Genomic DNA, 236,691 nt, shown 5'->3' with positions numbered 1-236,691 from the left:
GTTCGCAAAAGTGACGAACATTATTATTAACCTTTCGCATCAGTTTATTGTAATTTATTATGGTCAAACTAATAGTTTTGGTTTTTGTTTTGACAATTTTGATTATGTGTGTCTATTTTTTGCAGAATTTGCGAAACAATAACTTTGAGTGCAAATATAAGATGGCACAATTATGTACAATATGTGGTCTAAAACAGTGCTGCAAACCGGCACACAAATCTATACGGCTTGGTTCAGTGGCTCGAATCGCTTTGGCAAAACTTTGTCCGATTCCTGAGTACCTCTGAACCGCCGAACCGGTTCAATCTATTTATTCTATGTGGTAAATTACCAAGGATATATCTTATGACAAAATTGCATTCAGATGTTGTTGTTGTTTTAGCGATAAAGACACTTTTCGAAGGTTTTGTGGAGTGTTATCGATGTTAATGGCCCTTTTTCGGATATAAATTCGGTAAGTTACCGTAACAAGCACCACTATGGTACAAACCCGACAATTTCGGGAACGATGTATCATGCCACATTGAACCTTCTGGCCAGATGGTCGTTAATACTAAAGTGCGTTGGGATTGAATTTTTGTTCAGATAGATGATAAAGTTGTCGGGTCCTTTAAAAATGTCTATAAACAGGCTATCACGGATGGTCTGGATTTCATCAAAGTACGTCCAGCCTTAGCAAGATGGATCGGCTGCATGTTAAATTACAGGAAGATCACACATCCCACAGTCCTAGTGGAGAGGAACATAGTGTTCAATGTGGTTATATTAAATCGTTCCCGAAATCGTCGGGCTTATACCTTAGTGATGCTTGTTACCGGAACCTATATCCGAAAAATTGCCATCAACATCGATAAAACTCCCCAAAACCTTCGGGGAGTGCCTTTATCGTTACAACAACAAAAACATAGCATTAACAAATGCAACGCGACTTAAAGCCACGAGGTCAGCTGGACAGTTTGAGACCGTACCTGCGCTTCGATAGGGATCTAGTAGTGGTGGGATTATTTTCGAATAAACGAATAAATTCATTCGTTTCAAGTAATTCGAATAATATTTATTCGAACTTTTTATTCGTTTATTCGAATTCCTTTCCTTATTATTCGAATAGTATTATATAATATATATAATTCTATTCGAATAATACTATATATACATGTGCATGCGATGGGCGTAAGATAAACAGATTTTTTTTATTTTACTATTCGATAGTATTATTCTCGAATAGTATTATTCGAATAGTAAAATAAAAAAAAAATCTGTTTATCTTACGCTCATCGCTTGTACATATGAGCATATACATGTATGTATACATACATATGGGGTATTCCATCCCATTTCGACCAATTTTGAACCCGACCCCTTTAGAATTGGCTGAAAGTTTTTCTTCTTTTTCTAGCTTACGAAAGACGTTTTTTAGAAGTTTTTCAAATGTTTTCATCCAACTCAAAAAAAGTTATGAATTTAAAAAAAAAAACCCGTTTTTGTTTTCAAAATGCTATAACTTTTTCAAAAATTGACCGTTTGAGATCTTTTTTTTTTTGAAAATTTGCTTTTAAATGTACTTTTCGGAAAAAATTCAAAAAAAATTTTTAAAGTTTTTTTGTTGTAATTTTTCAGTTTTTCGAGATTTTTCGAATTTCGCCCTTTTTTTTCTCATAAAAAACTTCAATCAATTCAGCAATCATCCCCACTAATTCCGGAGTGGGCCGAGATTCAATTAAATAAAAAAAAAAAATTTTTAATTTTTTTTTGTATTTTTTCCGGAAAGTACATTTAAAAACATATTAAAAAAAATTTTCCAAAATATTTAAAACTTATTTTGAGTTGGAAAACGGTGTTTTTTCAAAATGCTATAACTTTTTCAAAAATTGACCGTTTGGGATCATTTTTTTAAAAATATGTTTGTAAATGTACTTTTAGGAAAAAATACCAAAAAAATTTTAAAGTTTTTTTTTTTCAATTAAATAAAAAAAAAATTCTCGGCCCACTCCGGGATTAGTGGGGATGATTGCAGAATTGATTGAAGTTTTTTATGAGAAAAAAAGGGCGAAATTCGAAAAATCTCGAAAAACTGAAAAATTACAAAAAAAAAAACTTTAAAATTTTTTTTCAATTTTTTCCGAAAAGTACATTTAAAAACAAAGTTTAAAAAAAAAGATCCCAAACGGTCAATTTTTGAAAAAGTTATAGCATTTTGAAAACAAAAACGGTGTTTTTTTAAAAATTCATAACTTTTTTTGAGTTGGATGAAAACATTTGAAAAACTTCTGAAAAACGTCTTTCGTAAGCTAGAAAAAGAAGAAAAACTTTCAGCCAATTCTAAAGGGGTCGGGTTTAAAATGGTCGAAATGGGATGGAATACCCCATATGTATGTATACATACATGTACATATATGCTCATATGTACAAGCGATGAGCGTAAGATAAACAGATTTTTTTTTTATTTTACTATTCGAATAATACTACTCGAGAATAATACTATTCGAATAGTAAAATAAAAAAAAAAAATTTGTTTATCTTACGCCCATCGCATGCACATGTATATATAGGATTATTCGAATAGAATTATATATATTATATAATACTATTCGAATAATAAGGAAAGGAATTCGAATAAACGAATAAAAAGTTCGAATAAATATTATTCGAATTACTTGAAACGAATAAATTTATTCGTTTATTCGAATAACGTTTATTCGAATATAATTCGAAAATAATCCCACCACTACTTAGATCCCTATCGAAGCGCAGGTACGGTCTCGAACTGTCTGTTTTGCCTCTTCTTAAAATTTTGATTGTCCTTGAACGCATTAAACGCTGTAATATAAATACCCAAATGTGCATATAAGCATATTCTAGCATACATATGTGCATGTATTCTTGCAGATTCCTTTGAAATTAGATTCATATACCCCTACAAAAATCGTTGGATCATGTGGTCCACTGGAGTACTTACCATTGTACTCCACTGTAATGCAGCAATGGACCAACTCATATTTCTACACGAACATATTGTAAGTACATGCATGCATGGAGTACTCGCGATTTTTGCAGGGACAAGTGCATGTGGGTATCTCTATTTATACATAGGTAGATATGTAAATTCAAGAAACTGCGCAAAGGGTGATATGAAATAAAAATCCCACTTACTTACAACATATGTACTTACATACATATGTATGTATATGGGAAACAAAAATCCCTACCATATTTTTATTAAAATATACGTTGTTTTGTATGAACATTTACGCATTTGTTTACTAATAAACCAAGTTCTATGATCAGTATATTGTATAACGACCCCGATATTTCTAGCTTAAGATTCAAGCACAACTTTGGTTACGTATATATAACTAAATAAATGAATATTAACAAAGTAACCCCAAACAAACAAAAATATATGCACATATGCATCTATACACACATAAACATATGTATGTATCAGACCTGTAAAGTACTGAGTACATCTTGTACTAGTACGAAATAAGTAAAAGTACTCAAGTACTTCAAATCTAAGTACAAATTATTAGTACTACAGTACTTGTACTTCGAATCCGAAAGTACTTTTTCTGATAAAATATGTCAGTTTGACTCATAAATGGAAAATCAAAATATGAGTAAAATGTATATTAGAAAGCAACAAGAAGTAAAACATCATATCAAATAAGTATGAATTGTGCAACAGTTAGCAATATTAAAGTAGTTTTGTGTTTGCCTTCATTAGTACTAGCTTTTCAAACGAAAATTCCGTGATTTATTGCCTCCTAGGACTATAAACAATGCCTACTAAGGAAAATAAACGCTCTACTGGGTCGGAGGAAGCTGAGGGCGTATTCATATTGAGTGATAGGTCCTTCATAAGAGGATAACTCTGAAGTATATTGAAATCTGTTGATGTATCATTAAAATACCTGCAAAACTCTTCTTCAAACAATTTGTCAAAGTTAGGTGATCGTAAGAGTGCTGGTTGATCCACTTCAAAACCGTTCAATACTTATCAAAGTACTTCGAAAGTACTTACTAGTATTTTACTTGTACTTCAACAATTCAAGTACAAGTACCTCGATACTTATACTTGTACTCATTTTTCGAAGTACTGAGGTACTGATACTTGTACTTTTACTGGTACTTTTTCTTTACAGGTCTGGTATGTATACATATATGTGCATGCTCATATGTACAAGCGATGAGCGTAATACTAGGTTCAAACACACACCAAATTGGCAATTTATACTATTTGGGCAATTTATTACGCAATTTGTCATATAATAAATTGTAATAATAAATTGCCAATTTAAAAAAAATTGCGTAATAAATTGCTTCAAACTGCAAATGCAACATTGTAAAGTGTGTTTATTGAGTATATTAAAAGTCAGTTTCGCATGGCTGAACTATATGGTTGGCTCATCTCATCAGCTGATTTTATGTCTTTCATTTCACTGGAGTAGGGACTGTCAAAAGAAGATGGGAAAATCAAAATGAAGCCAAAACATTGAACACATTTTCTTACAACACACATACATTTCAAAGTTTTATGTTTTTATTTCATTCCATGCACCTAATACCAACACGCACATTTTGACAGTCTCAACAAAGATATGTTCTTACTGTAGAGATGAGCCAACCAGCTATCAAATTACTATTGTGTAAGCTAAATAGAGTTGAATGAACACCACTCAAGTTAAATCGAAATAGCCTCAATTTATTTTTCTGTTTGAACATAGTATAAGATAAACAGATTTTTTTTATTTACTATTCGAATAGTACTACTCGATTAATAGGGAAAGGAATTCGAATAAACGAATAAAAAGTTCGAATAAATATTATTCGAATTACGAATACCTGGCGAATAAAAGAAATTATAATTCAAATAGTCCCACCCCTAGATCAAAGAGCCAATATAGAGGTGACATGTTGCCGCCGGGGCCGTTCCGTATACATCCCAATCAGAATGGGCGGGGTTACAAATATGGAAAGAGTTGCACATGATAGATCAAGCGAGAAAGGCGTTGAATTGGACACGGGCTGCAAAGCGTCAAAGATCGTGTGCAGGTCTCAGGATCTTAGAGCAACAAGGTTATTCTTTTCACTAAAAATAGGGTACTGTATGCTTATGATGCGCATTCAAAGCCCCAAATAAAGCTATTAGCTCGGTTAGAACCGGTTTTCAGCCCTGGTCCAAAGTGTCATGTATGTATTTGAGATATTAGTTGGATACGCAGACGATATTAATGTAGTCATTACAGCCCGAAACACAGAAGAGGCACACTTAAAGTTCAATGTTGTTGTGTTAACAGGGTTATGTAACCCCGTAAAATCAATCTAGTCATGATACACACAAAGGAGTTGCTAGACTGGCGCAGACTCCAGACTCCTAATAAAAAAGGGCATAGAAGAAGCTAGTTTTGAAATCTGCTCGGTAAATCTAACATCAAAGAAGGTAATCAACCATTTACGAATAAGGTTAGACTTCCATATTGGGCGCAAATTCAACATGTTGGTGAGAAGGCAAACATCGGAGAACCAACAGAAACCAAAAAGAAGCTGCTGATGAACATCACCCTATCCACGTTACTGCACGGTTTGGAACTGTAAGAAGAATCGCTGTAAACTTCAAACAGCTGTTCAGCGGACAGCAGCTCTGAGATTAGCCTCTACCTATCGCACTTTATCAAGACCAGCCGTACAAGTGATTAGCGAAACAATCCACATCAATCCGTTGGCGCTAGAAGGAAGAAGGTTATGGGAAATAAAAAAGCAGATAGATCAAGAGCGCATGAAAGTCGTTAACAAAGAGAGCTGGGTTGTGGGAGGAATGGTGTGAAAATAAACAACGACGCATATATACAGTGAAGATAACAGATGTTGAAGCATGGAGCACCAGATGCTTTGGCGAGGTAAATTACGACGTTACCCAAATGCTATTCGGGCACTCGTACTTCAAAAATATTTGCACAGGGTAATAATAGCCAGAGAGCATTCCGTTCTGGTATTTTCGTCTGTGTGGATGTGCAGAGTCATCCTTGGATCAGCTACAACAAATTCGGTCTTAGTTGGTTGAGCTGGAAATTAAGTTAGACCTCAAGATAAAAGATAGAATTGCCTGGGCCCCTCTAGCGGTTTGGCGGAGTTGGGAGATGCAATGCTTCCCTGACCTGGAGTTACATAGGTAAAATCTTTGCACTCTCAACAGGAATCCTTGCGAATATAAACTGAAAATTATTTTGTACTGGGCGTGGTGCTATTAAAAACCAAAGCAAAAGATAATGGAAAATTATAAACTAACGGATTTGGAAAAACAATGAAATAACGGAAAAAGTAAATCACATGGCAACACTCCACTGTGAAATAGATAAAAAGAAATATAAGAAGGATAACGTGGCGTATCCGACCATTAAATTCAAAGCAAAAAAATAAAAAATAAAATTATAAAGAACCGACAAATGCTCGAGTAAAGAGTCGGCCAAATCACTCTCGATAACGTTACAGCAAAAATGTTTTGCGGCCCAGAAAAGTGACAACAAATCAGTAACTTCGTAGAAACTACACTAAGGGCAAAAAAGTGCGACCTGGACGCAGGAACAACAGAAGTCTCTTTATAAACGAGAAACATGGAACGCCACTCTGAAGCTAGGCGGGAGAAGTCCCGGAGTTGGCGACGGTTCCAAATGGGGTGGGTTTAATTCAACGGACACACGTTGCAACGGCTGCAATTATGGTTAATTAGGCATTTTCAAAAACAAAAAACAAATAGCAAGCTATTTAAAAATTTTATACAAAATAACAAAGTTTGAGAAAAATTTAAACAACGTGACATCAAGACGGACAAGGCGACAACTGTTTCGATTATACCCTGTAAATCTCTTCAAACCCTTTTCTCCCGGGAGCGGGATTTGAACTCGCACTCCTACGATGGTTGAAGTGTTACAAACGTATTCAGCCACGTCATTCCTTAGTTGTTGTAAACTTATCCCAATTGCCTTCCTTGCATATTTTATTCTTTGCACACGTAATATTTTGTATGTAATCATGTGTTAAAGTTATGCTTTTTGTTGTTACAAACATGTTGTTATACAACATTGGTAAATTCTTTGTATTTCTATAAATGGAACAAAGCAAATACTAGTTTTTTTGAAACCGCCACCAACAAAAAGCATAACTTGTGATGCAGAATCCATTGATAGTTGCCAGATTTCGAGGGAGAAATTAAGCTAGATCCTAAAAAACATTTAGTCGTCAAACAAATTTTTGTAGACCTGTGTCCATATGTGAGGTCTTTATTGACAGACCAGTTCAAACTATCAAAGCGCCAATTATGTACCTGTAAATTTTCTGGAAGAAATTGTTTACCAAGTCACTCTATTGTGATATCTTACAATAAATTTGTATGCCAGAAAATATTGCCTAAACTTTAGTCTCTAAATGGCCTGAAAAAACAATTTATATATACTACCTAAACACCAGTGGCGTAGTGAGGCTTTCTTGCGCCCGGGGCTAAATATTTTTTTGGCGATATCATCAAAATTTATCATTTCAAATTAGCATTTTTCCATACTTAATGTTAGGTCACTTAGGCGACCTTGCCCCATCGTTGATCGTAAATATGTCAAAATCAGTTTTAAAGACTAAGTCTTATTGTACTAATGTTTAATTACTAAATAAATACAAATACAAATACAAATTTGCTGAATGAACGTTCGCAGCTAGCAATTGATACTGAAATAGTCAAGAGTATTTGAGGTGCCACTCGCAAGTTTGGAAAAACATCTCTCCATACGGGATTATGAAAGTAAGTAATTCTAACGGAGTTTTAGGTAAACTTTTTTTCTACTGCGAAGTGATATTTTGCAGTCACATATTTCGATAAAAAGTTCTGTTCCATCGAAATCTGTATTATAAAATTAACCCAAGATCTTACAATTTCTTTCTAAGTCGTTATTATCCTTGTTTAACAAATTTCCAACGTCTGAGAGAAATCCAAATCTAGAATTAAGGTAATTTAGCCGTGTAAATCTTGTGCGTATTTCTTTTTGGTGACGATTGCGAACACTTTTCATAACGCGAGAAATTTCACATTCTGCGGAAAGACCAACATCTCTAGCCGATTCTCCGGGCATATTGCGGCGCCTTCTTACACGTTTTACTATATGCTTAATATTTCATACCATAAATGAACTAATGTTATGAAACAAAAATTTAGTTTATTTTGCAACAGAAGCTTCGCTTCTGGTGTCACTTGTGGTTGTTGTTGTTGTTGTAGCAATGCTCGCCCCACCTAATAGCCGCGACCGATCACAAATTGTCATCAATATCCTCTAAAGGGAGTCCAAGTAAACTTGCCGTTTCAACAGGGGTGGACCATAAGGAAAGGGGTGTTAGAGGCGTTGGTTCCACATTACAATTAAAGAGATGGTTGGTGTCATGTGGGGACACATTGCAAGTAGGGCATACATTTTGTATGTCGGGGTTGATTCTGGATAGGTAAGAGTTTAACCTGTTACAGTATCCAGAACGAAGTTGAGCAAGAGTGACACGCGTTTCCCTGGGGAGTATGCGTTCCTCTTCTGCGAGTTCTGGATATTTTTCTTCAAGTACTGGATTCACCGGGCAATTCCCGACATAAAGGTCCGACGCCTGTCTATGGAGTTCACCAAGGACCTGCTTGTGTTTTTCCGCTTCATACGGCTGGGTTCTCAGGTGCCGTATTTCCTCAAAATGCTTACGGAGATGACTCCTTAGGCCCCTAGGCGGTGCTGGTTCGTCAATCAGATGTCTGTTGGGATGCCCAGGTTTCTGGGTATTCAAGAGAAACTGTTTGGTCAGCATCTCATTTCTCTCCCTGATGGGGAGTATTCTCGCCTCATTATGCAGATGGTGTTCTGGGGACATAAGAAGACAGCCCGTGGCGATTCTGAGAGCAGTATTTTGTCAGGCCTGTAGTTTCTTCCAGTGGGTGGTTTTTAGGCTTGGCGACCATATGGGTGACGCGTAGCACGTAATCGGCTGGCTAATTGCTTTGTATGTGGTCAAGAGCGTTTCTTTATCTTTTCCCTAGGTACTGCCAGCAAGGGATTTGAGGATTTTATTACGGCTCTGAATTCTTGGAACAATTGCGGTTGCGTGCGCACCAAAATGTAGATCCTGATCAAACGTCAAGATTTTGGGGTGTAGGACAGTCGGTAGCGTAGTGCCATCGACGTGGATGTTCAATATGGTCGACATTTGGGGCGTCCATATTGTAAATAAGGTCGCGGAAGATTTAGTCGGTGACAATGCCAGGTTTCGCGAGGCGAAAAAACTGGAGAGATCAGGGAGATAGCCGTTTATTTTATTGCACAGCTCATCGATCTCTGGGCCTGGGCCTGTGGCCATTATCGTGCAGTCATCGGCGTAGGAAACGATTGTGACTCCTTCCGGTGGTGAAGGTAGCTTAGATATGTAGAAATTAAACAAAAGCGGGGATAGGACACCACCCTGTGGCACCCCTTGTTTAATTCTCCTTTGTTTTGATGTTTCGTTTCTGAATTGCACCGATGCCTGCCGACCACCCAGATAATTTGCGGTCCACCTTTTAAGACATGGGGGAAGGGTAGACCCTTCCAGGTCTTGCAGTAACGAGCCATGGTTGACCGTATCAAAAGCTTTTGATAGGTCTAACGCTACGAGTACTGTTCTATGGTGGGGATATTGATTCAAACCGCAATTTTTCTGGGTACTAATGACATTTAGCGCGGAGGTAGTGCTATGGAGTTTTCTGAAGCCATGCTGATGAGGGGCTAGCTGCAAATGTGCTTGGAAATAAGGGAGCAAAATGGCTTCAAGCGTCTTTGCCACTGGCGATAGGAGAGATATCGGACGATATGACTCGCATACGTTAGCTGGTTTCCCAGGCTTTAGTAGCGGGACCACCTTGGCCATTTTCCATTTCTCGGGTATGACAAAGGTGGAAAGAGACAGGTTGAAGACATGCGCTAAATATTTGAAACCCTCTTTCCTTAGGTTTTTAAGCATCGGCATGGCTATGCCGTCTGGGCCCACTGCTTTGGATGGTTTAGCGCGACCAATGGCGTCCTCAACCTCTCTAGCGGTGATGGTAATTGGTGACGTGCTGAGTTTGTGTTTATGTGCGTGTCTATTGGCTCTCCGTATATCTTTGTCGACCGTAGGATGCATTATATATTGTCGGCAGAAAGCGCTCGCGCATTTTTTCGCATCCGACAGCACCTTATCGCCAAAGGCGATGGAAACTTTGTCTTTGTGCTTAGTCGGATTCGATAGGGACTTTACGGTGGACCAAAGTTTACCTACACCGGTAGAGAGGTTACAACCTCTTAGGTGCTCTTCCCATTTCGCCCGCTTGTGTTCGCCCACAAGCAATCTGATGCGTTGGCTTATATCCCTTATTTGGGGGTCGCCTGGATCAAGCTGTCTTATAAGGTCGCGTTCCCTCGCTAAGCTCGCGGCCTCCGCCGGGAAGTGGGGCCGGATTTCGGGAATTCTCCCGGCGGGAATGAAATGTGCCGAGGCGGATTCAATGACCTTACGGAAGGCACGCTCCCCTTGGCGGGCATCAGTCGGGATAGGGAGGGCAGCAAAGCTGCTGTCTGTTGCAGATTTATATTCTTCCCACTTTCCTTTTTTGAAGTTTATGAAAGTGCGTTTTTCGGTGACGATGAAGTCGGCGGTACGCTCGAACGAAATAAGTATGGGCAGGTGGTCGGATGCCAATGTTACCATCGGCTGCCAGTTGACGCAGTTTACGAGTTCTGCGCTCACGATTGAGATATCTGGCGAGCTATGACAGCTTCCTACCATACGTGTGGGGGCGTCTCCGTTTATTGTGCAGAACGTCGTTTCGTCTATTTGATCCGCCAACATCTCACCCCTACTGTCCGCCCGCAAGTTTGAATGCCATAGGTCGTGATGGACATTGAAATCGCCTAAGATAATGCGATTGTTGCCAGTGAGTAAGGCCTCGATATTAGGGCGGTATCCACAGGGGCAACAGGTGACAGGAGGGATGTAGATGTTGATGATTTCTAGATTTGCATCGCCTGACCGGACAGATAGGCCTTGACGTTCTAAGACATTGTCCCTGCGGTCGATGCCAGGATCAAATATATGATATTGCACAGAGTGGTGTATAATAAACGCGAGGCCGCCTCCATTTCCGCTCTCGCGGTCTTTCCTGTGGACATTATAACCAGAGCAGGTCTGCAATGCAGATCTTGCTGTGAGTTTAGTCTCTTGAATCGCAGCAATGCGGATGTTGTGCCGCTTCATGAAATCGACTATCTCCGTAATCTTCCCAGTTAGTCCATTACAGTTGAACTGCAGAATTCTGAAGTGCATGAGGGGTGACGCCGCCACTCTAGGGGTAAGTGACGGGTGACTACGCCTAGGTTGTGGAAGGCCAGGTCGCAATTGCTGTTGTGGCCTTGGGACTGGGCGCCCTTGGGCAAGCATTGGGGTACCCGGATGATTTGGGTTTGCGACCTGGCAACATGGCGCGATGAAACCCGTCGAGGGGTTGCCGTCGCGGAGACCAGAACATCTAGGAAAGTGGCACCACCCAAGGCAGGAGCTGCATTGAGCGGATGTCGCAAACCTATATATTCTGTGCTGGCAGACGGTGCAAACGGAGGCAGGGACTAAGAGTCTGTTTCCCTGACCTGCACGATTGCTGCCAGAAAAGAGGGGAGGAGAAGAAGACGGGGGCAGGGGCTGATGCTCAGCATTGCTACCAGCTCTACTACGAAGGTAGTAGTTATGAGTGGTATCAGCTGTTTGAGTTGTTGGCGCCGTGGGGCGCGAGCAGCAGCGGGTACTTGTTGTGGCTTGCTGAGCAGCGAAGCTGCTGGAAGGTAGTGGGGATACGCTTAGGCGTAGACTACGGGACGCCCTTGGGCGTGAGCAGCAAGGAGCCACAAAAGATTTATAAAAGTTACGTGGACGTCGGGTTTTGGGATCAAGCCCAGAACAACCTGTCCGATGCAACCATCCCTTGCACGAGACACACTGAACAGAGTATGACCGTCCTAAAAAGATTCTTTTCTGGCAAATGCAGCAAAACCATTTCTCAGGACCGGGATCAGGAGACGGACCCGGATTGGGTTCGATACCTTCCCGGAGTAAGAGAATATGTAGCAGTCCTGCTGCAAAGAGCTGCTGGGAGGATGACAATTTGTGGGAGGGACGAAACAAATTAAATGGGGTCACACTGAAATGACGGTCCTTGGTCGGGAAAAATCCCGAGTCGCTCCGGTACATAGAACCGACTGCCTTGGGAAGCGGTCACTTGTGGTGTTAGTGTCCTCTGCTAATTGTTCTAAGTGTTTTACTACATTCTCTAGCCCATTGACGAGAAAGCTAACCGCTTGTGTTCTGGAGCTCCAGTGTTTCAGATTCACGTTTGACAGTTTTTTTAAGGCATTTTTTAATAATTCCCATCGTAACGTTGAACGTGAGAAAAAAAGATATATGCTTTCAATTATTCCACAACCTGTCGCAAGTGTTCCGGACATATGCATGCATTTTTTAGTATAGACAATTTCTTCCAGAAATCAGTTATAATAAAAATACAGATTATTCAAGAAGTTCTGCTTAGCGGACCATTTGGTGCCCCCCTGTGAGTAGCGCCCGGGGCACGATGTCCTCTCCCCCTCTCACTAAGCCACTGCTAAACAAGGGGGCATGATCGAATTATGTCCAATTTGGGGTTTCAAACCCCAACGTCTTTTCAAAAGATGAGAAGTGATGGCAAGTTGGTAAGCACTGATTCATGTTCAGCGTGGAAAATTGCATTTTTGCATAGAATTCACAAAGCAGGGTCTTTTATGCGGTAATACAAAGGACCTTCATAAGTTTCAAGTGAACTTCTCCTACCGCGTGGTTAGATGCCACTCAACCTTACCTTATGTTTATACTCAGTTGAGCAGAGCTCACAGAGTATATTAAGTTTGATTGGATAACGGTTGGTTGTACAGGTATAAAGGAATCGAGATAGATATAGACTTCCATATATCAAAATCATCAGGATCGAAAAAAAATTTGATTGAGCCATGTCCGTCCGTCCGTCCGTTAACACGATAACTTGAGTAAATTTTGAGGTATCTTGATGAAATTTGGTATGTAGGTTCCTGAGCACTCATCTCAGATCGCTATTTAAAATGAACGAAATCCGACTATGACCACGCCCACTTTTTCTATATCGAAAATTACGAAAAATTAAAAAAATGCCATAAGTCTATACCAAATACGAAAAAAGGGATGAAACATGGTAATTGAATTGGTTTATTGACGCGAAATATAACTTTAGAAAAAACCTTGTAAAATGGTTGTGACACCTACCATATTAAGTAGAAGAAAATGAAAAAGTTCTGCAGGGCGAAATAAAAAACCCTTGAAATCTTGGCAGGTATTACATATATAAATAAATTAGCGGTATCCAACAGATGAGGTTCTGGGTCACCCTGGTCCACATTTTGGTCGATATCTGGAAAACGCCTTCACATATACAACTACCACCACTCCCTTTTAAAACTCTCATTAATAGCTTTAATTTGATACCAATATCGTACAAACAAATTCTAGAGTCACCCCTGGTCCACCTTTATGGCGATATCCCTAAATGGCGCCCACCTATGGAACTATGGCCCACTCCCTCATAAAATACTCTTTAATGCCTTTCATTTAATACACATGTCATACAAACACATTCCAGGGTTTCCCTCGGTTCATTTTCCTACATGGTTATTTTCCCTTATGTTGTCACCATAGCTCTCAACTGAGTATGTAATGTTCGGTTACACCCGAACTTAACCTTCCTTACTTGTTTTCTATATGAATTCATATGCGCGGCTCTTGAAGTTCCAGACGCTTTTTATATAACGTATCCGCCGCTTGAAAAAGTCATAAAAATTCGCACGCCAACTTTGTAGTATACACGTATATATGTATGTATGTTTGTAAGTAGTTCTAGTTCAATGCAGTATCAAAACATGTAACAACTTGTCACAACAAAATGCCAATTTGGATATTTCCAAGTTTAACATAAAAAAATACAAATAAGCTACAATTGAACAGCATCCAAAAAAAAATTGACCTTCCGACAATTAACCAAATAAGTAACTTAACCATTTCTGGGCGTATGTCGAGCAAGCACAGCCGTCGAAATATTTGTTGGACGTACTAATGCGGCGCTTTTTACCCTTTTTGTCAAATTTTCACGCTTCTTCTGCCACCGTTAAGGCGAAATTACAACAAGCATGACAAGCGAACAAAAAAACTAGAATAGTAACTCGATTGTTTTTTGTAAAACGCCGTTTAGCGTACTCGTACATATCAGTAAAGTGGGCGGTACAGCAGCATCACCATACGCGCATGCGTTAAATAGAGACTTACAATGCGATGATCCGCACTGAGCATATAGGCACATTAGGGCGTATCACGATGTATGGAGGATAGAAATGGGAGGAACATCTAAAGAACTGTAACCTTTCTGCCGGTGTTGGTAAACTTTTGTCAACGGTAGTTCTTCCCAAACCCGACTAAGCACAATGACAAACTATCTACACCTTTGGCGATAAAGTGTTGTCGGATGCGCAGAAATGCGCGAGCGCATTCCATGCCCAGACGGGATCGTCACGCTTAAGTACCTTGGCCATGAGGGATTAAAATATCTGGTGCTCGTCTTCAATCTGTCTCTGTCTACTTTCGTCATACCTGAAAAAAATGGTGAGAGTGGTACCGAAACTAAAGCTTGGGAAAGCAGCTATTGTAAGAGTTTCATATCGTCCGATATATCTCCTTCCGCCAGTAACCAAGCCACTTGAAGCCGTCCTGCTTCCCTATCTCATCGCAAATCTGCAGCTTGCAAATCCTCAGCATGGTTTTATAAATTAAATAGCACCACCACCAACTTATAAATAAACTGTGGACTGAATCAAAAATCCCACCATAGAACATTACTCATAGCGAAAGTTATTGGTAAAGTCAACCAAAGTACGTTACTGAAAGACTGGGACAGAAGAATTAAACAACGGGTGCCACAGGATTGTGTTCTATACCCACTTTTGTTTAGTTTTAACTTATTGAAACTCCCTTCTCCACCAGAAAAGGTTACCATTGTGCCCTATACCGATGACTAAACGATAATGGCAACCGGACTCGGCCCATAGATCGATGAGTTATGCTATAAAACCAATGATTATCTCCCAATACCTTCAGTTTATTTTAAATCTTCAAGTCTCTCGCCGACATCACTTGGGACAAAGATAAAGAAACCATCAATACCACTTATAAAGCAATAAACCGGCCCCTTGTATGCTAAACGTCCCCAATATGGCTTCCAATCCTAAAAGAAACACACTGGAGGAAACTGCAGGCCTATCAAAACACCGCGCTGGAACGGGATGTCTTCTTATATTTACATTATCTACACACTGAGGCGATGATACTCCGCATAAAGCAGAGAAATGAAATGCTGAACAGTTTCTGCTGAATACCCAGAAACCTGGGCATCCCAACAGACATCTGATTGAAGAGACCCCGGTTCCTAGGTACTTAAGAAGAAATCTCCGAAAGCACTATGAAGAAATCAGGAACTAAGAATTCAGCCGTATGGAGAAAAGGAACACGAAAATTCACCCAGAGACATACACAAAAAGGTATCGGACCACTATGCCAGGGCTTGCACGGTGAACCCCGTTCTTAAAGACAAATACCAGGAACTAGCAGGAAAGCTACCTCCCCGTGAGGACGCGCGTCGCTCTAGCTCAACTTGAATCTGGATACTAAGTAGGTTAATCTCAATGTGTGTATGTCCTGCTAGTAACGTGTTCCGAAATGACACCACCCATTTTTTCAATTGCAATTTGGAACCAACGTCTCTAGCACCCTTATATATGGTATAATCCTGTTGAAACAGCTACATAGTTTCCTCAGACACCTATTTGAAGATATCGATTAAAATTTGTGAGTGGTCGCACCTATTGAATGGGGCGAAGCACTGCTACAACAACAACAATAACATGCATGAAGAAACCAAATTGTAAGAAGTTCAATACGAATGACGGTTTTGCTGATGATATTAGTTAATCCAGCGAGTGGATATAAACCAAATTATAACAATAAAGTAAGGAGGAAAAGGAGCAGAGAAAAGCAAGAGAGAAGCAGATGGGGAGGAAAAGAAAAAAAACGTAAACTATGGAGAAGAAGTATAGTTATAATGATGTGAATGATCAGAACGAAGATGACGACTGTAACGAAAATGGAAGAAGATCGTGAAGACGAGAATGAAGATTAAGTCGAAAATGTACCGTATTGTAACGAATTTACTGCAATTCCTCTTATTTGCAACCTTCGGCTAAGTTCAAATCACTAAACTGTTGAATAAATAACTCCAATATTTTATAATGTAAAATGGCCTTTATTAGAGTACTTCACAATAAATAACTTTACTATTGCCCGACAGATAGCGTGCTTAATCGAAACTGATTGATAGCTTCAATGAAACTAAACTCTCGCGCCTCTACTGTCGCCTTTTTATACTGTCTGATTTCCTCGTTGCATACTTCTAGGCTTTTCCATTCCAGAACTTACAAGTTACACGTTTGCCAACATCCGAGGCAAACTCCTGCAAAGTCTCATTCGCTCTTTGGTGACGGTTTTTCAACTCAATTTGGAATACATATCTGTTTTCTATTCTCGCTTCCATAACGTCCCTCTACAGCGGACATCAATGCTTCATAGCTGTTCCGTTCGTACTATGGAATAGTGTGTAAGATTTCGGCAGCTGGTCCTCTCAATGCTACGAAGAGTGCAGCAACTTTATATTTAGCATTCCAGTTGTTCACTGCTGCGGTCTTCTCAAACTGTAGTTTAAAGACCTCGAAAAGAACAGAACCGTCAAAGGATAGTGTCTTTACCTTTGGATTACTCGCTGAGACCTCTCAAAGCTTCTATTTCGGCATCCATTTTGTTCTCGAACTGTACAATTTTTGTATTCTGTGCTTCTAACTGCGAAGACATTTGTGCCACCTGCAATGATAAGCGCTCCTCTTGTGCTTCCATCTTGGATGTAATCTGTGTCGACATTTCTGAAATACGCGTTTCTTGTGCTTCAATCTTCGATGTTATTTCTGACGACATTTCTGCAATACGCGTCTCCTGTGATTCCGTCTTGGATGCCATATATGTCTCTGTTGTTTCATCTTGGATGTTATACGGTTCTCCTGGGATTCTAGTTGGGATGCCAGTTGAGATGACACTGTCGATGTTTGAGCAGATATTGCAGCTAAAATCATGTTCAAGTCTGTGCTCGTAACTGTCTGCGATGTTTCATTTTTTTCTTCAATTTTTGTTGTCTCGTTGACATCAAGCTGAAAGACATACTCTTCCACGTTAATTCCTTCTGCTTCCATTGCCTCTCGTAGTCGTGCCTGAAGTTCGAGTTTAATGCCGGTTGTATTCAATCCACGGCTCTCCAACTCCTTCTTCAGTTGCTGGATCTTCAATTCACTGAACTTTGTCTGATTTCCTCGTTGCATACTTCTAGGCTTTTCCATTCCAGAACTTACAAGTTAGTTATCAGCTACAAAATCACCAGCCAAAACTATGTTTATTGCTTCTCATATGTGCGCGAGTAATACTTGCACGAATTATTGCCCTCTCTAGTGAGCACCACATATAAGATATATGCATGTGTTTGGCGTTGTTTCTCCCTGCGTGTGCTTACATATGTGTAGACATAAATATTGATTCGTTTATGTAGATGCATAATGATTGATTTATGGCATGACAATGCATGCAGGTCACTGCTTAGCATCGCTTAGAGATGACAGTACCCTTAGTGTTGCTAATATTCGTTACAGTATCTTCAAAGGTACACTTATAGTTGCAGCTACACATTCGGTTGCATTTACAGTTGTTTAGGTTAAGTTCGAGGTTACGGTAACGGTTACTCTAAAAGCAGCGGCGACGATTTGTTCTACGGTTACGATTATCGCTTCCAATGAGGTTACGGTTACTATGGAAACTAACGATTAAAGTTACAATCAGCGAAATGCTTACGATTATATTAACGGTTACGGTCAATATGTGTCTGATTACGGTCAGCATAATGGTTACTGTCACGATGACTGTTGCTATTACCATTATGGTCGCGATTACGATTACGCTGATAAATAATCTCATGAAATTATCTCCCCACTTTCGATATCCTCGCAAAGAGTACAATTCAATGAAGAAAATTTGATACTTTGTTTTTGATACACCCTAATGTGCATACATGTGTGAAATTTCGGATGCTATTGATTTGACACGTAAGAATTTGGAGCATTGGAGATTCCTTGTGTGTCGAATTTAAGGTGACATTCTGATTTTTTGACACACTTATGAGACGAGCTTTACAATAAAAAACTGGGTTGCGCATAATGCATATCCTCACGAACCCGTTGCATAGACTTACCATTTACAGGGTAGTTCATGAGTTATATTTTTTTATAGAGATAGCGCTTTCCTGCAGTAAATCTTGACTGAACATAGTCAATGGATTTATGCTTAAACATTATAAAGGATCTGCAAAATAACCGACATACTGTATTATTCTCAAAAGAAGGCGGAATAGCCCGTAGAGCGCCCATTACTTTGTCTACGGTAATCGAACTTGCAGTATGATATAAAGGTATAGGGTGCAAACTAAACGGATTAAAAGAGCCCTAAATTTCAATTGGTATCATAAGATATGTGGTGCTTAATTTGCAGACAAAATAGGTAAGGAGTGATCGTTTCGGGTATTATTACCCTGCCAGCATATCAAGTACCGCTCAACAAAGTGTTTATTATAAATAACTAGATCGTATAAATATATTTTACCGCTCCGATTTTCTGCAGCCACACAAAATGGAATTGATATGCAGATGAACCTCGCTATAATGCGGCTCGCTGCGAAAGTTCTAGGCGGCGTACTTATATACACAAATCGACAGTAGTTATCGATTAGAAGACTAGCCCACTTTGTGCCTTAACCGTTAACGATAGAACTTTTATGCAAATTGCGTTTTAAATCTTCAAGTAGGTAGCTATATAATGCAACAAACAAAATTTTGAAATTTTGCTTGGTTTAAGAGATATACGCAATAAACGATTAGTCGTCAGTAGTTGTCGATAAGCCGGATATCCCAAGTAGCGCTTGAACAGTTAATGATAGGACCTTGGATCGAATCGTGTGCTAATCTGCAAAAAGATAGATATAATGTAAAAAAAGTTCAGAAAGTCTGGCTTGTTTCAAATGTTATAGAGCAATTATATGTTGAGTCATTTATATTCCGATAAATTCCCATTTTTATACTCAGTTGAGCAGAGCTCACAGAGTATATTAAGTTTGATTGGATAACGGTTGGTTGTACAGGTATAAAGGAATCGAGATAGATATAGACTTCCATATATCAAAATCATTAGGATCGAAAAAAAATTTGATTGAGCCATGTCCGTCCGTTCGTTAACACGATAACTTGAGTAAATTTTGAGGTATCTTGATGAAATTTGGTATGTAGGTTCCAGAGCACTCATCTCAGATCGCTATTTAAAATGAACGATATCGGATTATAACCACGCCCACTTTTTCGATATCGAAAATTTCGAAAAACCGAAAAAGTGCGATAATTCATTACCAAAGCCAGATAAAGCGATGAAACTTGGTAGGGGAAAATTAGTAAAATTTTGGACAATGGGCGTGGCACCGCCCACTTTTAAAAGAAGGTAATTTAAAACTTTTGCAAGCTGTAATTTGGCAGTCGTTGAAGATATCATGATGAAATTTGGCAGGAAAATCGGAGAAGGACCACGCACACTTTAAAAAAAAAATTTTTTTTAAAGTAAAATTTTAACAAAAAATTTAATATCTTCACAGTATATAAGTAAATTATGTCAACATTCAACCCCAGTAATGATGTGGTGCAACAAAATACAAAAATAAAAGAAAATTTCAAAATGGGCGTGCCCTTTTTCATTTAATTTGTCTAGGATACTTTTAATGCCATAAGTCGAACAAAAATTTACCAATCCTTTTGAAATTTGGTAGGGGCATAGATTTTATGATGTTAACTGTTTTCTGTGAAAATGGGCGAAATCGGTTGAAGCCCCGCCCAGTTTTTATACACAGTCATTCGTCTGTCCTTCCGCATAGCCTTTAACACGATAACTTGAGCAAAAATCGACATATCTTTACTGAACTTAGTTCACGTACTTATCTGAACTCACGTTATCTTGGTATAAAAAATGAACGAAATCCGACTATGACCACGCCCACTTTTTCTATATCGAAAATTACGAAAAATGAAAAAAATGCCATAATTCTATACCAAATACGAAAAAAGGGATGAAACATGGTAATTGGATTGGTTTATTGACGCGAAATACAACTTTAGAAAAAATTTTGTAAAATGGTTGTGACACCTACCATATTAAGTAGAAGAAAATGAAAAAGTTCTGCAGGGCGAAATAAAAAACCCTTGAAATCTTGCAGGTATTACATATATAAATAAATTAGCGGTATCCAACAGATGATGTTCTGGGTCACCCTGGTCCACATTTTGGCCGATATCTGGAAAACGCCTTCACATATACAACTACCACCACTCCCTTTTAAAGCTCTCATTAATACCTTTAATTTGATACCCATATCGTACAAACACATTCTAGAGTCACCCCTGGTCCACCTTTATGGGGATATCTCGAAAAGGCGTCCACCTATAGAACTAAGCCCCACGCCATTTTAAAATACTCATTAACACCTTTCATTTGATACGCATATCGTACAAACGTATTCTAGAGTCACCCCTGGTCCACCTTTATGGCGATATCTCGAAAAAGCGACCACCTATACAACTACCACCACTCCCTTTTAAAACCCTCATTAATACCTTTAATTTTATACCCATATCATACAAACACATTCTAGAGTCACCCTTGGTCCACCTTTATGGCGATATTTCGAAACGGCTTCCACCTATAGAACTAAGGCCCACTCCCTTTTAAAATACTCATTAACACCTTTCGTTTGATACCCATATTGTACAAACGCATTCTAGAGTCACCCCTGGCCCACCTTTATGGCGATATCTCTGAAAAGGCGACCACCTATACAACTACCACCACTCCTTTGCTATTTTCAAAAGTGAAAACTTTGTCATTTGGTTTGGCCCATGAGATATTCACAAATCGACAGTAGTTAAAGATAAGCCGATTAACCCATTTAGTGCTTTAACCGTTAACGATAGAACCTTGAGTCAAGTTTGTGCTCAATTTATAACCAGGTAGCTATAGAATGTCAATTTGGGTATATCTTTTGAACCAAGCCAAATAGCCTCCGGAGTCAAATAGTGTCTTAATCTATAAATAGTTACCTACATAATGAGTAAACAAGTTAAGAAAATTTTGATTGGTTCAAGAGATATACACATTAATCGCTTTAGTCATCAGTAGTTGTCGAAAAACCGGATAACGCAGCGCCTCTACCGTTAATAATAGAACCTTGAAACAAATTGTAGATCAATCAACAAATAGATATATGAATGCAAAACAAGAATTTAGAAAATTTTGCTTGGCTTAGGAGATATAGGGCAATTTGATGTTGGGTGATTTGTGTAAAGATGAATTCCACTTTTTTCCTTATTATTGATGGAACTTTATATAAAATTGTGGATTAATATACAAGTAGGTAAATTTATACTGCACAAACAAAAACTTTGTCATTTAGCTTAGTTAAAGAGATATGCACATATTGACAATAGTTATCCATAAACCGATTAACCCACGTAGCGCCTTAACCGTTACGGCTTTTATATTGCGACTCTCAACAATTATGATCCAGAGATCCAAAATACTAGCAGCTTTAGAAACTAAAGTCCTCTTTCACCAACTTCGGTTACGCTTACTTTATTTGACAGAAATCTTTCGATGATCTGTCAGGTAGAGTTTTCACGTTCTTTCTTCAATTTAATATTTTCAACCTCCAGTCAATTCGGAGCTCATGCACTGGGAACAACATATGTATACTCCGCTGCTTTGCTTATTAGGAGAACGAATATACATACGCGGAGTATGAACGGGCAAGATGCATATTTTCTGGCAGATGCAGGTCTTGAATATTCTTGGATAGGTATTGCGTTCAAACCTGCCTGGAACAGCTTGTTGAACGTAAAAAAAATTTACCAAAACATTGAAAGAAAGAGAGAAGGTTTTTTTAAGGATATGGTAGCGTTGTTTCAAAAGGAAATGCCAAAACACAGTTTATGTCAAATGGCGGATAAGAAGAAGAAGTGGAACTACCTCTCTATATTTGTAGCATGCCGACGGGTATACCGTATTCTAGTATCAACCAAACTAGCTGGCCCAAAATTAATACACATTTTTGTATGAAAATATTCTATTCTAAATATTACTATATTGGTTTTAGCGATTTCTCTTAAAACGTTGATCCTGTTGAGTGTAGCACCTCATGTCATAATAATAAAATTCAAATGGTTAATATGTCGACCAAAATCATTGAGTGAAACTACTGTACTCGTATACTTGCCGTCTTTCAGTGAGTTTTACAGCTCCGGCTCAGGCTCTATTCTCACGGGAATGCTGTGGATCATTGAGAGACTTGAGAAGCAGATGTCGTGATATTTTCGCACACGTGAAATGTGATAGGCAGATGTCGCCGCTGTTTTTCATTTAACTCATACGGTGAAAGGATAAGCAGCGACATCTATTTTTGAAAAAGTAGGTATATTAAAGGCCGCGTTGCCAACCTAAAAAGAAGTAATTAACAAATTATCTAGCTCACAAATTGAACCAGACTTCTATCAGGATTTATCTGGCTCAAACCGTTGTTGTTGCATGTACATGCAAAATTATTTATCTGGCTCAGGCTACTGTGGGGCTGATTACTATTTCAATTTTCAACATAATGCATATAATGGAACACCTTGTATATTATGCATATTATGATTGTAACAAATTATCTTATAACACTTGCGTGTGTATGTGTGTGAATAGCATAGGTTCGTATTCAGAATCTCCTTGAATGTAGTGTTGGAAATATATTTTTAACAGCTTACCGGCCGGTTACAGCAAACAATATTAGTAGGATCATTTGATTAACGGCTTGATCGGTTATCCACGTGCGGTTAATATTAGTGAATTAGATTTATTATACCCAGTAGTATTAGCACTCACACAATCAGAAAGAACTTTCTTTAGAAAGTCTGCCTGTAAGTATATCGGCGACTGAGTGGAATTTTACCTTATTTCGCCTGCAGTTTCGAAAATGCTTAGTGCCAGATTTTATATGACGTTATACTTCTCGAAGCAATAACTTACATTTTCCACTATATAATACCAAATAATTCAAAATGCGGGTGAAGATCTTTATATACTACTAATTTTGGTTCACACGACAAAAATTTACTTTTTCCCGCGCGTTGTGTTATAAATAATTTTACCATAAAATTTCTGCTGCAAAGGACGGACTGTCATGCCAGTGATGATTAATTTCATTAAAGGCAACCTAAATTGAAACAAGTTTGCCAATGACCCAACAAGCCAATAGATAAAACACAATACCTTAAGAACAAAGGTGCTTGGTACATGGACAAGACCGTGAAGAATGTTGTTAGAGACGATCTGTGGGACTCGTAGCGGCAGAAGGCTTTTAACGTAATCGCTGTCGATTCAGGAACGCTTCAGACTAACAGCCTGGAAAAATACTCTTGATTGCAGCCACGCTCAAAAGTACTTAACATTGCCACGGCCCCAACATATAGGGTTGAGACTATGTTATTTTGGGACCATGCAGAGACTATTTCGTTAGCTTTTTGAGATCACTTCTTAACTGTAACGCAATCATTACGGAACTCAATCGGAACGGTTTTCGGGACCGTTTCGGTATAATTTCCTTGTAATCGATTATTCCGATGCTATTTCAAATTGATTTCGAGAAAATCTTTCGATTCGATTGAAGAAAATTCCGAGATTATTTTCAGAACGAATTCGATATTATTTCGGGATAGTTTTGGGCCTCTGAAGAGCTGTTTTCGCTATAACTTCGAAAATATTATAGGTTTCATTTTAAGAATATTTGCAGGGATATTGCGGGACTGTTTCCGGATAGTTTGTGACTATTTGGGACTGCTTTCGGCATTATTCGGGGACCATTATTCTTATTCGGGGACCATTTCGGTACTATCACCAGATCATATCGCGTCTTTTTTCGGGCTCTAGCTAGGAAGCTAATAAATAGAGCAAGAGTTACGGGCGTTTGGGATCCGCACAGAATCGCTCTAACATCATGCAATAAAGAACTTAGGAGATCTAACTGGGTGAGAATACATCGTTAGAGGATTAATGATCTTCCAACAGCGGTGCGACTCCAAAAAACTCACATGGCAGTCTGATGAAGACAGATGCGGGCTACACCAAGCAGCCAGAAAAGATATGTAAGCTCTTACCTAAAACTCGCAACCGGCTATCAACACTCACATATATTGGACTGCTTGCCCACCATTAGCGGCAGAGAAAGAAGCCTGACAAGCTCACCTCACCACAAAGCTCACCACTGTCTACTTTCAGCACATTCAAGTCACCAGGATCGGATGAAGTTTATCCATATCTGTTACAGCAGAAAAAAGGCTGTGGCTATGCCTTGTCCAACCTTGTCTCTACTGATCGGCTACATTCCAAAAAGGTGGACAGAGTTTAATGTAATATTCATACCAAAGTCGGAAGAATCCAAGCAACCGCCCCTGTCGTTTCGACTAAAAAGGCTCACGTTTCTCCTAAAATATATGGAACAAATTTAGGCAATTTTCAGCATATTAGAGAGGGCAATCCAAGCAAGCTTCCCCTTTTTTGTACACAATTTGCCTGTGAGGTACGAAAATCCACGGAGACAGCTATTCATAGCCTCACGGAAAAAATTGAAAATGCTTTAGAGTCTAAAAATATAGCCCCCTTCGCCTTTATTTATATCTCAGCGGCTTTCGATAACACGACACATCAAACTATCGAACAAGCTACGATTGGCAAGGATATATGTGTGTTAGCCAAAGAATCATTCGCTTGGTGCTATTCTTGCTAAAGAAAATAAAAGTTAATCTTGAGCTGGGAGAGACAACTGAGTCAATTGTGGCCACTGATGTGATTCCCATCAAGGGTTGTACTCTCTCCTCTCTTGTGAACGCTAGTCTAAGATAGCATCCTTTAGTTACTGAAATCCAATGGATTTGACACACAAGGGTATATATATGACTTAGTAATCAGCAACATAGGGATGCACGGAAAACAATATCCAGCCGCATACTACAAGCCCTGCACTTTAAAGAAGCTTGTTGTGAAACGTAGACTGCTCATCTAGATGCTACCTTAAATCAAGCAACAAGAGCTTCTTCGTCTACACTCGAATCTATGGCAAAACATGGGGGCTATATCCCAAAATGGTATACTAGCAATTTAATACCGTTGTGAAGTCAATCGTTACCTACGCTTCTTTAGTTTGTTGGCCGGAGACCACGCAAATAACAGCAATAATAAAGTTGGGAAAACTGCATCGGTTAGTTTGTACTGGTGCGAGGAGAACGTCCCCTGCTTAGTGCCTTAGTGGGAATATCTTCCTTGCCTATTCAAATAGAGAAAGAGGCCACACTCTCTGAGCAAAATAGCGCTGTCAATGTTTACGCATGTACATAATAAGAAAATTCATAGGAAACCTAATATTGCAACTACGTGATGCATTGGCGGTAGATAATGTCTGCGAAGTGGCTTTTACTCGAAGAGTCTTTAATCATCTTGGAGCAAAGAAAAAAAAGGGACAAGAAGGTAATGAACAGGCAGACTACCTAGCCAAGCTGGGTACTCTAGCTGCGTACTATATGGGGAACTGTAGTATACGATATCACCTAAGTAAGTTTAATCTATGCAATACACAAATTTGTCGCTTTTGTGAGGTGGGGGATAAAACGCCCGTTCACATGCTCCGCTAATGCGTGGCCCGAATTTCTCACATCTAGGAGGCGTGACTCTTAATCTCTTCGTAATATGGAGTAAAAAGCCTGAAGAGATACTTTAATACATTAAAAGCCTTCACGTACAGCCATAGACTGAACGGTGAATCACAATACATCTAAATAAAGGTGGCAGTGCTTCGAGGCTAACACAGGGTATTATAACTTTGATTGGATAACGGTTGGTTGTACAGGTATAAAGGAATCGAGATAGATATAGACTTCCATATATCAAAACCATTAGCATCCGGCCGTCCGTTAATACGTTAACTTGAGCAAATATTGAGAGATCTTCACCGAATTCGGTGTATCCGGTATACGGGCTTACCTGGACCCAGAATATATTGGTATTGAAAATGAGCGAAATCGGACCATAACCACGCCCACTTTTTCGATATCGAAAATTTAGAAAAATGGAAAAAATGAGATAATTCAAAAACGAACACCGCTAACCTAATGAAATTTGGAGGTTGATTGGTTTTATGACGCAATATAAAAATTCCAACAAATTTTGAAATATGTTCGTGGCACCACGCACATGCAGAAGAAGAAAATTTGGAAGCTTAATAAGCCGTAATTCAAAACCTTTAAAGATATACATTGAAATTCGACAGAGAAACTATCCTTGCCAAATTATAAAGACTGAGTGATAATCAAATCGGTTAAAGACCACGCCCACTTTTCCTAAAGGTCTAACCTTAATAAAGTTTGCAATAACTCTATGGTATTTGATTGATATGTAATGTCCAGTTTCACCCAAAGCTTAGACTTTCTTACTTGTTTTTAGCACTTTTATGTATGGTCACGATTTGGTCATGTCTCGATTTTGTATTTCAATGGAATTCACGAAAATCGTTTAAAAATATAATGAACAACAACACAGGACCCTGTATTTCAGGATTTTGTAAGTAGAACTAATGTTTTACACCCATTTTGAGAGCACACGCAAAATTGTAAATGACATTGATACATTAGAGCTGTTTGATGCATATTGAGGGCTTTAAGCAACGAAAGAAAGTTCTCCTCCCGGCCATTTCCAGGGGAGTAATAAACCGTATTAAAAACTAAATGCTGGGTATACAATCCTAGACTGAACTCGAACTTTACCTATTCTATTTGTTTTAATAAACTATGTGAATTTATAAGTATTTTTGTATGCATGTATGTGTTAGTAGAGATATGCACTAAAGTATGTTTTACTAAAAATCAATTTAAATTGAATTCCATACGAATTTTTGTACGTATTTCCAAATCGAAAATGCCCAAAACAGATTTAGTCGCTTGTAAGTAAGTAGTAAGCAGCAGCAGTAGCAGAAAATAAGCGCTTGACAATCGCACAAGCCTTAGTAAGTAGCTCATCATAATGCATGTCGTATAAAATAGAGTAAATTCGTGCATTCGAAGTTCACTTTACTGTGGCCAGTAATACAAATCGGTAACGCAACGGTCAACGATAGTGAACGAATACGATTTAAGAATATAAAAACTTACACAGTTTCGGGTTTTGTTGTTTTTTTTTCTGTGTTGCTCACATCATCCGAGAAAGGATATCTACGATGCGAGCGCTTTTTATAGTGCTGCTGTGCATCGGCACAGCACTCGCGGCAACACACGTCAATATCTCTATAGCTCAACATCCTGCCACAAATCCTGCCGATGTTACATATGTATCGGGCATGGCACCTGCTGAACTGAAAGCAGGTCCAGCAAGATTAATGTCGAGTGAAGAACGTTTCGCTAAATTACGTGCTGCCGGTGATGAAAGTGAAGCAAAAGTGCAAATGAGTGGTGAAGAAAAAAAAGATATTGCAGTTGCCAGTTTTAGTGGTAGTGCTGAGTCATCTCAAGTACAATTGCAACCGTACGCAGAACAATCAAATGGTTTTCAACCACAACAACGGTTTTATGGACGTTTGCGTCAACAAAATCGCCAAAGTCAATTTAGGCAAGCAAATGCACAGGATAAGCAGAATCAGGAATTTGAACGTTACATCCAAAACTATCATAATGGCCCATCTGTAGAAACGGTGAGTATATTTGTTCGAGAAATTGATATAAATTCGTCGTGATGGTAACGTCTGAGTGAGTTTGTTCACTGAGACAAAGTACGAAACTGAATGCTTGTCCGTTTTGGTGACAAAGCTTCCCGTTTCTCTCCTGCGTTAAGAGGGCGTGCGTGAGTATTACACACACTTCCAATCGGAGACAATTTGTCCATTGTGAGTGCCCTCAGTAAGTGCAGGGTGGCGGCACATTCGTTTAACCCCATTACCTCCTAGTGGTCCCCAACGAACCACTTGCTTGCCCTGATGAAACCAAGAAGAAGCGAGACGGCGCCTTCCCAACCTCTGTCAGGCTGTCGAAGAACCGTGAAGCCAGAAATCTGAGCATTCTTCTTTGAAGGCCCTGACTCCTCCTGATCCTCTTCCTCCTCATCCTGACAGCTTCTGCAGAGGGAGTTGGTATTCACCACCGTCGGAGCATTGATGCGATAGTACAATGACCTGTGATGACACCCGTAAGTACCTTCACCGCCGATTTGTTCAGTTTGAGAATTAAGCCTGTGCCTTTCCTATCCAAGCATGGCCATAAGGACCTTGCGACTTCGTAGTCAACTCTTTTGGTCCATAGCAAGTCCGTTGCCCTGTTCTCATATTATTCGATACTTCCCAGGCGATAACTCAGCGGTAGTTGGAAGGAGCTGTCCACTTCACTTTTGTCCAAATCGGAACCTTTCCTAGCCATCTCATCTGCGAGTTCATTCCCTTCAATACCGCTGTGCCCACGGACCCAGCAAAGGAAAACATTGAGATGACTTATAGAAGCCAGCGATGCTATACACCTCCGCACATTATCCGATTTTATCATGTTAGACTCTAATGCCCTTAAGGCGGCTTGGCTGTCAACAAAGATTTTTACGTCGGTGTCGGATACCATGCTATCTTGAAGTAGCTTTGCTTCTCTGTCTATGGCATAGACCTCGGTCTAGCATACATTGCATGCGTCAGGAAGTAGGAATGATTGGCTTAACTCCAGATGTGGTGAGTACATACCAGTACCAGTTCCCTTTTTGCATTTTCGAGCTGTCGGTGTAGATTTTAATGCCCCTGCCATTGTCTCGGCCTTCTTCCCATTTTCCCATTCCTCCCTTTGAAGCATATCAAAGAAGAAAGATTACATTTACCGCTTCCCGAGGTGCGCTGTTCACGGCGCCTGACATTCCTAGGCATGACAGCCTTTGTACCTTCCCAATCCTCTGTTGATTACTCTTTTTGCCTAGCGCCTTCCACCAGACCAGATCTCCATACCATAGTATATAAAAAAGCTCTGAAGTACCGTGAAATGGGACGATTGGATATTATAAACTGCCGGTCTCGCACATCTTACGTATTAACTCATTGCACTTAAGGTTTTAGCCTAGGTTGGTTAGTTTGAAGTAATCGATCCATAATCACCCCACATAGACTACCCATCAAGAGCCAGAATCGATGTTTAATAACTCTATCCACTTGGAAAAAACTAGAACTTTTCTAAGATACATTCTACTTCCTGCTTCCAGCTGGGATAATTGTGCCTCTTCTGTCTGCTGTCTTGGTAAATTCAATGATCACTTCAGCTTGAAAGACACTACAGTGATCTGTTAGTACCTTAGATCTGTTTTCTAAAGAATGAGGGCAGTATACCTTACCCCTGCCATTGGTTATGACCCATTGATGTACATGCATGTCATATCTTCCACATTTTTCGAGCTCTTTGTGCTGACATCTTCCCGATATTGTGGCTGTGAGATGTGCGAGGAAACGCAAGCTCGGGATATCTGTTTGGTCAATGTTAGATGATGTTATACTACTATAGCCATACAGCCTACGTTCAAGCTGCCCCAAGGTATAGAGTCACATTGCATTTTTCAACGCTTTATTCTTGGCCATTAGATCTGCAGGCGGGACGTGCTGAAAGGAATGTGAAGCTGTTATCGGATATTTTTCAAAGCTCGATTATGCTTATCATCCGTATAATATTTACAACCTTTCTAGTTGTTAAAATAAGTACATTTTTGTGGAGCCCTCCACTAAACAGGGACTCCTTTTAAACGATGGAGTTGCATTCCAGCATTCTGAAGTATGCACACCGTGTTGTGGGGGCTATCTTCGCCTTTTTCTCTAAAAGGAGTTTCCACGAATATCTACTGTCTAATATGTCATAGATGTTTTGTACGGAATTACCCCTCCCAGCTTAGGCCTAGCTTACGTTTTGTACGCGTTAGCGGTTTACCCAACGTCATATGCTCACGCTTGGTATGCTTCTTCGCTTCTTACAAAATAAAAAACAAGTTAATTGATAGAATGTTCGTCTCTTTTCTAATATCAACGTCCAGCGCATTTTAGGGTTCGTGGGAATTTGGTCTACATACATAATGAATCAGTGATTGTCTCCATATACACAGGGTTGGGCGCAACTACCTCTTTACTCTTTTATATGGCACAAAGAACAAAAACCATCCTATGATGCTTGTCGAGTGTTGAGCTTAAGATTTATTTTTATTTAGTTTAAAACCCGCTTATCTTAGAGATTTAATCTGGGATGCTTTATCCATGCATCTTTTTGGCTTGTATTTAAGCTACTAACAAACCGGAAGAACATGCGGAACACGTGCATCCAACTGCGATTCTATAATATGGGATCATCTTCATAACAGCATCCCACTCCCCGACTACCCACTAAAATGGATACACTGTCTCTTTCCCTATTGACACTGTGCTTTGACCTTATTGAAACGTCTCCTTTCCTGGTATCTGTCAAACTTTGTCAGCATCGTAAAGCCCGCAGTATTTGTAATTAGGTGCGAGGTCTCCAAAAATTCTCCCTCAAGAACATTGAACATGATGTTTAATAATAATTTATGAAATTCTGGTCTATTGGTGGAAAAGAGTATAGCGAGTGCTTTTGCTGGGATAAACGGAATCCTCCCAGTCGAGTTCTTGTAATATTTATCCAAAAAGCTCACACAAATGCGCGCAGAGTTTGGATTCTCCTGCGAGCTTTACTGTTACCACTTGTAAAGAGAGCTGACTTGGGGCAAAAGTGCAGTAAGCTCTGGTATCAATGAATCGAGGGAAGATTTTTTCGAATATTTAGAAAATAAGCTTAACATATCTAAACTGAGTTTCTAGACGTGGACCTCACGGAACCCTGGTAATCTTGCGAGGGAGGAAAAAAATAAGGGTAAAATGCGAAGTAAAAACCCTCTGGAAAATTTTTGAAGCTACACCAAAGTAAGGCAGGAAAAAGTCTGCCGGGTTTGTCAATTGACTTTGAAATCAAACTACAGTAAATCTTCCTGTAATTAAAACCAAATATTCTTATTCCTTCTTTCCAGGTATTTGAATCCTCCGATCATTCACCTTCATCACGCTACACTTCGTCATCTTCATCGTCATCATTTTCATCCTCAACATCTCCTAAATCTGAGCGCCTCGTTGCTTACGATTCAAAACGCGCACAGCAGCAACAGCATACATTCGAAAGGCAAGTAGCTCTCCCCACTGCCGTAACCAACGCACAATCCTCAGTGGTCGCAAGTGAGCAATCACAGCCAGCCGCTGATGCTAAGACACAAATTTCATCTGCAGCTGTCTCAGCACCTACAACCGTTCCAACACAAGTAACAATGCATGTACAATCAGCACAATCTGCACCCGCGCCTTCAAATTCCATATCCTCAAAACCGGCGGCGACTAACAGTGGCAGTGATGGCGGTAAAGTAGGTGCTGGAGCTTCATTTGGCGCTAGCTATGGCAGTGGTGCCAGTGGTTCACAAGGCGGCCTCACTTTCCGTGGATATCAACCGAATTATAATAGTTATGCCAAACCTGAATATGAACAACCCAGCTACACTTATAATCAAGGCGATGCAAATCAGTTTGTAAATGAGTATCCACCGTCTGTGGAAGAGTCATCTAACGGTTATAATGATTTCTATGGCAATCAAGAAAATAGTTATCAATCGAATGCTGGTTATGCGCCCATGAATCCAGTCTATCAACGTCCAGTGGTTACAAAAACCATACAAATTGCACAACCAGCGCTGAAGGCGAAGAAATTTGAAGTTCGTCACCCTGCCATACAAAAGGAATTCTATGATATCGAAGAACGTGTCGTTATTAAACCAGCTGGTACTATTGTTGTAGAGCTTGAGCGTCCAGTTGCTAAAATACCCAAAGGTGAAACGGTATTACCACTTGGCCATCCACATCCCGCAATTGCGGCGCAATATAATCAAAATAGTGATGCCGATATTGAGACCGAATCATCCAGCGCTGGCTCATACAACAATGGCGTACGTTCACCTGCTAGACAGATTTATGTGCAACCTACCAGAAAACAACCAGCACCAGTCATTAGTGCAACTCAAATAGGTTCCACAGTTACCGCTACTCCAGCAAATAATCAAAATGCCAAGAGAGACTTTGTGGAAGCTAATTTACGCAAGCAATATGGTGAAGAGGCAAAACTAGCGGCTAACCCAGAAAGTTCACAGCGTGAGCAAAACTCACGCGTTAAAGACCTCTTCATACCTGTGGAGTCGCCACAGAGCAATCAACGGCAAGTTTCGAATCGAAATTTGTATGCTTTCAGACGCGAAGAGAATAATTACCAACGACCAGTGCGTGTGGAGTTGAAGAGCAACGCTGACATCTATAGCGCCGCATTTTCAAAAAATGATGAGCAATCTGCGAAAAATAACGAACCTGCGCTTCAGAGCAAACTAAACAATGATGGCGAAGATGATGACGAGTATAAGGGTGAATATGTGACAGGTAACTTCTATAGCTCCGTAAATAAAGATCCCAAACCCGCACGTTTACAACAAGCGCCTGCCATGAATAGCGAACGTATTACCGCCGAACCACAGACCCAAATCATCAAACACGAACACACAATTAATATTCCACCTTCGCAACATAATATTTATCTGGCACCCAGTAATTTTGAGTCACGCGCACTACTTGTACAAGAACAACGAAAGTCAGCATCCGCGCCAAAAGCAAAACAGACCGCACGTCTAGAAGAAGAAACTGCACGAGTGCAAGAGATCAAACCATACTTGGAACGCAGCCGTGATAGCGTAATTGTATATGCGGTACCCGCGAGACGACCAGCAGCCGCCGCCGCAACACAACAACGTTATACACAAAATGAACGTCAACAATCACAATACGTCTCACCACAACAGCAATTACAACGTTCTTACGCTCAACTACGTTATGAACCAAACGTCGATGCTGATAAAGACGCTGATGTTGACGCATCAGTGGAGTATAGCGCACCTTACTCACATATGCGTTTCGTTCCAAGCGAATCTGCACGTCTCACAGCTGATATGGCATATAGGTCTCAGGCAAATGACGATGCGCCACAAAGAACGCTCTCAATAAACTATAATCGTGGATCCGAATCTTATGCACGCCTCGTCGCACAAAATCAATCTGAAAAGGGGAATAAGAAATCTGAGAATACCGTTGAGAGCCAAGTAAGTGGTAAGCCTGAAATGCGTCACATAGCACATATTCAAGTGCAAGTGCCACATGGACCACAAGAAGCTGATGAGCCTATAAGGATTATGTCCTCCATTAACACACCCAAAACAGAAAGTGAGAGCAAAATCAGTGAAAAAGTAGTTAGCAAGCAAGATATAAACGATCAAGTGGAGCAAATAAATTTGCAACCATCAGCTGAAGAGTCAACTGATAGTGCAGAGAAGGAAGAAGAGGCTGCACAATCTGCCAATGTTGCTGCAAAACCTGACTGCGCACAACCAGCAGAAAAAGTGAGTGCGCGTTATGAGAGCAGACAGCAGAGTGCGTACGACAATGCGCCTTATGTTGAGCAACGAGGAGATTATGTTGAGCAACGAGATCAATTGAAGTCGCAGCGCTTAATAGATACCAGTAACGCAAATGGAAATGGCAAGGATGGTGTTCAAGGTATATCATCAAATTCTCAAACAGAGGTTATTGATGCAAATGCCAAAGATGCCAGTGGTGCGCATGCCTCACCAGCCGGTTCACGTGTCATTGCTGCTAACCCAGCGCCTAGTGATGCTTCGGCTACAAGTGAAAGTTTCCATAAACGTCGCATTGTCGTCAATCATCCATTCCAAACGGTACGCGAAGTCGTCGAACATGAACCCATTACAAATTATCATCAGATACAAGTTCATGAACACGCATCGCCAGCTTCTGCATATCATAGCGCTCCATATTTTGCACCTAACGGTGCTTTACGTCAGTTCGAAACGCATGGCAATTTGGTTTATGTTTTACCCGATGCCATTCCTGTGCACGAAGATAATGGTGAGACGGAGCCAAGTTTTGTGCAAAGCCGTCAGCGCCAGTAAAAAAAAAATATCTCAAATTGTATTGTAAAAATAATAAGTAAGATGTCAAATTGTTGTTGTTATTGTAGCATTTGTTGTTGCCATTAATTAAGTATACATTTTTTGTTACAAAGCAAATAATAATTGATATCATTCGTTAATTTTATTTTAGTTGTAAAAAAATGTAATTGTAACCAATACCCACAATGGCTGAAGGGCTAACTTATGTACTTATGAACTAATATAATTGCCAAACGGCATGAATATGATGCCTTTATTTACTTAATGTATGTAACATTTTGTATAAATTGACAATTGAAAGCATAAAGCAAAAGCATTCAGATTTAAATGCATTTTGATAAAAACAAAACGATATTTCAATTTTAACACACAGTATGAAGGATTCTGGAAAGCTTGAAAAGGTTCCAAATAGAAATCATTCGAATAAGACTTTTGTGAAGTGCGCTGATGTAGTGCGAGTAGAATTAGCAGCTATGGCCCTGTTCTCTTATTTTGTTTTGTTGATTTTCCGACAGGGTGGATAAATGATGTATATCATGATACAAATAAAATTAAAGAAAAAAAACTTTTTTAAAAATAAGGTTTTATTATTGGTTAATAAAATTAAGTAAAAAGTAAAAAATTAATTGACTGTAAAGAAATATAACACTTTATAAGTTAGGACTGTGAACAATTAGGACTGTGATATAAGCTGTAATACTGTTTTCACACAGACGGCTTATTGAATAATAAAGGCAGTTTTCTACATTAAGACGCTTATTGAGCTCAATCTTCCCTGCAAAATTCGAATCTATAATTATTTCATTAGTAGCTAATCGAATGCCTAATTAAGTCAAAAGCACAATGCAACTCTGTTGGGAGCGTTCAATTTCTTAGTTTTTGGTGTATTCAGAGCTTAAAAATGTTATTTGTCAATGTAAATGTCATTGTCTGCATGGCGGAACGATACAAGGTGGCCGCATCGAACAGTTGATTATAATCTTTTTTTATTTGATTTGATACATCAACTTCCGGCGCAGTACGATTTTGACATTTGTCCATCGAATTTACAAAAACAAAGTACATGGAATTCTTATTTATGTATGTAGGTATGTCACCATGCTGCCACCTTGTATCGTTCCGCCATGATTGTCTGTCATATAGCATTGTCATTTTATTCGCTTGACATTTCATCCTTCATACTAATCGAGCAGTTACTTCTGTGTGAAAGCAAAAAATTTACGATTTCATTAGAAGGTGAAATGAGCTCATTAAGTTTCTGTGTGAAAACAGTATAAGGCTTCATAATTTAGGTGTAAAGTTTTAATATTAAAAATATATAATTATATATGGAATTTTTTTTGTCACAGACGAAGAAGCCTAATTATCGTTAAAGGTTACAATGAACTTATAAAGTGTTATATTTTTTTACAGTCAATTTATTTTTTACTTTTTGGTTAATTTTATTAACCAATAATAAAAGCTTATTTTTATAAAGTTTTTTTGTTTTAATTTTACGTTTTACTTTTTAGTTCGTTTTGTTAAAAAATAATAAAAGCCTGTTCTTAGAAAAGCTTTTTTCTTAAATTTAATTTAAATATCAATTTTTTTATTTTTATTTTTAGTAGGGTAAAATATTGTTTAAATCAGTTATGTAATCTTTACTTAGTTACTTGTAACGTTTCTCATCCTATCCATTTCTTTTAATGCATCAACATTACAAGGTTTCTTCGCAGTCAACTTTGAACTGTCAAGTTCTTCGATTCGAAGACCTGCTAATGATCTAACTCGGCTTAAATCCACATAAGCTTGGCCAGCAGCAAATAATTTGCAGCTTAGATAAATAACAGCATGATCTACAGTAGTCACCTGCAATTTGTGCACAGTTGAAACCCACGACAAGACAATTGGGCGCATTCTTATTTCAGCTGTGCCGTGATTAAATTTAGAACGAAATTGAACTTATTTAGGCTGTATTATGTGAACGCCATCGTTACCACAGTCTACACGAACCGATGGTACATCGTTATGGTATAGTTGAGCACGTCTGTAATATGGCCATATAATTTCAGTGATGTGACCTATTGCTCCATTTACTAGTCCCTTAGCAACGTCAACGTTAGATCTCAACATAACTTTAGCACCAGCAAATATTTCTAGTTCTTTTGGAAGACCTCCTGTTTTGTTAATGTCTGAGTGTATTAAATTATTAACATCAATCTGATCATTGTTTTTTGTTCCATCAATTAATTGATCTTGCTAATAATCAGATATCAGCTGAGTGAAAGAAATTGTGCTTTTGAAACGATACGTTGAGCAAACTGTCAACAATCAATCGATAAAAACGTTGAGTGAATAGAGCGGAAAATTTGTATGCTACTAATTTGTCGTAAAAGTTGCAACTGTGCGTTCCAAGAAGTTATCACTAATCAACTTCGCCAGCAGTTGTGCTTTTGGAATGCGCCCCATGCTTTGTTCAACTCATTCAAATGAATTTGTATATATGTGCATACACATGTTCACGTGTTCTTATAACAACAAAACGTTAAATACATATATGCATACATAAGAATATACAGATTTTCGAGAAAACATATCGTATGTGTTTGTCAAAAGTGGCTTAACTTCGGATATCAGCATCTTCGGTTGTCAGATCCTTCGCGTTCAACGCTAACGCGGTGTCAGGATGAAAAAGACTCTCAACCAAATTACTGATACTAATCGCTACGTTTGAATAACCCTGACTGAGTATGAGTACACGATTTTTTATATCATGATGCGAATATATTGGGGCATATTCATAATCGAAATAAAATGCGACCAAGTTAGTTGAAGCATTTTTGACAGAGAGCACATATAAAATTGTGTCAAACAGTGCCAACTAACTTAAAATCATATTTCATTGTGACTTTGCCTATGTCACGTTCAGTTTACAACTACTTATTGCAGATCTATGCTCTGAGTTAAATCTGTAAAACAAAATCAAGTGCGCAGAAAAGTATGCAAAATTGAGGAATAACAGCCTTCAACTTCTACGTTCGTTTTATACACAAACATAGCGAAGTTACCTCGTTCTTGAGCCGCTGTAGGTTATTCACCATCCTTCTAAATAAAGGACTTAGGCTTTCATTCTTTACCGATAACTCTGTTATCGATTGATTTATCGAATTCTCGCAAAGTAATATTGCATTGTCATCGGAGTTATACAAGTGTGCAAAATTCCAGCTCAATCGGACACCGGGAAGTGTATCAGATTTAATTTGCAAGATTTGATTACAGACAACAGCCAAGTGAAAGTAAATAAAAGCTTAATATAACAAGTAAGGAAGGCTAAGTTCGGGTGTAACCGAACATTACATACTCAGTTGAGAGCTGTGTAGACAAAGTAAGGGAAAATCACCATGTTGTAAAAAGAACCTAAGGTAAGCTTGGAATGTGTTTGTATGACATGGGTATCAAATGGATGGTATTAAAGAGTATTTTAAGAGGAAGTGTGCCATATTTCTATAGATGGACGCCATTTAGGGATATCGCCATAAAGGTGGACCAGGGGTGACTCTAGAATTTATTTTGTACGATATGGGTATCAAATGAAAGGTATTAATGAGTATTTTAAAAGGCGTGGGCCTAAGTTCTATAGATGGACGCCTTTTCGAGATATCGCCATAAAGGTGGACCAGGGGTGACTCTAGAATTTATTTTGTACGATATGGGTATCAAATGAAAGGTATTAATGAGTATTTTAAAAGGGCGTGGGCCTAAGTTCTATAGATGAACGCCTTTTCGAGATATCGCCATAAAGATGGACCAGGGGTGACTCTAGAATTTGTTTGTACGATATGAGTATCAAATGAAAGGTGTTAATGAGATTTTTAAGAGGGTGTGGGCCTTAGTTCTATATGTGGACGCCTTTTCGAGATATCGCCATAAACGTGGACCAGGGTTGACTCTAGAATGCGTTTGTACAATATGGGTATCAAACGAAAGGTGTTAATAAGTGTTTTAAAAGGGAGTGGGCCTTAGTTCTATGGGTGGACGCCTTTTCGGGATATCGCCATAAACGTGGAACAGGGGTGACTCTAGAATGCGTTTATACAATATGGGTATCAAATGAAAGTTGTTAATGAGTATTTTAAAAGGGCGTGGGCCTTAGTTCTATAGGTGGACGCCTTTTCGAGATACCGCCATAAAGGTAGACCAGGGGTGACTCTAGAATTTGTTTGTACTATATGGGTATCAAATGAAAGGTGTTAATGGGGTATTTTAAAAGGGCGTGGGCCTTAGTTTTATAGGTGGACGCCTTTTCGAGATATCGCCATAAAGGTGGACCAGGGGTGACTCTAGAATTTGTTTGTACGATATGGGTATCAAATGAAAGGTGTTAATGAGTATTTTAAAAGGGAGTGGGCCTTAGTTCTATAGGTGGATGCCTTTTCGATATATCGCCATACAGATGGGCCAGGGGTGAGTCTAGATTTTTTTGTACGATATGGGTATCAAATGAAAGGTGTTAATGAGTATTTTAAAAAGGAGTGGGCCTTAGTTCTATATGTGGACGCCTTTTCGAGATATCACCATAAACGTGGACCAGGGGTGACTCTAGAATGTTTTTGTACGATATGGGTATCAAATTAAAGGTATTAATGAGGGTTTTAAAAGGGAATGGCCCTTAGTTGTATATGTGAAGGCGTTTTCGAGATATCGACCAAAATGTGGACCAGGGTGATCCAGAACATCATCTGTCGGGTACCGCTAATTTATTTATATATTTAATACCACGAACAGTATTCCTTCCAAGATTCCAAGGGCTTTTGATTTCGCCCTGCAAAACTTTTTCATATTCTTCTACTTAATATGGTAGGTGTCACACCCATTTTACCAATTTTTTTTCTAAAGTTATATTTTGCGTCAATAGACCAATACAATTACCATGTTTCATCCCTTTTTTCGTATTTGGTATATAATTATGGCATTTTTTTCATTTTTCGTAATTTTCGATATCGAAAAAGTGGGCGTGGTCATAGTCAGATTTCGGCCATTTTTTACACCAATACAAAGTGAGTTCAGATAAGTACGTTAACTGAGTTTAGTAAAGATATATCGATTCTTGCTCAAGTTATCGTGTTAAAGGCCGGGCGGAAGGACAGACGGTCGACTGTGTATAAAAACTGGGCGCGGCTTCAACCGATTTCAACCTTTTCACAGAAAATAGTTACCGTCCTAGAATCTAAGCCTCTACCAAATTTCACAAGGATTGGTAAATTTTTGTTCGACTTATGGCATTAAAAGTATCCTAGACAAATTAAATGAAAAAGGGCGGAGCCACACCCATTTTGAAATTTTCTTTTATTTTTGTATTTTGTTGCACCATATCATTACTGGAGTTCAATGTTGACATAATTTACTTATATACTGTAAAGATATTAACTCTTCTTTTAAAATTTGAATTTAAAAAATGTTTTTTTTAAAAGTGGGCGTGGTCGTTCTCCGATTTTGCTAATTTTTATTCAGCAGATATATAGTAACAAGGGTAACGCTCCTGCCAAATTTCATCATGATATCTTCAACGACTGCCAAATTACAGCTTGCAAAACTTCTAAATTACCTTCTTTTAAAAGTGGGCGGTGCCACGCCCATTGTCAAAATTTTTACTATTTTTACTATTCTGCGTCATAAGTTCAACTCACCTACCAAGTTTCATCGCTTAATCCGTATTTGGTAATGAATTATCGCACTTTTCTGATTTTTCGAAATTTTCGATATCGAAAAAGTGGGCGTGGTTATTGTCCGATATCGCTCATTTTAAATATCGATCTGAGATGAATGCCCTGGAACCCACATACCAAATTTCATCAAGATACCTCAAAATTTACTCAAGTTATCGTGTTAACGGACAGACGGACGGACTTGGCTCAATCGAATTTTTTTTCGATACTGATGATTTTGATATATGGAAGTCTATATATATCTCGATTCCTTTATACCTGTACAACCAACCGTTATCCAATCAAAGTTAATATACTCTGTGAGCTCTGCTCAACTGAGTATAAAAAGAAGGTAGTTCCACTCAAAATTTTTTGACGTATTTGGGAATTTTCGAAGTTTCATAATATTTGTTGTTTTGCCAGAAGCGTTGCCATACCGTTACAGTTTAAGGCGAAATTGTGGTTTTTCGGAATGGAAATTTCCTTTAGGATGAAAACGCAATGGTCATCTGAGACAATAATAATATGATTTAGCACGATTTATGTGCATACATATCGATTGAGAATACAGTAAAACATGAAATTTTATTGAAAAATAGTGGTTAATGACTCATATCTTTATGGCAGCTTGACCTCTTACTTACTTACTTAATTGGCGCTTAACCGTTTAAACGGTTATGGCCGTCCGACAACCGGCGCCAATTGGTCACACCAAGGGAGTTTAAATCGTTTTTCACTTTGTCCTTCCAACGGAGTGGGGGCCGCCCTCTACCTCTGCTTCCATAGGCGGGTTCCGATAGAAACACTTTCTTGGCCGGAGCATCATCATTCATTCGCATAACATGGCCTAGCCAGCACAGTCGCTGCGTTTTAATTCGCTGGACTATGTGGATGTCTGCGTATAGCTCGTACAGCTCATCATTAAATCTTCTTCGGTACTCGCCATCGCCAACGCGTAGAGGTCCATAAACCTTTCGAAGAACTTTTCTCTCGAACACTTCCAAAGCTGCTTCATCTGCTGTTGTCATGGTCCATGCTTCTGCCCCATATAACAGGACGGGTACGATAAGTGACATGTAGACCCCTAGACCAAAAAAAAAAATACACGAAAAATCCTGTTGTTCTAGCATGGCCCTATTATCATGCCGCTACAGTGAATATTTCTCAAGTCATGTTGAGAAAAAGTGTACCTCCAAAGTCTGCACATCTATATCAATGCTAAAAGGGCGCAGAATGTGTATAGGCAGGTCTGCCCAAGGTGACCTCTGGTACAACTAGCAAAAACACTCTCATAACTAGTGGTAACCTGCAGAGCTAGAGGGTAATGTTCTCCCTAAAAAATTGTTTAACAATTCCCTCTTAAAGCTCAACGCTTGAATTATACAATAAACAAAAAAAATTAAAAATGTGGACCTGTAGCCAATTTATCAAGATTTTGCGGTGTCGGTTTATAAGGACCTCCTTTGAGCAAGCAATTGACAAACGTGTATGTTTTGTCAAAATGTTCTGAGCAAACGTACGGGCTATATTCCCTTACTTTGCATTCTTCGATGCATGTTTCTTCCACCAAAACCATTTTCGGGGGCTCAAAAAACTTATTAAAACCCTTCTTTTCTCGGCTGATATTTCGTATTAAATATGAAAGTAATGCAGTCGTATTCGTTAATATGAAATCCGTCAAAATTAGAAAAATTCGTAAAATTTTTCAGTCTGGTAGCTTGTTTTTGGTCATTGTCCGCGCAAAAGTCCAGTGGCTAATGTCACACTAAATGGAACTACCTCCATTTTTTGTATCATAATGTATATTGGAACGATTTTCCGTCATCCCTTGTGAAATTTGGTTTCGAGACAAACCTGTTTCGGCATTGTGTTGATTTTCGTTCTGAAGTGTTGTTGTCGTTTGTCTTGTAGTTATAGTTCGTAGGCATGATACAATTACTAGAGGCTTGTCCTTCAATGATGACATAGCTTTGACACTCCCAAATTGAAAAATCTGGACGGGTTGCTTATACGAAGTAAGGAAAACGGGTAATAACTCAATCCCCTTTAGCGAAAATTGTAGTAGAAAGGTACCTTTAGTAGTATATTAGTAGTGATAATAAATTTGTAAATGCCAACAGGTTTTGCAGGAAATAATTCATGTTCTACTAAATATTTCGGGAATTGATCAAGAGCTATATAGGTTTAGAATTTTATTGAAAAATACACTATATCAAAATTTGTTTCAAAAACTCCCTATATGAGCATAAGTTTAATAATGCCTTTTGACATAAGAGGGAGTTAGTGAAAAGCATTCCGAGGCATTCTTCAATCTAATTGTAATGTAGGGCATTTTTGTGACAAATCATGAAATGGGAAAGTTTTTGAAAAATATTTTGAGATAGGACGATATTGAAAAGGCAGCCGACATGGTCTGACAAAAAAAAAAAAAAATGTTTAAGAAAATGGCTTATTGTCTTAGAACTTTATATTCTTACCTTGACTTCGACAGAAGAGCTCAGCTTTTATGCGGTCCCGCTACACAGGGAGTATTCACCTTTTTATTCTGAAATTTCGAAAAGCTCTTTTACGTTAAGTATTCATGGAAGTATTGCGGATAAACCGTTAATTTAAAATATTCGGAACACGTTTGTTTGATACTACCTCACGAGGTCCGAATATTCCAAATAAGTATATACATAATATTCCAAATCGAAAACGACTCCACAAATTCTTAAATATAGACGAATGTTCGGAACATACGGAATGAATAAGTTAACATGCTGAGTACATTTCGTTAAGGCATCTCTATTATTTACTAATGTAATTTTTGCGTGAATCGATTTACTTGTCGAGTTTTTGACGATGAACGATGAATTTTGAATTGGTTTAGGTTTCGTATGTTGATAGGTTTACGAAAGTGGACGATTCCTTGGTGTCCGTATTTTTCATAAAACCTACGTTCGGCCACACTAATAGATCATGGCATAGTCAATAAATTCATTATAAAATTAATATAAATGTTCTAAGTAGAGCGTACGATTTCTCGAACTTGTTCGAGAAGAGATTTCTCGCGATATTCTCGAATCTCGAAATACTCGCGAGCTTCGCGACATTCAATTTAATCGATTCATTGGCTGTTTTATATAGAGCTTACGATTTCTTCTGGAGCACAAGCGAAAATTTTCACAAAATCACAACTAAAAAACCGAAATGTATAGAATGCTGCCAATTCAGCGTCTGAATTGAAAGTCGAGAAGCTCGCGAGCATTACGAGTATTTCGAGAATCTCGCGAGAATTGAAAATCGAGAAGCTCGCGAGTATTACGAGTATTTCGAGATTCGAGAATCTCGCGAGAAATGGCCGACCACAAGGCGCGCCAGTCGCTTCTTCGCTCTGCAAACTGGGGTCAATTGGTAACACTAAGGGCATTTTAATTGTTTTCTACCTGATCCTTCCAGCGGAGCAGGGGCCGCCCTCATCTTCTGCTTCCATACCTTCTTATCATCATCTTTCATTCGCATAACATGGCTAAGCGAGCGTAGCCGCTGCGTTTGAATTCGTTGAACTGTGTTTATGTCTGCATAAAGCTTGTACAGCTCATAATCGGTACTTGCCGGTACGCGTAAAGGTTCGCAAATCTTTCGAAGAATTTCCAAATCCGCCTCATATGATGTTGTCATGGTCGTTCTTAGGCACCACATATGTAGCAGGCCGGGTACGAGGTTATGATTTTCATTTGCCGAGAGAGAGGACTTTAATTACTTCCTCCAAAAGAGCATTTATTGGCAAGTTCTTCGTTGGATTTCAGAGTTGATGTTAAGCGAAATATTTTTTCTATTTCGAAATTATGGCTACCAACAGCGGAGTGGTTGCCAAGTCGGAAATGCGTTGACGCCTTTTTTGCCTATAGCAGGTACTTCGTTTTTCCCTCATTCTCCATCAAACCTCTTTTCCGGGTCTTTATCAAGTTTGGCGTACGAAGATTCTACGGAGCCTATGTTTAGGCCGATGATATCAATGTCGTCAGCATACGCCAGTAATTGCATTATTTTATAGAATATTGCTCCAAAGCGCTTAAGTTCTGCAGCTTGTATTATTTTTTCCAGCATCAATTTCAAAAAAATTGTGCGATAGGAGGGTCACCCTGTCTGAAACCTCGTTTAGTTTCGAAAGGCTCGGAAGGGTCCTCACCAATTCTTACTGGACTGGTAGTGTGGCTCAACGAAATTTTACACAGCTGTATAAGTTTTGCGGAAGAACCGAATTCAGACATAGCGGCACATTTGCCAGTCGTTTTCGTACTGTCGAAAGTGGCTTTACAAGGTCCGAAGCCGCACTGGTAAGGTCCAGCCAATTCACGGTGGACTTCAGTATTTCGCACAATATGTTTGACAGGACCTTATATGCGTTATTATAAAGGCTGAGTTCGCGATAGTAGACACAGTTTGCAGGATCCCCTTTTTTTGCACTGGGAAAAGAACACTTAGATTCCAATTGTCGATCATGCACTCGTCCGACCATATTATGCATAGAAGTCGACGCATGCGCTGTACCTGAATAGATCCGCGGCATCGCTGTTTTTTCAATCTGGTTATTGCTATTCGGACTCCATCATAATCGGGTGAAGGACATTAATTCCAGCATCGTCGATTGCGGGTTCAGGTTCATCATCCCTGGGCGTACATTGCCTGCGTACATCAAGGGAGAATATACATAGACTGCGCTTCATGAAATGGTGCGAATAGTGGATAGGTCGCTTCTGCTGAAAATATTAACTCCGGTCGTACAAGTGGAAGACAGTTCTACAACGTGGGAGCTGTCAGAATAGAATTCGTCCTCGGCAGGGTAGGAGTGAAGGAATTTATCTCATTTTTTTGTTCTTAGACGTGAGATATGTGTCCAATGAAGCAATAGTTAGCAAGCGAATATGAAACGGCACGTATCTGACTATACAGCGATCGTGATTTCGAGTCAATCCCCTTTCGTGACTAAGTAGGTGGATACCAACCACATTATTTTCACCTGCTTATGCTAAACGAATGCTAATGCAATCACCTCGTACCATGTATCTAAGGGTAACAATATATTAGATAAGCCGAGAGTTGCACATGATCGACCGAGCGGGAAAAGCGTGGACACAAGCGCGGAGCTGTTAAGTGTCGAATACAATGTGTAGATTTTACAACCTTAAACTTACAAAGTTACTCCTCCCTTTAAAAAAAGAGGACTGTAGACTCATGACCGGTATTATGACTGGACACTGCCTCCTTGCTTCACATGCCTTTTAATTGAGCTTGGTCAGTGATAGTAGATTTGGTAACTACGGGTTGGAGAAGGATACGACCAAGCATATTTTGTGCTCCAGTTATTAGGAGTGACACAGCTGTTAGATCTAGGAGCAGCAAGTGGCATATCTCCGAGAAAACTTCTAGTATTTGCCAATATGACAGAGCTATTTTATAACATAGGTCGTGGTTTTTGATAGAGCTTTTCGGTTTGGACCCATCAGTCTATATGAGGTCCACTTAAACCGGCCAGTTCACCAAACCTTAAAAAAATTAAACAAAAGCATGGCGCGATAACCTCCGAAAAGATTTTAGACCGGGCTTTGCTTCGTGCTTCTTTTAAATTTTTCCTACAAATTGTTGGAACGGGACCTCCATGTTTAATGCCGTCTCTGAACGGCCAAATCACTGCCAAGGGGCACCTCACTTAGAAAAACTTTTTATATGATATCGGCGAGCCAGCCACAACCCTGCGCTCGATGAGTTGTATCAAATGATTAACGATAATTTTGCCATACGGTCGAAATCAACCGACTTCATTTATAAGTGCTTGAGTCATCTGTAACAGGCACACCAATAAATGTTCAAAAGCTTCAACTGACACTAAAGCCGCAAGTCTATCTTCTAATTTTTAGATACGTTGCGTCACCGGCCTCACCTGCGAGTAGATACCGATATTTTCGAACCTTGCGCCCAAGTAGCTTTGTACTCGAACTGAAAGCGTTTTTTCAAGCTTTTTTATTGCTTTTTGACATAGACCCATTCCACTGTACTAATTTGTAGCTCCAATGATTTGGTTGAGTTGGGAGACAAGGAATTTTTTTCCTAATTTTATAAACATTCAAGTAAAAATTTTTTTGAAATTAAGCATCCTGATGTGTAGGCTAATCAATTAAAATAGGGCCGGCTAATTTTTTCATTTGAAAGTCTAATTTTATTTTAAACTAGCAGACCCGGCAGACGTTGGTCTGCCCTAAATGTGGTTTATCTGCATATCTTAATAAGCTATTTCCATCGAGCCTGCGGAAAAAAGTGGCGAAAGGGTCAATTTTCCGTTGTCGCCAACGTTTTTACAACAGTTTTTTGAAAAAAAAAAAAAAATATTTTTTGGGTTTTGGGGAGGATTTTGGTCGAAAAATTTACCCTTTCGCCATTTTTTTTTTTGCAGGGTCAAAATTATTTTTTTGGGTATGCGTAGTGGAACTTTTTTTCCTGACCCCAAATCCTATCGAAAAATCGATGGCGCGATATCGGTTAACTTTCGTCCATACAAATCGACCCGTCCCAATGTGGGTATTATTAATTCATGTTTTCATTTAGGCATCACAATTAAATCGAATATCACAATGAAAATTACTTTAAAGCTCTCAGCAGCAGCTTTCATTTGATATCCATATTACACACACATTCTAGGGGTATCCGGGTCCAAATTTTGGCCTATATCTCGAGACCCTAGTCACCAATACGTATGAAGACTACCCTGTTCTAAAGCACTCATCAACAGCTTTCATTTGATATCCGTATTGTATAAACACTGTCGAGGCGTACACGGGCCCACGTTTTGGCCTATATCTCGATACTCTAGTTACACATGGGTATGAAAATTACCCTCTACTAAAGCACTCATCAACAGCTTTCATTTGTTATCCATATTCTGTAAACATATTCTAGGAGTACCCGGGTCCACGTTTTGGCCCATATTTCGAGAACCCCTAGTCACCCTGGGGTACGAAAAATACCCCGTATCAAAGTAGGTACTCATAAACAGCTTCCATTTGGTACCCATATTGTACAAACACATTCCAGGATTACCCAGGTCCACGTTTGGATCTCAAGACCCTAGCTAGAACGGGATAAAAAGCATCCTATGTCCGTCTCCTGGTTCTTAGCTACCTCTCCACCAATTTTCAGCCAAATCGGTTCATCCGTTCTTGAGTTGTAAATAGTGTAACTAACACCACTTTCTTTAATATATATAGATGTACCGCATCAAAATCCTTGGCGTAGTTTTAAAGTTTTAGCATTCAAAGGGGCATAGGGACAGAAAAAGCGACTTTGTTTTATACTATGTAGTTATTTCCTACAGGGTTGCTCGTGCTAACCATTTTTCTAAGGAAAGTTACTCATACGCAATGTTGTCCCATAGCTGGCAGATAATCACCAAAAAATTAAACAATTTTATGTCATCAGATTTAAATTTTTTTCGTTAACAAAATTAACTTAATTAAAAGGCTATAAATACATACATACATATGTATATTTCAACAACTTAAAGCTAAAAACATATCAACATTTATGTTACTAAGTTAAAGAGTGTAATTGACAATACAGAAACAACAAATAAAACAACTCAAGCAAAGCACGACAACGCATTAAATAAACAAAAAAACATAAATTTCCTAATTTAACTTATTATCGCTTCACCCAACCAGCATTATGGAAAATTTTGTATATCTCATTTCGATCAATTTTCTCAGCTTCACGATTCAAAACGGGCATTTCTAATGGTGTCAGTCGTGATTCTTTAGCGAGTGCAGCTGCAATACGTGGATTACTATAGAAACGTCGACTTTTCGATAACTCTGCTGGTAATGTAGATTCCCATTCTGCATTGGCCACAACTGAAGGATGAGCGTAACTATCTTGATTTGGTTCAGATATTGGTTTAAAATCCACAGGGGGCGAGCTGTATTGCGGATAATGAAGTGACTCATATGCTATCTGGGATGGGTGGTGAAAGTAATGCTGAGCGCTAGAAGAGAACACGAGTAAAGAGATACAAAGCAGGATGGTAGGAAACATGTTGCTGAAAATATAAAAGAAGAACATTGTTTTACTATTATATTTGTGTGCAGTTGCGAACAAGAAAATGGCAGCAAAAGTTGTTAACAAATTTCATCATTAATTTTCTTATTCTATTTATTTTTGTCAATTTTAGAAAAAAGTTCAAAGAGATATGAAACAAAAACCATGTAAATCCATCTCAGGAACGTTTTCAAAGAAACTCCAAAAGTTGAAAAGTATCTTATGAGTATGCCATTGCAAAATTGAAGCAGCTATAGATTACGTTGAACTGACTGGTCCGTGAGGACCTCATATAGACTGTATGAGTCCATAGTGTTACCAGAAGTTTGCTCACCGAACAAGCTGAAAACCCCCTGTTATAATAACCCTCCGTCTTCTTGGCAACTACTAGAAGATTTCTACACTGAAAGAAATGGTGCTAGTCAAATCAACAAATCGGTTCTGTTGTTCTTGAATTAACGGAGATTCGGTGAAATTGATCGAATTATGGTTAATTCGACCGAGTTCTTTGTCAAGCGAACAAATTAGTTTAGTCATTTCAACAGAAGAGAAATTGTCGCTCTTAAGTTAACAAAATTCTGTAAAATTGACATATTCCTAATAAATCTAACTGATTTTTCTGTGAACACAACTGATCTCACTGGTCATTTCAACAGCGATCAACAGTCAATACATGAGCAAATTTCAAATAGAATTTTAAGCCTCCATTACTGATACTTAGCATAGACTTGACTTGACTTGGCGTAAACTTGGCAACTTAGCCACGATTATACTCCACTTGGCGCATACAATGTGGCATCATAATCAGCGTTGAAATTTATTTTTAAATAAATGTCAATTTGTATGACAAAATGTCAAAATGAAATGGAAACAAACAAATGGCATCTCAAAATGTAAACGTCACTTAGAACTTACATAGAAAATCAAAATTCAACAGACTTCTATGTCAAGTTAAGTGTTGCTAAGTTTTGAGTAATCAGTAACATGCAATGTTCATTTAACAGAACTGTAAGTGACAGTTCTCAAGCCAAGTCAAGTATATGCTAAGTATCAGTAATGGGGCCTTTACTCTCACTGCGCTCTCTACTTTGTACTTATGACGATGGTGCCACTTGTTAAAAAAAAACACCAAAATAAGAAACCCACCAAATCGAAAAAACACACAAAATGGGAAAACAACAAAAAACTAGTTTTTCCGTTATCAATACAAAACGAAAAAACCTTTTTTGAATTTACTGTGCAAAAAAGTATGAGATACTTGGACACCTATTTATCGAGTACAATTTTGCAACTTCTCCTCCAAACGAAATGCAAAATTGCGCCCTCTTGTTGCAAAATTTTGTTTGAACGAACAGGATTTTTCCAAAGTTAGTAACATTTTGTTCAAGTTTTTACGAATTTTCACTCAGGCGAACGCAACTAATAAGATAATAAAAAAATCCATTTTTAATGTTGATGTTTCCGACTACATAAAAGTTTGAATTGTTTTGGAATCATTTCAACTTAAAGTCTTACGAAAATTAAACTTGCCGAAGTACATGTAAAGTTACTCCAGTGGTGAATTACCTTCCTGCGATTTGATTTTATACTTTTCTATAACTTACAAGTTCTCTATTTAAAATGTTATGTCAAACATTTATACAACAAGTTTTGTTCGAAACAATCAAGTGTGGCAACTCTACATGCCAGAGAAGAAATTGAGAATGAGCTGAGCTGTAACTGAAAGACATGAGAATCAGTTTTGTGACTACTATTTTCATTTCTATTTGCAAAGCGAAGTTCAAAACTATAAATTAAATAAATTATAAAATATAAAATTTGGTGAAAGTGCGTTTAATAAAACAAAGTAATAAAGTGTATAATGTTTAATGTGTGCCAGCATATTTGATGTACGCCCAATTGCAGTTCGTTTAGTAAGTGCGTACATATGTATATGTAGCAAGCATGCGTATTTATGTATTCACATATTTACGTATTTATGTATATGGCAACATAGGTACTTTCGTACAAGGCTGTCGCAACAACTTTTTTTTGTTCATTTGACTACTAAAACGGTCAATTACGAATCAACGATTTGTGCGCAATTGATTCAACATCTTGTTGCGATGGATAAAAATTGACAGAAATTTCGGTTGAATTGACCCGTATTTCGGTTGATTTTACCAGTATTTTTCTTTCAGTGTAGGACCTATGCTACTTGCGGATTCTAGGTCTGATAGCTGTGCCACGAAACGTGCTCCATCGTTTCCTTCTTAAACCAGTACATCCTGCGTCTGTTATCATTGACAGGGCCTAATTTAGAAGCATTTGATTAAGGCAGAAGGCAGTATCCTTGTCTTGTCTTTTTAACCTACCACACAGAAGATCCTGGACTTACGCCCCGGGCAAACCAACATCAAAATTTTAGAAACAAGTTTTTTAATCAGAAGAACATTTTTTAAACGGGGTCGCCCCTCGGAAGTGATTTGGCAAGCACTCCGAGTGTATTTCTGCCACGAAAACCTTCTCAGTGAAAACTCATCTGCCGTTCGGAGTCGGCGACAAACATGTAGGTTCCGTCGCGCCAATTTGTAGGAAAAATTTAAAAAAAGGAGCACGATGCAAATTGGAAGAGAAGCTTGGCCTAAAATATCTTCGGAGGTTATTACGCCTCATATTAATTTATTTAATCAGCTAATCAGTCCCTTAAAATTTGGATTTATTTTCAAAAATTTTATTCCGAAACCATATGCTTTTCGTATGGAGAAAACAAATATCAAAGCATCGTCTTCGTTAGGTTAATATGGTAAAGAAAGCTAGACAGTACCACGACCCCACCCAAACTCACGTTATGTCTGCACAGCCATTTGAAATCGATATGTAAAATATGGAACAGTGTTACCAGAACTTTTTCAGAAAGAAGGCTAGATTGACAAAAATAAAAAAGGCTAAATAAAAAAAAGGCTAAACAAAATTTTGAAGGCTAAGAAAAAAAGCTAAAAGTTTAAGGCAATATTCTATGCGTTTCATAAATTCTTTTCATAAAAGGCATAACAGAATAAACACGGCCATAGTTTGGCCAATATTGCTATATGGGGTGGCGGTATGGTGGCCCGCCCTGAATAAATCCTCGACGGTTCTTACTCTTCAAAAGGTACAAAGATCTGCACTACTATGCATAAGCGGACCCATCCGCACAACGCCAACGGAACCTATGAATGTAATACTGAATATGCTACGCATAGATATGGTAGGAATAAAATATGCAGCATGTGCAGCAATTAGGCTGAGGAAACTGACCACGTGGTCTCATTGCAACCATACTGAAATTCTTGACAGATTCTGCATACCAGAATGGACAGATTTCTGCAAAGTACGTAGCAACTTTAACAAGGGATACGAGATATTAATCCCTAAGAGGGAACAGTGGGTGAATGGCCCAGATTGGCCCACTGACAGCATTCAGATCTACACCCAATGGATCTAAACTGGATAACAGGGTCGGAGGGCGTGTCTATTCGGAACGATTGGACATACAAAGATCGTTTCGCCTTCAGGATCACTGTAGCGTATTTCAGGCCGAACTTGCGGCCATACAAGACGCTGCGGACTGCCTTAGGCAGAAGGCAGTCTCTCAGAGCATATTTATATTTTCTCAGACAGTCAAGCAGCACTGAAAACCCTTGACTCTGTCACAACTAATTTTGAAACTACAGTAGGCTGTCAAAGATCAGTTAACGTGATGGCTGAACAGTTTACTCTGCATCTGGTATGGGTTCTGGGTAGAGCTTACGATTTCTTCTCGAACACAAGCGAGATTTTCGAGACCCGAGAAATCGAGAACTCGACTTCTCGCGAGATTTTCGTGTCTCGAAGTACTCGTAAATCTCGCGAGCTTCTCGACATTCTTACTTAATCGCTGTACGGACAGTATTTATACATTTGTTTTTTGACTTGTGACTTTTTTGTTGATTATATTGCTTCAATGACATTTAACTCAGAACATAGTTATTATACATATAATTTTGTTCGCAATATTTTTTTTTTCAACTCTCGAGCCTTACGACTAATTCGATATTCGAGAGTCTCGCGAGAAATCGTAAGCTCTATTTCTGGGACATAAGGGCATACCATGTAATGAGATGGCAGATGAGCTTACAAGAAAGGGTACATCCCTTCCACTTTCGCCATCCTGGAAGAGGTTGGGCATGCAGCTCTCCACCTGCAAGCTCAAAATAAAGGAGGCTCTACTGATGGGAGCCGGAGCAAGGTGGAAGCATCATTATAGATGCCACACAGCAAAACTCACATGGCCGGAATGGAATGAGAAGAGATTGCGAGAGCTTCCCACTCTCCGTAAGAGGGATCTTTTCTTAGTTGTAGGTGTTCTCACTGGTCACGTTTGTATTGGACCGCATGCGGAAAGGACTGGCGCTCCATTCAATGATTATTGTAGAAGCTGCGGCAACGAAGAATAGGCTGAAAGTATTAGGCTTCTACTTTGCGAATGTCCAGCGCTCGGTAGAAAAGGCAACGTTTCATGGGCAAGATGTTTCTTGTAGATCTAACTGAAATAGCTGAGGTCAATACACGACGCTTAGTTAGCTTCACAAACTCAACGAAGTGGTTTGATTAGGAGAACAGGAACAAATCCGTGTGGTTTCACAATGGATCAATAAAGGCCTAGGTGTGCCGCTCCGATGTGGACGACAGCCATTTGAACCTAACCTAACCTATAACAGAATAAAAGATTTAAACTAATTTTTACTCCAACTTTACTTTTTGCCCTTTTAAAGAACCCATGAAAGATGTAAACTCTACATTCCACACTGTCTGAAAACCTCTTTTTCAAGTTTTTGGTATATGTGTTTTACACCGACTCCAAACGATATCCGGTAAATGAATTTTTTGATGGAATATACTTTCTGGGCTGGCCGAACCACTGCCGATGAGTGGTTAAATAAAGTTTTGAAATAGGTTATTATGAATATGAATAACGGAATTTGAAGTCGAATGGTGTCTTATTATAAGTCCAAGTAATTATATATGTGCAATAAAACTTATAATAAGCTTATACTATGATAAACTAATCCTTATTCAACCTCGTTATTATAACAGCTTATGCAAGCCTGATTTTGGGTGGGCTATATGTATATAAGCCTGATATAAAAGGTTCTAATACAGCAAGTAGTTTCTTTTAATAAGGCCTTATGTAAGTAAGCCTTATTTTTGTTGGTTCATAAGGCTTATAATAAAGTTATTATATTCTATCTTATAAGCCGTTGTGTGTACGGTATCTTTTAAATAAATATTATGCCTATTGACATAAGTACAGAAAAACAAGAAGTTATCCTATTCATTTTTTATTTAACACACTTTTGAACACCTTCGACCGATGATGTTTCAATAATATAAGCGAGGTTGTAAAGTGCAGTTTTCGTAGATTTAACTTTGATATTCGCATGTTGATAGCCAGATATGAAGTTGCTATTAATAGTCGGTATCGGCCCAGTTGGTAACACTGGTGTAAACAAAATTACATACACCGCATTTGGATTATATGCATTTTTGTAAATACGTAAGCTAAGCAGAGCTCACAGAGTATATTAATCTTGTTCGTATAACGGCAATCCATAACGACATAAAGTAATCGAGATAGATATAGACTTCTATATATAAAATGATCTGGGCGAAAAATGAAATTCATTTAGCCATGTCCGTCCGTCCGTAAACATGATAACTTGAGTGAATTTCGAGGATCTTAATGATATTAGGTATGTAAGTTCCTGGGCCTTCATCTCAGATCGCTATTTAAAATGAACGAAATCGCACTATAATCACGCCCACTTTTTCGATATCGAAAATTTCGAAAAACTGAAAAAGTGCGATAATTCATTACCAAAGACGGATAAAGCGATGAAACTTGGTAAGTGGGTTCACCTTATGACGCAAAATAGAATTTTAGTAAAATTTTGGACAATGGGCGTGGCACCGCCCACTTTTAAAAGAAGGTAATTTAAAAGTTTTGCAAGCTGTAATTTGGCAGCCGTTGATGAAATTTGGCAGGAACGTTACTCCTATTACTATATGTGTGCTAAATAAAAATGAGCAAAATCGGGTGACGAACACGCCCACTTTTTAAAACAAAAATTTTAAAGGTCAAATTTTAACAAAAAATCTAATATCTTTACAGTATATAAAATATAAATTATATCAACATTCAACTCCAGTAATGATATAGTGCAACGAAATACAAAAATAAAAGAAAATTTCAAAATGGGCGTGGCTCCACCATAAGTCGAACAAAAATTTATCAATCCGTGTGAAATTTGGTAAGGGCATAGCTTTTATAACGATAACTGTTTTCTGTGAAAATGGGCGAAATCAGTTGAAGCCACGCCAAGTTTTTAAGTTTGGCCGTTAACATGATAACTTGAGCAAAAATCGATATATCTTTACTAAACTTAGTTCACGTACTTATCTGAACTCACTTTATCTTGGCATTAAAAATGGGCGAAATCCGACTATGACCACGCCCAATTTTTCGATATCGAAAATTTCGAAAAATGAAAAAAATGCGGTAATTCTATAACAAATACGAAAAAAGGGATGAAACATGGTAATTGAATTGGTTTTTTGACGCAAATATAACTTTGGAAAAAAAGTTGTAAAATGGGTGTGACACCTACTATATTAAGTAGAAGAAAATAGAAAATTTCTGCAGGGCGAAATCAAAAGCCTCTGGAATCATGGCAGGAATACTGTTCGTGGTGTTACATATATAAATAAATTAGCGATACCCGACAGATGATGTTCTGGGTCACCCTGCTCCACATTTTGGTCGATATCTCTAAACAGCTTTCACATATACAAATAAGGGCCACTCCCTTTTAAAAACCTCATTAACACCTTTAATTTGACATCCATATCGCAGAAACACATTATAGAGCCACACCTGGTCCACCTTTATGGCGATATCTCGAAAAGGCGTCCACCTATAGAACTAAGGCCCACTCCCTTTTAAAGTAATCATTAACACCTTTCATTTGATACCCATGTCATAAAAACACATTCCAGGGTTACCCTAGGTTCATTTTCCTACATGGTGATTTTCCCTTATTTTGTTTCCAAATCTCTCAACTGAATATGTAATGTTCAGTTACACCCGAACTTAGCCTTCCTTACTTGTTTTTAGTATATGCTTAAAATCTGTTAATTTGTGGCAAAATTGGTATTAACAATGATTTTGCTATTAAATAGATGACATTTTGGATCGAGGTTGGAAATGCATCCCAGCTTGCATTGAACCAGCTTCGTTATAACGTGGGCATTTAATAAATGATTGAGTGGTATAGCCGTCCAATTAAAGTTTTCTATTTTGGCAGGTCTGAATTTTTAAATATATGTATGTATGTATGTATACAACAATAACAACAAATATTTAAATAATTCTAATAATAGATTGTGTATAAATTTAGAAGTGAAACTTCCTTTTCGTATAGATCGCGTCACATGCTTATAAGTTCGGCCTCGTCAGTGACAGCAGGTGTTGAAAGTGCGAGCTGTAGGATGAAATGGTTGAATAAGTTCTGTGTTCCCGTCCTATGCTCGCCAGGTCAGGGCTCCAGCTAATTGGGCGGCAGAGTTGCAAAATCTAGAGTCAGCAAGTAAGCTAGGTCCTAGAAGACTTCTAGTATTTGCCTAGAGAATGGAGTTATTCTATAACTAAAGCCCTGACAGTTGATTGGGGTTCTTCGTTTGGTCGTCAAACAAATTCTGGCAGCACTATGGAAACATTCAGTCTATGTGTGGTGTTTATTGACCGACCAGTTCAGCCTAACCTAACCTAACCCCTCCGTCGATTTTAAAGGCGCCTACGAAATCACGAAAAGGAGCTGCCTATATGCCACTATGTCTAAATTTGGTTTCCCCTCATAATTTATATGGCTGTGCAAAATGACGTTGAGCAACATCATCATAATAGAGAGCCAAGTTAGAATTAGGAAGGAAGTCTCCGATCCTTTTGAAACTAAACGAAGTTTTAGACAGGGTGAACCCCATATTGTGCGATTTTTTTAATTTGATGCTGGAAAAAATACAGTAGAATCGCGAAAAAGTTAACTCTCGAGAAAGTTAAATGCTCGGTTAAGTTGACCGATCTTGAGAGCCCACGTAGCGCTCTAAAAAGTTAACTATTGGTTAACTTTTCTGAGCTTTTTTTAAATTTAAAAGTTGCAATAAAAACAAGTGCGGGTATTCCCCTATTTCTGTGTTATTGTCAAATGTGGGTGGTGTTGACGACAAAATTTACGACATTGAAAATTGGAACGACGTTCAAATTACGGAAAATGACTAAGATTGCAATGTCCGATAATAATTACGAAGAATCAGCTATCGAGCAAGATATTCAACAACAGAAAGTGAGTTTTCCGCAAGCAATTGGATGCATCAATACCTTGATAAAGTGTATGAGAACAATAATGATACAAATCATATATCAGATCTTATTAATATACGGGCGAAACTTGTCAAAAGCTATTACACAAAAGACAAAAACAAACAAGTCTCGACTGCTTCTTTAAACCAGCTCTTACAAATTAATAAGTACATATCGACGTACCATACGAAAACTATCACTTGCAAAATCTTTTTGATAGGATTTCTTTGTAAAAATTTTAAAGTGTTACTTTTCATATAGCACGTCGATATTTACAATGTGAATAAATTAATATTTAGGTATGTATATTCTGTGCGGCGGCCACCGTGGTGTGATGGTAGCGTGCTCCGCCTATCACACCGTATGCCCTGGGTTCAACTCCCGGGCAAAGCAACATCAAAATATTAGAAATAAAGTTTTTCAATTAGAAGAAAATTTTTCTAAGCGGGGTGGCCCCTCGGCAGTGTCTGGCAAGCGCTCCGATTGTATTTCTGCAATGAAAAGCTCTCAGTGAAAACTCATCTACCTTGCAGATGCCGTTCGGAGTCGGCATAAAACATGTAGGTCCCGTCCGGCCAATTTGTAGGGAAAAATCAAGAGGAGCACGACGCAAATTGGAAGAGAAGCTCGGCCTTAGATCTCTTCGGAGGTTATCGCGCCTTACATTTATTTATTTTTTTTATATTCTGTGGACTTGAAAACAGCCTGTACAAATTATATCTAAGTTTATGCTCTGTAATGATTAAAACTAAGTCATTTAAATAAATTCAATGTGTTATATCCCAAAAACTATGTTTATTACTGCATTTTTTCAAATTTGAAAACTGCTTAGAAAAGTTAATATTTCGGAAAAGCAAACTAACCTTGGGACATTTTGGTTAACTTTTTCGCGATTCTACTGTATAACTAGCTGCAGAACTTAAGCGCTCTGGGACAATGTTCTATAAGAGTGTGCAATTACTGGCGTATGCTGACGACAATGATATCATCGGTTTGAACACCCGCACCGTGAGCTCTGCTCCAAACTGGAAAAGGAAGCCGAAAAGGGTATTGATGATGTATGAGGACAAAACGAAATATCTGCTGTCATCAAACAAAGAATCAGCGCATTTGCGCCTTGGCAACCACGTCACTGTTAGCGGCCATAATTTCGAAATAGTAAAAGACTTGGCTCCCGCTCTTTCTTTCTACACAAGCTCTCTTTTTAATAATTTATCTTATTTTTTTTTGTTAACTGTTCACTCATAATTATAACTTTTTCCAATTTATAATAAAATAAAACATTTATTTTAATTATTTCACGCTGCAACACTTAAGCTTACATTATTTATGTGTAATTCCGTAAGTTATTACATAAATTCTAACGCTTAAATTGCGGATCACAGGCCGTTCACACGCCCACTCTTAGTAACAAATAAATAATACGAAAATGTGTACAAGACAACCGACGTTTCAAATGCAACTGATTTTAGAATAACAACGAAACGATCTTTTATGTTGAATACGTGATTTTGTTGTACAAATTGGCAACGGTTATGAGTAGGCTAATGTAAACAACAACAAAAAACACGAACTTGAAATAAAAATGTAAAATTGTTAAGAAAAATACTAAATAGAATGAGCAAAAACGCTTTTATTTCAGCACCAAGAACAGCACAAGTTATAAATACAAAAAACGAAAAAAAAATCTAACATAAAAGTTCAAAATACAATAAAATTTAACATAAAGTCAAATGCGCATGTGCGCATGTGCAACAGTCAATGAAAAAACAGGCAGTACATAGATAGCAATAAACAGCAGTAGCAACAAAACAAAACCCACATATTTACTAACACAGTACAGAGGTGAATAATAATATTAATAGTAATAGCGGCGGCAAAAGTCAATCACCTTAAAGCAGTTTAACTTTATGGCCAGGGCCGAATTAACAAGTAGGCAGAATAGGCAGTTGCCCCCTAAAATCGGGGGCCCCCGAAAAATGAAAAAGACTTCTAAAATTTTCTTGCAAACATAAAATTCTAGAGAGTGAAAGAAAAATATAATCAGAACTGAAAATAAATTTTACTCAAATAAATAAAACTCAATTGACCGCACTCAAAAGGCGACGACCGACGAACTAGACCAGGTTCCTAAAAAGAACACTTCCGGCTCATTTGACAAATTGTATGAGCGTGCAAAAACGTGTATCGAAGTGAAAGGAGAGTATATTGAATAATAAAAAAGAATTATCTCAAAATGTACACTGGTTGTTTTTATTTTAAGAAATTTCGTTAATTTTTGGAACAGTAGAAGCTTTCAGGCGGAAATTTCAACTAGAATGATGAAAGAGTGAGTGGTTAATGATGGACGACAAATAAGTGAATGTATTGCAACGAATTTGGGGTTTTCCTGATACCACTGGATCACAAATTCCAATTTGTTTTCTGCTCCAGAGACGCCATTATGAAATTCCTATGTAAAATTACCCCCTGATTTCGAAAATCAAGGTTGTTTTTAATTCTATGGTAACGTTTTTGAGATATTTACGAATAACGGTTTTTTTCACACAAAAAAAAAAAAAAAATCGGTCCACTTAATCATATAGATCTCAATAACGAACTGAGCAATTCCAAAACGGTTTGAAGCTTTTAAAAGGCAGATTCAAAGATAACGAACAATCATTACGGATTTTTCCATTTTTTGGTAAAAATATAAGAAAATTTGTATTTTGCGAAGAAGGATCTCGAAAATTTTTATTTTTTTCCAGATTTGTTTCTTTCTCTCTAAGATCTGTTCTATTACAAAAAAAAATAAGCTTACATTCAACAAAATCGATGGACTAATACAAAAGTTATAAGCATTAAAGTAAATATATCTATTTATTACTTAAGTACCCTGGTACATATGTGTTGATATTCGCTAACTAACTGCTATACGAATACTAATATATATGTACCAGTAGGGTACTTAAGTATTAAATGGGAATATTTACATGAATGCTTATAACTTTTGTATTAGTCCATCGGTTTTGTTGAATGAAAGCTTATTTTTTTTGTAATAAAACAGATCTTAGAGAGAAATAAACAAATCTGCAGGGCCTAGCAAAAAGTGGTGTATGCAGTTGTATTACCTTTTAAAAGCTTCAAACCGTTTTCGAATTGCTCAATTCGTTCTTGAGATATATATGATTAAGTGGACCCAATTTTTTTTTTGAAAAAAACCGTTATTCGTAAATATCTCAAAAACGTTACCATAGAATTAAAAATAACCTTGATTTTCGAAATCAGGGGGTGATTTTACATAGGAATTTCATAATGGCATCTCTGGTACATTTTGCACCTTCTGCTGACGTTCTGCTGACGTTCGTATCGCTGAACTGTCGAATAAATAACTCCAATATTCAGTATTGTAATATGGTCTTTATTTAGTCTACTTTGGGACTAGTACAATTATACATCAATATCACGTACTTCATAAAAGCATAGTTAAATCAAACTGATTACTGAGGAAAAAACTGAGCAATTATTACTTGGTGTAGGTTATACAGAAATCGTAAAACGTACTGGTCGTAGAAAAGCCAACCTAATGACGGAAATGCTCCAGAAGTAGAATTTTCACCTCGCAATGATTTTAGGACAAAAGTTTTCCTCGAAATCATCGAAAATCTTCACAGTGAAAACAAACGACGTGCGAAAGTGTATATGGAAGTTTCAGAGAGATTTGCATTTCTCATCAATTTGTCTCTAAGTGATGGAGACCTTCACGAAGCTATAAATAGCTTAGTTCGTTTTTATTCTAGAGATTTGGAAGAATTCATTGAAATGAAACAATTCCTAAGTTACGTGAACTCCAGATACACTGATGCACCAAAAACTCGTAGTCATTTGTATAAGATTCTAATTGAAGATCAATTAGCTGATGTATTTCCTAACACAGAAATAGCTCTTCGGATTTTTTTAATATTAATGATCACAAATTGTTCTGCCGAAGGATCCTTCTCGCAGTTAAAAAGAATCAAAGCTGCTGAAAGAGCTACAACGCGGCAAGAGCGACTCCATATGTTAGGTATACTTTGAATTGAGTCAGATTTATTGAACAAAGTCAATATTCATGATATAATTGATGAATTTACCGAAAACAAATATTGAAAATGACATGTTTAAAATGTAGGTAGTAATTTTATTGATATTATTACATTGTGACAATAAAATTTTTATGAAAGACATAGGTTTGTATTTTTTAATCGATAAAAGAAGGGAACGGACGTGAAAAAAGGGCCCTCAAATTGATGGTTGCCTAGGGCTCCGTTAAGGGTTAATCTGGCCCTGTGTATGGCCATTAAGCGAATAGGGGAACTGAGAAGTCAAATTCTGAATAATTTTTTTTTTGCTTAATGAGTGCACGGATTTGTAGTTAGCGGATGACGATGACGCCGACGACCCAGAAAAGTGAACGTAGTGCCTAATAAGGATGCATTTTGGTGTTTTTGTTGTTGTAATAATAGCGAATAAACGAGAAGTAATAAAATAAGTGGTTGTGCTTCAGGTGAGGTTTTGTTGAACTTGAAAATGTTCTTAAATATAATTTTATAGTTGACGGCTAAAAACGGAATAGCAACAAAAGCTTCCACAAAGCTTTCTTAGCACATGCCTGACTAAATAAGATGCAGCGTTCTTCAAAATTATTCTGATATATATAGGATGGTTTTGAAATCAGCAGCGTAGATTACCCTGATGATCAACCACAGGCATCGGTATATAGTTCATTCATTATCGTGATGTCAGGTTATATACATTTTTAACTGCTGTTAGGTGATCACACACAAATTAACAATCAATTGAAAGAAAAATGAAAGAAAGTCTGAGTGAAATCAAAAATTGTATACCCAGCTGCGGTTTAACAAAGAAGTAGTTTTTATGAATATTAATTTTAAAATGGATTAATGGAGTAATTGATCAACCCCCTTTGTTTTGGAAAATTTATTTTCTGTCATTGACTTGACTGGCTGGCCGGCACGAATTTTGTAATTGAAATTTAAGTAACTTCCCGATAAGCTACAAGCTTGAAACTTGGAATATAGTTCAGAACCCGATGACAATGCAATAATAAGAAAAAACTCCGATAGGTGGCGCATGGATCGAAATATTTAAAAAAAACGTATTTGTGGTCCGATTTGGTTCATATTTGGAACACATAACACATACATGAATAGAAAGCGCCCTATGATGACCGATTTGGCTCATATTTGGAACAAATATTACATACAGTCCGTTAGAAGGACATCAAAATATGTTGGAGTTCGAAGAGGGGCAAGCTTACGTGGCGCAGAGTCTGGTAAGGTATTTGGAAGGACTATGTATTGAGGACTTAGATTGTAACAAATTGTCAGGAAAGAGTCCTTGTAATAATGAGTCCCTAAATGAACTAAATGGAATGAGAAATAATACGCAATTAAATAAAGACTAAAAACCTGAAAATAAAATAATAAAAAAAAAATGTGTAAGTTAAACGGTTTTATTGAAAACAATACTTACATGGAGTAATAATAATACTAAAAGCTAGAAAATAATTAGGTAGGTCCTAGGTACTAGTCATCACACTCCTCATCAATCTATGGCGTGGATCAGACAATGATGTAAATAAAATCGTTGGACGTGGCATTTAATTTGTCTAGAATACTTTTAATGCCATAAGTCGAACAAAAATTTACCAATCCTTGTGAAATTTGGTAGAGGCATAGATTCTATGACGTTGACAGTTTTCTGTGAAAATGGGCGAAATCGGTTGAAGCTACGCCCAGTTTTTATACACAGCCGGCCGCCCATCCTTCCGCTCGGCCGTTAACACGATACCCTGAGCAAAAATCGATATATCTTTACTTAACTTAGTTCACCTACTTATATGAACTCACTTTATCCTGGTATAAAAAATGGCCGAAATCGGACTATGATCACGCCCAATTTTTCGATATCGAAAATTACGAAAAATTTAAAAAAATGCCACAATTCTATACCAAACATGAAAAAAGGGATGAAACATGGTAATTGGATTGGGCTATTGACGCAAAATATAAGTTTAGAAAAAACTTTGTAAAATGGGTGTAACACCTTCCATATTAAGTAGAATAAAATGAAAAATGTCCGCATGGCGAAATCAAAAGCCCTTGGAATCTTGGCAGGAATACTGTTCGTGGTATTACATATATAAATAAATTATCGGTACCCGACAAATGATGTTCTGGGTAACCCTGGCCCACATTGTTGTCCATATCTCGAAAACGCCTTCACACATAAACCTAAGGGCCACTCCTTTTTAAAACCGTCATTAATACCTTTAATTTGATATCCATATCATACAAACGCATTGTAGAGTGACCCCTGGTCGACCTTTATGGCAATATCTCGAAAAGGCGTCTACCTATAGAACTAAGGATCACTCCCTTTTAAAATACTCATTAATACCTTTAATTTGATACCCATGTCATACAAACACGTTCCAGGGTTACCATTTCAGGTTCATTTTCTTACATGGTGATTTTCCCTTTTTTGTCTCCAAAGCTCTCAGCTGATGTAATGTTCGCTTACACCCGAACTTAGCCTCCTTACTTGTTTTTAATTATTATATTATAAAGATTAACTTAGGTTTGTTTGAACTGGCGGGTCAATAAGACCCCACATATACTAAATGTGTCCATAGTGTTACCAGAATTTGCTTGACGGCCAACCGGAAGTACTCCAATCAGGTGCCAGCACTTATTACTGTAGTGTTTTTCAGGCGGACCAACGACACTAATTTTTCCAATGACAGCCAAGCAGCAATTGAGGCAATAATCTCGCATAGCACAACATCTAAGAATGTGTTAGAGTGTAAGATTAGCTTGAGAGGGAGTGTATGTAAATTACCCACACTTCCACCGGCAGATATTTTTGTGCATCGTGAATGCCCTGGGTGAGTGGCGGGTGGAGCACTTGGTCACAGAAACATGGAGGGAAACAAGAAGGCAGACGAAGTTGCAAAAAAGGAGTACTACTAGAAGTAGTGGAGGCGATTTAGATGTATCATCCACTTACATCAATCAACAGAAACATACAAGCAAGGAACAAACAAGGAACTAGCTGTCTCCAAGTGGTACTCCTCGGACACCTGCAAGGTAACCAGGCAAACATGGCCGAATTACGATAGTAGGGGAACAGAGGACCTATTAAATAGATCAATGACAGAAATCTTTCACTCTCCGCACCATATGGTTGGAACGCCGTACCGATTTACCATACTTAAACAGTATCAATTGGTTCCAGGAGAAATGTACATCAAAATGGTGCCCCGTGCGCTACTTGCGCTGAGATCTTCTTCTCCGGACGGCACAGCAACCAACCAACCAACCGGGTGGAGCACATTTGTACAACCAGGTAGTTTCTAATTAGTATTCAACAAACCGCTTGCTTTCCAATACGAAGTTAAATGTGAGCGAAAGGCCAGCCTTATTACTTATGTCAGTCTATCAAAAAATAGTGGGCCCTAATATGTGCGTCATCTTTTCTGCAGTCCTTGGCACCAGCAAAATAAAGTGATGAATATGAGGCCTGCCTCACTTCAAATTTATTTAGTTTGAGAAGCAAGGTCGTCTTGGAACCTCACCGTCATGACGGTTGCTCCCTAGCTAGCTCATTGCTCTAATAGTTTTTTCCCCAATGGCGGTCATAGTGAACTTTCCACTTCGTTTATGTCAGGAGTCTGCATTCCATAGCACAAGTGTGCTCCCATTGCGTTGGTGAAAGGGCAACCACTTCCAATTTTTGGAGACCCATACTTTATGTGTTTGTCGGAACCTTTCCAGGCCGTCTCATTACCAAATACAGTCCCTAAAAATTTGCACAATTTACCCAACCAAGGGAGACATTGAAATGCTCTTTGAATCCCGGCGAGGCTCGACACCTCCACACGACATATGCTTTTATTAAGTTCGATTGTTATTCCTTTACTGTAACGTGGCTGTTAACAAAAGATCATTCGATTGGTCTATGAGACTGAGTTAAAGAGCGGTTTTGCTGCTCTCTCGTTCTCTCTGTGACACAATCCTCCGCCTGGAAGACACTTCAAGAATCGAATAGTCGATGCAACTGATACACTTCAAGTACAGCACCATCTTCGTACCCTTTGCGTTTTCCAGCCGAATGCTTAGACCGAAATGTCTCCACCACTGTCCCAACCCTGCTCCCATTCCCTTCTCGAAGATTAAATTATACTAAAAGGAAGTCAACAACTATCGTAATATAGCTTGTGTCAGAAGTCCGAATTTCATAGATTTTTCTCTTTTTATATTGAAATTGTGTTTATGGAACTCAATATCCTTATCGATTCCTTAATGCCGTCACCGTCTGCTAGCTGATCAGTGTAAACCTGCGTGCGAGTACAGCTGGGTATAAAAATACCTGTAATTATTCAATATAATAAACAACAACTAGTTTTTATGTAGCTACATAGAGTATACCTTCAAGTGTTTGGCTTATCTGAAAAATCGTCATTAAATTGCAAAAACACAACTACTCTTTAATTACTGCAATTACTTATTATCGTATCTAAGCTTAGTTGATTTGCTAAAAAAATAAATGGATCAAGATCAACTATCTCCTCGATTCTAAAAGATTGACATAACATTAAGCGAAAACAAAAAATGCAATGCTTTTGTAAATATTTAATAATAACTTGGTTAATTTTGCTCATACGTAAATATCGTCGACTCACTATGGGACATCTGCCGAAAAAGCCTGGCAAGCATCAATAATTTCATGAAAGCGTTTCTACATTTATCTAATAGAGAATTTCCCAGGAATTACGAATAAATAACCTCTATCAAGCAGAAAACTACAGTTTGTAGTTTTTGTTCCTTTTCGGTTTATTTAAAATGAATGAAGAGCAGTTTACTGCTTTCTTCATTACTTCACAACTATATTGCTCGCGTACTTCACTGGTAACGTGTTAAAATCAAGCTGACTAATTCCTCTTCAGCTTGTGCTGATTTTATACTCTCTGTTGCTTCGTTCGCATACTTCTCCTAGGGTTTAGACTTTTCACGAACAACCTTCTCGAACAGCTGCTTATATATTTCTCATTTCTGTGCTCATATTCACGTCTGTCTTCTTGTTATATGCGTGTATATGTGTGAGTAAGAACTTCTTCACTTTTAGCTGTTGTATACATGTATTTGTAATAACGTCTGAGATCTTATGACCTCTCACTATTACCTTATATGCATATGTGTGTATATGGCTGAGTATATGCGTGTGTATGTGTGTTAGTTTTCTCTTTCTTCTTCGCTCTTAAATTTGCTGTTTACATGCATGTGTGGCTGCTTAGTTCGCTGTTTTTCTGCATATATTTACTAGCAGCATAGTGACTTATCGAAACTGCCATTATGCGCCACAATATCTATCCCGATCACTATATGCCATTGTGTACTACCGTTAATAAATTAATACCCTTGTGTACAAGTCTCAGACACAATCCCTATGACAAGGGTAATTTGTCTATTTACTAAGTGAAGGCAACTTTAACCGCTTTTGATTCCCGATCAATAATTTTCGTGAAATTGCCAGGAAGTAGGCTTCGCCATGCTTTAAAAACTACGAAATATTGAAATTCTCAAATGAAATTTTAGTAATATGTGATTTATTATAGCGGTCGCCGTGGTGTGGAGGCCTAACAGACTAAATAGTCAGGAGAGGCAGCATCAAAATACTTTAGAGGATGTTTGGAAAACACTGTATTTTTGCCATGTAAAGCTTTTCTTTGAAAATTTATCGCCTTGTAGTTGCTGTTGTTGCAGCGAAAAATACACTGCTCGAAGATTTTGGGGAGTGATATTGATGCTAATGGTCCTTTGCCAGATATAGATTCGGTACATCCCGGTAACAAGCACCTTTAAGGTAAAAGTCCGACCATTTCGGCAGTGATTTAATATGAACACATTAAACCTTCTAGGCTGTAAATTGATGGAGAGCCTCCTGATGTAACGCCTGAAGAGATCAATGGAGGACGGTGGAAGACTGTCTCGCCAACAGCATGGTTTCTGGTGGAGATATTACACAATATATGCTTCAACAAAAGTGATACACCCAGCCAAGAAATCCGAGACAGCGTCGCATAGAGCAGCACTATAAAAAAATGGAGCAGGCAACTAATTCCCGAACTAAACCCATGGTTGAAGCGATCACAAGAAGTTGTCGATTTTTAAATGACTCAATTTCTAACCGGCATGATTATTTCCACAAATATCTTCACTAAATCGGCAAGGTTGAAACCCCGTACTGCCTGCACTGTAGAAAATTAGATGATGTACGCAACAACTGTACGCCGAACAGCGAAGCAGGGTAGAAGAGATACTTGGCGACCTATCCCCGGTCAGCACATATGTAAGGCACATACTTCACATCACAGCACAGTCAGAGTAACCGAAGTGATTCTAAAAGCGGTCCCTGATACCAGAAATCGCGCGGGCCGTGGGAGGTTGCGTTTGAATTGGAAGAAGAATGAAGTCCTACACTCGATGCATTTCCTCCTTCCACGAAACTCAACAAACAAGCAAACACTAGCAAATTTACCTGCATTTGTATAATTTGATTCACATTAACCGGTGTGTTTTGACATTGTCATCTGTGTACAGCCTTGAACCTACCAACATAATTATGTATTCTTATTGACCCGAAATGAGTTGGTCACTTCTGACGGTGGTATATGCGCTGCATCAGCGTAGAGTGAAATAGTTTTAACAAAGTAAAGGTGCCTAAGTTCGCGTGTAACCGAACATTATATACTCAGCGTGAGCTTCAGTTGCACATTTCATTTCACATAAATTACTTTTGCTTCTTTTTGCTTTTGCTCTTACAATTAAACTTGATAAGTGAAATATCATTGATTCAAAATTATTTTTTGCTAAGTTATAGCTTACTATTCTAATCTACGACCCTTTTAAACTTGTTTTATATCTAAGTTGCCGTGGTTTTTAACCAAACTCGTCCCTTTTTTCTAGAAATATTTCCTGCTATAGGGAAAATCTCTGTACCCAATTTTATTACGATCCATTAATTTTTCTTCTTGTTATGGCTCCATAAACATAGAAAATTGCTTAGTCATAAAAGGGGCGGGGCCATTCCCCTTTTTGTTAAATTTGAATTTTTTCCTATTTATTGTTATAAAACCACTTTGGAAATGAAATACCATTGATATAAAGCTCTTTTTTGTAAAGATATAGCTTTTTTTATTCGTCCACGACCCTTTTAAAAATCTTTTATATAAAAGTGGGCGTGGTCCTTAACCGATTTCGTTAATTTTTCTTCAACGCATTCCTTATAGTAAAGGCAACCTCTCCGCCGAATTTTGTTACGACAGGTTTAACGATTTTTGATTTATGATTAATGGGCGTGGCACCGCCCATTTTAAAAAAATTTCAAATTTTTATCAATAGTCTCAATATCAGTCCACACGTCAAATTTCAACATTCTAGGTGTATTATTTATTAAATAATCAGGTTTTTTGTTTTCCAAAATGTTATATATATTTTAAATGTGGGCGTGGTTATCATCCGATTTCGCTCATTTTCAATACCAATCTATTCTGGGTCCAGATAAGCTCGTGTACCAAATTTGGTGAAGATATCTCAATATTAACTCAAGTTATCGTTTTAACGGACAGATGGACGGACGGACGGACATGGCTCAATCAAATTTTTTTTCTACACTGATGATTTTGATATATGGAAGTCTATATCTATCTCGATTCCTTTATACCTGTACAACCAACCGTTATCCAATCAAAGTTAATATACTCTGTGCGCAAAGCACGCTGAGTATAAAAATATCACAAAGCAAAATCGTAGTAAAATAATATCAGCTCAAACCCGTTATATGTATATCTCTCATTGCAAACATACATACATACACAAAGGCATGCATATTTATTTGCTCAGAGCGCAATGAATGGTAAGCGGAAGCTTTAATGAGCTTAACATTTTACAAACACTTCGCGAGAGATTTTGTTGCTTCATATTCACATGCATAGAAATCTATACATATACATATATAAATATTTCTAGCAAGCAACTACTTAAACTACTTATTATAATTGTTGATATTTGATTAGCCATGAACTTTATGGTAATAATATCAGAATAACGGAACGAACGCATGCGCACTTTTTACCATTTGCTTTAATGTCTTTATTAATTTTAAAGTTTTAAATTTTTGTTGTTGTTTAGTTGGAGGGGCCGTAATTGTTTGTAAGCAGAAAGTAAATTATTTTGAACTTTGTGAACTTTGTAACTAAACCAAAATTTTTTAGAAAATATTTATTAATGTATACTTGTGTACATTTGCAATCTCCGACTTTGTCAGCTAAATAGAGCGTGGCGAGCACGGGACACGAGCGCAAAACGTGCTGTATAATTTTCTCCTCCAAACCGCACTTTCTACATCTACTATCACAGACTAGAATTATTGGCCCGGCAGAATATCCATCATGAGCCTAGAGACATCTCTTTTTGATGATAAGAGTAACTTTGTTAGTCTAAGGTTGCAAGACCTTCACATGATCTTCGACACTTTCCAGCCTCACGATTTGGTCCACGCTTTTCCCGCTTAGTCAATCCTGAGAAACTCTCGCTTTATATTAATTTCGCCAAATCTTCTTGGTACGTCTACGGTGCAAGCTTCGAGGGATGCGCCTTTTTTAGCTAGCACACCCGCTTTTTCATTTCCATCACTACTTATATGTCCTGGGGCCCAATATAGGTATGTGCTTCGCCCTATTTCCATTCTTCACAGGAATTGCTGACACTCTAACACTCTTTTAGATGTTGTGCTATACGATATAGTTGCCTTAATGGCTGCTTGGCTATCGATGTAAAAATTGACGCGGCTGCGGCTTAAGCCATTTTCTAGCAGTGCTTCTACTACTTTTGGTCGCTGCTGCTACTTCCGCCTGAGAAACAGTAGAGTGATTTTGCAGCTTAAAGGCTCTCTTAATTTCCGTATCAACACAGTATACTGAAGACCTTGCAGCCGCCTTATATTACTTTGCAACCAAGAGTATAGCGTGTATCGCCTCGTTGACCATTTAGATCTCGCTTAAAGCGTGTTAGGATTGTTATGTTGGAACTTATTTTACTGAGTTGCAGATAATGTTTGCCAGTACCCCACGAATAAAGATGTAGTGCTGACCCCCGTCCGCAGGCTGAGATAAACTAAGAATCTTCCAATCCTGTGTCGGTATATTCGCATTCTGACTCTGCAAAAGTGCAGCATGTCCGAGGATGCATATTATCCACACTTTGACTCTTGACTTTGCCTTTGGGGGGTTGGAACAAATTCCTCTAGCCACCGTAAGCTCGCGATGTTGTCGCACGCTATTATCTGTATAGCATTGTACCACACAGCCGAATCAAAAGTTGGAAGTGTACCAAGCGCTCACTTTCCAGATCTTTTGGTTCGAATACGGCTCCTAAGTATTGGAATTTTTTTCGTGCTGCATGGTACGGCGAGAGGGCTTTATTTCTCTCTCTCTGCTTCGTATTTCACTCCACTTTTTTTCTGCATTTAGGTTTACTTGCCGCTCCATCACGGAGCTTGTTGACTATCCACTAAGTGCCATGCTTATTCGACCCTGCATGGCCTCCACTCTATTGACCTGGGAAGAAATGTCTGATGAAGAAACAGAAAATCGGCTTGCCTATCATATCATGTTGTTGTTGTTGTTGTTGTTCTTTTTTGGGGAAGTTTTGCAGATGTGAGCAGTCCGTTGCCGAATATTAGTCACTTGCGCTGCCGTACTGGCACCTTCTGGTAATAGCCCAACTGCCTCGAGAACGAGTTTTTTCACCCCTCGAATCTACACAACTCTCTTAATATAGGCATGCCCAACGCGCAAATATTCTAAGTTTCTTATCCCGCTGGGGGTATGGAAGTATCATATCATAGTCCTGTCATCAGAGAGCTCAGGTTCCTGTTTCCCAGAGACCTAAGGGTTATAGAACTTTTTGAACCAAGATACTTAACATCAGTTTTTATTAAAAAATTGTTTAAGGAAATTTTTTAAAAATTTTTATACAGCTACATACAATCAATTTCGTCGTTTACTTTTCATTTGCCCGTTTACTGTTTATTATGTCGAGCATTGCTATTTAGCTAGCTTAGGTCGAACTGGCCGGTTTAAACATCATAGACTGAATGTGTCCATAGCGTTACCGAATTTGTTTAACGACCAAACTGAAAACCCGCAATTAGGTGCTCGGACTTGTGTTTGTCCTTTTGGAAATTACTTGAAGTTTTCTGGAACCGCTTTCTCCTGCAGCTTGCACTTTGTTAGTATGCCCATCATGAGCCTTAAGTCTTTTCTCTTTACAAATGTCACCAAATTGTGAGTCTAGCGTCGTCGAATTTACTGCATCATATACCAACCATGACTCTTTTTCATTTATCCCAAACGGATTGCTGCGTTAACCGTCGAATAATTGAGTACTGCTCCTTCCTTTGCTGACTTATCGGCTTTTTCGTTACATTCTATCCCTTTATGATAGTACAGATGTATGATCTGGGCTCCAATGCTTCTTTTTATTCCAGGACACTTGTAACCCATCGATAACATGCCGATGAGAAAACAATAAGAAACCGATGAATGGTCGATAACAAGCGGATATTAAACATTTAGCTCGGCGATAATTTCGCTTCGATAATAAGCTGACCAAAAAAAACAAATAAAACCAACACGTGTCGGTACCAGTTGCAATCGATAAGAAGCCGATGAAACACTTCTCAAAAACCATGAAATAATTTGTTTCTGACAAATTTACCTCTGCTGTGGTTAATCTCCACCCCTTGGATGAGCTCTAGATAGTTTAAAAGCATTTGTTCTTTAAATGTACACCAGTATGTTTACACATCGTACTCCACGTCTTTTTATACTTCCAAATTGGTTACTCATACGCAATGGCTTCCGCCTTTAAATTTTCAAGTCACACATGCATTCTTAATTGCAATACCAATATAATACATTCAAACCGGTTGCCAACATACATACATACCAAGGTATTTATGTACATATATGTACATACACGCATGCATTATTCAGCTAAAGGTCAGGGTCAAGTGATTGCTTCATTGCTATGTAGAAGGGTAACTTTTGAAGTTCATAGTCGCTTTTTGCACATTCACACAAACTGCATTTGCACTTTGCGTTAGTATCCTTATTTGTATATTATACAAACATTTCTTTGTTTTTTGTTTTTGTAGAACAAAGCTGACTAACGTACTCAAAATCACTCTTGCACGTGCACATACATACATACGTACATACATAGATATATGTATAATGCATGGTAGCTTTGAGTTATATTGCAATAGCCAAGTGCAGCGTGCAAATACACACATACATATGTACGTAGGCTCGTATTTGTGTTCATGTGTGTTTCACTAAAAAACAAAAAACATCGTGAATTTTAGTAGTTCTAGCAATGACATTGGACGTCGCATGTTTGACATTGACAACTCGGAATGCCGTTTGAAATGTGCGCTCGTGCAATGCATTGCACGCAATAGAGCAATTCAATTGATTGCGTGCATTTGTGGACACCTACATGTATATAAACATATGTATATGTAAATATCTAACTGTTTTGTCAATTATGTGCATTATACATTTTGATTCTATACCCAGCTGTACTTGTACAAAGGGCATTATAACTTTGATTGGATAACGGTTGGTTGTACATATATAAAGGAATCGAGATAGATATTGACTTTCTTATCTATAAATCTTCAATATCGAAAAAAGATTTGATTAAGCCATGCCCGTCCATCCGTTAACACGATAACTTGTGCAAGTATTGAGATATCTTCACCAAATACGGTATACGTTTGGCTTATCTGGGCCCAGAATAGATTAGTACTGAAAATGAGCGAAATCGGTCGATAATTACGCCCACTTTTTCGATATCGAAAAATTTGAAAAATGGTAAAATTAGATAATTCAAAAACGAATACCGCTAAGCTAATGAAGTTTGGTAAGTGGATTGGTTTTATAACGCAAAACATAATTTCATTATCGGCTTCGTGGACGATATCGCATTAGTAATCACGGCCAAGCACCTAGGCGAAATATGTGCCAAATCGATTGAAAACATAGCGATTGTTCAATCGTGGCTTACGGAAAATGTACTGCAGCTGGCGGAACAAAAAACAGAGGCTGTACTCATATCAAGTAGGAAGAGGGTGGGTCAGGTCACTATAAGAATTGGCCGCCATGACATCGACACGCTGCCTGCAATAAAATACTTGGGGGTTGTGGTAGACAGGAGGTTGTAATTCAAAACCCACTTAGCGTATGCCAATGAAAAGGTAGCAAAAACCGTCGCAGCATTATCTGGGATAATGATAAATACAAGAGGACCAAAATAACGACGGCGCCAACTTCTTGCTAGCATTGTAAAAAGCCAAATACTTTACGGGGCTCCTGTTTGGCATCAGGCTACGGAGTATAAATCATACTTCCGCTGGGTAAAGTCAACCTACCGCCTGTGTGCGCTATGCGTCTGTAGCGCCTTTAAAACTGTCTCTGACGACGCAGCACTAATCATCGCAGGAATGTGTCCTTGCAAACGTCAAGCTGTATAGTTTGTTTTGTATCTGTGCTCTTGTCTTTTTTGATAAACAAATTGTTTAATATTGTTAAAGATAGTTTTATTGTTGACATAAGTAGTGAAGTGAATTCATTGAGTGTGCTAATTAAAGAAATTCAATTAATTTCAGTTGTTTTAGTTAAATATTTAATATAAAAACTAATTTTTCATTAATTTGCATATACACACACTTATTTACATACAATTGATTTGCCGAGTGTTTTCTGCATTGCATTGTGTTGTTGCTGTTGATAGGCATCAGTTTTAATAGTGTAATTGTTTTTATTTTTGATTTTGCGCGCACACTTCATTTCTCTTTCTTAGTGTCACAGCTGTTTGCGCGGTTTGTTCAGTGTTATCACAGTGCATCTCAAACTGCTCATACAGTGCATCCAAACTGTTTTATTTTTTATTTTTTCTATATAACCCGCTGTGCTATTTTTCAATTAATCAACTTACTCTCACTATTTTATTAATTTCTTTTTTCTGTCTCTTAATTTTTATTAAAATGTCTTGCCTATATGCGAACTGCTTGATAAAAAGTGATTCCCATCCCTTCGTGTCATGCTGGCTTTGCGACAGGCTCGCCCATATGAAATGTGCCGGTTTGTCAGCAAGAGTGGTTGACGCTCTCTACGATAGTGATAAGGGAGTTCGTTGGGCTTGTTTGAAATGTAGACCAACTGAGATTGATCTTTTCAAAGTTTTCAAACAGGCTCGTGATGGGTTCTCTGAAATTGGCAGCGAAATTGACGCACTGTCCAAGAAATTCATCCGGTATGAAAACTTATTTAAGTCTTTCAAATATCCGGATGACTTAACTAACGTAAACCAACATAGAAATTGTAATGCCTCCTCAAGTGCTCCGACACTCAATGCTGTTGCTGAAGTTCCTCCACCCGTAGTTACAGCACCCCCAACTATCGAATTAATAAATCTGGCATCTCCAAATCCCTTACCAGCTCAGCCATCTTCATCCAAGGTTTCTTTAACAAAACCTAAAAAATATTCTGCAAAAGATAATCAAGATCCACAAAACCCTTCTACGGAATCCGAACCGCCGTCTAACAATCTTATTGTTGTCCCTATTAAAAAATCTGTTTTTGTGTCAAGATTTGATAAAGACACCACAGAAGAGGACCTAAAGTCGTACATCATCGCTAAGCTTAAATTTGAATACGTGACAGTTCGAAAATTCAATTTTAACTATCCTAGGGATATTTCGTCTTTTAGGATTGATGTATCCGCACAACATTTTGATACTATATTAAATAATTCTTTTTGGCCGCCCGGTGCTTTTGTGCGGGAATTCGAGCGTAGGCGTAATACTAATATTTCAAATCTTGCTACACTTCCACATAACAATATTGCATCAAAAAACTGAATGTTAAATCGGTCCTAAATTTGTTTTATCAAAATGTTAGAGGTTTAAACACTAAACTAACTGAATTGTATTTGAAATCGTTTAACTGCAATTACAACATTATCGCTTTAACTGAAACTTGGCTAAAACCTCATGTATTTAATTCAGAGATTCTTTGCCATGATTACCAAATATACAGAAATGACCGCTTGAACAGAATCGGAGGTGGAGTTTTGCTTGCGGTACATTCTTCTGTACCTTCAGCTGAGGTTAATTTACCCATTATTGATTCTACAGAATTCAAATGCATTAGAATCAATCTCGGAATGGGTTGTGTCTATATCGCGGTCTGCTATATCCCACCATCTTCTGATCCTTCGGTGTATATGGATCATATTTCCCTGCTCAAAATTGTTAATTCATTGATGAAGCCCATTGATTCGATGATAGTCCTGGGTGACTTTAATATCCCGCATGTATTATGGACCATATCTGATCAGAATATTGCACCTATTTCTTCTAACCTGTCCAACAACGAATTTTTAGCCGAAATAACTGAACTTTGCCTTAAACAGATAAATATAATTCCTAACATGTTCGGGAGGACCCTTGATTTGGTATTTGTCGATGATACTTCAAAATATACTCTAAGCCGGGGTGAACCTCTTACTGTACCTGAAGACCCTTACCATCCTTCCCTGGAAATAGCATACGAATTCGAAAGAAATTCTCCGAGTAGCATTGCTACTAAATACGACTCTAGTTTCAGATTTCAATTCACGAAGGCTAATTTTAGTAAACTTAATCAAACTTTATCTACAGTGGCTTGGCCCAAATATGGTGTTGATATTGACAAAAATGTTTCTGACTTTTATACCACCATTTACGGTATTTTGGAAAAACACGTACCTAAGCGAAAACGTGTGTCTACCGAATCAGTCCAAATATGGTTCACTAAGTCCTTAAAAAACAGAAAATCTCGCTTCTTCAAATTATACAAAAGGTCGGGCTCTCACTCCGATTACTTGCATTACTCTATTTTGCGTCATAAATATTTTGAATTAAACAAAAAGTGCTATAATACGTACATCTGTAAGATGAAAAGGAAAATAACTTGCAATCCGAAAGCTTTCTATAATTTCGTGAACTCTAAACGTAGGGTTAAAGGGTTTCCCTCTGCTTTAAAATATCAGGGTGATTTGTCTAGCGACGATCAAGATATTGCTAACTTCTTTGCACAATTTTTCAAGTCCAACTATTCCAATGAATTTAATACTTTTTCAAATGAATATCCATTTCAGCTTAACTCACTTAACACCATTAATATTCCAGAAATATATCCGGATGAAGTTTTTTCATATTTAACGTCTTTGAAAGAATCTTACAAGTACGGTCCTGATTTAATTCCCACTTGAAAAAATGCGCTGAGCACATTTATCAGCCTCTAACTGATTTATTCAATATGTCCCTAAAAAGTGGAGTCTTTCCTTCTGCTTGGAAGGAATCTTTTCTCATACCCCTTCACAAAAGTGGTAGTAGGTCGTGTGTAGAGAACTAGCGAGGAATAGCAAAGTTGTCGGCTATCCCAAAGTTGTTTGAAGCTATCGTTACCAATCAGCTAACATTTTCCATTTCTACTTTGATTGCAGAACCGCACCACGGATTCTGTAAAGGCAAATCTACCATTACTAATCTACTTGAATTCACAACTCATGTTTCTAAGGGATTTAGAGAAAATCTTCACACAGATGTTATTTATACTGATTTCAGTAAAGCATTTGACAAAGTATCCCACTCCTTACTTATCTACAAGCTGGATCGGCTTGGCTTCCAACCTGGTCTCACCCAGTGGATCTCGTCGTATCTCTGCGGTCGAACGCAAAAAGTTATTTTTAAAAATACTTTTTCAAATGTCATCGATGTTCCCTCTGGCGTCCCACAAGGCAGCCACCTTGGTCCAATTCTGTTCTTGCTATTTATTAATGATATCTGTACCACTATAAAATATTCCAAAATTTTAATGTATGCTGATGATGTAAAACTTTTTAGGTCTTATGCGTCTATCGAAGAACGTCCCTTGCTTCAAGGGGATTTAAACTGCCTAGTTACTTGGTGCAACGTAAATTCAATGCCGCTGAACCTCAATAAATGCAAATTCATGTGCCTATCTCGAAGATCTTTGTCAGCAGCCTCTTACGTAATTAATAATTTTTGTCTTCTATCAGTAAACTATTTTGAGGACTTGGGAGTCACGATAGATGCTAAACTTAGTTTCAACCTTCATATTAATGCTACTGTCAATAAGGCTAGAGGTGTTCTTTCATACGTGAAACGGTGGTCCAAAGAATTTAGTGACCCTTATGTAACTAAAGCCCTTTTCATCACCTTAGTTAGACCGATACTAGAATACGGATCAATAGTCTGGAATCCACAATATCGAGTTCATGCAGATAGACTTGAATCAATACAAAAGCAATTTCTACTTTTCTCTTTAAGGAATTTTCAGTGGGACTCTGCGTATAATCTTCCACCTTATACTAGTCGGTTAAAGCTTATCAATCTTCCAACTCTTGCAAGTCGTAGAGAAATGCTAGGCGTTATATTTATGGCTAAACTCCTGAATGGACTGATTTCTAGTCCAATTCTTTTGAACGAAGTAAATTTTAACGTCCCATCACGGGTGTCAAGACATTACAAACCTCTTCTTTTGAGGCAGTGTAGAACTAATTTCGAACTAAATGAATCTTTTCGGTGTTTGTGTCATGATTTTAACACTCATTCTAATTCATTTGATATAACGGATTCACTTTTTACCATAAAGAAAACTGTCTTATCCTATCTTAACTCTTAACAAAAAAAAAAAAAAAAAATCAAATAAATGTAGTATATATATGTATAATTTCTATGTAATTTCTAACTGTTATGTATAGTACTCAGCTGATGATTTTTATTCTGTAGCTGAGCAGTTTTAGATCTCGACGCTTAACAAACCTCCGCCTATCAACAACTCGGCAATAACAAATCCGTGCGTCATGCGGATGCGCCCCTCGCGCCGGTCGGGCGGGCTTTGGAGGGTTTAATCCGTTGGGTATTATTATTATTATTATTATTATTATTATTATTATTATTATTATTATTATAGACATATTAGCAAAAGAAGCAGCGGCGGATCAAAACTCACGTGATGGAGCACGAGAGCTAAGCGTGCAGAACTGGCAGCTCAGGTGGAATGCCTCAACAAAGGGACGCTGGATACACCGATGTATCCCAGATATTAATATATGGATATATAGAAAGCACGGCGAGGTAGATTTCTACCTCACACAGTTAGTGAGTGGTCACGGATGCTTTAAGGAATATTTGCACCGATTCAATCAGGAGCCTAATAACATATGGTACACGGCATGCGTTGTAATAGTGGAAATAATGAAGTGTCTACGAAGTCTGGAAAGGCTCCGGCGCAGCAGCGAATATTGAACATTCTAGTTTTATGGGTGGAGAACAAACTGCTGAGCACGTATTGGATGCAAGGCCTCGGTACAATTAGCGGCGTCAGAATGATAAAATAAGAAAAGACCGGAATATATGTAGGTAATGTAATAGTAAACCAGGCAACAGAGACAAGGCCTCTTCAACCGTTCGAATACTGCCGCAGGTGAAGAAATAAAACATGGATTGGAGACACGGCCTCCTCAACCGTGTGACCAGAAGCAGTCGACATATACGTAACGACAAACCTACGTATTGGAGACAAGGCCTCTCCAACTGTAGCAACAACGAGTAGGAGTGTAAAGGTCTCACATGTAATCAGGGTTTGCACACAGATTGGAGACAAGGCCTCTCCAACCGGTGGAAGTACGAGAAAAGGCGTCGATACGTATTGTGGGAGAAAAAATAAACCTATTAAAATTAAAGGAAAACAAGTAAGTACGGGACTGTCTTCGGCTGTGCCGAAGACTTCATACTTTTCATGAATGGGGCTGAACAATAATCTTATCCCATTCGTAACCTCCAAATAATCGGCTGTATAACATAAAAATATATAGTGAACAGATGTAGATACCTAAGCGATTTTTAAGATAAATATCAAATAAACAAGTAAGGAAGGTTAAGTTCGGGTGTAACCGAACATTACATACTCAGTTGAGAGCTATGGTGACAACATAAGGAAAAATAACCATGTAGGAAAATGAACCGAGGGAAACCCTGGAATGTGTTTGTATGACATGTGTATCAAATGAAAGGCATTAAAGAGTATTTTATGAGGGAGTTGGCCATAGTTCTATAGGTGGACGCCATTTAGGGATATCGCCATAAAGGTGGATCAGGGTTGACTCTAGAATTTGTTTGTACGATATGGGTATCAAACGAAAGGTGTTAATGAGTATTTTTAAAAGGGAGTGGGCCTTCGTTCTATAGGTGGTCGCCTTTCGAGATATCCCCATAAATGTGGACCAGGGGTGACTCTAGACTTTGTTTGTACGATATGGGTATCAAACGAAAGGTGTTAATGAGTATTTTTAAAAGGGAGTGGGCCTTCGTTCTATAGGTGGTCGCCTTTCGAGATATCCCCATAAATGTGGACCAGGGGTGACTCTAGAATATGTTTGTACGATATTGGTATCAAATTAAAGGTATTAATGAGAGCTTTAAAAGGGAGTGGTGGTAGTTGTATATGTGAAGGCGTTTTCCAGATATCGACCAAAATGTGGACCAGGGTGACCCAGAACATCATCTGTTGGATACCGCTAATTTATTTATATATGTAATACCTGCAAGATTTCAAGGGTTTTTTATTTCGCCCTGCAGAACTTTTTCATTTTCTTCTACTTAATATGGTAGGTGTCACAACGATTTTACAAAGTTTTTTCCAAAGTTATATTTCGCGTCAATAAACCAATCCAATTACCATGTTTCATCCCTTTTTTCGTATTCGGTATAGAATTATGGCATTTTTTTCATTTTTCGTAATTTTCGATATCGAAAAAGTGGGCGTGGTCATAGTCGGATTTCGTTCATTTTTTATACCAAAATAAAGTGAGTTCAGATAAGTACGTGAACTAAGTTCAGTAAAGATATGTCGATTTTTGCTCAAGTTATCGTGTTAACGGCCATGCGGAAGGACAGACGGATGACTGTGTATAAAAACTGGGCGTGGCTTCAACCGATTTCGCCCATTTTCACAGAAAACAGTTAGCGTCATAAAATCTACCAAAAGGATTGGTAAATTTTTGTTCGACTTATGGCATTAAAAGTATCCTAGACAAATTAAATGAAAAAGGGCGGAGTTACGCCCATTTTGAAATTTTCTTTTATTTTTGTATTTTGTTGCACCATATCATTACTGGAGTTGAATGTTGACATAATTTACTTATATACTGTAAAGATATTACATTTTTTGTTAAAATTTTATTTAAAAAAAAATTTTTTTAAAAGTGGGCGTGGTCCTTATCCGATTTTGCTAATTTTTATTAAGCGTACATATAGTAATAGGAGTAACGTGCCTACCAAATTTCATCATGATATCTTCAACGACTGCCAAATTACAGCTTGCAAAACTTTTAAAATATCTTCTTTTAAAAGTGGGCGGTGCCACGCCCTTTGTTCAAAATTTTTCTAATTTTCTATTTTGCGTCATAAGGTCAACGCACCTACCAAGTTTCATCGCTTTATCCGTCTTTGGTAATGAATTATCGCACTTTTTCGGTTTTTCGAAATTTTCGATATCGAAAAAGTGGGCGTGGTTATAGTCCGATATCATTCATTTTAAATAGCGATCTGAGATGAGTGCTCAGGAACCTACATACCAAATTTCATCAAGATACCTCAAAATTTAATCAAGTTATCGTGTTAACGGACGGACGGACATGGCTCAATCAAATTTTTTTTCGATCCTGATTATTTTGATATATGGAATTCTATATCTATCTCGATTCCTTTATACCTGTACAACCAACCGTTATCCAATCAAAGTTAATATACTCTGTGAGCTCTGCTCAACTGAGTATAAAAATAGGTAGGTACTTTGTGTAAGGATGCAAAATTTCACGTTTTTTGTGGTCTGCATGTAACACCTATAAATACAAATCACGTATTTCAACAATATATGACGTAAGCGTAAGTATTTGATGAAATTTGATGAAATTTTAAACTTCTAGCCGCAAAAAAGGGGCAAAAATGCAGTTTATATGGGGTATATAATATATATACCACCGATCCCTATGATTTTTTCAGACAACAATATATGCTATATACGTCAGCATTCGTTGAAATGTGAAGCCTCTAGCTCTTAAATTGGGGCAGTAATTACGAAAAGTTTCTTATCTGAACAATCGGTTGTGGGGGATATATGCTATATATATGACCGTTCTTATCCAATTTTTCATACAACAATAATTGCAATATACGAAAGTATATGGTGAATTTTGAAAAAAAAAACAAAAAACCCCTACAATACAAGTAGTCGAACGCACAAACATGCCACCAGCACTGTATGCACAGTGTTAATGTATGCTTGGAAATATTTGTAGAAGTGGTATGTGTCAAGCACATTGACGTAGTAAGCAGGGCGTTCCAGTCCCAGCTTTAACTATACCGCGGTAATATCAAAGTAACATAAGTAACATAAAGCAACGTGACCCTGACAGACGTAGAGCGTAGTGCTCAACCTACCTCCCAGCGGAATACTTGACGGTAGTACCGGGGGTTAAATGGTACTCAGACGGTAGAAGGTTTAGTGCGGTTAAAGTGCCACAGTGACTATGAGGCTTTCGATGTTTCCTCCTCGTAAAAAAAGGCTCGTATTTGTGTTCACGTGTGTTTCACTAAAAAACAAAAAACATCGTAAATTTTATTAGTTCTAGCAATGACATTGGACGTCGCATGTTTGACATTGACAACTCGGAATGCCGTTTGAAATGTGCGCTCGTGCAATGCATTGCACGCAATAGAGCAATTCAATTGATTGTATGCATTTGTGGACACCCACATGTATATATACATATGTATATAAAAATATCTAACTGTTTTGTCAATTATGTGCATTAATCATTTTGTTTTCTATACCCAGCTGTACATGTACACAGGGTATTTATAACTTTGATTGGATAACGGTTGGTTGTACAGATATAAAGGAATCGAGATAGATATTGACTTTCATATCTATAAATCTTCAATACCGAAAAAAGATTTGATTAAGCCATGTCCGTCCGTCCGTTAACGCGAAAACTTGTGCAAGTATTGAGATATCTTCACCAAATTCGGTATACGTTCGGCTTATCTGGGCTCAGAATAGATTGGTATTGAAAATGAGCGAAATCGGACGATAATTACGCCCACTTTTTCGATATTGAAAATTTAGAACAATGGAAAAAATTATATAATTCAAAAACGAATACCGCAAAGCTAGTGAAAATTGATAGATGGATACGCTTTATGACGCCAATTATTAATTAAAACAAATTTTGGAATATGGGCGTGGCACTACCCACATGTAGAAGAAGAAAATTTGTAAGTTTAACAAGTCGTAAATCAAAAGCAGTTAATGAAATTACATTTAAATTTGACAGAGGCACTATCCATTATATGAACTGTGTGAAGATAATTAAAATCGGTTAGAGACCACGCCCACTTTTCCTAAAGGTCTAACCCTAACAAAGTTTGCAATTACTCTATGTGATTTAACTATATTTGACTGATATTCTACATCAGTAGCGGTATGTTTGAGCTAAGAACAAAATTTAAACAAATTTTGAAAATTGGCGTGACCCACCCTTTTTTTAATTACTCTTTCCAAAATACTTTTAATGCCATAAGTCGTACAAAAATCTCCCAAACCGAACGAAATTTGGCATAAACATTTTTTTCATAGCTACAACTGTTAAACTGCATCTTTATCCGCTCAAGTTCATTTGTGTTAGTCTCTGCATCATTTTTGCTTCATTTGGTCGATAATGAGTTTAGGATAGAACCATAGACATACATATGTATTATTTGGCAGCCTTATAACACTATTAACTACACAAAGCAAACAACAACAGCGTTTCAAGTCCACAGCTGTGTATGTTTTCTTCGGTTTCACCCGAACTTGGACTTTCTTATTTGTTTTATTGGCATTGGTTTGCGCATTAAAAATCCAGACATGCAAACAAATTTATATACCTAATTGAGTTTACATATGTACGTACATATTTACATATTTGCCTTAGTATATATACATATATTTGCTTGGATATATCTTCAAATATACTAGCAGACCCGGCAGACGTTTTTCTGCTATATCTTTGACCTAGCTGCATAACTTCTAAGAAGTGTTTACCTTTTATTCCCCCTGCCCCCTCTCTTCCACTTTTTTTTATCTTTTCATTCACTCCTCTCTCTGCGTCTCTTTCTCTTTAAAAGAGAAGCTCTGCCTTAATCTCTTCGGAGGTATATCGCGTATTGCATTTATTTATTTTTTTTTAACTGGAGGAAAACAGCTTAAATTTATTTTAAGAAAATAATCTCGTTTATCACAAAATTTTAAAATATAAGCAATCTCTAGAAAGAAACGGGAAGAAAGAAATACACATCCTGGGTCCCCGCCCCTTTGGGAATTTTTCGACCATATGCGTGTGCGGCAAAACAACTGAAATTTCGAATCTTGTTGTCTTGAAGAAGTACGTACACGAGGCCCACCTGTACAAGAGCAGGTTTCAAGTGGCCATCGCTAAATCCGCCACTTCAATTACACCTATTTGGGCTAAGAGTTCCGTGACAGTTGTCTGGGATATTGACATGCCCTGAAACATAAATAGATGATTCTAATTTTTAAATAATTCTTTGCAATAGCAGGCGCGGTGATGCCAATTTGGATTGCACCACAGGCGGAGTTCAAATCTTTCATTTCCACTTGGCTATCTTATATTCTCTAATCGCAGTATCACTGGATATAATCCCTTCACTGCATTGTATAGTATTCACTGCTTGCTTAATGGACGCGACTCCTGTGTGTTTGGTCAGCTTGATCTTCCGTAGCTTGTAAGCATGCTGGAGTGCCCGACGTCAGGGAGTTCATAGCCCATATCACAAAACCTAATCACGAAGCCGGAATCGCAGTCACCTCGCATGCTGTATCCATCGGATGTTTGTCTATGTTTGTCTTGAAAGAAGAGCTGCTTCTTCCACCACTCGTGTGTGCTTGTACACTTGAATCCCTTTGTTACACAGTGTTTCATATTGATTGCATACCTGCGTGCATAAGAACTTACATAGTATAAATATATTTGCACTAACTGTGACATTGGTAGACAATCAAAATTACTCATACGTCATGTTGTCCTTGAACTTTAATGTGTATATTCAGAACTAAGTAGTTGACATTTGTTTTGGGCTCACTTCTGGTCTGGCCGTGCATATGTTAATGCGTTGCCGTTTTTGCTATATATATATATACAAACGCACGCACATACCTATTTCATTCATTCATATTTTATTTTAATTTTTTTTGTTTGTTTTTATTTGGCTACACATATGGAAATGCAATCAAACGCATAAGAAACTAAACAAAACAAATACGAACCGGTCGATTCTGCACTTACATATATACGTATTCATATACATATGTATTTGTGTATGCGTGTATTTAGCGGCAAACAGCTTGCCACCCCTGCAAAAGCACCAAGTGTGCTAACATTCATAGCCGTCCAGTGAAGTAGGCAAGCAAGAGGGGTCAAGTGACCCTATATTCGGGAAATATTCTAATTGCAATTAAGGTAGGTTGTTTAGATTGTGCTGCTATTTTTCTATTACCTTTACTTTAGTTTCGTTTCATGTTTTCCGCGAATTTCAATACATAATGGGGTAATCTTGCAATAGATTTTTAGTATCCTCGCGTGAAGCTAAAATCTTAAGACTTGGAACTTACCTCAAAAACCCGATGAAAATTTTAATGAGGAAAAAAATGTCGGTCGCTGGCGCAGGGAACGTGAAAATTAAAAAACCCGTCCAAATTTGGAAGTTTTGCGAGCAAGTAACTTCCTGGTGAGACAGAGACTTAAAACTTTGAGCATTGAGGGAACGAACCAGGATAATGAGTAGTTAGAGGAAGCACAGGTACGACGAGAACAAAAATTCGGAAAGTTTCTTGGAGGGAGATTTGGTACTGTTATACAACCCTCACCGGCGGAAAGGTGTTCCATCAAAATTTCGGTGCAGTTGGGAAGGCCCGTACAAAGTTGTGAACAAGATCAGTGATACCATCTACCGCATACAAACCATTGAGAAATCACGAAATAGAAGGGTGATTAATTTGCAGATGCTAGCAGCGTTTAGATCAGGAAATTCGGGACGATCAGACTTAGGTGGAGGGCAGTGTGACGAATATTAGCAACACTAAGGGATACTATCATCTCTAAGCCGATACTAAGCAGTCACTTGTATTTATATAAACAAATCAATCATTATGTATACACATATGTACACGCACGCAGCGGAGAGATACTCACAAAAGTATGCATCCATCAGCAAAGTAGCTCTCACATATACACATGCATCTATCTGAGATACTCACAAAAGTATGTAATCATCGGTGGAAGTATTATTCACATATACATATACAAGCGAACGAGGAAACCGAAGAGTATAAAAGCAGCACAATCTGAGGCATGAGGAATTCAGTTTGTTTTAAACACGTTATCAGTTGCGAAGTGAAGTTTAATTGTGAAGTACTTTCAAAGCAGTCTAATAAAAACCATTATGTAATACAGAATATTGGAGTGCTTTATTCAACAGTTTAGCGATACGAACGTAAGCAGAAGTTTGCAAATAAGCGGAGTTCCCCGAGGTTCATTACAATAGCTTAGAGTAGCATTTTGTTATAATATTCTGTATGAGAAATTCTTCTAAATGAGGCACGGATCGAGATATTTAGAAATATTTAAAAAGTTCATTAAGAGCATGTGGAGTCATTCGATCGAATTTAAAGTAACTTCTATGCATCGGCCGCAAGGTAAGTGTCCTGGAACGACAAGTAATCTCTGTTCAGTCAGGAAATGCTCATTTAGGTCGACCTTCTCGTCTCATTTGGGTCGCGCTCCTTTTAATTTTTCCTACGAATTGGCGGGATGGGACCTGCATGCTTTACACCGACTCCGGACGGCATCTGTATGGCAGATGAATTTCCACTGGGAAGCTTGTTATGGCGGAAATAATCTCGGAATGTTTGCCAACTCCCTGCCGAGGGGCGACACCGTTTATAAAAACTTTATTCTAATTGCAAAAACTTGTTTCTAAATGTTCGATGTTGCTTTGTCCGTGAGTTGAACACAGGACCTTCTGTGTGGTAGGCGGAGCATGCTAAAACTGTACCACGGCGCCCGCCGCTAATTTAGAAATCAACAATTTCCACATCCTCCCCTGTAACCTTGTGCACCAGTGGATATTGTCCTGATATCAGGGTACTTCTCGCTGGAGATAATTGCAATATCGTTGGCAATTTTATTGCCCACCATGATCTGTGGCATTCTAATTTATAAGCAGACAGCAGGGGTGAGGAGTTTGTGGAGCAAACAGAGGTCACGGCGTTCTGCATGTTAAAAGGGGACGCCCCCACACTTATGGTAATAGCTCGCAAGGCATCTCCATCGCGTCAAAAAGGGGAAAATAAAACAAAAAATTGAGCGGTCTCTTGTGATATGGATAACTCGCCGGTAATTTTAAACGTTTTTCTCCTACATTTTTTTTATTAAATTGCAAATTGGTGAATGGTAAATCAATTTTGGAGCATGATGGCTGCAATTGTCAAACATTTCGTCTACCATGCAAACCTCTTGTGATTGAAACATGGTGCAGTATTTATTGGGTGAGGTTAGGTTGAACTGGCCGGTCCGTGGGGACCTCACTTAGAGTGAATGAGTATATAGTGTTACCAGAAATTTGTTAAACAACAAAATGAATAACCCTATCAAAAACCTATGTTGTAAAATAACTCTATCCTAGTGGCAAATATCCGAAGCATTGTAGTGCCTATGCCGCTTGCTGTTCTATATCTGATAGCTTTATCACTCTTAATAGCTTGGCAAGCTCGTGCCCTACGAGCGCAAAACGTGCTCCATGGTTTCCTCCTCCAATCCGCACATCCTACATCTACTATCAATGTTCAGGCCTAATTTAAAAGCATGTGACGCCAGAAGGTATTGTCCAATCAGAATATCCGTCATGAGCAACTTGAAGCAACTTTGTTAGTCTAAGGTGTTAGACCTACACATGATCTTCGACACTTTACAGTCCCGTGCTTGGGCTCACGCCTTTCCCGCTTGGTCGATCATGTGCAACTTTCGTCTTCTCTTAATCTCACCCAATCTGATTGGGACGTCTACGGAGCAAGCTTCGAGGGATGCTCCCTTTTTTAGGAGGTAGCCGTTTTCATTCCCATCTATTCCTATATATGCCCTACGATCAAATATGGATGAATTCAGTATCCCGATTTTTTCCAGCTTTGCTTAAGATCAGGTTGTTTCAACTTTCCTCAAATTATTAAATAAACCAAAATTAAAAAATTGCTTTAAAAATGTTTTCATTCATTAAAAGCAATGAATGAAATCCCGCTTATTAATACAAAAATACGTCATTGGTTGATTCTTTATGTTTCTATAAATATAATAAAGTAAACCAGTTCTTAAAACGAACGGTCAACAACAAAGCGTAGCGGTTCGAATCTCGGTGAAACCTTTGACAACATTACGAAATTGCCTCATGATGATTACGTGGCGGTTTTCGAAATGGTACCATCGCAATATGCCAGTAAATGTTTCCTTCTTTCTTTTCATTTTCTCTTAGAAAAACATTATAAATGAATATTCAACTTTTATAAGCCGGTGTTAAGCTCATGAATCCCTAAATAAGAAGTATAAATTGAACAAAACATTAAACAAACAAACAAATCGTAGCTTTTGTACAAGCTGACATACAACGTATGACTGTTCAAAGAATGAATATATGCAAGTTGGACAACAACAAAGGCATGGCTTTTGCTGAACGCGTTTGTCAACAGTACAATCATCGCAGGGGTGCGGATTAGAGATATAAGCCGCCAATTAGCGACGTTTTTCGCACGCCGCCGCCGAATTTCAAAAATATCGGCGCGGCGGCGGCGGCGTTCGGCGCGTTACTATATTTTCTATTCTTTTAAGACTGTTTAGGCATTTATTGTTCATCTCGAAAATTTGTCCGATATGGTCGAAAGAGGTATCAAGGAATGCCCATCACTGCCAGTTATAAAAATGCAATTGCGAAATTTAACACTTTCTAACCGTTCAAAAGTTATTTGAGAAAACAGGCGCTTTCAATGCCAGCTTAACACGGATTTCGCATCACCGAATTCACCAAGTTATTAAAACAAAACACTTGAAAAAAATTATATAATAAATTTAAATGCCCACTTCGCATAATTTTTTTTAATAAAGTACAATGAATTTAAATAAAGTGCCCCAAGTCGAACATGTTTTCAAATTGTCCTGAAGTTGTTAAAAAATCAAGTTACCCGAAAAAGGTGCCGAATTTTATTTCTCGATTGATTGAAAGAATAAGCGAAATCAGTGATGCAAAATCCTTTAGTAGGCTCCAGTGGTTTAAATTCTCCTTAGAAGCGATTCTCAGCTCACACTTAAGTTGCATATGTCTTCAACACGTATGAGAAGGGTTTGAAAAATCAATTTATTTGCTGAACTATAAAATAGCGTCTAAAATCTTATTTTTTATTTTCACACTTCATCATTCAACACCCAAGTCTCTTGCTTTGACATTTTCTGAAGTTGGCGGCCCTATCCCCAACTAGTCCCTTGGAGTGAATCACATTGGATATAGCCTATCAACCATGTTTAAACATGGTCAACACATAACACATAGGCACATACGTAGGCACATTTTTTAACCATGTCCAAATGAACGGGTGTTCTACTAGCCTAACGTAGGGGATAGTCGAACTAGTCTGAAAACTGAAGGCGGTCATCCATAATGAGCTCTTATAGCATAAGGCCGGAAACGAAGAGTATTGAGGTCAATATCACGGTCCTTGTAAAGTTTAAATTATGTAGATGTCCACCATCACACATGAGTTACGCAATGACCACTTAGACTGCTCATGATTTCGAGGGCGGCATCCTTGGCCGAATAGTTACTCCCTAACATTTCAATGTGTTGTTTTGGTGTAGCTCGAAGGCATAGCGCGACAAAAACATCCGTCCGAAAGTCTTCGGAGCTACACCTAGACCTTCTAGGAAAGTAACGACGATGAAGGTATGAGTTCGAAGTCGCAGTCCTATGGATTCTGTGCTGGCATATAGTATAAGGGCCAGGATGCGTGGTAGCGACTGGGGGTCGGGATTGCTACTATTCGCACGTCGGGAATTATAGCTCTTAAAAACAGCCAAAAAAAAACTGAAGGCGCCCCTTGGCGCGATCAACAATAAGCCCGCATTGATGCTAATCGTTAAAACGGTGCCACGAGAGTCATGACTATTAGTAGATAATTTATAGCAACCGTAAGTCGCCTTTGTGCGTGACCAGCATGTAGACACAAATGATTTAAAGAAATCGTGCCGACGACGGATATTAGAGTTAGCCCAGAACACATCCTACGGTGAAACTGCGCTAAAAAAGTGTGACCATTTAAAGTATTTCTCGCTCTCTCCGCAAGGAGCTACTTCCGAAATCTTTTGAACGACCACGAGATTTTGAGGCAAAACCTGCGGATCTTTCCGAAACGTCGATTTCGTTAAATACATATAAACAAAACCTTTCCCAATATTATTTTTTTTTTTAATTTTCGCTTTAAAAGCCTCACAGATCTTCGTCCACAAGTAAATGATATTGTTCCAGATCGTCAAACATACCATTGACGTCAGCAGTATGTTTCCATAGTCATTAGTTGTGGACAATGTGATACTTTGAAGTCCAACGTTTCAATTCAGAGGTTTACGCCGATCACTTTGTCGGCGCGCCCGCCACGCCGCCGTCGCCGGTATACAATAGAGCCTACACCGCCGCCGCCGATTAAGTGACCGGCGTAAACCTCTAGTGCGGATTCGAGTCGCACTCCCGGGGGAAAAGGCTTTGAAGAGATTTACAAGGTATAATCGAAATAACTGTTCGTCCTAATGTCACGTTGTTTCAATTTTCCTATTTTTTTTTTAAATAAATTAATTCAGATGAAACCCAACGCCTTTTTTGTATTTGTTTGATTTTGTATTATATGCAGGTGTGTGCGTGAAAGCCTGCCTACGCCCATGTATACAACGCTCACAACGGTCTACATAGAAAATCGCATGCAACTATTACTGCCTACCTCCCCATCGCCTACTGCATTGCATTTCTAATTGCATCAAATGCTCGAGTTATTCGCACACGCGTCTGCCGTTTAGAAATTTAGTTCTCACTCGACGTTTGTCTCAAACAGAATGTTTATGAACTTAGCATAGTTTTAGAAAAAGTGTTCTACCTCAATTTAAACACTTGCAAATAAATGCAACGAATGCTTTTTGCACGTTAATATAATTATTTGTTGTTTTACAAAATGTAACCAAAATTGTGTCATTAAATAGTAAATAATATAATGCATGTATGTACATATGTAATCAAGCATGCGTGAACGCACAAAATTACACTTACACTTACTGATGATGAAGTAATTTTTTCTTTTGTGAAAACGGAGTGAAGTAATGAAAGTAGGTGCCCATGAAGGTCGCCAAGATTTTGACTACTTCAGCAAATCACACATGCACATGTATGCATGTATATGTATGCATGTATATGTGTGTCTGTGCGTGTGTGGCGAGGCGAACATCAGCAACTTTGCTGCCACAAATTTAAATGACGGTGAAAATTCCAAGTCAATACGATTTTGGCGTTAATATTTGAAGAAGATCGCGAGGCAGCACGTCTCTTTGTAACGGTTAATCAAATAGCAGCATATCCGATTTAGGATTGTTTTGTTTTTGTTTGAGTGGCAGTCTGTGAAAATGGACGAAAACTCTAAATATGAAGAAGATGTCGAAACTTTATGTAAATGTGTTAATTTAAGAAAAGTGATACCGTTCGATGTTAAATATTGGCGTTGTTCGGCGGGTAGTGGTCAAGGCGAAAATTATATGTCTGTGGTGAAACGGATAGAAGTAAGCAACCGCGCGTTCGACAGCGAAAGAGAGAGTCCGGTCCTCGAAGGTAATGGATATGGTGACATATAACGTAAAACAAAACAAAAACATATAAAAATGTAATGGTTTTGTTTAAACAAAATTTGCAGTCGTGTGTGGTTACAAGGCTTTGATCAAGTTCCGGTTGCGGGAGAAAGCTTTAGCCCAAAAAATTTGTGTGTATTATTTAGCTTACGGGGAATGGGGTTTGGTTGTGTCGCCAGTACCCTGCACGGCATTTGGCGGACTATCTATGTAGTGTGACTGGCAAGGCTGAGTCTTGTGGAATGGCTGTCACCCCTGCCAAAATTGAACTGGTTCTTTTTACCATGACATTTAAACTCGCTGCTTTCAGTACTTCCTCTATGGGAAATTCTGTTAGTATTTGATAGGGTTAAATATCGATGGATAATTTTGAACAAAAGAACTGTATTGGAAAGCCAATGTGGAGAATTAAGGTAGGTTGCATTGTATTGCTACAGTAGAGACAATGGCATGAATTAGGAGGTCTCGTAAGGGAAGGACACTGGCCGTATTAGATTCAAGTCAAGCCGATTGCTCTATGGTATGCTGGTCTGATAGAACGCACGACGAACATCACCATAATGTTAGCGCAACGGCGGCCGCCGCGGTGTTTTGTTAACGTGCTCCGCCTATCACACATAAGATCCTGGGCAAAGTGTAAGGCGCGATAACCCCCGCAGAGATTTTAGGCCGAGCTTCTCTTCCATCGTGCTCCTGTTAAGTTTTCCTAGAAATAGGCGTGACGGGACCTACATGTTTGATGCCGATTCCGAACGACCGTCTGGTTGATAGCCTAGTGCAAAGGACAAGGCATTAAAGCTATCGGGCCTTGCCCTATCTAATACAGCAGGCATGTATGTAAAAACGATAGCAAAGAAGCGAAAAAAAAACTCATTGATTAAAAGATGACGACGTCAAGTACTATCGTTCCCGCCAGTTGATAAGCGCCTTATCGTAATCCGATTAAAAACGAGTTTCTTTAACATACCATTTATTGAAGATAATGGAAAGACTGGCTGTCTCCGCCACCCTACAATTGGTAAATTCAGAACAGCACCTATGGGAACAGTGTGATTCGCTTCGCTGTGGTTGAAATATGGTAATATGTGGTATCAAGTTCCAGATCCATCAACGTAGCCACTTTTCTTCTTATCAAAAAAACGATCATCGTGATCGACTTCAGGCTTGGATTAAGTTTGCTACCGATAAGTTGCTTACTAAACAGAGAGTTGCGAATTTCTTCGTTTAACCCTCGCACTTGCTCTATGAGAGTAATCTTCGATCCAGTGGTAGTAGTGGCGAAGGATGAACCCCGATACCGAATCTAAGCAACAAGTATACTATTAATTATTATATTATCCAGGCCAAAGACGTTTAAACGATTAAGTGATGGTCGGGTTGGTACCTTTATGGTGCTTTGTACCCAGAACGTGCCGGATACGTATCCGGCAAAGCACCATCAACAGCGATAACACTCCCCAAAAGCTTCCGGGAGTGTCTTTATCGATAATACAGCAACAACAATAACAGTGATAATTAACTAAATACACTAAAGTTAACTATTTTTTATTAATATTTTTCTGTTCTTTAATACATACATATTTATATTGCACACCTAGATCAAAACAGCGATCAACTCAAAATATTGTAATGTTCAGAAAACGCGAAGAACTGACTGCTTCTCCCATATATGTACGCTAATGCAATTTTAAATTTTTACAAAGCCTTTTCTCGTTAAATAGTGCAGATATTAATGAATTGAGTACGCAGTTCGGTAGTATTTGAATTGGGAATCACAGTGGCACTCATAACTTCGAAATTTCAGATTTTTGAGTTAGTTCCCTTCTGATCAATATATCTAAATATGTATCGGCGAGCGTATGCACGGTAAACGCAAAATTTCACTTTTTGTTTATCGCAGTGACCTTGTGCAACGCCAATTTGTTTGTTTTGCATGCATCGCCATAAAAAAATAAATGCGCAAAAATTTATGTAGGTATGTACGCTTTAATACACAAACATAAGAGGCGCGCATTGCTTTCTTACACCCCCACCTGATACAAATGCAAACAACTACAATTAAAGAGTAGCTTTCCATCCTTCAATACTATTCTAGACATCTCTTTAAAGTTCTCTCGTGCTCTCTATTGCTTTTTTTTTATCACACTCGTAAAGGTCACTTGCACAAACACTAGCAGTTTTACACAGTTCATATTTGTGTTTGTGTTTGTTAATGTTTTGCTTTGTTTTTTCGTTTGCCTTATTTTGGCGCGCATCAATTCTTCTTCTCTGATGATATTTTTTTTGCGACTTTTCTAATCAAAAATCAGCTGAGGAAAAATGTAACCGCCAATTAATTTTTGTTTCTGTTTTTATACCCACCTGTCGTTGGTCAGGCTTCGTGATATGGTCTATGGGCTGTCTGACTTCGGACACTCTAGCCTTCTTACCAGGACTTTATCCCGAACAGGACGGTCTATTGTATTTTTGTCAAGAGCTAAATGGAAGCCGCAAGTTTAAGTTGGCTGATCACTGCAGTGTATTCCAAGCGGAAGCTGCTGCGATTAAGGATGCGGTGGATGAAATGCTATCCAGTGCTACTATGGTTAGGGAATTTAACATCTACTCTGATAGCCAAGCGGCTATGAAGGCCTTGAGTTCAACTACAGTGCGATCGAGGGTGGCCTGGGAGTGCCTGACCTCGCTTGCGATTGCATCGTACTATTTTATAATTGAGATTATCTGGGTCCCGGGCCATAGTGATATCCCGGGCAACTGCCAAGCGGATCTCTCAGCCCGCATCTGTACAACTGAACCGGATGAAGATGGCTGTAGGCATTTTGAGATTCCGCTGGCCACCTGTGGTTTGCTCCTCCATAGTTGAGCCTCGATTCAGCTCAGCAAACGTTGGGCAGACACCACCTCTAGCACAATAGCAAGATCTTTCTGACCGGAAGTGGATGACAGGTCTGCCGAAATAATTGGGTTCACTAAGGCTCAACTATCAATAGTCATCGGGGTGTTGATAGGGCACTGACCTATGGGTATCCATGCGGTACGTCTCAATATACTGGAAACTCCATCCTTCTGTAGCTGTATGGAGGATGATGAGGTGGAATTATCAAATCACTTTATGCTTGATTACCCAGCTTTTGCCTGAACTAGGCGAAAGTACTTCGGCCGCGACTCACTTGGATCTCACGAGGATTTATCCAAGGTTGAGATCGGTATCATTCGGAACTTTATCGTTGCTACCTAGCGATTCTCTAAGTAGCTATATCTGCGTCACCGTTATTTTATTGTATGTGGAATCACAACGGACCTTCATGCCGTCCAAGTGAGCTTCCACTATCAGGGCAGGTACCACCTAACCTATACCCACCTGTACAATATATGCAGCCCTAAATAGATGGGGGCTGTATGAGGACACAAAATCGTTGCACAGGGGCACGACGCAGGGCCGTGAAATGTACGGCGTACGCAGACGACGTTGCAGCTGTCATAAGCAGAAAGTGCCTTCCAACTACTAGCTCTTTGATGGATCGGACGCTTTGATGGATAAACACGGTTTGACTGCCAATGCGTAGAAGAGGTTTACTAAGAGGTACAAGGTCAAAAATTGCACCAAGCAGAAGAAACCTTGCACAAAATATCTAGAATAATTTTATACAGTCAGTTTTCGCGGAAAGGCCTCGACGGCATTTTATGTAAAAGAATGCCGGGATGTATGTGGAGCCCATTGCCCCCTCTCTCTTATTGGGTATTTTCAGCGTCTATAAGACCTATACTATGGAGTTCTTCACGGAATATAGAATTGATGTGTAGGCATAGTGTACCCCACACTGAAATGTTGTGTGAGGGAATGCGTTAGTGTAGCGTAATGCTCCCTGTAAGGGATGATATGCGCGAAATCAGTCAGCAAATCAATTAATTCATATATACAAGAGAGAGAGAAATGATTAAGGAAAATAAGTGCATGTAAAGAATATGAAACAGAAGAGGAGGAAGGAAAATAACATCATAATAACATTGTCGATAATAATGTGGATAATCCAAACGATGATTGTAGTTATCGTTACGTTTGCGAAGCCGAGACAAGCAGAGGAAAATAAAAGAAAAAAGAAAAGATTTGGACAAGTATGATTAGATGTCAAAACCGAAGCCCGCACCGAAAACGGACTGCATGTAATGTGGCTTATCGAAGTGTACACGATTTGTTTTAGGTGTGTTATCAACGAAGTATAGACGAGTTATCGATATGCTGTCGGAATGTTATAAATTGACTAACGGTAACAAAGGTTATAAGTTAGCTAATGATTCTTTATCGACGAGTTATTGGGAGCTTATGGATTTATTATATTATGACGAATATTAGCAACACTAAGGCATACTATCATCTCTAAGCCGATACTAAGCAGTCACTTGTATCTACATAAACAAATCAATCATTATGTCTACACATATGAACATACAAGAATCGGAGAGATATGCACAATCACACACTCAGAAAAAAATTTCTCCCGATTGAAGAAAAATGGGAATGAAATGGCACTTAAGAAACTTTTCCTCATTCGCATTGCCAACTTTCTTCAAAATGAGGAAAAATTCCTTTTGAAGAAATTTTGGCCATGCGAAGAGGAAAAAATTTTTTAAGTGCCATTTCATTCAAGTTTTTTCTGAGTGCAAGCATATATCTGAGATGCTCACAAAAGTATGCAATCATCGGTCGAAGTATCACTCGCATATACACGCGCATATGAGAAGCTATAAACGTTCATCTGTAGTTTATAGCTGGTGAGTTTAAAGCAGCACCAGCTGAGGCATGGGCAATCAGTTTGATTTAAGCACGCTATCAGTTGTGAAGTTAAGTGTTATTGTGAAGTACTTTCAAGTAGTCTAATAAAGACCATTTTGCGTTATTGAATATTGGAGTTATTTATTCAACAGTTTAGCGATACGAACGTTAGTAGACGGTTGCAAAAAAGCGGGGTTTCCATAAATTCGTTACAATATGAATATGGATTATATATCGATATGTTATCAAAAAGCTATCGATTTGTTATCAATGAGTTTTAGGAAAGTTATGGATTTATTGTTCACGAATTATCAAAAAATTGCAGTTTGGCTCAAACGGAGCTCTATGTTGTTGTTGTAGTTGTTGTAACGATAAGGGCACTCCCTGAAGCTTTTGGCGGTTGTTATCGATACCTGACATAGTCTCGGTACGTTTCGATAACAAGCACCATTAAAGCGCCAAATACACGACACGAACATTTCCGCGAACATTCCGCAATCTTGTTCGCAGCTTTGGCCATACACCATACGAACTTTTGGCCGAACATTAGTTCTCTTTCAGACAGCGATGAATACGGACAACAATTTTGCTGCAGCAATATTGCTCGCTGTGGCAATTAAGCGTAAAAAAAAGAGAGAAAAAGAGAGAACATTTCAATAAATTCACTCAGAAATTTTTTATTGTCCATTTTACTTTTCCGCGCACGTCTGTTCCGTTCAGAAATTACTACGATTAGGAGCTATTTCGCCATACACGCACGAACAGTTCGCGCAAATGTTCGCCAAAAATTAAAATATTTTGATATTTGGCGAACATTTGCGCGAACTGGCAAAAACCACCATACACGACAGAAAAGGTCGCAGAAACATGACATAACGGGAATGTTCGCGGAAATGTTCGTGTCGTGTATTTGGCGCTTAAGGTACGAGCCCGACTATTTTGGGCTCAATTTAATATGACCACATTGACCCTTCTGGGCCATCCCGCCCCACCCATATCTTCACATGCTAAATAAACAGGATCCGCCACACGTAGGTTGCGCTACACAACCCTTGAATCATTCGCGTATTTTTGTCGCCTCGCAGGCATAACTCCCGCGGATACATTCTAAGCTCTATGTAAAAGGGCTGTAAAAGCACATTATGTATATATTATAGACACAAAGATAATTATTATTTTAAAATTAACTATTATACTTTTGTGTTTTAAAATAGATTTATTTAATTATTTTTTTCCAGATTCACAGTATTTTAGTTTTATAGTTAAAAGACAAATTTTAAGTCCATCACGACGCCTTCTTTTTCGCTGTGATGAAGCATTTTGCAACGAAATAAATGCTTATACCTATGTGATACCAGTTTTGGAGAAATATTTTATCAACGGGGACACCGTATTTCCGCAATGCTATTATGCTGGAACAGACAAGAAAGGCGAACTGATAGCGTTAGAAGATTTGAAGCGACGCGGATATAGCATGCCCAATCGTTTAGTGCCATTCGATCTTTATCACTGCGAAATAGTGATGAAGGTAAGATTTCGCGTAAAGAGTTTAAAAGGTTTAGATATAATTTGAAATAAAAACAAGTAAGGAAGGCTAAGTTCGGGTGTAACCGAACATTACATACTCAGCTGAGAGCTTTGGAGATAAAATAAGGTAAAATCACCATGTAGGAAAATGAACCTTGGGTAACCCTGGAATGTGTTTGTATGACATGTGTATCAAATTGAAGGTATTAAAGAGTATTATAAAAGGGTGTGGGCCTAAGTTCTATAGGTGGACGCCTTTTGGAGATATCGCCATAAAAGTGGACCAGGTGTGACTCTATAATGTGTTTGTACAATATGGGTATCAAATTAAAGGTATTAATGAGGGTTTTAAACGAGAGTGGACCTTAGTTGTATATGTGAAGGCGTTTGCGAGATATCGACCAAAATGTGGACCAGGGTGACCCAGAAAATCTTCTGTCGGGTACCGCTAATTTATTTATATATTTAATACCACGAACAGTATTCCTGCCATTTCCAAGGGGTTTTGATTTCGCCCTGCAGAACTTTTTCACTTTCTTCTACTTAATATGATAGGTGTCACACCCATTTACAAAGTTTTTTCTAAATTTATGTATATTTTGCGTCAAAAAACCAGTCAAATCACCATGTTTTATCCCTTTTTTTGTATTTGGTATATAATTATCGCGTTTTTTTTAATTTTTCGAAATTTTCGATATCGAAAAGTGGGCGTGGCCATAGTCGGATTTCGCCTATTTTTAATACCAAGATAAAGTAAGTTCAGATAAGTACGTGAACTAATTTTAGTAAAGATATATCGATTTTTGCTCAAGTTATCGTGTTAACGGCCGAGCGGAAGGACAGACGGTCGACTGTGTGTAAAAACCGGGCGTGGCTTCAACCGATTTCGACCATTTTCACATCATAGAAGCTATGCGGAGCCACGCCCATTTTAAAATTTTCTTCTATTTTTGTATTTTGTTGCACCATATCATTACTGGAGTTGAATGTTGACATAATTTACTTATATACTGTAAAGATATTCAATTTTTTGTAAAAATTTTACCTAAAATTTTTTTTTTTTAAATGGGCGTGTCCGTCATCCGACTTTGCTAATTTTTATCTTGAACATATATAGTAATAGGAGTAACGTTCCTGTCGAATTTCATCGCGATATCTTCAACGACTGCCAAATTTCAGCTTGCCAAACTTTTAAATTACCTGCTTTTAAAAGTGGACGGTGCCACGACCACTGTCCAAAATTTTACTGATTTTCTATTTTGCGTCATAAGGTCAACAAAGCTATCGCTTTATCTGTCTTTGGTAATGAGTTATCGCATTTTTTCTGTTTTTCGAAATTTTCGATATCGAAAAAGTGGGCGTGGTTATTGTCCGATTTCGTTCATTTTAAATAGCGATCTGGGATGAGTGCCCAGGAACTCACATACCAAATTTCATCAAGATACCTCAAAATTTACTCAAGTTATCGTGTTCACGGACAGGCAGGCGGACGGACGGACGGACATGGCTAAATTAATTTATTTTTTCGCCCAGATCATTTTGATATATAGAAGTCTATATCTATCTCGATTAGTTTATGTTGTTACGGGGTACCGTTATGCGAACAAAATTAATATACTCTGTGAGCTCTGCTCAGCTGAGTATAATAATTTATAAACCATAAGATACGGAAAATAGATAAAAAACGTTTTCAAGGGCATCTTTAATGAAACTCATATGTAAGGATGTCTTTATGCAATAGCCAAACTTCTGCTTGTAGAGATAGTTAAGAATATTAATCAAAAAATAATACATAACTACAAAGTGTCTTTAAAAATTTTAGGAGCTCGCCAAATTGCATGCCACATCCATAGCAGCAAAGCACCTGAACAATAATGATTTTCGTGCACATTATCGGAAAGTAAATGAGATTGTTTACTGTGCAGAAGCGGAAAGCTTTTATGGAAATTTACTTAGCGCTTCAATAGAAGAATCACTGAAAAGTTTACGCGAATCCAATATCGATGGCAGTCTCTCATATTCAATTTGTATGATCGAGCAATTGAAAGCTGAATTGTATGCGAAAATTATGCATAGCATAAATAATGCAAACGATTGTGTTAGTGTTATGTGTCATGGAGATTTGTATGTTAATAATATTATGTTTAAATCAATTAATGAAAATGATAGCGCTACAACGCCTGAAGCACCAAAAGAAGTGAAGTTTTTTGATTTACAGGTAAAATGTGAAACGTAACTGAATTTTGAATTTAAAATTTTAGTTTATAACTCGTACAGGCAATGCGTTACACTTCCTTCATATTTGATATATTGCATTTTATGTATACGAGCACAAAACGTGAACTACGCGATGCACATACAAATCGATTATTGGAGACATACCGTGATGCACTATACAAGAGAGTTGAACAACTTTTAGATTCGCATGAACATATAGCAGCAATACGGCGTACATTTTCATTAGATAACATTATGAAAGAGTTTTCTGCGCATGCTTTATATGGTTTGGCTGTGTCGATGTGGGTATTACCTGCAGTAACATTCGATCCAAATAATATACCTAATTTAGATGTGATTAGTGAGGCGGTGCCCAATGCTAATGAAATTAAAGTCACACAAAAGTTAACTGCAGAATATCATTCACGTATAAAAGATCTGGCGTTGGAGTTTGATGAAAATGGATATTTTGGTACCTTGTTAGAGAAATAGTTAAATTATTTGCAATTTTAAATATAGTATTTTTTTTTTTTTTAATTATAAGTAGGCAATAAACAAATTTGTTAACAAAATGCTGTTAAATAGGTAAGATTTTGCAATGTTGTGATGAAATCTATGAAAACATTTATTTTTTGGATATATTGTACATAGTAATGTGTTTTTAAGCATTGAGAGGAAATTCGCTTGAATTTTACAATTTAATTTTTAAATTTTACAATAACTTTTAGAATATAAAAAAAGAAACTATTGTTATGCAATTAAATAGCTTGTTTTACCTTACAAAAAACGCATCCCCGTATTGAAATAAACGCTGAAAATGTGTAAATTATGTTGTGAACATTTCATTAATCGTATTTCTTTTCTTGTTGTTATTGTGGTTCCAAGGGGGTCAAAAAAATTATCATATACATAATAACTATGTATGTGTTGCATTTCGAAAACTGAGTGGAGTATCACCCTTCATCGGCTACAAAGCCGTATATGCCCTGCCTCAGAACTTGTTTGAAGAGAACCATTTCGTTTTTTTTTTTTATAAAAAATGCATATAAATATTTGTTTCAAAAATGCAATAGCTCGGAATTCCGTTAAAGAACGCCATAATTCAATTTTTTTGTTTCAGAACGGCTATCTAAACTGATAATGTATTGAATTTATGCTAGGGTAGAGCGTTTTCGAAATTAAATGCCCATTTAACAGGATTCTGAAAAAGCCGTTCTTCAAACAAAATATATGGCAGGGAGTTTTTGTAACGGAAGCTGTGATAGGATTATTTTTCACTCAGCAGTCGATTTGGTATATATCTGATATTTAATGCTTATTAAAAAGATAAGATCACCGGCAAACACACTTCATTTCTTTCCACCCCAACCCAAGAATCCTTTGACAAATCCTGAAATTGATGCACCACTTTGATTGCCAGATGACTGCAGCTTATCATCTAACGATGGTAATTCAATATGTCCAATTGCCAAATCAAAAAATAACGGCTTACAGGGAATAGCTTCCATTTCCGGTTGCATCTTATATACATTGGGCGTTTTAGTATGCAACGATTGATCCTCTTTATATTGTGACAAACGCTCATATAATGGCTTGGTCGATTTTTGAGATTTAGATGTGAAAATTGCATCCTCGGACGTATCATTCTCAAGAACACTGTAGGCATGTGCTGAAAATTTGCAACCATCTATAGTTGACACAAGCTTTTGCAAATCACCAGCTAATTTGAATTTATCTGAAGCTTTGCCAGCTAAAGCTTCATTGGCATATTTTGAAGAGCGTTCATAAAGAGCAACAGCCTCTTTCCACTTTTTCATATCGATCAAAGTTAGAGCAATATAATAACAGCGGAACGCCTTGAAAGTAAGTGCTAAATTTTCAATTTCCTTTTGATAAACATTATCATCTTCCATTCCTTGTATTTGTTGCATTTCAGTAACATTTTGTAAAATAATCTCATATAAACGGGCAAGATCTTGCGAACGCACACGTTTGCCATCACTCGTGTTTTGCGATTTTTGATTCGGATCATCAAAATTCAATTTCGCCTTGAATACAAGAAAATAAAGTTTAAAGAAGATGAAAATCGAAGTGTGCACACCACTATTAGCTCAGTTTGATTTATGCACTGATTAGACTTCTAGTATCAATTGCACAACAAGGCAGTTACGCAAACCTGCATGCATATGCTAACTTACCTGTTCCACTAGACATAGGTTCCGTTGCAAAGTACGACTATGTCGTATATAAGATAAATATGCCAACAAATATTGCACGCCGCTCACAGTCTGTCCAGTAGTGAGTGAACGTAATTTAGGATCTTGTTTTATTTCCTCTTTAACTGCCTGTATAGCATCCTTACAATCCATCAAAATGCGTTCAATTAATTCAATTTTCGAATCTAATTGAGCTGTCTTCTCCAACGATTTATCAACTTCTTGTGTGCTAAGCAAAAACAAGCGTACTTTTTCCGGACGCACAGTAACTTTTCTATTCCGCCATTCAATTGTTTGTAAGCCTTCACTACTCTCCATTTTGGTTTGACTAACAAGCAAATCCAAATTTTCCAATAATCCTTGTGCACGTAATTCCAATAATTCATCCATTTTGCTAGCTCCGCTCCCACCGCCAATATTGTAGGCGCAGTAGCGCAAATTGGGAGTGAATTCATTCACTTTGACGCGATACAGTTCTTGTTCATCGTCGGGCAATGCCTTGGCTAGATTTTCATAAACAACTTGTGCACGTTTTAGGTGTTCCAGTGCGGAACCCCATAGTTGAAGCTCAAAATGTAACGTCCCATGCATCCAGGCAACATAAGCTTCGCATTCCAATTTTGTACGCGCATCAAACGCTTCAGACTAGTAAGTAAACAAAATATGATTGAATAAATATCCAAATCCCCAATTGAAATTACAAACACTCACGTTACACAACTCCTGTAGCTGTAATGCATAAAAACAAGCCTTACGCAGCTTTTTTATTAAATGAAAACGTTTTCTTGGCTCAGTATTGGCTTCTTGTTTTAACTGCATCGCATATGACCATGCCCTTTCGGCACTTATCAATGGAATATGGATGTAACGTTCGTCAGCTCGCTTTCCAGTAAGTTGTGCCAATGTCACGTCACGCCTTTTAAAATGACGTTTATCGCCCTGGGGATACTTCAGCGCTTTCCGCAGACGACGTATACGACGTGTACAATAGACGCGGTAGCGTTGATAGTCACCATGTCTTAATCCATGTTGTTGTTGCGCATCCTTTACCATATGGAGTACTGTAATAGAGTAATTTATAAAAAAATGTTGTGCAGAGAAAGCTAATCCTAAATTCAATTGGCGTTTATAGGTTAAGCAGAACTTCATCCGCCACAGCAGCTGCATATATATTTTACATACTTTCCACAGTGAACACCTTTATGTGTTCCGCCGTTTGCGTAGCTGCTTCTCCTTCTGTTTTTTCAACATTATCAGCATTTAGAGTTTCTTCGACCATAATTATTATAGAAAAGTTTAATTTCACGACGTGTAAATTTTTGCAGATCGATGGAAAAAATAAACGTCATCTGTGAAATAAACTGAAAAGGAATGTCAAACTGAAAACGTCATTTACCTTTGACATCAAGAGCACGGTACATTTAGAAAATTTCAGCTTTCTGTTATACACCCTTAGACCTTGTTTGCATATAACAAGACTATCTTCATTTAATGGGCGAATTAATGGTGACTTATAACCATAAGCCATACCCAGATAAAACAGCTGATCGAACCTACCTTATGGAAATCAATGTAATCGATTAATGGTGACATACCACAACACTAACTCGATTACATTGATTTCCATAAGGTAAGTGTGATCAGCTGTTTTATCTGGTTATGGCTTTACGGTTATAAGTCACCATTAACTCGCTCTTAATTTCATCGAAATTGGATCGAATATATGTGCAATTTACTGAGCGACTCTGTGGTCGAATACAATTTACACAAAATAATCGATGGACTGCCCGCACTAGCTGTCAAATTTCAAAGTATATGTTTGTTTTGAACGTTTTAATTCGACAGTGGGAAAAAAGCGAAAACAAATGTCATTTGACGCCATTCGGACTTTGGAAACTGGCGAGTGTGGACACGCGCGGTTAATTTCACAAGTCAGTGGGTTATAAAACAATACAGCTAACTGTAATTTACAGTTCTAAAATCTTGTGACTTCTATTATCTGTGGAATTTGGCTTTTTCTCACCAATTGGTGGTAAGTGATATTGGCTTTTTATGTTCAGGATTTTATTTTTTTAGTTAAAAAATTTTTGATCAAATTGCCGATTAAAAAAAGAACAAAGCTGCCCTTGCGCACAACTTCAACCAAAAGTGCAAGGGACAAAATGGCGTCAACGAAACTTTCGTTGGCGTCTGAGTCTTTAAATAAAAACACCAAGAAAAAACCTAAAATTTTGGAGCACAAAGTAGTTACTGGTTTTTATGAACTCTCCAAAGAGGGTTTGGTAAAGATACAGGACGATTCTTGTGATATTAGGGCCACATGCCCGGAAAGTACGACAGTGAGGTTAGGTGATTTTGCAACCGCAAATAGCGGATATAAAGAAACGTTAACCACGAATGACACGAATATAGACGATGACATGCATACAGGCAACAGTAATTTAAACACAACCAAACCTGCTACCTCAATTGAAGCTGAAAATGACAAAAACGAAATAATTCTATACCCACAAAATTTTCTTGGAGGCATCTTTGTCTTAGGTGATTCTTCTGATAACTCTTTCATGAAAAATGAAAAAATTACCTCCGGACTGACACTTTTCACACAAATAAAAGACTTACGCTTTAAGGACATAACACACCTACAGTCTATAGACAAAACTTTATATAAAGTAATTTTCAAAAATACATATGCAGCCAACAATTTTACACTGGACACTAGACTTACAAAACGTGGCCTGAAACCATTCATCCCACGCACAGCACTTGAAATATACGGCGTTGTGAGAGGTGTATCCACCTGTTTCGAGGATAGTGATATCGTATTGGAAGCTTCTAGCACCATCAAAATTAGATCAGCAAGACGATTCACCAGAAAAGGTGAAAAAGAAGGCACTTATGTACTAAAGACAACAATTAAAATAGGCTTTGAAGGTAAGGAACTGCCTAAATATATCTTCTATAACTACACCAAACTGAACGTACAACCATATTTTCCACCTTTATGACAATGTGACAACTGCGTGCGTATTGGCCACACCAAAATGGCATGCAAAAGCAAGCCTCGCTGCATTAAGTGCGGTAAGCAAGAATATAACAAAGACTGTAATACAACCATCTGCATCCTATGTGGTCGAACAAACCACACAGCTAAGGAGAGAAATAACTGCCCACAATGGGAAAAAGAAACACAAATCAATCGAATTAAAACTATTAAGAAACTCTCGAGACGAGAGTTCCTGGACCAATACTTTCCCAAAAACTCTAACAGATTTGAAATTTTAGAGGACGAAGAAGCCAGTTTCCCCATGCTCAGCATGGAAAACCAGGACATAATTGACAAGAACGAAGAAATTAACAGAAATTTTAGAAAACGCACATTCAGTCAGATTGTACGCAAGCCTGTCAGCAGGCACGCCACTACAACCAAGTCCAACAACAATTTCAGAAGCATTACACACAATACCACCATCAAGCCAGTGTACAACACTGCTGAGTACCAAAAAGGTCTTGTCTCGGAAATCGAGAAACTCATGTCTGAAATGCTAAAAATCACACAAATGCTCTCCCAAGAGCAAACAAATCCTAAAATCATCAACAAGATTCAATCTATCAGGAATAGATTTGAATCATTCCAAAATGATGAACTGCAAGGTTTGGAGTCATCAACCCAAGAATCTTATTATGAAGATTCTTCAACATAAAGTGCAATCACTCAAATCTTACTTATATTCCATATAATTTTATATAATATTTTTTATATATTTTTACGAATACAACTACTAAAAGCTGATTTAATTGCTATATTTTCCATAGATAATAGGCTAAATAAACAAACGAATTTTAATTTTGATGTAGCTCGTAAGCCATGTTAGGGTCTGCTGCTACGGTCTACGGTTGCGGTCCACTTGGGAGCGTGTTCGCGCGAGCACACCTAGTGATGGGGCGAAAGTTGCGATAAAAAGTATCGAAAAACAAGAAAAAGACAGACCGGCGATCACCAGCGAAAATTGCCATGAGTTTCCGGCAAGAAAAAAAGGAGCACCATTTTTGGCGGCCCTGCAATTATATATAAGGGATCATATAACACCTAGGGACACAACTTCAACAGCAAAGGCGTCAAGCTCAGTTAATATACTGCTTCAGTAACTTTATTGCTCGCTTCAACTGCGCCTCCCCAACGATACTCAACTAATCACAAAACACCCTCGCCGGCTGTGCGCGTAAACAGGTAAATGCTCAGAAACTAGGAAGGAGTCGATAGCGCAAAGTACCGAAACCGTTCATTCCGACAAACCTCGCTTCTACGCGTCTAATTTTGGGTGGTAATAAACCTTACACCGGTTGTGTTGTGTTGACCCAAGATCCAGTTGAAGTAGGTCGGCGTTCACAGTCACACCTAGTGAGATGAACCCCTTCCTCTACGTTTACGAAGAACACTACCACCTGCGGAAAAGCGTCCGACACCACCTCCGCCTCCAGGGCCAGCAGTACGCTTAATACAACTAACGTCGAAATGGCCAAGTCATCCGGCTCGTAAAGGCCAGCACGAAGCTTTATCGCCACCCGGGTCATTCGGTTACCTCAGACCAAAGCGCCAACCACCACCAACGGCGCCTACTATTACCACGGGCATCACAATCGGTAGTACCTCCCCCAACCCCTTCATTAGTGCCAGCCACGGGCGCAACAACCACCAGACGTACCGCCACCACCAGTTGCAACGCACGTAGCGGGGCCGCGACCATAGGCCTGCGGCCACTAATGTTAACACCAACAGCAGGCGGTACCACCGACAACAATACTAGCCGCAACATTATCAGCTACGACCATACCGACTACAACAATACTAGCCGCAACATTATCAGCTACGACCATACCGGCTACAACAATACTAGCCGCAATCTTATCAGCTACGACCATACCGTCTACAATAATACTAGCCGCAACCTTATCAGCCACGACCATTCAGGCTACAACGATAGCAGCGTAACAATACCAGCTACAACAACAACCGCAGGGCAGCGAACCTAGGCCTGCGGCCATCCGTATTACGACAACGAATATCAGCGGTTAAAGCGGTGAGTTCGTTCCAATAATGACTAAATATACGTATTTGTAGCCTCAACCTTGTTCTTTCATTTTCTTTTTACTCTGCAACAACATATAGTATTAATATACAAACATATTCAAATTAAAGGCTATAACCCTAGTATACAATCTTAACATGTAATACATACATACATGCATATACCTAAGTTAAAGAGCACAAGCAGCATCCACTTGTAGTAAAGTTAAAAAAGTAGACGTAACGTAAAGTTAAGTTAAAGAGGTATAATTAACTTAGACGCAAGAAAAAAAAAACAAAACAATACCAGCACTGACTGGTAAATGCAAAACAGTTTACGTTTTACTTGAACATGTAAAACGATTTCGTTAATTTTACTATAAATTTAAAAGTTCACGTTTTAGCTGAGCATGTAAAACAATTCCGTTAAATTTACTATAAATTTAAAAGTTTACGTTTTACTTGAATATGTGAAACGATTTCTTCGAGGAGTATGATTTACCCCAAATTTAATCTTAATTGCTTTTATAACAAATTTTCTTAGTACATATTACATATTAGTGTCATTATACTATGCGTTATACCAATTTGATATTTTGTTAAACTCAAAATAAGTTCTACTACAACAACATAATAATTTTGTAAGGGGCCCCAATTATCGGAATTTGTATCCAAACTTTATAGCCCTAAAATATGTTTTGTGAATAACAAAAAAAAAATGGCATTAAACCAAATTTTTACTTTGTATGTAGTATATTTACTATCCATAAGCACATTTAATCACACTTTTTTTTCTCACACCAAAAGCGTTTATAACCCTTATCAAAAAAAAAAAAGGGGGTGACATAAATATAGGTATAGCTTGAACAATTACGAGCAAAAGTAAGCGAAAAGAAAGGAACCCCCCAACAGGACAAACTTAGCCAGACTTAAATATTCATGTTAGATTTCGTTTTCAATTTCGGCCCAATAAAGTGGGAAAATGTTGGATCATTTTTTTTCTCTCCCTTTATATGCTACACGCACTTACATACATTTTCATAGCGTAAATAACTGCTCGTAGTTCAACATTTTTTGTTCTGAAGTGTCTTGGTACGATGCTATAAGCAGCCTTGTTTTGGCTTTGGAGCCTAGGCTGTAGCCCTGGTTAAGAAACCTGTACTACCGTAAAATTTTTTTGTAGCATACATACGTTAATAATAATGAAATTTGAATAAACTTTGTAATTAAAATGGGAATGCTGGTGTTCTGGCTCATTTAGAAGGCACGTAGGGTTACCAGGTAAGGGGCCACCGAAAAATAGGTGCGTCGGTGGCCATGGATTTTGAGGGTGGGCAAAACACCGGGCGTCGCAACAGCACCCGCGGCGCCCCCTATATATATTCGGCCCTTTTCTTCTTTATTTTCATTTTTCAGCTTTTTTTTATTATTTGATTTTCAGAGTGGTAACCGGTCGCTTCCGGTTCGGTATTTTTTTTTTGAATTTGAATTTAAATTTTTGAATGTTAACGGTCTGTCCGTGACATCCGGTTCGGCCGGATGTTGTTTTATTTTGAGTTATAAGCGTTTTGAGTCGTCTCTGCGCTTCTGTCAGTTTATTTTAAATTTGACAGATACTAGTTTGATAGGCATGATAGGAACTTTTTTCCGTTTATGGCGCAGGAACAGTAAGGTTGGCAAGGACCCGCCCCAGCCGACAATGACTAGCCACTGTGCACCACCACATCATGCCGACCGCATTCCTTACTGCTTCCATCGTAAATGCGAATCCATAACAGCCACTTAATGACAACATTCACACTGAATGGTATCTTGTATATAACCTATTTTTAAAAACACTCATTTCACATCCCCAAATTTGGTCCTTTATTAAAACACTCTATGTCATAACAATAGTCCTTGGTTTTCCACCCTATCACTTCCTCCTTCGCAAAGCTAAAATTTAAGGCAGCATACTTTCAGGACTCACATAGGACAATCAGTAACTTTACAGAATCAATGCTGTCACTTTGCCTCACTGTGTCCTTCGGGTGTGGACACTATCACCAGACCTTTCACTATCCAAACTTCAATATAATTTATGTCAGCTTTGTATAATTAATAAGTACAATAATAAATATTCCTAAACATCTAAAAAAGCCAATATCACACAACCAATCACAGTTTTACAAAAAGCTAAATCCTCATTTTAACTACAAAGTTGTATTTAAATCATACCTGTTCATTAAAAATCATTAATTTCATTCATTACTTTTACGCATAACTTAATATCGTTTAAGTCATTTTGCATAATACACATACCGTATCCATCAAGCACAATTCCTTTTCAGTCCAGTCTCAGCGCGTAACAACAACCAACGCTTTAAAGATATCATTGTTCGCTTTATCATTAAACCGCAACATATGAGCTCACAACACTGTGCATCAAGAGGATCTGCGTCAATTTGAAACGGATTATTATCGCATAACAACTATACTGGAATTTAATTCAAACCCAACCGATAATAAATGGACATCTTCGAACACGAAATTCAAATAAAAACTTGTTTTCTGCTGGAAAGCTACTCGTTTCATCTACAGAATCAACCCTGTACAAGTTCTTCCATCTGACAGGCGTATAAAAGATAAATTATACATAGTAAAGGTCTATGAGCATTGTGAATGATGACAAAGTGTGATCACTTATCTGTCAACTGCCTGACAGGCTGTTCAATATGGCTACTTTTCAGCGTCTTGACAGGCTGTTCAATATGGCGGCGCCTATCTTCAGCGGGTGATAGAGATACAGAATGAGATAGCGATAGTCAAATACGAATCAGGTGATCCAATCACTTTGGAATTTTGACGTCTATGCAGAAGTGATCACACTTTGTCATCATTCACAATGTCTATGAGCACAAAGGTACATTATGCTAAAAAGCGCTCGTTTTATATATTGCACAATTAGAGAAGTTGCATATATGTCTACTTCGATTCTACAATCAACAAAATCAAGGCACTCTCATCAATACGACCTGAATACAACGTTTACATCATAATAACCTATAGCATAAAGGAAAATACCTTAAATAGCAAACTGCTACACATGGTTCTGGCCAATTGGTATTACCATTGTGTACTGGTGGAGCTCAACGTTCGTCAATACAACACTGGAAATTTAATCCATTAATTAAACAACAGATAATATTGTTAATAACCTGGAATATGGGACTTCTAATATAGTCCCCTCCATTAAACCAAATCTCAAAAAAAAAAATGTCATTTGAAATTATGCAAAAGAAGAAGCACAATCGTGTGGACAGGAATGTAATTTGCGAGATCATACTACCGGAATCGTGCACCGCGTAGACATAATATAATACCGTTCATATATAAATAGATAGATAATTAATTGAGGAACGCACTGCGACCATTGGTCTATTGTGCCTTCAACTGCTTCACAGCACCTCATCCAAGCCGACTTCTCTGATGAACCCTAGCAGTTCACCTGGCTTGAAGGATTTTATGTGAGAATCCTCTGGCCATGGTGAGCCCAAAAACTTAGCGTTACGTCTTGAGATTGCATAACATTCCAGGAGTACATGTTCCGCCGTCTCCGCTGATCGATCACAAAATCGGCATGTGTTGCTCGATAGTATGCTCAGCTTCTGCATGTGGCTGTTCAGTCTGCAATGTCCTGCAAGAATAGGTGTTAGGATCCTCAGGTTATCATTCGACAGGCCAATTAATGTCCTATATCGAGTTGTGTCGTAGCTCCCTAGCAGTGACTTAGATTGCCTCAGGCCTGGCATATTTCGCCAGTGTTCTTCCCTATTTTCCCTTTCTGCTACTAGTAGATGCCCTCTGATTTCCTGCGGGCCTACTGGCAGGAACGGCTCAGGACCAATAGGTCGTGTCGTTGCTGCCTCTCTAGCCAGGCTGTCCGCTTGCTCATTGCCCTTCACTCCCCTGTGGCCAGGAACCCAGGCCAAAAACCGTTTGTTGTATGCTCCTAGTTGATTCAGCCTTTCAACGCACTCAAGGACTAGTGCTGATTTTATTTCAGACGCCGAGATCGCCTTGAGGGCGGCCTGACCGTCACTGAGTATGGCAATTGTTTCATTGGAGTATTCGCGCTGAAGGTTCAGGTCAGCACACTGACTTAAACCGAATATTTCCGCTTAAAAAATGCTCGGGTGTACTCCCAGAGGCGTTGATAATTTGGCTCTGGGTCCAATGACTCCAGATCCAATCCCCTCTGGCGTCTTCGAGCCATCGGTATACCATACTATTCTATTTAGCTGATGAATGTACTCAATTCTGGTTTCCTCCCACGTAGCCTTGCCACCCAGTTCTACTTTGTACCTTCCCTCATAGATTATCTGCCTGAGGATATCATCCCTCGGGAGTTGAGAGATTGGGATCTTCTCTCTCAATTCCTCCATGTTTCGGGACGATATGACTTTACCTATGCCCGAGCCCTCCTAAGCGAGATTCAGGAGAGTTTGCTTGGCTGACTGCTCTATTGATATATGCAGCGGGGTCAGATCGAGGATAGCCTCCAGCGCTGCTGTAGGGCATGTGCGCATAGCTCCCGTGATGCATACACATGCCAGTCGCTGAAGTTTTGACAGTGCTTGCCTCGTCGTCGCCCAAGTTGTTCTCGATGCCCAGGCTATCGAACCGTATGTTATCATAGGTTTTACTATCATGGTATACATCCATCTTAGCACATGCGGGCTACAGCCCCATGATTTGCCTGCTAAACGTTTCATATCATGATGGACCTCGTGGCCCTAGCTCTCATGGAGTCGAAGTGCTGTTTCCATAGGAGCTTGGTGTCAGAAATGACCCCCAAGTATTTCACCGCGGTTCCATGTTCTAGTGCCACGCCATCTATTGTAATTGCTCTCAGGGCTGGTAGGGCCCTTCTTCTGGTGAAAGGGATGATGGTCGTTTTAGATGGGTTGAATGCCGTTCATGTTCGCGTGCAAAACTAGCATAACAACAAAGACTGCAAGTGCAGCATGCTAAAGGGTATGACAAAGTTGACATAGTCATAACGCCATAATCATAATCATATTTTTACTTATCTATATCAATTGACATCAGTTATTGGTGACTTAACCTAAAAATCGTGAAATTTTCATAAAAATGAAGAAAACGCAAAAAATTGTAAACATATACCACAAAAAATAAGTCTGTTAGTCAAAAAGTAATCAAAACAATAAATAAAATGTACAAAAATATCTTTAGGTTATGGATATGGCGAAAAACCAATTGGTTGGCTATGGCATGGTTATGGCTAGGGCGTTATGGTATGGCACCATAGACCAATTACATTGATTTCCATAAGGTTGGTTGGATCAGCTGTTTTATATGGATATGGATACGTGAAGTTAAAACGGCCCTTAAAGCTTAAATATTTTTTATTTTATTTAGGGTATGATTTGAGAGCTGCATTGCCTACTCGTTGATCACGATAATACAGTTTATCATAATGACGTTAACTTCTGACATTCCCTTTCTAAAATTCATTGGCGAAGTGTTTGGTTCGCCGTCTTTAGTAAATTTTTATTCTTTGAGGTAATTAAAGTAGAAATATAACAAATAGCAATGTTTTAAACATTTTTAGAAAGATAAGTTTGCGTCTTAGTTAGCAGAAAAATATTTTACTCATTCCTTTAGGTCGAGGTTATAAATTGACTTCTTTTGTTGGCTGTGATTACCTGCACGTTTGGCCGTGTGCAATGCCAGCAAAGCTGACAACCATGTGAAATCGCTAGAAGTACTTTGTTGGTTTTATGTAGGGGTGGGAGTGAATAGCTTCGTTGTCATACATTCTAAATTCAAAAATAATGAAAACACCTATATATGTATTTCCAGCATGTCCCGCAGAAAGGAGAATGAGGAGACGGATAAACAGACACGTATTGCTATAGTCAGTGATGATAAATGCAAACCAAAACGTTGCCGTCAAGAGTGCAAAAAATCATGCCCCGTTGTGCGCATGGGAAAACTTTGCATTGAGGTTACTCCTACCTCAAAGATTGCTTCGCTCTCGGAAGAGCTTTGCATCGGTTGCGGTATTTGCGTCAAGGTAAATTCATAATGATTACAAATGTTTTAAGTTGAATGCTATTTTATTACATTATTTCCATACATAGAAATGTCCTTTCGAAGCCATCACTATCATTAATGTACCCAGCAATTTGGAAAAGCATACTACTCATCGTTATGGTAAGAACTCATTTAAATTACATCGTCTCCCAATCCCTCGCCCGGGCGAAGTGCTTGGATTAGTTGGGCAAAATGGTATTGGAAAGTCGACTGCTTTAAAGATACTTGCTGGAAAGCAGAAACCCAATTTGGGCAGATATAATGATCCACCGGACTGGACTGAGATTTTGGCATATTTTCGCGGTTCAGAGCTGCAAAACTACTTTACAAAGATTTTAGAAGACAATCTAAAAGCGCTTGTTAAGCCGCAGTATGTTGATCAAATTCCAAAAGCAGTGCGTGGTGCTGTAGCTGAACTACTCGATAAAAAAGATGAACGCAAAAATCAACAAACAATTTGTGATATGCTGGATTTGTCACATATTCGCGATCGTGACATAGCACAATTGTCTGGTGGAGAATTACAACGTTTCGCTATTGCCATGGTATGCATACAGGATGGTGATATTTTTATGTTTGATGAACCTTCATCGTATTTGGATGTAAAGCAACGTTTAAATGCTGCTTTAACTATACGCCATTTATTGCACCCAACAAAGTAAGGATGGTTTTATTATTGAAAGTTATATTGGCTTAATAATTTACTTAATTTAGGTTTATAATTGTGGTAGAACACGATTTGTCAGTTCTGGATTATCTTTCTGATTTTATATGTTGCCTTTATGGTGTTCCCGGTGTTTATGGTGTTGTTACAATGCCTTTCTCAGTGCGTGAAGGTATTAATATATTCCTTGATGGTTTCGTGCCAACTGAAAACATGCGTTTTCGTACCGAGTCGCTTACTTTTAAGGTAACCAAAAATTTGAAATCTTCCACTTTTTCTAAATTAATATTTTAAATTTTAGGTATCTGAATCTGCTACTGAAGAGGAAGTTAAACGTATGAATCACTACGTATACCCTGCAATGAAAAAGACATTAGGCAAATTTGAATTGACCGTTGAACAAGGACATTTCAGTGATTCTGAAATTCTTGTGCTATTGGGCGAAAATGGTACAGGAAAAACTACATTTATTCGTATGTTAGCCGGTAATTTGCAACCAGATGATGAGGTTGATTTACCAGTGTTGAACATTTCTTATAAGCCACAGAAAATTTCGCCAAAATTTCAAAACCTGGTGCGCCATTTGCTTCATGATAAAATACGTGACGCCTATGTGCATCCACAATTCATTGCGGACGTTATGAAACCAATGAAAATTGAAGAAATCATGGATCAGGAAGTACAGAATTTATCTGGTGGTGAATTGCAACGAGTTGCTCTAGTACTATGTTTAGGCAAGCCAGCTGATGTATATCTAATTGATGAACCATCTGCATATCTGGATTCTGAACAACGTTTGGTCGCGGCCAAGGTTATTAAAAGGTAGGCGGCTTTAATAATTGCTTTAATATAAATACTACACCTTTTTTAGTTATAGTTGAGAAAGTTTCAATTGAAGTTCAGAATTTTCAATATAAGTTCAGAAAATTGCAATTGAAGTTTAGAGAATTAAAAATGAAGCTCGGATTTTTAGTTTGTAGTTCAGAAAATTACATTTGAAGTTCAGAAAATTACAATTGAATTTCTGAAAATTGTAGTTGATGTTCAATTGAAAATTCTAAATTTCAATTGTAAATTTCTGAGCTGGAATTGTAATTTTCTGAACTTAAATTGAATTTTCTGAACTCCTATTGGAAATTCTGAACTAAAACTGAAAAAAGTGTAGAGTACTTATACAATGCTAACTGCTTAAAACTATAGGTTTTTATAATTTTGATATTAATACTTTATAAAATAACCCATGCTATTTTCAAAGATTCATTCTTCATGCAAAACGTACTGGATTCGTTGTGGAGCACGATTTCATTATGGCAACATACTTGGCAGATCGTGTAATTGTCCTCGAAGGTCAACCCTCTGTTAAAACCACAGCTTTCTCACCGCAATCATTGTTAAATGGCATGAATCGTTTTTTGGAACTTTTAGGAATAACGTTCCGCAGAGATCCTAACAACTTTAGGCCACGAATTAATAAAAATAATTCTGTTAAGGTATGTACTAAATTAATAAATTAAATTTTTTTTACAAACTACATCGTTTTTACATATGTAGGATACTGAGCAAAAACGTTCTGGCCAATTCTTCTTCCTTGAGGACGATGGTCAGTAATGATCAAAGACAGCTAGTATTGGGTCCTACTTATAGCGCAGTTCGTCAAAGTCAATATAATTTGTTTGATTATTTGTTTATGCATCGAACATTTTTGAAAACTACATGAGAAAAGACAAAGAAAAATAAACAGCTCAAGTGCAGCTACATTTACAACAACATAGCTCAAACCAACTACTAACTTGCGTGATATGTATTTCAAGTGCTGATTTGTATTTTTGTACTGTTTATTTTTTTAGCTCTGTCCTAGGCTTCTTAATGTAATGTTATTTATAATTTAAAAGCTTTACAGATGTTTTTGTTATAATTGCCTAAAATATTTTGTACTACTTTTTTCCAATTATAGAATCAATGAAAATATATAGCGAAAATAAATTATATACAAGTGTGAGGTCGAAGATGACGTAATGCGTAAATCGATGTAATATACTTCTACGAAGTTTGTCAAATTTCTTGATGCCAGCATTCATAGGGCGTTTTTTTTTGTTTTTTTGTACAGGCTTAAAATTTTTCTGCTCGCTTAAAAAAAAGAAAAAGTTTCAATGGGAAAGCAAAAAAAAAAAATTAAGGAAGTTGGAGAATAAGATGGGTTCATATGGAACTTAATTCACGTAGCCCGATTTTGGCTGACAATGCATTTCTTTTTGTAGCTGTTTAATTCTATTCAAAAATGAAAAAACAAATTTCATACATGTCTTAAAATCGGTTTAAAATATTTATTTAGATTTCAGCTCTATCTAATCTTATAGTTTTTACAATAGAAAATACTATATATCCTAAAATGACCTTCAATAAAATTAGCTTGTCACGTAAGTGCAAATTCAGAAAAAAAAAATTATAAAAAATAAATTTGTTCATTCATATCATTTATATATTGTTGTACGTCTTAAATAAGATTTGCAAAAAAAAGGCGCCGGTATCGTATTAAATAGAAGGCTGATTTTATTAAGTAGATATATATTTTTAAACATAATATAAAATAGTTTTACTTTTTCTTGTTTGAATTGTTAGAACATTCGAAACTCTTTGCTTGAACTATGTCGCACTAATTCAGCGTAATGACTGACATCAATGTTAACTTTAGCAGTTTATGTACATTTAGATAGTATTAATTTGGGGTCGGTTTCAAAATTTTTGTTTACAAACATGCATATACGTGTAATAATAAATTTACATAAATGCATTCCTAAAATTTTCCTTTTCTTCTCTCTTAATATAGGATATGTTCCAAAATACATTAATGCCGCTTATCTGCAACAGATTGCCTTGTTTATTGCTAAGTGGGAGGAAGTACAACGAAAGGACTGATTTCGTTGTTAAATCCTCATATGGCATTTCAATACAATTGTGCAAACTAGGTTTTTTGTCGGGTACTGCGGCATTATTATTTTTGATGTACAACCCCACATTTTCTGAGGGGAAAGAGATAGAATGAGTTCAAGTTTTTACATCCAGTATAATAGCTTACTATTAACTTACATCTAATAATCATATTACTATAAGAAATGCGCCGAAAATTGACTCAGTTTACTAATGTAAACACGGCTCAGGTGCTTGCAGTGTGTGAAGAATTTGCGAGATGTTCGAAATATTTCTATATAAGGTGAGCCAGTGAGACACCTAGAGAGCAATGTAAATGTTTGAACTTTAAATTGCATGAAATTTGTTCTCTTCTCCTCGCATGATTCCAAGACAAAAGGAAAAGTAAACAATTTTTTGTGATTAGTTGTACATGATGATGGCTTGTTATATAATTATAGAATTTATTTAGTTACGAAAGTCAGTCGGCTATCATAAGCTCCTCCATTTCAAGGCTCAAATCTGAAGCTTGTTTTCGCAGTCGTATTGCCTGTTTAAAAAAAAAGTTGTATTCATTTATTGTTATACGGCATGTTTTATTGTATGCAGATGTGAAGACGCAATTAAAGATTTGTTGTTGTTGTAGCGATAAGAACACTCCCCGAAAGCCTTGGGGAGTGTTATCGATGTTGATGGTCGTTGAAGGAGATCCAATCAATTTGAACGGTTGTAAGTCGAATTTCAATTATTAGGTTAACTATTGTTAAAAAATTTATTGACATTATTTTAAAGAATTTGCGTTATTTTTTTTTTTTGCATTTTTCATTTATGGTCCTATCACTTTACTACAAAAAAAAAGAAGAAAATATTCAGCCAAATGTAACTTTCGTAGTAAACTCATACGGTGGAATACAGAATAATGTCGTCAGTCAGTTATTTATGTATATCACAAGATTTGACGGAACTAAGACACGTAAGTCCTCCGATGAACCAGTAAAAAATTATAGTTTTGATGACTTTTTTAAACGGTTTTATTTAGGTTGAGTTGACTGGCACGAATTTTGTAATTGAAATCTAAGTAACTTCGCGATAAACTACAGGCTTGGAACTTTCAGAACCCGATGACAATCCAATAATAAAAAAATCGCCGCTAGGTGGCGCAAAGATCGAGAAATTCACAAAAACCGTATTTGTGGTCCGATTTGGCTTATATTTGGAACACATAATACACATACAAGAATAGAAAGCGAACTATGAAAAAAAATCGTCGCTAGGTGGCGCAAGGCTCGAGATATTCACAAAAATCGTATTTGTGGTCCGATTTGGCTCATATTTGGAACACATAATACATACAAGAATAGAAGGCGACCAATGACAAAAATCGCCGCTAGGTGGCGCAAGGCTCGAGATATTCACAAAAATCGTATTTGTGGTCCGATTGGGGTCATATTTGGAACACATAATACATACAAGCAGGCATGCTTAACGAACGAAACGATATCATTTCGTTACGATAATCAACGCTAATAAACGAAACGAAGTCACTTCGTTTCGTTTATTAACGTTAAGATCGTCAAATTAACGTTAATTTGTCGTTCTTAACGTTAATAAACGAAACGAAATGACTTCGTTTCGTTTATTAACGTTGATTATCGTAACGAAATGATATCGTTTCGTTCGTTAAGCATGCCTGCATACAAGAATAGAAGGCGACCAATGACAAAAAATCGCCGTTAGGTGGCGCAAAGATCGAGATATTAAAAAAATATGGTATTTGTGGTCCGATTTGGAACACATAATACATACATGAATAGAAATACTAGTATACAATTTGAATAAAACAAAATAATATCTATAACATTCTACACACTCACCCTCGCTCTCAATTCCTGTTCTTGTGTAACCAGCTCCTGAATTTGTTGCATAGTTTGTGCGCTATTCTTTTGCTCAATTATCCAACGCAGATACAGTTCTAAAATTGTATTCAAAAATGCATTTAAAATTATAGCAAACATTTTTCTTGATTTCATTTAAGTTCTTACCACTCCAAAGCTCCAGTGAGATTGGCGCAACACTAGGCCAAATAACATTTGAATTGGGTTCATATAACGGATTTAGCATATTTTTCAAAATATCTGGCCGATTTAAATATGACCATATGCTCGTCGTGCGTGTATGTACGTTCAGTTCGTGGCGTTCGCATTCGGAATCACATAAAAATGTTCCATATTGCGAGAAGTAACTATGTTCATACAATAAAATTAGCATTTGTGAACTAAATTCAAAACTGCATGGAAATTGTGTATATAATTGATAAATACAATCGAGTAACAGCACAAATGTGGCACCCGAATTTTTCGGACGATTCTGTGCAGGCGTATAGCATGCGTAGCGATGACGTGACGCAAATGGATGACCTGCCTGTATCCATTCGCGCTCAATCAGCGCTTGTATTCTATCGAAAGAACAAATAAATATGTGTAAATGCAAAATTCATATAACAGATATGCCACTATCTTTACCCTCGCACAGTGCGACAGTCAGGATTGAGAATAATTTGTACAAGGGAGGTCACAATCAATGTGGAATCTAAGCCTTTGGATCCATGCACCAACACCGGACTACCTTCCTGATCTAGACATTGCGCAACTACACAAGCGGCATTTAGCGAATTTAGAACAAGACTTAGCCAACCACTCGCTTCCAGTCGTGACAACCATTTATCTGCTGAGCAGTTTGTGTCATTGCATGCTATAAAAGGGGGGAAAAATAAATCAAAAATCAAATAAGTATTTTAAAAGTTGTACGTCTTTTGATTTTATAAAAATACCCTCAATAAGTTTGGCGAAACTATCCAAAATCGCTGAGGGTGTTGTTACATTGCCAATTGCCCGATTCACTTTCTTCCATTGTGAATAGTGTTGATCTGTTTCGGTGTTTGATTTTCCTTTGCCCCACGTATCGACAATGAAGCCTTTTTTACTGCGCCCCAATACCACGTTTAGTATCGCTTCATCGGCTCTGCAACGTTTAATACCTTGTATCGACAGTGGCTGTGCGCTACGTAGCAGTGTTGCCTGAAATTGGAAAAATCATAGACCGAAAATATAGATATCTATGTATATGAGATGTTCCGCGAGATAAGACACCTAACTCGAACTAGTGACAGAATTTCAGTTAGGCGTCTTTTATCGCGCATTACACATGTATCTTTTTGTAAACGTGACAATCGAATTGATTACGCAGTTTTAAAATTGGTTGTAGCGGACCAGCTACGCTATGGCCAAAAATGCCGAGGTGGTTAAGCGCCCGTTAATGGTGAATGAATTTAAGGTGTGGTCATATTAATCGTTCCAGATATGGTGCTCGTTACCGGAACGTATCGGATCTATATCCGACAAAGGACCATCAACATCGATAACACTCCTCAAAACCTTCGGGGAGTGTCTTTATCGCTAATACAACACCAACCGTGAGGTGTGTGCCTGCGCGTCACTATTATGGTAAATAGATAGATAATTAATTGAGGATCGCACTGCGGCCATTGGTATATTGTGCCCCCAACTGCTTCACCGCACCTCATCCAAGCCGACTTCTCTGATCAACCCTAGCAGTTCACCTGGCTTGAGGGATTTGATGTGAGAATGCTCTGGCAATGGTGAGCTCATAAACTTAGCCCTACGTCTTGAGATTGCGTCACACTCCAGGAGTACATGTTCCGCCGTCTCCGCTGATCGATCTCACAAAATCGGCATGTGTTGTTCGATAGTAATGTCCTGTAAGAATAACTGTTAGGATCCTTAGGTTATCTTTAGAGAGGCCTATTAACGTCCTATATCGAGTTGTATTGTAGCCCCCTAAGAGTAACTTAGATTGTATCAGGCCTGGCATGATGCGCCAGTGTTCTTCCCCCTTTTCCCTTTCTTCTACTAGTAGATGCCTCTGATTTCCTGCGGCCCTACTGGCAGGAACGGCTCAGGACCAATAGGTCGTGTCGTTGCTGCCTCTCTTGCCAGGCTGTCCGCCTGCTCATTATCTTCAATTCTCCTGTGGCCAGGAACCCAGGCCAAAAGCAGTTCGTTGTGTGCTCTTAGTTGATTTAGCATTATGGTAAATAATACTTCCACTACTGTCGATGTGGGTATGTGTTCTACACTGTCGTCGAAAAAAGGTTCGTGTCGCCGCTATGTTTCTACTACCGAAAAATTGACACGCGCTGTCGGCCGCTGTGGTGTGGTGGTAGCGTGCCTAATATACCGAAGGTCCTGGGTTCAAGACAAGTAAAAAGCAACATCGAAAATTAGAGACAAGTTTTTCTAATCGGGATAGCCACTCGCCAGTAGTTTTGCAAACACTTCACTCTACCTTGAAAAGTTTGAGTGAAAATTCATCAGCCAATTTTTAGGAAAAATTAAAAAGTAGCACGACGCAAACAGAAATAGAAGCTCCTCAGCCTTAATACCCTCGGAGGTTTATCGCACCTGGAATTTATTAATTTTTTTTTCACTATACACAAGCGCCGATTACCGCTTATTTTTACTTGTAAACAAAGATCCATACCATTTTTTTAAATTAAGGACCTCATTCTCTATTACGAATCGAACGTTCGTTTCGCCACAGAGAAGAATCGCTAGTGTATTTGATCGAGAATACCATTGCTAGACGAAATCGTTTAGATGTGAATCGTTATTCTGAGCTTTCGTTCGTAATACAAAATGAAGCCCTAAATTAAATTCGAACCTTTTCAAATAAATACAAATAAATACATACATACATACCGTTTTTAACAAACAAATTTTTTTCAGTAACAACTTTTTCAACCGGTCCCAGACAACATCGCTTAGTTACGGCCTTATTAACACAATGTTTGAGATACGTCCTTTTTAACAAAAGTTTTGAGTTACTCCCTTTCTATTAGGATAGGCCGATATGTAAATATGTATGTATATACCATGAGTTGCTCTAAGAACATCGAATATTGAATGCCCTCATTACGTGAACTGTATATGCCATTAAAACTGATTATTTCATAACAATTACATACGAAATAAATGCTACATTCTGCATAATTGATAAAAATATATATGTACTATATTTAAACACGTAAAGAAATTGAAATCCGTGTGAAACCGTCTACAAGAATTTACTAGGAAAGAATCATCTGACCAAAATTGGTGGCCAGAGCAACTTACTTGCCTTTTTGACCCCCAGCGGGCTAGAGGTTAGAATATACCCGCGGTAGGTATACCTGTCGTAAGAGGCGACTAAAATACCAGATTCAAGGGGTTGTGTATCGCAACCTTTTCAGGTTGCCAGCGCAATATATAGCTTCTTCAAACCCAATTGTCAACATCACCTTCGAGCGGCGAATCCCGTTTCACTAACAGACGAGGCTCTGGCGACCACAAGCCCCTAATGGAACTTGGTGGTGGGGAGGTAGGGATGGCCAGAAGGTTTAATGTGGCCATATAAATCGTTCCCGAGATGTCCGGGCTAGCACCTTAATGGTGCTGTGTTACCGGAGCGTACCGGATCTGTATCCGGCAAAGGACCAACACATCGATAACACTACCCAAAGCCTTCGGGGAGTAACCTTATCGCTACAACAAAAACTTGCCTTTTTGTTTTTATTCTCAGTGAGCCGACTGCGGGATTGATTTCCGAGAAAATCTTACTACATACATATATTGGACTCGTATCTGAGTAGTAGCAGTACTGCATTTTGCGAAGACGCCTTATATCTAACCTGCCAGTCGGGAAACTCAGTTATGTGTGCAAGGCATAGTTAGCGATAACATTTTGTAACTTAATTTGAAGTCTTATCGCAATGCCTTTATACATACATACGAGTATATATTAAACGGTGATACATACAATGCACATGCATATTTGCATATACGCATATCAATAAATGCTTTCATTTTACGACATGAACTTCTCCTAGCTTATCTGAGATATACTCACCCCGTTCTCATGTCTATAGCTCAAAACCGGAAATCGCCCACCATCTCTAAATGCAGCCGATTGCACAATTTGTTCGTCTGTAATAGATTTTGGCACAATAAGTGTAGTGCCATATGTTGGGCAAACACTAAAATCCTTATTGACCGTTGTAATACGCCATTCACAACCACTAACATCCCCAACAGCCCCACCATTTTCATTACCCTTCAACAAATTATTAGCGGTGCCGGAAATTAGTTTTGCAAACTCGAGTTCAGGTCTACAGGACGAAAGGTATTGAGAACGAATACATTAAATAAAATTAAATAGTATATATATGCGGTTTTAAATGTAAATAATGAAATTTTGCTGCTTACCGAAACATGGTGAACCCATCCTCAAGTATGGCGTACATGGGTCTATAGAAAAAAGGATATTCTAATTCGGGACTATGTATTGCACTTAATGCTTCTAACGATGTTGCTACATTTAAGTATTCATGAGCATATCTTATTTCTAGCGAAATGATACGCAAATCTTTGCACTTTAATGTTAAGATTCCACCTGTTACCATATTTTGTACCATAAAAGGTTTTTTATCCACACAGTCAACATTTTTGTGTAGCAACTGCAAATAACCATAAAACAGAACAATGAATTGAAATAAATCATAATTTTCATGAGCAAATATACATTTCGACATACATACTACGCAATAAAGGCCGACTCCTCGCTTAGGTCACGGAAAGCAAAATAGGTCGCTTATTTGAGTAGTGACGGAAACACTGTCGACAAGTACGCTACGATGTTAGCACCTCAGAGAGCGAGCTGTGCATTGTTGAGACTTTAACCGCAAAATACTCTCCGAGAGTTTGAGGGGCTCTTAAAGTTTTGACCTTGTTTGAAATGAGTCCGGTACTAGCGCCAAGAACAAGGTGTTCGACCCCGAGCCATTGCGTCTGTAGCAGTTCGGGAGAACAAGATGGGTGGGATTCAAGGGGTTAATAAGCGCAATACAAAGCTTCATAGCTTCCGCAACAAATGTCAACATCACCTACATACGTGAGGGGACTGTATAATACGCATATTTAGCATGCGAGGCTCTAACGACACCAAGTTCCTTATGGAACTAGGGGGAGGGGGACGGGACGCCCTAGAAGGTTTAATGTGGTCATATTAATCGTTCTCGAGATAGTTGGGCTAGTATCTTAATCGTGCTTGTTACCGGAACGTACCGGATCTATATCCGGCAGAGGACCGTCAACATCGGAGAGTGTATTTATCGTTAATACAATAACAACAAGGTTCTGTGGATTATTGTGGCCCCTTAAGGCAAGCATGTTCTATTCCGCGAATATTCTAAGCCCTTTAACTACCTGGGGTTGAGAGTATGTACCACGCATCTTTCAGATGGACTTTATGATTCACGATAACTCCTGATGTAATATATGTATGTAGAGCATGCGATGTGGCTCCACATGACATTATTCCTCTAACAGCAACATCCCTATGGTTCAACCCTGTTGAAACTGCTTTTCTTGGACTCCCGTTAGGGGAATTTGACGACAATTAGTTATTAGTCGCAGCTATTGAATGAAGCGAAACGCTGTTAGCATAATAAAAAACAACCTCAAATTTCCGTCTCACGGTTGTTTACATAACTGTTAAATATCTTCCTTCACCTACACAGTTTTTGCCCTTTTATAAATATGATATTCTAGAGGCTAAAAATATATCAAATATCTGTTGATATCTGCTATGTACGTAAGACCAATATAAACAAAAAACGTGACACGCGCACATTATGTTTCCATATGAATGCTTCCATCTTGACTTTAGGAGAAAATTCTACATCCGTTCTATAAATATTCAATTACCCATAACTCCTGGCTATTTTCCTGACGCGCACTCAATAGCAAGTGATGTCCGGTGATGCATAATGTGCCTTCAATTGTTCCATGTAATGGGTCATGTAATAATACTCCATCTAGCTTTGGTGTTTTTATAAGATCCGCAAATTCCATACTCCCTGGTTGTTAATGCTATGTACAATGTTACAACAGTTTCCAGGTCACTGGCGCCGAACAGCGTGTGGTTGTGTATATGTATATATGTCCGTTCCGCAAATCCAATTAGTTTTGGTGGTTGTTCATTCAATTAACTCTTCACATTTCCATTATCTGCATGAATACCAAGGTGTATCGAGAGGGTTGACGTGGGTAGCAGTCTGGGGTAGTACGATTTACTCGATTGATGAGACGATACAATGTATCAGAAAGTTTGTTTGTTGCGTACGACCAATCAATGGGGGATGGAGATGAATTTTCTTTGCTTTTTGATCTTATTTTTTGATGAACTTTGCCTTTGGTGCCTACCGGTTCTATTCCTGGGAATGCGTTAAATGCAAATATAGTTGAAGCAGCACTAGACACCTCTTAACTTAGTGGTTTTTAGGCAAACTCGAAACATTTTACCGATTTTTACAACAATTTTTCACGGCAACGCACTCATCTGTCTGTCTATTTGTTTGGAAAAAAGTGAAAAAATTGTTTTATTCTGTGACAACTGGATGACATTTGACTTTTGCTGTCATTCGTACTGACATTTTGTTAGCGCGACAGCTCTACTAGCAAGATGCAAATGCAGTGCACTGTAAACAATACTGTAAACAATTGTAATCAATAAACCGTTAAAAAATTTTCTGGTTTGGAATTTTTGTAAATTTAAAATTTATTAGGGTAATATCTTACTGTTGTTGCTGTATTAACAGTGCTTCGCCCCATTCAATGGGCACGACCACTCACAAATTGTTATCAAAGTCCTATAACGGTAGTCCTAGGAAACTGGCTGTTGCAACAGGGGCGGACCATAGGGGGATGGTGTTAGAGGCGTAGTTTCCACATTACAATAGAAAAGATGGTTGGTGTCATGTGGGGACAAATCGCATGCAGGCAGGGCCGGATTAATCCCCAACGGAGCCCTAGGCAACCATCAATTTGGGGCCCTTCATTCACGTCCGTTCCCCTTTTTCCAATAAAAAATACACACATATCTTTCATAAAAATTTTATTGTCAAAATGTAATAGTATCTATCTACATTTTAATCATGTCATTTTCTATAATTGTGTTTGGCAAATTCATCAATTATATCATCAGTATCGATTTTGTTCAATAAATCGGACTCAATGCAAAATATACCTAACATCTCGAGTCGCTCTTGTCGCGTTGTAGCTCTTTCAGCAGCTTTGATTCTTTTTAATTGCGAGAAGGATCGTTCGGCAGAACAATTTGTGATCATTAATGTTAAAAAAATCCGAAGAGCTATTTCTGTGTTAGGAAATACATCAGCTAATTGATCTTCAATTAAAAAAAAAAAAAATAAATGTAAGGCGCGATAATCTCCGAAGAGATCTAAGGCCGAGCTTCTCTTCCAATTTGCGTCGTACTCCTCTTGATTTTTCCCTACAAATTGGCCGGACGGGACCTACATGTTTTATGCCGACTCCGAACGGCATCTGCAAGGCAGATGAGTTTTCACTGAGAGCTTTTCATGGCAGAAATACAATCGGAGCGCTTGCCAGACACTGCCGAGGGGCGACCCCGCTTAGAAAAATTTTCTTCTAATTGAAAAATCTTATTTCTAAAATTTTGATGTTGCTTTGCCCGGGAGTTGAACCCAGGGCATACGGTGTGATAGGCGGAGCACGCTACCATCTTATACAAATGACTACGAGTTTTTGGTGCATCAGTGCATCTGGAGTTCACGTAACTTTGAAATTGTTTCATTTCAATGAAAAATTATTCCAAATCTCTAGAATAAAAACGAACTAAGTTATTTATAGCTTCGTGGAGGTCTCCATCACTTAGAGAAAACTTGACGAGAAATGCAAATCTCTCTTTCCATATACTTTCACTGTGAAGATTGTCGATGATTTCGGAGAAACCTTTTGTCCTTAAATCATCGCGAGGCGAAAATTCTACTTCTGGAGCATTTCCGCCATTAGGTTGTTTTTTTCTACGACGAGTACGTTTTAGATTTCTGTATAACCTACACCAGGTAATAATTGTTTTGTGTTTTCCTCGAAATCATTGAACTTTTCACGGAATGAAACTAAACTATCTTCTAACGATCCGTACAAAAAAGCACATGTATTCAAATTTGATTTTTTACTTTGCAATGACTTACTCACTGAACGCATAGCAGTCAAAATAGAGTTGAAGGCTTCTGCACCCTCTGTTCCAAAAATAACCGAAATTTTTCAAAATAAAAACACCAGTGTACATTTTGAGATAATTCTTTTTTATTATTCAATATACTCTCCTTTCACTTCGATACACTTTTTTGCATGCTCATACAATTTGTCAAATGAGCCGGAAGTGTCCTTTTTAGGAACCTTGTCTAGTTCGTCGGTTGTCGCCTTTTGAATGCGGTCAATTGAGTTTTATTTATTAGAGTAAAAATTATTTTCAGTTCTGATTACTAATATTTTTCTTTTACTCTCTAGAATTTTATGTTTGTAAAAATATTTTAGGAGTCTTTGTCATTTTTCGGGGCCCAGGCAACTGCGTATTCTGCCTATTTGTTAATCTGGCCCTGCATGCAGGACATACATTCCGTATGTCGGGGTTGATTGTGGACAAGGAAGAGTTTAACCTGTTACAGTATCCAAAACGAAGTTGGGCCAGGGTAACTCGTGTATCCTTTGGTAGTGTGCTTTCTTCTTCTGCAAGATTGAGATATTGCATATTAATAACGGAGCTCACCGGGCGCGTCCTGGCAAAGGCGTTTACCGAATCTGTGTGGATTTGGCTTAGGGCCTGCTTATGCTTGTCTGGATGAAACGGCTGTGTTGGCAGGTGCTGGAACTCGTCAATGTGCTTATGAAGATGTTCACTTAATTCCTGTGGAGGCGGTGTTAGATGAAGCAGTTGTTTGCTAGGATGTCCTGGTTTCTGACAATTTAGCAAAGACTGCCTGCTCAGCATTTCGTTGTGCTATTTGCTTAATATTGAGCTCTTTGGCATCACTATAAAGGTGGTGTTCGGGGGTCATAAGAAGACATCCGGTGGCAGTTATGATTGCAGCTTTTTGACAGGCCTCTAGCCTTTTCCAGTGTTTATTTTTAAGATCAAGCGACCAAATTGGTGACGCGTAGCTTATGAGCGGCCGGCCAATTACTTTGTACGTGGATAGGAACGTTTCTTTATCTTTTCCCCAGGTGCTGCCAGTAAGCGACTTGAGGATTTTGTTGCGACTTTGTACTTTAGATATAGTATTATCGAACGTTACCCCTAAGATCTTTGGGTGACTGACTGTCGGTAGTGTACGTCATTTACGACATCTGTTCCTTCCACGTCGTAAACAGAGTGGCGGTGGATTTTATCGGTGATAATGCCAGGTTGCGCGAGTTGAAGAAACTGGAAAGATCAAGGAGATAGCTGTTTATTTTAGAAACTGATTCATTAATTGAAGGGCCAGTCCCTGTAGCCATAATCGCTTACCACGGCAGCCAGTCCTATGTACCGAAACGACTCGGAATTTTTTTCCCGACCAAGGGCTGTCATTAGAGCATAGAGAGAAATGGCACGATATGAATCGATCTAGTCTGAATTTCATTTCGTTACAAATCGCTCGTTTTGTCTCAAAAATGAATCGGGCGGGGATATAAAGCACGTAAAACACCCATCTCTCATAGTTTATTTGATTATATAATTTCCCGATCGACGGCAAGCTATGTCATTGAACTTTGTAGCTGTACTGCATACCTCGGCGTTAGAGACGCCAGGAAAAAAATTGATATCGTGGTTCTATAAAGTATCTTATCATCCACAAATTCGACCTGTTAACTAAATTAAAGAGTACGATCCCAGAACCGCAGATCAATAATCTCAACAGACGCACCATGAATTCGACGTTATCTGAATTAGTTAAAAAAGCAAAAAAGTGGGTATTGCGGTAAATCAGGAGAAGACGAAGTACTTGCGGTCATCCAAGAAAGAATGGGCATGCCAGCCACATCACTGTTGATGGCTTTAAGTAAATACGAGACTATAAAGGATTTCGTCTAATTAGGAACCAGCATTAACAGCAAAAACCAAGCTAGCTTAGAAATCAAACGGTGTTACTTTGAACTAAGTAAAGTCGTATCTCGATGAACAAAAATCACGCTCGACATGGACGTGGTCGAGACATGAGATGGCTCTTGAAGTGTTAGAGAGAAGATTTGTTATCCTGTCCGTGGCGTGCTTTGTACACAGAGTATATTAACTTTGATTGGAAAACGGTTGGTTGTACAGGTATAAAGGAATCGAGATAGATATAGACTTCCATATATCAAAATCACCAGTGTCGAATAAAGATTTGATTGAGCCATGTCCGTCCGTCCGTCTGTCCGTTAACACGATAACTTGAGTAATTGAGATATCTTCACCAAATTTGGTACACGAGCTTACGTGAACCCAGAATAGATTGATATTGAAAATGAGCGAAATCGGATGATAACCACGCCCCTTTTTATATATATAACATTTTGGAAAACACAAAAAACCTGATTATTTAGTAAATAATACACCTAGAATGTTGAAATTTGACGTGTGGACTGATATTGAGACTCTTGATAAAAATTTGAAAAAAAAAATGTTTAAAATGGGCGTGGCACCGCACACTTGTGATAAAATAAATTTCACAAATACTTTTAATCATAAATCAAAAATCCTTAAACCTATCGTAACAAAATTCGGCAGAGGTTGCCTTTACTATAAGGAATGCTTGGAAAAAAAAGTTACGAAATCGGTTAAGGACCACTCCTACTTTTATATAAAAGATTTTTAAAAGGGTCGGGGACGAATAAAATAAGCTGTATCTTTGCAAAAAAAGAGCTTTATATTAATGGTATTTCATTTCCCAAGTGGATTTATAACAATAGGAAAAACTTCCAATTTAAAAAAATGGGCGTGGCACCGCCCTTTTATGACTAAGCAATTTTCTATGTTTCGGGAGCCATGACTCGAAAATAAATTAACGGATCGTAATAAAATTGGGTACACCAGTTTTCCCTATAGCAGGAAATATTTCTCGGAAAAATGGACGAGATCGGTTAAAGACCACGCCCACTTTTATGTAAAATATTTTTTACAGGGTCGTGGACGAAAATAATAAGCTATGTCTTAGCGAAAAAGAGCTTTGTATCAATAGAATTTTACTTTCTAAATTGAATTATAACATTAAATTGGAAAACACTAAAATTTTTGAAAATGGGTGTGGCACCGCCCCTTTTATGACTAAGCAATTTTCTATGTTTCGGGAGCCATAACTCGAAGAAAAATTAAAGGATCGTAATAAAATTAGGTACACAGATTTTCCCTATAGCAGAAAATATTTCTAGTAAAAATGGACGGGATCGGTTAAAGACCACGGCAACTTAGATATAAAACAAGTTTAAAAGGGTCGTAGACCAGAATAATAAAGCTATAACTTAGCAAAAAATAGTTTTGAAACAATAATACTTCACTTATCAAGTTTTATTGTAAGAGGAAATGGGAGACATGTTTCTTTTAAACGGGCTGTGCCACGTGTTATGTAGAAAAGTAATTTATCTGAAATGAAATGTACAATTGAAGTTCAAGTTGAGTATATAATGTTCTGTTACACCCGAACTTAGACACCTTTACTTGTTTATTGTCAAGTTTATATAGCGGAAATGATAGGAAGTTGTTCTCGTCGTGCTCGGAGTTGCTTGATAAAATAAATTCGCTGATCAAGCATCAACATGGGGCTAACAAGGTCAAAGGCCTATCGAATTGGCGCCCGGAGAGCTAATTGGAAAATCGATTTCCCAGAACCAAATCAAAATCACGATTATTATATGTCATAAATGCCAAGTTGGGAGTTTCTTTTATTAAAAAAAATATTTTGTACCAATTACAAACTTATATATAACTTAACAACTATCGTAAAACATAGTTTTAAAAGTATTATTAATAATAGCTATAATGAAGTTTTAATAATATGTAACCATATTAATATAAAAGTAGTAAGAAGTAAAATATGCTAACTGATACTTTTAATAACTAAATAACTTAAATACATTTTAAATTAAGAAAGGAAAAAAGAAGCAAAATTAACTATATTAAATAACTAAAATAGTACAATTAAATATAAATTTACTTTTTCTATGAAATAAGCAACGCATTTTTTTTACGAAAAATAACTAATAAGCATAAATAAAATATGTATATAAGAACGCCCGTATGATGATGTTTGTAAATGATAATCGTTGTATCGAATATTTAGAAAAAATGTAATATTTAATGTAAATTTGTACACTTGAATGTATGCTAAAATTCATTAACAATCCTAAATTAAATTATTATTCCATAAAAACTCAATGAAACCGAAAAGGCATATAACATTAAATCGAACGTCTTATAGCTCAGACAGACGAGCCGTTAACACGGATTAGCTAGCTAATTAAACAGCTTGATGCATAGTTATTCAGAAGGGGTGCTATGCATCAATTCTACAATCGGTAATGTTGGGTAAGAACAGACCAGAGAAGGCACCTGAGAACTCAGCCGTATGAAGCAAAAAAACACAAGCAGGTCCTCACAGAACTCCACAAACAGGCGTCGGACCTTTATGCCAGGAATTGCCCGGTGAATACAGTACTCAAAGAACAGTACCCAAAACTTGCGGAAGAGGAACGCACTCTCCCCAGGGAAACGCGAGTCACTCTAGTTCAACTTCGATCTGGATACTGTAACCAGAATCAACCCCGACATACTAAATATATGCCCTGTTTGCAATGTGTCCCCATATGACACCAACCATCTCTTTAATTGTAATGTGGAACCAACGCCTCAAACACCCCACATTATGGTCCACCCCTGTTGAAACAGCAAGTTTCCTTGGACCCCCGTTAGAGGATATTGATGACAATTTGTGATCGGTCGCACCTATTGGATGGGCCTAGCACTGCTACAAGACCAACAACAACAGACCAGAGAAGTCTTTCCCAGCGGGTTAGGGGGGCTTAGAATATACCGTGGCAAGTATTCCGTAAGAGGCGACTAAAATACGAAATTGATTCAAGGGGTTGTGTAGCGCAACCCTTTATAGGTGTTGCCAGCGTCAACCTCACCTACCCGTGGTGAATCCTGTTACTTCAACAGCCGAGGCTTTGGCGACCACATGTTCCTCATGGATCTAGGGTGTGGGAGGGCGGTAAGGCCGTGAAGGTTTCATGTTGTCATACTAAATCGTTCCCCAGATCTGCATCCGCAAAGGACCAGCAACATCTATAGCACTCCCCAGGGCCTTCGGGGAGTATCGTTATCGCTACAACAACATTCGTTTTCTAATCGTTCTCCAACATAAATGTTTGTTGGGTTTAATGCTCATGACCCTGTTGCTGTTGTTGTAGCAGTGAAACGGGGTTACACTGAAATGACAGTCATTGGTCGGGAAAAATTCAGAGCCGCTCCGGTACATAGAACCGACTGTCTTGGGAAGCGCCTCATGACCCTACTTCATTTCAGTTATAATATCTTGTGTTCTAGTGCAGCTGGGTATAGAAATAAAATAAAATGACGAGATAAAACTAAGCTTATAAAAAATAAAATTAAAAATCCAATCAGTAGCACGGAAGTTTTAAATGGTAATAATAATGTGAAGACACAAACTGGGAAGACAGTAACTTTTAACAGCGTGTAACAACAAAAGTAGCACTTCACTAACATTTATGATTGCTTATAATTGTAAGTGTATTGGCAATACGAAGTAGTAATGAGTAAAGTAGGCTTGGTTTAATTTTATAAAAGCTGAATTTCATAAATTACAGTTTTCATCTAAAAGTTGCATAAATTTGGTTTTTTCTTTTAAATAGCTTCAAAAATGAGTTTAAAATTTCTCGTACATTGTAATAATTAAAAACAACAATTAACACCATTTTCATACATCGCATACTAACTACAAAAGAGTCACAACTTGAAAAATGTAAATGTTGAGGAGAGAAGGAAAACGGGTTATGTGAAAACGTCTGTAATGTTATACTGAAATCCAGTTTTACAAAGAAGGATACCTTCATTATAAAATTAATTGACGAAATTTTGCTGTAATTATTTGTTTACGGACAAAATATATAGTAATTTTGAATTATGACTATTTATGACAATTATTTCATCAAAAAAGGCACATTTTACAATAATACACACAAATTTACTTACTCTTTACGTATAAAAAGACACAATTTTAATTAATCAGTCAATATTCTTATTCATTTGAAATTAATTAATACACAACAACGTTAAAACTTTTTTGCAACAAGATAGTCAGAATTTAAAATAATACGCTTTATGCGTAAAAAAACTGATCACTTGTTCTTAAGCATATTGACACACCTAAAAATAGTACTCATTACTTGATACAGCGCAAGCGATGCAATCAACACCAAAACTGGTATAAGGGTAAATTTCCAGTTGAAGAAGAAAATAATGACAACGAAATTTAAGGGGCAGCAGAGAGCACACATCTCTGAATTGGTTTATGGAAAAAAACAGATTTTGAAAAATTTTAAGTTAGGACTCTTTTGTATTTAGTGTGCGATATGTATATCTTAGCTGCTCCAAACATTGTGTAAGATTTTGATAAAACTAAAGAAAAAAATCCTAAAAATTGCATTAACAGTTAAAATTTTGTAGCAGAACAATTATGGCATTTTTTTCAAATGGATCATCGAACATGGCATTTTTGCTAAAAAAAAAAAAAACGTACACTTTAGTTTTGGTAAAAAAGACCACGGTTACACATGCACTTATGTAAAACAAAACCACAATAGTTAGTCAATGCATTCACATATGTTCCATTCCTAGGACCTAGATTGTTAACTGCCCAATTTTCTCGTTTCTCTTTTATTTCGTGCTTCCATTTAGAGACGACACCCTAGAGATAGTTTCAGGACTAAGAAAAAAACGCAATCTCGAAAATTTGTTCGTAATTACCGATTAGGAGTTGAGTTCTAAATGAAAATAATTTAAATTTTTGTTGTTATATCGGCCTACTGATTTGTAAGATCGCGGGTTCGAATCGAGCTCAAGGCCTAACAATAATTATTTTATCATTATTATTGTTATGATAAATTTTTTCTTAATTGAAAAAATTATTAAATTAGAATAGAAGAAAGAAAAAATTTAGACAACTGCCAAAGCTCGTTGTATAGATCCATTTCGGGAACTGCTAAATTCCTTCATCGGCAACGTTTAGGCGCCGCCGCTATAACCATTCAGCCATCACAGCGGTTTTTTGTTTGTCTTCATTAATCCTACTTCTATTCTGGTTCTTGCCAATTGATATTCACAACACTGCGACATCTGTTGAATGTGAAAATTGGACTTGTTTGATGGCAATGCTGCCATAGCGTCATATTTTATTGACACTTTTTCCCCGTGCTCTGGGATGTATTAACAATTTTTGTTGTTATATCATATATAACAATAATAATGATAAAATAATTATTGTTAGGCCTCTAGCTTGATTCGGACCCGTGAAAATAATTTCGTTATATGTAAACCATGTCTTAGGAAATGTGTGTTTTCTAGAAGAAAAACCATTTCAACCTTAACACCTTGAAAGGCCACCATTCCTACTTTTATTAAGGCTTTACTTCGTATTTTTACTTGTCCGACAAAAATCTTGAAACGATAATGGTGGCGGGTCATAGTGTTAGTATGAAATTTGAATATTTTTATAAGGAACAATAACTCCTTGGGTATCAAATCTGTATTTGTTCCAGATTATGCATATCGGGTTCAAATACCACATTAAGCAGGGACAGAAAATAATAATAATTTTTTTTTCGGAGTCGAAAAAGTCCTCGTCAAAAAATTGTCCTAGGTGAAAATGTTTGAGTTCCCAGGTATCCCTAAGCAATATCATGTCGAATCATGCATCCTTTTTATTTTTCGAACTTTTTCCATAAAAGTCCACAAAGTTCCAAATTTAACTAGTTCTATCGGACTCAGGTAATAAAAATCCGAAAATAATTTCTATCTTGATCCAAATATATTAAAAGTCGAAAATTAATAGTTTTGCAAGGAATTATATTATAAAAGGAATAACAGTTTCCACCCCTGACATTAAGTACGAATAAGAAAGTATTCAGCAGTCCTGGACCAAGGGAACATTTAACGAAAATGATCTGTATGAAGATCCATTTTTAACAATACCATCATTACTCTGCCGCTAAAAAAAGGCCGACATTGTTTATAATCTAATTAGTTCATACATTTCTTTTATTACTAGAACTTTGATACACAAGTGTGCGATTAATGAAAAATTTGCAGTAAAATCCATGCAAATTGAAAGTGGTCGATTAAAAGCAGTGTTCCACTAAACCCAAAGTGTATATTAATTAATTTTATTTAAATAAGTGGAAACTATGTTTCAAATGTAACAATTTGCCAGTGTATATAGATATATTCAATTTTGGAATTAATACTTATTATACGATATTGCTTCCATTTTGTACAGTCCCTCAATTCAAATTATAACCAATAAATGCTGAGTGAAATATTATCCTCTCTAAGCTGTCGCCTTACAAAACAAAACCCGCTATCTCAGCTATGGGCTGAAGAACGCATCTAAATATATATCGAAAATTATTTCCAGAGTCAACTGCGAAAATACTGTACACCTGCTAGCAAAAACTAGCAGCAAAATATAATTTAATTGCTTTTTTTCAATTATTAAAGAATAATGATGATTTGTTTAAAGACAATAATGTTAGCTCATTTTAAAAACGTTTACGAAAGAACTGTGGAATTAGGTTTTAGCATGAAGTTTTATAGTTTAAATAATTTTAGTCTAGCAAAGTATAAGTTTGAGCTCTCGAAATTTGTATTTCTGAAAACGCTTTCGGAAAAAAATTGTCAGAAATCATTGCGAAAGTAAAAGTTTCAACCCTGTACTTTTTCAGTTTAAATCACAGATGAATGTGGTACAAGCTTAGCTAAACCCGAAAAACTTTAGAGATAATTTGACGATTTTTGAATTTTTTCGAAAACGTTTTCAAAATTGGTTCTCAGAGATTTCATAATAAATTTCACTAACATTTTTTTTTTTAATTATCGAAAACAAAAACTAATTCATAATCAGCCCAATTCTAAATATTCCCTCGAAATTTTGTTCTCGTGGATTTTTTTATTCCCGCGGAAAAATTCCTCCAATTATTTTCTTCTAGGGAGAACAATAATTGGGGAATAGGAATTTCGAATTTTCAAAGTCAGCTGTTTTGTGAATTGAAATTTCGTAGCGCTTTTCTTTGTTGTTTAAAAAATTTAAAAGTTTAACTATTGTTGCGAATTTGTTTGAAATTAAGAAATAAAATAAAACAATGCACAGTATTGCATTTCATGTGGTATTCACTGAAATGAGTAATGAATTGGTGCCACAGCAACATCAACAGAGGAGCATAAAAGAAGACGGCGGGATAACACAAATCCGCCGGAGTTTCCTGCTTCCATTCAGCAAAGCAATTTTCTGGCGGTCAAGTCGAGTTGAATTCGTCTTTCTTCATATGCCAAAATCTATTTAAGCCTTCTTAAAAATCCTTGCGCAATTTCTGGATGGCTGCATCAAATATACCAAGATCTCTTCTATTGCTTATGATATCCTTTTCTACTTAAAATAAAGACTATTGTGGTTGTTGTTGTTGTTGTTGTATTAACAGTGAGAATATTGTGGTAGAATGTACATTCATATTTTAGCACAAATTTGTACAAATAAGTGTTCTTTCTTAAAAGAACCAATTTCCTTTAACTATTTTGATGCATTCCCTTTAATTTAACAAGTTAAAAAACTCCTATGAAATGGCAGAGAAATCTCCCTCTCCCTCACATTCATAATACCTACTTTTCTCCCATAACCGGTATCCGCTTTTTCGAACATTGTTCAGAATAGGAGAAGTGAAAAAACATACAAGGAATTTTTATTTAGAATACGAGGACTGGGAGAATACAAAAATTTTAGTTTAGAATTGGGCTGAATAGCATTTGCAAATCAGGTTTTTTTTTTTTAATTTTTTGACAGTTCCTCAGACCCCAGCTTGACTTGTTGTATGCCAAATTACTACTCGATAAGTAGTAGATGTGTATTATTTTGACATTTTCAATAAAGTGAGCCAGATTAGGTATGCAAATCTGTGGCTTCCCGGCATAACCGAAAAAGTCCCTCACAGCTGTTAAAAAAAAACAAGCCTTAAAATAGATCGTTCTTTATCAATTTTTCTGAGTTAGTGGTTTTACGAAACGCCTTCCTCCTAACAGATGACATAATTTCATTCGAGCTAAGAAATATTCTTCTCATTTAAAAAGAAGCATTACAAAATCAAAGCTTATTTGCAGATTGGTATAAAATATAAGTTTAAAGTTGCTACGAACCATTTCATTTAAATATTTTCCAAACAATGACTTCTCATTTTCTTAACAATTTCATTAACGATAACTTAAATAAATATGTATGTATGTATATAATAATAATTTCATTTAATAACAGTTACACTTCATTTCTTTTAAATTTAAAATAAAATAAAAAAGTCTATTTTACAAAAGTCCATTGAAAAGAAAAATATCATACAGAAAGTTCTTTGAGTTATTATATATAGATAAATGTATGCATGTATATTTTTAATAATTTAGCTTAGAGCCTATAATGCAGTAAATTGGAGTTAATTTCTTATAGCTTAATTATATTTATTACTACTCACATAACCGTTTAACTTGGCCTCTATCAATTGAGGCGAAGCAGGCGATTTTAGATAAGCCAGGTTTGTTCGAATTTACGCATACATATATATATTAATATTTATCTGGATTTATACGCTTACCTACTACAGATTTAGTATAAGTATGCGTTATAATAACTAAATAAATATATAGTATATGCACACTACAAAGCGTTTAATTTTGAACTAACGCTCGAAGTAGCAGTAGATAGTTTATCCCTAATTTTTTTTTTTTAATTTTTATTACTTACTTATATAATATTTATATAAGTATGTATGTATATATAGTTATTATATAGAATTGTATAAAATAAATAGTTTCGCACGTATATATATATATATATATATATATACATATGTACACACATGCATAGATCCCCGCACGCGCCTGCGCACACAAATACGATTCATTTAGTTGTTGTTGTGTTAACAGTGCTTCATTTAGTATAAACGCTTATCGAAGAGACCGGCAACCAGTTTTTTACAATAGAGTTGTTTAATATTTTTAATGATAACAAAATCTCAAATAAAGCAGGGACGGAAACTATTATTCCTTTTATAATATAATTCCTTGCAAAACTATTAATTTTGAACTTTTAATATATTTGGATCAAGATAAAAATTATTTTCCGATTTTTATTACTTGAGTCAGATGGAACTAGCTAAACTCGGACTTTTAAAAATAAAAGTCCGGAAATAAAAGTTAAATCCGGACTTTTTTTTAAGGCCAAAATAAAAGTCCGGCTTGATAACAAAGAAACGGCTTATCCGAATTAAATTTTTTTTTTATTTGGCCTTAAAAAATAAAAGTCTTTTTAACTTTTATTTCCGGACTTTTATTTTTAAAGTCCGAGTTTAACTAGTTCTATCGGACTCAAAAAATAAAAATACAGATTTTACTTTGATATGTGGACTATTATGGAAAAAGTTCGAAAAATAAAAATGATGCATGATTTGATTTGATACCTGAGAACTCAAACATTTTCACCTGGGACAATTTTTTGACCCGGACTTTTTCGACTCCGAAAAAAAAAAATTATTATTTTCCGTCCCTGAAATAAAGTAATATATTATTTAACATGAAACATATTAGCGCACATTTTTGGCTTCATAAAATAGTTCGAATTATCAGTGCAACTTAATTTACTCGCAAGCAAACTAAAAACACATTCTAATTGAATATATTTTTACATCGTACAAAAATTTTCGCAATTAGATTCTGAAAATTGGTAATATAAAAGGCTGGGCGCCAAATAAAAAAATAAATATGCTACATAAAATTTTTTTGTTTCAAATTATATGTATATGAGTTCGAAAATAATTTTTTTTTTTATTTTCGAGTGTGAGTTCTTTTTTTGTATACTTATAAAATGCAAAATCAGAAAGCCAACTAGAAACTTTGACAGAATAGAGGAATTCGCTTTATCTTGCATACGGTGTACGGATTGCACGTAAAGTTGAGTCACAACAACAAAATACACGCAAGAACTTATATGCAATCCGTGCAAATTATAGTATTGTAACGAATCCTGGCGATTTTTGATAATTATGCACCTTCTGCTAATGTTCGAATCGCTGAATTGTTATTTATTCACTCCAATATTCGGTACTGCAAAATGGTCCTTATTTATACCACTTTGGGAGTACTACAATTATATCACGCACTTCACAAAAGCGCGTTTTAATCAAACTGATTAGTCATTTCTCAGCTTGCGCTGCTTTTATACTCTCGGTTTTCTCGTTCACACATTTCTCCTAAGATCTAGTAATTTCCCGAACAGTTGTATCTCATGCTTGGTTAGAAGCTATATACATGAAGGGAATTCAGAATTTTGTGCATTTGACGTTGGAAACGTTGCTATAGCAATTATAAGCTACGGATTCAGAGCAACTTTTTTCATTTTAAATTTTTTCTTTCCATTTTTTGTTTTGTTTTGACAGCTGATGATTTGCTATTCAATATTGAGATAATAAACTACGGTTTTTGATGTTGGGTTTTTGCCATGACGTAGCAAATGCATAGTCGTATAACTTTTTGGCGTTTTGTGTAAAAATACTACACCAGTTTGCAAATACAATGATGCTAGACCATTTGCACAAAATCCTGAACTCCCTTATGTATATTTGTAGTTTATGCTTTTCTACTATCCATATGCGTGTGTATGTGTGAGTAACTACTTCGGCTGATGATTACATGTGTGTGTGTGAGATATCTCTTCGTTGCCTTGTACATAAGTGTCGCTGCTTGCTGTGTTTTGTTGTTGCGATTATTTACTAACAGCATAGTGATGTCAACATTCGCCACAGCATGCACAAACCAGTGTGTCTTTTTGTTCATCGAACTGTAGGAAATGAAAATCAACCCTGCCTCAAAGGTATTCCTCTCATTCTGTGAGCGAAATTATTGAGCAATTGTTTTTATTTTTTATTTTTATTGCTTAGGCTTGCTTATTTTGTTGTAGGATATAAACTATCCGTGCAATCGGTGCATCTGGCAAGATAAAGCGAAACAACCTATTATGTTTTTGAAACCGGATAGATAGTTTAATTCCAATCAAACTATTTTTATATTCAGAAAATTACTCTAAGATAGAAATCACTTCATGGTTCAATTAATACATTCGTTTATATTAATCGACCTCATTGAGAAAAGTTAATGAAGTAATTTGAAACTACTGATTCTATAAAATTTAAAATTTTTTTTAACCAAAAATTTATACCTAAAATCTTCAGAAAAATGATTGCGAAAAGTATAAAAGGCATGTATTTATTTGGATCATTCAAGCTATTCGAATAATTCGAACTATTCGAATCTCATATCGAATCGATTCGCTTTGGGTAATTCAAATTTCGAATATTCGCACAACCCTAATTTAAAACTTTAACAGAGTAAGTGCATATACAAATCGTGTAACAGAAAAGGGCACAACTTTTCGATTCGAAAGTAAATTTGTTCAACTTGGATTTTTTTTTTGAAATTTTACAGTGTGTATAAATCCGTTAATATTAAGTTCCAACCTGATATAAAATAAACTTACATTTAAAAACAAATTTACTAAACTCCAATTTTTATTTGTGTATAGCACTATTTCCAATTATGAATTTTTATTTTCGAATACAGTAAATTGGCAAAATAAAATGCTTAATGCGGATTGGTTACATGAAGTTTGAAAAATTTACTTGAATTTGAATACACATATAGGTATGTTCCAATGTTGACAAAATAATTCACATATTGGATTTAACACATTCGAATTTAGTCTAAAACTCGTGTAGGTAATAGGGCTAGCGAATTGAAGAATTCGACTCGATCTCCATTCGTAAATCATTTCTTTCACATTTGAAATTATCTTTGAATTTGTATCGAAATAGGCTTCGAAGAGAAACAAGCTTCAATTTCGAAAGAAAAACTTTCAAGGTAGTTTCGGAATAAATACCCAACTATTTAGACCTTAAAAATGTGAATTCGATTACATTTCATAAAAACGTTTACATTTCTGCTTACTTGTTTTAATTCACAATTTTCGTAAAATTATTCGTTCAATGAGAACCGTTATTGTAAAAAACTTTGCTTGGACTCTACCACAAAAAGTTCACAGTTCGATTTTCGTGTTCACAAGTGTATATGTAACGAAATTTGAAACCTTACTTGGATAAAAAGAAATTTTTTTAGCCAGAACAATATTTTGCCATATATGCAGTTTTTAAAACTAAAATAAGGCAGATTGATGTTGCTCGGCGCATTTTTTTATAGTAAATGAGTTTATATTATTATTAATTCGCATATACTTAGAAGCAAACACGCAATAATTAAAATGCATGTACGTAGCACATATGCATCTACATATATATAAAAATATTTAGAACATACTATTTATACAGAATTTGAACTCTCGCTTTTAGTTATGGTTGATTGGTCTTCGTAACAGTGGCATCCATGCTAAATTGATCAATGTTTGCAAAATTGGCTACTTTCGATTTGGATAAATTTAATACAGAGAACGGAGTTCTGCCAGAGTAATGTGTATGATATTGTGACGAATATTAGCATCACTAAGCTGTTAGTAAAGAATCACACAACAACAAATACATGAAGCAGCCACTCTTATGTACATGTACACATTAAATCTAGCAAAACTTATGTAGAAGGCGACGAAGAGCTATCTCACACACACAGACGTGGTCATCAGCCGAAGTAGTTAGTCAAACACACACACACGCATCTGACTATAAACTACAAATATGCATGTACTCATATAACTAATTACCAAGCGTAGATAAAATAGTTCGAGAAGGTGAAACGCCTAGACCTTTGCAAACGAAGCAATGGAGAGTATAAAAGCAGCGCAAGCACGCTATTAGTTGTGAAGTGCTACTCCCAAAGTAATCTAAATAAAGCCCAGTTTGCAATACAGAATATTGGAGTGATTTATTCGACAGTTTTGCGATTCGAACGTTAGCAGAAGGTTTCAAATAAGCGGAATTTCCCTAAATTCGTTACAATATGTATATATAAGTTGTGCCAAACTCAACGTTTCCTTTTTTTTATACGTTTATATTTCGAATCTTGAAAACAAGGGGCCTTATTCTCGATTCGAAAGCTGTCAACAAATCACATAAATTTTTTGTTTTGAAATCTGAAAGAACCTTCTTTCGAATCGAGTAATAACACCGCGTTACACACATTCTCTCCTATGAACCAAATATACGTTTTCGGAAAGGGGAGAAAAAATAAAAACACACGTGTATTGGCGATTTTCATGTACGCGTCACAATTTTTTTGTTTATGTATAAAGTATAAAGCTCGTAGTGTCCGTCTGTCCGCCTGAGTGAAGGACTTTGGATCGATTTTTAGTACTTTTTCCGTGATCCAATCGAGCTGAATTTATCAGACTCGTGGAAATGTCTGTATCACGTCAAATTAAAAAAAAAATAGATATTTATGAATTCTCAGATTTTCCTGAATTTATAAAATTTTTTTATTTTTTTTCAGTTTTTTCGGTATAACTTGAAGGGACAAAATTGTTAAACTACTAAAGCGTTCCGAAAAAAAAAATGTTTTTCAACCCATCCTACTCCATATATTTGTAGTTTATCAATATTAACTTTCTAACACTAAACTGTTTATGACTTTTACAATACTTACAACTGGTATGACAGATGAAACATTGAATTGCACAATCAAGGATTGCATCATTTAAATTCGTTTAATTTATTGTTTGATACAACACACTGTGCCGTTTGTATCCGATCAGCTGACCGTTGCGCTACTAGGAGATGTATACTTTGACAATTGTTTTAAGTTCTGTTATGCGAAAACGTATTTCTATATATTTCATCTGAGAAAAAATGCAGTGCCCGCCCCGAAATAACTTTTGTTACGTTTGTTACGAAATAACGTTCCAAAGTCTTTCACACAGGCGGACATACGGACACTATGAGCTTTATACTTTATACATAAAACAAAAAACGCCGATACACGTGTACTTTTATTTTTCTCCCCTTTCCGAAAACGTATATTTGGTTCATAGGACAGAACTAAAGCTCGTTTTTGTAACGCAGTGTAATAAGTACTAATGCCCCAGATAATGATAGTTTCAATGTTTCAATGCATACAAAACTAAGTTTAAATTGAAGTTTCGGATACCTAAAATTTTATTGTAATTCAAGCGATAAGCTTTTGAATAAGAGCACTTTTTAACATGTATGTAAACATTTGTTAATGTGGGAGAGTCATGTACATTTTTATGGAAACATTTAATTTTTAGCTCTTTATTCCCTGCTAAACACGGTGTGGTTGAGATAAATATATTTTAAAAAGTAAATAAAAAAAATCTGAGGCGTGATATGAACTGTGACACTATGGAGTATCAAATACGTTTTCAACTAAGTGATGAACTGGAAATTGATTGAACTGGCCGGCCACCAATAAAGTGAGGTCTTTACTGACTGATTGTGTCCATAGTTAAATTTCGCAAATTTGTTTGGCATTTTTATAGGCAATGTCGGTCCTCAATACGAGTCTTTCAAATAATTATTTTTCTTAACGCCGCTACTCCTGAAAGTAGAGTGTGCGTATTTGCTCCTGGCAGAACTTTGTTACAATATGAAAGAAACGTTATAAACCAAATAATCCACAGCTTAGGATTACATCCATTGATTGATTTGACAGAAATAACACATTTTTTAGTTTTCCAGAGATACCATGCGCTCGTTTTGTGAACTTAGGTCTAATTTCCACTAACCTATTTATGTACATACATATATAATATTATGTTTGTATATCTCCATATACTTAGCTGCCATTATACATAGTAAATAGGCATGTTTGTTTATACATTTATTTGTAGGTAAGTACCTATTGCTTTTCAAGTTGTATGAAGGTACGCAGAATAATCAGTTTCGTTGTACAAGCGCTTTCGCTTTCTCCGCTTATCAATTGGCCTACATCTAAGCATATGCGCAAGCGCATGCTCCAACGCCATTGTGGGTGTGTAGTCTGCTTTCTCTTATTCTTAACACTTTGTTAGCTATTTAAGTTGATATGGATAAGCGCGGACATGTTGCATTTGTGGCAAAACTTGCGCTGGTTGTGGTTGGGAATGTTGTTGGTGTTGTGCATGAAATACGACCTGCTGTTGGTGATGATGTTGCTGAAGTTGAGGCTGCTGCGGATGTTGTTGTTGTTGTTGCTGCTGCTGCTGATGATGATGTTGTTGTATATTAAAATGGCCCGCCGCATGCATCATATGTAAGTAATTATCATCACCAATTGGCGCTTGCCTACTACCATATTTCAATTCACGCGCTATACCCGCTTTATAATTACGATGATCGCGATCAATGACAAAAGCAACTTTGCGTAATTGTTCGATAGTTGCCTGAAATTCAGCATATGATGCTGGTGCTTGTTGTTGCAATGCTAATGCTGTAGGACCAAGAGGGTTATGACCTTGCGGTAAATGATGAAATGCAATGGGATCAAGTGGCGCCGCCAATTGTGTCATATGCGACATAATTAATGTATGAATTCGTTGTAGATCAAGTGCAGGATCAAGTGAGGTGACAAGATCCATTTGAAAATAGTTGATAGCTTCAGCTGATACGGTACGACAACCAGGCGCATTTTCGTCCGAACGCGAACAACAACTATAAATGCCATTCACAAAGGCGGACGGGTGAAAGTATTGCAGGCGGATAGAGTTTGTAAGGCAAATTTTGTGTAACAAATCAATCCATTCACGTTCCTCAACACAATTTGTTGCTTGCACAATGAGAGAACGCTCTTTGCGTATGATCTAGAAGAGAAAAGCAAAAAGATAAAAGCATTTTAGTTAAGAAAGAAGTGAAAGTTTGGTGTGGGAGTGGACGCAAAAGAAAGGCAGTTTCTAAGCGGCGTCGTCCCTCGCCAGGATTTGGCAAACACTCCGAGTGTATTTCTGCCAAAAAAAGGCAAAGTACTTTGTCGGGAAAGTTACTTGTATGATCTTTCTCTAAAGGTTGGCGATATCACATAGAGACGATCCATAATTACGGGGCGCTGATTTGCTGATTTCCTTTCCGGGGGTGAGAATACAAAAAATCGTTAATTTCATTCATAAGACCACATAGGTTAGGTACGGTTGAACTGGCTGGTCCATGAGGACCTCACACACACTGATTGAGTCCATAATGTTACCAGAAGTTTGCTCATCGACCAAACTGAAAAACCCTATCAGAAATCAAATAACTCCATACTCATCGCAAATACTAGAAGCTTTCTACGACCTATGCTACTTGCTGCTAGGTCTGGTAGCTGTGCCATCCTTGGAGTCTTAGCCTTGCGAGCGCATGGCACGAGTACAAGACGTGCTCGATCGATTCCTCCTCCAACCCGCACTTCCAACATCTGCTATCACTGTAAAGGCCTAATTTAAAAGCGTATGGCGCCGAAAGGCAGTGTCCAGTCAGAATACACATCATAAGTATACAGTCAACCATAAAAGTGAAATATAAAGGTATCTTTATCCCGATTTTTTCAGGGATTGCTTACACCTCAACATTAAATCGGTACACACGTGTATAGCCTCATCTGCCATCTAAGCGGCCGTGCGCTAACCTTCCACCTCTGTCATGGCTCTAAGAGACCCATCAAAGCTCAGGTAGGGAACTAGACTAGGTAGTGTGTGCGTCGAATATTCGATGACGCTATACTAAGATCGTAAGGTCTGCGCTCAACCTGCTCCGAGGCTTAAGTGCAACCCCGTAGGCACTTTCCACTTATGATTGTAACGTCATGTGCGTACGCCGACGGGTCTCTCATCAAACCGAATGAGCAGTTGGTCGATGGCCAGCATTCACAGCAGAGGTGACAATATCCCATCCTGCGGCGTTCCCCTATTTTGTGGCCTGCAAATATGCATGCAACCGATCAATTTCGTTAGGGCTAAATGTACTTGTATGTAAGTCAATGTACCTGATCGCCTGTTTAGAGACATTGTTGAAAGCCTAGGCAATGTCTAAGAAGATTCCTAAGGAGTACTTCTTATAGTGTCAAGCCTACCGACTTCCCTTTGATGTACGCGTGTTTGGCGAACAGTTTTTCATCCATGTTGGACTTTATATATACATCTTACAGCCTTTCAAGCCTGTGCCAATACTATTAAAAGAAATCTTTCGAAATTCCAAAAAAAAAATTTACATAGGGTTGTTGCTGTTGGCGTAGCGATAACGACACTCCCCGAAGGGCGGAGGAGTATTATCGATGTTGATGGTCCTTTGCCGGATGCATATCCGGTACGTTCCGATAACAAGCACCATAAAGGTACTAGCCCGACCATCTCGGGAACGATTTAGTATGACCACATGAAACCTTTAAGGCCATACCGCTCTGTTGTTGTTGTTGTTGTAGCAGTGCTTCGCCCCACCTAACAGCTGCGACCGATCACAAATTGTCATCAATATCCTCTAATGGGAATCCAAGGAAACTTGCTGTTTCAACAGGGGTGGACCATGATGAAAGGGGTGCTAGAGGCGTTGGTTCCACATTACAGTTAAAGAGATACCGCCCTCCCACCCCCAAGATCTATGAGGAACTTGGGGTCGCCAGAGCCTCGGCTGTTAAAGAAACTGTATTCGCGACGGGTAGGTGAGGTTGGCAATTGGGTTGGAGAATTTATATATATTGTGCTGACAACCCCTTGAATCAATATGGTATTTTAGAGGCCTCCTACGACAGGCACAGCAGCCGCGGGTATATTTTACGCCGCCTAACCCGCTGTGGGTGGTTCGGGTGAAAGCTCATGATACGCCCTGTAGAATAAATCTGAAACCGATTAGTAAAATTCAATTTAATCAATGAAAGTTATTTTGTTTTAGGGAAAGTGTTACTAATTCACAAGTGAATATGCAGGCAAACAAAAAAAAATATGCAGGAATAATTAAATTTTATGTTCTCCGTTAAAAAACTTGAGTAAAACTGCTGGTATTGCAATACATTTTTTTATTTATTTACAAATTGCAGTGTAAACAAGATTGCACTATTAAATTTATTTCGTGTGAAACGCGATGATACTCCATTATGTTGCGATTTTGTTATTGCAACAAAGAACTATTAAAAATGAAAAAAGCTATGTATTCTTGGTATATATATGTAGATAGGTAGAATGCAGTGCACGGACTTTACCACTTTATTGGTAGATCTACCAACATTTTAGCCCATTTTCATTTTCTACCACTTCTACCACCAAAGCCTAAAAATCTACCAACATTTCAATATATTCGCATTGAAACCAAATACTGCGATCATTAGGTAAACGTGTTTAATTGCCGTGCACACCCAAATAACATTAACCAAACTAACCAATTTTGAAAAATTTGTGCAAAAATTCAAACAAATAAATGTAAGTAAATGATCATGATTTTCCTGCGCTATTTTCATCAGTTTTTTGTGAATAATTTTGAACGAAAATAAAAAAAGTTTTAAGTAAACGATAATTTGTAGCAATATTTTTGGTAAATTGGAAACTTGTTGTTGTAATTAGACGTTTCGGTAAATTTTCGTCAGTATTTCACGCTCGAAATACAGGAAAAAAGCAAGTATCATATAGGCATAAGCTATGTATATACAAATTTACATGTATTTTCTTGTTTTATTTATATGTTTTTCATATATATCGCACACTAACTACAAAAGAGTCACAACTTGAAAAAATGTAAATGTTCAGGAGAGAAGAAAAACGGTTTATGTGAAAACGTCTGTAATGTTATATTGAAATCCAGTTTTACAAAGAAGGATACCTTCATTATAAAATGAATTGACGAAATTTTGTTGTAATTATTTGTTTACGGACAAAATATATAGCAATTTTGAATTATGACTATTTCTAAGAAAACTTACTACTCGTACATTCACAATTATTTCATCAAAAAAGGCATATTTCACAATAATACAAGCAACTTTACTCACTATTTACGTATAAAAAGACACAATTTTAATTAATACACAACAAAGTTAAAAGTTTTTTGCAACAAGATAGTCAGAATTTAAAATAATACACTTTATGCGTAAAAAACTGTTCACTTGTTCTTAAGCACATTGACACAACTAAAAATAGTACTCTTTAGTTGATAGAGCGCAAGCGATGCAATCAACACCAAAACTGGCATAATGGTAATTTTCCAGTTAAAGAAGAAAATAATGACAACGAAATTAAAGTTAAAAAGTTAGAGATGTGCCCAGTAAAAAAGCTTTAGGGACTCCTCGCTACTCATCGACCAGTCCCCACCATCATCTAGCAGATACCCCAGAGGAGCGGGATTCCTAGAGAGTATTTTTCTAAGCCTCGCGGATTCATTGCAGCATTCTACGTTTTCGCACAAGCTTCGCCACGTCTTGCAGGGTAGCAAGATCTTTCTGGTCGAAAGTGGATGGCAGGAGGTCTGCTGAAATAATTGGGTTCACTAAGGCTCACCTATCAATGGTCATTGGGGTTTTGACAGGGCACTGTCCCATGGGTATCCATGCGGTACGTCTCAATATACTGGAAACTCCATCCTGCTGCAGCTGTATGGAGGATGATGAGGTGGAATCACCAAATCACTTTATGCTTGATTGGCCAGCTTTTGCCAGAACTAGGCGAAAGTACTTCGGTCGCGACTCACTTGGATCTCCCGAGGATTTATCCAAAGTTGAGATCGGTATCATTCGGAGCTTTATCGTTGCTACCCAACGATTCTCTAAGTAGCTAGATCTAAGTCACCGTTATTTTTGGTGTATGTGGTATCACAACGGACATTCGTGTGGTCCAAGTGAGTTATCCTGATCAGGGCAGCTACCACCTAACCTATCCTAGAGATGTGTACCATGAATTGGTTTATGGAAAAACCCGATTTTGAAAAATTTTAAGTTGTGACTCTTTTGTAGTTAGTGTGTGATATAATACTTCTATATCAATACCTTCCTATCTTCCTCAAGTCCAAATTTTCTGTCGATCATTATTTGCCGAAACTGTGCAAATATATGTTCTGCGCATGCGCGGGCTTTGTTAGTGTTAGTGAATTGTAGTAGCGTGTGTAAAAAAAGTATTAAAGGGATCACAACGGGCCACTATCCCCTTTACCCAAATTCTGCATACTAATTGTTATAAAATTTCAGTTTAGTCGATTAAACAATGAAAAGGCCAACAAATATAATAAAAGGCTTATTGTATTTATTATTTAAACATACAAAGTATACATACAAAGTATATTATTTACATAAATAGAAAAAAAACAAGGTGAAGAATTCATATTTTTGAAATGAAAAAAATTCGATTATACATGTATAAAAATATACTTATACATACATCCCAACAAGCATTTCTTTAAACGTTTTCAAAAATAATTTAAAGTGAATTAGCTTGAACAAACGAGTTTTCAAAATTTTCTTTATTTTGACTTTTTTAATGAAGTAAATTTTTGATGAAGTAAACAAAATATGAGTATTGGCTGGCTGCTATTGGTGTTGAAGTAATATCAAGTTTGTAAATTTTTTTCGTGAGAAATACGTAATAGTCAGTTGGCATTATTTGCTTTTTTTGTCGCTTTTTGATCACTAAGGGCTTATTTACATACGTATATCTGCGCACTCAGCACAAATCGGTAATGCTATTCTGCAGAGTTCTTAAAACAATAAAAATTGTATAATACTAATGGAAAAAAAGCTTACTTTTTCATTTGGAGAACGAAATAGCCTAATGTACAATATTGATAGAAGCAAGACGGCTTGTTGAAATATACATATATTTAAGCCCCTTTTTTTACAAAAAATTAACGACAGCCTTGAGATTTTGTCTCCTTCTCTCGTTGTATATCTGTACTGTAATGTTTGACAGGCTGCACACTTCAGTAGTAGTGATATAGAAGTATTACATATATGATGTTTTTTTAAGTGTTATTTCCGTGAAATGTGCTTTATTTGTGTTTACAATTACATTATGAATTGTTTTGTACAAATACAAACTGTAGCTTTTGTTTTCTTGGAAAACAGATCTACCAACTTCTACCACTATTTTAATTTTTCGTCTACCAACATTCTCTTTTTAAAAGTCCGTGCACTGGTAATATGTTATTATTTTTACATACACACATACACACTTAGCTACTATGCGATCCCACCACACAATATGCACCCTACCGTTTTCTTTGATCAAAAACGCTTACTACAATATGCGAACTGAAATTTGGATATTCCGTGGCAAGAATCATTTTGGTTCAATTACAATTTGAGTTGTATTTCACTAAGTAGTGTTCTTCGGATACTATCTTGTACTCTATTTAAACGGATCGAGGAAGCCATAACTCGAAGAAAAATTAACGGATCGTAATAAAATTTTATACACAAATTTTCCCTATAGCAGGAAATATTTCTAGAAAAAATGGACGAGATCGGTTAAAGACCACGTCCACTTTTATATAAAAGATTTTTAAAAGGGTCGTAGACGAAAATAATAAGCTATATTTTAGCAAAGAAGAGCTTTGTATTAATAGGATTTTACTTTCTAACTTGAATTATAACATTAAATTGGAAAACACTAAAATTTTTGAAAATAGGTGTGGCACCGCCCCTTTTATGACTAAGCAATTTCCTATGTTTCGGGAGCCATAACTCGAAGAAAAATTAACATATCGTAATGAATATGTGTACACATATTTTCCTTATAGCAGAAAATATTTCTAGTAAAAATGGATGGGATCGGTTAAAGACCACGGCAACTTAGATATAAAACAAGTTTAAAAAGGTCGTAGACTAGAATAATAAGCTACAACTTAGCAAAAAATAGTTTTGAATCAATGATATTTCGCTTATCAAGTTTTATTGTAAGAGTAAATGGGGAAACAACTTTTTTTAAAAGGGCGGTGCCACGTGTTATGTAGAAAAGTAATTTATCTGAAATGAAATGTACAATTGAAGCTCACGCTGAGTATATAATGTTCGGTTACACCCGAGCTTAGACACCTTTACTTGTTTAACCTAGGTCCCGGTGTTCGATGGGTTTTTTCAGTTTCGTCGTTAAACAAACTTCTGGTAACGCATGTACTCATCCAGTCTATGTGAGGTCCTCACGGACAGGCCAGTTCAACCTAACCTAGCTAAACACAGAGAAATAAGTCCAGGCCTAAATTGTTTTGTGCCTTGCAGAACAAATTTATATTAGACGATGCACTTTAGTTTTTTGTTTTGTTTTTAATACGGTCTAATGTTGTATGTTTGAATGAGCCGTTGCTTTATTGTGGGCGTTGAAATTATGTTAATATATATTTCTTTTTTTTTTACTGAATACTAAGTTTTAACAAATACTAAGTTTTTTTTCGAAACCGCACACCAATTATGTTCGCTTGCCATAAAACAAGACAAAAAGAAAAATATAGCAAACAAATGTGTGGGAATCACGCGAAACAATATGAATTACATACATTTTTAATTATAGTACAAGAATTTATGTAAATCTTCATTTCATTCGACAAAGAAAAGTGAAAAATTTTGTTACACGCAATAAATGAATGAATTGTATGAAATTGTTGTTGGTAATTAGTTGCTGCATTGTCTTGCGCATTAAAAAATAGGTGAAATCGTGGAAATTAAAGATTCAAATTACGCAAAAAATTGTGCGTCTAAATAAATAAATAAATGTAAGGCGCGATAACCTCCGAAGAGATCTAAGGCCGAGCTTCTCTTCCAATTTGCGTCGTGCTCCTCTTGATTTTTCCCTACAAATTGGCCGGACGGGACCTACATGTTTTATGCCGACTCCGAACGGCATCTGCAAGGCAGATGAGTTTTCACTGAGAGCTTTTCATGGCAGAAATACAATCGGAGCGCTTGCCAGACACTGCCGAGGGGCGACCCCGCTTAGAAAAATTTCTTCTAATTGAAAAATCTTATTTCTAAAATTTTGATGTTGCTTTGCCCGGGAGTTGAACCCAGGGCATACGGTGTGATAGGCGGAGCACGCTACCATCACACCACGGTGGCCGCCAATTGTGCGTCTAATTTCGCTTTTTATACTCAGCTGAGCAGAGATCACAGAGTATATTAATTTTGTTCGCATAACGGTAATCCGTAACGGCATAAACTAATCGAGATAGATATAGACTTCTATATATCAAAATGATCTGGGCGAAAAAAAAAATTCATTTAGCCATGTCCGTCCGTCCGTCCGTAAACACGATAACTTGAGTAAATTTTGAGGTATCTTAATGAAATTTGGTATGTAAGTTCCTGGGCACTCATCTCAGATCGCTATTTAAAATGAACGAAATCAGACTATAACCACACCCACCAAATTAAAAAAAATGTCATAATTCTATACCAAATACGAAAAAAGGGATGAAACATGGTGACTGGATTGATTTTTTGACGCAAAATATAACTTTAGAAAAAACTTTGTAAAATGGGTGTGACACCTACCATATTGAGTAGAAGAAAATGAAAAAGTTCTGCAGGGCGAAATCAAAAGCCCTTGGAATCATGGCAGGAATACTGTTCGTGGTATTACATATATAAATAAATTAGCGGTACCCGACATATGATCTTCTGGGTCACCTACTACGCTCCCTTTTAAAACCCTCATTAATACCTTTAATTTGATACCCATATCGTACAAACACATCATAGAGTCACCCCTGGTCCACCTTTATGGCGATAGGCGTCCACCTATAGGACTAAGGCTCACTCCCTTGTAAAATACTCATTAACACCTTTCATTTGATACCCATGCCATACAAAGACAATCAAGGGTCACCCAAGGTTCATTTTCCTACATGGTGATTTTCCCTTATTTTGTCTCCAAAGCTCTCAGCTGAGTATGTAATGTTTGGTTACACCCGAACTTAGCCTTCCTTACTTGTTATAATTAAAAACTCATTTATATTTACATACATACAAATGTGGAAAGTATATTACTGTAATTTTCTTTACAAGATATTTTTTATTTCCGCACGTTTGAAGGGGTTAAAAGAAACAAACATGCGAAGGCTGAAAGCCGTGATACATGCATATATAATTTTTTATGTACAAATTTTAGCATATCGATACGAACATCTATGTATGTAGGTATGCATTCATGTTTATCGCTGTAAATATGTAGAAGAAAAAAGAAAAATATTTGCGTAGTGGGTTTTCTTTTGTCAAAATTGCTACTGATATGACAGCCGCACCTTTATATGTATGTACAACAGCGAATAGCAAAGTTACAGTGGCAATTTTTTTCTAACTTCGTTAATTAACTTTATTGCTTTTTTATTTTCGAAATTTTAAGAAAACACTTCTAAGAATTTCGTAACCTAAACCATGCAAATCAATCTCAAAAACGGTTTCAAAATATTCAAAAATTCAATAGCATTCTACGCAAACTTCCAACTTTTTATTTGGAATTCTCCGAATTTTTTTGAGTACGCAGTTGTGTGTTAACTGCTGTATACCGGAGTGAAAAATAACAGCGAAAATTGATTATATCTAGGTTGAACTGACTTGTCCGTGATGTCCTCACATATGTAGATTGAATGAGTCCATGGTGTTACCAGCAGTTTGCTCAACGACCAAACTGAAAACCCCTATCAGAAACCAGTGCCTATGTTTGTTATAAAATAACTCCGTCCTCTTGGCAAATACTAGCAGCTGCTTAGGATCTATGCCACTTGCTGCTTCCAGATCTGACAGCTGTATCACTCCTAATAGTTGGAGTCTTAGCCTTGCAAGCGCAGGGCGCGAGCACAAAACGTTCGCCATCGTTTCCTCCAACCCGCACTTCCTACATCTGCTATCACTGACAATGACTAATTTAAAAGCATGTGACGTCGGAAGGCAGCGTCCCGTGAGAATATCCAACACGAGCCTACATTCCCCTGTTTTCAATGATCAGTGATCTCGCAGCTTGTAGAATTTGTTTTTTTTCGGATCTGCGCGGACCCTACTCAATTCATTACTTTGGCACCATCGGTGTTCCTCTCGTATCGCCTCGTCTGTCATTTCTGCGCCCTTGCGCCAACCTTCTACCTCTACCGCTGCTCTAAGAGACCCATCGAAGCGCAGGTAGGGAACTAGTTGGTCTGCCCGTTCAACATTGGAGGACGCTTTACTGCTATGACCGTATGTTCTGCGCTCAAACTGCCCCGAGGCAGTGCAACCGTGGGGGTTGTTTTCGGTTCTCCTGCTATGCTAAGTACTGATAGTCTGCACGGGGGTATCCCTCTAATTTTTTGATTTTTTTAGCGGTCGTCCACAAAACACGAATTCCATAGTATAAGACGGATTTTAAAATCGCTGTTAATATCTAATGAGATTCAATCCACATTGAGCTTCCACCACAACATATAGATATTTGGTACGCGGTTTCTCCTTAATGGTCACATCTTCTAGCTTGGGCCTAGAACAATTCGCAACCTCACACCTCCCAATAAACAAGACCTTATCCGTGTTCTACACGTTGGCACTCAACACGACATTAAATGCCCAGTTATGTACATATCACCCGAAGTGCCCGATCGATCAAATAACTAATTGTTGGAAGACACTTTCCTCTTACGACAACTGCAATGTCATCTGCGTACACCGTTAATTTGACGGGTCCCACATCGAACCGCCTGACCAGGGAGTTGATGTCCAGCGCCCACAGCAAAGGTGCAATGGTTAAGAAGACTCCTAAAGAGTACTCCTCATATAGCAAGGCTTTCTATATGTTTTTTTTTGTTATCCTTGATATTATATTTTATTTTTTATTTTCGTTAGTTTTCAAAAAAAAAAAAACAACTATTAAATTAGTCGAAGAAAATCTAAAGCACGCTTCGGAAAAAAGAAATATCAGAAATATTTGCCAATTTTTTGTGAATATCTTAATGAAGCCGCTGTTTTTACCAAATTCGTTTCAAATCATTACTCATATTTAATGTTACATTCTTCAATATGAGTACATAAAAAAATAGTGTGCATATATGCGCCTACAATTGAATGCAAAAACATTTGTAGGCACAAAAAAAAGCGTTTCACACAAAAAGTTACTAAAAAACAAGGAAGGCTAAGTTCGGATGTAACCGAACATTACATTAAAAGTGGGCGGTGCCACGCCCATCGTCCAAAATTTTACCAATTTTCTATTCTGCGTCATAAGGTCAACCCACCTACCAAGTTTCATCACTTTAGCCGTCTTTGGTAAAGAATTATCGCACTTTTTCGGTTTTTCGAAATTTTCGATATCGAAAAAGTGAGCGTGGTTATAGCCCGATTTCGTTCAGTTTAATTAGCGATCTGAGATGAGTGCCCAGGAACTTACATTCCAAATTTCACTAAGATACCTAAAAATTTACTCAAGTTATCGTGTTAACGGATAGACGGACGGACATGGCTAAAAAAATTTCTTTTTTCGCCCAGATCATTTTGATATATAGAAGTCTATCAGACCAATTTTAAATATTCTCGCGGATTTTTTTATTCCCACGGAAAAATTCCTCCAATTCTTTTCTCCTAGGGAGAAGAATAATTGGGGAATAGGAATTTCGAATTTTCGAAGTCAGCTGTTTTGTCAATTCAAATTTCGTTGCGCATTTTTATTTTGTTTAAAAAACTTTAAAGTTTAATTATTGTTGCGAATTTGTTTGAAATTAAGAAATAAGGTATAAACAATGCACATTATTGCATTTCATGTGGTATTCACTGAAATGAGTAATGAATTGGTGCCACAGCAACATCAACAGAGGAGCATAAGAAGAAGACCAGCGGGATAACACAAATCCGCCGGAGTTGCCTGCCTTCATTCTGCAAAGCAATTTCCTGGCGGCCAAGTCGAGTTGAGTTCGCCTTTCGCCATATGCCGAAATCTATTTACGCCTTCTTAAAAATCCTTGCGCAATTTCTGGATGGCTGCATCAAATATACCAAGATCTCTTCTATTGCTTATGATATACTTTTCTACTTAAAATAAAGACTATTGTGGTTGTTGTTGTTGTTGTTGTATTAACAGTGAGAATATTGTGGTAGAATGTACATTCATATTTTAGCACAAATTTGTACAAATAAGTGTTCTTTCTTAAAAGAACCAATTTCCTTTAACTATTTTGATGCATTCCCTTTAATTTAACAAGTGAAAAAACTCCTATGAAATGGCAGAGAAATCTCCCTCTCCCTCACATTCATAATACCTACTTTTCTCCCATAACCGGTTTCCGCTTTTTCGAACATTGTTCAGAATAGGAGGAAAGGGAGAAGTGAAAAAAAAATTAATATAAATTAATATACTCTGTGAGCTCTGCTCAGCTGAGTATAAGAATGGTGTTTAAATTTTTGCAACTATAATATATACATGATGACAAATAACATAATTTACAGCGTTTACAACAATATAATAGTAGTTAGATAATGCGGTGCATTGTGACACTATTTGCCAAAGGAAGGTGTACTTATTATGAGTAGTTACATCATAGACTATTTTAGTGACGGGTGTAACATTTATGTATATATTTTTAGATTCTATTAAAATTACAATAGAAAGTGAATATTTTATGTAAATTTAATGAAAATGATTTTTTTATGTAAGACTGGAGTACGCGTTTAACTTTGTTCTGGCCCGAAAATTGGTTTGCCTACATTTAAAAAGTAAGCCCCGCTTCTCCTTTTCACTCTTTATCCCATTCTCTTCTACTTTATCTTCAATTTTTCTTCTTATTCTTATCCATCCCTAATTAAATATATCTCCCTCCCACGCCCACTACATCTTCCACTTCAATATTGTGAAAACACATTCCCACATTTTGGTCCATACCATACCACTTACAGGCGATCTACGAAATACGATTAAGTACAATAGGTCTGTCTGGTCCTGTTTCATTTTTCGTATAGAAAAGTTTCGCAAATATTAATTTGGTCAAAGAGGTACCCCAGTAATGAACTTCAAGCAAATCGCACCATAAATAACATTTTTTGGAAGATCCACTTGCTGGACGTGGAAAGAAATGGTTCTCAAATAATAAGCTAGACAAAAATAAATTTCAAGCAAATGGCACCATACATTATCTTTTTTGTTTAGAATAGGTCGGCCCCTAGTCCACTTCCCGCAAAGATAAGAAAGAACATAGGAATTGTGCAACTAAATCATCCTCAAATCCCCTCGAACACATACACGAAATTTCATCAAAATTGATCCAGTTGTCTAATGGTTTAGTCACAAACACACGTACAGAAGAAATACATATTGTGATGAATATTAGCATCACTAAGCTGTTAGTAAATAATCAGGCAACAATAAAAACATGAAGCAGCCACTCTTATGTACGTGTACACATTAAAGCTAGCAACACATATGTAGAAGGCGATGAAGAGCTATCTCACACACACAGATGTAGCCATCAGCCGAAGTAGTTACTCACACATACACAGCATATAACTATGAGAAACGCATAAACTACAAATATACATGTGTATCGCTGGTAACCAAGCAGGAGATTTTAGAGGGTGAAACGTCTAGACCTTTGGAGAAATATGCTGACGAGGCAACAGAGAGTATAAAAGCAGCGCAAGCTGAGGCATGACTAATCACTTTGATTTAAATACGCTATCAGTTGCGAAGTGAAGTGTAATTGTACTACTCTCAAAGTAGTCGAATAAAGACCATTTTGCAATACAGAATATGGAGGAACTTATTCAACAGTTTAGCGAATCGAACGTTAGCAGGAAGTTTCGAATAAGCGGAATTTCCCAAAGTTCGTTACAATATGTTCAGATTTTAACGGATGTGACTAAAAAGTGGTGCACTCGAGAGCTTCGAAAAACTATTCGGCGTTCACCTATATGTCGTGAGAGCGCACCAATAATGATTCAGTAAAGCAAGCAGTCAATTAGTTTTAGCTTGTACTTCAAACAGTAGAAATCTTACACATGAATCTCTGCTCAAACGTTCTCTGTGTTGTGTTAGTATACGAAGCTCTGCTGGCGTTGTGCATCATTAATTAATTAATAATTTTCTGTTAAGGAATATAACAAAGAACATACAGCATATTAATTAAGTGACTTACCTTAAAACAATTTTGCATTTTGAAACTTTTCTCGTTTAGCTGCTCGACTCGTTCAATCTCGCACAATGGTATATCACAGATGGGTTGTTTGCCCTTTGATTTAGCATAGCTTAGGGTTTTTGTTGTAAGCCGAAAGTAACGTTGCTTAAAGCGACTACGACCGAAACGTTTTCGACATTGTGGATACTTCGTCATCATTCTGTATGTGCAAAAATTGTGCTGAGTTAGTATTAGACTTACAAGTGGTGGGTGTATGTGTGTGCAGTAAGATTGAAAGAAAATTGCAAAGCGTAATAACTAAAAACTAAATAAGTAACAAAAAAAAAAAAAACAAAAAAATGATGTATAAAGCATAGCATAGCAAAAGAGAAGAGAACAAATGAGTGTACACCCATGGTACAATATATGTACCTCATACATTTGGCCCACGTAAGTCAAAAAACAAAAAAACTGGGCAATATCAATGAAAACGGACTGAATTTTGGCACTGCTTTATCAACTCCGAGTCAGTGATGTGACTTAATGGAAGCGCTTTTGACCTCAACAAGGCAGTTTTTGATGTTAGTCATTTTGGCCTAATGAAAACCAAGCATGCAAACTTTATTAAATTAAATAAAAACAAAAAAAAAAAATTTGAAGTTTTTGTATTGAGTTTAAGGGACTAATAAACAGCCTAAAAAAAAAAACATATCGACTGCTGAGTGGATGTTCACCCTACCCTGACTGCTGCTCCGAGAGTGCTGTACCTCAACAAACTTTTGATGCTGTTGTTGTTGTAATGGTCCTTTGCCGGATGCAGATCCGGTAAGTTCCGGTAACAAGAACCATAAAGGTACTAGCCCGACCATCTCGGGAACTATTTGGTATGACCACATGAAACCTTTTGATAACGCTCTTAATCAGGGATCTTATGAAAATCGTTCTACTTTAGAATATTTTTCAAAAAACCCTATCTTACAATTTTAATGAATAGGGTGTTTCTTTTCACATACATTTTTTTTTTTTTTTTGTAAAAAACGATACTATGTGGTGTTGTTCTAAATAGTTTATTTTTAACAAATTATTTTAACAAAATATAGCTAAACAAAAGAACTACGACCAAAATTGCCCAAAGCTCGTTAATAGCCCGAATCTCCATTTTTACAACCAAAACTTTATTTATAGATTTGGATTCCAAATAGAGCGAAAAAGGGACTCGTACATAAAAACAGCAATTAGAAATAATATATATGATAATAATAATAAAAATTAAAAAAAAAGTCTTGAAGCCGGTTCGGTGTGAAAGGCGGATGACGCTATACCAATACTACAACTGCTTCCTGTTCAAATCCGTTACGCAATACACCGCGCAACAGGGTTGACTACAAATTAAACCGTTCCACATTACTCTAGTTCACTGTTAACACTGCCCGAGATGGTCGGTAGGTATGCCTGTTGGAAGAGGCGACTAAAATACCAAATAGATGCAAGGGGTTGGGTAGCGCATCCCTTTCACGTTGCCAGCGCAATATATAGCTTCTCCAAACCCAATTGTCAACCTCACCTATCCGTGGCGATTCCTGTTTCATTCAACAGCCGGGGCTCTGGCGACCCCGAACTCCTCATGGATATATGGGGTGGGAGGGCGGTATGGCCTAGAAGGTCGCATGTGGTCATAACAAATCGTTCCCGAGATGATCGGGCTTGGTACCGGAACGTATCGGATCTGCATCCGGCAAAGGACCATCAACATCGATAACACCGCACTAAATTTTTGTATGTGTTCAAACATATTCCGCGATAGGGAGTTTTCCAACTGAATAATAAAAGTTGTCCCCGGGCTCCCACTAATTGAAAAGATCCCATTATGCTCTGTATGGTTGGTGGAACAGAAATAGTCGATCGCAATGTAATTAAAAATTAAAAAAATGTATAAAAAACAAGTAAGGAAGGCTAAGTTCGGGTGTAACCGAACATTACATACTCAGCTGATAGCTTTGGAGACAAATTAAGGGGAAATCACCATGTAGGAAAATGAACCCTGGAATGTGTTTGTATGACATGGGTATCAAATGGAAGGTATTAGAGAGTACTTTAAAAGGGAGTGGGCCATAGTTCTATAGGTGGACGCCTTTTCGGGATATCGCCATAAAGGTGGACCAGGGGTGACTCTAGAATGTGTTTGTACGATATGGGTATTAAATTAAAGGTATTAATGAGGGTTTTAAAAGGGAGTCGTCCTTATTTGTATATGTGAATGCGTTTTCGCGATATCGACCAAAATGTGGACCAGGGTGACACAGAACATCATCTGTCGGGTACCGCTAATTTATTTATATAGTATGTATTACCACGAACATTATTCCTGCCATGATTCCAAGGGCTTTTTATTTCGCCCTGCAGCACGTTTCATTTTCTTCTACTTAATATGGTAGGTGTCACACCCATTTTACAAAGTTATATTTTGCGTCCAAAACCAATCCAATCACCATGTTTCATCCCTTTTTCGTATTTGGTATAGAATTATCGGGTTTATGGTTATAGTTCGATTTCGTTCATTTTTAGTAGCGATCTGAGATGAGTGCCCAGGAACTTAACATACCAAATTTCATTAAGATAGCTCAAAATTAACCCAAGTTATCGGGTTTACAGACGGACAGACGGACATGGCTAAATGAATTTCTTTTTTCGTCCAAATCATTTTGATATAGAGAAGTCTATATATATCTCTATTAGTTTATGCCGTTACGTATTACCGTTATGCGAACAAAATTAATATACTCTGTGAGCTCTGCTCAGCTGAGTATAATAAGCACGTTGTTTTAATAAAAACCATCCAATTACACGCATATCAGAATTTTAAAGCCAAGAATGTGGGCTTGGGTTAATCAAAAAATGTTGGGTTCATACACGGATTCTTCTGTCTGGTTTTTTTGAAAATCGGTGACGGAAATATGTGCAGAGTGAGACAGCGAAAAGGGAAAAGGAAAAAGAGAAGTGGTCAGGACAGATTACACGATCAGTTACATTATTAAAACCGAATAAAAGGAAATAAGTTAATAAAAATTGAAAGTAGAAAAATAATATTAAATCTAGATAATATAGTAGTCAGAAGGAAAATAGAAATTTGCAGAAAGAAGTAATTGTGCTAGTAGTAAACAAAATGTTTTGCAACTATGTACATACAAGTCAGCAATCGTTCCAAAAAAACTCTTACCCATCGCTAGAGGTTAGTAAATTTTATTATATTTTCAAAACCAATCACATGAATTTATGGCAGATATTAGCAATGATGGCGTTACATTGGTAGTGGTAGTGGCAGTAGTAGTAGTAGTAGAGATGGTGCATAGGTGTAAACAAATTATTACCCAAGATAAGAAAATGAAGCGAAAATAAACATGTTTAAATTAGTATTCATACAAGCAATAAATCAAATTTTAATTATAAGCAAAAATTATTTTCAAATATATTTCAAAACTTACCCCTCTTTAAGTAATACTGGTTCAAGTGTACCATCCGCAGGACACACAACTGGCAATAAACTATTGGCTAAATCACCCGGCAAACGCGCATCCTCACCGGGCGTGGATATTACTTCTAGGAAGTGTTTCACCTCTTTAACATGCTTATCCGTATAGAAACGCTTATACAGCTGTCCAGTGTACTCTTCCTTGTTGGGTTGCTGTGAAGAGCGTGAACTCACCAAATTGCCCAGTGATTGTATTGTTTTGGAAATCAGCGTTAGTGTGCGATTCATTTGGTGATCCTATAATAGATAATACAAAAAAAATTAATTTTAATTTGTATGTAAAGTGAATGTGTTACATGTATATGTATACTAGCAAAACACAATTATTATGAGTTGGGACCACTCAAACAACTATTCTCACGTAGACTATGTGAATAAGTAGATAATACGTGTGTTTAGATGAGTTTTAAATCTTTTTCGAGGTATCGCTTAACTTGATTGAAGATAAAGCTCGCAGAAAGGAACAAATCTTTATACTGATTGACTTCGGAATCGGATGTCTTATATAAACAGAAGTTCAGATGAATCGGAATCGACCACAAAAACGAACATATATACTGTGACGAATATTAGCATCACTAAGCCGATACTAAGCAGCCACTTGTATGTACGTAAACAAATCAATCATCATGTACACACATACATATAAGGCAACGGAGAGATACTCCCAAACACATGTAATCATCAGCCGAATAGTACTCACATATACACACGCATATGGCTAGAAACTACAAATATACATGTATATGGCTGGTAAACAAGCATGAAGTTCGCGAAGTTACTAGACCTTAGGAGAAATGGTGAACGAGGAAACCGAGAGTATGAAAGCAGCGCAAGTTGAGGCATGACTAATCAGTTTTGATTTAAGCACGCTATTGGTTGTGAAGTATAAGTGTTATTGTGAAGTACTTTCAAAGTAGTATAATAAAGACCATTTTGCATTATAGAATTATCGGAGTTATTTATTCAACAGTTTAGCGATTCGAACGTTAGCAGGTTTGGAATAAGCGGAATTTCCCTAAATTCGTTACAATACATAGGTACGTATTGTACACTAAACTTGGCCGAAATAATGATAAAAAAGGTGCCAAAATGGTCGGAAAAGGTTCCTAACTGACCTCTAATCAATATTCAAGAACTATGCCAAAAAAGGTCATGATGTAGCTACTCCCGACACCGTCTAAAAGTTACACATACTACGAAGTAATACCGAAATTGGAAGAGAAGCTCGGCCTAAAGTCTCTTCGGAGGTTACCGCGCCTTACATTTATTTTTGATTTTAATACGGGACAAGTCTAGAGCAAGGGTCATATCTAAAATATGTATCGATTTAAGAAAAATAGAAGAGCTTCTCAAAACCATCTGCACTTCTGAAAAATATTATTTTTTCCGAGCATATTATTTTGGAATTTTCAACATCGAAAATGGTCTACCGGAATCAGCCAGTTAAAAAATCCGGCCTACTTTGAGCGCACACCAACAATATCACAAAGATATTAAATTTATCGTCTGCAGATGGATATGGCTCCATCGATTTCTTTTTTTCTGAAAGTCGTGTATGGAGTGAGATTTTATGATAAGCCGTGTGAGCTTTACGCAGATATGAACATGGTGACTAAAAGTATAAAGGCTTCTCTGCCAAGGCCATGTTATTCGAAAGTACTTCAATGCACTATACACCCTAATTTAGCAGCAGATAAGAGGGGGACTCAGCTTGGAGGACAAGGTAGACCCCCAGCTGGCTATGGGGCTTAGAATATGCCCGCGGCATGCATGCCTGTCGTAAGAGGCGACTAAAATACCCAAATAATTCAAGGGGTTATGTAGCGCAATGCATACCTTCTTCAACCCAATTGTCAACCTCACCTATCCGTGGCATATCCTGTTTCTTCAGCAGCCTAGGCTCTATCGACCACAAGTTCCATGGAAATAGGGGATGGGGTGGGATGGCGTAGAAGGTTCATATTAAATCGTTCCTGAGATGGTCGGGCTTGTACCTTGATGGTGCTTGTTACAGGAACGTAGCGGATCTATATCCGACAAAGGACCATAAACATCGATGATACTCCCCAAAACCTTCGGAGAGTATCTTCATTGCTACAAAAACAACAGGGTAGAGAGGGATTTGATCTCTCTTAATTAGCTGGCGAGGCTCTAACGACCCCAAGTTCGTCATGGAGCTAAAGTGATGGCCTAGAAGTGGTCATATACAAATCATTCCCAAGTAGGTTCGGTGCTAGTGCCGAAACATACCGAATCTAAGCTAGTGGATAAATGCTTTGGAGTCCTGAATGATCTGGGAGTTAAACAACAGGGACATGAAGGTAATGACAGATTATCTACCCTAGCAGGTTGCTATAGCGACATTCTATGGTCTATGGCACCTCTGTGGACTCTGAAGGGCACACAATAGGGAAACCACAGTTACGTGCAAACCGTTGCCTGGACACTGGATTGAATGCTGAGAGCAAAGACAGTCCAAATTATTTATAGTCCCAACAAAGAGAGTATCAGCTGACCTCATAACAACAGAAATCAGCTAGTCGGCAAAGTGCCAATTAACGGTGATAATGAATTATAAACATTATAACTCCAATAGTCAATATAGGATCTAAAATACAAGGTCCAAGTCAATCATAATTTCGCATTTTTGTTGCAAAACATAAAACTGGATATACTCACAAGTGGCTCTGATGTCAAATCGAATAATTTTGGACCGAGTATGGCTGGAGCAAAAAATCGCAAAAATATGAAACCGGATACCACGGAGTAGCGCACTTCATGGTTACGTGGAAAGTGCCTACCCGCACATTCGCGAAGATCATGAAATATCTGACACAAAACCTTTGGACAGCGTACCGCACTTTTTGTAATTGCTTCAAATACACGTTCGACATAATCTTGCAGGTTATTCAAATTTGTATCGACTGCCGAACGATCCTTCACTTTGGACGGATCGATTTCACAGGGTTTCTTCTCAGCTAATATTTGCGCCAAAACGGGACGTAGAGTTTGATGCAAATAAGGTAGACCCGACAAACGCATAGCTTCATCCATCATTTTTGAAACGAGTGTATTACCGCGAAATATCGTCGTGGGATCGGTAAGATTGGAAATTTCATGATCAGCTAACGCTTTAATTATTGAAGCAATGCGACCGGTGTGAGTGAAGAGACGTACTAATGGCTGAGCCATATCCGTTTTACACGACACCAGCTCACCTAATATCGAAACCGCTGATACAGTAATTGGACGTTGATCGACCGATTCCAAAAGCAGGTTCATTAAATCATCATAAGTAGCTAACGGAAAAACATGATCAGCGGTATAGAGCAGTTTCAGCCGCAGCGTACCAATCGTATTATCACAACTCAAACGTGTACCAGGTGGGGTAGCGCATGAACGTGGCGTAGACGATAGAGAACGATTTAATGCGCCTGGCGAACGCGGCTGTAAAAAATACCAAGCGGATTGTTGCGCAGCAATTTGTTGTTGTTTATTTAATATGGGTATTCTTACTTCACCTAAAAATACTTTATCCGCCATACCCGCTGAATTATGCCATAAGGCTACAGATATCTCACAGAGATCTGCACCACCAAGCGGATAAATTGTGTAGGCCTTATTTGAATTCGTTGTACTCACATCATGATGATGATGATGTGTTGATGATGAAATCGATTTGGTAGTTGCATTATCAGCATCAATGCAGAGATCAAAATAAACCGTTTCATCGAATTCCGGACTAACGGTCTTTTCACGCACTTTCGTACGTCTCGTCACTTGTCGTTTGTTCGTATAGGTGGCGGTAAATATTACAAATGGATCACAAGTACCATTCTTTTTAGCCAAATCGACACATTCAATACAACGCACTGCAATACGCGCATGTCGCATTGACATCATATTTTTCCAATTGGTATTCTGTTCATGATGTGTACCGAATAGACCACGCGATTTTAACGAACCGCGCTGTATATTACTCAGTTCACTATTCTCTTTATAATCATTTTGATGCGCTTGATGCTGATGATGATGATGGCTAATATCCTCAATGATATCACTACGATCATATTCGCTAGGTCGTATCAAATTGATACGTTGTTCATGTACGGTCGATTGTAGTTGCTCGAATTGCACGTCAATGTGTGCCATACCTTGAACCTCGGAATCCGAATCCACCGGTCTTAATGGAAACCAATGATCTTTATGATTGTATTTATGCAGTTCTTCGCGTTTAATTGCTATTTTACCAATTGGCTTATCTTGTTTCATGTGTCGATCACGATCCCATACATATATGGAGAGATAGCGGAAGCGTCGCGGTATTTTGAATTGATATTCTTCGCCGAAGAATGGCGCCAGCGTTCGTTCGATGGTGGGTGTACGACATATTTCCTCCTGATCAAGCGCGATTGTACAATAGACATCGCGTACTCCTTGTGTGCTGCAACTAGTGTTCGCCGCATTGCGACTACTCAGATTTTTCGCTTCACCTGAAAAGATAAAACATTTCGAAATTACAGTTTACTTGAGAAAAGTTTGTGGGAGTATTGTTGTGTGTAGTATGAGATTCGATTAGGCTATTTTATATTGCGTACTTGCGAGTATATTGCGTAAGGCTCTTGTTTGCAGTCAATCGAGTAGCAACTTTTGATTTGATTGAAAATCGACTAGTTTGTATTCAATTTCAACATATCATGCAATAGACTATAACTGTCATTATTCGAATACTGGCGGTTTCAAAAAAAAAAAACCAAACTGTTTATTTCAAAATGTGTTTTCGGAAACGTAGCTGGATTGGAATTCATTTCTAGTTCCTGAGGATGCCAAAGAAGCGAAATCCAAAATATGTGAGCTGTACATGGTTTAAAATAACTCTGTCAACGTCGAATCGCAGAACTCTTTAAAAATTAAAAAAAAAAAACTATTTGAATAGTCGAATGCAAGCACTTAGTCGATTAGCTAGTCGACTAATCGTTTACCAAGAGATTTAATGTATATAAACATACTATTTCAATTGAGGGACAGCGATCGAAGCAGTTCGGCAAGTGTCGGCTACTTAGGAAGGCAAAACAGATCTGTCGCAATAAACTTACCAAGTAGTTCGATACCAAACGAGCTTCTAGAAATGCTAATATCATATAATGCCATTAACTTAATGCTACAAAAGATTGTTCCAAATGTGGAAAAACAGTGACAAAATTGTGCAGCTTGTTCATGCCCACTACTAGCTACGCCCAAGAATAAACTAATTATTGTATCACCTTTGACCCCCTGTTCTTCTAAAAAAAAGAAAAACATAAAATAGTATACGAGGTGTGTTCAGAAAATAACCGGAATTTTCTTTTTTTGAAAAAGATATTTATTTATTCACCTACAATAATGTTGTCGCCTTCAAAATAGTGCCCATTAAATATGTAGTGCCAGCGCTTCTTCCAATCCTCGAAACATTTCTCAAACTCGATCTTTGGGATAGCCTTCACCTCTTTCAGCGATGCGCTTTTAATTTCATCTATGCTTGTAAAACGACGGCCCTTCAAGGTTCTCTTTATTTGTGGAAATAGAAAAGTCTCACGGAGCCATGTCTGGCGAATATGGAGGCTGGGGTATCGTTCCAGTGTTGTTTTTGGCCAAAAATTCGCGAACAAGCAATGAAGTGTGAGCAGGTGCATTATTGTGGTGCAAAAGCCATGAAAAGCCGCACTTGTCGAGCCTTTTACTCATTGCAAACTCACCGTAGGCCTTTGTTAACATTTCGCACACTTTATTTCATTCTTTACGCAAAATCTGATACAAATCCTTTGATCCATTTTTTTTAACAAACGAAAATCGCTGAGCTAATAAAAACAAGTATAACCTTAGCAGCTGTCACTGACAAAGTAAACAATGAATTCAGCTGAAAATGTTTCAGGGACATGTGTATTAAAGTTATAAAAAATGTTTTGCAATTGGACTCTCCAAACCCCCGAAATTAAAAAATGCCCGTTATTTTCTGATTACACCTCGTACATTCCACCAAAATAGCAAATAATAAAAAAAAAATTATTACTCACCTCCGAACTACCAAAGCTTATATACCCCCCTGCTACGCCCTTGAATTTATAAAATCTTTGTATTGTCATCGGTTCTTAAAGTCATCAATGTTCGAACCAAAACAATACAAAGTGATAGCCTCAGTGCTTGAAAAGTTTTATGCATACCATGGCGGAACGATACAAGGTGGCAGCATGGTGACATACCTACAAACATAAAGAAAAGCTCCATGTACTTTGGTTTTGTAAATTCGATGGACAAATGACAAAATCGTACTGCGCCGGAAGTTGATGCATCACATCAAATAAAAAAAAGTTTATAATCAGCTGTTCCGTGCTGCCACCTTGTATCGTTCTGACATGATGCATAAAGGCGAAGCGAATATAAGCAGGCATGCTTAACCAACGAAACGATATCATTTCGTTACGATAATCAACGTTAATAAACGAAACGAAGTCATTTCGTTTCGTTTATTAACGTTAAGATCGTCAAATTAACGAAATGATTTCGTTTCGTTTACTGCCATATCAAAACGAAATCAAATCGTTTATGTTGATTATTAATTTCAAACTATGCTGGCAAAGCTGATTGATGGCGGAGTCATTAAAGGTGAAAGCATTATCTAAGCTGATTGCAACTTTTCTCATGAATTTTGACAGTACGAACATTTCTCAGAGTATTTTTGACATTACCACCAACGAATTACACAAACAAATTACATAGAGTTTGTGTGTGTATGTGCGCTCGTTGTTGCCACCTTACGGCTTCACCATGGCTATAGCATTGCCAGCATAATTCAAACATAAAGTATCACGTTTTCGTTAACGTTTTTAACGTTAACGAAAGCTTTTCGTTTCGGTTAAAAACGAGATACAATTTATCTTGATAATTTCTTTATCGATAATATTTCGAAGTGTTTCAACGGAAACGGTGGAAATTTTTTGATAAACGATTAGCTTAACGTTAAGGTGCATCCCTGAATATAAGCATCTTAAAAAAAAAGAAGGGAGACGGAGAATGGAAAGAGATAAACTCTTTTGCTTCTCTTTTATTTTTGCAGGGAAACGGAGGTTCAGCCAGAAGCACGTTTGGCACATCTACTTGGTTTTTATACTCAGCGTGCTTTGCACACAGAGTATATTAACTTTGATTGGATAATGGTTGGTTGTACAGGTATAGAGGAATCGAGATAGATATAGACTTCCATATATCAAAATCATCAGTATCGAAAAAAAAATTTGATTGAGCCATGTCCGTCCGTCCGTCAACACGATAACTTGAGTAAATATTGAGATATCTTCACCAAATTTGGTATACGTTTGGCTTATCTGGGCCCAGAATAGATTGGTATTGAAAATGAGCGAAATCAGATGATAACCACGCCCACTTTTTATATATGTATAACATTTTGGAAAACACAAAGAGCCTGATTATTTAGTAAATAAAGTAAAAGGGTCGTGAACGAATAAAATAAGCTATATCTTTGCAAAAAAGAGCTTTATATCAATGGTATTTCATTTCTCAAGTGGATTTATAACAATAAATAGGAAAAACTAAATTTAAAAAAATGGGCGTGTCACCGCCCCTTTTATGACTAAGCAATTTTCTGTTTCGGGAGCCATAACTCGAAAATAAATTAACGGATCGTAATAAAATTGGGTACACCAGTTTTCCCTATAGCAGGAAATATTTCTCGGTAAAATGGACGATATCGGTTAAAGACCACGCCCACTTTCATGTAAAATATTATAACTTAGACACCTTTACTTGTTATATCTATTTTTAGCGAGATCGATGGTTATATTGAACTATGAATCTTTAGATTTACGAATTCGGGGTTTCTAAACGAACGAATCGCTTTAATGGTTCTTTATAGCTCACCACATCATTCTTTTTATCTCCGTTTGATTCTCAACAATAAAGAAATCGATTTCGATAAATAACATAGAAAGTTATCACAGAATGCTTTGAATTGCCTGGACTTCGTCATAACGCGCACTCAAAGCAAACGGTACAGAAATTGAACGACATTCATTCGCTGCTACCGTAAAATGTTTTTCAATAATTTTTAGTCAAGGCGCATTCAGTATCAGGTGTTGTTGCCCCAATAGCTGATTGCTTCTTTTTGATTATTTTTCAAAACAACGTCTTGCACAACGCCAGTTAATCGCAATCAATGAACATTTTCCTTTGACTTGACATTATTCTTCACAGCGAATTGGCTGAATTCGCTTTGCCATTACCTTGTATAGATTCGTCTTGTTTGTAGTTCTTTAGTAGCGAAATACTTTTGCATGGAAAATTATATATTTGTACTCCTGTCGTTTAAAACTTATTCAGCTCCCTACGTTACGGAGTCGTAGCGAGATTTATTTGTAGTAAAACTTATTAGAGGGATGGTAAATAGCCCTTTTCTGCTCGGTGAAATTTTATTTAATGTTCCCTTAACACAATCTAGACATTTTCAATCGCTTCATATAAGCACATGCAGATCGAATTTTGAAATACACGAACCTCTTCGTTGTCTGTGTACTGACTTCAATAAGCACTGCAAAAACAATGATACGTGTGACTCACTCTACGTAATAAAAAAATATCTGCTGACTACCTTAAATACGCAATGCTTTGGGTGGGTGGCTTGGAATCACGTCCTTTCCAACCTCCACACATCGCAGCCCTACTTGTTGTGTGTCAAATATACATCAGCTACTCGAAATCACGTCCATTCCGACAGCACTAATAATCAATTCCCTCTGCTCGGCATCACAGTCCATCCCGACAACTGATTTGATAATGCATATACATATTTTATAATATAATTTTGTTCAATTTGTATGCTTCTGTAATTTATCTGTAATCCGTACTATACTTAGTCTGATTAATTATTAATAATATAGTTGTTGTAAATTTTATTTACTTATTTACTCATATGGCTTCGTAAGCTAAATTTCTTGAACACCCTTGCTCGAAGCTACTTAATAACCTTGCAATCAATACTTCAACTATTCAAACCCCAAAGCCTTTGGGAAATACATTCGGTCCAGGAAAGGCTGTTCAAATATCCCTAACTGTATGACATTAGATAATGTTCTTTCTTCTAGTTTGTTGGACACTGTGAATCTTTCTGCGGATTTTTTCAAATTCAACTTTGCCGGCAATGCGGTTAATACACATACTTCATATTTCGATGATATTAACTCGACATCTATCAATTTTGGAGAATTATCTGTTACAGAATCAGATATCTGTATTGGTACTTCTGCTTTAAAAATGTCACACAAAACTGATCTTGATGGCCTGTCTTCTTTCTTTCTTAAGAAGTGTAGTTCATCTCTAGCCGAACCTTTATCCCGCACAATTAACCTCTCCCTCTCCTCTGGTGTTTTCATTCATAAGTGGAAGGTGGCCTCAATTGCGCTTATTCACAAATCTGGTAATAAAAATGATGTCAGAAATTACCGACCAATATCTAAACTAACTACTTTTCGAGAAAATTGTGAAAGATAAAATAGTTTTCGCTGTTAAAGAAATAATTGATCCAAATCAACATGGTTTCTTCCGTGGTCGCCCCACAGTTACAAACCTTGCTGTGTTCTCTGAGTATTGTATATCAGCCTTTAAGAGTGGATTTCAGGTGGACACAATCTATACTGATTTCTCAAAAGCCTTTGATACAGTCTCACACAATATACTATTATATAAGCTTGGTTGTTTAGGCTTCCATTCAGCTTTCCTTACGTGGTTGAGCTAATACCTCACCAACAGATTATCGTTTGTTGAAATCGGTACCACGAAATCCTACTCTTTTGTGGCCACCTCCGGAGTGCCTCGAAGCAGTATTCTTGGCCCGTCTTGTTTCGATCATGCACAATTTTTACTCTTTGCTGATGACTTGAAGCTTTTTAGCAGAGTTACTTGCTTGGCCGACGTTTGTCGGCTACAAATTGCCCTCAACAACCTTACTGATTGGAGTGTTAGAAATAATCTGGCTCTCAATATCAATAAACGTTTTCATATGACCCTGTCGAAAATTCAAAATAGAATCAATACAAGTTACTCGATTCTAAATAATCAGCTGTCCACAGTCTAAGTATTCTCTGACCTTGGGGTTCTCTTTGACTCTGGGTTCACCTTTGTTAATCACGTGAACTTAGTAATTCCAAAAGCTTACTCCAATTTAGCATTTCTAAAGCGCTATGCGAAAGATTTTAAAGATCCCTATACAAGGAAATCCCTTCCTTGTTAGATCGAAGTTAGAATACGCCTCCTATATTTGGAACCCATTTTATGCTTCTCATTCCAACAGGATTGAGCATGTGCAACGGAGTTTTACTAGTTTTGCTTTCCAACCGCTTCACTTCGCTGATCCTTTTCCATCATATAATGCCCGATGTTTGCTTATAAACTTGAAATCTTTTGCTAGTAGGCGAACTATACAGTCCTTAATGTTTATCTATGATGTTATCAATGGACTTATTGACTGTACAGTTTTGCTTGAGCAAATACGTTTCAACGTTCCTAATAGAATACTTCGTTTTTATTACCCATTTCACGCCATGCCAGTTAGGTCTAATTACTATAATTTTGCCCCCATTACTAGAGCTGTTAATGAGCTTAATAATATCTACATGAAGCTAGATCTTGACTTTGCAATGTCAAGAACTTTGTTCGCCTCTAGGATTACTTCCTTTTATGTATAACAAATCGCGCATATTTAATTATTAATTAATTTCTTTATTAGCATAATACATATGGGGTATTCCATGCCATTTCGACCAATTTTGAACCCGACCCCTTTAGAATTGCCTGAAAGTTTTTCTTCTTTTTCTAGCTTACGAAGACGTTTTTCAGAAATTTTTAAAATTTTTTCATCCAACTCAAAAAAAGTTATGAATTTAAAAAAAAAAACACCGTTTTTGTTTTCAAAATGCTATAACTTTTTCAAAAATTGACCGTTTGGGATCTTTTTTTTTTTTTAAATTTTTGTTTATAAATGTACTTTTCGGAAAAAATACAAAAAAATTTTTAAAATTTTTTTTTTAATTTTTCAGTTTTTCGAGATTTTTCGAATTTCGCAATTTTTTGTTTTTTTTTTTTTTTTTTTTCTCATAAAAAACTTCAATCAATTCTGCAATCATCCCCACTAATCCCGGAGTGGGCCGATTTTTTTTATATTTTTTTTTATTTAATTTAAAAAAAAATTTTCAAAAATAAAAATTTTTTTATCAACTTTATTTATATAACAAAAAAATGTAAGAAAATGATTTTTAAGTATTCTTTTCTTTATATATTATGGTAATCCACGATTAAAATGACTCGCTTTCGCTGTCCAGCAACAGCATTAGGCCGGATTACCATAATATATAAAGAAAAGAATACTTAAAAATCATTTTCTTAAATTTTTTTGTTATATAAATAAAATTGATAAAAAAAAATTTTATTTAAAAAAATTTTTTTTTCAATTAAATAAAAAAATATAAAAAAAATCAGCCCACTCCGGGATTAGTGGGGATGATTGCAGAATTCATTGAAGTTTTTTATGAGAAAAAAAAAATTGCGAAATTCGAAAAATCTCGAAAAACTGAAAAATTACAAAAAAAAACTTTAAAAATGGTTTTATATATTTTCCGAAAAGTATATTTAAAAACAAATTTAAAAAAAAAAAAGATCCCAAACGGTCAATTTTTGAAAAAGTTATAGCATTTTGAAAACAAAAACCGTGTTTTTTTTAAATTCATAACTTTTTTGAGTTGGATGAAAAAATTTGAAAAAATTCTGAAAAACGTCTTTCGTAAGCTAGAAAAAGAAGAAAAACTTTCAGCCAATTCTAAAGGGATCGGGTTCAAAATTGGTCGAAATGGGATGGAATACCCCATATATAGTTTCTATGATTTAAATTCTTTACCTACATATGTACATACCTTTATGTTTGTAGTCTGTAAGATTTTGTTATGATAGACTGAATAAAGAATAATAATAATAAAAATATACACAAGTGTAGATATAGATGGATATAAACCGAATTTATGTTTGCATAAAAGTTCTTTTGAACTCTCATTCGCCGCGCCTTCCACAATCTATTTTATGTTTTATATATGTACAAGCAATTCGTTCATTCATTCATTTATTTGCTTACATCAACAAAATGTAATTCTACCACGCCTTACGACCTTGACTTGTTTGCCGCACATTAACCGCTTTTTATATATGTACCTACCTACATATCCATGTACAGATATATACTTATTATATGCGAACCATCACAAAAATCGATGAATGAAAATAACAAAATTGAATGGTTTATAATTTGGCTTTATGCCGAAAAACTACTGATGAAACCGAATAATAACGAAACAAACCCTCTCAAACCATTTAAAATATTAAAAATATTAAATACATATGTATATAATTACATACATATATAAAAATTTTGCACATATTATGATTATCAAATTAATAAAAAAACATCAGCAAGGAAACGACTGCGCAAAAAAATGAAAGAAAAGAAATGAAAAGCCGCTAGCAGAGGAAGTGAAAACGTGACTTCCTGCCATTCATTGCTCTGACGATGGAGAGATGATGACATTCTTGGTGCACATAAAAGTCAATGTGTCGCGATGTTCTTTAAGCGGAAAGTCAAAGTCATTGCTACAACGTAACTACAAAGTAAAGAATAACGAAAGGAAGGGATTGCAAAAAAGCTGGATGAAAGAGTTTTAGATTGTCTGAATATGTATCTCCATACATACAAACATAGTGATTAGCATTTTACTTCCTTTATATTAGGTCGGTTAAATGTTTCTCCGCTTTTCATGCAAATGTTGCAATCGATTTTTAAGTAACTTCCCATTGCGCTACAAACGTGAAACTTTACACATAGGTTAGAACACCGTCATAATGCAAGAAAAGAAAAAAATACGTTACGTGGCGCACGGATCGAAATAATTAGATAAGAATTTGAAAATTTTCAAACCAGCTTTTAAGTAACTTCTCGATGGGCTAGAGACTTGAAATTTCAAACTTACTTCACTAGGGGCGCACGGGATTAGATATTTGGAAAAATCGTACGAAAGGAGGGAATTTTGGAATTGATTTTTATGTAAGTTCTCATTGAGCTACAACTGTAAAACTTCACAGATAGGATAAGACGACGACAAAATTTAAGAAAAGGAGAAAAAAATTCCGTTAGGTGGCGCACGGATCGAAATATTTAGATAAGAATTTGGAAATTTGGTGTTTTGAGATCGATTTTAAAGTAACTTCTCATTGAGCTACAAACATGAAACCTCAGAAACAGGTTAAGACACCGGGAAAAAATTTAAAAAAGGAGAAAAAATTCCGTTAGGTGGCACACGGATCGAAAAAATTAGATAATAATTTGGAAATTTGATACCGGGTTTTAAGTAACATCTCGCTGAGCTAGAGGCTAAAAATTTAGAGCTTAATTCAGAGGTAGATGACAGCCAATGACACAATACAAAAAGTTTCGCTAGGGGGCGAACAGACTGAGATGTTTAGAAAAATCAAACGGAACGGAGGGAATTTCGGGATTGATTTTTATGTAAGTTCTCATTGAGCTACAAGCGTAAAACTTAACAAATAGGTTAAGACAACGAGAAAATGTAAGAAAAGGAGAAAATAAAAATAAAATAAAAAATATTGATTTACTAATAATATCTCCTTTCTTACCAACTTTCCAATCCAAGTAATGTGCGCTCCACTTTTATGTTTTTACTTCTCATAAATATTTTTGCAATTTCTATATCAAAATTTAAAAATCAAAGGTTTGCAAGAATATATCTTTATATAAGGAGACATTTTTCGCTGATTTTTGTCCATTTTATATAAAGGAAGTGCTTAAAAATTTTTTTATTTTATACTCAGCTGAGCAGATCTCACATAGTATATTAATTTTGTTCGCATAACGGTATCCCGTGACGGCATAAACTAATCGAGATAGATATAGACTTCTATATATCAAAATGATCTGGGAGAAAGGAAAAGAAATTCATTTAGCCATGTCCGGCCGTCCGTCCGTAAACACGATAACTTGAGTAAATTTTGAGGCATCTTAATGAAATTTGGTATGTAAGTTCCTGGGCACTCATCTCAGCTCGCTATTTAAAATTAACGAAATCGTACTATAACCACGCCCACTTTTCCGATATCGAAAATTTCCAAAAACCGAAACAGTGGGATAATTCATTACCAAAGCGATGAAACTTGGTAGTTGGGTTATGACGCAGAATAGAAAATTAGTAAAAAATTTGGACAATGGACGTGGCACCGCCCACTTTTAATAGGAGGTAATTTACAAGTTTTGCAAGCTGTAATTTGGCAGCTGAGTATGTAATGTTCGGTTACACGCGAACTTAGAACTCGGGCGAGGTGCGCCTTTTCCTCCGAAATGTTTCTCAATTCTTCTCGACCGTGAATATATTACATGTATGCTAAGGTCTGCGTTTGAAAAAATTGTCACCTTTATTTAATCAATTAACTCTTTTCCAAGTTGATGTAGTTAAATTATTTTTTTCCGGTATGCTGTGGACTTTCAAAAACATTGCGAAGGATGTAAAAGTGTGCCCAAAAACTGTGTCAAGAGTTTTATAAAGCTTTAAAGGGGAGTTGGCTGTCACTCGAAAGCCTGGTTCTAGCAGAAAGAAAGGAATCAGTGACTAAAATAAGAAGAATAAAATTATAACCAGTTTACGGAGAAACCCCAGTATTTTGGGCAGAAGATTGGCGCAGAAACTGGAATGTTCCGAGTTTTTGTTTCGCAAAGCTAAAAAGGAGGCTGGTCTCAAGATATTTAAAGTTCAAAAAGTTCCAGACAGAAATGCTGTAAAGAACATTGAAGCAAAACAACGTTCCAAAAAATTAATAACAAATTTTTTTTTTAAAAAGTGCAGTTGCTGTATTATGGACGACGAAACTTCAGACCAATTCTAAATATTCTCGCGGAGTTTTGTTCTCGCGGATTTTTTTATTCCCGCGGAAAAATTCCTCCAATTCTGTTCTCCTAGGGAGAACAATAATTGGGCAATAGGAATTTCGAATTTTCGAAGTCAGCTGTTTTGTCAATTGAAATTTTGTTGCACATTTCTTATTTTGTTTAAAAATTTGAAAAGTTTAATTATTGTTGCAAATTTGTTGGAAATTAAGAAATAAAATATAAACATTGCACAGTATTTATTGCATTTCATGTGGTATTCACTGAAATGAGTAATGAATTGGTGCCACAGCAACATCAACAGCGGAACATAAGAAGAAGACGGCCGCATAACACAAATCTGCCGGAGTTGCCTGCTTTCATTTAGCAAAGCAATTTTCTGGCGGCCAAGTTGAGTTGAATTCATCCTTCATCATATGCCAAAATCTATTTAAGCCTTATTAAAAAATCCTTGCGCAATTTCTGGATGGCTGCATCAAATTTGTATACCAAGAGCTCTACCGTTGCTTATGATATAATTTTCAACTTAAAATAAAGAATATTGTGGTTGTAGTTGTTGTTGTATTAGAAGTGAGAATATTGTGGTAGAATATAAATACATCTTTTAGCACAAATTTGTACAAATAAGTGTTCTTTCTTAAAATAACCAATTTCCTTTAACTATTTTGATACATTCCCTTTAATTTAACAAGTGAAAAAACTCCTATGAAATGGCAGAGAAATCTCCCTCCCCCTCACATTCATAATACCTACTTTTCTCCCATAACCAGTTTCCGCTTTTTCGAACATTGTTCAGAATAGGAGGAAAGGGAGAAGTGAAAAAACTCACAAGGAATTTTTATTTAGAATACGAGGAATGGGAGAAGGGAGAAAACTCGCACGGAATTTTCGTTTAGAATTGGGCTGCTTATGTTTTATCCGATTTTTCACAGCTTCCTTTTACACTGCAGACTCGCGGGGTAATGTGGATGTAAAGTACAAAACAAAAAGACAGTCAAAATTTTCCCAAAATTTTCTGGTTTGGCAGGCAATATGCAGCTGTGGCGAAAGAGGCAATTTTTGCCACAACGGGAAGCATACACACACAAAAGTATGTTAAAGAGTGCTTGGAGAAAAGGCTGAAACCTTTCCTAAGACAGCATAAGATTTCAGCCTTCTGTCGTCCGGACCTAGCCTCATGCCGTTACAGCAAATTGTCTTTGGAATGGTGCTCAAAAATAATGTGATTTTAGATTAGATGCAAATCCGCCGAACTGCTCAGAACTGAGACCAATCGAAAGATACTGGGCTTTGGTAAAAATGGAAATCAAGGTGAGAAAGAAAGCGGCCCGGAACGCTGAAGATTTTCGGAAGAAATGGCGTTCTGCAACCCAAAAAGTAGGAAATAGTACAATAAAATCGTTAATGGAAAGTGGTGCCCGAAAAATTAAAAAATTTTACAAAATAAAAATAAATGAAAAAGTTTAAACATATAACAAAAATTGCAACTAAATAAACATGTAAATATGACATTTACTTTTAAAATCGGCCTACTGGTTTAGAAAGTGTTTCGTATTTAGTGATGGACAATTTTTTCAAACGCAGTACTTAACAATGAATCAAATTCTGAGTTAAGCTGTTCTTTAAACGAATTCTAAGATAAGAGGAAGAGATATACCTAATATTTGATTAATTATATCTATGCGTATTGTTATAATCAAGATATAAGAAAATCAATATAGGAAATATAAATATGATTGATGGTTCTCGAATAGTCCAAAAAATTTGTAATAGTATTTTATACTATTATAATTGTTAAGATAATTGATTAATTATTTACATACTTCGTAGTCCACACCTTCGTAAATATGTAAATTCCGCATTTTACATTTTGTTTCGCAACCCAAGCATACACTAATCGAATTTATTACGCCTACTCATTCTACTTACTAGTGAATGCCAGTCGTGAAAATAGCTATACCAACAAGTAAAGTGAATCGGTTCGGTTTCTCATAATAACTAATATTTATACTCAGAGTGCTTTGCACACAGAGTATATTAACTTTGATTGTGTAATTGTTGGTTGTACAGGTATAAAGGAATCGAGATAGATATAGACTTCCATACAACAAAATCATCAGTATCGAAAAAAAATTTGATTGAGCCATGTCCGTCCGTCCGTCTGTCCGCTAACACGACAACTTGAGTAAATATTGAGATATCTTCACCAAATTTGGTACACGAGCTTATCTGGACCCAGATAGATTGACATTGAAAATGAGCGAAATCGGATGATAATCACGACCACTTTTTATATATATAACATTTTGGAAAAAGCAAAAAACCGGGTTATTTAGTAAATAATACACCTAGAATGTTGAAATTTGACGTGGTGACTGATATTGAGACTCTTGATAAAAATTTGAAAAAATTTTTTAAATGGCCGTGGCACCGCCCACTTGCGATAAAATCAATTTTACAAATATTATTAATCATAAATAAAAAATCGTTAAACCTATCGTAGCAAAATTCGGCAGAGAGGTTGCTTTTACTATAAGGAATGCTTTGAAGAAAAATAAACGATATCGGTTAATGACCACGCCCACTTTTATATAAATGGTCGTGGACGAATAAAATAAGCTTTATCTTTGCAAAAAAGAGCTTTATTCAATGGTATTTCATTTGCCAAGTGTATTTTTTTTTTTTTTGTATAACAATAAATAGGAGAAACTTCAAATTTAAAAAAATGGGCGTGGTACCGCCCCTTTTATGACTAAGCCATTTTCAATGTTTCGGGAGCCATAACTCGAAGAAAAATTAACGGATCGTAATAAAATTTGGTACACATATTTTCCCTATATCAGGAAATATTTCTAGAAAAAATGGACGAGATCGGTTAAAGACCACGCCCACTTTTATATAAAAGATTTTTAAAAGGGTCGTAGACGAAAATAATAAGCTATATCTTAGCGAAAAAGAGCTTTGTATCAATAGAATTTACTTTCTAAATTGAATTATAACATTAAATTGGAAAACACTAAAATTTTTGAAAATGGGTGTGGCACCGCCCCTTTTATGACTAAGCAATTTTCTATGTTTCGGGAGCCATAACTCGAAGTAACGAAATTGGGTAGAAAGATTTTCCTTATAGCAGAAAATATTTCTAGTAAAAATGGACGGGATCGGTTTAAGACCACGGCAACTTAGATATAAAACAAGTTTAAAAGGGTCGTAGACTAGAATAATAAGCTACAACTTAGCAAAAAATAGTTTTGAATCAATGATATTTCACTTATCAAATTTTATTGTAAGAAGAAATGCGGAGATATTTTTTAAACGGGCGTTGCCACGTGTTATGTAGAAAGGTAATTTATCTGAAATGAAATGTACAATTGAAGCTCACGCTGAGTATATAATGTTTGGTTACACCCGAACTTATACACCTTTACTTGTTTTATTTTGAAAATAGTGTAATCAGCACACTCTGTCCTGCTCGAAATTTGATTTGCCTTCATTCAAAAAGGTGAGCCTCGCTTTCCCCCTTCGCTCTCTTTACCATTATCGTCTACTTTATCATCAATTTTTTATAATCAGCGTGCTTTGAAACCATAGTATATGAACTTTAGTAACATAACGGTTGATCGTAGCGACATAAACGAAACGATAAATATAGAATTCCTATATCAAAATGCTCAGGATGCAAAAAGGAAATTTTGTATATGGGGGTTCCTTGGCATTCAACTCCCATTGCTATTTAAAATGAGCGAAATTGGATGGTAAACACGCACAATTTTTAAATATATAACAAATTGATTAATTTTTCTTAACACATCAAAAATTGTCGATAACAATCATATAGCTCGCCGATAAAAACCGACTATTCCTCCATAACGTTAGTTGCCGATAACAAGCTTATAACACTTCGATAAAATACCAATATCTCGTCGATAACAACAGAATAACTTCGTCGATAAAAAATCGGGAACTTTATGATAGCAAATCGATAGTTTTTCGATAACAAGTCAATACATTATTCTTAACAAATCAATAGTTTACAAAAAAAAAAAACCGATAATTCGTCGATAACAAGTCTATAAATTCGATAACTTTTCAATGAATAATAAAGGAGTGGTGTGAGAAGTAAATTTTTACATTAAAGCAGTGGAGTAGCTGGAGTGAATGGAACTGCCCTTTACCTAGCATCTATACAGGAAGGGCTTGGTGAACTATTGCAGAGGGGGACCGACCCAACTTTTTAATATTTTTGAAGTTATGTGTTCGTTTTCCAATTGTATAGAAAGTTGAAAAAAATGTGTAACTATGTTCCTCCAAGTTGAGAGTATATATGTACATATCTTTTGTTAAAAAAATAAGTGTCGTGGTGGATTTAGTCAAGTTCTGAGTACTTTCATTATTGATTTTCTATTTGCACTTCATTTCCGCTTAAATGGTATTTATTTCATTCATTATCATCGCCAATAATCGCCTTTTCTATTTGTTCGTTTTGTTTTAGCTTTTCTTCTTATTTGATACCGGCACTACAGTAGTTACCTTGGGGCAATTCGATATCAAATAAATGTTTTTGTGCATCTGCGCATGTATGGATGTATGTATGTATGTGTGTATATTGCGCAAATGTGCTCTCCAATTTCTCATTGGCTCATATTGTTGCCTGTTTTTGTTGATATTCTGACAATTTTCATGAATGGTCACATGAATGGTCGACCCGCCCCTCCCCACACTATGCTCTGTTAGTACATTTGGTATGTAACAAGCCTTGTGAGACTACAAACACAAAAATGGAATTGTTGCCGTCAGCACAATACCCACATATTTGGACTCGTCACTGTGCTATGAGCCAAGTTAATTTCATTCAATACCACATTTTTTGGCGTTATCTTATCAATGAAATTTCGTTGTTTGCGTTTGTTAGCATTTCATTGCCTAGTTTCACTATAGGGTGATACACCATTTTTGATGTGTAAACATCTTTGCTCACGGTAAGGAGGAAACTTGAATGTAAGTGTAAGCATAAGTCTAGTATTTGTAAGAGGTTGCTATATGGGGGATACATGTAGAACGTAAATGCAAGCGTAGTGAGTATTATTGGTATGCATTAATCTGGGACGATTTATTAACCAATATCGCACCATCGCTTTTTCGATAGGATTTGGGCTCAGGAAAAAAAGTTCCACTACGCATACCCAAAAAAATAATTTTCGAGCCTGCGAAAAAAAATGGCGAAAGGATAAATTTTTCGACCCAACACTCCCCAAAACCCAAAAAATATTTTTTTTCAAAAAATACTGTTCCCCGCCAACGTTTTTACAACAGTGGTGAAATCACACAACAACAGAAGGCAAACATGTCACTTATATATAAATTCAACTTTTGGAATTGTGAATATTTTTTTGTGCATGCAAGTGCTCCCACAGATGTATACACTTCTGTTTTGTTAGAGATAAAGAGACAGAGCAAACATGAGCAAATACTTGATTTTTATTACTGATACAAACAATTTTTACAAAAACAAAGCACGTGGTTAGGTATTCAGGTTAAATTTGAAATAAGTTTCATTTTAGGCATTTTGTGATTACATTCAGTCTATAAGAGGTCTTTAATAACCGGCCAGTTCAACCTAGGGTTTTGTTGGTTGTAACATATTTGTACAATATTGGGTTAGATTTATGTGAAGTAACTAGCAGATCCGGCAGACGTTGTTCTGCCCTAAATTTGGTCTATCTATCTGCATCTGGCTAAACCGATTTGGGATTTCAAAATCAACTAAGCATCATCTCTCCTTCCTGTATCTTTCCTAAAAATTTCATGGCAATCTTTCTATCCGTTCTCGAGTTATGGAGTGAAAATCAAAATGTACACTTCTTTTTATATATATAGATAAAGTTAAAAAAAATTTAATAATATAAAATATAGAACTAAAAAAATAGAAACAAATATTAAATAGCATAAATTAAGATAAAATAGAATAAGGTAAGATAAAAATAACTAAAATAGAATAAAGTACAAAAATATTAAATACAATTAAATTAAAGAATAAAATATGCAAAGAAGGCAATTGGGATAAAGTTTACAACAACTAAGGCATGACGTGGCTGAATGCGTTTGTAACACTACAAGCATCGTAGGAGTGCAGGTTCAAATCCCACTCCCGGGAGAAAGGGCTTTGAAGAGATTTACAAGGTATAATCGAAAGAGCTGTCGCCTTGTTCGTCCTGATGCCATGTTGTTTAAATTTTTCCCAAATTATTAAACAATTAAATTAATTTAAATCAAAGTTTTGGATTTATCATAGAAAAATTATCGATATGTTATCAAAGAGTTATCGATTTGTTTTACTAGAATGATACCAATTTCTTATCGGAGAGTTATGGAAAAGTTATCTATTTGTTATCATACATTTATCGATTACTTACCAAAAGTTTTCGATATATTATAAAAGGATATCAATTGTTTTAGGAAACTTATAGATTTGTTATGGCAGTATTACCAATTTGGTATGGGCGTGTTATGAGAAGTTATAGATTTCGTTATCAAAAATTTATCAATTTGCTATCGATTTTTTTTTCAAGGTGTTACCAGTTTGTTATCGGCATGTTCCGATTCTGCCAGCTATGATTTATCGCTGTAATCACGTAATGATTTATTCGATATATGCCTTTGAAAGCTCATGAAATTTAATAAAACATTCACAATTAATTTCGTAATGCCACCTTGTTGTTATATGTATGTATGTACATATACGGTTACAACAGTGCCACAACAAAAAACATATTCAGCATAAAATGTTTATGCCACAGTAGCAACAACATAAACGCAAATAGTTTCAATTAATAAGAAAAGGAAACGATTACCTTGCAAGCGATTCGAATTACATTTGTTACCTCCGCTCCACTAGGTATAAGCATTAGAGTGTGCAAAATTTTTTAGTTTTGTCCCACAAAGCAATATTACCCCCCCTAGTAGTTTTTTTTTTTTTTTGAGTCTTCATGACTTGTGTCCAAATAAGTACATTCGACTTTTGCATAGTTTTGGCTACATTCAAAATGTTAAGTTTTTCTTTTACGCCAAACGACGCAAAAGTCGTATGTGTGGGCCTTTTTACCGTCGTGAGCCACTCCAAACCGCCTTCAATCGGTGCAAAATGTGTATGTAATACTTTTGGCCTTGATAATACCGTTTTAAATGGTGAGACTAGAAAAAACCCGTGCGACAGCCGTTGATTTATAAAAGAAGAGATTTTAGGCAGAGCTTCTCTTCCCATTCGCGTCTTGCTCCTTTTAATTTTTTCATTCAAATTGGCGGGACGGGGCCTACATGTTTTACGCCGACTCCGAACGACATCTGCAAAGCAGATGAGTTTTCACTGAGAAGCTTTTCATGGCAGAAATACACTCCGAGTGCTTGCCAAACACTGCAGAGGGGTGACCCCGCTTGGAAAAACTTTTTTCTAATTGGAAAAACTTGCTGATAAATTTTTGATGCTGCTTTGCCCCGAGCTTGAACCCAGTATCTTCAGTGTTGTAGGCAGAGCATACTACCACCACACCACGATGCCGCTGCGCTATTTCCCGAGGAAAATCGGGGAATATGATACTAGGGCAACGACTCGTTGTGGACAGGAACTAGTTTCCCTCTCAAGCTAAAAAAATCTGCAGTGAGAGTAATTACGGGTTTCATAAGAGGTCAATTCGCTATTGCACCAAAGCTCCGACGGTGGCGCACACCACTAGGAAGTGCTCAACGAGTCACTTTCTTTCTCTGATTAACTTAAGTAGGAGTGAACGATCTACCCTTCCCAGCATTTGTCAGACTGTGAAAAAACCGCCCCAAAAGTTTGAGTCTTCTTGCTTGCAGTTTTCCACCTCATCTTGATAACTTCTGCAGAGAGAGCTTGTTGGTATGCGCCCCCGTCGGATTTTATAACGTTCGACTTCAGACGTCGTTTCATTGATGTTTGCGACCGTCCTAGAACTCTGACTGCTCTACCTATGGCATAAACTTTCGCCTGGAAAACACCGCATGGGTCAGGAAGTCGGAATGATTGATTTACCAGCCGATGCTTTGAGTACATTACAGCTGCAGTTCCCTTTAAAATTTTCGAACCGCCTGTGTAGATTGAGATACTGCCTTCAAATTTGATACACCACTTTCAAATAAGCCGTTCTCTAGTTATAGGGGCCGACTTTTATTCTGGCCTTAAAAAATAAAAGTCCGGATTTAACTTAAATTTTCGGACTTATAAAATATAAGTCCCGATTAATTTATGTATATACAAACATAGCACACGCTAATGCTATTACCTTAATTAGTTTGTATGAAAATAATTCCGTTTACGACTTTGTTTAGGTTATATAATGTGTATAAAACATAGCACGCACGTTCCAAGTAATATGCGCCTCTTTTTGGATTCAATTATATACGCCAAGTTAATCAAGTCGCTTAATTTGGGCTTCAGTGAAGGTTAATTCATAAAAAAAATATTTTTGTTTTTACTTCATTCGGTGTATTAATTTATTTGTTTATAAATGCTATGGAATCTAGTCAGACACATGATAACTTTATTTAAGAGTACAGACTGGAACAAAAAATTACTCGCTTTTATTTTGAATATAACAGAAAGAATCGGCGTATTCGCGTCTAGGCAGCCACGTCACTGTTGACGAATACAAATTCGACACTATGAAGAACTTCGTCTATCTGGTAACCAGCATTAACAGCCAAAACAATGTCAAATTAGAAATCAAACGGAGAATAACTCTTGCCAACAAGTGCTACTTTGGACTGAGTAGGCAAGTCCTCTTTGGACGAACAAAAATTACGCTCTAGAAGTCGCTCAACATACCTGTCCTGATGTATACCTTGGAATCATGGACAGTCTTGAGCGAAGATAAGATGGCTCTTGGGTGTTTGGGAAAAAGTTCTGCGGAAAATGTATGGTCTTTACGTGATGCCGACGGCGAGTATCGAAGGAGGTATAATAATGAGTTGTATGTTATGCGAATAGACGAAGACGCTAGGGCCAAGAAAGTTTTTCAGTCGACATAGCAGTACGAAAGCAGAGGCTGGGGAAGGCCTCCACTGAGTTGAGAGAGGCAGGTGGCGTCAGCTATCGCGAAACAGGGATAGCTGGAGGGACTTGTTACCAAACGAACAAAATCGCTTAAGCGACCTATGTTATAAAATAACTTTGTTCTCTTGTCAAATATTATAAGCTTGTTAGGACCTATGCCACTTGCTACTTCTAGATCTGACAACTGTATCACTCCGAATAGCTGCAATCTTAGCCTGGCAAGCGCAGGGCACAAGCACAAAACATGACCGCAGCGGGTTAGGGGGTTAGAATATACCCACGGCAAGTATGCCCGTCGTAAGAGGCGACTAAAATACCGGCTTCAAGGGGTTTGTGTCGCGCAGCCCTTTCAGGTTGCCAGCGCAATATATAGCTTCTGCAAACCCAATTGTGAACCTCACCTATCCGCGGCGAATCCTGTTTCATTAACAGCCGAGGCTCTGGCGACACCGAACTCCCCATGGATCTAGAGGGTGGGAGGGCGGTATGGCCTAGAAGGTCTTTCCCGAGATGGTCGGGCTTGATACCGGATCTGCATGCGGCAAAGGACCATCAACTCGATAACAGTCCCTTAGGGCTTAGGGGAGTGTCCTTATCGCTACAACAACAACAATAACAACAAAAACCGCACAAAGTATGCTCGATCGTTATTTCCTACAACCCGCACTTCCTACATCTGCTCTCACCGACCCAGTCTAAAGGTCAGTCACAATACCCGTCAAGAGTCTACAGTCCTCTCTTCCAAACGGGATAGTGGCAGCAATTATGGCGCAAATACTTGCTGACAGTTCTAAATTTGCAGAGCTTTCTGTACCAGTCTTTAAAATTTGCCACATTCATTAGAAGCTAACTCTGAGTTAAAAAGATAACTTGCCGTTCTACAAGTGGGCTTTAGAAGACAAAACAAAGCGCGCGAAATTTTATAGTTGTAAATACATATATACATACATACATATTAACACATATGGAACATATTCAAATAAACAAAAAAACTGCAGAATGCTATAAAAAATTTTGCCAACTACGTAGTAAAGGCACTGTCAAAGTAAAACGGAAACACGCATAACTTTTTTTTATTGCAAAAGCGGATGAAATTTGCCGATGTTGCGCAATGGCATGTCTCCGGTACAAAGTTTTGTTGTTATAAATGTATTTATATACACTTTATATGTGTACATATATGCCTTAAAAGAAGTACAATTGTTTTTTTTTTTTTTTTTGTTTACACCAAAACCACATTCATGGTGCTGGCTTACTTTGTTGCTGAGTGCGCATGCGCGCTTTGTATCATTTCTAGTGAACGTGTCATTTTACTTCATCGTCAACATTCTACATGTTCTGAAAATCTTTTGTTGCCTTTTAGGTGAACTGGTAGGTAGCATTATGGAATATATTTAACAGCTTCCGAGACAGCTCATCATTAAGATAATAAAACAACAACAATGCTATAGCCATGGCACAACAATACAAGGTGGCAGCATGGGACAGCTGATTTTAAGCTTTTTTTATTTGATTTGATACATCAAAATACGGTGCAGTACGATTTTGACATTTGTCCATCGAATTTACAAAAACAAAGTACATTAAATTTTTATTTATGTTTGTAGGTATGTCACCATGCTGCCACCTTGTATCGTTCCGCTATGGCTATAGCATTACCATGCTTGGTATTTGAAAATAAAATTCGCACAAAGAGAGATGCTCAAGGAAATGTTTGTGTGCACATGTGAAGCTATTGATTGTGATTTTTATTTCGAAGTCTCGGTAGAAAGGGGTAGTCAATTTGCCATATCCTACCGAAAGTTGCCAGAAGTCACGTTTTTTTGAGTTATGTTATCTGCGCCTGAGACTCCTCAGTCACAGCGATTTTTATCTTTGACTGTGAGTGAACAGCGTGAAAGAAAGGCAGTATGATCTAAATCGCAGCTCAAAATCGCGCTAACCAAGCACCGCCGATGCGATTCTCCTATTCACTCGTACCCTGCAAAAATTGCGAGTACTCCATGCATGCATAAATATGGTCCAATTAACATTGCGATGTGCTAGGACTGGACCATATATTTCAGCTCAGCATTACATCAGAGTAATCCATCGAGTTCTCCAGTATGACTACATATCCAACGACCACATGATCCAACGATTTTTGCAGGGTATATGAATATTTGGCAACTCTAATCATCAATGCAAACAAATTACGTTAAACTAGAGCGTTTTTGAAATATGTATTCCAATTGGTCGGTTGGCTCATTATGATACCACTGTGCAAAAACAACATCTATATTAACCAATCGATGAAGTATTTAGTGGGGCATTTGGAGATTATCAGTTGGGATTTACATGCGCTCATTCATCATATAGGAACTTGATCAGACTATCTTTTATGCGGAACACTTCACATGTAGGTTCCAGTGCCCATCCCCCCTTCGTTTTCGCAGTGAACTGAGGAGCAAGAGAGAGTCACAACAGTTTCATCGCGGTTTGTCCAGTGGTCCTAATAAATGGGTCGTCGAATGCGTAGATGGACAACAGACGTTCCCCATTTTTCCTACTTCTCTAGAATTTTTTTAATGAGAAATTGTAGAGGGTTGGATTAGTGACATCCACCAGACGCGAATTCTAGGACATGATAATAAAATGTTCAATTGTAGTGTTTCTCAAGCGCATTTCTGCATTCAGTCTAACTGCATTACAACTTGCCTGGATCTTATCATACAGATCTCCTGAGACTTTTGAGTACCCTTTCTCCAACCATTGCGGCAGGCAGTTGCGCTCATCGCTTACTGCAGATAGCGTCCGTTTTTCACTTTCTGGACATCATGCTGTTATTGCTGCTGATTTAGATACCTAGTGCTCATTTAGATATGTTAATGGAAAAAAAGCTTGTCCTGATATCTCCTAGACTGGTTAAATCTATTTTAGTTAACCGCCCAAGCTTATGCTGAAATATTTAACCTCTAGAGCAGTTCTACATTCAATACAGTTCGATCAGTCTATGTTTCAATTACGCTTCCGATAGGGCCACACTACGTACGGTCGCGGTAACGCGCGATGTATTCGAGCGTTATCGTGACGCCAATGAGGAAGAGAGATGCCTGTTTAGAAGAAGAAAACGTGAGGCAGAACGGCGTGAATACGAGTAACTTAAGATGCTGGCTGATGGCAATAATGAATGAGAATTTTACCATAAAATTGGCGTTGAGCAACACCACTATCTCCGTTAGAATTTGGAAGGGCCCCTTCGAGCCATTTGAAATCAAACGAGGCTGCAGACAAGGCAAATTCCTTTCACGCGATTTCCTTAATATACTGCTGGAGAAGATGGCACAATCTATAAGAGTAGCGTACAATTGCTGGCGTATGCTGATGATATTAACAAACGCGTCATGAGTTCTGCCTTATCCGGATTAGATAGAGGCAAAAGAAGACAAGACGAAGTATTTGCTGTCGCATAATAAGAAATCGGTGCCTTCGAGCTTGGGCAGCCAAGCACTGTTGACGAATAATTCGAGACTTTGAAGGACTTCGTCTATATGGGAACCAGCATTAACAGAGATGTCAGCTTAGAAATCAAACGGAGAATAACTCTTGCCAACAAACACTAATTCAGGCTTAGCAGGCAATTGAAAAGTAAAGTCCTCTCTCGACGATCAAAATCACGCTCTGCGAGTAGCTCACCATACCTGTCCTAATTTAGATATGGCGTTGAGTTATGGACGATGTCGGCAGAAGATGGGATGGCTCTTGGAGTATTCGAGAGAAAAATTCTCCGGAAGATTTATGGTCCTGTCCGCATTGCCAATGGCGAGTATCGAAGGAGGTATAATGATGAGCTATATGTGCTTTACGCAGATATAAAGATAGTACAGCGAACAAAAGCCGAAAGGCATCGATAGTAAGGTCATGTTAAGCGAATGGACGAAGACGCTCCGGCCAAGAAAGGTTTTCAATCGACACCGCGGTTTGGAAGCAAAGAAAGGAGAAAACCTTCACTGAATTGGATAGAGGCAGGTGGAGGAAGATTTGAACTCCCTTGGTGCTCGCAAAAGTGAAACCAAGATAGCTAGAGTGACTTGTTACGAAACGGCCAAAATAGCTAAGACAGTTAGCGCCAATTAATGATGATGATCAGTTTAAATCTTAATTCAAGACAAGGGACATCTACAATTTTCAACAGAACGATTTTGGAGACGCACACAATTAATTTCAGAAACCTTTCGACCCCAGTTTCTCCAGCTGAGTCAATTCTACCTGTTGGGTATATTTCTTATTTTATTAAGATTTCCAACTATTTTCTTTCATTTGCTTTATGTGTGAAAAGAATGGTATAAGTTCACTAGCTTAAACAACTACACCGCAAAAAGGTAACTCACTGCTGCTGGTCAATGATCGGAACCACGTTTTGTAGCAGAAACCATTTTTACCCCAATCAGGTTGTACACACCGCACGTTTTTTTTATTGCAGGTCAATCGGCGAGCTGCTGCAGTTGAATGACAATGGAAGATGTGTGCATGATGATCTATATCAAGTGTGTGTACGGTGGCAAAAAAATTAGTCCCAGTAACCATTTTTGTGTCAATTTCATGTTGAGAAGTGAATACCGATGGTTCTAAATTACCTGAGGGGCGTGTCCATCTAGAATTAAGTAGATCTTACATGCTGCCAGATTACTGCAGCGTCTTTCAGCCGGAAATTACAACTGTGAAGAAAGTAGCAGGAGCTCCGGAGGAAGCGTGCTTAAGCTGCAATCGCGTCAATATATATTGAGAGCAGGCGGTAATTAAGGCACTAAGCTCACACAGTACTTCATTCAAAAGTGTCCTCGAATGCAAAGTAGCATTGGCCGGACCATTCATCTAAACTTGATTCCCAACCATAAAGGGATAGAAGGTAACGAGAAGGCCGATAAGTTGGCAAAGGAGGCTGCGGCACTCGCTAAATCGACGACAGACATCCCAATTCGTTTGGGAGACAGAAGTTGTATGTGATCCATCAAGCAGGAAAAGCGTGGACAGAAGCGCGTGGCTGCAAAAAATTCTAAGATCATGTGCAAATCCGACGATATTAGAGAGAAGACATAAGGCTCACGTTGCGCATACTAACTGGATACTGCCTTCTGGCGTTACATGCTTTTCAATTAGGCCTCGTCAGCAACAGCAGATGTAGTAAAAAGTGCAAGCTGCAGGAAGAAACGGTTGAGCACGTTCTGTGTTCGTGTCCTGCGTTTGCGAGGTCAAGGCTCCAGTTACTCGGGACGGCAGGTATCGAGGAAGACATTGAGCTAGATCCTAGAAAACTTCAAGTATTTGTTGTTATTCTATAACATAAGTCCTGGCACCTAATTGGGGTTCTTCCCTTTGGTCATTTTTATATACAACATGTCTACGTATATGAACACATAAATTATCATTTATACACATATGTACATAGAAGGCAACGAAGAGATACTCATAAACACAGATGCAGTCATCAACCGAAGGTGTTACTCACACATACACACGCATATATGTAGCTCAATTACCAAGCAGGAGATACAGCAATTCTAGAAGGCGAAACGTCTAGACCTTAGTAGAAATATGCGAACGAGGCAACAGAGAGTATAAAAGCAGCGCAAGCTGAGGAATGATGAATCGGTTTGATTTAAACATGCTGTTGTGAAGTACATGATATTGAAGTATAATTGTACTACTCCCAAGTAGACTAAATAAACACCATATTGCAATACTGAATATTGTAGTGAGTTATTCTACAGTTTAGCGATTCGAACGTTAGCAGAAGGTTTGGAATAAGCGGAATTTCCCTAAAATTCGTTACAATATGATGGTTATACTCAACACCAATTCAGTACTATTACCATTTTTACGCAAAAGTTTGCCTGTGCTATTCAAATGCTTACTGCAATGATTTGAAAATTTGATTTCTGTGCTTATTGGGTTAGATATGAATGTTTGTTTATTTGTATGTGTGACTCATTGCTTGGTCTGACTTCTTTTCCTGTTGCCAGCAGGTAAACGTTCCATAAAAGGAAAACATACATTCTTCTGTACATATCATCCAAATGCTGCATCAACATACACATGTACTTATTCATCATACATATGCATTTGTAACTAAGCCATCTTTTTCTTGACTTTCTTGTTCCAGCACATATGCAGTATGTATGTATGAACAGATTCAATGTACATATGTATGTATGAGCTAAGTTCAATTTCCGGTCTTATTACGTTCTGCACCGGCACATTACACTTTGTGCTCCTCAAGTAATAAAACAGGCATAGCGTTGACGTTTGTTGTTATTAGTATTGCCTTCGGCGATGACGTTGATGCAGTTAATGAAGCTGCTTTTGGATACACCTTTACTTGTTTTAACTGCACTTTATACAAATATATGGCTGGCCCACGCCTATTACAACATATTTCAGAATACGTTTTTTTTTTTTTTGTATGCTCATGTGTGTATATACGAGGGTACTAAAAACAGTTCGCTAATTAGTAACTCTTGAACAGTTTTTCAAAAACGGAAAATCGGTACGTACAAAACGTTTTGAAAAAAATTTATTAATGAATATTATAAAGAGAGACGAGAATATGCTGAAAAGTTGGTGATGAATCTGGATTTTGAAATACGCTCCGGAAATCGAGCAGTCGTCGGTTTTATGGACCCCAAACCGTACAAGCTAAGTAACAAAAGTAATTATTTCTGTTTACTTCACAGCGTGTTGTTGTAGTTGTAGCAGTGTTAAAAGGGGGTTACACTGAAATGACAGCCCTTGGTCGGAAAATATTCCGAGTCTCTCCGGTACATAAAATCAGCTGTCGTGGGAAGCGCATTATAATAAAACTCAAACTCTCTCAAACCATCATACAAAAAATGGAGGTAGTTCCATTTAGTGTGACGTTGGCCACTTGACTTTTGCGGCGACAATGACAATTTCACCAAAAACAAGCTACCAGATTGAAAATATTACGAATTTTTATATTTTTGATGGATTTCATATTAATGGATACGAGTAAATTACTTTTATAGTTATTTTAATAAAAAAATAAAAATGAGGCTCATGCGTTGGAAATATTTGAATACGAAATATCAGCCTAGAAATGTTTTAAGTTTTTCGAGCTCCCGAAAATTGCTTTGGTGGACGAAACATGGATCGTAGTATACAAATCAAGGGAATATAGCCCTCTTAAGTGTCTGTACGTTTGCTCAGAACATACACGTTTGTCAATTGATTGCCCAAATGAGGTCCTTATAAACCGACACCGCAATTTCTAAAGAGTTTAGAATACTTAAACGCAATTTTTATGAAATTGAATGGTGATAAATTGGCTACAAGTCCACATTTTTTATTTATTGTATAACTCAAGCGTAGCTCTTGAGGAGGGAATTGTTAAACCATTTTATATGGAGAACATTGCTCTGTAGCTCTACAGGTTAGCCACTGGTTGTGAGTTCTTTTGCCCGTTGTACCAGGGGTCACCTTGGGACAGCCGCTCCTATACAAATTCTGTGCCCTCTTAGCATTGACATGACAGTGGCGTCCGACAATCGTAACAAATTCAACACCTACCACTCACTGCTGACTTTGGAGGTAGGCTTTTTCTCCACATGCCTTGAGAAATATCCACCCACTGCAGAGGCATGATAATAGGGTCATGCCGGAACAACAGGATTTTTCGTGTTTTTTTTCGGTCAGGGGTCAAGCTACCATAAAGAACCAATTCTCAATAAAATTTGCATGTTTTACTGTATTCTCAATCGATATTTATGCACATAAATCGTGCTAAAGCATGTTATTATTGTCTCAGGTGACCATTGCGTTTTCATCCTGAAGGAAATTTCCATCCCGAAAGCCACAATTTCTTAAACAGTAACGATATGGCAACGCTTCTAGCAAAACAAAAAACATTATGAAACTTCAAAAATCCCCAAATACGTCACAAAAATTTGAGTGGAACTAACTACTTTTTTAACCATGCTCTTAACTTTTTACATAAATAATAGAAGTCGAATTCTAATAGTTTTTTTTTTTTTTTTGTTTTTACTTTTATAAATAAAGGTTACATCATATAGATATTCTTTAGCTTAAAAGCATCGCATGAAATAATTTCAATTTGAGTTTTGCGGTGAAAATTCGAAAATGACTATTCGATTCAGTCCCTGAAAAAATCATACTGAAAACCCTTTACCAAAAGTTTTCAAAACTCGAAACTAACTTTTAGGAGTTTTGATGCCAATAAATTTCTACGCCCTTATTATTTACTTATTTACTGAAATTAACAAAAACTTGTTTGAAACTTGCATCCGAAACAAAAATATTTAAATTTTGTGGTTAACTTGAAATAAATTGAACTTTTCAATCAAATATTCAAATTTCTGTAATTTTACTTATCAAACTTTACTGTCTTTATGCTATGGTTGGCAGTACACGACCAGCAGAGCAGCACCATATTCTAGCACTAAAAAAAAAATTCTGGAGAATGTCTTTACCAGTAACCCGAAAGTAATTTATACGCTAAATATAAGAAAGTATTACGCATACAAATATGAATGTCTTCAAACTTTGAGATATTTTAAGTTCTCGAATTGATTTCCAACGTCATTTTTAACTATTGCCCAATCCTAGTGAAATTGTAGGAAATTTAGTCGCTTTTTACATTATACGGGAACACTACAACTGAGTCCATATTGTCAGTCGTTTTTCTTGCTATCTCTTTCTCCCCCTTCCGTCTGTGCCGTCATGGCGGAATCAGTAGCAGGTGACTTCCGGAAATCAGCTGATTGGTACTTTTTTAATATCATTTGACACATCAACTTCCGGCGCAGTACGATTTTGACATTAGTCCTTCGATTTACAAAAACAAAGTACATGGAACTTTTATTTATGTTTGTAGGTATTATTATTATTATTATTATTATTACTAGGCCTGGAAGCATTGCGACCTTTGTGCATGATTTTTCAGCCTAATTTTGTATGTGGAGGCTTTCGATGTATCTAAGTACCTCTTCAGACTTTTTACTTCATATCACATAGGGATTAAGAGTCACACCGCCTAGATGGGAGAGTCTCTGCCTAGCCAGAGCGACGCATTGGCAGAGAATGTGAAATGGCGTTTCATCCTCCAGCTCACAGAAACGACAAATTTGAGTATCGGATACATTTAACTTACTTAGGTAATATCGTAGACCACAGTGTAACGTATGGCACCCAGTGAGAGTTCTTAGGTACTCCCTGCTTAGATTAATGAGTTTGGCTGATACTTTCGTTGCCGGAAGTATAAACAGTTTGGCCTGTCTTTGTTCTGGGCAGTTAATCCAAAAATTTTCTTTGATTTCCCTAAAGAACCAAATAACAAGTAAAAAGTATTTTTTATTTGAATGCCGAGTAAATAAAAAATAAAAAGTATCTTGATTCGTCTAAAGAATCAAATAAAAAAAATAAAAATAAATGTAAGGCGCGATAACCTCCGAAGAGATCTAAGGCCGAGCTTCTCTTCCAATTTGCGTCGTGCTCCTATGGATTTTCCCTACAAATTGGCCGGACGGGACCTACCTGTTGTATGCCGACTCCGAACGGCATCTGCAAGGCAGATGAGTTTTCACTGAGACCTTTTCATGGCAGAAATACACTAGTGAGCGCTTGCCAAACACTGCCGAGCGGTGACCCCGATTAGAAAAATTTTCTTCTAATTGAAAAACCTTATTTCTAATATTTTGATGTTGCTTTGCCCGGGGTGTGAACCCAGGGCATAAGGTGTGGTAGGCGGGGCACGCTACCATAACACCACGGTGGCCGCCAAGTAAAAAGTATTTTTTATTTGAACGCCGAGTAAATAAAAAATAAAAAGTATCTTTGCTTCGTCTGAAGAATCAAATAACAAATAAAAATATTTTTTATTTGGATGCCGAATCAAATAAAAGATAAAAAATATCTTTGATTTGAAAACATTTTCAAATAAAAACATGTAAGGACGGGGCTGTGCCGAAGACTTCATACCTTTCATGAATTGGGCTGAAAAATAATCTTATTACGCTCGTAATCTCCAAATAATCGGATGTATAAGATAAGAAATATATAGTGAACAGATGTACATACATACCTAAACGATTTTTAAGATAAATATAAAATAAAAAATGGCAAAAATATATACTATATACATTTAGCTCCGATCAAAGTGATTTTTTCAGGATATCTTCTATAATATATTAGAATAAATATCACCAAGTTTAACGTTTTTATATTGGAAATTAAGGGAGAAATTCCTAAAAATCATTCTATCTGAACGATCGGTTGTATGGGATATATACTATATATAGCTCCGATCAAAGTGATTTTTTCAGAAACTCTTCTATGATATATAAAAATATATATAACCGCGTTTCACGTTTATACTTTCTAAATTAAGGTAGAAATGGCCAAATGGCCTATCTGAACGATCGGTTGTATGGGATATACACTATATATAGCTCCGATCAAATTGATTTTTTCAGGATATCTTCTAGGATATATTAGAATATATATCACCGAGTTTCACGTTTATACTTTCTAAATTGCGGCAGGAATGGTTAAAATCGTCTTATCTGAACGATCGGTTGTATGGGAGATATATGTTATAGTGGTCCGATCCCACCGGATCCGACAAATGTCTAATATAATACAAAAATACATCCTTGTGCCAAATTTCATTGAGATATCTCAAAATTTGAGGGACTAGTTTGCGTTCAAACAGACAGACGGACGGACGGACAGACGGACATGGCTATATCAACTCAGTTCGTCGCCCTGATCAATTCGGTATACTATCTTCTATATTTCTCAACGTTACAAACATCGGACCAAAGTTAATATACCATTTCATGTTCATGAAAGGTATAAATATATTTTATTTTTGGATTCGAGATTCATTCAAATAAAAACCACGCAACCCTATACATAACACGTGTTGGAACGCCAGCAGAATTGAAGTCAAAAACTTATAGTTCTCAAGTTGATATCAAACAACTTCAAAATTTAAATCAACAAAAAAATTTAAAAAAAAGAGGAACAATAAAAAGTTGTGATCCACATATGCATGGCGTTATATCCACTACCGAGTGGCTTTTCACCTATCTCGGCTGTCGTTTCGAAAACGCCCTATATCAGAATACGATTGAAGAACGACCTAACTAAAAATTCGTTTCAAAAAGGCCCTATCTGAGCTTAAATTCAACACATTTTGACTTTAGTTAGGGCGTTTATGAATACGGCATTCTTCACCGCATTCTCAGATAGGGCGTTATTCAAAAGTTTTCGACGTGTAATACGAAAACTAGCACCTTATAAATTTTTTACATTGAATTCTTTTGTAAAACAAAAAAATGAAAGCGTTACTTTTTGCATGGCCGCGCCAATTACCGCTAAATCAGCCTTTTAATATCGCGTATAACGTTTTATCTAGCGAACTGTGCGAAAGACTAAACTGCGGTCCGTAGCAAAAAGGCAGTAAAATGTACTTACTGCCTTCCAGGAATTTTAATGCCAATCAATTTTACAATTTACTCATTAACTAAATAAATACTAATTTCAAATTCACAGCGAAAAAAAGTTCTTAAATTTGAAGTATACTTGAAAAATCTTAAAATTCTCAAATAAAAATTAAATTTTCTCCGATTTACCTTTTTACACTTTACTGCCTTTTTACTATGACCAGCAGTAAAGCCTTTAGAAAATAAACAGATTGGACCTTATCAGTGCTGACGTGGTAAATCTATTATCGATCAAATCCTGGAGAAGACTCACCATAAGAGAATCGACACTCACCATCTTTTTGTCGACTTCAAAGCAGCCTTTGACAGCACGAAAAGAACTTGCTTTATGCTGCTATGTCTGAATTTAAGTTTAACGAAAAGTTAATAAGGCTCTTAAATGACGTTGAGCAACACTACCAGCTCCGTAAGAACTGGGAGCTCTGAAACATTCGAAACCAAACGAGGTTTTAGACAAGACTTCTCACTTTCTTGAGATTTCTTTAACATAATGCTGGAGAGGACAATTCTAGCAGTAGAAAAAAAATTGATTGTATAATCTTATAATAGCACCGAATAACCTAAATAAAGAGAGAAAAAAGAACGTCTTGTGGCAAATAAGGACAGGAAGAAGTAATTGCTGTCATCTAAGAAATAATCGGCACATTCCCGCCGTGGCAGCTACGTCACTGTTGACGGATTTAAACTTGAGACTGTGGAGAATTTCGTCTATTTAGCAACCAGCATTAACAGCAAAAACCATGTCAGCTTAGAAATCAAACATAGAGTAGCTCTTGCTACTTTGGACTGAGTACGCAATTGGTCTTGACGACCAAAAATTACGCTCCACAAGTCACTCGGCATACCTGCTCAGATGTATGACCTGGAATCATGGACGATGTCGAAAGAAGATGTGATGGCTTTTGGAGTGTTCGAGGTAGTAGTTCTCTGGAAGATTTATGGTCCTATCCGCGATGCTGACGGCCACTATCGAAGGAGGTATAATGATGAGCTGTATGAGCAAATATGATGATACTGCAGCGAATAAAAACCCAACGCCTTTGCTGGCTGAATTTCTTTCGATGCTGGAGAATAGAGGTACACACTTCGGCTCAAAAAGTATTTCAGTCGGCACCGTAGTATGGAAGCAGTGTAAAGGGGAAGAGCTCCACTGAGTTGGGAGAGGCAGGTGGAGCAAGACTTGATAACCCTTGGTGCTCCCGATTGGCGTCACTTATCGCGAAGTAGGGATAGCTGGCGTGACTTGTTCTAAAACGGTCAAAATCGCTTAGGCGGTTAAGCGCAAATCGACATCGACAAAAGATATTATGACGAATATCAGCATCACTAAGCTATTAGTTAATAATCACGCAATAACAAAAACATGAAGCAGCCACTCTTATACTAATTTCACACAGACGGCTTATTGAATAATAAAGGCAATTTTCTACATTAAGACGCTTATTGAGCTCAATCTTCCCTACAAAATTCGAATCTATTATTATTTCATTAGTAGCTAATCGAATGCCTAATGAAGTCAAAAGCACAATGCAACTCTGTTGGCAGCGTTCCGCTTCCGTTTCCGTTTCTTAGTTTTCAAAGCAAATGTCATTAGCCGTGTTTTTTAACACGCGTATATCCGTTTACGCTTAAACTTTATATTGACTGCTAGTCGACAAACTATAAATACACCTCTGAAATTGCTGCGCATAAATTTTGTCCTACTAAATTTAAATACGCATTATACTCAGATGTAACTGAAATATGTGTCTTTGTTTCACCCTCTACACTAATTCTATGTATTCTATGTGTGTCCACAATTCATCGCAACTGATTCAGCTATATGTTATACCCTATGGCCATCAGAGCGTTGCGTCTCCGCTTTTCGGTACACCCTGTTGCTGTAGCTAGTTGTTTAACCACAGCCGCTAGATGGGTCTCCTAAGCATTATCTAAGCGAAGATAGGCGTTTTTTAACACGCGCAAACGAAACGTATACGCGCGTGTTAAAAAACACGGCTATTGTCTGCATGGCGGAACGATACAAGGTGGCCGCATCGAACAGCTGATTATAACCTTTTTTATTTGATTTGATACATCAACTACCGGCGCAGTACGATTTTGACATTTGTCCATCGAATTTACAAGTACATGGAATTTTTTTTGTTTGTAGGTATGTCACCATGCTCCCACCTTGTATCGTTCCGCCATGATTGTCTGTTTCATCCTTCATACTAATCGAGCAGTTACTTCTGTGTGAAAGCAAAAAATTTACGATTTCATTAGCAGGTGAAATGAGATCATTAAGTTTCTGTGTGAAAACAGTATTATGTATATGTACACATTAAAGCTAGCCATACTTACGTACAAGGCAACGAAGAGATACCTCACACACACAGACGTAGTCATCAGCCGAAGTAGTTACTCACACATACACACGCATATGGCTATGGGAGAGGCGTGAACTACAGATATACATGTATATAGCTGGTAACTAACCAAGCATGAGCTACAACTGTTCGCGAAATTACTTTAGGACAAAAGGGTCAACGAGGAAACCGAGAGTATAATAGCAGCGCAAGCTGAGTAATAACGAATCAGTTTGATTTAAACACGCTATTAGTTGCGAAGTTAAGTATAATTTTGAAGTATAATTGTCCTAGTCCCAAAGTAGTCTAATAAAGACCATTTTGCAATACAGAATATTGGAGTTATTTATTTGACAGTTAAGCGATACGAACGTTAGCAGAAGGTGCAATAATAACCAGGATTTCCCCAAATTCGTTAAAATATAATTCTTTTTCTTTTTCCTGATCAACTAAGCAAAGATTTGTTTTCCCCCTCGGATGTTGGATGCTAAGTTTATAGTATAAATAGTCATATACGTACATATGTATGTACATATACATCTCTTAGTTGGCACAGTCTTACAGACAAGTTCATTTGTTATTGCACTTTGCGGTCTGTTACCCATTTGCTCCAGTCGATTGGTTTAGAACAACTGTTTCCGCCATCGATTTATTTTTTTTTATTACAAAGTCTGCTGTTTATATGGTTTATTGCAGCTGCAATTTAAATTTTTTACTATTTATTTTATATTTCTTTGTCATTAATTATAGCTTCCTTGCAGCATTTTGCTAATACTTACAACCTGTGCATTTTTTTATTGGAAGTGTGGCCATGTGTTTTATTCGGAGAACTTGTTGCGAATTGTTGCTTGCTTGTGTAATTTGATTGAATTATGCTAAGTAGTATTTTATACAAACTACATTTACTAAGTTTTGACTAACAATTAAAAATGATTGAATGCAATTCTGATTCTAACAAGATCATTATTAATATTAAAAAAGCTCAACGCAAGCGGGTTCAGGCATTCCCATACCACCTGAGACAACCGATGCCCTCCTAGCCCCACATACTTAGCCCTGCCAGAGAGTACCAACAGAACACCCTCAATGGGGTTCACTAAGCTTTCGATAGCGCGTCTATAAGTATTCCACACAGTTTGGATTAAAAACATATAGAATTAGTATTTACCTTATGGTGGATAAAGAGGTCCTTGTTTCTCCACCTAAGAACAACCAGCTATTTGTTTTCAGTGTTGATTGCCACCTACCACCTAGTCACCGAGTCAAGATAACCCTGCAAAATATAGCACAATGGGTCGAGAAATCAACCTCTGACAATGATTGCGAGGTTAGCAGCATAGGCCACCACTAGATAGCCACTTCCTCCTAGCTTCACCAGAAACTCATTTACTACCACATCCCAGAGTAGAGAAGATAGATCATGCACCTGTAGCGTATCTCTGCATAACTTTCACGCCATTGTGATCCCTTCATACTCCGCTGCGACAATTCTGTTGCACAGACTTTTGTTAATGAATTCAGCCAAAGCTGATAGTAAGCCACTTCAACGTTTTCAGGAGAAACGATGAAAGACTGACTGGTCTAAAGTCCCAAGGTGATACGTGAGGGCCCTTACCGGCCTTTGGAACTGGAAGGACAACGAAAGAAAAATAAAGCATACAGTGCATTATATACGCGCAAACGAGCCATTGGCAAAAAATGGTGACTCACACCCAATATATGCAGATGGATTTAGTCGTATGGTGGCCAGCATTCAGCAAGGCGACAAACCTAAACATGTTGAGTAAAGTCCACAGATCTAGTATGATCAGTATAAGCAGTGCTTTGAGAACAAAGTCTAGAGAAGCTCTTAAGATCATTCTCCACATCGTAGCATTCAATCTAGCTGTTTACCGAGCAGCGGCAACGTCAGCCCTGCGTTTAAGAGAGTTGTCCAATGGGAACAATAAAACCGTAGGACACTCTACCATATCAAACAAATACAGTTTTCTTCCTCCTAGAACGGTTCGCTGTGCGACTACAACAGTTGCGGAAAGCCACTTTATTGTAAATATTTGCAGTAGGCCAGCAGCATTTCCATATATACCGACGGTTTCAAGCTAAACGGCAGAGTTGGAGGTGAAGCCTATTTATTTATTTATTTATTTATTGACAGCCATATGGCCTATAATACCTTTGATTTTATATAATTCGTATTAAATATATGTTTTACAATTGAAGGGGCCTAAACTCCAACACTCTTGATGTATATTTTTTCAGCGACAGCCAGACTGCTATCAAGTCCCTTGGCCCTTCCTCGATCAACTATTTACTATCACTAAACTGTTGCCGATCTCTTCAAGAGATGGCCCAACCGACATCGGGAAAAAACTGCATTTTAGACGAACTAGCCAGGGACGGCACGACCAGGCAGATTCTTTCAGACCAAGAACGCTTAGGTAAGCCCCTTGCCACATGCAAACTAATGCTAAAGGAGCATATCCACCGTCAAGCCAACGAAAGACGGCTATAAACACCGGGATGTCGGACATCGAAGGAAACATGGCCATAATGGGATCCTAAAAGATTCCGCTCAGGAATAACATTTCCACACTTGTAGGAGTACTAGCTGGGCAGTGCCTTATAGGTAGGCATGCAGAAAGGTTAGGAGCGGCTTATCGTCATTACGACATCATTTCGAAGCAAAAGGCAGCAACTGTGAGGATGACGACGACATCTTCCTTGACTGGAATGAGACCTCAGATGTCGAACAAAGCAGTTGCGCTGCACTTGTACCACATCACGAACCCACTGATAGCGAACACGAAGAAGACCGTTCGTTAATTGAACAAAGTTTTGACGATATCCTAACGGAATATGTAGCCCACCTACACGACCACAGATATTCCAATAGGGTAATAAAGGAGGCCGAGCCACAGGGAGCAGGAGCGCCAATTGTGGGTGATGACCTAAGCCGGTACATTATGCAGAAATTCAAATAGGACTGTATTTCCCTAAAGGTCCAAATAACCTACGATGAATGCACACCCGAGGATATATTAACGTCTGGGACTGAAGATGGTATAATGCGAAAGTTCACAGAATATTGCATTACTCCGGAGATCGAAATAACGACACATAATTCAAGTAAAGGGGAAGAGGAACCACAGCGAATCCCCGAAACAACTGCTGAGAAACAGATACAAAGATATTTCTCGGGGTACTCGCTTTATCAAAAAGGTCACAAGAAGATAAATTCTGATAAATGCGAGGAGGTAATGTGTAAGCCTTATGTGGAAGAGGGAAATAGTTCGGAAGCCCTCATACGAGCTAAGAATTACAAGTCGTACGAAGACTTGAGTCTTGTAAATCCGTCTCAAGATTTCTTCCAGATAAGCTCAGATGACATGAGGTTGTACCTTGAAATGTTCCGCCCATGCGCGTACGAACTGTCGCCAAAAGAAACGATAATCGTATATATAAAAGAAAGAACTGATGAATCGTACCCGAACTGGTTCACCGGGCAATGCGCAGAACATCGAATGCAAATGTTGGATTTCATAGTTACCGTTCTGCTGTATAAAAACTCGAAGTGGATAGCGAGGGCTGAAGAGCACGAGGAAAGACTTCGAAGATGTAACGACAAGTTAAGAAAGTTGAATGCGGAAAATGACAAGAAAGCACAAAACCCGAAACCGGGAACATCTGCAGAGAGTAGTGGAAAGACTTTTAAGCTACCTCTCAAACGTAAAATCAAAGGGAATGTGTCACGAAAGGGACGAAGTTGCCAAAAAGATGAAAACGCGGAGGTTTACTAAATGGCATGATCGGCTTACAACCCATATATTTCTGCGGTATATGTAAGGGGGTGCGAGGATGCTGAGTAAATATTTAAAATAAAACAAATGTCCATAATTTAATTTGTTTTATATACGTATAAATATTTTTGTTTACTCTTTTCTTTTCAGCCTTACTCTTTTCAGGCGTTCTGTAACGTGTAACTAACGTCTTTTTTGCTTTTCAGATTTTTTATACTCAGTTGAGCAGAGCTCACAGAGTATATTAAGTTTGATTGGATAACGGTTGGTTGTACATATATAAAGGAATCGAGATAGATATAGACTTCCATATATCAAAATAATCAGGATCGAAAAAAAATTTTATCGAGCCATGTCCGTCCGTCCGTCCGTTAACACGATAACTGGAGTAAATTTTGAGGTATCTTGATGAAATTTGGTATGTAGGTTCCTGAGCACTCATCTCAGATCGCTATTTAAAATGAACGATATCGGACTATAACCACGCCCACTTTTTCGATATCGAAAATTTCGAAAAACCGAAAAAGTGCGATAATTCATTACCAAAGACAGATAAAGCAACGAAACTTGGTAGATGAGTTGAATTTATGACGCAGAATAGAAAATTAGTAAAATTTTGGACAATGGGCGTGGCACCGCCCACTTTTAAAAGAAGGTAATCTAAACTTTTGCAAGCTGTAATTTGGCAGCCGTTGATGATATCATGATGAAATTTGGCAGGAACGTTACTCCTATTACTATATGTACGCCTAATAAAAATTAGCAAAATCGGAGAAGGACCACGCCCACTTTAAAAAAAATTTTTTCTAAAGTAAAATTTTAACAAAAAATTTAATATCTTTACAGTATATAAGTAAATTACGTCAACATTCAACTCCAGTAATCATATGGTGCAACAAAATACAAAAATAAAAGAAAATTTCAAAATGGGCGTGGCTCCGCCCTTTTTCATTTAATTTGTCTAGGATACTTTTAACGCCATAAGTCGAACAAAAATTAACCAATCCTTTTGAAATTTGGTAGGGGCATAGATTTTATGATGTTAACTGTTTTCTGTGAAAACGGGCGAAATCGGTTGATGCCACGCCCAGTTTTTATACACAGTCGTTCGTCTGTCCTTCCGCATGGCCGTTAACACGATAACTTGAGCAAAAATCGACATATCTTTAATGAACTTAGTTCACGCACTTACTTGAACTCACTTTATCTTGGTATGAAAAATGAACGAAATCCGACAATGACCACGCCCACTTTTACGATATCGAAAATTGCGAGAAATGAAAAAAATGCCATAATTCTATACCAAATACGAAAAAAGGGATGAAAAGTGGTGAGGTAATTAATTGGATTGGTTTATTGACGCGAAATATAACTTTAGAAAAACTTTATAAAATGGTTGTGACACCTACCATATTAAGTAGAAGAAAATGAAAAAGTTTTGCAGGGCGAAATAAAAAACCCTTAAAATCTTGGCAGGTATTATATATATAAATAAATTAGCGGTATCCAACAGATGATGTTCTGGGTCACCCTGGTCCACATTTTGGTCGATATCTGGAAAACGCCTTCACATATACAACTACCACCGCTCCCTTTTAAAACTCTCATTAATACCTTTAATTTGATACCCATATCGTACAAACACATTCTAGAGTCACCCCTGGTCCACCTTTATGGCGATATTTCGAAATGGCGTCCACCTATAGAACTAAGGCCCACTCCCTTTTAAAGTACTCATTAACACCTTTCGTTTGATGCCCATATTGTACAAACAAATTCTAGGGTCACCCCTGGTCCACCTTTATGGCGATATCTCGAAACGGCGTCCACCTATGGAACTAAGGATTACTCCCTTTTAAAATACTCATTAACACCTTTCTTTTGATACCCATATTGTACAAACAAATTCTAGGGTCACCCCTGGTCCACCTTTATGGCGATATCTCGAAACGGCGTCCACCTATGGAACTAAGGATTACTCGCTTTTAAAATACTCATTAACACCTTTCATTTGATACCCATATCGTACAAATTCATTCTAGAGTCACCCCTGGCCCACCTTTACGACGATATCTCGAAAAGGCGACCACCACTCCCTTTTAAAACCCTCATTAATACCTTTAATTTGATACCCATATCGTACAAACACATTCTAGAGTCACCCCTGGTCCACCTTTATGGCGATATTTCGAAACGGCGTCCACCTATAGAACTAAGGCCCACTCCCTTTTAAAATACTCATTAACACCATTCGTTTGATGCCCATATTGTACAAACAAATTATAGGGTCACCCCTGGTCCCCACCTTTGTGGCAATATTTCGAAACGGCGTCCACCTATGGAACTAAGGATTACTCCCTTTTAAAATACTCATTAACACCTTTCTTTTGATACCCATATTGTACAAACAAATTCTAGGGTCACCCTGGTCCACCTTTATGGCGATATCTCGAAACTGCGTCCACCTATGGAACTAAGGATTACTCCCTTTTAAAATACTCATTAACACCTTTCATTTGATACCCATATCGTACAAACGCATTCTAGAGTCACCCCTGGTCCACCTTTATGGCGATATCTCGAAAAGGCGACCACCACCTATACAACTACCACCACTCCCTTTTAAAACCGTCATTAATACCTTTAATTTGATACACATGTCATACAAACACATTCCAGGGTTTCCCTCGGTTCATTTTCCTACATGGTTATTTTCCCTTATGTTGTCACCATAGCTCTCAACTGAGTATGTAATGTTCGGTTACACCCGAACTTAACCTTCCTTACTTGTTCTCTTTTATTTCAGGTATTTTTCTTTATTATAAGTTAGTATTAATTGTTATGTAAATGTTTATTATTATTTTATTATTATAAAATCCTATGTAAAATTTTAAAAGTTATCAAAAAAAAAAAATTTTTTATAAAGCCCTAAATAGGTACGTATTTATTTATTTGGTTATGAACATGGTAATATTCATAAACTAATACTGTTTTCACACAGAAACTTAATGATCTCATTTCACCTGCTAATGAAATCGTAAATTTTTTGCTTTCACACAGAAGTAATTGCTCGATTAGTATGAACGATGAGACAGACAATGATGGCGGAACGATACAAGGTGGGAGCATGGTGACATACCTACAAAAAAAAAATTCCATGTACTTGTAAATTCGATGGACAAATGTCAAAATCGTAGTTGATGTATCAAATCAAATAAAAAAGGTTATAATCAGCTGTTCGATGCGGCCACCTTGTATCGTTCCGCCATGCAGACAATGACATTTACTTTGACAAATGACATTTTTAAGCACTGAACACACCAAAAACTAAGAAGCGGAACGCGGCCAACAGAGTTGCATTGTGCTTTTGACTTCATTAGGCATTCGATTAGCTACTAATGAAATAATTATAGATTCGAATTTTGTAGGGAAGATTGAGCTCAATAAGCGTCTTAATGTAGAAAACTGCCTTTATTATTCAATAAGCCGTCTGTGTGAAATTAGTATTAAGATTAATCAACACCCCCCTTTCACACCCACCCACTTCATTGAAACCAAAATATTCTAAGCATAAACTAACAAATGTTTGTACATTCACATGTTCAAATAAAAGACAAACTTCGTTTCAATCAACCATTTCCAACAAAAATTATTCATACGCACAATCATATGTACGTTAGACTGGGTTGGTCCCCATAAAAAAAAAAGTTGGTAATGTCCGCCCCTAAATTTAAAGATTATGTTGAGAGGGTTTCGGAAAATTTATTTTATATATTTTTTTTTTTTTGATTTTTTGAACTACAGCTGAAAAGGTTTTTTCATTGTAACTTGGTTATTTGACGTCCGATTTTTAAAATTGATGACATTATTTTGGCCTAGAGAAGCTTCACATTTCCGTTTAATGTCATGCCAAATATCATGAATAGGGGAAGTCAAAGTAAATAAGTGGGTCAAACCCTACAATCTCTACAAAAAAGGGGGTTTTGTCCAATACCCAGAAAAAAATTTCATTTTGTCGCATAGTGTTATTATTATAAATACGAAACAACAGGTTTGACTCACTTATTTACTTTGACTTCCCCTATTCATGATATTTGGCATATCTTTCTTTATTAACTTTTCAATGTAAACCCTAATAATTTTTCCTCCAAAAATATCATGAGTTTCAGGTCTAAGTGTAGTAAGAATCAGGTAAAATAACAGTTGCAATAAATATTGAAAGTGCTATAACTTCTTTCTTTATTATTTTAGTAATATGGTTTCAAAGCAACATTTTCTTGATTTTTAAGTACTTTCGTTTGGTAAGGAAAAAAGGATACTTTAGGACGGGTAAAACTTTTTTAGCTGACCTAATCACGTGGAAACGACTTCGTACCTTAAAAGGACATTTAACGGAAATATGAAGCTTCTCAAGGCCAAAATAATGACATAAAAATTTTAAAAAGCGGACGTCAAATAACCAAGTTACAACGAAAAAACCTTTTCAGCTGTATTTCGAACGATCAAAACAAAAAAAAAAAAAAATAAAATTTTCCGAAACCCTCCCAACATAATCTTTAAATTTAGAGGCGGACATTAGCAACTTTTTTTTCCCCACCCAGTCTAATGTACGTACAAATGTATGTTCATATGTACGCTAAGAAATATTTTTATATTCACATGTTAAAAAATAAAACAAACTTCATTTCAACCAACTAACCACAATCACAAGCATACATACATATGTACATATGTATGCTCATGTTTTGTATGTAAATCACAAAATCCTGAAAACTAGCTTCCTCTTGATTTTTCATTCATAAATGTTTCTTCTTAAGTTGTGGTGATACAATTCGGCAACCTGGCATTTTGCAATTCGGCAACATAGCATTTGATAAAATCGTCAAAAGACAAATTTTTGTGATTTTATAAAATCCAACCTCGATGCATATTGGAGGTTTTCATTATGACGGGCATAACTACTTTCATAACTCGGCACTTTTGCTATGAAATAATACCAAAATATTTATATGACTTTATTAAAGTAATATGGTAGTAAAAAATGCAAATAAACATGCCCAGTAAATGTCCAGTAACATATTAGCAATACAATCTAAACATTTCCATGCATTGTTCATTAAATTTTTGCAAATAATTTAATATAATAATGCTGATTTGCCGAATTGACACCGCTTATGGCAATTTTTATTTGCTATTTGACAAACGTCATCATATTCTGCCGAAAAATTGTTCGCGCAGTCGCGCAGCCAACTTTTCAGCAGCTGTGTTGCAGTTGCTACATAGAAGTCGAGTTTTACCCGTTTCTGGCCCGAATTCGGAATGTGAAGTATTATTGTATATGCTGACACATGTCAGTACAAATAATTTTACACTATTTTCATAGATAAAAAATAATTTAAAAAAATTTTTAAGTTAACCGGTTTTATTAAAAACAATACTTACATGAAGTAATAATAATACTAAAAGCTAGAAAATAACTGGGTAGGTCCTAGGTACTAGTCATCACACTCCTTATCCAACGTCATAGATTGATGAGGTTTTAATTATTTTATTTTCAAATTTTTAGTTTTTATTTAATTGCCTATTATTTCTCATTCCATTTTGTTCATTTAGTGACCCATTAGTAAACGGCTTTTTCCTGACAATTTGTTACAATCTATGTCCTCAATACATAATCCTTCCAAAGACTTTACTTCTGCGCCACGCATACTTGTCCCTCCTCAAACTCCAAAATATTTTGATGTCACTTCTACCGGACTGTATGTAATATTTGTTCCAAATATGGACCAAATACGATTTTCTATTCATGTATGTATTATGGGTTCCAAATATGAGCCAAATCGGACGACAAACACGATTTTTTTGAATGTCTCGATCCTTGCACCACCTAGCGGCGATTTTTTTCACAGGCAGCTTTTTATTCATGATGTATTATGTGTTCCAAATATGAGTCAAATCGGACCACAAGCACGATTTTTTGAATATCTCGATCCTTGCGCCACCAAGCGGCGATTTTTCGTAGGTCTCTTTCTATTCATGTATGTATTATGTGTTCCAAATATGAACCAAATTGGACCACAAATACGATTTTTTGAAATATTTCGATCCATGCGCCACCTATTGGGGTTTTTTTTCTTTATTATTGCATTGTCATCGGATTCTGAACTATATTCCAAGTTTCAAGCTTGTAGCTTATCGGGAAGTTACATAAATTTCAATTACAAAATTCGTGCCGGCCAGCCAGCCTGTCAAGTCACCGCAGACCATACTCTTTCCACTACTTTGGAACCATCTGTGTACACATGTATCGCCTCGTCCGCCATTTGAGCACCCTTGCGCCAACTATCCAGCTCTATTGTGTGATTGAGATCTCAGTTGTTAACGCTATGCTCTTTGCTACCAGGTCTACAGGTGGAAGGTGCAGAATGGCATACATTGCAGTCGGGGTTGTTTTCAGGGCTACAGTAATGCGAAGCATTGATAGCCTGCATACTCCCTCTAAATTTTTGAGGTAGGTTGTTTTTTGTGTGGCTTTCCACCAAACAAGAACTCTATTGTATAGAATAGGGTTTATAATGGCCGTAAAAACCCAATGAGAAAGAGACGGCGATATACCCCACCTACACCCCAATCCCGAATCTCTCTTTCTGGCTTACCTGCACCAGATCGTGGAGTATGATATCAAGGACTTAGTAGCCTTTATCACTTCTTCAAACTTATTCGAAGAGGAAAGCTAATGATGTCTTTTCGTGGAATCACAACGAGCCTAAAGTCATTGGCCTAAGTGTGCTCGGGCAGCCAATTTACACAAACCTAACCTTTATCAAATCATACTTAGGCATCGGGTTGATTGATTTTCTTTTGCAGAATACTGTATATAAATATAAATTTTAACAAATTCCATAAGTGTTTTAATTTCAATGCTACCACTTTGTGTTGAGTATGGTACATTTCAGATATCTATGGACATTTATAAGCGCTGAACACGTAAATGTCAAAGGAGCATTTACTATTTTAAAAGTGGAACGAATAAGCGAAATTGGAAATTGTATAGAATTAGCACGACGACAAGGCAGAATGAGTTATAGAGTTGGTTCATATACATAAATTGTATGCGGTACATCTATTACAATTTCCCATACACACATACATATGTATTTACATATATATATGGCAATGAATGCATGTGCACTTGTGTGCGTATCAAAAGTCAATTCTAATTTTAAGGTCAGTTACAGAGCAAACTGAATCGGATAATGCGTACGTGCATTGACGAATATGGGGCTTTGATGTGTACTATGAGGTCAGGAGCTCATACTTATGTACATACAAATAATAATGCCGCCAATCGGCGAGCAATAAAAAGTAAAATAAGAATCATTGTAGTTCTTAATTAACTGAAATTTAGTGGGGCTCTTAGAAACTAGAATTAAGCCAGTTGCAAATTAGCTAGATTGCGAATTATTGCGGCATCAGTTGCCTTGATGTTGTACTGTGCAAAAGACGAGTTGTATGGATCTGTCAGTGATTATTGTGACCTGTCAGTGAGTTGTGTGACCTGATTTAAGGCATATTTCAATATCACATAGAAGAGTTGTCTAGAGCCGCTATGTCTGAACTTCGTTTCACCGAAAAACTTAGATATTGTGCCGAATTTAGCATCACTATGTTGTTAGTAAATAAAGGCACAACACCAATAAAGCAAGCTGCCACTCTTGTGTACATGAACAAATCAATCATCATTTACACACATAGATACAAGGCAACGAAGAGATACTCACAAACACATGTAATCATCAGCCGAAGTAGTTACTCACACATACACCCGCATATGGCTACAAGATAAGCATAAACTACAAATATACATGTATATATATGTTAACCAAGCCGAAGATACAAAAGTTCTAGAAGGCGAAACGTCTAGACCTTAGGAGAAATATGCGAACGAAGCAACGGAGAGTATAAAAGCAGCGCAAGCTGAGTAATCAGTTTCAGTTTTGATTAAAACACGCAGTTGTGAAGTACGTGATATTGAAGTATAATTGTACTACTCCCAAAGTAATCTAAATAAAGACCAGTTTACATTAATGAATATTGGAGTGATTTATTCAACAGTTTAGCGATTCGACCATTAGCAGAAGGTTTGAAATAACCAGAATTTCTCAAAATTCAAAATCGTTAAAATTTTTTTAAAATTTACTGCTTACTGTGGCGAATATTATAGGTTTCGATACGTCACTATATAATTACGCGCACATGTGAAAAACAACAAATAGAACAAACATTTCTCACGCATACACACAACAACGAAGAGCGCAGACAACATTACTCACACTCACATGCATAAAGAGTACATGCAAAATTACATAAACTATATACATGTACATAGCCAAATCAAATATGAGATACAAAAACGAGAAATAAGCGAGAAAGCGGTTCGCGAAAAATCTAGACCAGTGTTTGGAAAAAATTAAAATGCAAGTGTATTAGTGACAGCGAGAGCACGAGCATCCCAGCAGGAAATAAAAGATAAAAGTGCAACATGCAGATGGTGTATTTCTTAAAAACAGTTACATCAAAATTGGAAAACTTGATTTTTGATTGAGAAATAGTTTAAAATATTCCCAAGTCCCTTTTTTCATCAAGTTGTACTCGATTCGAGTGGTAACCAAGATTTTGACACGTAAATGCATATGAAACTTGGTTTGTCATAGCAGATTTATACGGCAAACAATGGAAAATTAGTAGCGATCACTCGCTAAAAAAATCATATCTCGGAAACTAATACAGGTGCCCTAAGCAGAGAAGTACAAAATATTTAAAAAATATGTGGCTGTTTAAAAGGGAAAAACATAAAGATATATTCATTATTTTATTATATGTTTGACTATTTCATTAGGCTACTTTAAACATTCAATATTACATTTTACGGAGTAGAAGTTAAAGTTTTTCGATTCTTTTTTTTTTGCTAAGAGAAAAAGTGCATCCAGAACAAAGTTGTTATTACCCAAAACATATCCAAATAGGTAAACACACAAACCTAAACATGTTTGGAAAATGAGTTAATTATGGAAAGGCCGTCTCTTCATAATATTTCTCACAGGGAATCATAACATTTGTGCGACAGCCGTACGCAGTGTTTACTCGTTGCTGTCTCGCCAACGTTGCATGTCTGGCTAAATTGAGCAATGGCGCGCCGACCACTGGTCTAGACCCTACGAGAAATAGGCGAACGAGGCAACTGAGGGTGTAAAAGCAGCACAAGCTAAGGAATAGTCAATCAGGGCGCGTATTACGTGTTACGATCAGTGACTGAAACCCATTTTTACTCAAGCGATAACTGTGCAACTGTGAAACTATTTAAACAAATTTTAATAAGTTATGGATCTAGCGAATGCTGTGTCGCTAGTTCGTATATATGCCATTAATCCAATCCACCATTTCAGCGGATTAGGGGGTTAGAATATACCCACGGTAGGCATATCTGTCGTTAGAGGCGACTAAAATACCAAATAGATTCAAGGGGTTGTGTAGCGCAACCCTTTCAGGTTACCAGCGCAATATATAGCTTCTCCAAACCCAATTGTCAACCTCACCTATCCGTGGCGAATCTCACACAGTAGTCACATGTGGTCATAAGAAATCGTTCCCGAGATGGTCGGGCTTGGTACCGGAACGTACCGGATCTGCATCCGACGAAGGACCATCAACATCGATAACACTCCCCAAGACCTTCTGGGAGTGTCCTTATCGCTACAACAACAATAACAACCATTTCAGAGCTATTGTGATCTAAAAAATGTGTTTTGATCAGGAATCCGAGCACGTAATACGGACCCAGCTTGATTTTCAAAACGTTATAAGTGAAGTACGCGAATACATTGCGAAGTTCTACTACCAGAGTGGTGTTGTAAATCAAGAGCCTTTTATATGCAGAACATTTAAGTTTATTTATTCGACAGTTCAGTGATTCGAACGATAGCAGAAGGCAAGGAATAATGGAGAATCCTTATGATTTGCAAGAAAATGGTTTAATAAGAAGTTACGGGCCAATTTATACCTAACGTGACTCGTATATTTAACAAAGAAAAAAGTTAATATCAGCTTGTGACCGGTGGCAGAGGTTGCATTGAAACCACATAAACAATCTGAACTGAACTTTGGTAAGCCAAAAACACTTAGTAAAATAGGATTCCTCGAGGATGAGTGTATCTGTCTAACGTTTTTCAAGAATTAAAAGATAATGATTTGACTCCAGTTTTATCTGTGGCGTTACTAGTGGCTGATTGAGCCCGTAGCAACTCCAACAGGAACAACCTCTCTGATGAGTTCGAGACCAAACGAAGTTGCAGACAAGGTTCTCCATATATGATGAAGATAGTTCAAACAATATCATCGCTCAACTACTTAGAATACGAATAACGATAACGATTTCAAAAAGATTAGTGTTGAACTAACGGTAAGTAATCAGAAATCAATTGAACCACGGCTTTAATTGTGTTTACACGGAAAGAAAAAAATTGGTAAAATCTACTGAATTACTGGTCAATTCAACCGAAACTTCTGTAAATTTTTATACATCGCAATAGCGGTAGAACGAACTTCGCACAAATTATTGATTCTGAATTGATCGTTTTAACAGTCAAATTAACATTAAAAAAATTCATCAAACGTAAGCTATAGGCTCTGTTAACTTACAACTCGCCAAAATTATAACAACAAAGAAGGCTGTTGATATGAGGGAGATTTCTGCGGCAATATCTAATGTGTTTCAGAATATTGACAGCTTTTCGCTGTTAAAATGACCAATGAAATCAGTACTTTTGACAGCAAATTCAGCTGGATTGAGAACCTGCAATTTTCACAGAATATAGTTAACCTTAATACAACAGTATATCTTTTGTTGAAATGACTAAACAAATTTGTTCCTTTGACAAAAATCTCGGTTAAACTAACCATACTACGATCAATTTTACCGAATGACTGTTAATTCAAGAACAATGAACCCGATTTGTTTATTTAACTAGCGTCATTTCTTGCGGTGTGACATGTCGTACAATAAAACTAATTTACAGCTGGTTCGCTTGACTGTGGGGCGGCAGCAAAGTGTATACTAGCAAGCAACAAAGTTTTGGTTTAATCATGTACGTTGATATCTTGCGAGTTTATTCGCACTCACATTTATCGCAAATAGTAGGTTATTGGCCGGTTTTTTATTAATTTTATTTTGTTTCATTTACCCGCTTCACGAGGTCACATACACATTTGATGAAAGATGAATGGTGCAAACTTTTTGATTAAAATCTTTTCAAAGAGTTACAGTAACTCTAATTACTGTAGCTGGCCTAAACTCGAAACATCCACAGTTCAGTTAGTTATATCTTCCGGAGGATTGGCAGCGTCTGACAAACCCAAGGCATCTTATGTGGCCTTGGTATGGTGTGGAATGAACTAAAGCGAAATATTTAGCTCTCTACAAACGTGACTTGACTTCTTTAAGTCAAAGTACCTCAATATCTGGTAAATATTATGTTAAACTGCCTGAGATATCGGTATCTAACATACGAATCACAGTTAATAAAGACAAAATGAGCCCAGGGTTCGATCTTACATGCCAGAAAGTAAAATTTTCATCGCTTTCACAGAAGATGTGAATACTATCATAACATCACAAAACTATGAGCTGACAGTGCTAAAATTAAACCTGGTGCTGCAGCGTAAATAGATCAATGCCTGATTACGCCTCTTCAGATCTTTAGAGATCGTCATCATTGAAATTATTATTTTACAGCAAACTTTCTTACTCGGAGCACATTCGAGTAGCGTGTGAAAGGCAGCACACACTACAGCCACATGTACAATCCATTCTAACGCAGAGATATTTTTCAAATTACTTGTTACTATGCATGATTTTCGCAAAAACTATCCTCGTATTTTTGAGAAATATATCGATATATCTTCTCTCTGGTATAAATCGGCGCAGAAGCGTATAAAGATGATTTTGTCGAAATGCAGGAGAACAACAGATGCGAAGCACGGGACATGTAGTACTGCTCTAAAGAAGCCATGGGAATTATTGCAGAACGGAATCCATGGTTTAGTACCCAAAATATCTATATTGCACACGTATGCGAGCACTTTGTTCAACAGCGTAGGAGTGACAGATGAGATATGGTCAGCAAATACGAGACGCCCGTGAAAACAAAATACTCGTGAGGAGTGACAGATGGGATATGGTCAGCAAATACGAGACGCCCAAACCAAATGTGAATATGGTTTCCTTACCCATCAGCATGACTTGCCAGAGAGCTCACGTAGCACGCTTTCTTACCCCGAAAAGGTAAGGTTTTATGGAGTCCTCGCAAAGAGGGTTAAAAAAGAAGACGTGCGAGTGCATGTCTAGAAAATTAATGTTTTTAAGTTAACTACAGATCGCCCAGGGGTTGAGGCTAAGCCAGAAGAGTGGTAACTTTACCTGAAAGAAAAAATTTTAGAATTTTTGAGAAAAGCTTCCCGGCTTATTATCGATAGTAACCAATACCAACAAGTTATTATTTTAGTATCGCCGTACTATCGATAACGAATTGTTATCGCCGAGTCATTGGTTTCTTATTGGCTTGATATCGACGGCCTACATCGATTTTATGTTGAAGCTTTATTGATATCAGTTGTATAAGTTGTCCATAACAAATATATAGCACGCCGGAAAAAATGAGCACACTCCGATAAGAAATTGCAAACTTTATAAAATCAAACCCATAAGCTAAATAAAAAATCGATTATAAGTCGATAACATGCCAATAACCAATTTGTAACACTCCGACGGCGAACCAATCACTTTTCGATAACAAATCGAATGTCTTAATATAATATATCGATAACATTTCGATAAATAATCGATAGTTCTTTGATAACAAATCGATAACATGTATCAACAACATTTCGACCAAAAAGCAACAACTTCAATAATGAATTCAAAAATCTTTCGATAAAAATCTATAACTTCTCGATTTTTGTATTAAAATAACTCCGTCCTCTTGGCAAATAGTAGACGTTTTTTAGGACTTATGCTACTTGCTGCTTCTAGATCTGCTAGCTGTGCCACTCCTAATAACTGGAGTCTTAGCCTTGCGAGCGCAGGGCATGAGCACAAAACATGTTCGATCGTTTCCTCCTCCAACTCGCACTTCCTACATCTGCTATCACTCACAAGGCCAAATTGAAAAGCATGTGATGCCGGAAATCAGTGTCCAGTGAGAATATTCATCATGAGCCTATAGTCCGCTTTTTTTCAATGATAAGAGCAACTTTGTTAATCTAAGGTTGTAAGACCTGCACATGATCTTTTACACTTTGCAGCCCCACGTTTGATTTCACGCCTTTCCTGCTTGGTCGTTCAAGTGGAGCTCTCGCTTCTTTTAATATCGCCCAATCTAACGGGTCACCTACGGACTAAGCTTAGAGCGATGCGCCCTGTTAAGCTGGCTCATCCCCTTTTTCATTTCCATCCATTCCTATATGCCCACGGACCGAATATAGATGTACATTTCGCTCTATCCAGATTTTTTTCCTCCAGTTTTTATGCTCCCAGCGACTACTTCCGCCTGTAAAAAACTACAGATCACTACAGATCAGCTTGTAGAATTTGTTTATTTCCGGATATGCGCAGTATACCGCAGACCCTAGACTAAAGATCTTTACAGATTCTTTACAGAATTGGAGTTTTTGTTTAAAACTTTATATACGAACCTAATCAATCTTGGAAGCTCTATAAACGAAAATCATCCAGTAACAAAACTCATGGTACGATAAATAGTATTCAATTACTGTTAAGTTTTTGCATTCCTTAAAAGAAACCAACCGATGTAACACCAACTCAGTAGAGATACACATTTTTATATGAGTTGAATTATAACGAGGGTTGACTGTAATTATGACAGCGCTCATATAATGAAATTGAACAAATACAAATACTTTGTAAGTCAACATACCAACAACAAGTTTAAATAATTCATTCGCGATGTTACTACATTGTATTTGTAATCATTATTTATTCTTGAATTAGTTGAAGAAGAAAAACACGAAGGTGAAATACAAAACTAAAACCCAAAGTCAATGTTCTTGCTAAAGTGAAGACAAGCCGGCTTACAAACATGCTAACTTGACTTAACTTGACTTGACTTGAACTTAAGCTGGTAAGGCTTGTATCGTATATTTTTGTTGTTGTTGCAGATACGCGTATATGATTTGTGTGTGTAATGTTGTAAAACATCGTGTCGTTTGTAATTCTTTTACAGATTCTTATTTTCTAAACTTCTAGCATTTGAAGTTGATATTTTCTTGATTCTTCTTCTTGCTTCTTTTGTTGTTCTGATGAGAAGTAAAGTTACAAAACTATTCTGTACTTGCGGTAATTATAAGCGCGTTTAGCAAATTATTGCTGCGTTTTACAGGGACATACATACACGGTTTTGAGTATTTAAAGAACCGGCTCTATGGCTCCCGATGTAAAGCAGCATTATAATACCCCACGTTTATTGCGTCTTAAGTTTAATATATAAATCAAATACCGGCTAACAGCCTGATTCTAATGTGGTAACAACTTTCTTCACCACGGCAACTTTTGCACCCACGAAAGTAGCCGGATAATTGTTTACCCACTAAAATAGGTGGTAACATCGATGTAACCACACAAAAGCTGTTGTTTAGAAAAAGGCAATACTGAACAAGTAAGGAAGGTTAAGTTCGGGTGTAACCGAACATTACATACTCAGTTGAGAGCTATGGTGACAACATAAGGGAAAATAACCATGTAGGAAAATGAACCGAGGGAAGCCCTGGAATGTGTTTGTATGACATGTGTATCAAATGAAAGGCATTAAAGATTATTTTATGAGGGAGTGGGCCATAGTTCTATAGGTGGACGCCATTTAGGGATATCGCCATAAAGGTGGATCAGGGTTGACTCTAGAATTTGTTTGTACGATATGGGTATCAAATTAAAGGTATTAATGGGGTTTTAAAAGGGGGTGGTGGTAGTTGTATAGGTGGTCGCCTTTTCAAGATGTCGCCATAAAGGTGGACCAGGGGTGACTCTAGAATGCGTTTGTACAATATGGGTATCAAATGAAAGGAGTTGATGAGTATTTTAAAAGAGAGTGGGCCTTAGTTCTATTGGTGGACGCCGTTTCGAAATATCGCCATAAAGGTGGACCAGGGGTGACTCTAGAATTTGTTTGTACGATATGGGTATCAAATGAAAGGTGGTAATGAGTATTTTAAAAGGGAGTGGGCCTTAGTTCTATAGGTGGACGCCTTTTCGAGATATCGCCATAAAGGTGAACCAGGGGTGACTCTAGAATGTGTTTGTACGATATGGGTTTCAAACGAAAGGTGTTAATGAGTATTTTAAAAGGGAGTGGGCCTTAGTTCTATAGTTGGACGCCTTTTCGAGGTATCGCAATAAAGGTGTACCAGGGGTGACTCTAGACTTTGTTTACACGATATGGGTATCAAATGAAAGGTGTTAATGAGTATTTTTAAAAGGGAGTGGGCCTTCGTTCTATAGGTGGACGCCTTTTCGAGATATCGCCATAAAGGTGGACCAGGGGTGACTCTAGAATGTGTTTGTACGATATAGGTATCAAATTAAATGTATTAATGCGAGTTTTAAAAGGGAGTGGTGGCAGATATCGGCCAAAATGTGGACCAGGGTGACCCAGAACATCATCTGTTGGATACCGCTAATTTATTTATATATGTAATACCTGCCAAGATTCCAAGGGTTTTTATTTCGCCCTGCAGAACTTTTTCATTTTCTTCTACTTAATATTGTAGGTGTCACAACCATTTTACAAAGTTTTTTCTGAAGTTATATTTCGCGTCAATAAACCAATCCAGTTACCATGTTTCATCCCTTTTTTCGTATTTGGTATAGAATTATGGCATTTTTTTCATTTTTCGTAATTTTCGATATCGAAAAGGTGGGCGTGGTCATGGTCGGATTTCGTTCATTTTTTATACCAAGATAAAGTGAGTTCAGGTAAGTACGTGAACTAAGTTCAGTAAAGATATGTCGATTTTTGCCAAGTTATCGTGTTAACGGCCATGCGGAAGGACAGACGGACGACTGTGTATAAAAACTGGGCGTGGCTTCAACCGATTTCGCCCATTTTCACAGAAAACAGTTAACGTCATAAAATCTATTGGTGAATTTTTGTTCGACTTATGGCATTAAAAGTATCCATGACAAATTAAATGAAAAAGGGCGGAGCCACGCCCATTTTGAAATTTTCTTTTATTTTTGTATTTTGTTGCACTATATCATTACTGGAGTTGAATGTTGACATAATTTAATAATATACTGTAAAGATATTGCATTTTTTGTTAAAATTTTACTTAAAAAAAAATTTTTTTTTAAAAGTGGGCGTGGTCCTTATCCGATTTTGCTAATTTTTATTAAGCGTACATATAGTAATAGGAGTAACGTTCCTGCCAAATTTCATCATGATATCTTCAACGGCTGCCAAATTACAGCTTGCAAGTTTTAAATTACCTTCTTTTAAAGTGGGCGGTGCCACGCCCATTGTCCAAAATTTTACTAATTTTCTATTCTGCGTCATAAGTTCAACTCACATACCAAGTTTCATCGCTTTATCTGTCTTTGGTAGTGAATTATTGCACTTTTTCGGTTTTTCGAAATTTTCGATATCGAAAAAGTGGGCGTGGTTATAGTCCGATATCGTTCATTTTAAATAGCGATCTGAGATGAGTGTTCAGGAACCTACATACCAAATTTCATCAAGATACCTCAAAATTTACTCAAGTTATCGTGTTAACGGACGGACGGACGGACATGGCTCAATCAAATTTTTTTTCGATCCTGATGATTTTGATATATGGAAGTCTATATCTATCTTGATTCCTTTATACCTGTACAACCAACCGTTATCCAATCAAACTTTATATACTCTGTGAGCTCTGCTCAACTGAGTATGAAAAGTGTTGCCTCTTGCTATTTGTTTACATTATGTACTTTCACAGTATATATTACGATATATAGCTATGTAAACACTTATTCCTGTATGTACATATATACACATCGTCCCGTTTATTCGTTAACCTCGTATCTACGAGTGACACATTTTCGGTAAAGCCATGGCGGAACCATACAAGGTGGCAGCATGGTGACATACCTACAAACATAAAGAAAAATTCCATGTACTTTGTTTTTGTAAATTCGATGGACAAATGTCAAAATCGTACTGTGCCAGAAGTTGATGTATCAAATCAAATAAAAGTTTATATTCAGCTGTCCCATGCTGCCACCTTGTATCGTTCCGCCATGGGTAAAGCAAAGAAAACGAACTTTTAAATTTCACCACAGACATTGGTGAGTTTTTCGGTGATGACAGCGTTACCACTTTGGCCAGAATCGCGAAAAAAAGAACTGGTAACGACTTTCGGTTACATATTGTTCTGGGTACTATTTTACCGATAACGTTCAGAATCGGGCCGTAAATCGCATTATATAATACGCCGGTAACAAATTTGTAATGCTGCGGTCAAACGGTCAATTTTTGAAACAGTTATAGCATTTTGACGGTGTTTTTTTTTAAATTCATAACTTTTTTTGAGTTGGATGAAAAAATTTGAAAAAATTCTGAAAAACGTCTTTCGTAAGCTAGAAAAAGAAGAAAAACTTTCAGCCAATTCTAAAGGGGTCGGGTTCAAAATTGGTCGAAATGGGATGGAATACCCCATATGTATTATTGCGCAGCCTTGTAACACTATTAAGCACACAAAACAAACAACAACAGCATTTCAAGTGTACAGCTGGGTATGTAATGTCAGTTTCATCCGAATTTAAACTTCCTTACTTGTTAACCTTAGTATAGCTCTAACCACAAAAAAAAATACATTGTGGTTAGATGGTTTGTCATATGCACTTGCGCTTTGTGTATTAACAGAAACTACTTACATATATACAGAGATATTCACATTGAACAAATCAATAAGTACATATCATCAAAGTAAGTAAGTAGATATATTGTAAAGCCAGATTCAGATTACTAAGCAATACCACAATTAGTATTGTTGATGGCATTGCAACTACGCCGTTGTGTGGTCTGCTCTCCTGTGACTGATTTGATAGAAGCGTGCATCAGTTGGCGGTTAAGCCCTTTTTTGCGGTCACATGAGACAGTCACAAATAAATTTAGTCATGGCTCAACGCAAGTTTACGAGAATACAGATGTGATGGCATAAGTGTGAAGATTTCAAGCGAGAGATGCAGCAATCGGAAGTTCAATAAATGCATCATATAATATTAGTCACGAACTTGCCAACTTGCAAAATTTTCTTGTTATTGATATGAGGGAAAAATTACAAACTTTGCACTCGGCGATGGTTCTTATGACATGTTTATGAATTTCATTTCTTCATCAGCTAGCTTTTCGGGAGCTGAGTTTTGTTCTCGAAATCTCCAACATTCATATTTCATACTGGTGTAAAGGTGTCTATCCACTCGGCCATATGAATGTCCCTGTGCACACTTTGCAATTTATCTTTAAGTATTGCATTTTTTTTTTTGCTCTTCCTTTTCTACACAATTAAGTACATATGTATACTATATGTTTTTATTCCAACTTGTGTGGAATATTCTCAGGCGCGTTCAACAGAACTTCGATTTTTAGAATGCAATGCATTAGCAATGCATTCGCTGTTTACTATCATATCAATATTATCCATATGTATTAAATGTTTTTATTTTCAGTACAGGAATCTGAACCTTTCAGAGTATCGTTTTAAAACTAATAGTTCGTTTTAAACCGAACATTACACACGCAGTTACGAGCTTCTCTCGTACATTTCCAGCTTTTTTGCATTAAGTGTTATAAGAAGTGGACATGGGTATTAACTGATTTCACCCTTTTTTCTCTGGACCAAAAAAGATGCGTTACAACTTATTTTTAATTTTTTTGTTTTTACTATATCCTGTTGACACTTTGAAAAAAAAAAAAAACAGATTAGCATTGATACAAAAATATTTTTTGCAGTGCTGTCTGTCTATTATATTCCTGTCTGAAAGTCGTCGAAAGTCTTTTGCATAAAGGTTGGCGTGGTTCTTAACGGATGTCGTCCGTTTTTGTCAGAAATATTTTCATTATAACGTAAATCTGTATCGATATTCGCCACAATAGGTAAATTCTTCTTCGATTTACATTTACAAAAGTTTCCAAAAAATTAAATCGCATACATAATCAACATAAGCATGGTGATGGTTCAATTTTGCGATGGAGGATGAGGGCGATGGAAACCACATAACAAATAATTGAGTAACGTAAGGTAAAAAAAATGTATCTACTTCGTGTTCTTTCTATACACAGCTTAGTATAAAAACTTAAACATGCTAGTCTTCTATCGAAGAAACCAAGCGATGCTAGTCTTTTACTCTCCAAGTCTTCAATTGGAACACCTATGTACTTCAGTACTTAAAATTGTTCTTAAGTTGCAACTTGCGCGGTAAATAATATATTTGATGACTGTTGGCCTGCAAAGCCCTGCTTCCAATTAAAAGTTCACTAAATTAAGGCATTACTGTAGAAAGTAAATAGAAAATATGGTTATAATATTTAGAGTAAATAAATAATCATTGAAATCTACTTTACATTCATTTCATTGTGCTACTGACCAAATTTGTCTCCTGCTCTGTCAATATCAAGCACTCATTATAAGTCTGTCGGTTTTCATGTATTTTTATGCTTTCTACTATATTATTGAGTTGATGTCCACAATTGGTGGCGCGCATGACTAATTGTTTCAACATTACTTTGCTAAACGCGTTTCAATTGTTTACGTTTTCTTTTTTTGCTAAAAATGTTTAATCCATTGTGACTCACGTCGCGACGTGTGCTTTGCGATCTTTTAAAAGTAACATATGTATATACTTAAATATCTTTTAAGTTTATAGTTGTTTAGGATATTTCTAAATTAAATAGATTATACCGATAACGATAACCACAATGAAAAAACCACTAATTTTGTAGTTGTATATGTATGACGTACATCAAGACTACTAACGTCAACAAAAGAAATCAATAAAGGTTTTAAATAAATAAAATGTTTGCTACTAACAGAATGACATCGAAAAATTCTCTGAAACAGTTACGAATTGTGCCCAAAAAACAATCACGAAACTACCTCGAAATCATCTTGAAATAGAACCGATTACATTACATGGAAATCATCGAAAAATTCCGAAAGGCCCTAAATTAAATTTTAAATAGTTCCGAACAGATTTACAAAACAATTGTAACCGAAATTGCCTTTAAATGGATATCTAACAAGGGGATATCTAGTCCAATTTTGGTTTAATTGAAAAATTAGCTTTGCTTCTGCTCTTTTTCCAATAAACAATTAGGCTTGAGTCACATTTGAGTTCAAGTTGAGAGCTAATATACTTCTCAAACCTCAAGCGTTGTTTTTCAACTGTAGCTTAACGTGTGAATCATAGCATTCTCAACAAAGGACATTTTTATATGGCAAAATATTTCAGTTCTCAAGTTGAGAAAGAGATAATTATCAACTTGTACTCAAGTGCGATTATCTAATTCTACTTAATACTAAGATATCAATACTGAAGTCTATATAAAAGATTTTTAATTTCACCGCTTCATCATTGCTATCAAACACTTGTTTATTTCTGCAGAATAAACAGCTGTTGGCTTTTATTTTAAACGTCACTACACAATTCGATATCTGATGTGGGATAATAACTGCACCCAAATTAATGAATGTTTCGACGTGGGAGATACGAGAACTATATATTTTACAAAATTTCTCGAAGGTTGGATAATGATTGGAGAATGAAGTTGGATATCAACTAGACAACTATCTGACTTAAGAATAATTAAATAATGATGTTGGATATCACCTTCGGAACTAGATATATTTCGCTGGAGAAATTTTTTTTCTATGTTTGTTGGGTAAACAAATTCCAGCTCTTGCCGTATCTACAAATTATCTAGATGAGCTGGACCCGTGCGCATCTTGCGCAACCAATATAATAGTATCTTATCAAATATCAACAGAAATCAGCTGTTCTATAAATCAATTAAAACTTACAGCTTGCGTTGCCATCTGGCGTAAAGCAGTGCAAATATTCACAATAGTGCCATAGTACAAATAGATTTCTTTGTGTGTTCACAATCGTTTATTTTTAACAAATTATTTTAACAAAATATAGCTAAACAAAAGCACTACGACCTAAATTGCTCTAAGCTCGCTAATGGCCCGAATCTCCATCTTTACAACCAAAACTATATTTATAGATTTGGATTCCAAATAAGAGCGAAAAAAGGGGCCCGTACATAAAAACAGCAATTAGAAATATTATATATTGTAACGAATTTAGGGAAACTCCGCTTATTTTACACCTTCTACTGACGTTCGTATCGCTAAACTGTTGAATAAATAACTCTAATATTCAATAATGGACTTTATTAAAGTACTTCACAATAACACTGATACTTCACAACCAATAGCTTGCTTAAATCAAACTGATTGCCCATGCCTCAGCTGGTGCTGCTTTTATACTATTCGGTTTCCTCGTTTGCATATTTCTAGGCGTTTCTAGAATTTACTACTTGTTTACTAGCTATAAACTCACCAGCTATAAACTACAGATGACGTTTATAGCTTCTCGCATAGCAATATGCGCGATGATTGCATACTTTTGTGAGTATCTCAGATAGATGCATGTGTATGTGTGAGAGCCATTTTGCTGATGATTGCATACTTTTGTGAGTAACTCTCCGCTGCTGTATGTACATATGTGTAGACATAATGATTGGTCTGTTTATGTAGATACAAGTGACTGCTTAGTATCGGCTTAGAGATGATAGTATCCCTTAGTGTTGCTAATATTCGTCACAATATAGTAATAATAAAACCAATGTTGCCGCACAAAAAACCCTACCCCAAAGCCTTAAACTGTGATTGAAAAACACTTCAGTAGTTTAACAGGAGTTTAAATTTGACTACAGTTTAAGCAAACTCAGTTTAAGTTTAGCTTAACCAACTACTGAAAAAACCGGGCCTAAATCAGAATCAAGTGCGCAGAAAAGTATGCAACATTTAGAACCATATAGTCATAAGAAATGACCGCCTAAGTACTATGTAAAAGTATGGGAGTTAGGTTAGGAATTCGGGGTCTGTTCCCTATATTATATATATATTTTATACCACGGATGGTTCAGATATTACGAATATTAGATTGTTATTCAGCTCTTTATTTGTTCTACCATTTCGTTTTTCTGATTTCATTCATTTCCATTAACTGATATGGTGTCTTGTTGTTGTTGCTGTTGTAGCGATAAGGTTGCTCCCCGAAGGCTTTGGGGAGTGTTATCCATGTGATGGTCCTTTGCCGGATACAGATCCGGTACGCTCCGGTACCACAGCACCATTAAGGTGCTAGCCCGACTATCTCGGGAACGATTTATGTGGCCACATTAAACCTTCAGGCCATCCCCTCCCTCCCCAACCCCAAGTTCCAGCAGGAACTTAGGGTCGCCAGAGCCTCGTCTGTTAGTGAAACAGGATTCGCCGCGGATATGTGAGGTTGACAATTGGGTTTGGAAGCTATATATTGCGCTGACAATCTGAGGGTTGCGCTACACAGCCCCTTGAATATGGTATTCTAGTCGCCTCTTACGACAGGCATACCTACCTATATGGTGTCTGATTGCGCTCCTATCAACGGTAATGATGTACACAATGTTTACAAAGTTAGTAAACTTGCAATGTTCACATAGTTCACAATAAAAATATCCGAATTCCCCATACCGGGAATAACTGGTACTTTGTTGGACTCAACAGAAACGCTTGGGAGGTGACACAAATTTACATAATTATTCACAAATAGCATATCTTAATGAGAGGAAACGGAAATGGTTTCATTCCACCGCTTGTCCAAACAACATTTATTAAATATTTAACAATTTAAATCGCATATGAAGACACGAAAAGGCAAATTCGCATGAAAAAAATTAAAAAAAATAAAAGAAGAACAAAGGGGCCTACTTCTTAACAAACATTCATATTCGTACAAGCGAAAAGTAATCTACTGACATCGAACTAAATAGAGGAAAGGTAAACGCAGATAAGACAACAGGTAATGTTTTTAGTACAAACGGATGATGATAAACTGGGGCGCGATGATGGCACAGGAAGCCAAGACAAGTAAATACAACACCAACAACAACAACAATTAAATGCATAAAAAGGGGTAAATATGATGAAAAACGCAAAAAAAAAAAGCTCAGCGAAGCGTGCAAAACTTAAGTTACGACTTATTGTAGCCCTACAAAGCAAAATCATCATAAATTATGTACATAAGTAGCAGGTATGTATGTATGTATTGTGCTATGTGTTATAGTAGTAAGTATATAACATTTTAAGTTTATTTATAATTTGTATTTTTTTTAATTGGCTCAAATTCAATGCGTTTTGTCATACGTGAAAAAGTTCATAAGTATGATGAGAAACGGAAATCAAAAATTGAAAGTAACAAAGTCAGGCTTTGCATAAAGTTTTGGGGCACTTGAGGTACATATACATATGTATGTACGTAGCTACATATTCAATGCGTGAATTGCGTACCTACATATTTACGACATATATGTATGTATACTATATTATACGAGTAGTATTTAATATTGGTATTAAAAACGTGATGTCCCAAACATGACAGACCGGGTGGCATCATATAGTAACAGCCTTAGGCATTTTACCTCATATAATCGTATTATTAATAAGACGATTAAAGCGTAGTATATGTAAAAAGATGGGTAAAGTAAGAACCTTGTAAGAAAAAGTTTACGTTGAGAGTTCGATGTCTAGGTTAAGGCGAGATAGGTATGAGATTTGGTAAAAGTTTGGTTTCATCATAATCCAGCAGACAGCCTTTATCGTTGAGCTTCGATACATCTGCAAATTTAGTTATGCAAATGGCCTTTAAGCTTGTAAGTACAAATATAAACCTTGCATGCTATAGCCCTTTTTTAAAGTTGCATGTTGTTGTTGTTGTAGCAGTGCTTCACCCCATCCAATAGGTGCGACTGATCACAAATTGTCATCAATATCCTCTAACCGGGTGTTAGATGCGTTGGTTCCACAATACAGTTGAAGAGATGGTTGGTGTCATGTGGGGACACGTTGCAAGTAGCGCATACATTTTGTATGTCGCGGTTGATTCTAGATAGGTAAGAGTTTAACCTGTTACAGTATCCAGATCGAAGTTGAGCTAGAGTGACTCGCGTTTCCCTAGGGAGTGTGCGTTCCTCTTCTACAAGTTTTGGGTATTGTTCTTTGAGTAGAGGATTCACCGGGCAATTCCTGGCATAGAGGTCCCACGCCTGTTTGTGAAGATCACTGAGGATCTGCTTGTGTTTTTTGGCTTCATACGGCTGAGTTCCCAGGTGCCGTATTTCCTCATAATGCTTACGGAGATGATTCCTTAAGCCCCTGGGCGGTGTTGGCTCATCAATCAGATGTCTGTTGGTATGCCAAGGTTTCTGGGTATTCAAGAGGAACTGTTTGGTTAGTATTTTATTTTTGTCCCTAATGGGGAGTATTCTCGACTCATTATGTAGATGGTGTTCTGGGGACATAAGAAGAGTGAGGGCAGTTTTTTGGCAGGCCTGTAGCTTCTTCCAGTGAGTAGTATTTAGGCTTAGCGACCATATCGGGGACGCGTAGCATGCAATCGGCTGGCCAATTGCTTTATAAGTGGTAATGAGCGTTTCTTTATCTTTTCCCCCAAGTACTGTCAGCGAGGGATTTGAGGATTTTATTACGGCTCTGGATTTTCGGTACAATTGCGGTTGCATGCTCCCCAAAATGTAGATCTTGATCAAACGTTACACCCAGAGATTTTGGGGTGTAAGGCAGTCGGTAGCCTAGTGCCATTGACGTGGATGTTCAAAATGGTCGACATTTGGGACGTCCATGTTGTAAATAGGGTCGCCGATGATTTAGTCAGTGATAATGTCAGGTTTCGCAAGGTGAAAAAAATGGAAAGATCAGGGAGGTAGCCGTTTATATTGTTGAATGTATTGAGAAGTCTTGTCACCATATTTCATATTTGATTTTGTTGTTGTACCGATAAGGAAACTCCCCGAAAGTTTTGGGGAGTGTTATCGATGTTGATGACCCTTTGCCGGATATAAGTCCGGTACGTTCCGGTAATAGTGCTAGACCGAACATTTCGGGACCGATTAAATATGACCACATTGAACCTTCAAGATCATGGCGCACCCCATTCCCTAGTTCCATGAGGCGCTTATCAACCCCTTGAATCACCATATTTGATTTTCATAAATAATTGTTTACTATGTACATACATATGTTAATTTTCCTACAGGGCATCGATGAAAAATATGCGACTATTTTAAAAATGAATGAATTATAATGAGTGACAAATACATGCTAGAACGGAAGAAACGAAAACAGAGTTAACAAAATAGTAATCGGCGAACATACGTACAGTGCGTTTATTAGAAAATTGTGTTTTTTTTTAATTCATGGTATGGTATGGTGTCTCAATGCGTATCAAAGGGCACTTTCCTCTGTCGAAGAAGGCTTTCTAGGTTAGTGAAAGCACCGCGTATGGAGCTCCTCCTTGCGAACTCCCCTGGTTGAGCTGCTTGCAGTCACTTTTTTCCACGCAGCGATTAAAACACTCCCAAAAATATTTGTAAAATATTATAATTAGCATCAATAAGGTACTTGCCCGATCAACTCGGGAATAATTTGGACTTTATTCGCCTCGTACGATAGGTATGTCAACAGGGGCAATATTCTTAAACCTGTAACCCTAACGATCTGCGTTTGTTTTTTTTCAGCCGATGAGAAAGTACGAGATAGGTAGCGAGAAGTTAAAAAAGCTGGGAAAGACACAAAGAATTCAATATGGTTACCGAGCTTGTGTTGCAACATATGCTGTCCTAATTCAAGACGTCGTGTAACGCAATCCTTTGAAGGGGTTGCCAGCGCTATTTATAGCCTTTTTAACCCAATCGTCAAATTTGCCTTGCCGTTATGACCCAAACCGTTCAAAGTGATCTTATCAAATCGTTCCTGAGATGGTCGGTCGCTAGTTTCCTTCGACTCCCGTTAAGGATCTTGATCACGTATCTATATATGTACAGTACAGTCGGAAAGTATTAGAACAAGACAAAAAAAGATGTTGATGATGACATAACCTCAGAATTGTATTTTTCCAGATTGAAAATGATCAAGCAAAATGAAATATTCGTGCTGAAATCAATGAAGACTTGGATTCACCAATATCGCTCATGACAGTCAAAGGCCGGCTTAAACAAAAAGGTATGATTGGACGCATTGCTGTCAGAAAGCTACTTCTACGGCCAGTAATTAAATAGAAAAGACTGAAGTTCGCCCAAGAATATATAGACTGGACGATTAGTCAGTGGAAATTAGTTTTATGGTCAGGCGAATCAAAATTCGCACTTTTCCGTAGCCAAATTATGTTGGATAAAGTGTATAGTATCGGCATAAGAGACAAAGCGCTGGACTGGTTTATAAGTTATTTCTCCAACCGACGTCAACAAACATTAAATAATGGTACTTCTATATCAAGTGAAGAAGCTGTTAATATCGGCCTTCCACAAGGATCGATCGTTGCACCAATACTTTTTAAAATATATATAAATGACATAGTCAAAGCAGTAAACCATTGTGATATCAAATTGTTTGCAGATGATACCCTTATTATGATAAGCGATAAAAATCTCAATGTAGCTATTGAAAAAATGCAATCAGATTTAGATAGTGTATATCTCTGGATGTGCCAAAATAAATTAAAAATAAATACTGATAAGACTAAATATATGATCTTAAATAGAACACTTATTAGTAATACAAATGAACTAAAAATTGGAAACTGCAAAATTATGGAAGTAGATAAAATAAAATACCTAGGTATAGTTATTGATAATAAAGTGAAATTCGAGGATCATGTAAACGACTTGAAGCAAAATATTGCAAAAAAGATAGGCTTTTTATACAGATCATGTAAATTTGTTTCAAAAAAGCATAAAATTCTTGTATATAGAACAATCGAGGAACCTCATTTTAATTACTGCCCTACCATATTGTTTTTAGTGGCAGATAGTGTGATAGACAGTTAACAAAAAATGCAAATAAAGCGATGAGGTTTATTCTAAAGAAAAAATACGATACTCCGACAAGAGAAATGCTAAATGAATTCCAATGGCTTAGTGTAAAACAGCGGATCTTTTTCTCTGTGATGTTTTTTATTTTTAATATTAAAAAGGGTAATCTGCCGGAGTATTTGAGAAACAATATTGTATATCAAAGAGACGTTCACAATATTAATACGAGAAATAAAAATAGCTTCAGACTTCCGCTCTTTACAACGGAAAGAGGACAGCTTAACTTGTTTTATAAAGGTTTAAAAAATTTAATGAACTTCCTGTAGAAATTAGAAACTGTGAAGTCTTAAATATGTTTAAAAATAAATTATACTTATATTGTCGCACAACTGTGATACGATAGAGATTTCATATTACATGTGATAAGTTTATATGTTGTAAATCTAGGCATAAAAGCTGTAATAATAATAATAAGTAAATAAATAAATAAATAGGCGTCAATATGTTTGCAGAAACGTCAGTGAAAGATTGAAAGCATATTGCATTGTGTCAACCGTGAAACATGGCGGTGGCTCAGTGATGGGTTGGTGCTGTTCAGATGCGCTACCGTTGGTCAACTAAAAAAAATTTAAGGAATTATGAAAAACGGGTAGTATCACAGTATACTCCAACGCCATGCAATACCATCTGGCATTAATTTGATTGGTCGTGTATTCATTTACCAACAAGATAACGATCCGAAACTTCCATCAAAATTTTGTACTTCTTATTTAGAACTAAAAAAGTTGCCGGTGACCTTGACACAATGGAGTGGCCACCATTTAAATCCCATCGATCTATTGTGGAAAGAAATGGATCGATGTGTGAGAGATCTATAGCCAACAAGCCTTCCTGACTTCTGGGATTGTTTGAACGATGCCTGGAATAATATTCCACATCAAACACTTCAAAAACTCATCGAAAGAATGCCGAAATTGTGCGCTGCAGTAATCAAAGCAAAAAAGTGGCAATTTTCAAGAAAATCGCTTAAAGTAATATTTTCACTGTTTTCTTATAAATTTTGATGGACTCCGAACGGCATCTTCAAGGCAGATGGCTTTTCACTGAGAGCTTTTCATGGCAGAAATACACTCGGAGTGCTTTCTAAACACTACCGAGGGGCGACCGCGCTTAGAAACATTTTCTTCTATTGAAAATATCTACTTGTTCCTAAAATTTTGATGTTTCTTTGCCCGGGAAGTGAACCCAGGATCTTCGGTGTGGTAGGCGGAGTACGCTACCATCACACCACGCCGGCCACGGGGGATTGGGATATTAACTGAAATTTAAGGCATCCTGAGTTACTTTATACGGGCCAATTGGTACACTTTTTACATACATACATATACTTCAAAGAAACAATGCATTAGCTCCATTGCAATGATCCAGCTGAGTTCGATATTTCATTCCTAAATTCTATAGCCGCCTGTCTGCTATTCAGACAGTTAACAGACCACATCTTTCGATAAGGGTAAAGTTGAATTATATCTAAGTATAGCACTGCCAGATGGTGTTCATTTATTATTAACCCTGTCTGTGGAACCTTCTGTGCCTCAGATGTTGTGATGGTAATGGCTGACAAGTTGTTTCTTGATTGCGCCATGTCCTTATAACTTCGGACACTCTCTCCATATACTGCGGTTATGGTCGAAGCTGTCGGATTTTTGAATTAAGACCTCATATTTGGGACCTTCCGGGTTTTGTTGGTGAAAAAGATCTTGTTCTCTCATCACCATGAAGCTAGCTAACAAAGCATAATCTTCCAAAATCACATGCAACGCAAAAGCACCGTGTACTCAACTAAACAAATCAACCTTAAATCACAATCACCTTACTTGATTTCCCCAACACTGTACGTTCCCTTTACCATAACATTCCGCCAATTCTTGAAAACAAAACGAAACCAACACATTTACAAATCAAACGACTGTAGCTAACAAAATATTAGCGCATGTACAGAAAATTCATTCATAAAGGGACGCGCAGAGGGAAATCAAAAAGCATGCAACAAACGACCAACTGGAAACATCGCTAAACACAAAAAAAGCAGCTGCATTTGTATAGGAATTCATTACCGTTTCAAACATCACGCGTTCTCAGAAACCACAGCAGAATCAGGTAGACACGTTAACGCTGTAAGAAGGAAAGAGCAAACAAGATGTATGCACACAGCAATTGAATGCTTCTTTTTCCAACCACCTCAATGTTTTTCTTTACTGCTGAATGCATTAATTTAATATAAAAAAATTAATTAGTAGGCTTCTAAATACTTTCCACAAAATTAAATTGAAGCACTTTCTTTATACTTTTTAACAGTTAACATAACTTGAACTTAGAACTCATTTGCATTTTCTTCAATCAACAAAAATCTTTTGAGCGCGCAATGTTGAGGCTAGAAAGTGAACGAGCAAAGCCACACACAACATCCGCGACCACCAACATTCCAATGCACTCACACGAGTTTTTTTAGCGAGAAAACCAAAACAAGTATTCATATGAGGTAATTCCTTGCACTACACGTAATCGAATCTCACTTTTGTTAATAATTTTATAAGATTTAACACAAATTTACATACCAATTTTTACTTTTAATTGCTCTTCAATTCGTACTTCGCGTGTATTATCGGCCATGTTGGATCCATAACTAATGCTTACTTGTTCCACACTCTGGTCGTCTCTTTCCTCGTATTTCTTTTTCAAATGCATTTCGTTTATTCTTCACTTTTGTTTGATTCTGTATTCTTTGTGGGAAATTTTTCTGCTGTTACAGGGCTGCCGCCATATATTTATTTGTTGTTAGTTTTAAATTTTTTATTGTGGAAAGACACAAATTGATGCGCTATGTTGGCATGTTGCTTTTGAAAACTTTTTATTGCGATAAATGTTTACAGCGTTGAGTGGATACATAATGGATCGATGGTTTATCTCTAATTTTGGGAAATTTTTGTTTTAAGTTTTACGTACGAATAAAATTTAGGGTAAAAGTCTAGGACAGAGGTTGACTGTTAATACGCGTCCAAAAATATCGTGAGAGGTATCAAACGAGGCGTATTGACATCAGTATTACTCATGGCTGTATAATAATCCGAAGGCGGAAAATAAACATTTTAGCTCGTTCAAAAGATATTAACGAGAACCCGAAAAACTACTATGGGTCTCTCCCAAACCGGGAGTGCGATCAATAGTATTTTTGTGCAGAACACTTCTCTGCGTTGGCGGCCTTCGACTGCGCTTATGAAAAATTATCCTGGCCTTTCCACCAATGGGGTGGAATCAAACACACAAAATGTGTTTCAGTGCACAACAACATTACAACAACCACATGAAAATTGCCAACTTCAACTGCAAATATCTCCGGACAGAGATACAATTTTTATTTTCCGCCTATGAACTGTTGTTTTCCAAGTCAGTGCGCGTTTTTTGACACCACTCCTGATATTGGACGCGTATTAGCAGTCGATAGCTGCTTTAGACTTTAAGCAAATTTGGTATATGGATTATTGATATTGAAGTCAAAGCCCGTCTTTTGAAACCTCTCCCTATATTTTTGGACGCGTACCAGCAGTCGATAGCTGTTATAAACTTTTAGCAATTAAACTTAGTTCTCCCTTAAACATATCGCTAGAATCATGTCTAATCTCGATCGCGAAATTAATCCCTATCATAGAATTTTCCTCTAAAACACCCTAGCTCTGTATTTGATTGAAGAACGGACTAATTCAGAATTTGTATCAAAACACGCTATCTCGAGAACGAAAATCGACACTGATGATGGCACAACGCCGAAACCGGTTTGTCGCGAAACCAAATTTGACAAGGGATAACGGAAAATCGTTCCAATATACATCAATTGGTTTTTGGGTTTTGTCATATCCATAACCTGTAGATATTTGAACTGGTGAATTTACGAAATTTGGATATTTTGTTTTGAATAAGTTTTGACTAATTGACTTATGACTTGAGCAATTTGTTAGTAATTCTTTGCATTTTCTTCTTTTTAACAACATTAACTCATTTTTTTTATACACATGGTTAATTTTTTAAAATGGTTATGACTAAATTATTATGACTATGAAGGAACAAAATGCTGACATATTCTTAACAGATCGCGCACTAGTCTGTCACAGTGAATATTTTGCCGATTCCTGACCCATTGTCTTGAAACAAAAACAAGAAAGAAAAGCGCAGGGAAATACTACAGTTTACTTACGAAAACATTGGGAATAATTTTACAACCAAAAGACATGACAGGCATGAAGACTACTCTTTTAAAAATACATAGAAATGCTTCTAGATTTAATCCACGGTCGTGGCCCGAATATTTCCAATATATACAGGGATCCGTAATTACTTAAATAAAAAAAATTCCTGTATATACGGAATTAAATGTTAATGCTCAGTGATCAAAATATTTTCTTGAGTTTCTTAGAATTTACTAATAACCTCTTTACATGAACCATCCTGGTCGAGTTTTTGACATTTAATAATCTTTTGATTTTAGTGTCGTAGGTTCGTAGGAGCTTTGCATGAAAGAATACAGCTTTTGCACACACCAATTTATTCTTTGTGCATCTAAGCTAGTGTATTCTGCTATATTTAAATTAACCATAAAATAAGAAATAATACTACCGAAGTATGCAATTCGGTACTTAGCTGGCAATTGCACATTTTTTCTTCCTATTTCCATGGTATAAAAAAAAGGTAGTTCAACTTAAAATTTTTTTTACGTATTTGGGGATTTTTGAAGTTGCTATATCGTTACTGCTTGTATAAAATTATTTGATTATTATTTGAACAATAATTATATGCTTTAGCACAATTATTGTGCATACATGTCTGTTGAAAAAAAACGAAAACATGTAATTTTACTTTAAAACAAATTTACAAAATAATGATAGTTCCACACCATAGAAGTATATGTTATTTATGCCGTTTATGTTTCGTTTATGCGATTACGACGTACCGTTAGTCAATAAAATGAATATACCCGAAACAAATTGAGAGACCAAGCTTTTGAAACTGTTTTACGCAATTAAAATATATACCAATCGTTCTTGAGTTAAAATATTTTTCCAAAAACGTTCAATGTTTAACAATAATTGTGTTATGGAATTTTACCACATTATTGCATCCAAAAAAATAGAGTGTAAGTTATGTATATATTAGCGGCTTTTACGTCCAGCGTATTATTTTATAGACAAATTGAAATTGCATAATGTCTCTTCTATGACATCTTCTGAAAGTGATATACTTTAAAACATAAAGTTTCATCAATAAAGTGATTTTGCAATAAATTCATAGGGTTTAGGATATCAGGAAACACAAAAATTAATATTGAACTGTCAGAAAGATGTTTGAAAAAAGGTTCACCAATTCCAATTTACATCGTTCTCGATAATCTTTGGTTTTCAGGACAAAGGTCGCTGAACTCGTGAACAACCGTATAGCCAGTTACGTGTAGCTCATGCATAATGAGTTAAAAGTAACTGCTCTGAACGTAGTATTAAAATTTTAAAATATTGGTTGTTTCAAATTTCCACACAATGACCGCCACATAGGCACATATTACCGATCAAATGTCCATTCCACCCGGGCTTTCATCTCGTCAAACGAAAGAAAACTTGTTTTCTAGACTCGTATTTCGTATTTACAAATTTCTAATGCTCCTAATTTTTTCTTCTTTCTTCTTTTCAATTGGCATCAGTTATTGGTGCCTTAATCTAAAAATCGTGAAATTTACATAAAAATGAAGAAAACGAAAAAAATTAAAACATATTCCACAAATAATAAGTCTCTTAGTCAAAACTTATCCAAAACAATAAATAAAATATACAAAATGTTAATAAATTCACCAACTCAAATATTTTTAGGTTATGGATATGGGGAAAAACAAATTGGTTGGCTGTGATATGGTTATGGCGTTATGATATGTCACCATTGACCAATTACATTGATTTCCATAAGGTTGGTTGGATCAGCTGTTTTATATAGATATGTATAACTCACCATTAATTGGCCCTTTAATTGGTTGGTTATGGAATGGTTATGACTAGCAAACCTCTTGTGATTGTATCATGAATTTGGCTAATCTTGTGATTTTCGGTATTTTGCCGGTGTGGGACAACTAGGTATGCTCACGTTTATTCAGGTTACACGTACAATAGTTGTACTGATATGTAATACCCACAAATTTTATAATTTGTCAATATTTTGGCTTCCATCTTGTACTTAGTTTTTATTTTTATATATTTCATCATTATCCATAATTGCTTTCTATCTATTGCTATTGGGAAACTGGTTTTTGAAAAAGGGAAATTTTCACATTTTGTTCTAAATTCAATTCCTGACCATCACAACCCATACAAATGACCAAAAATATATCCAATAAGCAACGAAACGCTTTGAAAATGAAACACTTTAGTGGCCACTCAAAAAAAAAAAAAAATACAAATATAGGCAGGTGAGAAATCAACGTCTTGAATTCAAGCAGGAAATCCTTTGCACCTTTTACCTCTACAGTAAGAGAGAAAACGTATGCATACACAATGTAACTGTTGAATAGCATTGTACTGTTAAAATGCAGTACATAATATTAAGTGCCTAAATTTAGTTTTATTTTCCTTATTTTTTGCTGACCATGGCGTTTTGAGAAGGGGTCACAAAC

The 236,691-nt window shown here is 37.2% G+C and overlaps 7 protein-coding genes across 13 annotated transcripts; 3 read left to right on the top strand and 4 right to left on the bottom strand.

The window, feature by feature from the left end:
• Positions 1–27,450: 27,450 nt before the first annotated feature.
• LOC137252463 (uncharacterized) lies at positions 27,451–35,026 on the top strand. The gene is made up of 2 exons (XM_067788212.1): positions 27,451–28,075; positions 31,426–35,026. The coding sequence occupies exons 1-2, from the start codon at positions 27,605–27,607 to the stop codon at positions 34,444–34,446; spliced, it is 3,492 nt and encodes a 1,163-aa protein (XP_067644313.1). The 5' UTR covers positions 27,451–27,604; the 3' UTR covers positions 34,447–35,026.
• Positions 35,027–47,637: 12,611 nt separating this feature from the next.
• Positions 47,638–71,549, bottom strand: LOC137252462 (uncharacterized). Of its 3 annotated transcripts, none has more exons than XM_067788211.1 (2): positions 71,442–71,549; positions 47,638–48,204 (listed from the first exon to the last, which is right to left on the bottom strand). In XM_067788211.1, the coding sequence occupies exon 2, from the start codon at positions 48,198–48,200 to the stop codon at positions 47,811–47,813; it is 390 nt and encodes a 129-aa protein (XP_067644312.1). In that variant the 5' UTR covers positions 48,201–48,204; positions 71,442–71,549; the 3' UTR covers positions 47,638–47,810. The 3 variants fall into 3 exon arrangements, with proteins under 3 accessions (XP_067644312.1, XP_067644310.1, XP_067644311.1); XM_067788209.1 differs by lacking the exon at positions 71,442–71,549 and adding an exon at positions 57,942–58,100; XM_067788210.1 differs by lacking the exon at positions 71,442–71,549 and adding an exon at positions 57,483–57,924.
• Positions 71,550–90,023: 18,474 nt separating this feature from the next.
• LOC137252459 (uncharacterized) lies at positions 90,024–100,205 on the top strand. Its single transcript, XM_067788207.1, has 4 exons — positions 90,024–90,825; positions 96,855–97,144; positions 98,966–99,361; positions 99,421–100,205. Exons 1-4 carry the CDS (start codon positions 90,624–90,626, stop codon positions 99,850–99,852), a joined length of 1,320 nt encoding a protein of 439 aa, XP_067644308.1. The 5' UTR covers positions 90,024–90,623; the 3' UTR covers positions 99,853–100,205.
• Srp68 (signal recognition particle 68) lies at positions 97,936–102,938 on the bottom strand. 2 transcript variants are annotated; one of them, XM_067788205.1, is made up of 4 exons: positions 102,759–102,938; positions 102,282–102,637; positions 101,559–102,221; positions 97,936–101,408 (listed from the first exon to the last, which is right to left on the bottom strand). In XM_067788205.1, the coding sequence occupies exons 1-4, from the start codon at positions 102,853–102,855 to the stop codon at positions 100,710–100,712; spliced, it is 1,815 nt and encodes a 604-aa protein (XP_067644306.1). In that variant the 5' UTR covers positions 102,856–102,938; the 3' UTR covers positions 97,936–100,709. The 2 variants fall into 2 exon arrangements, with proteins under 2 accessions (XP_067644306.1, XP_067644307.1); XM_067788206.1 differs by having other exon boundaries at positions 102,288–102,637.
• A 9,157-nt stretch (positions 102,939–112,095) lies between these two features.
• Positions 112,096–115,418, top strand: pix (ATP-binding cassette sub-family E member 1 pix). Its single transcript, XM_067788201.1, has 7 exons — positions 112,096–112,209; positions 112,510–112,723; positions 112,791–113,401; positions 113,458–113,653; positions 113,709–114,229; positions 114,663–114,897; positions 114,959–115,418. Exons 1-7 carry the CDS (start codon positions 112,124–112,126, stop codon positions 115,013–115,015), a joined length of 1,920 nt encoding a protein of 639 aa, XP_067644302.1. The 5' UTR covers positions 112,096–112,123; the 3' UTR covers positions 115,016–115,418.
• LOC137252457 (myotubularin-related protein 9) lies at positions 112,803–124,818 on the bottom strand. Of its 4 annotated transcripts, XR_010953565.1 has the most exons (9): positions 124,135–124,818; positions 122,635–122,885; positions 122,279–122,537; positions 119,145–119,391; positions 118,837–119,065; positions 118,357–118,769; positions 118,189–118,286; positions 116,495–116,864; positions 115,076–116,427 (listed from the first exon to the last, which is right to left on the bottom strand). XR_010953565.1 is itself a non-coding variant. In XM_067788203.1 (8 exons), the coding sequence occupies exons 1-8, from the start codon at positions 124,279–124,281 to the stop codon at positions 113,737–113,739; spliced, it is 1,671 nt and encodes a 556-aa protein (XP_067644304.1). In that variant the 5' UTR covers positions 124,282–124,818; the 3' UTR covers positions 112,803–113,736. The 4 variants fall into 4 exon arrangements, 3 of the variants coding, with proteins under 3 accessions (XP_067644304.1, XP_067644303.1, XP_067644305.1); XM_067788203.1 differs by lacking the exons at positions 115,076–116,427; positions 116,495–116,864 and adding an exon at positions 112,803–113,763; XM_067788202.1 differs by having other exon boundaries at positions 115,076–116,864.
• A 5,312-nt stretch (positions 124,819–130,130) lies between these two features.
• Positions 130,131–236,129, bottom strand: RasGAP1 (Ras GTPase activating protein 1). The gene is made up of 6 exons (XM_067788200.1): positions 236,034–236,129; positions 232,604–232,954; positions 163,748–165,561; positions 161,019–161,302; positions 157,558–157,756; positions 130,131–144,332 (listed from the first exon to the last, which is right to left on the bottom strand). The coding sequence occupies exons 2-6, from the start codon at positions 232,731–232,733 to the stop codon at positions 143,565–143,567; spliced, it is 3,195 nt and encodes a 1,064-aa protein (XP_067644301.1). The 5' UTR covers positions 232,734–232,954; positions 236,034–236,129; the 3' UTR covers positions 130,131–143,564.
• Positions 236,130–236,691: the final 562 nt, after the last annotated feature.

Source organism: Eurosta solidaginis, chromosome 5 (assembly GCF_040869045.1).
Source record: "Eurosta solidaginis isolate ZX-2024a chromosome 5, ASM4086904v1, whole genome shotgun sequence".
NCBI lineage: Eukaryota > Metazoa > Arthropoda > Insecta > Diptera > Tephritidae > Eurosta > Eurosta solidaginis.
The sequence above is the reverse complement of the archived record's forward strand: the minus strand, read 5'-3'. Positions and strand labels throughout refer to the sequence as shown.

What these genes read in the sequence shown, in the direction of transcription:
- LOC137252463 (XM_067788212.1), top strand. Translation starts at nt 27,605, where the DNA reads ATGCGAGCGCTTTTTATAGTGCTGCTGTGCATCGGCACAGCACTCGCG. An exon ending in ATGGCCCATCTGTAGAAACG is followed by an intron (nt 28,076 to 31,425) that starts GTGAGTATATTT and finishes CCTTCTTTCCAG; the next exon opens with GTATTTGAATCCTCCGATCA.
- LOC137252462 (XM_067788211.1), bottom strand. Translation starts at nt 48,200, where the DNA reads ATGTTTCCTACCATCCTGCTTTGTATCTCTTTACTCGTGTTCTCTTCT.
- LOC137252459 (XM_067788207.1), top strand. Translation starts at nt 90,624, where the DNA reads ATGGACGAAAACTCTAAATATGAAGAAGATGTCGAAACTTTATGTAAA. An exon ending in ACTGCGAAATAGTGATGAAG is followed by an intron (nt 97,145 to 98,965) that starts GTAAGATTTCGC and finishes TAAAAATTTTAG; the next exon opens with GAGCTCGCCAAATTGCATGC. An exon ending in TGAAGTTTTTTGATTTACAG is followed by an intron (nt 99,362 to 99,420) that starts GTAAAATGTGAA and finishes TAACTCGTACAG; the next exon opens with GCAATGCGTTACACTTCCTT.
- Srp68 (XM_067788205.1), bottom strand. Translation starts at nt 102,855, where the DNA reads ATGGTCGAAGAAACTCTAAATGCTGATAATGTTGAAAAAACAGAAGGA. An exon ending in AAAGGTGTTCACTGTGGAAA is followed by an intron (nt 102,638 to 102,758) that starts GTATGTAAAATA and finishes ACTCTATTACAG; the next exon opens with TACTCCATATGGTAAAGGAT. An exon ending in ACCTATGTCTAGTGGAACAG is followed by an intron (nt 101,409 to 101,558) that starts GTAAGTTAGCAT and finishes CTTGTATTCAAG; the next exon opens with GCGAAATTGAATTTTGATGA.
- pix (XM_067788201.1), top strand. Translation starts at nt 112,124, where the DNA reads ATGACGTTAACTTCTGACATTCCCTTTCTAAAATTCATTGGCGAAGTG. An exon ending in CCGAGTCGCTTACTTTTAAG is followed by an intron (nt 113,654 to 113,708) that starts GTAACCAAAAAT and finishes TTTAAATTTTAG; the next exon opens with GTATCTGAATCTGCTACTGA. An exon ending in ATAAAAATAATTCTGTTAAG is followed by an intron (nt 114,898 to 114,958) that starts GTATGTACTAAA and finishes TTACATATGTAG; the next exon opens with GATACTGAGCAAAAACGTTC.
- LOC137252457 (XM_067788202.1), bottom strand. Translation starts at nt 124,281, where the DNA reads ATGGAATTTGCGGATCTTATAAAAACACCAAAGCTAGATGGAGTATTA. An exon ending in GATGGGTTCACCATGTTTCG is followed by an intron (nt 122,538 to 122,634) that starts GTAAGCAGCAAA and finishes TTCGTCCTGTAG; the next exon opens with ACCTGAACTCGAGTTTGCAA. An exon ending in GCTATAGACATGAGAACGGG is followed by an intron (nt 119,392 to 122,278) that starts GTGAGTATATCT and finishes TTCCAATTTCAG; the next exon opens with GCAACACTGCTACGTAGCGC.
- RasGAP1 (XM_067788200.1), bottom strand. Translation starts at nt 232,733, where the DNA reads ATGCATTTGAAAAAGAAATACGAGGAAAGAGACGACCAGAGTGTGGAA. An exon ending in GCAATTAAAAGTAAAAATTG is followed by an intron (nt 165,562 to 232,603) that starts GTATGTAAATTT and finishes TTATCTTTTCAG; the next exon opens with GTGAAGCGAAAAATCTGAGT. An exon ending in ATTTGACATCAGAGCCACTT is followed by an intron (nt 161,303 to 163,747) that starts GTGAGTATATCC and finishes TATCTATTATAG; the next exon opens with GATCACCAAATGAATCGCAC.